We start from the raw sequence: 256,024 nt of genomic DNA, 5'->3' as shown, positions 1-256,024 counted from the left end.
GCCGTAACTTCCTTCACGTTGGAGATATTTCGACGTTTAAGCGCTCGTTGAACTCCATTTCACAGTGCTAATGCAATGCACAACCATTTAAGCGTCGAAACAAGCAAAATATCTCGCAAATCGCGAAAATTTCGATTTTTTGGACGAAAAATAGCCGTAACTTCCTTCACGTTGGAGATATTTCGACGTTTAAGGGCTCGTTGAACTCCATTTCACAGTGCTAATGCAATGCACACACATTTAAGCGTCGAAACAAGCAAAATATCTCGCAAATCGCGAAGATTTCGATTTTTTGGACGAAAAATGGCCGTAACTTCCTTCCCGTTGGAGATATTTCGACGTTTAAGCGCTCGTTGAACTCCATTTCACAGTGCTAATGCAATGCATAACCATTTAAGCGTCGAAACAAGCAAAATATCTCACAAATCGCGATGATTTCGATTTTTTGGACGAAAAATGGCCGTAACTTCCTTCCCGTTGGAGATATTTCGACGTTTAAGCGCTCGTTGAACTCCATTTCACAGTGCTAATGCAATGCACAACCATTTAAGCGTCGAAACAAGCAAAATATCTCGAAAATCGCGAAGATTTCGATTTTTTGGACGAAAAATGGCCGTAACTTCCTTCCCGTTGGAGATATTTCGACGTTTAAGCGCTCGTTGAACTCCATTTCACAGTGCTAATGCAATGCACAACCATTTAAGCGTCGAAACAAGCAAAATATCTCACAAATCGCGATGATTTCGATTTTTTGCACGAAAAATGGCCGTAACTTCCTTCCCGTTGGAGATATTTCGACGTTTAAGCGCTCGTTGAACTCCATTTCACAGTGCTAATGCAATGCACAACCATTTAAGCGTCGAAACAAGCAAAATATCTCGCAAATCGCGAAAATTTCGATTTTTTGGACGATAAATGGCCGTAACTTCCTTCCCGTTGGAGATATTTCGACGTTTAAGCGCTCGTTGAACTCCATTTCGCAGTGCTAATGCAATGCACAACCATTTAAGCGTCGAAACAAGCAAAATATCTCGCAAATCGCGAAAATTTCGATTTTTTGGACGATAAATGGCCGTAACTTCCTTCCCGTTGGAGATATTTCGACGTTTAAGCGCTCGTTGAACTCCATTTCGCAGTGCTAATGCAATGCACAACCATTTAAGCGTCGAAACAAGCAAAATATTTCGCAAATCGCGAAAATTTCGATTTTTTGGACGAAAAATAGCCGTAACTTCCTTCACGTTGGAGATATTTCGACGTTTAAGCGCTCGTTGAACTCCATTTCACAGTGCTAATGCAATGCACTATCATTTAAGCGTCGAAACAAGCAAAATATCTCACAAATCGCGATGATTTCGATTTTTTGGACGAAAAATGGCCGTAACTTCCTTCCCGTTGGAGATATTTCGACCTTTAAGCGCTCGTTGAACTCCATTTCACAGTGCTAATGCAATGCACAAACATTTAAGCGTTGAAACAAGCAAAATATCTCGCAAATCGCGAAGATTTCGATTTTTTGGACGAAAAATGGCCGTAACTTCCTTCCCGTTGGAGATATTTCGACGTTTAAGCGCTCGTTGAACTCCATTTCACAGTGCTAATGCAATGCACAACCATTTAAGCGTCGAAACAAGCAAAATATCTCACAAATCGCGATGATTTCGATTTTTTGGAAGAAAAATGGCCGTAACTTCCTTCCCGTTGGAGATATTTCGACGTTTAAGCGCTCGTTGAACTCCATTTCACAGTGCTAATGCAATGCACAACCATTTAAGCGTCGAAACAAGCAAAATATCTCGCAAATCGCGAAGATTTCGATTTTTTGGACGAAAAATGGCCGTAACTTCCTTCCCGTTGGAGATATTTCGACGTTTAAGCGCTCGTTGAACTCCATTTCACAGTGCTAATGCAATGCACAACCATTTAAGCGTCGAAACAAGCAAAATATCTCACAAATCGCGATGATTTCGATTTTTTGGAAGAAAAATGGCCGTAACTTCCTTCCCGTTGGAGATATTTCGACGTTTAAGCGCTCGTTGAACTCCATTTCACAGTGCTAATGCAATGCACAACCATTTAAGCGTCGAAACAAGCAAAATATCTCGCAAATCGCGAAGATTTCGATTTTTTGGACGAAAAATGGCCGTAACTTCCTTCCCGTTGGATATATTTCGACGTTTAAGCGCTCGTTGAACTCCATTTCACAGTGCTAATGCAATGCACAACCATTTAAGCGTCGAAACAAGCAAAATATCTCACAAATCGCGATGATTTCGATTTTTTGCACGAAAAATGGCCGTAACTTCCTTCCCGTTGGAGATATTTCGACGTTTAAGCGCTCGTTGAACTCCATTTCACAGTGCTAATGCAATGCACAACCATTTAAGCGTCGAAACAAGCAAAATATCTCGCAAATCGCGAAGATTTCGATTTTTTGGACGAAAAATGGCCGTAACTTCCTTCCCGTTGGAGATATTTCGACGTTTAAGCGCTCGTTGAACTCCATTTCGCAGTGCTAATGCAATGCACAACCATTTAAGCGTCGAAACAAGCAAAATATCTCGCAAATCGCGAAAATTTCGATTTTTTGGACGATAAATGGCCGTAACTTCCTTCCCGTTGGAGATATTTCGACGTTTAAGCGCTCGTTGAACTCCATTTCACAGTGCTAATGCAATGCACAACCATTTAAGCGTCGAAACAAGCAAAATATCTCGCAAATCGCGAAGATTTCGATTTTTTGGACGAAAAATGGCCGTAACTTCCTTCCCGTTGGAGATATTTCGACGTTTAAGCGCTCGTTGAACTCCATTTCACAGTGCTAATGCAATGCACAACCATTTAAGCGTCGAAACAAGCAAAATATCTCGCAAATCGCGAAGATTTCGATTTTTTGGACGAAAAATGGCCGTAACTTCCTTCCCGTTGGAGATATTTCGACGCTTAAGCACTCGTTGAACTCCATTTCACAGTGCTAATGCAATGCATAACCATTTAAGCGTCGAAACAAGCAAAATATCTCACAAATCGCGATGATTTCGATTTTTTGGACGAAAAATGGCCGTAACTTTCTTCCCGTTGGAGATATTTCGACGTTTAAGCGCTCGTTGAACTCCATTTCACAGTGCTAATGCAATGCACAACCATTTAAGCGTCGAAACAAGCAAAATATCTCGCAAATCGCGAAGATTTCGATTTTTTGGACGAAAAATGGCCGTAACTTCCTTCCCGTTGGAGATATTTCGACGTTTAAGCGCTCGTTGAACTCCATTTCACAGTGCTAATGCAATGCACAACCATTTAAGCGTCGAAACAAGCAAAATATCTCACAAATCGCGATGATTTCGATTTTTTGCACGAAAAATGGCCGTAACTTCCTTCCCGTTGGAGATATTTCGACGTTTAAGCGCTCGTTGAACTCCATTTCACAGTGCTAATGCAATGCACAACCATTTAAGCGTCGAAACAAGCAAAATATCTCGCAAATCGCGAAAATTTCGATTTTTTGGACGATAAATGGCCGTAACTTCCTTCCCGTTGGAGATATTTCGACGTTTAAGCGCTCGTTGAACTCCATTTCGCAGTGCTAATGCAATGCACAGCCATTTAAGCGTCGAAACAAGCAAAATATCTCGCAAATCGCGAAAATTTCGATTTTTTGGACGAAAAATAGCCGTAACTTCCTTCACGTTGGAGATATTTCGACGTTTAAGCGCTCGTTGAACTCCATTTCACAGTGCTAATGCAATGCACAACCATTTAAGCGTCGAAACAAGCAAAATATCTCGCAAATAGCGAAAATTTCGATTTTTTGGACAATAAATGGCCGTAACTTCCTTCCCGTTGGAGATATTTCGACGTTTAAGCGCTCGTTGAACTCCATTTCACAGTGCTAATGCAATGCACTACCATTTAAGCGTCGAAACAAGCAAAATATCTCGCAAATCGCGAAAATTTCGATTTTTTGGACGATAAATGGCCGTAACTTCCTTCCCGTTGGAGATATTTCGACGTTTAAGCGCTCGTTGAACTCCATTTCACAGTGCTAATGCAATGCACAACCATTTAAGCGTCGAAACAAGCAAAATATCTCGCAAATCGCGAAAATTTCGATTTTTTGGACGAAAAATAGCCGTAACTTCCTTCACGTTGGAGATATTTCGACGTTTAAGGGCTCGTTGAACTCCATTTCACAGTGCTAATGCAATGCACACACATTTAAGCGTCGAAACAAGCAAAATATCTCGCAAATCGCGAGAATTTCGATTTTTTGGACGAAAAATAGCCGTAACTTCCTTCACGTTGGAGATATTTCGACGTTTAAGCGCTCGTTGCACTCCATTTCACAGTGCTAATGCAATGCACAACCATTTAAGCGTCGAAACAAGCAAAATATCTCGCAAATCGCGAAGATTTCGATTTTTTGGACGAAAAATAGCCGTAATTTCCTTACCGTTGGAGATATTTCGACGTTTAAGCGCTCGTTGAACTCCATTTCACAGTGCTAATGCAATGCACAACCATTTAAGCGTCGAAACAAGCAAAATATCTCGCAAATCGCGAAGATTTCGATTTTTTGGACGAAAAATGGCCGTAACTTCCTTCCCGTTGGAGATATTTCGACGTTTAAGCGCTCGTTGAACTCCATTTCACAGTGCTAATGCAATGCACAACCATTTAAGCGTCGAAACAAGCAAAATATCTCGCAAATCGCGAAGATTTCGATTTTTTGGACGAAAAATGGCCGTATCTTCCTTCCCGTTGGAGATATTTCGACGTTTAAGCGCTCGTTGAACTCCATTTCACAGTGCTAATGCAATGCACAACAATTTAAGCGTCGAAACAAGCAAAATATCTCACAAATCGCGATGATTTCGATTTTTTGCACGAAAAATGGCCGTAACTTCCTTCCCGTTGGAGATATTTCGACGTTTAAGCGCTCGTTGAACTCCATTTCACAGTGCTAATGCAATGCACAACCATTTAAGCGTCGAAACAAGCAAAATATCTCGCAAATCGCGAAAATTTCGATTTTTTGGACGAAAAATAGCCGTAACTTCCTTCACGTTGGAGATATTTCGACGTTTAAGGGCTCGTTGAACTCCATTTCACAGTGCTAATGCAATGCACACACATTTAAGCGTCGAAACAAGCAAAATATCTCGCAAATCGCGAGAATTTCGATTTTTTGGACGAAAAATAGCCGTAACTTCCTTCCCGTTGGAGATATTTCGACGTTTAAGCGCTCGTTGAACTCCATTTCACAGTGCTAATGCAATGCACAATCATTTAAGCGTCGAAACAAGCAAAATATCTCACAAGTCGCGATGATTTCGATTTTTTGGACGAAAAATGGCCGTAACTTCCTTCCCGTTGGAGATATTTCGACCTTTAAGCGCTCGTTGAACTCCATTTCACAGTGCTAATGCAATGCACAAACATTTAAGCGTTGAAACAAGCAAAATATCTCGCAAATCGCGAAGATTTCGATTTTTTGGACGAAAAATGGCCGTAACTTCCTTCCCGTTGGAGATATTTCGACGTTTAAGCGCTCGTTGAACTCCATTTCACAGTGCTAATGCAATGCACAACCATTTAAGCGTCGAAACAAGCAAAATATCTCACAAATCGCGATGATTTCGATTTTTTGGAAGAAAAATGGCCGTAACTTCCTTCCCGTTGGAGATATTTCGACGTTTAAGCGCTCGTTGAACTCCATTTCACAGTGCTAATGCAATGCACAACCATTTAAGCGTCGAAACAAGCAAAATATCTCGCAAATCGCGAAGATTTCGATTTTTTGGACGAAAAATGGCCGTAACTTCCTTCCCGTTGGATATATTTCGACGTTTAAGCGCTCGTTGAACTCCATTTCACAGTGCTAATGCAATGCACAACCATTTAAGCGTCGAAACAAGCAAAATATCTCACAAATCGCGATGATTTCGATTTTTTGCACGAAAAATGGCCGTAACTTCCTTCCCGTTGGAGATATTTCGACGTTTAAGCGCTCGTTGAACTCCATTTCACAGTGCTAATGCAATGCACAACCATTTAAGCGTCGAAACAAGCAAAATATCTCGCAAATCGCGAAGATTTCGATTTTTTGGACGAAAAATGGCCGTAACTTCCTTCCCGTTGGAGATATTTCGACGTTTAAGCGCTCGTTGAACTCCATTTCGCAGTGCTAATGCAATGCACAACCATTTAAGCGTCGAAACAAGCAAAATATCTCGCAAATCGCGAAAATTTCGATTTTTTGGACGAAAAATAGCCGTAACTTCCTTCACGTTGGAGATATTTCGACGTTTAAGCGCTCGTTGAACTCCATTTCACAGTGCTAATGCAATGCACAACCATTTAAGCGTCGAAACAAGCAAAATATCTCGCAAATCGCGAAGATTTCGATTTTTTGGACGAAAAATGGCCGTAACTTCCTTCCCGTTGGAGATATTTCGACGTTTAAGCGCTCGTTGAACTCCATTTCACAGTGCTAATGCAATGCATAACCATTTAAGCGTCGAAACAAGCAAAATATCTCACAAATCGCGATGATTTCGATTTTTTGGACGAAAAATGGCCGTAACTTTCTTCCCGTTGGAGATATTTCGACGTTTAAGCGCTCGTTGAACTCCATTTCACAGTGCTAATGCAATGCACAACCATTTAAGCGTCGAAACTAGCAAAATATCTCGCAAATCGCGAAGATTTCGATTTTTTGGACGAAAAATGGCCGTAACTTCCTTCCCGTTGGAGATATTTCGACGTTTAAGCGCTCGTTGAACTCCATTTCACAGTGCTAATGCAATGCACAACCATTTAAGCGTCGAAACAAGCAAAATATCTCACAAATCGCGATGATTTCGATTTTTTGCACGAAAAATGGCCGTAACTTCCTTCCCGTTGGAGATATTTCGACGTTTAAGCGCTCGTTGAACTCCATTTCACAGTGCTAATGCAATGCACAACCATTTAAGCGTCGAAACAAGCAAAATATCTCGCAAATCGCGAAAATTTCGATTTTTTGGACGATAAATGGCCGTAACTTCCTTCCCGTTGGAGATACTTCGACGTTTAAGCGCTCGTTGAACTCCATTTCGCAGTGCTAATGCAATGCACAGCCATTTAAGCGTCGAAACAAGCAAAATATCTCGCAAATCGCGAAAATTTCGATTTTTTGGACGAAAAATAGCCGTAACTTCCTTCACGTTGGAGATATTTCGACGTTTAAGCGCTCGTTGAACTCCATTTCACAGTGCTAATGCAATGCACAACCATTTAAGCGTCGAAACAAGCAAAATATCTCGCAAATAGCGAAAATTTCGATTTTTTGGACAATAAATGGCCGTAACTTCCTTCCCGTTGGAGATATTTCGACGTTTAAGCGCTCGTTGAACTCCATTTCACAGTGCTAATGCAATGCACTACCATTTAAGCGTCGAAACAAGCAAAATATCTCGCAAATCGCGAAAATTTCGATTTTTTGGACGATAAATGGCCGTAACTTCCTTCCCGTTGGAGATATTTCGACGTTTAAGCGCTCGTTGAACTCCATTTCACAGTGCTAATGCAATGCACAACCATTTAAGCGTCGAAACAAGCAAAATATCTCGCAAATCGCGAAAATTTCGATTTTTTGGACGAAAAATAGCCGTAACTTCCTTCACGTTGGAGATATTTCGACGTTTAAGGGCTCGTTGAACTCCATTTCACAGTGCTAATGCAATGCACACACATTTAAGCGTCGAAACAAGCAAAATATCTCGCAAATCGCGAGAATTTCGATTTTTTGGACGAAAAATAGCCGTAACTTCCTTCACGTTGGAGATATTTCGACGTTTAAGCGCTCGTTGCACTCCATTTCACAGTGCTAATGCAATGCACAACCATTTAAGCGTCGAAACAAGCAAAATATCTCGCAAATCGCGAAGATTTCGATTTTTTGGACGAAAAATAGCCGTAATTTCCTTACCGTTGGAGATATTTCGACGTTTAAGCGCTCGTTGAACTCCATTTCACAGTGCTAATGCAATGCACAACCATTTAAGCGTCGAAACAAGCAAAATATCTCGCAAATCGCGAAGATTTCGATTTTTTGGACGAAAAATGGCCGTAACTTCCTTCCCGTTGGAGATATTTCGACGTTTAAGCGCTCGTTGAACTCCATTTCACAGTGCTAATGCAATGCACAACCATTTAAGCGTCGAAACAAGCAAAATATCTCGCAAATCGCGAAGATTTCGATTTTTTGGACGAAAAATGGCCGTATCTTCCTTCCCGTTGGAGATATTTCGACGTTTAAGCGCTCGTTGAACTCCATTTCACAGTGCTAATGCAATGCACAACCATTTAAGCGTCGAAACAAGCAAAATATCTCACAAATCGCGATGATTTCGATTTTTTGCACGAAAAATGGCCGTAACTTCCTTCCCGTTGGAGATATTTCGACGTTTAAGCGCTCGTTGAACTCCATTTCACAGTGCTAATGCAATGCACAACCATTTAAGCGTCGAAACAAGCAAAATATCTCGCAAATCGCGAAAATTTCGATTTTTTGGACGATAAATGGCCGTAATTTCCTTCACGTTGGAGATATTTCGACGTTTAAGCGCTCGTTGAACTCCATTTCGCAGTGCTAATGCAATGCACAACCATTTAAGCGTCGAAACAAGCAAAATATCTCGCAAATCGCGAAGATTTCGATTTTTTGGACGAAAAATAGCCGTAATTTCCTTACCGTTGGAGATATTTCGACGTTTAAGCGCTCGTTGAACTCCATTTCACAGTGCTAATGCAATGCATAACCATTTAAGCGTCGAAACAAGCAAAATATCTCGCAAATCGCGAAAATTTCGATTTTTTGGACGAAAAATAGCCGTAACTTCCTTCACGTTGGAGATATTTCGACGTTTAAGGGTTCGTTGAACTCCATTTCACAGTGCTAATGCAATGCACACACATTTAAGCGTCGAAACAAGCAAAATATCTCGCAAATCGCGAGAATTTCGATTTTTTGGACGAAAAATAGCCGTAACTTCCTTCACGTTGGAGATATTTCGACGTTTAAGCGCTCGTTGAACTCCATTTCACAGTGCTAATGCAATGCACAACCATTTAAGCGTCGAAACAAGCAAAATATCTCGCAAATCGCGAAGATTTCGATTTTTTGGACGAAAAATAGCCGTAATTTCCTTACCGTTCGAGATATTTCGACGTTTAAGCGCTCGTTGAACTCCATTTCACAGTGCTAATGCAATGCACAACCATTTAAGCGTCGAAACAAGCAAAATATCTCGCAAATCGCGAAGATTTCGATTTTTTGGACGAAAAATGGCCGTAACTTCCTTCCCGTTGGAGATATTTCGACGTTTAAGCGCTCGTTGAACTCCATTTCACAGTGCTAATGCAATGCACAACCATTTAAGCGTCGAAACAAGCAAAATATCTCGCAAATCGCGAAGATTTCGATTTTTTGGACGAAAAATGGCCGTATCTTCCTTCCCGTTGGAGATATTTCGACGTTTAAGCGCTCGTTGAACTCCATTTCACAGTGCTAATGCAATGCACAACCATTTAAGCGTCGAAACAAGCAAAATATCTCACAAATCGCGATGATTTCGATTTTTTGCACGAAAAATGGCCGTAACTTCCTTCCCGTTGGAGATATTTCGACGTTTAAGCGCTCGTTGAACTCCATTTCACAGTGCTAATGCAATGCACAACCATTTAAGCGTCGAAACAAGCAAAATATCTCGCAAATCGCGAAAATTTCGATTTTTTGGACGATAAATGGCCGTAACTTCCTTCCCGTTGGAGATATTTCGACGTTTAAGCGCTCGTTGAACTCCATTTCGCAGTGCTAATGCAATGCACAACCATTTAAGCGTCGAAACAAGCAAAATATCTCGCAAATCGCGAAAATTTCGATTTTTTGGACGATAAATGGCCGTAACTTCCTTCCCGTTGGAGATATTTCGACGTTTAAGCGCTCGTTGAACTCCATTTCGCAGTGCTAATGCAATGCACAACCATTTAAGCGTCGAAACAAGCAAAATATTTCGCAAATCGCGAAAATTTCGATTTTTTGGACGAAAAATAGCCGTAACTTCCTTCACGTTGGAGATATTTCGACGTTTAAGCGCTCGTTGAACTCCATTTCACAGTGCTAATGCAATGCACAATCATTTAAGCGTCGAAACAAGCAAAATATCTCACAAATCGCGATGATTTCGATTTTTTGGACGAAAAATTGCCGTAACTTCCTTCCCGTTGTAGATATTTCGACGTTTAAGCGCTCGTTGAACTCCATTTCACAGTGCTAATGCAATGCACAACCATTTAAGCGTCGAAACAAGCAAAATATCTCGCAAATCGCGAAGATTTCGATTTTTTGGACGAAAAATGGCCGTAACTTCCTTCCCGTTGGAGATATTTCGACGTTTAAGCGCTCGTTGAACTCCATTTCGCAGTGCTAATGCAATGCACAACCATTTAAGCGTCGAAACAAGCAAAATATCTCGCAAATCGCGAAAATTTCGATTTTTTGGACGAAAAATAGCCGTAACTTCCTTCACGTTGGAGATATTTCGACGTTTAAGCGCTCGTTGAACTCCATTTCACAGTGCTAATGCAATGCACAACCATTTAAGCGTCGAAACAAGCAAAATATCTCGCAAATCGCGAAGATTTCGATTTTTTGGACGATAAATGGCCGTAACTTCCTTCCCGTTGGAGATATTTCGACGTTTAAGCGCTCGTTGAACTCCATTTCACAGTGCTAATGCAATGCACAATCATTTAAGCGTCGAAACAAGCAAAATATCTCGCAAATCGCGAAAATTTCGATTTTTTGGACGAAAAATAGCCGTAACTTCCTTCACGTTGGAGATATTTCGACGTTTAAGCGCTCGTTGAACTCCATTTCACAGTGCTAATGCAATGCACAACCATTTAAGCGTCGAAACAAGCAAAATATCTCGCAAATCGCGAAGATTTCGATTTTTTGGACGAAAAATGGCCGTAACTTCCTTCCCGTTGGAGATATTTCGACGTTTAAGCGCTCGTTGAACTCCATTTCACAGTGCTAATGCAATGCACAACCATTTAAGCGTCGAAACAAGCAAAATATCTCACAAATCGCGATGATTTCGATTTTTTGCACGAAAAATGGCCGTAACTTCCTTCCCGTTGGAGATATTTCGACGTTTAAGCGCTCGTTGAACTCCATTTCACAGTGCTAATGCAATGCACAACCATTTAAGCGTCGAAACAAGCAAAATATCTCGCAAATCGCGAAAATTTCGATTTTTTGGACGATAAATGGCCGTAACTTCCTTCCCGTTGGAGATATTTCGACGTTTAAGCGCTCGTTGAACTCCATTTCGCAGTGCTAATGCAATGCACAACCATTTAAGCGTCGAAACAAGCAAAATATCTCGCAAATCGCGAAAATTTCGATTTTTTGGACGATAAATGGCCGTAACTTCCTTCCCGTTGGAGATATTTCGACGTTTAAGCGCTCGTTGAACTCCATTTCGCAGTGCTAATGCAATGCACAACCATTTAAGCGTCGAAACAAGCAAAATATTTCGCAAATCGCGAAAATTTCGATTTTTTGGACGAAAAATAGCCGTAACTTCCTTCACGTTGGAGATATTTCGACGTTTAAGCGCTCGTTGAACTCCATTTCACAGTGCTAATGCAATGCACAATCATTTAAGCGTCGAAACAAGCAAAATATCTCACAAATCGCGATGATTTCGATTTTTTGGACGAAAAATTGCCGTAACTTCCTTCCCGTTGTAGATATTTCGACGTTTAAGCGCTCGTTGAACTCCATTTCACAGTGCTAATGCAATGCACAACCATTTAAGCGTCGAAACAAGCAAAATATCTCGCAAATCGCGAAGATTTCGATTTTTTGGACGAAAAATGGCCGTAACTTCCTTCCCGTTGGAGATATTTCGACGTTTAAGCGCTCGTTGAACTCCATTTCGCAGTGCTAATGCAATGCACAACCATTTAAGCGTCGAAACAAGCAAAATATCTCGCAAATCGCGAAGATTTCGATTTTTTGGACGAAAAATGGCCGTAACTTCCTTCACGTTGGAGATATTTCGACGTTTAAGCGCTCGTTGAACTCCATTTCACAGTGCTAATGCAATGCACAACCATTTAAGCGTCGAAACAAGCAAAATATCTCACAAATCGCGATGATTTCGATTTTTTGCACGAAAAATGGCCGTAACTTCCTTCCCGTTGGAGATATTTCGACGTTTAAGCGCTCGTTGAACTCCATTTCACAGTGTTAATGCAATGCACAACCATTTAAGCGTCGAAACAAGCAAAATATCTCGCAAATCGCGAAAATTTCGATTTTTTGGACGATAAATGGCCGTAACTTCCTTCCCGTTGGAGATATTTCGACGTTTAAGCGCTCGTTGAACTCCATTTCGCAGTGCTAATGCAATGCACAACCATTTAAGCGTCGAAACAAGCAAAATATCTCGCAAATCGCGAAAATTTCGATTTTTTGGACGATAAATGGCCGTAACTTCCTTCCCGTTGGAGATATTTCGACGTTTAAGCGCTCGTTGAACTCCATTTCGCAGTGCTAATGCAATGCACAACCATTTAAGCGTCGAAACAAGCAAAATATTTCGCAAATCGCGAAAATTTCGATTTTTTGGACGAAAAATAGCCGTAACTTCCTTCACGTTGGAGATATTTCGACGTTTAAGCGCTCGTTGAACTCCATTTCACAGTGCTAATGCAATGCACAATCATTTAAGCGTCGAAACAAGCAAAATATCTCACAAATCGCGATGATTTCGATTTTTTGGACGAAAAATTGCCGTAACTTCCTTCCCGTTGTAGATATTTCGACGTTTAAGCGCTCGTTGAACTCCATTTCACAGTGCTAATGCAATGCACAACCATTTAAGCGTCGAAACAAGCAAAATATCTCGCAAATCGCGAAGATTTCGATTTTTTGGACGAAAAATGGCCGTAACTTCCTTCCCGTTGGAGATATTTCGACGTTTAAGCGCTCGTTGAACTCCATTTCGCAGTGCTAATGCAATGCACAACCATTTAAGCGTCGAAACAAGCAAAATATCTCGCAAATCGCGAAGATTTCGATTTTTTGGACGAAAAATGGCCGTAACTTCCTTCCCGTTGGAGATATTTCGACGTTTAAGCGCTCGTTGAACTCCATTTCACAGTGCTAATGCAATGCACTACCATTTAAGCGTCGAAACAAGCAAAATATCTCGCAAATCGCGAAGATTTCGTTTATTTTGACGAAAAATAGCCGTCATTTCGTTCCTGTTGGTGATATTTCGGCGTTTAAGCGCTGTTACGTATCTATTTGTTTAAATCGATCAAATCTAATGTTAAATTTTACTGAAAAATTTTTTTTTTATAGTTTGAGTTTTGAATTTAATCGGAAGGGAAATAAATTGAAATAATATTATTGTGTATTTAATACTGATTTAGATTTCTAATTAATACGGTAGTTGCTGCCACCAGAAATAGTCTAAGGACTATTTCAAAATATTTTATTTTTATTATTTTCTTTTACGCTTAATGGGTAGCGTTAACTGACGCTTAATGCAACTGGTAAACGAATTCCACTTTTCGGCTAACCTGCTATGCGCAGGGATACTAGCACGGGAGAGGATTAAAGCTGGGTAGAATAAATATTTTTCCTCGTTGAACGGATTTTTATTTGAATGTAAAATGGCTTAGGTTATTATATATATATTTTATTAGCTAGATAATATATATTTTAGCGTTGCTGGATTGGATAGGAATGTGAGATTTTTCGTTGTTTTATATAAATTTATTTTTACGTTTGACTTCGTCTTCTCTTTTAATTTCGCTGTAGTAGATAGCCGTTAGGACCGAAACTCAATTCATTTACTACGATGGATTCTGTCACCACGATTTTCTTGCCTTTTGAGTTTAATAATCGAGGATGATTCTAACGATCCTCTCTGTGTGGGACTCGTGTGATTTCGCAAGCCTTGCCCAAAGACGGGTAATATTTTACCAACAGTGGGAGGAGGAATGCGAAGATCGATGGGTGTTTTCGATAAGCGAAAACACCGTTTGCACAAGCCAACACAGCGAACGATCCTTTGGTTAAATTCTCGAAGGGAAATTGTTCTGTTATATCTCTCTTACAATCGCATGCAATGATGGCAAGAATATCAGTTAATAGCAATGCCGGTATTGTTCTTAATTTTCGATTGACCCCGACGATGTATTTAATAGTCCTTTCTGTGCGGGTCTTGTGTGATTTCGCAAGCCTTGCCCAAAGACGGGTAATATTTTACCAACAATGGGAGGAGGAATGCGAAGATCAGTGGATGTTTCAGTAGTTGAAAACACCGTTCGCACAAGCCGACACAGCGGACAACTCTTTTGTTAAAAGTTTAAACAATGATTCTATCTTCAAAACCGTTCACGAAAATAAAACGAAATCGATGATAGGAAGTTCTAATTCAATTCTCGAGGGCAACGAGATTACCAGAGAAGAAGGAAATTTTCAAAATTAATTTTCTTACCTTGAGGAGTAGGTGCTGTCTGGTGCCATTGCCTCAGCCGCTCCGGTGGTCGTCGAAGTTTTGTTGGGTTTATTATTTGAACTCGAATATAGTTTACTATCAACTCTTACTTTATTTATCTATTTTAATACAGACTGAGCAATTCACTTAGCTGGATTAATACCGCAATTACAATGCGCGTTTGTGTTTAAACGATGAAATGAGGACTTCAAAGATAAAATTTTCTTTTTACTTAGTCGCGACTCTCTTTTCTTGACCGAAAAAATTAAGACCCCGAAACGCAAAATACTATACAAAATTTCTAAACGCAGTGACGAGCGCAATAACGAACGTAGTAATAAATTAATAATGGGCCGTAATAACAAACGATCACAAGAATTATGAACAAACTAATGAGCGAAGAATAATGAGCCGTAAGGAATGAACACTATAAAAAATGAACGAACGCAAATTATAAGAAGAATGGACACTATAATAATGAACAAAGAATAATGAACCGTAATAAGAATGTTCAGCAGAATAATAATGAGCGCTGCGCTATGTTGCTACGCTTATTTATAATGCCATCCCCCACGGGGTGGTGGTCCACTGGGGGTACGCTTCCGTGGGAATCGGGATGTTGCAGTTTGGGCTTCTTGGAATCGTACGTGACAAAATGCAAATTCCATATTTCGACTTAGTATTTATCAGTCCTGTGTTCCGCTGAGCTAGCGTCTAGGAGATTTGAAGCATTCCACGCTGATCTAATCCTTTCCACGAGAAACTTCCACGTGCTGTACCGTGGGAATTACCGGTGTTCTTCGGCGCGTGGAAGGGCTGGTGGCTGCAGCATCATTATCATTTCAATGTTTACTGGGTAAACACGCGCAACTCCGCTGCTCTCCCATAACAAGGACCTCCTCCTTCGAGTTGTTTTGCGTAAGTTTGGATGTTTGCATATTAAGGTTGTTTTTGTGATTTTGATTGTTTTTTCCTTTTTTGCTATTTCCCTAGGCTTCGGTGATCGACGTTCGAACAATGTTTGCGGAGTCGTTTCCATCAGAGGTTCCTTTCCAGACTTCCCTGGTACGTATTTAGTCTTGTTCTTAGTCCGCTTGATTCGTCCTGTTTCGTTTTATTTAAAATATACCGTGTTGTTCTCAGCCCAAGCGAAAGAGGGATTCCGAAGAACCCATGGGCGACTCGGGAGGACCAATCAAACGCATGCGGCCCTGTGATAAACCACGAGTATCAGAGTGGTTGGAGGAACTATTCAACATTGGTGCCGAGGCCGTGTCGAAATTGGGCTTTGACGATTTGGTTACTTTCGACGAGAATTTCTTCGATGCAGAGACCGTCTTATTGGAGAGGGAACCCCCTCTGGTTGAAATCGTTGATACCGATCGTTGCGTGAAAGTTCGTTTTGCGAATGAAATTCCCGAAGAGGTTTTGGAGGCACATCTTCGTCACCATGCTTCTGGGAGAAAGGGAATTTCCCCTGTTGTGCGCTATTGGTGTAGGCGTGAGTTCAGCGAACTTTATCCCGGAGCTCCTTGCTTCGATTTTGATTTAGTGTAGCTGCTTCAATTTCGTTGGTTCGCTGTTTGATGTTCCTTATTATTATTAATTTTTTGATGTATTTTGTTTTGTGTTCAATTTATATATATATATATATATATATATTTTGAATGTGATAGTGTTAGGTTATCTATTTTACGTTTGTTATTTTTTTCAATTTTATATTTCCCCCCTTTTAATTAATTATATATATATATATTTTTTTTTACATTTGTAGTTGCGCATAGAATTTATTAAAGAAAAGTGTTAACAATGTGTTTTCATGATTTGTTTCTCGCGCCTGACTTCCATTAATCCCTAATATTCCTGTCGCCATGACGCGTGTAAATCCAACATGGCTGCTCATAAATGTCATCAGTAAAGTTTTTAGTGACGGGTCTTTAGCTTTGTTTGATATCGAAGTAATTTTTCGTCTGTCGCTCGTTTTTCCTTATTCTACCGCAATTAGAACATTTATTTATTAATATTGTTTTAAAGTGACAATAGTATAATATGTATGTATATATATATATATATGTTTATGTTGTGTGTCACTTCAATATGGCTAATGTTTTGTAATTCTTCGATTGCGTTATTTATTGTTTTGAGTAGTTTATTTTATAGAGTATTCGATAATATAAAACATATGCACTCACACATACATATATATATATATATATATATATATATACACGTATTTATATGTATATTTCTCTCGTTCATGTATTGTTCGTACGAAATGAAATGTTAATTATTTATTTTATATTAATTTCTTTTAATAAGATAGAACACGCACACGCACACGTATATATGTATATATTTCTGGCAAAGTGATTTTCATTTAGATTCTTTTGTGATATAGTGTTGTGTATTTGAGGTTATGTGTCAATCATTTGATTTCATATATACATATATATTTTGTATTGTGACAACATAGTATTGAAGGTTTTGTTTCTAGATTATTGTGCGTTTTATGTGTGTTTACATGTTTGTGCTTGATGACAGAATTTCTGTAAGCAATTCCTCAAGTCGTTGCGGTGTTAATTATTTTGAGCGTTTGGCCTGTCGACAGGTTGTCGCTTGGTCCCAAGTGTTGCGTTGTGTGTTCTATTTCTTTTGTAGATTATTAATAGTGGTTGTAGTTTAGAAAATAGATTATTTATATGTTTATATAGAGACATGCATGTTTCATAATGTAGTTCTTATTTTATAATGCTTTACCGGCATGTAGGCTAGTTTTAAGTATGTATTTCAGATTGTAGAATGCACATAGATTAGTAGTAGTTTAGAATATAGATTTTTATATGTTTATATAGAGACATGCATGTTTCGTAGCGTAGTTCTTATTTTATAACTCTTTACCGGAACGTAGGCTAGTTTTAAGTATGTTTCTGTTTAATAGAATGCGCACACATATATATATGTTTCTGACAATGTAACTTTTATTTCTTTAATAATGCAATATTGTATGTTTTATGTATTCGTCAGACTATTAGTTTTTAACTTCGTATATACTTATATTTCATAAATTGATAATATTGTATTTGTTGCATAGTATTATAAGCACTAACACTAATATTTACTAGTTTATTACATATCTAGCATATATGTTTATACTTATATGTAACTCTCCAAGTTGATTGATTAAAATATATTTATATATACATGTATTTCTGGCGCTTCAATTATTTCCCTTTTTGTAGTTATTCTTATTTCCTGGTTTATTTGTTTGGTTCGTAACTCGTTCAATCCGTTAGCTGGTTTTATTTATTTTATTTTATACTGGTTGGATTTATTAGTCGCCCTCGCTTTGTTAATCCTTCCTTTAGTTTCGTAGCGCCGTGTGTTCGTTTGTGCATTCAAATCTTTATTCGCGCGTTTTGTGTAGAATAGTTTTCTTGTTCTTGTTACGGCGCGTGCGGAGCGCGGGACGTGACACCCCCGCCCTTGGAGTTCAAATTTCCAAAGGAAATTTGACTGATGGTGTCTCTGAGTTCGCTCAAGGCGGACGTAGATGGCGTTGGTTGTTAAGTGACTACCGGTGTTATCGATATCCTTTGAGGTTGTGCTGTTTGATCATCGATATTTCGTTTTCTTTTGAGGTATAGTAGCAGGTGGGTAACTGAGCCGCATATTGCTCCTAATAGGGCGATTCCACATCCGTAAGTTTCACGTAACTGGTATCCGTGTATGGCTATATCTATTATCGTCTTGATTAGTTTAAATATTACAAGTATTCCAAATATTGCTGCACTGACAGTTCCAAATTCCATAAAACCAATCCATAAGCTTGATACGGTATTTTTTGCTATTGTCGTTAATGTGTTTTCGTCCATCATTCCCAGGATCTTTACTGTTCCAGGGACGATTGTTTTTCCTGTTGCTCCTCTGGCCAATGTGTTCAAGACTGCAGATTTTCTGCCGGGAACATGACGTAGTCTCGTAGTGCATCGAGGTCTTTTTGGGTATATATTCCGCTCGTGGCCAACGACGATGGTGCTGAATATCGCCACGTTTGGCGCACGTCCGGGCGGAGTTCCTGTGGTGCAATTGTTTCCATGGGTTTTGGTACGAATTTGTGCCAGAGTCCGTCGATATTGTATAGCGTAGGTAGTACCGCGCTACATTCTCTATGGTTTCCGTGTTGCGTTAGGATGTGTGTTTTTGGCGTTAAAAATGCGGTGCGATTCCCTTGCCAAACGGGTAGCTCCGAGTAGCATTCTGTTGTATGTCGTACTTTTACTTGTACCGGAATGCATTTGACTATGTGGACTGCTTCTCCTGCGATCAGGGCCATGTGTCCTGGGGTTTTGGATATGGTATATGCAAATTCATCGGGCAGTAAGATTGCTAAGCTTAAAGCATTTTCTATTAGTTTCTTCTGTGTGGTACATCTTTGTGTCAGTATATCATGGTACAATGTTGTCATTTGTCGTTTAATATGTTTCTCTACGTAAATGAATTTTGAGTTGACGTATGCGAATATGTCCAAGTTTTCGACTGCTGTCTTGCTTTTGGAGATAAACGTATTTTCTCTTGTTGTTTCAACTATTTGGGGTGTTCGGTGGATAGTAGGGTATATCCACACAGTGGCTGTTCTCCGGTTTTAGTCAGTGCAAATGTTACTTCTTGCGTTGTTAGTGCGTAAACTGGTTGTGCTGATTCTCTGTTGGTTTTTATTTCCTGGATCTTTGTAGCAATTCCTTCATATAGCACATCGTACTGATCAAATTTGCATGGTGAGGGTGGTTGTGGTTGCCAATAAGTGTATCCGTCTTCAGCGTCTAGACAGTTTCCTTCGCTAAAGGTACATACTGTTCCTGATTTCAGTAGAATTTTGTTCGCCTCGATCCGTACTGGCACAACTGCTGATTTTAAACTTATCCTTACTGTTGCTTGTACGACGACCTTTTCCCAGCTCCCGTATGGGTCTACATACTGTGTTCCCTGGCAGCTGTCGTCGTCTGTTAGCTTGCCGGCTAGGACAAGCGACCTTGTTTCTGTTGCATTATCTTTTAGGCCAACTATAAGGTTTTGTGGTCCGAGTGAAAACGTGCCGTCTTGGTGCATCCTTGCACATTGTTGGTCGGTTGTTTCATGGAGGTATTCGGCGAATCCGTTATGCACTGCCGACGTGTGAGAGTGCATGCCACAGTAATATACAATTCGAGTTATTTGCACCTTGCATTGCCTTACGTTGGTAAATTCAAATTCTGAGAGTTGAAGTAGTTGTATATAAATATCTTGGGTTTCAGTCATTGTAGGCTGTATGCTGCAGTCCCCGATGGAGTTTAGAGAGATAGTGGTAACGTTGAGGTGGTTGCCATTGCAGTCATATCCTACCAGGCCGTATGCTATTTTGATGAGGGTAAGTACGATGACCAGGCGATTCATCTTCCTATTAACAATTTATTAAATTGTTTCTTACTCTCGAGTTTATTAGAAATAAGAATAATCTTTTATTATTATTAATATATATAAAAAAAAATTTATATTTATATGTTTTTTTTTTTTTTTGTTAAAACTTATTATCGGTGAAAATAAATACCATGAATGTTACCTGGGTTATAATTATATACGTATATGCATACGTATTGGTAAGTAATATAGATGAGATTTGTTTTATCGTTATAAATATATAAGTATATATTATCTATAGGAATAGATATTACAATTATAGCTTGTCTTTGAATATATATATATGTGCGTGTAATGGTAAATATGACGACTTATTTTACGAGTCACTCGGATTATCAATGGAAGTGAGTGTCATAGATATCGCCTACTTTACAACATGCGTGCATATATATATTGGTAAACATAAGTGAAAATTATATGCATAATTATAAATGTCGTTTGTTTAGGTGGATAGCATCAGTATTTGGTCTTGTGCGTAGCATACAAGTACTTTATAGTTCTACGGCGCGGATTGCTATTCCTTGAACTAAAAAGTTTCTTTCAAGGTGAGTTAGATTAGTGTAAACGATCATGCATTGGAGGCATGATATAGCGGGTTGTAGGTCCGCTAGGTTTATATCACACATACGACAGTATGATATTCGTGTTCTTGCAGATACTCCGCATATGAAATGAGTGGGTGGGTCGTCACATAGGTCCTGGTGGTCTGGATCTAAGTTATCGAAACAGTCTTGACAAAGATGACCGTTATCTAAATGGTAGACAGAACGTATCAACCGAACACAGAGGCAAGACTGAACATCCTCCGTCGCTTCCAGATCGAATGCGGGTACGGGCCCGTCTGAGTCCTCTATGTTAGGGTTGATGAACTCGCCACCTGTTCTGGACATACATATGAAAACAGTTAATATATATATTTTATAATTTTTTATAAGTTTTGTTCGGACCTATCCCTTTGTACAAATACTGTATCCCTGTATGTGGTATAATATATAATATGTTATGGTTATGTTAGTTGTTGTTTATTATATATATTTTCCTTATCTCTCTCTTTTTTTTCCTTTTTTTTTTATTATTTCTTTTTTGTGTTCAGTACCTAGCATTGCTATTATAATGCTGTATTACATTGTATTGGCTATTATTTGTGTTGGGGTGCGTATGTGTGGGGTGCGTGCGACGAATTTTCAACATGGTCGCTTGCGTGTATCGTTTGTTTAATGTCAACAGTAGCGTGTTGTTGAAATAGTTAATTTGTTAATCATTATAGTTTATTTTGTAGTGTTTCTGTAATATTGTTTGTGTTTCATGATATTGTGTGTGTCAATACCGTGTGCTACCTTAATGCGATAGCATAGATTGTGTTGTTTTCGAATTTCGATAGTCATTGTTTTGATTATACGTGACTCGCATTTATATAAATCTTGTTTAATTTAGTTAATGTTTTTTTTCTTTTTTTTTTGTGTATTGTGTTACCAGATATTTTGTGTAACGTAACTTTATTCCTTTGCACCGAGTTCAGTCATGTTGTTAATATTTAGTTAGTCTATCTTGATTAATTTCTAACCTATTCCTGTGTTTATTAACCTTTCTTATTTTCCCTATTAATTTATTATTGCATGTACTTGCTATTTGCTATTATTTTGTGTATGATATGAGTTAGTTCCCTTATTAGTGATTAAAACCTACTTGTTAGATTAACATTGTCTGTAATTCTTCAGATTCTACTCTTCCGATGCTGCATCACTTACCTAGATCATTCCCACAACATCACCTGATTCTTCGATATGCCTTGGATACTTACTACGGTTGTCTTCAATCGTCTTATATCTGTGGCCATAAAGGTACTGTTTAGTTTATTTAGTTTAATATGTGTATAATGCATTGTGTGTGCGACCGCTATTGTGTATTACAAAATCCACTTCTACATGTTAGATATAATAATATAACAATACTACGTAGATTAATACATAATAAGATATCCTTTTACTTTCAATTAATCTATCTTAATTATTTTCTAACCACTTTCTACACTTATCAGCTATTTTATTTCTTCTTGTTAATCTGCGACATTCATGCATGTACACTTCCTTGTATGGTGATTAATTGTTCACGAGGTAAGTTGCACTTCCACTGTTTTAGTTATTCGTTGAACTAACACGTTTTACATTCAAACAGTAATCGGAGCATTTGTAATAAACTTCTTTTTCTTTTCAGGTTTCCGCCATCTGTGTTGTTCGACGAACAGTGCCATGCTTCCATAGTATTGTTATAACATTTAGTACTGTTGTATTTTGCATTAAGACAGTTGAAGTTATTTTTCAGCTGGCTGTTGTACATGGTGTTTCGCAAACCGAGATCCATAACCTATTTTGCACGTAAACCTTCTCGTATGATGATTACTTGTTCACAAGGTAACTTTCACTTTCAATTTTAATTCAACTTTTAATTTTTATTGAATCAACACGTTGTATATTCAAACAATAATTGGAGTACACCTGATAATTTTCCTTTTTTTTCTTTTAGGTTTTCGCTATCTGTATTATTCGACGAACAATGTCACACTTCCTTTTGATTTATCCATAATATAGTTATAACACTTAGTAACCTTGTATTTTGTACTGAGACAATTGAGACTAATTTATTCACTTATTTTAGGTAGCTGTCATACATTATGTTCCGCGAACAACGATCCATAACCTATACTTACACGTACACTTTCTTGTTTGTTGATCACTTGTTCGCAAGGTAACTTTCACTTTCACTCTTTTAATTATTTATTGAATCAACACGTTTTATATTCAAACAATAATTAGAGTACATATAATAATTTTTCCTTTTCTCTTTTAGGTGTTCGATATCTGTATTATTCGACGAACAGCACTACAACATACACCACTGCACTACGTTGCCCACTGAAATCACTTTATTCATTGCTTATTTCGGTTATGCGCTAGTTTTAGCTTGTTTAAGTGCACTGTTCGCGGAATCCCTTTTACTTCAATCTTGACGTTCTGGTTCTGCAAGATTTCTAGCACCTTGTATGGTCCAGTATATTGATCGGAGAATTTTCCTTTACTAGGTTCTTTTAGTAGATATATCGAATCTCCTGTTTTAAAATCTTGAGGGTTAATTCGTCGATCGTTAGTCTTAGTTTGGATTTTATCAAATTTTCTCTTGCCATTCGTTGTACAGTGTTAATTTTATTGAACAGATCTTCGAGATATTCTGCGCATGTTGGTTCCGTGTTCTCTTCGATTGTTACTTCACCAATAGGTTCTCTGGCTAGATGTCCGAAACTAATTTGTGCGGGGAGAATTTCGTTCCTTTCCTTCATTTTAGTTTTTATTTTACGCCAAGACACAGGTTTACTGACATTGATCCAATTATCCAATTGCTTGCTAATAGCATTTAAGATACAAATTTTTGAGAGTGCCGCAGCCATATTAACCCAAAAATATTTTGTATATAGTATAGTGTGATACCATCCATATTTTCCTGGGGAATCATAAGATCAGCACTACTTACTATGTTACCTACGTCAAATATTAGATGTAGTAACCAATAAAGTATTTTTAATCCAATTATAATCCAATGGCTAGCATATTTATGCAAGTTTTTATATATATCTTCGACTGGTGATTCCCTGTTTTCTCCCTTTTGATTTCTTTGAGCTCGTTGAACTTGCGTTTCTTCAGCTTGAAAATGTTTAGAATCCTTTTCCTTAGTTACCCTTGTTTCTTCTTCATTTATTTTATTCGCAGCACCTTTATTTTTCTCTACCTTTTCAGGATGAATAGTTTTACTGGAAGTGCTTATTATAATTAAATTATTATTTATTTGTATGGAACGTTTAGGAATATTTTTGGTAGATTTGGAATTATTCTTTGAATTTTTATTACAAACCTTTTTGCTTATAGATTCTGTTTTGGATTTAGGGATAGCTATATTTTTATTTTCTATAGTGTGATCTTCCTTGCAATTTAATGATTTGGCTTTGAGTTCGATAAAGTTTCCTTCTGATGGTTTTATAGAAGTTTTTGAGAGAGATGCACTCGCTATCTCTTTTCCTATTATGGTTGAAACATTCACGAAATTCGTGGAGTCTTGCTTTTGTATCTTTGCCAAGTTGAACGTGGAGAGGCGATTTGCACTTCCCAGCGGGTCCAATATCTCTGTGAAGTTAGGCAGTGGATAAGCATTGCCTGTCGTCTCGTCGTTCAATTTCCTAGTTTCTGCTTTGTCTGAAAGTTCTTTGGCACTAATATTATTTATCTTGTTTGGTAACTCAGAAAATTTCTCACTCATGATCCTGTCTATGGCACCGTGCGTCCTTTTATTATTTAACGTGACATTATCCCTTATCACAGCAACGGAATGGTGTTTGCATTGAAAAGTTGATTGGTTGAAATGATCAGCATCTCTCTTTTGATTTAGATCTCTATCGAGGTATTTATTTATGCGTTTTTCTTCCCAAGTTATTGCTCTTGTTTTTTTCCTGACATTTTCTTCTATTCCCGGGTTGTTTAGATGTTTCTGCGACGGCGGTACAAATCTCCAGTCCTGGCGGATGTTTACAGTATAGATACTATTGTATGGTGGATGAGCGTTGTTTTGGTTATAATTATCCGAAGGTGTCGGACGTTGGTATCGAATTCTATTGTTCACTTGTTTTAATTCTCGTGTTGCTTTCACGGCTTAGCGGTACGCATCGTCCAAGGATTGGTATCCTGCTATCTTTACTCGTAAATACACCTCGTTTGGGAGCCCCTTAACGAAAGCTTCCCTCGTGTCTCGATCTATCCTATCTTGAAATACGGTGCCGTACTCGTACCTTTCCCCGTTCATTATCGCCAGCCTGAGATCTTTGACGCGTTCTATGTAGTCCAAAATATCTTCTCCCGGTCGTTGAAATATTGTAGCTAATTCCCCTTTATATTCGTTAACCGTTTTTCCCGGACCGAACATATCTTTTAATTTATTCCCGAAATCGTTTAAACTTATTACTTCTGTGTCTTCTACGGCGAGAAACGCGTGTCCGCGAAGCTTATTCGTTAATAATTTTACTAACTGAGATTCTTGATGCCTAGGAACCATGTTTCGTGCACGCTCGCATGCTCTTAAAAATCGAAATACCGAGGGTCGATGTCCGTCGAACACTGGTACTGTCTCTATTGCATCTTTTAACTTAATTGATTGGGGATTAACTTCTATCGGTATTGTCGCTTGGGAAATTATCGGCGATGATACGGGTGTCTTGATTTCCTTTTTTATTTTCAGTGAACGCACATCGTCTTGTAATTTATTCATTGTTGTACTCATGTCGCGAAAATTCGCATCCCATGCTTTAAGTTTTTCCGATAACATCAAGATCATGCCTTTGTCCAACGATTCTAATTTAGTCGACATTATTTCTTAGGTATATATTTTATCGATAATCGTGACAACTTTAATCCCTTGTGGAGCGAATCGAACCGTTTAAACCAACTTTAATCCTCCGTAGAGCGTATCCCACCGCTGCCACCAAAAATTTATTACTTTACTCTGTTACGTATCTATTTGTTTAAATCGATCAAATCTAAAGTTAAATTTTACTGAAAAATTTTTTTTTTTTATAGTTTGAGTTTTGAATTTAATCGCAAGGGAAATCAATTGAAATGATATTATTGTGTATTTAATACTGATTTAGATTTCTAATTAATATGGTAGTTGCTGCCACCAGAAATAGTCTAAGGACTATTTCAAAATATTTTATTTTTACTATTTTCTTTTACGCTTAATGGGTAGCGTTAACTGACGCTTAATGCAACTGGTAAACGAATTCCACTTTTCGGCTAACCTGCTATGCGCAGGGATACTAGCACGGGAGAGGATTAAAGCTGGGTAGAATAAATATTTTTCCTCGTTGAACGGATTTTTATTTGAATGTAAAATGGCTTAGGTTATTATATATATATTTTATTAGCTAGATAATATATATTTTAGCGTTGCTGGATTGGATAGGAATGTGAGATTTTTCGTTGTTTTATATAAATTTATTTTTACGTTTGACTTCGTCTTCTCTTTTAATTTCGCTGTAGTAGATAGCCGTTAGGACCGAAACTCAATTCATTTACTACGATGGATTCTGTCACCACGATTTTCTTGCCTTTTGAGTTTAATAATCGAGGATAATTCTAACGATCCTCTCTGTGTGGGACTCGTGTGATTTCGCAAGCCTTGCCCAAAGACGGGTAATATTTTACCAACAGTGGGAGGAGGAATGCGAAGATCGATGGGTGTTTTCGATAAGCGAAAACACCGTTTGCACAAGCCAACACAGCGAACGATCCTTTGGTTAAATTCTCGAAGGGAAATTGTTCTGTTATATCTCTCTTACAATCGCATGCAATGATGGCAAGAATATCAGTTAATAGCAATGCCGGTATTGTTCTTAATTTTCGATTGACCCCGACGATGTATTTAATAGTCCTTTCTGTGCGGGTCTTGTGTGATTTCGCAAGCCTTGCCCAAAGACGGGTAATATTTTACCAACAATGGGAGGAGGAATGCGAAGATCAGTGGATGTTTCAGTAGTTGAAAACACCGTTCGCACAAGCCGACACAGCGGACAACTCTTTTGTTAAAAGTTTAAACAATGATTCTATCTTCAAAACCGTTCACGAAAATAAAACGAAATCGATGATAGGAAGTTCTAATTCAATTCTCGAGGGCAACGAGATTACCAGAGAAGAAGGAAATTTTCAAAATTAATTTTCTTACCTTGAGGAGTAGGTGCTGTCTGGTGCCATTGCCTCAGCCGCTCCGGTGGTCGTCGAAGTTTTGTTGGGTTTATTATTTGAACTCGAATATAGTTTACTATCAACTCTTACTTTATTTATCTATTTTAATACAGACTGAGCAATTCACTTAGCTGGATTAATACCGCAATTACAATGCGCGTTTGTGTTTAAACGATGAAATGAGGACTTCAAAGATAAAATTTTCTTTTTACTTAGTCGCGACTCTCTTTTCTTGACCGAAAAAATTAAGACCCCGAAACGCAAAATACTATACAAAATTTCTAAACGCAGTGACGAGCGCAATAACGAACGTAGTAATAAATTAATAATGGGCCGTAATAACAAACGATCACAAGAATTATGAACAAACTAATGAGCGAAGAATAATGAGCCGTAAGGAATGAACACTATAAAAAATGAACGAACGCAAATTATAAGAAGAATGGACACTATAATAATGAACAAAGAATAATGAACCGTAATAAGAATGTTCACCAGAATAATAATGAGCGCTGCGCTATGTTGCTACGCTTATTTATAATGCCATCCCCCACGGGGTGGTGGTCCACTGGGGGTACGCTTCCGTGGGAATCGGGATGTTGCAGTTTGGGCTTCTTGGAATCGTACGTGACAAAATGCAAATTCCATATTTCGACTTAGTTTTTATCAGTCCTGTGTTCCGCTGAGCTAGCGTCTAGGAGATTTGAAGCATTCCACGCTGATCTAGTCCTTTCCACGAGAAACTTCCACGTGCTGTACCGTGGGAATTACCGGTGTTCTTCGGCGCGTGGAAGGGCTGGTGGCTGCAGCATCATTATCATTTCAATGTTTACTGGGTAAACACACGCAACTCCGCTGCTCTCCCATAACAAGGACCTCCTCCTTCGAGTTGTTTTGCGTAAGTTTGGATGTTTGCATATTAAGGTTGTTTTTGTGATTTTGATTGTTTTTTCCTTTTTTGCTATTTCCCTAGGCTTCGGTGATCGACGTTCGAACAATGTTTGCGGAGTCGTTTCCATCAGAGGTTCCTTTCCAGACTTCCCTGGTACGTATTTAGTCTTGTTCTTAGTCCGCTTGATTCGTCCTGTTTCGTTTTATTTAAAATATACCGTGTTGTTCTCAGCCCAAGCGAAAGAGGGATTCCGAAGAACCCATGGGCGACTCGGGAGGACCAATCAAACGCATGCGGCCCTGTGATAAACCACGAGTATCAGAGTGGTTGGAGGAACTATTCAACATTGGTGCCGAGGCCGTGTCGAAATTGGGCTTTGACGATTTGGTTACTTTCGACGAGAATTTCTTCGATGCAGAGACCGTCTTATTGGAGAGGGAACCCCCTCTGGTTGAAATCGTTGATACCGATCGTTGCGTGAAAGTTCGTTTTGCGAATGAAATTCCCGAAGAGGTTTTGGAGGCACATCTTCGTCACCATGCTTCTGGGAGAAAGGGAATTTCCCCTGTTGTGCGCTATTGGTGTAGGCGTGAGTTCAGCGAACTTTATCCCGGAGCTCCTTGCTTCGATTTTGATTTAGTGTAGCTGCTTCAATTTCGTTGGTTCGCTGTTTGATGTTCCTTATTATTATTAATTTTTTGATGTATTTTGTTTTGTGTTCAATTTATATATATATATATATATATATTTTGAATGTGATAGTGTTAGGTTATCTATTTTACGTTTGTTATTTTTTTCAATTTTATATTTCCCCCCTTTTAATTAATTATATATATATATATTTTTTTTTACATTTGTAGTTGCGCATAGAATTTATTAAAGAAAAGTGTTAACAATGTGTTTTCATGATTTGTTTCTCGCGCCTGACTTCCATTAATCCCTAATATTCCTGTCGCCATGACGCGTGTAAATCCAACATGGCTGCTCATAAATGTCATCAGTAAAGTTTTTAGTGACGGGTCTTTAGCTTTGTTTGATATCGAAGTAATTTTTCGTCTGTCGCTCGTTTTTCCTTATTCTACCGCAATTAGAACATTTATTTATTAATATTGTTTTAAAGTGACAATAGTATAATATGTATGTATATATATATATATGTTTATGTTGTGTGTCACTTCAATATGGCTAATGTTTTGTAATTCTTCGATTGCGTTATTTATTGTTTTGAGTAGTTTATTTTATAGAGTATTCGATAATATAAAACATATGCACTCACACATACATATATATATATATATATATATATACACGTATTTATATGTATATTTCTCTCGTTCATGTATTGTTCGTACGAAATGAAATGTTAATTATTTATTTTATATTAATTTCTTTTAATAAGATAGAACACGCACACGCACACGTATATATGTATATATTTCTGGCAAAGTGATTTTCATTTAGATTCTTTTGTGATATAGTGTTGTGTATTTGAGGTTATGTGTCAATCATTTGATTTCATATATACATATATATTTTGTATTGTGACAACATAGTATTGAAGGTTTTGTTTCTAGATTATTGTGCGTTTTATGTGTGTTTACATGTTTGTGCTTGATGACAGAATTTCTGTAAGCAATTCCTCAAGTCGTTGCGGTGTTAATTATTTTGAGCGTTTGGCCTGTCGACAGGTTGTCGCTTGGTCCCAAGTGTTGCGTTGTGTGTTCTATTTCTTTTGTAGATTATTAATAGTGGTTGTAGTTTAGAAAATAGATTATTTATATGTTTATATAGAGACATGCATGTTTCATAATGTAGTTCTTATTTTATAATGCTTTACCGGCATGTAGGCTAGTTTTAAGTATGTATTTCAGATTGTAGAATGCACATAGATTAGTAGTAGTTTAGAATATAGATTTTTATATGTTTATATAGAGACATGCATGTTTCGTAGCGTAGTTCTTATTTTATAACTCTTTACCGGAACGTAGGCTAGTTTTAAGTATGTTTCTGTTTAATAGAATGCGCACACATATATATATGTTTCTGACAATGTAACTTTTATTTCTTTAATAATGCAATATTGTATGTTTTATGTATTCGTCAGACTATTAGTTTTTAACTTCGTATATACTTATATTTCATAAATTGATAATATTGTATTTGTTGCATAGTATTATAAGCACTAACACTAATATTTACTAGTTTATTACATATCTAGCATATATGTTTATACTTATATGTAACTCTCCAAGTTGATTGATTAAAATATATTTATATATACATGTATTTCTGGCGCTTCAATTATTTCCCTTTTTGTAGTTATTCTTATTTCCTGGTTTATTTGTTTGGTTCGTAACTCGTTCAATCCGTTAGCTGGTTTTATTTATTTTATTTTATACTGGTTGGATTTATTAGTCGCCCTCGCTTTGTTAATCCTTCCTTTAGTTTCGTAGCGCCGTGTGTTCGTTTGTGCATTCAAATCTTTATTCGCGCGTTTTGTGTAGAATAGTTTTCTTGTTCTTGTTACGGCGCGTGCGGAGCGCGGGACGTGACACCCCCGCCCTTGGAGTTCAAATTTCCAAAGGAAATTTGACTGATGGTGTCTCTGAGTTCGCTCAAGGCGGACGTAGATGGCGTTGGTTGTTAAGTGACTACCGGTGTTATCGATATCCTTTGAGGTTGTGCTGTTTGATCATCGATATTTCGTTTTCTTTTGAGGTATAGTAGCAGGTGGGTAACTGAGCCGCATATTGCTCCTAATAGGGCGATTCCACATCCGTAAGTTTCACGTAACTGGTATCCGTGTATGGCTATATCTATTATCGTCTTGATTAGTTTAAATATTACAAGTATTCCAAATATTGCTGCACTGACAGTTCCAAATTCCATAAAACCAATCCATAAGCTTGATACGGTATTTTTTGCTATTGTCGTTAATGTGTTTTCGTCCATCATTCCCAGGATCTTTACTGTTCCAGGGACGATTGTTTTTCCTGTTGCTCCTCTGGCCAATGTGTTCAAGACTGCAGATTTTCTGCCGGGAACATGACGTAGTCTCGTAGTGCATCGAGGTCTTTTTGGGTATATATTCCGCTCGTGGCCAACGACGATGGTGCTGAATATCGCCACGTTTGGCGCACGTCCGGGCGGAGTTCCTGTGGTGCAATTGTTTCCATGGGTTTTGGTACGAATTTGTGCCAGAGTCCGTCGATATTGTATAGCGTAGGTAGTACCGCGCTACATTCTCTATGGTTTCCGTGTTGCGTTAGGATGTGTGTTTTTGGCGTTAAAAATGCGGTGCGATTCCCTTGCCAAACGGGTAGCTCCGAGTAGCATTCTGTTGTATGTCGTACTTTTACTTGTACCGGAATGCATTTGACTATGTGGACTGCTTCTCCTGCGATCAGGGCCATGTGTCCTGGGGTTTTGGATATGGTATATGCAAATTCATCGGGCAGTAAGATTGCTAAGCTTAAAGCATTTTCTATTAGTTTCTTCTGTGTGGTACATCTTTGTGTCAGTATATCATGGTACAATGTTGTCATTTGTCGTTTAATATGTTTCTCTACGTAAATGAATTTTGAGTTGACGTATGCGAATATGTCCAAGTTTTCGACTGCTGTCTTGCTTTTGGAGATAAACGTATTTTCTCTTGTTGTTTCAACTATTTGGGGTGTTCGGTGGATAGTAGGGTATATCCACACAGTGGCTGTTCTCCGGTTTTAGTCAGTGCAAATGTTACTTCTTGCGTTGTTAGTGCGTAAACTGGTTGTGCTGATTCTCTGTTGGTTTTTATTTCCTGGATCTTTGTAGCAATTCCTTCATATAGCACATCGTACTGATCAAATTTGCATGGTGAGGGTGGTTGTGGTTGCCAATAAGTGTATCCGTCTTCAGCGTCTAGACAGTTTCCTTCGCTAAAGGTACATACTGTTCCTGATTTCAGTAGAATTTTGTTCGCCTCGATCCGTACTGGCACAACTGCTGATTTTAAACTTATCCTTACTGTTGCTTGTACGACGACCTTTTCCCAGCTCCCGTATGGGTCTACATACTGTGTTCCCTGGCAGCTGTCGTCGTCTGTTAGCTTGCCGGCTAGGACAAGCGACCTTGTTTCTGTTGCATTATCTTTTAGGCCAACTATAAGGTTTTGTGGTCCGAGTGAAAACGTGCCGTCTTGGTGCATCCTTGCACATTGTTGGTCGGTTGTTTCATGGAGGTATTCGGCGAATCCGTTATGCACTGCCGACGTGTGAGAGTGCATGCCACAGTAATATACAATTCGAGTTATTTGCACCTTGCATTGCCTTACGTTGGTAAATTCAAATTCTGAGAGTTGAAGTAGTTGTATATAAATATCTTGGGTTTCAGTCATTGTAGGCTGTATGCTGCAGTCCCCGATGGAGTTTAGAGAGATAGTGGTAACGTTGAGGTGGTTGCCATTGCAGTCATATCCTACCAGGCCGTATGCTATTTTGATGAGGGTAAGTACGATGACCAGGCGATTCATCTTCCTATTAACAATTTATTAAATTGTTTCTTACTCTCGAGTTTATTAGAAATAAGAATAATCTTTTATTATTATTAATATATATAAAAAAAAATTTATATTTATATGTTTTTTTTTTTTTTTGTTAAAACTTATTATCGGTGAAAATAAATACCATGAATGTTACCTGGGTTATAATTATATACGTATATGCATACGTATTGGTAAGTAATATAGATGAGATTTGTTTTATCGTTATAAATATATAAGTATATATTATCTATAGGAATAGATATTACAATTATAGCTTGTCTTTGAATATATATATATGTGCGTGTAATGGTAAATATGACGACTTATTTTACGAGTCACTCGGATTATCAATGGAAGTGAGTGTCATAGATATCGCCTACTTTACAACATGCGTGCATATATATATTGGTAAACATAAGTGAAAATTATATGCATAATTATAAATGTCGTTTGTTTAGGTGGATAGCATCAGTATTTGGTCTTGTGCGTAGCATACAAGTACTTTATAGTTCTACGGCGCGGATTGCTATTCCTTGAACTAAAAAGTTTCTTTCAAGGTGAGTTAGATTAGTGTAAACGATCATGCATTGGAGGCATGATATAGCGGGTTGTAGGTCCGCTAGGTTTATATCACACATACGACAGTATGATATTCGTGTTCTTGCAGATACTCCGCATATGAAATGAGTGGGTGGGTCGTCACATAGGTCCTGGTGGTCTGGATCTAAGTTATCGAAACAGTCTTGACAAAGATGACCGTTATCTAAATGGTAGACAGAACGTATCAACCGAACACAGAGGCAAGACTGAACATCCTCCGTCGCTTCCAGATCGAATGCGGGTACGGGCCCGTCTGAGTCCTCTATGTTAGGGTTGATGAACTCGCCACCTGTTCTGGACATACATATGAAAACAGTTAATATATATATTTTATAATTTTTTATAAGTTTTGTTCGGACCTATCCCTTTGTACAAATACTGTATCCCTGTATGTGGTATAATATATAATATGTTATGGTTATGTTAGTTGTTGTTTATTATATATATTTTCCTTATCTCTCTCTTTTTTTTCCTTTTTTTTTTATTATTTCTTTTTTGTGTTCAGTACCTAGCATTGCTATTATAATGCTGTATTACATTGTATTGGCTATTATTTGTGTTGGGGTGCGTGCGACGAATTTTCAACATGGTCGCTTGCGTGTATCGTTTGTTTAATGTCAACAGTAGCGTGTTGTTGAAATAGTTAATTTGTTAATCATTATAGTTTATTTTGTAGTGTTTCTGTAATATTGTTTGTGTTTCATGATATTGTGTGTGTCAATACCGTGTGCTACCTTAATGCGATAGCATAGATTGTGTTGTTTTCGAATTTCGATAGTCATTGTTTTGATTATACGTGACTCGCATTTATATAAATCTTGTTTAATTTAGTTAATGTTTTTTTTCTTTTTTTTTTGTGTATTGTGTTACCAGATATTTTGTGTAACGTAACTTTATTCCTTTGCACCGAGTTCAGTCATGTTGTTAATATTTAGTTAGTCTATCTTGATTAATTTCTAACCTATTCCTGTGTTTATTAACCTTTCTTATTTTCCCTATTAATTTATTATTGCATGTACTTGCTATTTGCTATTATTTTGTGTATGATATGAGTTAGTTCCCTTATTAGTGATTAAAACCTACTTGTTAGATTAACATTGTCTGTAATTCTTCAGATTCTACTCTTCCGATGCTGCATCACTTACCTAGATCATTCCCACAACATCACCTGATTCTTCGATATGCCTTGGATACTTACTACGGTTGTCTTCAATCGTCTTATATCTGTGGCCATAAAGGTACTGTTTAGTTTATTTAGTTTAATATGTGTATAATGCATTGTGTGTGCGACCGCTATTGTGTATTACAAAATCCACTTCTACATGTTAGATATAATAATATAACAATACTACGTAGATTAATACATAATAAGATATCCTTTTACTTTCAATTAATCTATCTTAATTATTTTCTAACCACTTTCTACACTTATCAGCTATTTTATTTCTTCTTGTTAATCTGCGACATTCATGCATGTACACTTCCTTGTATGGTGATTAATTGTTCACGAGGTAAGTTGCACTTCCACTGTTTTAGTTATTCGTTGAACTAACACGTTTTACATTCAAACAGTAATCGGAGCATTTGTAATAAACTTCTTTTTCTTTTCAGGTTTCCGCCATCTGTGTTGTTCGACGAACAGTGCCATGCTTCCATAGTATTGTTATAACATTTAGTACTGTTGTATTTTGCATTAAGACAGTTGAAGTTATTTTTCAGCTGGCTGTTGTACATGGTGTTTCGCAAACCGAGATCCATAACCTATTTTGCACGTAAACCTTCTCGTATGATGATTACTTGTTCACAAGGTAACTTTCACTTTCAATTTTAATTCAACTTTTAATTTTTATTGAATCAACACGTTGTATATTCAAACAATAATTGGAGTACACCTGATAATTTTCCTTTTTTTTCTTTTAGGTTTTCGCTATCTGTATTATTCGACGAACAATGTCACACTTCCTTTTGATTTATCCATAATATAGTTATAACACTTAGTAACCTTGTATTTTGTACTGAGACAATTGAGACTAATTTATTCACTTATTTTAGGTAGCTGTCATACATTATGTTCCGCGAACAACGATCCATAACCTATACTTACACGTACACTTTCTTGTTTGTTGATCACTTGTTCGCAAGGTAACTTTCACTTTCACTCTTTTAATTATTTATTGAATCAACACGTTTTATATTCAAACAATAATTAGAGTACATATAATAATTTTTCCTTTTCTCTTTTAGGTGTTCGATATCTGTATTATTCGACGAACAGCACTACAACATACACCACTGCACTACGTTGCCCACTGAAATCACTTTATTCATTGCTTATTTCGGTTATGCGCTAGTTTTAGCTTGTTTAAGTGCACTGTTCGCGGAATCCCTTTTACTTCAATCTTGACGTTCTGGTTCTGCAAGATTTCTAGCACCTTGTATGGTCCAGTATATTGATCGGAGAATTTTCCTTTACTAGGTTCTTTTAGTAGATATATCGAATCTCCTGTTTTAAAATCTTGAGGGTTAATTCGTCGATCGTTAGTCTTAGTTTGGATTTTATCAAATTTTCTCTTGCCATTCGTTGTACAGTGTTAATTTTATTGAACAGATCTTCGAGATATTCTGCGCATGTTGGTTCCGTGTTCTCTTCGATTGTTACTTCACCAATAGGTTCTCTGGCTAGATGTCCGAAACTAATTTGTGCGGGGAGAATTTCGTTCCTTTCCTTCATTTTAGTTTTTATTTTACGCCAAGACACAGGTTTACTGACATTGATCCAATTATCCAATTGCTTGCTAATAGCATTTAAGATACAAATTTTTGAGAGTGCCGCAGCCATATTAACCCAAAAATATTTTGTATATAGTATAGTGTGATACCATCCATATTTTCCTGGGGAATCATAAGATCAGCACTACTTACTATGTTACCTACGTCAAATATTAGATGTAGTAACCAATAAAGTATTTTTAATCCAATTATAATCCAATGGCTAGCATATTTTTGCAAGTTTTTATATATATCTTCGACTGGTGATTCCCTGTTTTCTCCCTTTTGATTTCTTTGAGCTCGTTGAACTTGCGTTTCTTCAGCTTGAAAATGTTTAGAATCCTTTTCCTTAGTTACCCTTGTTTCTTCTTCATTTATTTTATTCGCAGCACCTTTATTTTTCTCTACCTTTTCAGGATGAATAGTTTTACTGGAAGTGCTTATTATAATTAAATTATTATTTATTTGTATGGAACGTTTAGGAATATTTTTGGTAGATTTGGAATTATTCTTTGAATTTTTATTACAAACCTTTTTGCTTATAGATTCTGTTTTGGATTTAGGGATAGCTATATTTTTATTTTCTATAGTGTGATCTTCCTTGCAATTTAATGATTTGGCTTTGAGTTCGATAAAGTTTCCTTCTGATGGTTTTATAGAAGTTTTTGAGAGAGATGCACTCGCTATCTCTTTTCCTATTATGGTTGAAACATTCACGAAATTCGTGGAGTCTTGCTTTTGTATCTTTGCCAAGTTGAACGTGGAGAGGCGATTTGCACTTCCCAGCGGGTCCAATATCTCTGTGAAGTTAGGCAGTGGATAAGCATTGCCTGTCGTCTCGTCGTTCAATTTCCTAGTTTCTGCTTTGTCTGAAAGTTCTTTGGCACTAATATTATTTATCTTGTTTGGTAACTCAGAAAATTTCTCACTCATGATCCTGTCTATGGCACCGTGCGTCCTTTTATTATTTAACGTGACATTATCCCTTATCACAGCAACGGAATGGTGTTTGCATTGAAAAGTTGATTGGTTGAAATGATCAGCATCTCTCTTTTGATTTAGATCTCTATCGAGGTATTTATTTATGCGTTTTTCTTCCCAAGTTATTGCTCTTGTTTTTTTCCTGACATTTTCTTCTATTCCCGGGTTGTTTAGATGTTTCTGCGACGGCGGTACAAATCTCCAGTCCTGGCGGATGTTTACAGTATAGATACTATTGTATGGTGGATGAGCGTTGTTTTGGTTATAATTATCCGAAGGTGTCGGACGTTGGTATCGAATTCTATTGTTCACTTGTTTTAATTCTCGTGTTGCTTTCACGGCTTAGCGGTACGCATCGTCCAAGGATTGGTATCCTGCTATCTTTACTCGTAAATACACCTCGTTTGGGAGCCCCTTAACGAAAGCTTCCCTCGTGTCTCGATCTATCCTATCTTGAAATACGGTGCCGTACTCGTACCTTTCCCCGTTCATTATCGCCAGCCTGAGATCTTTGACGCGTTCTATGTAGTCCAAAATATCTTCTCCCGGTCGTTGAAATATTGTAGCTAATTCCCCTTTATATTCGTTAACCGTTTTTCCCGGACCGAACATATCTTTTAATTTATTCCCGAAATCGTTTAAACTTATTACTTCTGTGTCTTCTACGGCGAGAAACGCGTGTCCGCGAAGCTTATTCGTTAATAATTTTACTAACTGAGATTCTTGATGCCTAGGAACCATGTTTCGTGCACGCTCGCATGCTCTTAAAAATCGAAATACCGAGGGTCGATGTCCGTCGAACACTGGTACTGTCTCTATTGCATCTTTTAACTTAATTGATTGGGGATTAACTTCTATCGGTATTGTCGCTTGGGAAATTATCGGCGATGATACGGGTGTCTTGATTTCCTTTTTTATTTTCAGTGAACGCACATCGTCTTGTAATTTATTCATTGTTGTACTCATGTCGCGAAAATTCGCATCCCATGCTTTAAGTTTTTCCGATAACATCAAGATCATGCCTTTGTCCAACGATTCTAATTTAGTCGACATTATTTCTTAGGTATATATTTTATCGATAATCGTGACAACTTTAATCCCTTGTGGAGCGAATCGAACCGTTTAAACCAACTTTAATCCTCCGTAGAGCGTATCCCACCGCTGCCACCAAAAATTTATTACTTTACTCTGTTACGTATCTATTTGTTTAAATCGATCAAATCTAAAGTTAAATTTTACTGAAAAATTTTTTTTTTTTATAGTTTGAGTTTTGAATTTAATCGCAAGGGAAATCAATTGAAATGATATTATTGTGTATTTAATACTGATTTAGATTTCTAATTAATATGGTAGTTGCTGCCACCAGAAATAGTCTAAGGACTATTTCAAAATATTTTATTTTTACTATTTTCTTTTACGCTTAATGGGTAGCGTTAACTGACGCTTAATGCAACTGGTAAACGAATTCCACTTTTCGGCTAACCTGCTATGCGCAGGGATACTAGCACGGGAGAGGATTAAAGCTGGGTAGAATAAATATTTTTCCTCGTTGAACGGATTTTTATTTGAATGTAAAATGGCTTAGGTTATTATATATATATTTTATTAGCTAGATAATATATATTTTAGCGTTGCTGGATTGGATAGGAATGTGAGATTTTTCGTTGTTTTATATAAATTTATTTTTACGTTTGACTTCGTCTTCTCTTTTAATTTCGCTGTAGTAGATAGCCGTTAGGACCGAAACTCAATTCATTTACTACGATGGATTCTGTCACCACGATTTTCTTGCCTTTTGAGTTTAATAATCGAGGATAATTCTAACGATCCTCTCTGTGTGGGACTCGTGTGATTTCGCAAGCCTTGCCCAAAGACGGGTAATATTTTACCAACAGTGGGAGGAGGAATGCGAAGATCGATGGGTGTTTTCGATAAGCGAAAACACCGTTTGCACAAGCCAACACAGCGAACGATCCTTTGGTTAAATTCTCGAAGGGAAATTGTTCTGTTATATCTCTCTTACAATCGCATGCAATGATGGCAAGAATATCAGTTAATAGCAATGCCGGTATTGTTCTTAATTTTCGATTGACCCCGACGATGTATTTAATAGTCCTTTCTGTGCGGGTCTTGTGTGATTTCGCAAGCCTTGCCCAAAGACGGGTAATATTTTACCAACAATGGGAGGAGGAATGCGAAGATCAGTGGATGTTTCAGTAGTTGAAAACACCGTTCGCACAAGCCGACACAGCGGACAACTCTTTTGTTAAAAGTTTAAACAATGATTCTATCTTCAAAACCGTTCACGAAAATAAAACGAAATCGATGATAGGAAGTTCTAATTCAATTCTCGAGGGCAACGAGATTACCAGAGAAGAAGGAAATTTTCAAAATTAATTTTCTTACCTTGAGGAGTAGGTGCTGTCTGGTGCCATTGCCTCAGCCGCTCCGGTGGTCGTCGAAGTTTTGTTGGGTTTATTATTTGAACTCGAATATAGTTTACTATCAACTCTTACTTTATTTATCTATTTTAATACAGACTGAGCAATTCACTTAGCTGGATTAATACCGCAATTACAATGCGCGTTTGTGTTTAAACGATGAAATGAGGACTTCAAAGATAAAATTTTCTTTTTACTTAGTCGCGACTCTCTTTTCTTGACCGAAAAAATTAAGACCCCGAAACGCAAAATACTATACAAAATTTCTAAACGCAGTGACGAGCGCAATAACGAACGTAGTAATAAATTAATAATGGGCCGTAATAACAAACGATCACAAGAATTATGAACAAACTAATGAGCGAAGAATAATGAGCCGTAAGGAATGAACACTATAAAAAATGAACGAACGCAAATTATAAGAAGAATGGACACTATAATAATGAACAAAGAATAATGAACCGTAATAAGAATGTTCACCAGAATAATAATGAGCGCTGCGCTATGTTGCTACGCTTATTTATAATGCCATCCCCCACGGGGTGGTGGTCCACTGGGGGTACGCTTCCGTGGGAATCGGGATGTTGCAGTTTGGGCTTCTTGGAATCGTACGTGACAAAATGCAAATTCCATATTTCGACTTAGTTTTTATCAGTCCTGTGTTCCGCTGAGCTAGCGTCTAGGAGATTTGAAGCATTCCACGCTGATCTAGTCCTTTCCACGAGAAACTTCCACGTGCTGTACCGTGGGAATTACCGGTGTTCTTCGGCGCGTGGAAGGGCTGGTGGCTGCAGCATCATTATCATTTCAATGTTTACTGGGTAAACACACGCAACTCCGCTGCTCTCCCATAACAAGGACCTCCTCCTTCGAGTTGTTTTGCGTAAGTTTGGATGTTTGCATATTAAGGTTGTTTTTGTGATTTTGATTGTTTTTTCCTTTTTTGCTATTTCCCTAGGCTTCGGTGATCGACGTTCGAACAATGTTTGCGGAGTCGTTTCCATCAGAGGTTCCTTTCCAGACTTCCCTGGTACGTATTTAGTCTTGTTCTTAGTCCGCTTGATTCGTCCTGTTTCGTTTTATTTAAAATATACCGTGTTGTTCTCAGCCCAAGCGAAAGAGGGATTCCGAAGAACCCATGGGCGACTCGGGAGGACCAATCAAACGCATGCGGCCCTGTGATAAACCACGAGTATCAGAGTGGTTGGAGGAACTATTCAACATTGGTGCCGAGGCCGTGTCGAAATTGGGCTTTGACGATTTGGTTACTTTCGACGAGAATTTCTTCGATGCAGAGACCGTCTTATTGGAGAGGGAACCCCCTCTGGTTGAAATCGTTGATACCGATCGTTGCGTGAAAGTTCGTTTTGCGAATGAAATTCCCGAAGAGGTTTTGGAGGCACATCTTCGTCACCATGCTTCTGGGAGAAAGGGAATTTCCCCTGTTGTGCGCTATTGGTGTAGGCGTGAGTTCAGCGAACTTTATCCCGGAGCTCCTTGCTTCGATTTTGATTTAGTGTAGCTGCTTCAATTTCGTTGGTTCGCTGTTTGATGTTCCTTATTATTATTAATTTTTTGATGTATTTTGTTTTGTGTTCAATTTATATATATATATATATATATATTTTGAATGTGATAGTGTTAGGTTATCTATTTTACGTTTGTTATTTTTTTCAATTTTATATTTCCCCCCTTTTAATTAATTATATATATATATTTTTTTTTTTACATTTGTAGTTGCGCATAGAATTTATTAAAGAAAAGTGTTAACAATGTGTTTTCATGATTTGTTTCTCGCGCCTGACTTCCATTAATCCCTAATATTCCTGTCGCCATGACGCGTGTAAATCCAACATGGCTGCTCATAAATGTCATCAGTAAAGTTTTTAGTGACGGGTCTTTAGCTTTGTTTGATATCGAAGTAATTTTTCGTCTGTCGCTCGTTTTTCCTTATTCTACCGCAATTAGAACATTTATTTATTAATATTGTTTTAAAGTGACAATAGTATAATATGTATGTATATATATATATATGTTTATGTTGTGTGTCACTTCAATATGGCTAATGTTTTGTAATTCTTCGATTGCGTTATTTATTGTTTTGAGTAGTTTATTTTATAGAGTATTCGATAATATAAAACATATGCACTCACACATACATATATATATATATATATATATATACACGTATTTATATGTATATTTCTCTCGTTCATGTATTGTTCGTACGAAATGAAATGTTAATTATTTATTTTATATTAATTTCTTTTAATAAGATAGAACACGCACACGCACACGTATATATGTATATATTTCTGGCAAAGTGATTTTCATTTAGATTCTTTTGTGATATAGTGTTGTGTATTTGAGGTTATGTGTCAATCATTTGATTTCATATATACATATATATTTTGTATTGTGACAACATAGTATTGAAGGTTTTGTTTCTAGATTATTGTGCGTTTTATGTGTGTTTACATGTTTGTGCTTGATGACAGAATTTCTGTAAGCAATTCCTCAAGTCGTTGCGGTGTTAATTATTTTGAGCGTTTGGCCTGTCGACAGGTTGTCGCTTGGTCCCAAGTGTTGCGTTGTGTGTTCTATTTCTTTTGTAGATTATTAATAGTGGTTGTAGTTTAGAAAATAGATTATTTATATGTTTATATAGAGACATGCATGTTTCATAATGTAGTTCTTATTTTATAATGCTTTACCGGCATGTAGGCTAGTTTTAAGTATGTATTTCAGATTGTAGAATGCACATAGATTAGTAGTAGTTTAGAATATAGATTTTTATATGTTTATATAGAGACATGCATGTTTCGTAGCGTAGTTCTTATTTTATAACTCTTTACCGGAACGTAGGCTAGATTTAAGTATGTTTCTGTTTAATAGAATGCGCACACATATATATATGTTTCTGACAATGTAACTTTTATTTCTTTAATAATGCAATATTGTATGTTTTATGTATTCGTCAGACTATTAGTTTTTAACTTCGTATATACTTATATTTCATAAATTGATAATATTGTATTTGTTGCATAGTATTATAAGCACTAACACTAATATTTACTAGTTTATTACATATCTAGCATATATGTTTATACTTATATGTAACTCTCCAAGTTGATTGATTAAAATATATTTATATATACATGTATTTCTGGCGCTTCAATTATTTCCCTTTTTGTAGTTATTCTTATTTCCTGGTTTATTTGTTTGGTTCGTAACTCGTTCAATCCGTTAGCTGGTTTTATTTATTTTATTTTATACTGGTTGGATTTATTAGTCGCCCTCGCTTTGTTAATCCTTCCTTTAGTTTCGTAGCGCCGTGTGTTCGTTTGTGCATTCAAATCTTTATTCGCGCGTTTTGTGTAGAATAGTTTTCTTGTTCTTGTTACGGCGCGTGCGGAGCGCGGGACGTGACACCCCCGCCCTTGGAGTTCAAATTTCCAAAGGAAATTTGACTGATGGTGTCTCTGAGTTCGCTCAAGGCGGACGTAGATGGCGTTGGTTGTTAAGTGACTACCGGTGTTATCGATATCCTTTGAGGTTGTGCTGTTTGATCATCGATATTTCGTTTTCTTTTGAGGTATAGTAGCAGGTGGGTAACTGAGCCGCATATTGCTCCTAATAGGGCGATTCCACATCCGTAAGTTTCACGTAACTGGTATCCGTGTATGGCTATATCTATTATCGTCTTGATTAGTTTAAATATTACAAGTATTCCAAATATTGCTGCACTGACAGTTCCAAATTCCATAAAACCAATCCATAAGCTTGATACGGTATTTTTTGCTATTGTCGTTAATGTGTTTTCGTCCATCATTCCCAGGATCTTTACTGTTCCAGGGACGATTGTTTTTCCTGTTGCTCCTCTGGCCAATGTGTTCAAGACTGCAGATTTTCTGCCGGGAACATGACGTAGTCTCGTAGTGCATCGAGGTCTTTTTGGGTATATATTCCGCTCGTGGCCAACGACGATGGTGCTGAATATCGCCACGTTTGGCGCACGTCCGGGCGGAGTTCCTGTGGTGCAATTGTTTCCATGGGTTTTGGTACGAATTTGTGCCAGAGTCCGTCGATATTGTATAGCGTAGGTAGTACCGCGCTACATTCTCTATGGTTTCCGTGTTGCGTTAGGATGTGTGTTTTTGGCGTTAAAAATGCGGTGCGATTCCCTTGCCAAACGGGTAGCTCCGAGTAGCATTCTGTTGTATGTCGTACTTTTACTTGTACCGGAATGCATTTGACTATGTGGACTGCTTCTCCTGCGATCAGGGCCATGTGTCCTGGGGTTTTGGATATGGTATATGCAAATTCATCGGGCAGTAAGATTGCTAAGCTTAAAGCATTTTCTATTAGTTTCTTCTGTGTGGTACATCTTTGTGTCAGTATATCATGGTACAATGTTGTCATTTGTCGTTTAATATGTTTCTCTACGTAAATGAATTTTGAGTTGACGTATGCGAATATGTCCAAGTTTTCGACTGCTGTCTTGCTTTTGGAGATAAACGTATTTTCTCTTGTTGTTTCAACTATTTGGGGTGTTCGGTGGATAGTAGGGTATATCCACACAGTGGCTGTTCTCCGGTTTTAGTCAGTGCAAATGTTACTTCTTGCGTTGTTAGTGCGTAAACTGGTTGTGCTGATTCTCTGTTGGTTTTTATTTCCTGGATCTTTGTAGCAATTCCTTCATATAGCACATCGTACTGATCAAATTTGCATGGTGAGGGTGGTTGTGGTTGCCAATAAGTGTATCCGTCTTCAGCGTCTAGACAGTTTCCTTCGCTAAAGGTACATACTGTTCCTGATTTCAGTAGAATTTTGTTCGCCTCGATCCGTACTGGCACAACTGCTGATTTTAAACTTATCCTTACTGTTGCTTGTACGACGACCTTTTCCCAGCTCCCGTATGGGTCTACATACTGTGTTCCCTGGCAGCTGTCGTCGTCTGTTAGCTTGCCGGCTAGGACAAGCGACCTTGTTTCTGTTGCATTATCTTTTAGGCCAACTATAAGGTTTTGTGGTCCGAGTGAAAACGTGCCGTCTTGGTGCATCCTTGCACATTGTTGGTCGGTTGTTTCATGGAGGTATTCGGCGAATCCGTTATGCACTGCCGACGTGTGAGAGTGCATGCCACAGTAATATACAATTCGAGTTATTTGCACCTTGCATTGCCTTACGTTGGTAAATTCAAATTCTGAGAGTTGAAGTAGTTGTATATAAATATCTTGGGTTTCAGTCATTGTAGGCTGTATGCTGCAGTCCCCGATGGAGTTTAGAGAGATAGTGGTAACGTTGAGGTGGTTGCCATTGCAGTCATATCCTACCAGGCCGTATGCTATTTTGATGAGGGTAAGTACGATGACCAGGCGATTCATCTTCCTATTAACAATTTATTAAATTGTTTCTTACTCTCGAGTTTATTAGAAATAAGAATAATCTTTTATTATTATTAATATATATAAAAAAAAATTTATATTTATATGTTTTTTTTTTTTTTTGTTAAAACTTATTATCGGTGAAAATAAATACCATGAATGTTACCTGGGTTATAATTATATACGTATATGCATACGTATTGGTAAGTAATATAGATGAGATTTGTTTTATCGTTATAAATATATAAGTATATATTATCTATAGGAATAGATATTACAATTATAGCTTGTCTTTGAATATATATATATGTGCGTGTAATGGTAAATATGACGACTTATTTTACGAGTCACTCGGATTATCAATGGAAGTGAGTGTCATAGATATCGCCTACTTTACAACATGCGTGCATATATATATTGGTAAACATAAGTGAAAATTATATGCATAATTATAAATGTCGTTTGTTTAGGTGGATAGCATCAGTATTTGGTCTTGTGCGTAGCATACAAGTACTTTATAGTTCTACGGCGCGGATTGCTATTCCTTGAACTAAAAAGTTTCTTTCAAGGTGAGTTAGATTAGTGTAAACGATCATGCATTGGAGGCATGATATAGCGGGTTGTAGGTCCGCTAGGTTTATATCACACATACGACAGTATGATATTCGTGTTCTTGCAGATACTCCGCATATGAAATGAGTGGGTGGGTCGTCACATAGGTCCTGGTGGTCTGGATCTAAGTTATCGAAACAGTCTTGACAAAGATGACCGTTATCTAAATGGTAGACAGAACGTATCAACCGAACACAGAGGCAAGACTGAACATCCTCCGTCGCTTCCAGATCGAATGCGGGTACGGGCCCGTCTGAGTCCTCTATGTTAGGGTTGATGAACTCGCCACCTGTTCTGGACATACATATGAAAACAGTTAATATATATATTTTATAATTTTTTATAAGTTTTGTTCGGACCTATCCCTTTGTACAAATACTGTATCCCTGTATGTGGTATAATATATAATATGTTATGGTTATGTTAGTTGTTGTTTATTATATATATTTTCCTTATCTCTCTCTTTTTTTTCCTTTTTTTTTTATTATTTCTTTTTTGTGTTCAGTACCTAGCATTGCTATTATAATGCTGTATTACATTGTATTGGCTATTATTTGTGTTGGGGTGCGTGCGACGAATTTTCAACATGGTCGCTTGCGTGTATCGTTTGTTTAATGTCAACAGTAGCGTGTTGTTGAAATAGTTAATTTGTTAATCATTATAGTTTATTTTGTAGTGTTTCTGTAATATTGTTTGTGTTTCATGATATTGTGTGTGTCAATACCGTGTGCTACCTTAATGCGATAGCATAGATTGTGTTGTTTTCGAATTTCGATAGTCATTGTTTTGATTATACGTGACTCGCATTTATATAAATCTTGTTTAATTTAGTTAATGTTTTTTTTCTTTTTTTTTTGTGTATTGTGTTACCAGATATTTTGTGTAACGTAACTTTATTCCTTTGCACCGAGTTCAGTCATGTTGTTAATATTTAGTTAGTCTATCTTGATTAATTTCTAACCTATTCCTGTGTTTATTAACCTTTCTTATTTTCCCTATTAATTTATTATTGCATGTACTTGCTATTTGCTATTATTTTGTGTATGATATGAGTTAGTTCCCTTATTAGTGATTAAAACCTACTTGTTAGATTAACATTGTCTGTAATTCTTCAGATTCTACTCTTCCGATGCTGCATCACTTACCTAGATCATTCCCACAACATCACCTGATTCTTCGATATGCCTTGGATACTTACTACGGTTGTCTTCAATCGTCTTATATCTGTGGCCATAAAGGTACTGTTTAGTTTATTTAGTTTAATATGTGTATAATGCATTGTGTGTGCGACCGCTATTGTGTATTACAAAATCCACTTCTACATGTTAGATATAATAATATAACAATACTACGTAGATTAATACATAATAAGATATCCTTTTACTTTCAATTAATCTATCTTAATTATTTTCTAACCACTTTCTACACTTATCAGCTATTTTATTTCTTCTTGTTAATCTGCGACATTCATGCATGTACACTTCCTTGTATGGTGATTAATTGTTCACGAGGTAAGTTGCACTTCCACTGTTTTAGTTATTCGTTGAACTAACACGTTTTACATTCAAACAGTAATCGGAGCATTTGTAATAAACTTCTTTTTCTTTTCAGGTTTCCGCCATCTGTGTTGTTCGACGAACAGTGCCATGCTTCCATAGTATTGTTATAACATTTAGTACTGTTGTATTTTGCATTAAGACAGTTGAAGTTATTTTTCAGCTGGCTGTTGTACATGGTGTTTCGCAAACCGAGATCCATAACCTATTTTGCACGTAAACCTTCTCGTATGATGATTACTTGTTCACAAGGTAACTTTCACTTTCAATTTTAATTCAACTTTTAATTTTTATTGAATCAACACGTTGTATATTCAAACAATAATTGGAGTACACCTGATAATTTTCCTTTTTTTTCTTTTAGGTTTTCGCTATCTGTATTATTCGACGAACAATGTCACACTTCCTTTTGATTTATCCATAATATAGTTATAACACTTAGTAACCTTGTATTTTGTACTGAGACAATTGAGACTAATTTATTCACTTATTTTAGGTAGCTGTCATACATTATGTTCCGCGAACAACGATCCATAACCTATACTTACACGTACACTTTCTTGTTTGTTGATCACTTGTTCGCAAGGTAACTTTCACTTTCACTCTTTTAATTATTTATTGAATCAACACGTTTTATATTCAAACAATAATTAGAGTACATATAATAATTTTTCCTTTTCTCTTTTAGGTGTTCGATATCTGTATTATTCGACGAACAGCACTACAACATACACCACTGCACTACGTTGCCCACTGAAATCACTTTATTCATTGCTTATTTCGGTTATGCGCTAGTTTTAGCTTGTTTAAGTGCACTGTTCGCGGAATCCCTTTTACTTCAATCTTGACGTTCTGGTTCTGCAAGATTTCTAGCACCTTGTATGGTCCAGTATATTGATCGGAGAATTTTCCTTTACTAGGTTCTTTTAGTAGATATATCGAATCTCCTGTTTTAAAATCTTGAGGGTTAATTCGTCGATCGTTAGTCTTAGTTTGGATTTTATCAAATTTTCTCTTGCCATTCGTTGTACAGTGTTAATTTTATTGAACAGATCTTCGAGATATTCTGCGCATGTTGGTTCCGTGTTCTCTTCGATTGTTACTTCACCAATAGGTTCTCTGGCTAGATGTCCGAAACTAATTTGTGCGGGGAGAATTTCGTTCCTTTCCTTCATTTTAGTTTTTATTTTACGCCAAGACACAGGTTTACTGACATTGATCCAATTATCCAATTGCTTGCTAATAGCATTTAAGATACAAATTTTTGAGAGTGCCGCAGCCATATTAACCCAAAAATATTTTGTATATAGTATAGTGTGATACCATCCATATTTTCCTGGGGAATCATAAGATCAGCACTACTTACTATGTTACCTACGTCAAATATTAGATGTAGTAACCAATAAAGTATTTTTAATCCAATTATAATCCAATGGCTAGCATATTTATGCAAGTTTTTATATATATCTTCGACTGGTGATTCCCTGTTTTCTCCCTTTTGATTTCTTTGAGCTCGTTGAACTTGCGTTTCTTCAGCTTGAAAATGTTTAGAATCCTTTTCCTTAGTTACCCTTGTTTCTTCTTCATTTATTTTATTCGCAGCACCTTTATTTTTCTCTATCTTTTCAGGATGAATAGTTTTACTGGAAGTGCTTATTATAATTAAATTATTATTTATTTGTATGGAACGTTTAGGAATATTTTTGGTAGATTTGGAATTATTCTTTGAATTTTTATTACAAACCTTTTTGCTTATAGATTCTGTTTTGGATTTAGGGATAGCTATATTTTTATTTTCTATAGTGTGATCTTCCTTGCAATTTAATGATTTGGCTTTGAGTTCGATAAAGTTTCCTTCTGATGGTTTTATAGAAGTTTTTGAGAGAGATGCACTCGCTATCTCTTTTCCTATTATGGTTGAAACATTCACGAAATTCGTGGAGTCTTGCTTTTGTATCTTTGCCAAGTTGAACGTGGAGAGGCGATTTGCACTTCCCAGCGGGTCCAATATCTCTGTGAAGTTAGGCAGTGGATAAGCATTGCCTGTCGTCTCGTCGTTCAATTTCCTAGTTTCTGCTTTGTCTGAAAGTTCTTTGGCACTAATATTATTTATCTTGTTTGGTAACTCAGAAAATTTCTCACTCATGATCCTGTCTATGGCACCGTGCGTCCTTTTATTATTTAACGTGACATTATCCCTTATCACAGCAACGGAATGGTGTTTGCATTGAAAAGTTGATTGGTTGAAATGATCAGCATCTCTCTTTTGATTTAGATCTCTATCGAGGTATTTATTTATGCGTTTTTCTTCCCAAGTTATTGCTCTTGTTTTTTTCCTGACATTTTCTTCTATTCCCGGGTTGTTTAGATGTTTCTGCGACGGCGGTACAAATCTCCAGTCCTGGCGGATGTTTACAGTATAGATACTATTGTATGGTGGATGAGCGTTGTTTTGGTTATAATTATCCGAAGGTGTCGGACGTTGGTATCGAATTCTATTGTTCACTTGTTTTAATTCTCGTGTTGCTTTCACGGCTTAGCGGTACGCATCGTCCAAGGATTGGTATCCTGCTATCTTTACTCGTAAATACACCTCGTTTGGGAGCCCCTTAACGAAAGCTTCCCTCGTGTCTCGATCTATCCTATCTTGAAATACGGTGCCGTACTCGTACCTTTCCCCGTTCATTATCGCCAGCCTGAGATCTTTGACGCGTTCTATGTAGTCCAAAATATCTTCTCCCGGTCGTTGAAATATTGTAGCTAATTCCCCTTTATATTCGTTAACCGTTTTTCCCGGACCGAACATATCTTTTAATTTATTCCCGAAATCGTTTAAACTTATTACTTCTGTGTCTTCTACGGCGAGAAACGCGTGTCCGCGAAGCTTATTCGTTAATAATTTTACTAACTGAGATTCTTGATGCCTAGGAACCATGTTTCGTGCACGCTCGCATGCTCTTAAAAATCGAAATACCGAGGGTCGATGTCCGTCGAACACTGGTACTGTCTCTATTGCATCTTTTAACTTAATTGATTGGGGATTAACTTCTATCGGTATTGTCGCTTGGGAAATTATCGGCGATGATACGGGTGTCTTGATTTCCTTTTTTATTTTCAGTGAACGCACATCGTCTTGTAATTTATTCATTGTTGTACTCATGTCGCGAAAATTCGCATCCCATGCTTTAAGTTTTTCCGATAACATCAAGATCATGCCTTTGTCCAACGATTCTAATTTAGTCGACATTATTTCTTAGGTATATATTTTATCGATAATCGTGACAACTTTAATCCCTTGTGGAGCGAATCGAACCGTTTAAACCAACTTTAATCCTCCGTAGAGCGTATCCCACCGCTGCCACCAAAAATTTATTACTTTACTCTGTTACGTATCTATTTGTTTAAATCGATCAAATCTAAAGTTAAATTTTACTGAAAAATTTTTTTTTTTTATAGTTTGAGTTTTGAATTTAATCGCAAGGGAAATCAATTGAAATGATATTATTGTGTATTTAATACTGATTTAGATTTCTAATTAATATGGTAGTTGCTGCCACCAGAAATAGTCTAAGGACTATTTCAAAATATTTTATTTTTACTATTTTCTTTTACGCTTAATGGGTAGCGTTAACTGACGCTTAATGCAACTGGTAAACGAATTCCACTTTTCGGCTAACCTGCTATGCGCAGGGATACTAGCACGGGAGAGGATTAAAGCTGGGTAGAATAAATATTTTTCCTCGTTGAACGGATTTTTATTTGAATGTAAAATGGCTTAGGTTATTATATATATATTTTATTAGCTAGATAATATATATTTTAGCGTTGCTGGATTGGATAGGAATGTGAGATTTTTCGTTGTTTTATATAAATTTATTTTTACGTTTGACTTCGTCTTCTCTTTTAATTTCGCTGTAGTAGATAGCCGTTAGGACCGAAACTCAATTCATTTACTACGATGGATTCTGTCACCACGATTTTCTTGCCTTTTGAGTTTAATAATCGAGGATAATTCTAACGATCCTCTCTGTGTGGGACTCGTGTGATTTCGCAAGCCTTGCCCAAAGACGGGTAATATTTTACCAACAGTGGGAGGAGGAATGCGAAGATCGATGGGTGTTTTCGATAAGCGAAAACACCGTTTGCACAAGCCAACACAGCGAACGATCCTTTGGTTAAATTCTCGAAGGGAAATTGTTCTGTTATATCTCTCTTACAATCGCATGCAATGATGGCAAGAATATCAGTTAATAGCAATGCCGGTATTGTTCTTAATTTTCGATTGACCCCGACGATGTATTTAATAGTCCTTTCTGTGCGGGTCTTGTGTGATTTCGCAAGCCTTGCCCAAAGACGGGTAATATTTTACCAACAATGGGAGGAGGAATGCGAAGATCAGTGGATGTTTCAGTAGTTGAAAACACCGTTCGCACAAGCCGACACAGCGGACAACTCTTTTGTTAAAAGTTTAAACAATGATTCTATCTTCAAAACCGTTCACGAAAATAAAACGAAATCGATGATAGGAAGTTCTAATTCAATTCTCGAGGGCAACGAGATTACCAGAGAAGAAGGAAATTTTCAAAATTAATTTTCTTACCTTGAGGAGTAGGTGCTGTCTGGTGCCATTGCCTCAGCCGCTCCGGTGGTCGTCGAAGTTTTGTTGGGTTTATTATTTGAACTCGAATATAGTTTACTATCAACTCTTACTTTATTTATCTATTTTAATACAGACTGAGCAATTCACTTAGCTGGATTAATACCGCAATTACAATGCGCGTTTGTGTTTAAACGATGAAATGAGGACTTCAAAGATAAAATTTTCTTTTTACTTAGTCGCGACTCTCTTTTCTTGACCGAAAAAATTAAGACCCCGAAACGCAAAATACTATACAAAATTTCTAAACGCAGTGACGAGCGCAATAACGAACGTAGTAATAAATTAATAATGGGCCGTAATAACAAACGATCACAAGAATTATGAACAAACTAATGAGCGAAGAATAATGAGCCGTAAGGAATGAACACTATAAAAAATGAACGAACGCAAATTATAAGAAGAATGGACACTATAATAATGAACAAAGAATAATGAACCGTAATAAGAATGTTCACCAGAATAATAATGAGCGCTGCGCTATGTTGCTACGCTTATTTATAATGCCATCCCCCACGGGGTGGTGGTCCACTGGGGGTACGCTTCCGTGGGAATCGGGATGTTGCAGTTTGGGCTTCTTGGAATCGTACGTGACAAAATGCAAATTCCATATTTCGACTTAGTTTTTATCAGTCCTGTGTTCCGCTGAGCTAGCGTCTAGGAGATTTGAAGCATTCCACGCTGATCTAGTCCTTTCCACGAGAAACTTCCACGTGCTGTACCGTGGGAATTACCGGTGTTCTTCGGCGCGTGGAAGGGCTGGTGGCTGCAGCATCATTATCATTTCAATGTTTACTGGGTAAACACACGCAACTCCGCTGCTCTCCCATAACAAGGACCTCCTCCTTCGAGTTGTTTTGCGTAAGTTTGGATGTTTGCATATTAAGGTTGTTTTTGTGATTTTGATTGTTTTTTCCTTTTTTGCTATTTCCCTAGGCTTCGGTGATCGACGTTCGAACAATGTTTGCGGAGTCGTTTCCATCAGAGGTTCCTTTCCAGACTTCCCTGGTACGTATTTAGTCTTGTTCTTAGTCCGCTTGATTCGTCCTGTTTCGTTTTATTTAAAATATACCGTGTTGTTCTCAGCCCAAGCGAAAGAGGGATTCCGAAGAACCCATGGGCGACTCAGGAGGACCAATCAAACGCATGCGGCCCTGTGATAAACCACGAGTATCAGAGTGGTTGGAGGAACTATTCAACATTGGTGCCGAGGCCGTGTCGAAATTGGGCTTTGACGATTTGGTTACTTTCGACGAGAATTTCTTCGATGCAGAGACCGTCTTATTGGAGAGGGAACCCCCTCTGGTTGAAATCGTTGATACCGATCGTTGCGTGAAAGTTCGTTTTGCGAATGAAATTCCCGAAGAGGTTTTGGAGGCACATCTTCGTCACCATGCTTCTGGGAGAAAGGGAATTTCCCCTGTTGTGCGCTATTGGTGTAGGCGTGAGTTCAGCGAACTTTATCCCGGAGCTCCTTGCTTCGATTTTGATTTAGTGTAGCTGCTTCAATTTCGTTGGTTCGCTGTTTGATGTTCCTTATTATTATTAATTTTTTGATGTATTTTGTTTTGTGTTCAATTTATATATATATATATATATATATTTTGAATGTGATAGTGTTAGGTTATCTATTTTACGTTTGTTATTTTTTTCAATTTTATATTTCCCCCCTTTTAATTAATTATATATATATATATTTTTTTTTACATTTGTAGTTGCGCATAGAATTTATTAAAGAAAAGTGTTAACAATGTGTTTTCATGATTTGTTTCTCGCGCCTGACTTCCATTAATCCCTAATATTCCTGTCGCCATGACGCGTGTAAATCCAACATGGCTGCTCATAAATGTCATCAGTAAAGTTTTTAGTGACGGGTCTTTAGCTTTGTTTGATATCGAAGTAATTTTTCGTCTGTCGCTCGTTTTTCCTTATTCTACCGCAATTAGAACATTTATTTATTAATATTGTTTTAAAGTGACAATAGTATAATATGTATGTATATATATATATATGTTTATGTTGTGTGTCACTTCAATATGGCTAATGTTTTGTAATTCTTCGATTGCGTTATTTATTGTTTTGAGTAGTTTATTTTATAGAGTATTCGATAATATAAAACATATGCACTCACACATACATATATATATATATATATATATATACACGTATTTATATGTATATTTCTCTCGTTCATGTATTGTTCGTACGAAATGAAATGTTAATTATTTATTTTATATTAATTTCTTTTAATAAGATAGAACACGCACACGCACACGTATATATGTATATATTTCTGGCAAAGTGATTTTCATTTAGATTCTTTTGTGATATAGTGTTGTGTATTTGAGGTTATGTGTCAATCATTTGATTTCATATATACATATATATTTTGTATTGTGACAACATAGTATTGAAGGTTTTGTTTCTAGATTATTGTGCGTTTTATGTGTGTTTACATGTTTGTGCTTGATGACAGAATTTCTGTAAGCAATTCCTCAAGTCGTTGCGGTGTTAATTATTTTGAGCGTTTGGCCTGTCGACAGGTTGTCGCTTGGTCCCAAGTGTTGCGTTGTGTGTTCTATTTCTTTTGTAGATTATTAATAGTGGTTGTAGTTTAGAAAATAGATTATTTATATGTTTATATAGAGACATGCATGTTTCATAATGTAGTTCTTATTTTATAATGCTTTACCGGCATGTAGGCTAGTTTTAAGTATGTATTTCAGATTGTAGAATGCACATAGATTAGTAGTAGTTTAGAATATAGATTTTTATATGTTTATATAGAGACATGCATGTTTCGTAGCGTAGTTCTTATTTTATAACTCTTTACCGGAACGTAGGCTAGTTTTAAGTATGTTTCTGTTTAATAGAATGCGCACACATATATATATGTTTCTGACAATGTAACTTTTATTTCTTTAATAATGCAATATTGTATGTTTTATGTATTCGTCAGACTATTAGTTTTTAACTTCGTATATACTTATATTTCATAAATTGATAATATTGTATTTGTTGCATAGTATTATAAGCACTAACACTAATATTTACTAGTTTATTACATATCTAGCATATATGTTTATACTTATATGTAACTCTCCAAGTTGATTGATTAAAATATATTTATATATACATGTATTTCTGGCGCTTCAATTATTTCCCTTTTTGTAGTTATTCTTATTTCCTGGTTTATTTGTTTGGTTCGTAACTCGTTCAATCCGTTAGCTGGTTTTATTTATTTTATTTTATACTGGTTGGATTTATTAGTCGCCCTCGCTTTGTTAATCCTTCCTTTAGTTTCGTAGCGCCGTGTGTTCGTTTGTGCATTCAAATCTTTATTCGCGCGTTTTGTGTAGAATAGTTTTCTTGTTCTTGTTACGGCGCGTGCGGAGCGCGGGACGTGACACCCCCGCCCTTGGAGTTCAAATTTCCAAAGGAAATTTGACTGATGGTGTCTCTGAGTTCGCTCAAGGCGGACGTAGATGGCGTTGGTTGTTAAGTGACTACCGGTGTTATCGATATCCTTTGAGGTTGTGCTGTTTGATCATCGATATTTCGTTTTCTTTTGAGGTATAGTAGCAGGTGGGTAACTGAGCCGCATATTGCTCCTAATAGGGCGATTCCACATCCGTAAGTTTCACGTAACTGGTATCCGTGTATGGCTATATCTATTATCGTCTTGATTAGTTTAAATATTACAAGTATTCCAAATATTGCTGCACTGACAGTTCCAAATTCCATAAAACCAATCCATAAGCTTGATACGGTATTTTTTGCTATTGTCGTTAATGTGTTTTCGTCCATCATTCCCAGGATCTTTACTGTTCCAGGGACGATTGTTTTTCCTGTTGCTCCTCTGGCCAATGTGTTCAAGACTGCAGATTTTCTGCCGGGAACATGACGTAGTCTCGTAGTGCATCGAGGTCTTTTTGGGTATATATTCCGCTCGTGGCCAACGACGATGGTGCTGAATATCGCCACGTTTGGCGCACGTCCGGGCGGAGTTCCTGTGGTGCAATTGTTTCCATGGGTTTTGGTACGAATTTGTGCCAGAGTCCGTCGATATTGTATAGCGTAGGTAGTACCGCGCTACATTCTCTATGGTTTCCGTGTTGCGTTAGGATGTGTGTTTTTGGCGTTAAAAATGCGGTGCGATTCCCTTGCCAAACGGGTAGCTCCGAGTAGCATTCTGTTGTATGTCGTACTTTTACTTGTACCGGAATGCATTTGACTATGTGGACTGCTTCTCCTGCGATCAGGGCCATGTGTCCTGGGGTTTTGGATATGGTATATGCAAATTCATCGGGCAGTAAGATTGCTAAGCTTAAAGCATTTTCTATTAGTTTCTTCTGTGTGGTACATCTTTGTGTCAGTATATCATGGTACAATGTTGTCATTTGTCGTTTAATATGTTTCTCTACGTAAATGAATTTTGAGTTGACGTATGCGAATATGTCCAAGTTTTCGACTGCTGTCTTGCTTTTGGAGATAAACGTATTTTCTCTTGTTGTTTCAACTATTTGGGGTGTTCGGTGGATAGTAGGGTATATCCACACAGTGGCTGTTCTCCGGTTTTAGTCAGTGCAAATGTTACTTCTTGCGTTGTTAGTGCGTAAACTGGTTGTGCTGATTCTCTGTTGGTTTTTATTTCCTGGATCTTTGTAGCAATTCCTTCATATAGCACATCGTACTGATCAAATTTGCATGGTGAGGGTGGTTGTGGTTGCCAATAAGTGTATCCGTCTTCAGCGTCTAGACAGTTTCCTTCGCTAAAGGTACATACTGTTCCTGATTTCAGTAGAATTTTGTTCGCCTCGATCCGTACTGGCACAACTGCTGATTTTAAACTTATCCTTACTGTTGCTTGTACGACGACCTTTTCCCAGCTCCCGTATGGGTCTACATACTGTGTTCCCTGGCAGCTGTCGTCGTCTGTTAGCTTGCCGGCTAGGACAAGCGACCTTGTTTCTGTTGCATTATCTTTTAGGCCAACTATAAGGTTTTGTGGTCCGAGTGAAAACGTGCCGTCTTGGTGCATCCTTGCACATTGTTGGTCGGTTGTTTCATGGAGGTATTCGGCGAATCCGTTATGCACTGCCGACGTGTGAGAGTGCATGCCACAGTAATATACAATTCGAGTTATTTGCACCTTGCATTGCCTTACGTTGGTAAATTCAAATTCTGAGAGTTGAAGTAGTTGTATATAAATATCTTGGGTTTCAGTCATTGTAGGCTGTATGCTGCAGTCCCCGATGGAGTTTAGAGAGATAGTGGTAACGTTGAGGTGGTTGCCATTGCAGTCATATCCTACCAGGCCGTATGCTATTTTGATGAGGGTAAGTACGATGACCAGGCGATTCATCTTCCTATTAACAATTTATTAAATTGTTTCTTACTCTCGAGTTTATTAGAAATAAGAATAATCTTTTATTATTATTAATATATATAAAAAAAAATTTATATTTATATGTTTTTTTTTTTTTTTGTTAAAACTTATTATCGGTGAAAATAAATACCATGAATGTTACCTGGGTTATAATTATATACGTATATGCATACGTATTGGTAAGTAATATAGATGAGATTTGTTTTATCGTTATAAATATATAAGTATATATTATCTATAGGAATAGATATTACAATTATAGCTTGTCTTTGAATATATATATATGTGCGTGTAATGGTAAATATGACGACTTATTTTACGAGTCACTCGGATTATCAATGGAAGTGAGTGTCATAGATATCGCCTACTTTACAACATGCGTGCATATATATATTGGTAAACATAAGTGAAAATTATATGCATAATTATAAATGTCGTTTGTTTAGGTGGATAGCATCAGTATTTGGTCTTGTGCGTAGCATACAAGTACTTTATAGTTCTACGGCGCGGATTGCTATTCCTTGAACTAAAAAGTTTCTTTCAAGGTGAGTTAGATTAGTGTAAACGATCATGCATTGGAGGCATGATATAGCGGGTTGTAGGTCCGCTAGGTTTATATCACACATACGACAGTATGATATTCGTGTTCTTGCAGATACTCCGCATATGAAATGAGTGGGTGGGTCGTCACATAGGTCCTGGTGGTCTGGATCTAAGTTATCGAAACAGTCTTGACAAAGATGACCGTTATCTAAATGGTAGACAGAACGTATCAACCGAACACAGAGGCAAGACTGAACATCCTCCGTCGCTTCCAGATCGAATGCGGGTACGGGCCCGTCTGAGTCCTCTATGTTAGGGTTGATGAACTCGCCACCTGTTCTGGACATACATATGAAAACAGTTAATATATATATTTTATAATTTTTTATAAGTTTTGTTCGGACCTATCCCTTTGTACAAATACTGTATCCCTGTATGTGGTATAATATATAATATGTTATGGTTATGTTAGTTGTTGTTTATTATATATATTTTCCTTATCTCTCTCTTTTTTTTCCTTTTTTTTTTATTATTTCTTTTTTGTGTTCAGTACCTAGCATTGCTATTATAATGCTGTATTACATTGTATTGGCTATTATTTGTGTTGGGGTGCGTGCGACGAATTTTCAACATGGTCGCTTGCGTGTATCGTTTGTTTAATGTCAACAGTAGCGTGTTGTTGAAATAGTTAATTTGTTAATCATTATAGTTTATTTTGTAGTGTTTCTGTAATATTGTTTGTGTTTCATGATATTGTGTGTGTCAATACCGTGTGCTACCTTAATGCGATAGCATAGATTGTGTTGTTTTCGAATTTCGATAGTCATTGTTTTGATTATACGTGACTCGCATTTATATAAATCTTGTTTAATTTAGTTAATGTTTTTTTTCTTTTTTTTTTGTGTATTGTGTTACCAGATATTTTGTGTAACGTAACTTTATTCCTTTGCACCGAGTTCAGTCATGTTGTTAATATTTAGTTAGTCTATCTTGATTAATTTCTAACCTATTCCTGTGTTTATTAACCTTTCTTATTTTCCCTATTAATTTATTATTGCATGTACTTGCTATTTGCTATTATTTTGTGTATGATATGAGTTAGTTCCCTTATTAGTGATTAAAACCTACTTGTTAGATTAACATTGTCTGTAATTCTTCAGATTCTACTCTTCCGATGCTGCATCACTTACCTAGATCATTCCCACAACATCACCTGATTCTTCGATATGCCTTGGATACTTACTACGGTTGTCTTCAATCGTCTTATATCTGTGGCCATAAAGGTACTGTTTAGTTTATTTAGTTTAATATGTGTATAATGCATTGTGTGTGCGACCGCTATTGTGTATTACAAAATCCACTTCTACATGTTAGATATAATAATATAACAATACTACGTAGATTAATACATAATAAGATATCCTTTTACTTTCAATTAATCTATCTTAATTATTTTCTAACCACTTTCTACACTTATCAGCTATTTTATTTCTTCTTGTTAATCTGCGACATTCATGCATGTACACTTCCTTGTATGGTGATTAATTGTTCACGAGGTAAGTTGCACTTCCACTGTTTTAGTTATTCGTTGAACTAACACGTTTTACATTCAAACAGTAATCGGAGCATTTGTAATAAACTTCTTTTTCTTTTCAGGTTTCCGCCATCTGTGTTGTTCGACGAACAGTGCCATGCTTCCATAGTATTGTTATAACATTTAGTACTGTTGTATTTTGCATTAAGACAGTTGAAGTTATTTTTCAGCTGGCTGTTGTACATGGTGTTTCGCAAACCGAGATCCATAACCTATTTTGCACGTAAACCTTCTCGTATGATGATTACTTGTTCACAAGGTAACTTTCACTTTCAATTTTAATTCAACTTTTAATTTTTATTGAATCAACACGTTGTATATTCAAACAATAATTGGAGTACACCTGATAATTTTCCTTTTTTTTCTTTTAGGTTTTCGCTATCTGTATTATTCGACGAACAATGTCACACTTCCTTTTGATTTATCCATAATATAGTTATAACACTTAGTAACCTTGTATTTTGTACTGAGACAATTGAGACTAATTTATTCACTTATTTTAGGTAGCTGTCATACATTATGTTCCGCGAACAACGATCCATAACCTATACTTACACGTACACTTTCTTGTTTGTTGATCACTTGTTCGCAAGGTAACTTTCACTTTCACTCTTTTAATTATTTATTGAATCAACACGTTTTATATTCAAACAATAATTAGAGTACATATAATAATTTTTCCTTTTCTCTTTTAGGTGTTCGATATCTGTATTATTCGACGAACAGCACTACAACATACACCACTGCACTACGTTGCCCACTGAAATCACTTTATTCATTGCTTATTTCGGTTATGCGCTAGTTTTAGCTTGTTTAAGTGCACTGTTCGCGGAATCCCTTTTACTTCAATCTTGACGTTCTGGTTCTGCAAGATTTCTAGCACCTTGTATGGTCCAGTATATTGATCGGAGAATTTTCCTTTACTAGGTTCTTTTAGTAGATATATCGAATCTCCTGTTTTAAAATCTTGAGGGTTAATTCGTCGATCGTTAGTCTTAGTTTGGATTTTATCAAATTTTCTCTTGCCATTCGTTGTACAGTGTTAATTTTATTGAACAGATCTTCGAGATATTCTGCGCATGTTGGTTCCGTGTTCTCTTCGATTGTTACTTCACCAATAGGTTCTCTGGCTAGATGTCCGAAACTAATTTGTGCGGGGAGAATTTCGTTCCTTTCCTTCATTTTAGTTTTTATTTTACGCCAAGACACAGGTTTACTGACATTGATCCAATTATCCAATTGCTTGCTAATAGCATTTAAGATACAAATTTTTGAGAGTGCCGCAGCCATATTAACCCAAAAATATTTTGTATATAGTATAGTGTGATACCATCCATATTTTCCTGGGGAATCATAAGATCAGCACTACTTACTATGTTACCTACGTCAAATATTAGATGTAGTAACCAATAAAGTATTTTTAATCCAATTATAATCCAATGGCTAGCATATTTATGCAAGTTTTTATATATATCTTCGACTGGTGATTCCCTGTTTTCTCCCTTTTGATTTCTTTGAGCTCGTTGAACTTGCGTTTCTTCAGCTTGAAAATGTTTAGAATCCTTTTCCTTAGTTACCCTTGTTTCTTCTTCATTTATTTTATTCGCAGCACCTTTATTTTTCTCTATCTTTTCAGGATGAATAGTTTTACTGGAAGTGCTTATTATAATTAAATTATTATTTATTTGTATGGAACGTTTAGGAATATTTTTGGTAGATTTGGAATTATTCTTTGAATTTTTATTACAAACCTTTTTGCTTATAGATTCTGTTTTGGATTTAGGGATAGCTATATTTTTATTTTCTATAGTGTGATCTTCCTTGCAATTTAATGATTTGGCTTTGAGTTCGATAAAGTTTCCTTCTGATGGTTTTATAGAAGTTTTTGAGAGAGATGCACTCGCTATCTCTTTTCCTATTATGGTTGAAACATTCACGAAATTCGTGGAGTCTTGCTTTTGTATCTTTGCCAAGTTGAACGTGGAGAGGCGATTTGCACTTCCCAGCGGGTCCAATATCTCTGTGAAGTTAGGCAGTGGATAAGCATTGCCTGTCGTCTCGTCGTTCAATTTCCTAGTTTCTGCTTTGTCTGAAAGTTCTTTGGCACTAATATTATTTATCTTGTTTGGTAACTCAGAAAATTTCTCACTCATGATCCTGTCTATGGCACCGTGCGTCCTTTTATTATTTAACGTGACATTATCCCTTATCACAGCAACGGAATGGTGTTTGCATTGAAAAGTTGATTGGTTGAAATGATCAGCATCTCTCTTTTGATTTAGATCTCTATCGAGGTATTTATTTATGCGTTTTTCTTCCCAAGTTATTGCTCTTGTTTTTTTCCTGACATTTTCTTCTATTCCCGGGTTGTTTAGATGTTTCTGCGACGGCGGTACAAATCTCCAGTCCTGGCGGATGTTTACAGTATAGATACTATTGTATGGTGGATGAGCGTTGTTTTGGTTATAATTATCCGAAGGTGTCGGACGTTGGTATCGAATTCTATTGTTCACTTGTTTTAATTCTCGTGTTGCTTTCACGGCTTAGCGGTACGCATCGTCCAAGGATTGGTATCCTGCTATCTTTACTCGTAAATACACCTCGTTTGGGAGCCCCTTAACGAAAGCTTCCCTCGTGTCTCGATCTATCCTATCTTGAAATACGGTGCCGTACTCGTACCTTTCCCCGTTCATTATCGCCAGCCTGAGATCTTTGACGCGTTCTATGTAGTCCAAAATATCTTCTCCCGGTCGTTGAAATATTGTAGCTAATTCCCCTTTATATTCGTTAACCGTTTTTCCCGGACCGAACATATCTTTTAATTTATTCCCGAAATCGTTTAAACTTATTACTTCTGTGTCTTCTACGGCGAGAAACGCGTGTCCGCGAAGCTTATTCGTTAATAATTTTACTAACTGAGATTCTTGATGCCTAGGAACCATGTTTCGTGCACGCTCGCATGCTCTTAAAAATCGAAATACCGAGGGTCGATGTCCGTCGAACACTGGTACTGTCTCTATTGCATCTTTTAACTTAATTGATTGGGGATTAACTTCTATCGGTATTGTCGCTTGGGAAATTATCGGCGATGATACGGGTGTCTTGATTTCCTTTTTTATTTTCAGTGAACGCACATCGTCTTGTAATTTATTCATTGTTGTACTCATGTCGCGAAAATTCGCATCCCATGCTTTAAGTTTTTCCGATAACATCAAGATCATGCCTTTGTCCAACGATTCTAATTTAGTCGACATTATTTCTTAGGTATATATTTTATCGATAATCGTGACAACTTTAATCCCTTGTGGAGCGAATCGAACCGTTTAAACCAACTTTAATCCTCCGTAGAGCGTATCCCACCGCTGCCACCAAAAATTTATTACTTTACTCTGTTACGTATCTATTTGTTTAAATCGATCAAATCTAAAGTTAAATTTTACTGAAAAATTTTTTTTTTTTATAGTTTGAGTTTTGAATTTAATCGCAAGGGAAATCAATTGAAATGATATTATTGTGTATTTAATACTGATTTAGATTTCTAATTAATATGGTAGTTGCTGCCACCAGAAATAGTCTAAGGACTATTTCAAAATATTTTATTTTTACTATTTTCTTTTACGCTTAATGGGTAGCGTTAACTGACGCTTAATGCAACTGGTAAACGAATTCCACTTTTCGGCTAACCTGCTATGCGCAGGGATACTAGCACGGGAGAGGATTAAAGCTGGGTAGAATAAATATTTTTCCTCGTTGAACGGATTTTTATTTGAATGTAAAATGGCTTAGGTTATTATATATATATTTTATTAGCTAGATAATATATATTTTAGCGTTGCTGGATTGGATAGGAATGTGAGATTTTTCGTTGTTTTATATAAATTTATTTTTACGTTTGACTTCGTCTTCTCTTTTAATTTCGCTGTAGTAGATAGCCGTTAGGACCGAAACTCAATTCATTTACTACGATGGATTCTGTCACCACGATTTTCTTGCCTTTTGAGTTTAATAATCGAGGATAATTCTAACGATCCTCTCTGTGTGGGACTCGTGTGATTTCGCAAGCCTTGCCCAAAGACGGGTAATATTTTACCAACAGTGGGAGGAGGAATGCGAAGATCGATGGGTGTTTTCGATAAGCGAAAACACCGTTTGCACAAGCCAACACAGCGAACGATCCTTTGGTTAAATTCTCGAAGGGAAATTGTTCTGTTATATCTCTCTTACAATCGCATGCAATGATGGCAAGAATATCAGTTAATAGCAATGCCGGTATTGTTCTTAATTTTCGATTGACCCCGACGATGTATTTAATAGTCCTTTCTGTGCGGGTCTTGTGTGATTTCGCAAGCCTTGCCCAAAGACGGGTAATATTTTACCAACAATGGGAGGAGGAATGCGAAGATCAGTGGATGTTTCAGTAGTTGAAAACACCGTTCGCACAAGCCGACACAGCGGACAACTCTTTTGTTAAAAGTTTAAACAATGATTCTATCTTCAAAACCGTTCACGAAAATAAAACGAAATCGATGATAGGAAGTTCTAATTCAATTCTCGAGGGCAACGAGATTACCAGAGAAGAAGGAAATTTTCAAAATTAATTTTCTTACCTTGAGGAGTAGGTGCTGTCTGGTGCCATTGCCTCAGCCGCTCCGGTGGTCGTCGAAGTTTTGTTGGGTTTATTATTTGAACTCGAATATAGTTTACTATCAACTCTTACTTTATTTATCTATTTTAATACAGACTGAGCAATTCACTTAGCTGGATTAATACCGCAATTACAATGCGCGTTTGTGTTTAAACGATGAAATGAGGACTTCAAAGATAAAATTTTCTTTTTACTTAGTCGCGACTCTCTTTTCTTGACCGAAAAAATTAAGACCCCGAAACGCAAAATACTATACAAAATTTCTAAACGCAGTGACGAGCGCAATAACGAACGTAGTAATAAATTAATAATGGGCCGTAATAACAAACGATCACAAGAATTATGAACAAACTAATGAGCGAAGAATAATGAGCCGTAAGGAATGAACACTATAAAAAATGAACGAACGCAAATTATAAGAAGAATGGACACTATAATAATGAACAAAGAATAATGAACCGTAATAAGAATGTTCACCAGAATAATAATGAGCGCTGCGCTATGTTGCTACGCTTATTTATAATGCCATCCCCCACGGGGTGGTGGTCCACTGGGGGTACGCTTCCGTGGGAATCGGGATGTTGCAGTTTGGGCTTCTTGGAATCGTACGTGACAAAATGCAAATTCCATATTTCGACTTAGTTTTTATCAGTCCTGTGTTCCGCTGAGCTAGCGTCTAGGAGATTTGAAGCATTCCACGCTGATCTAGTCCTTTCCACGAGAAACTTCCACGTGCTGTACCGTGGGAATTACCGGTGTTCTTCGGCGCGTGGAAGGGCTGGTGGCTGCAGCATCATTATCATTTCAATGTTTACTGGGTAAACACACGCAACTCCGCTGCTCTCCCATAACAAGGACCTCCTCCTTCGAGTTGTTTTGCGTAAGTTTGGATGTTTGCATATTAAGGTTGTTTTTGTGATTTTGATTGTTTTTTCCTTTTTTGCTATTTCCCTAGGCTTCGGTGATCGACGTTCGAACAATGTTTGCGGAGTCGTTTCCATCAGAGGTTCCTTTCCAGACTTCCCTGGTACGTATTTAGTCTTGTTCTTAGTCCGCTTGATTCGTCCTGTTTCGTTTTATTTAAAATATACCGTGTTGTTCTCAGCCCAAGCGAAAGAGGGATTCCGAAGAACCCATGGGCGACTCGGGAGGACCAATCAAACGCATGCGGCCCTGTGATAAACCACGAGTATCAGAGTGGTTGGAGGAACTATTCAACATTGGTGCCGAGGCCGTGTCGAAATTGGGCTTTGACGATTTGGTTACTTTCGACGAGAATTTCTTCGATGCAGAGACCGTCTTATTGGAGAGGGAACCCCCTCTGGTTGAAATCGTTGATACCGATCGTTGCGTGAAAGTTCGTTTTGCGAATGAAATTCCCGAAGAGGTTTTGGAGGCACATCTTCGTCACCATGCTTCTGGGAGAAAGGGAATTTCCCCTGTTGTGCGCTATTGGTGTAGGCGTGAGTTCAGCGAACTTTATCCCGGAGCTCCTTGCTTCGATTTTGATTTAGTGTAGCTGCTTCAATTTCGTTGGTTCGCTGTTTGATGTTCCTTATTATTATTAATTTTTTGATGTATTTTGTTTTGTGTTCAATTTATATATATATATATATATATATATTTTGAATGTGATAGTGTTAGGTTATCTATTTTACGTTTGTTATTTTTTTCAATTTTATATTTCCCCCCTTTTAATTAATTATATATATATATATTTTTTTTTACATTTGTAGTTGCGCATAGAATTTATTAAAGAAAAGTGTTAACAATGTGTTTTCATGATTTGTTTCTCGCGCCTGACTTCCATTAATCCCTAATATTCCTGTCGCCATGACGCGTGTAAATCCAACATGGCTGCTCATAAATGTCATCAGTAAAGTTTTTAGTGACGGGTCTTTAGCTTTGTTTGATATCGAAGTAATTTTTCGTCTGTCGCTCGTTTTTCCTTATTCTACCGCAATTAGAACATTTATTTATTAATATTGTTTTAAAGTGACAATAGTATAATATGTATGTATATATATATATATGTTTATGTTGTGTGTCACTTCAATATGGCTAATGTTTTGTAATTCTTCGATTGCGTTATTTATTGTTTTGAGTAGTTTATTTTATAGAGTATTCGATAATATAAAACATATGCACTCACACATACATATATATATATATATATATATACACGTATTTATATGTATATTTCTCTCGTTCATGTATTGTTCGTACGAAATGAAATGTTAATTATTTATTTTATATTAATTTCTTTTAATAAGATAGAACACGCACACGCACACGTATATATGTATATATTTCTGGCAAAGTGATTTTCATTTAGATTCTTTTGTGATATAGTGTTGTGTATTTGAGGTTATGTGTCAATCATTTGATTTCATATATACATATATATTTTGTATTGTGACAACATAGTATTGAAGGTTTTGTTTCTAGATTATTGTGCGTTTTATGTGTGTTTACATGTTTGTGCTTGATGACAGAATTTCTGTAAGCAATTCCTCAAGTCGTTGCGGTGTTAATTATTTTGAGCGTTTGGCCTGTCGACAGGTTGTCGCTTGGTCCCAAGTGTTGCGTTGTGTGTTCTATTTCTTTTGTAGATTATTAATAGTGGTTGTAGTTTAGAAAATAGATTATTTATATGTTTATATAGAGACATGCATGTTTCATAATGTAGTTCTTATTTTATAATGCTTTACCGGCATGTAGGCTAGTTTTAAGTATGTATTTCAGATTGTAGAATGCACATAGATTAGTAGTAGTTTAGAATATAGATTTTTATATGTTTATATAGAGACATGCATGTTTCGTAGCGTAGTTCTTATTTTATAACTCTTTACCGGAACGTAGGCTAGTTTTAAGTATGTTTCTGTTTAATAGAATGCGCACACATATATATATGTTTCTGACAATGTAACTTTTATTTCTTTAATAATGCAATATTGTATGTTTTATGTATTCGTCAGACTATTAGTTTTTAACTTCGTATATACTTATATTTCATAAATTGATAATATTGTATTTGTTGCATAGTATTATAAGCACTAACACTAATATTTACTAGTTTATTACATATCTAGCATATATGTTTATACTTATATGTAACTCTCCAAGTTGATTGATTAAAATATATTTATATATACATGTATTTCTGGCGCTTCAATTATTTCCCTTTTTGTAGTTATTCTTATTTCCTGGTTTATTTGTTTGGTTCGTAACTCGTTCAATCCGTTAGCTGGTTTTATTTATTTTATTTTATACTGGTTGGATTTATTAGTCGCCCTCGCTTTGTTAATCCTTCCTTTAGTTTCGTAGCGCCGTGTGTTCGTTTGTGCATTCAAATCTTTATTCGCGCGTTTTGTGTAGAATAGTTTTCTTGTTCTTGTTACGGCGCGTGCGGAGCGCGGGGCGTGACACCCCCGCCCTTGGAGTTCAAATTTCCAAAGGAAATTTGACTGATGGTGTCTCTGAGTTCGCTCAAGGCGGACGTAGATGGCGTTGGTTGTTAAGTGACTACCGGTGTTATCGATATCCTTTGAGGTTGTGCTGTTTGATCATCGATATTTCGTTTTCTTTTGAGGTATAGTAGCAGGTGGGTAACTGAGCCGCATATTGCTCCTAATAGGGCGATTCCACATCCGTAAGTTTCACGTAACTGGTATCCGTGTATGGCTATATCTATTATCGTCTTGATTAGTTTAAATATTACAAGTATTCCAAATATTGCTGCACTGACAGTTCCAAATTCCATAAAACCAATCCATAAGCTTGATACGGTATTTTTTGCTATTGTCGTTAATGTGTTTTCGTCCATCATTCCCAGGATCTTTACTGTTCCAGGGACGATTGTTTTTCCTGTTGCTCCTCTGGCCAATGCGTTCAAGACTGCAGATTTTCTGCCGGGAACATGACGTAGTCTCGTAGTGCATCGAGGTCTTTTGGGTATATATTCCGCTCGTGGCCAACGACGATGGTGCTGAATATCGCCACGTTTGGCGCACGTCCGGGCGGAGTTCCTGTGGTGCGATTCCTTTGCCAAACGGGTAGTTCCGAGTAGCATTTTGTTGTATGTCGTACCTTTACTTGTACCGGAATTCATTTGACTATATGGACCGCTTCTCCTGCGATCAAAGCTATGTGTCCTGGGTTTTGGTTATGGTGTATGCAAATTCGTCGGGCGGTAAGTTTGCCAAGCTTAAAGCGTTCTCTATTAGTTTCTTCTGTGTGGTGTATCTTTGCGTCAGTGTATCATGGTATAATGTTTTCATTTCTCGAGTTTATCAGAAATAGGAATAACCTTTTATAGAAAAAGAAAATTTTATATTTATATATATTATATTTTTTTTCTTTCCTTTTTTTCTTCTTTTTTTTTCTTCTTCCCCTTTTTCTTTTTTTTTTTGTTTTTTTTTTATTGTTAAAACCTTTGTTTTATTTTAGGTTTTACGTACTTGTTATCAGTGAAAATAAATATTATGAATACTACTTGGATTGTAATTATATACATATATGCGTACAAAATCCACTTCTACATGTTAGATATAATAATATAACAATACTACGTAGATTAATACATAATAAAATATCCTTTTACTCCGGTTATATTTATTACTAACTCTCAATTAATCTATCTTAATTATTTTCTAACCACTTTCTATATTTATCAGCTATTTTATTTCTTCTTGTTAATCTGCGAAATCCATGCATGTACACTTCCTTGTATGGTGATTGATTGTTCACGAGGTAAGTCGCACTTTCAATGTTTTCGTTATTCGTTGAACTAACACGTTTTACATTCAAACAGTAATTGGAACATTCGTAATAAACTTCTTTTCTTTTTCCAAGTTTCCGCTATCTGTGTCATTCGACAAACAGTGCCACGCCTCCACAGCACCGTTATAACATTTAGCGATGCTGCTCTTTGCATTAAGGCAATTGAAGTTAATTCGTTCGTTTATTTTCAGCTGGTACATGGTGTTCCGCAAGCAGGGAACCATAACCTATTTTGCATGTAGACCTTCTTGTATGATGATTACTTGTTTACAAGGTAACTTTCACTTCCCCTCTTTTAATTATTTATTGAATCGACATGTTGTATATTCAAACAATAATTGGAGTACACATAATAATTTTCCCTTTTTCTTTTTAGGTTTTCGCTATCTGTATTATTCAACGAACAGTGTTATACCTCCTTTTGATTTATCCATAATATAGTTATAACATTTAGTAATCCTGTATTTTGCACCGAGACAATTGAAACTAATTTATTCACTTATTTTAGGTAGCTGTCATACATTGTGTTCCACGAACAACGATCCATAACCTATACTTGCACGTACACTTTCTTGTATGTTGATCACTTGTTCACAAGGTAACTTTCACTTTCACTAGTTAATTGTTCATTGAGTTAACACGTTTTATATTTAAGCAATAATTGAAACACGTATAATAATTTTCCTTTTTCCTTTTAGGTGTTCGATATCTGTATTATTCGACGAACAGCACTATAACATATAGTACCGCACTACGTTACCCACTGAAATCGCTTTATTCGTTGCTTATTTCGATTATGCGCTAGTTTTAACTTGTTTAAATGCACCGTTCGCGGAATCCCTTTTACTTCGATCTTGACGTTTTGGTTCTGCAAGATTTCTAGCACTTTGTATGGTCCAGTATATTGATCGGAGATTTTCCTTTACTGGGTTCCTTTAGTAAATATATCGAATCTCCTATTTTAAAATCTTGGGGGTTGATTCGTCGGTAGTAATATTCTTTTGATCTTAGTTTGGATTTTATCAAATTTTCTCTTGCCATTCGTTGTACGGTGTTAATTTTATCGAACAGATCTTCGAGATATTCTGCGTAAGTTGGTTCCATGTTCTCTTCGATTATTACTTCACCAGTAGGTTCTCTGGCTAGATGTCCAAAAACTAATACGTGCGGGGAGAATTTCGTTCCTTCGTGTACAGAGGTATTATAGGAAAACATAGCTAATTCTACCCATTCGTCCCAATTTTTGGAATTTTCAATGTATAATTTGAGATATTCTATCAGCACGTGGTGAGATCTTTCGATTGAACCGTTACTTTGTGGATGATATGCCGTCGTGGTATATTGTTTGATGCGGAATCTCTTTGCTACTTTCTTCATTAGTGAGGATGTAAAGTTCGTTCCTTGATCAGTGAGAATAGCTCTCGGTGACCCGAAACGACAAATAAATCGCTTTACAGAAACGTCCGCTATCTCGGCTGAAGAGATTCCTCCTAGTGGAATCCCAATTGAGTATTTTGTTAATAAGTTTTGGATAGTTAATATATATTCGTTTCCCTTTTGGGTTTTTGATAATGGACCTATAATATCCATACTAACCTTATCGAACGCTTTACCTGGTGTGTCTGTAAGTACCATTGGTTGCTTTGCTTTTATTCTTGTGAGTTTCTTCAATTGACATTCCTTACATGTTCTTACGTAATCTTGAATTTCCTTTTTCATATTTTCCCAATAGTAATGTTGTCGTATTCTTTGATAAGTTTTTGTTTTCCTTTGTGTCCTGCTACGCTTGATTCATGTTTTTCTCGTATTATGTTGTTCCGCGCTTCCACAGATGGGGTAATTACTTCCCCAGTGCAAATGGTGATGGTTAAGGTTTTTTCCATAAATATTTCCTTTAATTTTCTGATTGTATATCGCCAGGGTATTTCCTCCAAGTTTCCTTTGCTAATGCTGAACGAAGTTAACTGTTTTTCATTTACTGCGTCTAATAGAGATCTTAGCGAGTTTAATAAATTTTCTGGTGTTATTGGAATATTTCTATTTTCCTTTATCGGTAGGAATACAATGTATTTTCCAGAATCGTAATTCAATCTTGCTTTTTCTAACATTAAATCTTCATAACGAGGTAATTTTCCCGTTTCCTTCATTTCTAAGGCTCCTTTATCTATCGGATTGCCATGTATATCTATAAATACTACTTTATGGTCATTTACTCTCGCAATTGAGTCTCGGGTTTCTGAAATTCTTAGTTCCGCAGTTATCGTAGGTCTCGTGTCCTTTTCTCCTTGTTGAATTAGTTCTGGAATTACAGTGGAGGTCTCTTTTTCGCTTGTTGTATCCGTGCCTTCTTTTTCTCGATTGGTTATTTCTCTATCTGTACTTACATCGATTTCTGCTAATGCTTGGTCTAAATATTTTATGGGGGTTTCTTCTATTGTAAAATGTTTTCGGGTAAAACCCTTTCCTTGATTTTTAGAATCACTGGATTGAGGCAAGACGTATGGTTTAGCTTCGAATATGGGAGAGTCTTCGGTTGACGTATCTATTTCGAATCTTTTTGAGACAGGATAGCGAATCGGTGAGACTTCCTCTCTCTTTCTGATTGGTAAACAAACTTCCGGAGGGTTCCTAGATAATGCGTCTGCGTTTGCGTTCGCCCTGCCTTCTTTGTATACAATATCAAATTCGAAGTCCGATAACTTTAATTTCCCTTTCCAAATTCTTGAAGTAGGATCTTTGATAGAATGCATCCACACTAAAGGTTTATGATCGGTTACGATGGTAAACTTTCTTCCGTAAAGATACGGTCGGAAGTGCATTGCGCTGTAAACAATTGCCAGACACTCCTTTTCTATGGTAGAGTAGTTTTGTTCGGCGGGATTTAATAGCCTTGAGGCATACGCAATCGGCAAATCCTTTCCGATTGGCCCTTGACTCAGTACACCGCTTATTGCATATCCTGATGCGTCTGTAGTAAGGTTAAAGGGTTTAGAAAAGTCTGGATATTGCAGGATGGGTTTCGTCACTAACGCTGTCTTTAAATTATTGAATGCGTTTTCTTGATTTTCTGTCCATTTAAAGGGAGTGTCTTTCTTTAATAGTTGTGTCAATGGTTTCGCGACCTTGGGGAAATCGGGGTATAAATCTTCTGTAATATCCTGCTAGTCCCAGAAATTGTTTGATATTTTTCGCCCTCTTTGGTCGTGGAAATTTTGATACGGCTTCGACTTTCTTTGGGTCGGGTTTCACGCCATCCTCACTAATTATATGTCCTAAATAATTCACCTCGTGTCGTAAAAATTCGCACTTATCAGGTTGTAATCGTAATTTAGCTTTCCTCAGTCTTTCCATTAATTTATTAAATTTAATTTCGTGTTCTTGGAGAGACGTGGAATAAATCACTATGTCATCCAGATAGACGAATAGTTCTATTCCTTGCAGACCAGATAATATTGAATTCATCAAACGTTGAAATGTTGCTGGGGCATCTTTTAATCCAAAGGGCATTCTTTTGAATTGAAAATGCCCGTATGGTGTCGAAAATGCAGTTTTGTGGGCATCTTCCTGTGACATACGGATCTGGTGAAAGCCCGATGCCAAGTCAAACGTGGAAAAATATTTTGCACTTCCTAATTGATCCAATATTTCTGTAATGTTGGGTAGTGGGAAGGCATCGCCAATCGTTTTATCGTTCAATTTTCTATAATCGATGATTAATCTCCAGCGCTTATTTCCTTGCGAATCGGGTTTTTGGGTACAATCCATAACGGGGAGTTATATGGAGATATTGATGGTTCCACTACGTCCGTATCTAGTAGTTCTTGGACCTGTCGATTTATTTCTTCTCGATGTATTGGTGGATATCGATACTGTTTAGTATTGATGGGTATATTATCCGTTGTAATTATCCTATGTTCCAGAACTTCAGTTGCTTCCAATGTATCTCCTGGAATATGAAACCTATCTTGATTATTACGAATCAATTTTTTAGCATTTTCCTTTTCTTCTTCGTTCAAATGTTCGAGTCGTAGTAACTCATTTATTTTATCGTATCTACTTTCCTCCGATCTTAGAACTGTATTGCACGCTGTCCTATGAAGCGGGGACGGGGGGATTTTCAAATTCTTTAATTACCATCGTTGGTGTTGTAAATACGTAATCTCTCGAAGCAGTATTTATTACTCTTATGTAACCTTTTCCTTTATGATTCCTCACAACTGCATTACCAAAATAGATTCCCTTGTTCGGCTCGATTCTTGGAATAAATCCCTCTTTTATCTCTGGATTAGCGATATTAATCGAACACGTTATTGAACTTCGCTTCGGTATAATTATTTTTTCTTTAGTATCGAAGGGAATATAAATATTTCCCCATCTGATATGTTTTCCCTCATAATCTAAACGAGCCTTACAACCTGCAAAAAATTCGGATCCTAGGATTCCGTCTTGATCGATTAGCAATGAATCATCGACTACATGAAAAACAACCCGATGGCCCGCAACCTGTATTACCGTCTGCCCTAAGAAGACCAGGCTCGTTGCCGTAATTCCTCGCACTTCGATTGATTCCTTTTCGTCGATGATGGCTGAATCGAGTATAGCAGGTTTCTTGATAATGTTGATTTCCGATCCAGAGTCTAATAATAAACTCGTCTTAGTCTTTAGATCTGGGGAAACTATTCGTGCAGTTGGGGTCGTTGGGGAATCGTTAAATTTTATTGAAATAATTCGGAGAGGTCGCCTTCCGAATCTGAATTCAACTCCTGATGATTTTCCTTCGCCGGTTGCTTGTGCTTCCCTCTTTTCCTTTTGCCTTGAGATTCTGGATTCTCTGTCTGTGACCTCGTTTGGTTGTGGGATGACTCCCCCACAATATTTAGTGGTTGTTCGTTCGATCTTATGGTCGGCATTGCGTTCGCTCTGTCTCTCGTTATGGGTGGTGGAGTCGATCTCGCGGGGGTGGCGGTCCTTGTTGTGTTTGTTGCCGTCGGCGCCGGTCGCCTGGTTGCCGCCTGTACTCTTGGGCGATTCGGCGTATCGTTCCTTCGTGGCTCGCCCCATTCTCCCGAAGGACGTGTTTGGTTTCCCGATGGTCTCGAAGCATAGGGTACGATTAATCCGGCATCTACTCGGGCTTTAAATTTGTAACAGTCTTTCACTAGATGCCCGGGTTTTTTGCAATAGTTACACGTGATATTTTGTCTTGTAGAATTCAAAAAATTCTGCGATGGAGGTAGCGATCTTCGATCTTGGCGGTTGTTCCTGATATTGTTGTTAGTGTTCGAAGGATGTGCGTTGTCGCATCTGTAATAGTTCGAGGGTGTCGGTCGTTGGGGTCGCGTTCTATCGGTTATTTGTTTCAATTCGTGTGTTGCTTTGACGGCTTGACGATACGCATCTTCTAAAGTATGGTACCCTGCTATTTTTACTCGCACATATACCTCGTTCGGAAGTCCTTTAACGAAAGCTTCTTTCGTTTCCCAATCTATAGTATCTTGGATATCGGGGGATATGATGCCGTAGTCGCCTCTTTCTCCGTCCATTATTGCCAATCTAAGATTTCTAACGCGATCCATATAATGTAATATGTCTTCCCCGGGTCGTTGAAATATCGTTCCTAATTCCCCTTTATATTCGTTAAGAGATTTCTTTGGGCCGAATAGATCCTTTAATTTGTTTCCGAAATCGTTTAGACTCATTAATTCTGTGTCTTCGATGGCGAGGAGCGCGTGTCCACGGAGCTTATTTACTAACAATTTTACCAATTGAGGTTCTTGATATCTGGGAATCATATTTCGCGCGCGCTCACAAGCTCTTAAAAAGTGGAATACCGATGGTCGATATCCGTCAAACACTGGCACCGATTCGATCGCATCTTTTAGCTTAATTGGCTGGGTATGTCCACTCGGCTGGACCGTCTCTTGTTGCGTTGTCGGCGGCGATATGGGTGTTTTAGGTTCTTGTTTTAAGTTCGAATAAGCCGCTTTGTAATTCGGCGAGTTTTGCACTCATATCGCGAAAGTTCGCATCCCATGCTTTAAGCTTTTCCGACAATGTCAAAACCATTTCTTCGTCCAACGATTCCACTACACTCGCCATTGTTTCTTAAATATTTGTTAAATATATATATTAATCAAGATAGACTAACTAAATATTAACGACAAGACATGACTGAACTCGGTGCAAAGGAATAAAGTTATGCTACACGAAATAACTGGTAACACAATACACAAAACATTAACTAAATTAAACGAGACTTACATAAATGCAAGTCACGTATAATCGAAACAATGACTATTGAAATTCGGTAACAATACAATCCATGCTATCGCATTAAAGTAGCACACGGTATTGACACACACAATATCATGAAACACAAAACAATATTACAAAACACTACTAAATAAAATTATAGTGATTAACAATTAATTAGTTATTTCAACAACACGTTACTGTTGACATTAAACCAACGCCATACCAAAGAGACACGCGAGCGACCATGTTGAAAAATTCGTCGCGCGCACATACAAATAACAGCCAATGCAATACAATACAGCATCATAATAGCAATGTTAGGTACTAATAAAAAAAAAAAAAAACACAAGAAAAAGGGGGAGAGAGTTAAGGAAAATATATATAATAAATAACAACTAACATAATTATAACATATTATATATATTATATTATATGCAGGGATACAGTATTCGTACAAAGGAACAGATCCAAACGAAAATTATATATATAAAAAAACAATAAATAATATATATATGTAATATTGTGATATAATATATTTACAAGGAATGGATGATACAGATGTTAATCGGACAGAAAAAGACGATTGTTGTTCAACCTGAACTATTCACACCAAACGTACAGAAAACAGCACAACTAAATAATTAGATAACGACTCGACTTTCACAAAATGCAATCAACACTCTCTCGGCAACGCCACTCGCAAACTCTGTTTGTTGATTCCTTTTCTCCCGTCCCTTGGCAACCGCTCGTGGCCAAGATCACGTAGGTCTCCTCTTTCCAAAACTACGCGATCAAAAACAAACGCCTCGGCTCTCGCGACATTCCACGCGGTTCACCCGCCAACTCCCAGGCCTCTCACTCACGATACTACACTCGGCCATCCTGCGATAACATCTGCCCTCAGATGTTGCCTTCTATCTCGCTGTCATCAGATGCGTCACTTTCGGCGTTTATGACCCAAGGTTTCATAAAATCAGCAGTAGTTGATGACCGTTTTGGCCCCTCATGCTCTCCTACCTTCTCCACAATGTAGCGATCATTCCGCATTGCTCGCACTATCCGGTACGGACCCAAAAATCTTCCTCCCAGTTTTAATCCTGGGCCAAACTGCGTTCTCTTTATGGCCACCAACTCTCCACTTAGGTACTGTTTCGCACCTTTTCTTCTTTTGTTGTAGTGCCTCCGATTTTCCTCTTGAGTAGCAGCAATTTTCTTTTTCGCGTCCTCACGCAGTTCACGACGTTGCTCTTCGAATTCCACCACCCATTCTTCTTCAACCAATTTTCGGATCTGTGGGTCTTCTTTAGTTTGCATCTCGACCCCGACAAGTAGCTGGAAAGGAGTTTTTCCCGTGCTCCTGTTTAATGTAAAATTCAGGTATTTCTGTACTTGGTCGACATGTTTATACCAATCATCGGGTTTAGGGGCAGTCAGTTTACTTAGTAAAGGTATGAGTGTCCTGTTTACCCTCTCTACCTGCCCGTTCCCCCTCGGCGCCCCCGTCGTGACTAATAAATGCTTTATATTTTCCTCTTCGCAATACTCTTGGAACGCGTTGGATGTGAACGCTGTTCCCCGATCAGAGATAATTCGTCGTGGGTTCCCAAAAACAGCCGCTTGCTTCTTCAGTCGATCGATAACATCCGCGGTATCAGTAGATCTAGTAGGATAAAGCCACGTAACCTTCGTGAACGCATCCACTACTACAAAGATGTGTGCGTATCTTTTCTTTGTAGCTGTCATAGGGCCCGCATGGTCAATATGGTAAGTGTCTAACGGTGTGTCACCTTTGTCTAACGGATTTAGATATCCCTCTTGCTTGCCCAATTTTCGTTCGGCTAGGATACAATCGAGACAGTTAGATACCACATGCTCGACCTTTTCACGTAGCCCCTTAAACCAAAAGTCCTTCTTGACTATAGCTTCTGTTTTGGTGACCCCAAAATGCCCACGCTCGTGCGCCTGCCTGACTACCTGAACCTGCATAGCCTTCGGTACTACTATTAACACATCATCCTTACACTCTTTATACAAAATATTGTTCCTTATTACATACCCATCGACCTGATTGCACGTTGCGGCGTCTAAAATCCTACGGACTTCAACGTCCTTGTTCTGTGCACTTCTCAACCGTGCAATCAGCCCGTCTTCACTTTCCGTTACATACATAGTGCTCGGCAGGGGGTTTCTACTCAGAGCATCCACATGCTGCGTGCTTTTACCTGGCCTATGACACACCTGATACTTAAACTCGTCTAGTAACAAGGCCCATCTGGCTACACGCACACACAAATCTTTCTTTTTCATTGTCATAGCAAACGCTTGGCAATCCGTGACGATAGTAAACGGCATACCTAACAGATATATTCTAAACTTGTTCAACGCTTTTACAATTGCTAGTACTTCCAGTTCGTAACTGGTGTACTTTGCCTCGGCGAGAGTTGTTTTTCCGCTGGCAAAGTAGACCGGATGGAATTTTCCATCGTCCAGATCTAGTTGCATTAAAATTGCTCCGTAACCCTCTGCGGACGCGTCTGTATGCAACTCAGTCTCCGCGCCCATTCTATACAACTTTAACACTGGTTCGTTGACAAGCGCTGTTTTCAAGATTTCAAAGGCCTCTACTTCTCGATCGCCGAACTGAAATTTTACCTCCTTTTTCAACAAATCCGTCAAAGGCTTAGCAATCTTCGCGTATCCCCTAATAAATTTTCGAAAGTACCCCGTAAGTCCCAAAAAACTCTGAACCTTTTTAACAGATGTTGGCTTGGGAAAGTTTGCTACTGCCCTAGTTTTATGTGTAGACGGCCTTATGGTATTTTTTGAGACTATATACCCCAAATATTCAATTTCCTGCTGCAGAAAACGACATTTTCCCCAGTTTATAATTAGCCCATACTGCTCAGCTAACTCTATGACCATTTGCAAACGTTCCCACGCCTCCTCTAAATTCTTTGCAAGAATAATAATGTCATCCATATACACGATAACAATACCTTTACCTACTAGTTCCTTAAAGATCATCGAAATATACTTCTGAAACACAATGGGTGAAATCTTTAAACCAAACGGCAACTTCAAAAATTCATATTGCCCCGATGGCGTAACGAAAGATGTATATTTTCGGCTGTCTTTGTCTAAACACACGTGAAAAAAACCATTCTTTAAATCCAACGTTGTGAAAAACTGAGTACCTTGCAATGCATCTAAAATATCATCAATTAAAGGCAATGGGAAATGTGGACACTCAATAAGTTCATTAAGCTCGCGAAAATCAACACAGACTCTGATAGAACCATCTTTCTTTCTAACTACAACTATGGGACTTGCATATTCTGAGTTTGACGGTTTTATTGTGCCTTCATTTGTCCATAATTCCATCAACTCGTCCACCTCTTTTTTCTCCGAAGGCGCCAATCATCGCGGCCTTCGAACCACAGGTTTGTCACTCTTTAAAACGATTTTTGCCGTTATCCCAACGTCCCGCTTTTTCTCCGGCCTATACCCCCTAACGATATCGCGAATCGCTTCACGATAATGCGGTTCCCGTACGTGTGTTAGGTCTGTTTCGTCGGTCTGTTCTACCACGTTAACTCTAAACACATCCGGCACGTCTTTGTTAATCTGTTCGTCAAGCCGCAAGAAAGTCACTTCGCCTCGTTTAACCCGTAACTCTACCTGATCCAGAAAATCAGTGCCTAACAACAGGCCGTGCTTCGTCAATATTTTGTTTGAAACAACGTGCAAAGTGATTGGCAGTTTACACCCATCAACCGTCATTACCTTGGTGAATTCACCCCAGGTCTCATTGCCAGCGGAACCAACACCGTCGAACTTAAGCGTGCATTTACCTAGGGGTGGTGACCCTAACCTCGCATACTCGTCTGATCGAATGAACGTGAGATCACTACCCGTATCCACTAGTGCCACAAACCTACAATCATCTATCGCCACTTCCTTCACATACTTCCCCTTTTCGGATCTTGACACTACGCAAGTCTCTTTCGGTCGTGCCGTACACCTCGCTGCAATATGTCCAAATCCGCTGCACTCGGAACACCTAACACCTTCTCCCCTCTCCGGACACTTAACACTTAGATGATCCTCACTACCGCAAATGAAGCATCTTCTTTTCTTCATTGCATCTACAGATTGACTGGGCTTCCCGTTCTTCTGGGTTTTAGCCGGCTTCACAATCGACTTTACTCTGCGACTCTTCTGCTCTTCGTACATCACTAACCTCTTCCTCAACTCTTTGATTGACGTAGCGCCGTACAATATAGCCTTATTGTTCTCGTCGTCTATTATTCCATCCACTATGTATTCCACCTTTGCTTCCTCCTCTATGTCCACATGGTTGGCTATTTCGAGCATGCGGTACATGTAAGCCAAACATGCTTCATCACTCTCCTTTTTTGTTTCTTCAAGTTTCTGATGTACTTGCCTACTGTTGACTTTCCTCGAAAATTCTTTCACTAGCCCCCTCTTCAACTCATGCCAAGTCCTGGCATGACACTCGGAGCTCGCAAATATTTTCGCTGATCCCTTCAGCAGCTTCCTCGCGTAGACTGCCTTCTGCCCATCCGACCACATGCACGTATCAGCGACTTCCTCGAACGACTCGAACCATCGTTCGACATTTTCACCTTTGTTGCCACTAAACGACTCTAATGCATCTTCGACGTCTCTAAAACTCAGTGTCGAACCAACACATGCCCTTCGACAATATTCATCACGGTCCTGATACACCCTTCGCGTACCTCTCTTGTATCCTCTTGCGTCTTTTTTGTCATCTTCATACTCACTTTCGTCGTCGCTTTCTTCTTCCGACGATATGTCATTACCATCCATGGCCGCTTGTAGCCGTGCGCGTAATTCTACTTTTCTTCCCGTCGTTTTTAAACCCAAACTAGCGAGGCGCTCCTTCAACTCCTTCGTATTCATTTTCTCAAAATTTTCATCTTCGTTACAATCACGCTCAGCTCTCTGTACATTTCCTAAATCTCGTTGACCGGTTAGCTCTTCACCGCCCGTCGATCCCTTAGGATACGATTGTCCAGCCCTACACGCCCGATTCAGCCTTGCAATCAGCATTGACCTCGCACCAGATATAGGGAGGTTCATTCGTGCGAGCTTACTCCTCAGCTCCTCCAGCGTCGAACCCTCTTCACCCGACAATCGTTCGTCCCCGACGTTTGCCATTTTTCACACTACACAAACTTAAACAGTCAACGATATCGTCTTTTATCGCACCGCGTACCGGTAAATTCACAACTAGCTCGAATAGCTCTGTTAAACCGTTTCGTTTTCTGTCTTGTCCAATCCCGGACGAGCCCCCAAAAATGTAATATCGTGATATAATATATTTACAAGGAATGGATGATACAGATGTTAATCGGACAGAAAAAGACGATTGTTGTTCAACCTGAACTATTCACACCAAACGTACAGGAAACAGCACAACTAAATAATTAGATAACGACTCGACTTTCACAAAATGCAATCAACACTCTCTCGGCAACGCCACTCGCAAACTCCGTTTGTTGATTCCTTTTCTCCCGTCCCTTGGCAACCGCTCGTGGCCAAGATCACGTAGGTCTCCTCTTTCCAAAACTACGCGATCAAAAACAAACGCCTCGGCTCTCGCGACATTCCACGCGGTTCACCCGCCAACTCCCAGGCCTCTCACTCACGATACTACATATATACATTAACTATTTTTATATGTGTGTACAGAACTGATGGCGAACTCATCAACCATTTTCTGAACGACGGATGGAAGAACATGAATAGCAATCCACACAGTGGAACTGTAAAGTATTTGTACGCCACTCACGAAACCAAACACTGATGCTATCCACCTGTAAACAAACAACATTTATAACTATGCATATAATTTTCACTTATGTTCACCACTATATATATATACACGCATGTTGTAAAGTAGGCGATATTTATAACATTCACTTCCATTGATAATGCAAGTGACTCATAAAAATAAGCCGTCATATTTACCATTGCACGCACATATATATATATATACTCGAAAACAAGGTACATTTGTGATATTTATTCCTATTGATGATATATACTTATATATTTATAACAATAAAACAAATCTCACTTATACTACTTACCAATACGTACGCATATATGTATATAATTACAATCCAAGTAGTATTCATAATATTTATTTTCACTGATAACAAGTACGTAAAACCTAAAATAAAACAAAGGTTTTAACAATAAAAAAAACAAAAAAAAAAAGAAAAAGGGGAAGAAGAAAAAAGGAAAGAAAAAAAATATAACATTGTTAGGGAAGTGATACATTTACACTGTACATGAGAGTGTTTGTGTAAGGGCCAGAGGGCGTCAAGGTCTTAGTGGAGACAAAAGACTGTTGCCAGATGTTAGAAGAATCTAGGATAGTCGGTCGGCGACCAGCGTGCGTGCAAGACGTTCTTCAGAGAGTAATATAGATGTATAACTGTTGTGTGGGAAATGTAGGCAATAATTTGTATTCCCATATCCTCGAATTTCCTTAACAAATATATATAAATATAAAATTTTCTTTTTCTATAAAAGGTTATTCCTATTTCTGATAAACTCGAGAAATGAAAACATTATACCATGATACACTGACGCAAAGATACACCACACAGAAGAAACTAATAGAGAACGCTTTAAGCTTGGCAAACTTACCGCCCGACGAATTTGCATACACCATAACCAAAACCCAGGACACATGGCTTTGATCGCAGGAGAAGCGGTCCATATAGTCAAATGAATTCCGGTACAAGTAAAGGTACGACATACAACAAAATGCTACTCGGAACTACCCGTTTGGCAAAGGAATCGCACCACAGGAACTCCGCCCGGACGTGCGCCAAACGTGGCGATATTCAGCACCATCGTCGTTGGCCACGAGCGGAATATATACCCAAAAGACCTCGATGCACTACGGGACCACGTCATGTTCCCGGCAGAAAATCTGCAGTCTTGAACGCATTGGCCAGAGGAGCAACAGGAAAAACAATCGTCCCTGGAACAGTAAACATCCTGGGAATGATGGACAAAACACATTAACGACAATAGCGAAAAATACCGTATCAAGCTTATGGACTGGTTTTATGGAATTTGGAACTGTCAGTGCAGCAATATTTGGAATACTCGCAATATTTAAACTAATCAAAACAATAATAGATATAGCCGCACACGGATACCAGTTACGTGAAACTTACGAATGTGAATCGCCATATTAGGAGCAATATGCGGCTCAGTCACCCACCCGCTACTATACCTCAAAAGAAGACGAAATATCGATGATCAAACAGCACAGCCTCAAGGGATATCGATAACACCGGTCGTCACTCAACTACCAACGACATCTACGTCCGCCTTGAGCGAACTCAGAGATACCATCAGTCAAATTTCCTTTGGAAATTTGAACTCCAAGGGCGGGGATGTCACGTCCCGCGCTCCGCACGCGCCGTAACAAGAACAAGAAAACCATTCTATACAAAACACGCGAATAAGGATTTGAATGCACAAACGAACACACGGCACTACGAAACGAAAGGAAGGATTAACAAAACGAGGGCGATTAACGGATCCAACCAATAAACAAAATACATATACACACAATTCTAAATAAACCAGGAAATAAGAATAACTACAAAAGGGGAAAATAATTGAAACGCCAGGAATATATATATATATATAAATATATTTCAATCAATCAATTTGGAGAGTTACATATAAGTATAAACATATATGCCGAACATGTAATAACCTAGTAAATATTAGAGACAGTGCTTCCAATACTATGCAATAAATACAATATTATCAATTTATGAAATATAAGTATACATGAAGTCAAAAACTAATAGTTTAACGAATACATAAAACATACAATATTGTATTATTAAAGAAATGAAGGTTACATTGTCAGAAATATATATATGTGTGCGAATTCTATCAAACCGATAATCTAAGATACATACTTAAAACTAGCCTACATTCCGGTAAAGGATAATTAAATAATTGACATTTCATTTCGTATGAATACTACACTGCCAAGAGAAATATGCATATGAATACGTATATATATATATATATATATATTATATATTATATATAAATATATTATATATATATATATATATAATATATTTATATTATCGAATACTCTATAAAATAAACTACTCAAAACAATAAATAACGCAATCGAAGAATTACAAAACATTAGCCATATTTAAATGACACACAACAAATATATATATATATATATATACGTATATATATATATACGTATATTCACACGAACAATACTTTTGTCACTTTAAAGCAATATTAATAAATAAATGTTCTAATTGCGGTAGAATAAGGAAAAACGAGCGGCAGACGGAAAATTACTTCGATATTAAACAAAACTAAAGACCCGTCACTATAACTTTACTGATGACATTTATGAGCAGCCATGTTAGATTTACACGCGTATAGCGACAGGAATATTAGGGATTAATGGAAGTCAGTCGCGAGAAATAAATCATGAAAACACATTGTTAACACTTTTCTTTAATAAAATCTGTGCGCAACTACAAATGTAAAAAATATATATATGTCGGAGATGAAAGAACACCGGAGTCTGTAATTGAACAATTGTAGTTATTCAATCCGATTGTAATTGTTCGAGAGTTGTGATAATGAGCTTGGGCTCGAGGCCACAGTCAGTCGCCGAACGTAGCCGCGGTTACGGAATGAACGCTTTGTTTAACAAAGGTATGGAGTAATTCTATAGCTCTCCTTAAAAGAAATATTCGTGGCGACACGCGACAGTAAACATTCCAACGGTTTCTGTCCCGTGGCTCGCCACACGCAGACCCTATTCTTCGAGTAAGATGATTGCCAGATGTCGATGCGTCTCCGCAGTACATGTTCGGCTAGCCCGAGGGCCCGTTATAAATCTTAAGGTTTAGTTAACTAAAGTCCTTCAAACAGACAAACAGTCTTTGTCCCAACTATGGGAAGATAGGGGAGACATATTTTTCAACGAGCGGCGTCTCCCACTAGCAACTTTCCCTCGAGGGCGGCTAGCATCTTTTTCTAACCACCGATATGGAGATTGACCAATTAGCAGCAACGCCAATTTCCCTTACTTTCTGAACGAAGGCTTTTCTCGACGAACCCGATGATCTCGTATCCTTAGACACACCCCATTATAGTTTTCCTCTGTGGCATCATCGGGACGGGAAAGGCATTCTCGCTCGCGATCTCATTGATGAAAGGAGTAACTCTTTACGATCAGTGAATATTACGCGTCCGACTTTGATTTTGTGAGTACGTTCATCTATCATCCCGTCGACCGCGGATTCGTTATTGAACCTAGGATCATTGTCATTAGTTTCTCGAGTACCTAACTACCACGGTTACTTGTCCGGTTCTGTAATAATCGTATTTGCACTAGTCAATGTCTTCTCTATTGCATAACGACAACGTGTAACCCAAACGAAGATTCGTTTCACGCCCCTAACCCTAATTCTAATGTAAACCCGACGTATATATATATATATATATAATATTTTAAAATATTAATAAAAAATAATAATATTACTATAAATATTTAATTATCTATAAAATTAAATTATAAAATATTAATACTTAAATATTCTACCCTTTATTTTTAAATTGTTTAATATACAATTTTTTTTATTTTGAAAAAATGGAAATTACTATAATATAAATTGTATAATATATAATTTAATAATTTTTTATTTATGATATATATATATTAAATTATAAAATATCAAAAATTTCAATTATATATTAATATAAATAAAAAATATTAATGATATTATAAAATTAAAAATATTAAAAATTTTAAGATTGTATTTTTAATATTAATAAAAAAAATATTAATAATATTACTATAAATATTTTATTTATAATATTTAAATAAATATAATTATTAAATTATAAAAATATTAAAAATTTTTAAATTATATTTTTAGTTCTAATAAAAAGATATTAATAATATTATTATAAATATTTTATTTATAATACTTATATAAATATAGTAATTATTATTATTATTAAATTATAAAAATATTAAAAATTTTAATGTAATATATATATATTATTTATTCATTAATACGTTCATGCTGTAATACACGAACATATGCGTTACTCTGCTACTCACGATGCATCGTAACAAGTATGCATTTTTGTATGAAAAACCGTTTATTTTCATTTTATGTTCGTTTTTAAAGTCAGATGCGATACGAAATAACGTCAGTGTTGTTTTCTGGCTGCTCGCGAACATATGATATCTATTCCATTTTCAAATTGATTTTATCTACACGTTAAAGCGAGCTGTGGAATAAATCAAACTTGCTCGAGCCTGCTTGAATCTCTGTATCATTGTATCATAATGTGAGAACTTTCACAAGCCTAAATCTTTGCAGTCTGACGATCGAGAACATTGCTATCGGAAGAATCGCTCTCATCCGTAAACAAGATATTTCCAAGGATTACGTTATAATTTTCTTAGCGGCTAACCATCGAATATTCGTCAAACGACATAATTTCGCACACGGCGAACCTTATAACGTACACCTTTTTGGCGTATTATTTTTCCCACTTTTTTTTTTTTTTTTTTATTAACGTGGAGGACACCAGGTCGCTTCTGGGAAAAAGCGGCGTGGTAGTGGCGGACGCCAACGGACTAAAACCTCCATGATGACCGTCCCGGCAGCGATCTAGAGGGGCCCGGGAACTGGTGTGAGGGATACACCCCCTCCGCGCTCAATACACCCCCTCCGCGCTCAATACACCCCCTAATGGAGCGATATGCGGCCACGTTACACCGCGCCTCGTCGCCGGAGCCGCCGTGCCAGACAATCCGGTTCCCCTGCCGGGCAGATTTGCGACGGACCTAGCGCACCTCACCGAAGCGCTTCCATGGCCTCTGCCGCGCCCTCGCCGGTCAATTCTCTCAGGGTGAGAGTATTATTTTTCCCACTGCTGCGTGTGAAACCCCTATTGGACAAACTGTTCTTTGCAATACATCGATGGATAAATACGCGCACAAACACGCAATACGTGCAATAGAATGCTCGAGGTCAATTTTGTGATCCTCTTTTTCAACAGATCTTCGCAAATCCGAAGGTGTAGAATTACCTCCCAAAGACATAAGATGACAACAAACACTTTCTTGACACACTGTATAACATTGAGGTATCCAGTTTTGCCACATACAATTTTGTCATTGTCACGTTTGACTTTGTTCATTGTAAAGTCAAATTTGCACACTCCATCTGTGAAATAGTACGAAGAAATCATAGTGACTTGTATTCCTTATGATATCATGATGCCACATAATATATAATACAATACAATAATTCGCGAACAGATCACTCGTTAATTGCTTTTAAAAGAATTACCACGGAAGCTTCCTAACACGCTACCCGGGGGCCAGGGATTTATTTCGTCGATAAGTTAGGTTATTAAACTTATGTTCTTTCATTGAAGACATCGATGGACGCTGTGTTCCAGAAATAGCCAATCACACTTGGCGAAGCATAATAGTAATTTACAATAACAAATACTTAAGAATGCCTAATTTTGTTAAACATAGGGTTCAATTTACAATTATGTAAATATTACTTCTTGAAAGTAACTTCTTAATCAATTTTAACAAATTTTGTAAAATCATGTAATAAATCTTATTATTTATCATACGCGTGTATTAAGCCAATTGCCAACCGAACATGTTCAAACTGTATTTTTTTCAAAACTGGACCTTAAGCTAAAAAGCTTTATTTCACATATTCGACTTGTTCTTGTATGTGGTATCAGCACCTAGTCGGATGCCCGCGTTATGCAGGACACCCTGATGGCGTTGAACGCAACGATTCAAATTGAACTGAAAAGTCGTTATGTTTTCAGAGGACTTGTGTGTAGAGGATGGTTGATCGTGAGATTTATTAGACAAGATTGCTCGTTGTTGAAACCTTCAAGTATATTTTCAAATGATTAAATAAATAATTATAGATAATGTTCGCAAAGACGGTAGATACTCGTAGATACTGATCCATAACTCTCGTGAACTCTTTACGATTGCGTCCGTTTAAACTGGTATAGTATAAACAGATCGGGGGAGAGTCGGAGAATTCAAATTCGTCTTTGTTCGACGGTTCGACGGTTCGACGGTAACGTAACGGCGACATTGTTTTGCCCGGAGTTTATTTATTAATATATTATGTATGTCCTCACGATCTTGATACTCCGAAGCAAAAAAACAACAACATGATTTGAAATGTTCTCTAGCTCATGTACCGCTACGTGTACTTTCAAGGAGCAAAACTGACACAGTTCCGCTTGTGACGCGAGACGGAGATTATCGTTTCACTTCCTTTAACGCATTTTTGCCATTGAAAGACACTAATTTCTGTGACTTGCTTTATCTCTGTTATAAATCTCTCTTTATATTTAAAATTTTATAGTTTTTGTGCAAACGTAAAAGGTAAGTAAATATTAATAAATATTATAATAATATAATATAATGCTATATAATAATATTAATAAATACTTCGCTATTTACTTATTTTATTTCCATTAAGGTATATTGTATTTTTCATTGCATTACTTTCATTTTTATTTAGTGTAATAATAAACGCATACGTTAATATTCATTGGCATTAGTGTAATTGTAAGCTTCACTGTAAATTTAATAAAATTTATAAGAACGGAATTATTAAAAGGGTATATATGTGTAATTAAACTAGATTCTATTCTCAATGTTACTTCATTATTTTATTATTGTTTCATATATATATATTTTTTTTTAATTTACATGTGCTTCTAAGTTAATAGAACTAAACACATGTGTATGTATTAATTGCTATATACGTCATAATTTCAACCATAATATTAAATTATGGTATGTATTATTAAAAAGTATAGTTTAATGTATATATTAAATATATATCATTTATTCGTAGATTTTAAATATGGATACTGGATCAAAGAAGGAGATTAAAGAAATGATTACCAAAGATATATCGAATATACATAATTATTCCTTGGATGTTAAAAAATATATTAACAACCAGCTTGAAGACACTCTGGATTATTTACATGGTTTAATTGCTGAAATACCACAATCAGTCCCTGGCCCTTCAACTACAAAGAGGCCGAAAGTTTTGAAGAAAAAAGGTTATCGCCGTAAAGAGACTATCCCAGAAAATGATATTATCAATACTGACAATACAGTAACAGATTCAGCAGTACATGATAAAACAGAAAATAAAGATGTAAAAACTGGGGATGTGCTGGAAACAACAATTGACCGAACAAAAAGAAAGGCTGCAATAAAAGCTGCAATTAATATTAAAAAGCAGCAGTCAATGTCACTTGTTACAAAATTACGAAGACTAACTCTTGATGATGACAGTAATGTAAATGTTTGTGTCATATTATGATGAAATTTAATACTTTCAATCTTACCCCATATCTTATGTTACTAATCAATACTAACCCTTATATGTAGTATCCAATAATGTTTGATATCGGTTAATTAATGCGTCAAAATCTAATTGCTTATACAATTGTATGTACATTGTGTATATAAATACTACTATAACGTTGTTAAATATATTCTAAATTTTTAGAGGAAACGTGGAGGCCGACCTAAAAAAAAGGAAAGTGCTAGAAGTAGTTCAGATGAAAAAAACACAAAAGGTCCTACAAAACATAGTAAAACAAAAAAGAATGTTTTAAGCGAAACAATTTCAAAAGAAGATGCAAAACAGCCAGAAAGGATTGAACCATTAAAGTCTTCAATGACAACAAGAGATAGTAATATAAAGAGAACTTTTTCACGGAGTGAAAACACGAAGGGTAAATATTCTAATATTATTGATGATACAGTAATTCCATCAGCAAGAAATGATATTGAAGATCCTTCAATGTGCGAGAATGCACTTGAGAAATTTACTCCTCTTATGAATTCCACGATGGACATCAATTCTACTTATACGCAGAACATGATGGACGCTACCGCAATTGTAGAACCTTTATCACCAATAAAATCAAACGAAACGGTAGTAATTAATAAAAACTTGGCTAGTAGTATAGGAAAAAATAATGAACCTAAATTTACATCACGGTCGCCAATAACTCTGCAGGAGGAGGTTCAGCAGCTGAATCAAGCTATTGGACTCACCGAGTTCGAAGAATTATTCGCAGAAGATGAGCCATCCCGTGAAAGGGAAATGTCTAATAGAAACATGACGAAACAGGACATTCAAAATGAAATGAAGAAAAATGTGCCCGTAAGAAGGAGAATCGAGGCCTTTGAAAAAGAAAAAATTTCAGAAAAAGCCATTGTTCAAAAACTGGCACGAAGATCTGTCGAAAAAGCAAAAAAAATCTTATTAGCGAAACAAAAGAAGGACACTCAGATGATGACATCGCAGGTAACATTACAAACAGTATCAAAGTATTCTTCTGTTATAAAAACACAAGCTATTATTCATTCGATATTTTATCCAAAATATAGCTCCAAACAGTAAGGTCCACTTCTGTTTTGCACAGTAAACCTGACGACGACACATCGGACGATGAAGCCAGACCAAGGCGTACAATTCCACATTAGGCGCAATGTAAGTGTTGTTTTACTTAATGAGTTAATGAACATTATAATGCATGGAGTACTCGAATTTTTATCAATTTTAGCATACATACGCGAAAATGAACTTGCAATGCAACGATAAATTCCGAAGAAAGTAGTTATATAAATTCTTTGATAGAAGAATGTGCACACCAGATTTAACTGAAATGTTTGAAAATATAGATAGGAGTAGATTGCAATGCACGTCCAGTGCAATATGGAAGACACCACCGCGTTATTCCATGATGGAAAACGAATAGAAGTTATAATTTGTTAAACTGAATGTTGTTGATTTCAAATTGTGCCTTAGAGCAGGAATACTTGCCATACCTTGCGTGTAATATAAAAATGATGTTACATTGCAACTATCGTTAAAAGATGTATGTGTTCTTAAAATATACCAATGAACGTAAGACTATTTCACTTTTTATATTTTAGAATGATCATAGGCATATATTACTTTTATTATACTAATCAAATTTTACCATTTTTTCTTATTTATATGTATCTTCTTAAGAATTAATAAATAAACCAATTAATAAATAATTGTTTTGGTACGACTTTTTAATGAGAAGTAAATTTTATTAGATTTGCCTTATTATCACTGTCGTGTAATAATTCGCGAGATACGCGTGATATAATTCGCACGATTAAATAGCACTGGTGATTTCGTCTCTTCGTGTAACGAGGAGGGTCTGGTAAATGGGTCGACCGTGGACGTTCAATCTTGTAAGAGAACAAACGGCGGCACCGTATCGTCGAGCATTTTTCTTTCGGTCAACAGCCATCCATTTTATATTTAGCACATTCGGTTGCGACGCTAAATTTTCGTTACACCACCAGTTGTTTCGTCTGAAATTCGCGTGACGTAAGTGCATTACACTTTCGCATCCGTCAGCCATTCCTGCGACCACTTCGCGTGCGTTAACTCGATAATATTTCGTCTCTGTTACCTTGTCGCCGTTGCTGCTTGACACATCTCGCTTGCTGGACGACTGATCGATGAAAATTAAAACGGGACGCTGATTTACCGTATCGTTATTTTTGTGTCAGGTATTTTCTTTTTGCCGTTTCGGCGAATTATTTTCATTTCGAACTTTTTTAGTCTTATTGTTACGTCGATTCTTATATTTCAAGATCTAGTCTTGTACGTACGCTGGGGAGCGCTTTTATTTATTGATTCAACAAAGAATATCGTTGTAGGTGTCATACATGCGAGTAAAAGTAACGAAGTACGAGCAGTTTCACTGTAACATACTTCCTGATAATTTCTCGTTATTTATACCATAAGAAAGTATCAAAGAGGAACTCTTATCTCGAACGTGGATCTATTTGTCGATAATGCATGCGTGTAATACTCGAGTGTCGTTCATACAGCGTAAATATACGTGCAGATACGTAAACCTTTTATGATTTTTGTATCAAAGGCAAACCTGCTATAATACTCGCAAGTGAAATATAATTCTACGAAAGAAAATGGAGCAAAAGAGTTTCGTTGGTAATATATTCTTCCTTTTTCATCACAAGTTTCCTCTTTGTTGTGCTTCTGTTACATTATAATCCTGTTAGATTTACGCGCGTAAAATTTCACTTTGTTGCACTATATCTCATCATCGCCATCTGCCGAACACCTGTGAGAAACGCGGTTTACTTTGTCTCAAAGCGAGCAAACGTCTAATTTCACAAATTGGATTTTCATCAACAGCGAGAAGGGCATATGCGATGTAAAGGAGGCTGTAAGGGCGTCCTAGGGCTTACGGTGGTTGTCACGATGCCGGAAGTGGCGCCGAGCAGACACGTCAAGGGAGAATCAGAATCGCTATTGGGAAAACCATCACGAACATTTGTCCTTCGCGCCACCAAAATTCTATCTTCTGAGATATTTTTCGCGTTTCCGAGGTCATCGCCACTCTCCTTAACTTTGCCTTACGATGTATAATATCTCGATGTTACGGTAGTTAGAAATTTGTATTAATTTGGAGAACCTTGCAAAAGTACGCAAATCTGCTACGATAGTCGGATAGAGAGTATCGGCAGAGATCTGTTCCTTTATCGTGAAACTCTCTCGGACAACTTAGATGCTACCAGATATCGATTCTCGCATCCAACCATTTCGTAATAAACGTAGATCACCCAAGAAATTTCTCAATTGTCATCCGTTAATTTCGCGCAACTTTTGCTTTATTTTAGCTACGTGGGAACCTATTAGTGCGCAAATGTTACCCCGAAAATGTTACTCCTCTGTGCCAAATATCGTTCACGTGTATAATCAAAGTTGCATAAAACCGCGTACAATTGCATCAGGAAATTTCTAATAATTTGCTCGTCTCGCAGGACGAAAACAGGCTCACGAAGGATCCCTCTGTTCTGGCTATCGAATGTACCGCAAGCACGTAGTTTCAAGTGTCCGTTCTCTAGAAAATTCGAAACAATTTATGGTCGATGGTCGAGTGAACGGTGCAACGGTCGAGTCGGAAAGATCAGAAAGACAAATCATCATAGTTCGAACAGACCGGGAAGCAGAAACGCACTTCCATGATCATTTGTATCGTTGCTCGATCTGTTGCTGCGCAATGACCGAGCAAGCTGTTGATTTTTCTTTTTCTGCAATGCTACTATACTCTACACTCTATGCTTTATACCGTTCTTTTGCCCGCTATTTACCTTGTACGCGAACTTTTTATCGCTAGTGGATTGCAAAAATCCTTTTTTATCACGAATTTTACGTGACAATGCGTAGGTCAAGGTGGACGTAAGACAAAGGAAGGTGTAGATAAATAAGACAGGGTGTATTTAAAAATAATAAGTTATTTATTACAGTTTATTTAATATGTATACAGGCTATTCGTATTATAGCAGCGATAGCTAGTGTTAAATTAACAATGACAGTTTCTATCGTAGTTAATATTATATTGGTTATTGGCCATGACGAAGGCGAATTTTGATAGCCCTGGTCGAGGTCGGTGGTCTGGATCTATATCAAATAATACTATATTAATATAGCAAAGAAATGTCGTAAATATCGATATCATTTGCAAGGCGATTCTTTTTGGGCATAGTGAAATTATGTTGATCAGTTTGTGGATATTAGGTTGAAATTAGATAATAAAGTTATAGATTTACCCGTTTAAGGGATTGTTCAGGCGCCGTTAATTCACTGGATATGTCGCCCTGAAGCAGGATGTTTAAATTTTGGATCATATATTGTACTGATAGGAAGTATTTTATCGATACAATTATGAGTTTATTTGATTAAAATATCTAACGTAGTGTCCAGTCACCAAACGAATTAGTAGATCAGCCGTGAACAATGGCAGTAATTTGTATAATAACAAAGGATATGCCAAATATAGCAGAATGACTCATCGGCTAGCGGGAGGTTGTGTCTAATTATCAAAAGCGAAAGAAATATGAAAGATCCTAGTTTGTAGGACTTGTTGACAATCAATGTCAACAATTTTTTCGTTTGGTCCATAGAATGTTTTGAGTGGGCTGTATTTCGACACACGACAAAATTGATAACGTAAATAAATCTTATATATTTGTTTCAAGAAATGATAGCTTGTTTGTGAGCGGTATCTTTAGACAGGTTGTTGAAAACTGGATGTTAATTCGGATTTTATATTTTCAATAACTTCGCATGAGTATTTTAGTCAAATCTAGCACGAATCGAACAGGTGAAAACAATCTATACGGCGTTCGTGCTGAGGTGGTATGGTGATAGGTGCGTAAGGAACTACTCTTGGTGTTTTTAACGAACAATAGTTTATTTAGAACTAATCAACAATCAGCGTTAACAATTAACAATTAACAATTACACTTAACAGACAATTGGTAACAACTAACAAATAACGATAGACACCGAGAGATCATTCGACGCGTTGCTATGCAAATAATACCGAGGAGTTACACATTTAATGGCGTAAGACAGACTGCCTGTGCTTTTGTTTCGGATCGCGCAGATTCTTCCCTTCGTAGCCCATCGATATCGTAGCCCAGTGCTGGCACGCGTATGCTCTTCCGAGAATTCGGCGGAAAGAGTGTGAAGATATCGATGGTACATTGGGCACGTCGGTGTTGCGCTTTGGCGGCGTCGCGCTTTGCATCCGGAGCCGTTGAAAAGTTCCGTGGCCCGTGCCGCCACAGTGCTTGGCAGGCTTTTATTTTGTTTACCTAGTGGATCGGTATGATAGAGTTCGAGACATGTGGAAAGTACGGCTTCCAGGCAAGCAGGGGCTGATTCAGCGCATTAAAATAAGAAGAAAATTTCGTATAAACGTTTTCGAGTAGACGCTTGCTTTGTGTCACAGTACTTTCTTACCTATCTTTAGAGAAATTACTCGAATCGACCAGTTCCAGTTTCTACGGAAACGCGAATGCGTCGCGTCATAGATCGTCCATCTTGTTCGAACAGCTTACACGAATTTGTCGAAAATTTTGATCGTCACGTCAACTAACGTTTTATAAGTAAGAGATTTTAAACGCCCCCGTATTTAATAATCGAACGGATTCGGATCCGAAGAGCGTATTGGTCCGGAAATAAGGCCAGCACGATTTATCTATTTTCCAAGAAATCGTTCATCTGTGTAATGTTTAGCATCGCAAAATAAGCTATAAGCGGAACGTATGGTCATATTAGGCATATTATGTTATATAAAATTTTCTTCTTATTTCAGTATTCAGAATCAACCTCTGCCATATTTTCCACGTGTTCTGATTCACCTTGTATAATATATAAGAATGATAATTGCAAATATATTTGTATAATAACTCTATGATAAGCGCTTAATAATACATACAGTGAACTTGTAGAGAGTAACGTTTGCTGACTGTCGGAGGCACATTGTTGCTGTCTATGCAAAGACAAGTGCCCATTTCTTGTCGAAGAACTCCAGTCAATTCTAGCGTTTCACCCACATAAGTTTTCAACGCTGAAACATGAAAATATATAGTCGTTATTTTTTAGCTTTGCCTCTATTTGATCTTCATCTTATCTGCTTACGCGCTTAATAATAGAACTAGGTTTGGTCTACGTAAAAAGTAACTTCTTTTTATTAAGACTCATATTTATTAAGATTTAATAAGATACAATTTATTAAGATACATGTAACGAAAGGCAGGAAGTAGTAACATTTTACGTGAATTTGCATGGATCGAATATGCTGATGTGCTTACGAATAAGAGAGTATTGATCGATAATTATTAAAGCCAATTGTTTGTGACATGGGAATAAGCAAAAGTCATTTTTAAGTTTAAAGATCTTTAGTTTAGTATTGAAATGTGTTTAATGTATTTTAGCAAAAGTAGATAAAATAGGAATATTAAAAAGTTGTGTTTGGAAGACAAAATTTGACAAAAATGATGCATATACAAATGCTATCTGTGGTCATTAATATATTTTTTCGTTATCGACAGAACATTTTCCCTTGATTTTATTGACATACTGGATTAATCACTTCTTTAAGTTACTCGTTCTTGAAACAACATCAAAATCGTATATTGTTTCGTGCTAAAAAATCTACTAAATCCATTGACAGTGAAACGATATTTCGTATACGGTTCTTACAAGAATTATTATTATTTAAGACTTAGGAAAACGTATATACAGTAGCCACGCACACTGTGCGTATTTCTGGCGCGCGTTTCCGTTCAGTGACAGTACTTCGGCGGACTGGATTGCCGAAGCGAAAGGGTTAAAAAAATACGATAAAATCACATGTAGCTCTCTATTTGTCTAGTCGCTTTTGTAGCAATATCACTATGTCCTCTGACATACTTGAGGTTTCTTACAATTCATAAATTAAATGAACAACTGTGCAAGCGAAATCGCTGCTGTAGAATCCCCGCTTCTGTAGAATCAGTCGTATGGATTTCAAAATTTAGTGTGTCGCCGGGATTAGCGTTATCCAAAGTACGCCACAGGAATAGAACATAAAGATATTTCTCAAAATTTGCTATTGCTGGTATGATATTGCTGAAATACAAGGCTGCAGTTTCGTAATGTCGTCAAAACATTCAGTTCTTTTTTGGTCAGTCACTTTTCGCGTGCTTTGTATTGCTCTGTCGAATTTGAAAGTTTCTATTACGATAGCGGATGGTGCGAAAGACGCAAGTTTCTAGTATTTTAGAGATGTCTGAACGTCAGCTGCGTGATTATGTAACAAAAAATGGAGATATCCACTGAAATATTTTAACACGCAAGAGATTTCATGTTAAGACAATACACGCAAAGTAAATACACACGAATATAATAGTATATCCCTTTCGATGTCATTCGATTTTTGTATCATTCATTTTTTCCCCGATATATTTGAGCGATTCGAGATAAACAGGATACACTTCTAAACAATTTCTCTCAAAAGTGGCAGGAATTAATATTTTTTTATTCTGAAAACAAATAACTCTGGAAATATTGAAAATGTAAAAGAATAGGAAGCTTAAAATCCGTTCACTTGTCGATGCAATGAGTAGAACTATACATATTTCCGATAATAAGAAGAATATCTCTAATGATACTTTTAATACATCAAAAGGCAAATACTATAAAAAGATTCGACGCGCTCTTTGAATACAGCTACTATCAAGATGTATAAACATTAGAACACATAATTAGCCTAGATCGTGTCGAAGTAGTAAGTACGTATGTACTTTTGACGAATTTTTAAATTCAAAATTCTTTTGAAATCACGTTTAAAATACAGTTATTCTTAGAATATGATTTAAAATATAATCTTCTTTTTACTTTTTGCGTAATTTATTACGCAAATCATTACTAAAGAAAGTTACTTTCCAGTTGTGTTACAAAGTAATCCACTTTGTATACAGGTATGTAATAAATTGCCAGAAACTTTGATGAGAACGAACTTTTTATTAAAAAAAGTGACATCTTTCATGTATGATTTCCTCTTCAATCTAATATTTGCTTGGTAGTAGTATATCAAATATTTTTGAGCTAAAAGTAAGTAATAAATATTCGGTAGGTTTATATGCGGAATGCATAAATAATTGTTATGAGTATTGAAAGTATTACATTTTTCTGTCTAAATCGTTTCGGTTCAATTTGGAAAATCTTATTCTGCGTGTGCAATTAATACCAGCAGCATGTCAACTCTAAAGTTTCATATCACGAAAAGAGTTTATGCAAAAGACGAGTAAGAGTTAAGTTTGACATCGAGTAAAGAAAACCCAATTTGAAATTGATCTAACAGTGTTTTTCTAAATTATTTCTAGGTATTGTTCAATTTGTTCTTTTCTCAATATTGTTGGATTTAATTAACGCAGCGTCATATTTACGCTAATATCTGCTTGTTAAGCATAATTTTAATATATAATAACATGATCTATAACTCTTTACAATTTATATTTTATCATGGCATATGTTTTAGAATATTCTCCGGCTTCTTGTAATTTTTATTCATACCTATTCCACGTGTATCATGTTCTCTTTATTAACTTGAAACGTTTTACACGCACAGGTGTACGCGAGTACTATCAATTACACGTACATACAGAACTTCCTCAAGCTAATATTATCAACTCTAGAGCTATTAATAAATGTTCATAAAGGGGATACTTCTTCACGACATGTAGTTTAATAGTTTATTAACACATTGACTGCCACGCGTGTTTTCAAAAAAATCTGCGTCAGGCCACGCGTACAGCAGTACCAAGCGTTCTCTGCTAGGTGCTCCTATCGATATTTTAGTAATGCGAATCGCTCAAGTGGTGGTCTCAAGAATGATCTTTCGTTTCGCTTGTTCGCTACATTAAAACCGCTAGCTGTTGTCGAATATAACGAAGGAAAGTGTGGTATAGATTATTCCGATCAAATGGTTTCTTATGCCACCACAATTAGAAAAGGAATCAAATGGTACAGAAAACGTGGCATTCAATTCCTTCTGGGAATTTCTGTTGTAAACGCTTTGACGGTTCACAAAATTGCAACAAGGAAAAATATAAATATTGGAATATTTAGACAATTACTAGTTGCAAAATTATTAGGGTTGTCTAAAAATACGAGGAATCCTTGTCTTCGACAGAGTCAGCACAATATCGCCGTTCGGAAAAATGATTCCGGAAGAAGCATTAGACGCGCGTGCAAACTATGTTATGCAAGTAAAAGACGTCGAATGGACCGAACAAAGGCACAAAAGAATTTGAAGAAAACAACAACTTCTTGTCCAAATTGTCCCGACCAACCTCAGCTATGTATAGAATGTTTTTCTTTATTTTATTTTTATTTTATATTTTTTATTTTATAACAATTTTTATTTACAACGTATTACAACGTATTTTTATTTTATAACAATTCAATAGTTTTATTATTATGAAATATCTTTTCAAATACCTACGACGATCCTTAGCAAGTAGTCAAATAAGCGACACCCGAATATGGGTTACGCGGCCTGACCAGAAACTTTGCTGACACCCGAATGCGGGTGTCGTGGTAGTCAACGTGTTAATAAATGTTCTTCAGTAAATTATTAATTTGAATTAAAATACTGGTGGAACTAATATACCTAATTTTGTTTTTATCATGTATTGTTTATGTAGATAGCTTGCTGAAAAAATTGTGCAGGAACGAATCGCGTAACAAAGTACAGTGCATTCGAGATGTAACATTTCAGTGCAAATAATAAATTATTTTCAAACAAATAATCAAAATTTTTATTTAAATCTTCTCGAGATTTTTACGTATTACAAGACAATTGTTATTTTATAAATTCAGAAACATAGTTATATCCACTGTATATACTACGTACATATATGTATAAAATATATGATTTTTTAGGAATATCTCTCTACTTTAAACTGTTACTAGCAAAAATACTTTGCAAGTAGCATTCTTATATGTTGGATTACAAGCTATTTCAATTAGCCTTGTAGTGAATATACTGTACAATATTTGTAATTTTAGCGAATGTCGTGATATTGTTCTGTAGGAGTACCAAAACATAGTTATCTTCTATTAGCAAATAAAATTCTATTTTTGATGAAATTTAGTAAAAAATATTAAAGTATCCGAGGAACAATTTCTTTTGCCTGCAAAAGTCACTTTGAGCAGGTGAAATCGAATCCTCAAGATTTTGATTAACTTGTGATGATCCGAGATACAGTAAAACTTTGCATCGCTCTATTGAAAAATATTCGTGCGCTAGGAATAAATCTCGAGTAAATAATGAGTTTGCTATTTTAAAGATAACACTTCTGTTAATTTCTAAATACATAGGATTTTTCACCAGATATTAGCGCTTTTATTGGAACAAACAAATGAAAATGAACAATTCCGTGTAACATATTTCGGAGCCATATTGATCTGATATGTCAAACATATACATTGATATTTCGAAAATTAAAAATTATTTTCTAGAGTTGACATGTTGTTTTTCAGGTAAGTAAAATGTTTCTTAATGTATACTATATCTAATTTATTAAGTGTAATTACTAGTTATTTGCCCCACTTTTATAATTTCCTTTGTATATTATATACATTATAATCTAAAACGTATTTGTTCAACGTATTTGTCGTCCAATACCGATGATTTAGTCATAGACCGAATTTCTTTTACCTGTAAGTTCAATATTTTGGCAACTGAGACTAAATTAGAAGGTGTCCGTTTAATTTTTCTTCTACCTTTTCCCATAGAAAAATGTTTGAAAGTCCAAAACAGAAAAGAGAGAAATGGTCAGAGGAGAACATGAATGGGGCTTCGAAGCTACTCTTCAAAAATAAAATGGCCCAAAGACAGGTCACTGAAGCTTTCAATGTTTCAAAAACGACGAATGTGAAGTCTGGGCACACGTCGAATGCGCAGATCAAGAAAATATTAAGTATTTTCCATACGATATACATAATAATCAAATTTGAATAAGAATATGTATACTGACATCTAGAGGACTTTTTAAAACATTATTAACCATTTAGAGCAAAAGATCAAATAATTAAATAATTGATCGGTACTGGACGACAATTTTTCGTTTCCTACAAATTCCGACATTACTATTCTTGCACATTGTTAATTCGTCAATTCGTATCATTGAATTTCATAAAATTAATTTTCCTACTTTTATCAAGTTCCATTTGTGCTATAAAGTCACTTTGTAAATTTTCACTTTTATCAACTCTAGCACAAGGTACCGTGCGACTCTCCCCTGCATCTTAATTTGTATGTGATTCGAAATCCAAATTATTCGATATTTTTCATACCAAACTACGATAAAGATTCTTAACAACTTCTGCAAGATTACCTATACTAGCATTTATGACGTTCCTGTCTCACAAGATCAATAACCAAGCCTTTTCCTCGATTCTTTTTCTCTGATGAAACGTTAAATAGTTTTCTTCCTTCTTTCTGTCCGGATGAATTTTATCTTTTTCGTAGGTCATTGATATCTGGTCGCTTTTTTAAATTACTTTTTCCGTAGTTTTCATGTCACAATAAAGAGATTAAAAAATGCTGGATCAAAATTCTTAATGCTTTTCTCACCCACTCCGTACTCTTATCTTTCTGTTCATGTTCAAAATAGCGAATAGAGGTACATATAGAGGCGAATACTTCTGTGTTTAGTCTATTGACACCCCCTCCCTCTCGCCCCTTGATGAGGTTGACTCGTGTTAGATTACAATATCAGTTTGCCTAACAATCAGAACTACATGGAATTTTGGGGATATACAGGCTGAGTCTTCAACAGCAAATCACCTGAATAATTCTTTCAATTTTTTGAGACGCAGGGAAATGTTTGAAACAAAAGTTGTTTGGTTTCGAGGAGGCTATTACGCGATGGAAAAAGTTTTTCTCAGATGGACGCGTTTACGAGTTTTAAAGAACACTTTAATAGGCTTCGTTTTTTTTTAAGTGTAGCCGTGTAGTTTTGAATACCTATTTGTCCCATTGTTGCTCTTTTGAAGACGGATTTAAATATCGCGGTCATTTAAGGTCACTCAAGGTCATAAAACGTAGTAAAATAGTCCAATCGAACGTAATGTTTCAATATTCCGAAACAAAGGAAAATGGATTTACCATTTTCAAGATAAGCGGCCCGTTTATAAAACACCATTAAACTAGGAGACGCAATCAATTGGAGAAAAGATAAATTTTCTGTGACTACTTATCGTACTCGAATTCGACTCTACATCTTCGTTACTTTGTCGAAATTGCTATGTATAATAATTATTAATTATGAATAACGAAAGAAATCCTTAACCGAAAAATACTTCGTTATTCAGTATTCGTTGTTTAATATAATTATAAAACACCAATCAATAATAACACAGGTACTTCACAGCGAGATATTTGAATTATTCATCTAATATAAAGAATAAGAATTTTGGAACAAAAAATTAAACGGTTAGTACAAACATTCGATAATTGCACGAAAAAGTCCTCTACGTAGTTACACAGCCGTCGTGTCCACTTTGAGAAGGACAGATTTCCCTGAGGTATCGCGGAAATTTGGCGGTCCATTGCGATCGAGCAGTGTAACATGATCCAATATTATCAGTTATCGTTGAGACAATGTATCCGAGTAATCATTCAAAACTGAAAATTGCCTTATTTTAGGCTTTTTAAAATTAAATTTCCACTAACGCATTTGTAGGATTTCCCCGACTAAAATAAGATCAAACATGATATAATATGAATAATATTTAATTATCAATTATTAAGTAAGCAAATATGTTCCAAATTTTATCGTGTTTGGTGTCATTTTAACCAGTAAAACGCGAGAAACATATTAGCAAAAATTTCATTGATCAAAAATCGCAAATAAGAATCTTTCAACTTATCGCCAGTCTTTAACGAGGCTCTCTTTCTCTTTCATTCGCGTTGTCAATTTTGAGGAATAGAGTCGTTCCTACGTCTCCATAATTGTAACGTTTCAGTCCCGATTTTTGTGCAATTATCGAATGTAATTATTAAAATTGTATACACGACATATTACAAACATTGAATCGAATCTTCTTCTGCAAAACGTTATCGAACACGAAAAAACGAACACGAATAATCGAATCGAAAATTACTAAACGATCGGCTGTTGGATAAGTGTTTACTAAGAATCTGACTAAGTACACTCTCTTAAATGCAAATGACTCATTGAACTTTTTTGATATTAACTTTTTAATGAACGGCAATCCTCGAATAAAATCTTACTCAAACTGATAACATTAACAAAATATTTAAAAAATGTCAAAATCGGCGGTATCTCCTTTTTTTGTAAATATTTACCGGCTATTGAATCCATTGATTCTCGATTGCCTTATCTGTTTGCTTGTGTATATCTTTTATATATACATAGATGGATACACAAATAAGTTTCGTCTATGGCGAGATCAATTTAGCCACCTGAGTAACCAGCTATCTTACGAATCAACAGATACAATACCGATACAATGATACGACATGCGATGTACATACTCGAAACGTTACAGATTGAATCAATGAATTAATGAATTAATGAAGAGTAACTGCTAATCATTGGTAGGATACACGCTTGTTAAAGATCGAAGATGTCCGTGAATTAATTAGCTTTGAAATTAAAAGGTTAGGTACGTGGGAGATTTTGCGTTTGAGGAAAATTATTCGAAGATAGCAATATGGTTGATGATACGGAAGTGTAGGGGTAATAGGGTGAATGCAACGAGCAATGTATAATAAACAATTGATAATTGGTAATAATGTATAAATAATTCGTAACGATTAAGAATAGAAGCAGATAGTAATATTTAATTAGAACCCATGTTTCTTGTTTCAACTTCCAATTTATGTTCCTTTGATAGCAAAAACTAAAATAGAATTGATTATAATAAATTTTGAATATAGGAGATTGAAAATTGAAATGGTTTATCAATTGGGCTGGTTTCAAACTAATCTCGTAAAAAAGTTGTAAAGAGGAGAAATATAGCTTTAAGAAATACGCAATTAGTCGAGTGTTTACGGTACGTGCCAATAACAAGACAAGCTTTTGACTTTTGGAGAAGTCGACTGTAACAAAAATATATCATATTATATTATATATTATATTATATATTATAGCTATAATTTTAGCAGATACTGTTTATCTATTTCGTTTTGCGTGTATTAACGTTCTCATGGTGTATCGTATAGTAATTAATGCATCAGATTATATACATATCGGTGTTTGTAGGTAACACGTTATACAGAGTGGAGAAGCAGCATCAAATTGTCACGATTGCGAAATAAAATGAGTGAACGGCTGGTGAACGAGCAAAATACTCGTACAATAACAAGTGAATGTAAAGGGAGCTCTAAATTCCAAGAAATTCCATTTTATCAGCCGAACAAAATGTATAATCTGATAACGTTTTGAGGATAGTAAATTAGGCAGGCGAAAAAAATAGGTGTTAACGATCAAGTATAACAGATACAGTAGTAAATATTCAACAATTTTTCAACCGTAATGTATTTATACACAAATCTGCGTACTTTGTATCAAAGTTTCTGTTGAAAATGACAACGTGAGTTCGTGCTCGCCATCCATATGCAGATGCGTTAGTGATAAGAAATAGTAACTAGAGGATGATGCTAGTTACAATCGATAGATTTAATCGATAGGCTTAAGATGCTCTTTTGTTTTTATCCCTAGTTTTTGTAAGCGTGTGCAATAAAGGCTCTTTTTGGCTCAGAACGGTGTAATAGATTTATCCATTCAATAAAATAATAACTACTCTGATCTTACCTCTGAGTATAGAAATAACAACAGTTTTGATACATATATTTTTATGTACAGCATGTATAAAAAGTGTCAGGGCGTATAAGTGTCCACTAGCGTGATTTCGGAGGATCGGAGCCTCTGGATCGATTGATTCATGCAAAATTTTGTAAAAATTGACGTTTGCTGGCACCGTATGCTACTTAGCACGAGGATCAAATGGAACTTTACTGGGAAAGTATATTTGGATACCATGATGTGCAAGATATTATTCTTGTATATGTAGGATTTGTATACATTTTAATCAATTTACTTTTTTTAATCAATTTAATCCTCATTTTATCAATAAATCCAATTATTTTGCCATCTATCTCTATTACCGACTATCGAATTGTTCGTTGTTCCAAAAATGTGTTGCGCGCAATACTGGGCACTATTAAATAAATTTTCATTTAAGTAATTGTTTAAATGTTAAAAGACAGAAATAAATTATTTGCAATTTCAACAAGTTTAAATATATTATTTAAAATAATGAGATTAATTGTTATTTACAAATTTTATTTTCTATTTATTCTAAAAGAAAGCTAATAAAATCAGAATCTTTGTTTGAAAGTCTTTTTTCACACAGTAGATAATTCTGTAATAATGTGAAATCACGCTGATTGCTCCATTCTGTTTATCACGGGCTATCCCACCTGCTAACGAAAACTTGTTGTTTTCTCGTTGATGTCACATTGCTTACTTTCTACCTGACTGCGAAATATAAACTTGTTGCGAATAATCTCGATGTAAGACCCAATGGAATTTCAACGTCATTTCTCCAGAAAACGGTTCAATTGCGACTCATAGCTTATTTTGAAAAGTTGGCAAGTTGGTCCTCGCGATGAGTAGACGTTTGTAAAACTGTATCATCCAGAGTTGTAGAATTAGGGTGGTCCGGTCAAATAAGTGTATTTTTTATATACTCTGTACATATACAGGCTTTTCCAGAATAATTCCATACCGCCAGACAGGATAAGACGTCAAACAAGAAAAAAAACATTTTTCTTTTCTTCAGCTTATTTTTGCGCGTAAACTTTTTGTATTTAAAGCTAAAGTTTGAAATAGTTGTCGATACTCTGTCACACTGAACGTATTTGATTGTAAGCTAGCTCAAGCAGAAACAAAGCCTTATACAAGAAAACTTCATCCTCTTCCTTTGACTTACTTTTGCATACAGAAAAATCTGCAGTCTAAGTGTGCTATCCTGAGATTCCTTGATTATACATATCTTTTCTAAATTTTTCGTTTCTGTTAACAAAACTTCCATAAATGATAAAGTGCAGGTATTCCTAAAGGAAGAAAATGTAAAGAAACTAAAATTAACGCCCAAACACCCAAAATTTCAACATTAACCCGCCATATATATATTGTTAAATATGTAAATTCGCACGTTCGTGGGGAGACGCGATCTCGAGGAAGTGCGCCAACGGGAGTCGTAAATTCCCGTTACGATTGACTAATCGACGCCACGAATCGTTCAATCCCTTATTTCTTTTGGGATAATAAGGGTAGTTAACTTGAAGAGAACGCTGCTATTAACAGGTTATTATATATGTCGGAGATGAAAGGAAAACCGGAGCCTTCCCTTTGCAATTTTGAGGAAGCCTTCTAATGCTTTAGCCTAGATTTTATCATAACTGTAATTAAGCAATTGTCATTTGTAATTGTTTGACATTTGTGAAAGCGAAACTGGGTTCGAGGTGACAACTGGTCGCCGAACGTAGCCACGGTCACGGGATAAACGTTTTACCTGACGAAGGTGTGGATCGATTGTGTTGTTCTCCCTAGAAATCACATAGAATTGTATTTTAGAGATGCTGATATAATGGGACACACGTTGTATTAGGAATCAATCTCCAGACAGAAACAGGTCGTCCCATATAACGTAATACGTTATACCGTCATACCATATAACGTATTACGTTATAACGTTATAACGTTATACCATATAACGTAATACGTTATAACGTCATCCCATAAAACGTAATACGTTATAACGTCATACCATTTAACCTAATACGTTATAACGGCATACCATATGATGTATTACGATATAACGTCATCCCATATAACGTAATACTTTATAACGTCATACCATATAACGTATTACGTTATAACGTTATAACATATAACGTAATGCGTTATAACGTTATAACATATAACGTAATACGTTATAACGTCATCCCATATAACGTAATACGTAATAACGTCATACCATATAACGTATTACGTTATAAAGTTATAGCATATAACGTTATACGTTATAACGTCATAGCACACAACGTATTACGTTATAACGTTATAAAATATAACGTAATACGTTATAACGTCATACCATATAACGTAATACGTTATAAAGTTATATCATGTAAAGTAATACGTTATAACGTTATACCATATATCGTTACATATGTCACGACCGGCATACATCAAATCCGACGGACTGACGATAGAGATGAAGCACTCGGCGACAATGTATATCGCTGAAGTGCCTAATGAACCATCAACATCCCAACGGTCCTTCCACCGAAGGTTCTAGAAGAAAGAGCACGTGGCAACGATCGCGGACGCCTAGCAAATGCATGGACGGTGGGGATGTTGAGGGATGACAAAAGAAAGTAATCGGATCCGATCGAAAGTAAAATCATAAGAGTCAGTCTTAGAAAGTCACGCCTAGAGTTCGGAAGTAGATTGTAAAGTGTATTGATGTTAGAAAAAAAATAAAGTTTTCTTTTTTTATTTTTTACCTCAAATTCCTTTTTTATTTTGTTATTTTACGTGACACATACATCGACACTCTGTGTTACCACAGATTTTATACGAAATAGTGAAATTGGAAATTGAATACTGTATTCAGAGTTAAAATATAATGCTATATGGAAATGAAATAGCACTTCAAAGACTTGATAGATTTCGTTAATAAAATAAAGCAAAATAAATCTTTAACTCACTCACTACAAATTTATGGTATTGATTAAAATCAATGAATGTAGAGTTACTTCCGATTAAGGGTACAACTGTTATAAATTAGGAGCATAATTACATTGAATTAATGGGAAAATGTTGTTATAAATTATTGATATAACTGTTAAGAATTAATGATGTAATTGTTTTAGATTAATGGCTTAAATGTTATTAATTAATCTTCATTAGCTACTACACTTCATAGAATAACAAGAGATAATTTTTCTTATATAACGTTTCATTCATAAAATCTATCATTAAAGTATATCTTCATAAAAATATCATTCCATACTAACGGTATATTTGGTGTCATACGAGATAACAGTTACTAGTGATGACATATGTAACTTTATAAAGATATCTCGTTTTATTATATATTAAAAGAATGTACTCATTGCTGCTATATTTCAGATGAAAAAAAGGAGGCAATGATTTTACAGTAAAATCGTTCGTTTACAACTGATTCATTTACATTTCATGATAATACTGTGCATTCTGAATATGCTATGATTTGGTTTAAAATAATAAATAGTCCATTCTTGCATACTATTGCTCCAGCTTTACTTGTATTTTCGATATTGGTATAAATAGAAAGACAATTAATGTCGTTCGAGTCTATTTTCGGATCATTTATATTACGTTTAATCCATATAGTTATTATATGAGACATAGTATCGTAAAATTTGAAAGAATAAAACGTTCGTACAGGAAGTACATTTTATAAGAACTCCAACAAATCTGCGTGTGCACCTAAAATACAAACTGATAGTGATTGTTCATAAGTTTATATAGATTATCTAATGTCAATCGAAGGTATCAATTCTTTTTCTCCATAAGAGTACTTTTTCATTTATATGTGTTCAAAAATACATGTGTTCAACCGTGAAGCATATGTCACCTACAACGAAAAAGAGTTTTCCTATACTTAATATTTCCTTTATATACCTATGAAAGTCTATTCTTCGCGTAGTATGAAATTATGAATAAATCTGGAATATTGTTCAATCTGAAAAGAAAAATAACTTATTGACATCATTCATTGATACGAGATTCAGAATGTTTGTTTTGTCTTGCAGAAAAAGAAGGCAGCCCTTTCTTTTAATGTGAAATAGAAAGCGAAAATTTGAAAACAGATTTTTTGGAAATTTACTTGCAAATATCGTTTTCAATATCGTGATTTTCTTCCCAGTGGTACTGTACTTTCAAATTTTCCAGTATCCCTCTAAAAACAAAAAGTCGAACCTCGTTATCATTAACATAGGCATTACAAGGAAGAGAAGTATTAGAAAGCAGCTCCTTCTTATTATGGATTTCTTTATAATCGTGTAAATAAGAAATTCCGGAAATTTTTTCCTCAAGAATTTAATTCTTGTGTTTTGATTGATAATTATTACACTGCATACTAACTTTTCGCATACTGTTCGCGTCTAACAATTTCCTAATAATAACTACTTCAAAATTACATATGTTCTTGCACGAATTCAAAAGTACGTATGATACAATTACAATTGATTCTAAAATAATAATTATTTAAAGATATTAAGATACTAATTAAACGTTTCACTATATTTCAAAATCTGGAACAACAAATTTTTATTTATAAAAAATGAAACTGTCTTTATATATTCTTTGTCATGATGCTATTTCTTATTACCATGTCGACATTTTTTAAAATTCATTTTGTTATCTCTACGCAATATGAAAATTCATATACTGCTTAATATTTTTTACATATTATCCATCCACCGCATGATATCTCCTGAAAAATCAAAATATTAATGTTATATTATTACAATGCCTCTTAAATTTCAATTTTTGACAAATTTGAAATCCAATATATTTTGCACAATTATTATTTATCAAAAAATTCTAAGTTAGTAACTTTCTTTTCAAATGGCAAATAACATGTACATTGACTTACCTGTAAGTTTTTGTTCCTAATCATAATTTCCTCTTATAGAACATCGTTATTGTTCTCATAATTACTACCAGTGCCATAGATATTGTAGTGGCTACAACTGAATTAATAGAAAATGATAAATAACTGTGTATAACAATGACACATAACTTTTACTTACATATCAGTCGATAAGGGATTACTGTGATATCCTGTTGATGTTTCTTAAGGCACTTGATTAGGTGCGATACGGTATCATTCCTTATGGTATACTGTAGATAAGTATTTTAGAAAATAACAAGAATAAATGTAAATTATTCAGAGGTTCCAGTTTCGGCTTAGACATAAATACAGGACCATTTGCAAAGAAGAAAGGGTGCGTTTCTACAGCCTCGTTATAGTAACCATGAATACCAATCTCTGAATTACTGGTTACTAAACATAAATATCCTATAAAATTTAATATATTTCTTTAATTTGTAATACATACATGAGATAGTAGTTCTAAATTATGAATCATCCTACCTGTGATATTACACTTTTCCTTATAATATCATCACTCAAGTGAACAACATTAAGATCATGTAAACCATGTCATCCTATCTTACTGTGAAGATACTTAGTTATGTTATCTAACGTTACAAAAATATCATCAAATTCAAGTCCTTTTATTCACATCACATGGCCACGGCGATCTGGTTCTTCGTTATATAATGTTCTAAAATTTGTCGTATATATAGGATGTACAAACCGTGATATCAAGGTATCAGTTCTTCCTTCCCAAGGGACAGTTTCATTAAAATTCTGATAGAAATAAAGATTAATTATTAATATTCTAACAATCATATATGTTAAATACATTATAGTCAACGATATATACCTGAGCGAATGTAGGGGTGATTCCTTGATAATTATAAATGTCATCAGCCCACATCATTGTGCCACTTCTTTGTACTCCAGCCTCTAGATTAACAGCCTAAACAAACATACAAAATTTTATAGAAGCTGTACAAAATATAGTATATATGCGCAATATTGAAGCGTTCAAGGGGATATAAAGGTAATGTACATCACATACACGTGTACTCTCATGCAACAAAATACAATTAGATTTAATAGTATAAGCTCTTTTGTTCATCATAATAGATTGGAAATTTAAGTGTCTTACGAGGGTGAGTAAAAAGTTACCCGCTCTGTCGGTGTAGAATTTATTTTAAGCAATTGTCAAAAAAGACATACATCATTTTTTGACATAATCACTCAATTTCTGTATACACTTTGTCCATTTGCTGAAGGACCTTCGTATTTTCTCGTTAAAAAATGTTTTGGGCTGAGCTGCGAACCACGAATGCATCGTCGTCTTCACCTTTTCATCAGCTTTCTCGGCATCCATCTCGCACAAACTTTTTAAAACCCAAATCTGTCGTGCATTATTGCATAAGCAGAGCCGTGGCTGATTTGCAAATGATTTGCCACATTATCCAGTGTCACTCGTCTATTCCATAGAGCATAAGTTCATGAGCACGTTCAATGTTGTCGTCGTGGATGTGGACGGGCGTCCAGCTGTTTTTTCATAACACTTGTGCGATCTTCTTTGAACTTTTGTGCCCATTCAAACACACTTCGTGACAAAACACTTTCTCCATAATGTGCATTAAATCTTTGATAAATATAGGCATCAAACATAACTTCCGACCACAAGAAACGAATCACAGCATCCTGCACTGTTTTCCTGCAAATCGCCATTGCAAAGCGCCATTACTCGCGCAACGGTCACAAACGAATAGACGTAACACAATGAAACCTGCGCAGCAGCACTGAACAGATATTGACGTCATACGAAGAGTGCAGATGGATCAATACGGTCGACAGAAGTTTTAACTATCTGGAGTGCGGATAAATTTTTACCGAGAGTCGTATAGGAATCTATAATCTGTAAGTACACCTTTGGCTAAATGGAAATTTCTCTTACATATAGTCAAAAATGCAGAAACAGTGTATTGAATTGGAAAGTGATAAAAAATAAGTGAAGTTTCGAGGTTGCATGTGATTGCATGAGTACACAGGACGTTTTTAGCGAATAAAAAATAATTTTGAAAGACACGAGACTTATCTTGTATTTTATGCACTCTCTGTGTCCGAATTTCCAGAAGCTCTCTATCTTATGAAGTGTTTTAGATTAGCCGGAAAATTTTGTATGTACATACAAGAAGTATACGATCTAAGTGGAATATTCCATTATTCTCTTGATACAACAGAAACGAAATTTACAGAACTTCTCAGAAAGTTGGTTTATTATTACCAAATTAATAGAATTAATATACGTTTATCATCTTTACATACCTAAGTCGTGGAGGTTTATCGTGCGTAAAAAATTAGTGTCGTTTCAAAGTTACATTTCGTACATTTTAAGCCTATAATTTGTAACGTACAAAACAATGTAAATTTGAGCTGTTTCTTATCTCCACAATAAGAAAATCCAACTTTACGTTTTTTACACAATGATATTTATGGAACAGTAATATCATATTATTGCATCGCTTGGAGAATGAAGTCAAGGTACGATGTGACCCTAGTGTGAACGCTGAGATACCCAGCTGTGCCGCACTTATAAGCATAAGACACAATACCTATTAAATACGAGGTTAATTCATGTTGTATCAGCAGTGGTCCGCCGCGGTCAGCCTGAAAGGATCGTTAAATTTTTAATCAAAGATACTGAAATATATCGATCGAATTGTATTGAAATTATACTTATATACAGTAATAATCTTCTATTGATTTGTGTATTGAAATACTCCAATTTATAATGTACATGTTATATGTATTTTGAGCAAAACTAAGATTAGAAGGAAATTAGATTAAATACCATAATGAGGTGTGAGAAGTGGGCAAAACTATTAAATTGTGTTTATCTATTATTTTTAATGTTTAAGATGTCGATTTGATGTTAATTCGAATTGACGTGTCTTCAGATACCGTATAGTTTGTAGTAACTCTGTAACTTAATTACCGTACAAGAATCCTCTCCACCCTGAGCATGTTCGGCGCATATTATACCATCAGTGATATCAGGTGCATTAGGAAATTTGGAATAAGCTACTTTGCATTCGGCGTTCTTAATCACTGGCATTTGTACTTCCATTAATGCATTACGTCGTGGTCGTCCTACGAAGAAAATAAGAAAGATATTTAAGACTGAAACTGTTTAATTTTATTATAAAATTGATATCACTTAATAAATCTTAATGCTCCCTATCCAGCAAGAAGGGGGTTATAGCCGACGAAGTTGCTCTTTCGTAGGGGCTCTTTCGTACAAATGGGATATACGTACCCTGAAAAATAAAAAAATAAATGAAAATGCAGGAAACGAATGACCAAAAGTATGAGAAAGAATTGTACACGCTTTATGACACAATATATGTGTACAGTAAGAAATTTCAGGATATGATACTTCAGTAATACTCAATAGCATATATATATATATATATATATGCTATTTGAGGACTTACTCGAAAATGGCACCTCCTCCACCAATCTAAGAATGGCAATATTATGATTGTGTATGTTTTCTATTCCATCCATATGTGCACAATGTGCTGTGGTCAAAACATGCCTAGCCGTTATCAGGGAACCTCCGCACTTCCATAGTGGTTTGTCTGGGTTTCGGGGATTACGAAAACCTAATGCAGGGATCCATGGCCAAGCGCCTAAAATGCAATAGTCATAGTTGTGAATATACATAATTTTTTCTCACATAATGAGTAACAACGATTATTACCTATTCGATATTCGATCATACAGCAGACGATAAGTACATATGTACAAATACTCTGAAATAGAGATTTGATAAAGACAGAAATTAAATTTTTATTCCAGTGGAATACAAATTATTAAATAATTCTATATAATTTCTATTTGAACTATACTGAACTATAAAGTTCAAACGTGTAATTTCTGCCCTAACAGTTTTTGATCTCTATCCATATTATTACTCCTATATCAATTTTTTATTTCAAGCAAAAAGATACTCTTCCTAACATGAAGTAAAAGAAAGAAATAATTCAAGTTAATAAGTAAAGTTACTACCGATAAAATCATAGCATTATTATTTAGTCTAATTGAAATGTACATTGATGTGCTGTTTAATGCCTTTAAAGTTCATTCTTTGCAGTAAATGGCTTATTATTAATCGGAAAGAAAGACATAAAACGTGCCTTCTTGATTGTCCGGTGTGGTACGTACATTCTGGATCAAACAATTTTAAAACATTTATACAGTTCAAAGATGCGTAAGAAAGCGACACCGATTACTCAACTTTCGAAGTAAAAAGCCGATCAAGTCCACCGGATTGCCCTACAGACACGTATTAATCCGTAAGAGTTAGTCAACATGTTGATAATAATTATCTAAAGAAACTTTTCACGTGAAAATATAAAATTTTAATTGATTAGATATTGTGTTAGCCATACTTAAGAAAGAAAATGAAAATGAATGAAATGAAAGAAAAGGACTACCTTCAACCTCATTTTTTAAATAAACACTTTGTCAGTTTTGCGGTAAATAAATTCTTAGGAATTCAGGACAGTTTTTAGTGAATCATTTTGTTTCGACCGTTCGCGGAGAGACGCGATCGCGGGATAGCACGTCAACGAGAGTTGTAAGTTCCCGTTACGATTAAATAATCGACGCCACGAACTGATCGATCCCCTTATTTCGATTATGATAATAAGGGTAGTTCAATGAAATTCCACAGAATTAACACAAATAAATTAATGTTTATTTCAACAACTTATTAACTAGAAAGATATAAATGGAACAAAAAAAATGTAACTGCGTTTTGGTTGATAAGTAATGCGCGACATACCACATGTGTTGACGGTTCGACTTCTCGAAAAGTTCTGAACGCCTTTCGATTTTTTTCGTTTTTTCTGGAAGGCGACCCTCACTACGTTCGGATCACGCCACATTCTTTTACGCGAGGTAAAATACGGGCCACGAGTCGACGTTTCTGGAAGTCGCCCTGCTTAATGAACCATGCGCTTGCCACTATAATGTTTGTTTGCCGGGCAGACGCGACGATCCGTCTGCGACATTATAGTGCCGCGATCGATAGTTAAGAATATGACCTATGGTAAGCCGCATGGCGTAACATTCTCCCCCCGTTGAGAGGGTACCGATCAAACTAGCGAGGTGTGGTTGAAGTTCCCATCTTATTTCGTCTCGGTGGCTAGTTGTTCGGGTTTCTCGAGATCGGGTTGAATTGGCAGTAGGACAAGCCTTTTGACGCCCCGATCCAAAATGCTCTTTGCCGTCTGAACTGTAGCTGTCCGGATGACACCATCGGCGCCTGGATGAACCTTGATAACTCGGCCCAGAGGCCAATGCATGGAGGGAACGTTGTCCTCTCTGAGGATGACGATTGTGCCCTTTTGGATGCTGTGTCCACCCTGGCTCCATTTATTGCGGTTGGTTAGCTCGTTCAAATACTCCTTATGCCAGCGGTTCCAAAAATGTTGTTTAAGCTGTTGGATATGCTGCCATTTGGAGAGTCGGTTCGATGGAATGTCCCTGAAATCTGGATCACGTAAGCACATTAATGAATCGCCAATGAGGAAATGTCCGGGAGTGAGGGCTAGGAGATCATTTGGATCGGTGGAGATAGGAGTTAGCGGGCGGGAATTGAGGACTGCTTCTATTTCTATGATAAGAGTATTACGGTGTTAAGCTCATATGTTTCTGTTTCTCCACTCGCGCTGCGCCATAATATCCTTTGATATTTCCGATCCTCTGGTCGTACGAGGAATTGCCGATACATTTTCTCGATGTCGCCAGTGAGTACGTACTGATGAGCGCGGAATCTAATTAATATACAAAATAAATTGTGAATTGATTCGAGAATATAGGATTTCCCCATTTTCATGATTATCGTGATTTTTGTATAAATATATTTTTTAAGATACTAATAATTAGGTACTTATAAATTAGTATTATCAATTATTTTGCATTTATAATTCCGCCTCTAGTATAAGTGTTAATTGAAAACTAACTTTATGTTTCAAAAAGTACTAGCAAAGTCGTTGAGTAACAAGCCACTGATGCTAACACAAATAGCATTGTCGTAATTAAATATTTCTAAATATTCATTTTTCATTTTGAACCTGTAGAAACAATTTATTATATATACTATTAGCTAAGTAATTGCATATTTAATTAAGTCGAAATATAAAACTTAGTTATTTTGATAATTTAGAAAATAAAAAACTGACAAACATTTCAATTTAATTTATGGTTGGAACAAAAGACAGTTATTTTTCATTAATTGAAATATTGCAATGCAGAGTACTTTCCAAAATACGCCGAGAGTATTCCTGATGGTGAAACGAGCGTTGCTTCATCGAACGCAGCTAAAGAAAACAACATCTATGTAGTTGGTGGTACGATGCCTGAAATAGAGGGCGATAAATTGTACAATACCTGTACTATTTGGGGTCCCGATGGAACTTTGATAGCAAAACACCGAAAGGTAAGTAATATATTCCTTTATGGCTTTGAATTTGAAAATATTTGGGTGAAGAAAGTGACTCTATCTAGGAATAATTTAGGAATATACATATGTACATACGTATACTATAACCAATTCTATAATTTACGGTTTATAAAATACGTTATGATACGGGAAACGCCCATTTTTGTTGTAATGTGTTTGTTGTTGTATAAATTTTTCACATACTTAAAATATTATTATACTTATTTTTTCTCCTTTTTAAACATTATTAAATGATAAGATTTTTTAATAAAAGAAAGTGATAAAAACGCTGTTAGTTATTAAATAAAAAATAATTAAAGTTTAGGAGTTGGTAATTTTGATATTGAATTACAAATGTTGCAGCAATAGAATTAGCGACCACATTTTTATGTTATTAGGTACATCTATTCGACATCGACATTCCTAATAAGATTACTTTTCGAGAGAGTGATTCACTCAGTCCTGGTAACTCCCTAACGACGTTCGATGTGAAGGGCTGCAAAATAGGTATTGGCATTTGCTATGATATTAGATTCGAGGAAATGGCACGCATTTATCGGAACAAAGGTACAGTGACTTAATCGATCAATACTTAACTAGCAAAAAATTAAATATCTTTCTTAAATATATTCTATATAAAATTAATATAATCTGTAACTCTGTATAAAAAGAAGCTTAATTTAAAAAACCAGTATATTTGCTGAAAATGAAACAAATAAAAGAATTAAAAGCACAATAAGAGGACTGTCCTCGCATATTCAGAAATGATGGAATGTGAACCGTGCAACTACGAAGTTAATTGGTATTCGGTGGCTTCATATTTCCTGCTTCTCTGGGTTAGGTTGCCAAATGCTGATATATCCAGCGGCATTCAAAATGACCACTGGACCATTGCACTGGTCATTACTTCAGCGTTCCAGAGCGAATGATAATCAATTATACGTTGCCTGCATATCACCGGCTCGTGTTCCTTAAGCAAGTTACGTCGCATGGGGACATACACAGTTGACCAATCCCTGGGGAAAGATTCTTTACGATTTGGAAACTCAAGAGAATATGGCAGTCACCAATATCGGTAATTTACAGCTTAAAATTAAAAGCGAGAGATCCATGATGTAATTAATTTTTAGTCTCGTTAATTTATCGATTTAGCCATCTTCCTCTGTATTTGTTGAATTTATTAGTAAGCATTACTTATTACTTCGTATGTTTCTTTTTTCTATCAGATCTAAAAGTTGTTGAGGAAGTAAGGGCTCAGATACCTACATTTTCTCAGAGACGTACAGATTTGTACGACACTGTCTGTAAGAAGGAGTAACTCTACACTAAAACAGAAAATGTTTTTTTATAATATTTCTACTACCATATCCTTTTTTTGTGAATTATTACTAATTTCTTATCATTTGTACTAAATGAATGACTCAATTAAGAAAACCAAAACGTTATAAATAATAATCTGTATATCTTGTGTATCAACATGTAATTGGATATTATAATAATATAGGAATGCTATAATAATATAGGATAATAATATAGGAGAATAATAATATAGAAAAAAATACATGCTTTTAAACACCTTTAATATCGATTACATAAATTGTTATAATTCACAATGATTACGCATACATAAAAGACCCCTTGATAGTAAAATTTACGATCAAAAGGCAATTACGTATCGTTTAACAACATTTAATTTATAACACCTTTTAAACATTTAGACAGATTAACACATAACACTTCTTATATATAAACATCAATTCGAAGTTATCAGCTTGGAGAAATTGGTCGATTAATACCTGTAGATTGTCTGTCTCGATGAAAGACTTAAAGAGAGCAAAAACATGATAATGCCGCTAATATAATATTCCTTCTTTCTTGTATCTGTCTGCCTCTCAGGTCGTTTTACTAATTACAATAAGTAATTTCGACTTCTTTGCGCTCTCTTTTAACGCATTCGAGACCGAAAGAAATTCATATCAGTCAGTAGGCAAGGGTATAATATACATATTTTATATATAACTTATGTAGTAATGTATATATCATGTTAATTTCATATTTTTTTCAATATAGAATTATTATATATATATATATATATATATATATATATATATATATGACTATACATAATACATTATAGAATAACATAGTATATAATTTTATATTTTAAAAATATGAGGCATACTATTTAAGATTGTCATCGATTTAAAATCAAAGTATGAAAAGGATACCCTGGAGAGAGTAAAACACAGAATCATTCTAACTAAACATTCAGATCGTACCGACACCTAGGTATCGTCTTACAATTAAATCTCGGTCTCGAATGGATTAAAATGAAATACATACTTGCAGCTTCAACATCTTCAATATCGAGGAGATTCAAACTTTACAAATAAAAGCGGCCTGTTCCCCTTTCCACGACAGACTCTCATACCATATCCGCTCTTATCCAGGCTTTTACTTGAAATCAGCAATGCGTTCATTTACAATTTAAATTTACCCGGACCATCCACTGAATCGTCAGCCCTTTACAAGAAATGAGAGGGAACGTTCGCCCTTGAACACATAAAATCAAAAAAAAAAAAAAAAAAAAAATAGAAAAGGAAAAAAGTCACAAATTTTAGTGAAGCTATTTTACTGAAACTTATTATATCATTTTAACAGCTATATATAAAACGTTGATTTATTTCCTTTCGCGCAGAGCAATTTTATTTCAAATTTCTAGCTTCAGAATGATAATTACGCATTTGTAATTATCAACAAGCTTTAAAAATATGGAATATTCAGCCAGATGAAATATAGGTAAAGTATTTAGAAGAAAAAAGATTGAAATGTTTTATGTAAAACGATTAAATTAAGTGGAGGACTGCGCTTCTTCCTGCTCCTCTACATGGCGCTACGCGGGACTCGCTTCTGAGCACGTCTTTCTCGTTGGAGGCTTCTTCTTTCTTTTCTTTCCCAGTAGAATTTTTACACAATTCTTTCTCCCTTTTATCATTAAATTACCTTTAATTCTTAACGATCTTTAATCTTTGTCTCTTCTTCCCTATATATATATTTTTGTTTACTTTTCTCCGCAGCGAATTTTGTCTTTCTGACGCAGGATTAGGTTCCTGGACTTAGGGAGTTGCTATACGCCAGCTCCACCATGGCGACGGCATTCACTAGGCAGCCTACATAGCCACCTTTCAGCTCACGCTTCGGGACACTTTTTTCGCTGAGATTCTCCGCGATGAGGCATGAAAGCAGAGACCACCGTCTGCGGAGGCATGATTATTCTATTGTTCCTTTTAACGAGTAATCGTTTTACTCAAGTCCTCTTACTAAACCGTAAGTACAAAAGACTATTATACTTAGATAGGTACTTGGTCTCAAGAACCAACTTATTTTGGTCTTTCGATTAAGTTCTTAATTAAATGCTCAATTAGATATTCATAAATATATCTTCATAATATTTCCCTCATCTATTTCTTTGACATTCTAGCAACCTCGTTAAGACGTCCGCCACTTCAACTTCTATCTACAAGTGGCAAAAACTGAAGCTGACCTTCTTCATGGAGAAACATGCCGGAAATGGCATCCGCACGTGTGAATAATTATACTCAGTGTCCAGGTAGTTCTTTCGATCATCCGATAGAAGTCGTTTCTGTTTTTCAGAGTTCGTTCACGCCTCCAGAATGTAAAAATATCCAAGGAAGTACCATTAGGAAGCAATGAAATTCAGAGCTTCTGTGGTTATTCCTTTTTCTGATTGTTTCTTTTCTTTGCCCAAAATGGATGATTTCTATATCAAATTGTTTATTCGTATTTTTTTTTTAATATTCCTTGAGATTTTCAATCAACTCGATTTCGAATTTTTTAGCACCCGATCTTCTGGTTGACGTCGTTAAGAAAGAGGAACGAGTGCACAGGAAGCATGGTCGGCGTGAGCATGATTAGATCCGGTCTGCCCGATGACCTTGCCAGTGATAATAGCGGTTCGTTAAGGTGGTTGCAGTCTTGGTTTGCTTCTGTTTCGATTTCCAGCGAACTCGTCAGCCGGCATGGCTTCCGAGATGCTCCCCCTGAAACAAGTCGAAGGGAAATAATTAATGGACTCTCTGTTCGATTGTACGTGGATGACAAGCTGACCGTAAAAAGAAATATACAAATACGATTAGAAAATATAATCCGAACCCCTTTCGGTTTGATCTGAAGGTTTCTTTTTCTAGACGGAACCAAAAATTCTTATCTGGTTTATGGTGAGCTAAGGAACTCTTTGAAAACAGCATTTATAACTTTCGAAAAAGAGACAGGTATTTCTTGCGCGAACAATTGAATAATTAATTCGTTCTCTAAATATCCTTATTTGTTGTTCCTAAAATACATAATGATTGGAAGCTTCTTACGGGAAGCGCAATCAGCCGCTGATATCATTGAAGTCAAAACGCCATTAAAACCATATTACGATTCGCATGCGACATGCTCCATTCATGAAAACACAAAAGCAATAAACAAGTACAAATCAACGAAATAAATCCTCCGAGAACGAGACGTTACAGGAATTATACCATTGCGAGGATACAAAAGACTTGCTCATGAGCTACTTCCTTCAAGTAGTCGAGCCGTGTATTTTCCGGTCGTTAACTTCCATATAATGGGATATTAAAGAGTACGGACACAACGCTGCTATTTTTCAACTGTGTTTGCGAAATGAAGTTCGTCGTTATCCGATTAACACGCTTGCAGATGCGTTCTTTTTGTTGCAAAGTAAATGAACAAATTGTACGAGACAACTGTCATTAGCGTAATTTTAACGTGTACATTTACAGTATGATATTAACCATTATTCAGGATTGTTAAAGTGAATTAATGCGTAACTGCGTCATCCACGATTGACCATGATTATGGTAGTGACTATTGCTATAAATGAAGCTTAATAGTTGTCGAAAAGAATCACTCGAAAATCGTGTTCATAAATCATTCTCTCGTCTCGTATCGTGTTCGTCGGGCGGAAAATAAGATTGTGTTTTAAAGAAATCGCGTGTTCCGATTACTATCAAACTTACTGTCACTCGCATAGCAGAAGAAAAAGATTAAGATAAGGTCACCAATGAGCAAAACGTTTAACGTATAAGTGTGGTACATTAAAATTGAGTCCACTGCAACCCTCATGACATTTAAAATCCTACGCGTATATTGAGTAAAGCTGTTATATTAAATATAATCATATTAAATACAAGCTCGTCCGCTGGATTCCCAAATTATTTGGTTAAATACTTTGAATACGAGAATACCGAGTGTTAACAGTAGTAAATCCTCTATATGGTATGTTTACTTTGCTATCTTGAATAGGTAAATAACATTTCACTTTAACGCATTTAACCAATATTATACGCATATGCACATAATGTTACTGTTACATATAATGATATATACGTAGATATACACGTTAATTAAATCCTCTATATGGTATTTTTATATCAGTATCGTAAACATTGTAAACCGGAAATCTTTTATTACACACGTACATATACAGTCAATATTATTGTTACATATAGTGATACATACGTTGATCCACACATTAATTAAATCCTCTATATGCTATTTCTACTTTGCTATCTTGAATAGATAAATAACATGTCGCTTCCAGATGTCAAATAATATTTGCCAAATGCACATATAATGATATAATTACATATAATGATAATAACAATATAATAATTATATATAATATTGATAATAATGATATAATTACATATAATGATATATACGTTGATCCACACATTAATTAAATCCTCCATATGGTACTTTTGTATCGGTGTCATGAACATTTTTCCCCAAACGACCTTCTATGACGCATGTACGTATATCGAGAATATTATTGTATTATATATAGTGATACATACGTTGATATACATATTAATTAAATCCTCTATATAGTATTTTTACTTTGCTATCTTGAATAGATAAATAACCTCGAATATAGACATACAGGTACACTTACGTTGATATACACCTTTGTACAAGGTGTCAAAAAATTTTTTATCACGGCGTTTTTTTAAGACGATTTTATAGCTTCGAAATTGATCTTGACACGATTTTCAATGTCAAATTATTTTCCTATTGCATCATGTGATACTCATTAGGAGGAACGAAACTTCTGTTTTCTTAGAAAAAATGTTTGAAATTTCATTAATTCCTAGATTGATTTTATTTATACTTTAAGGTCAGATATGACATCAAATAATGTCAATACTAATATCTAGTTATTTGTCAATTTATAGCATCTGAAAAACAAGATATCTTCGAGACAGCGTGGGTTTTCTTTCCAACTTTCTTAACTTTCGTTACATATACATATATGTCGAGTAAGCGTTAGGTTTAGAGGCGTGTAACGAATCTTTATTCGGACTAGCCATCGTTGTTGTACAATAGAGATTATATTTACTGGTATAAATATTGATTTTTACAAAGTTTGATAAATAACCGTGGTGATTAGACACTCGAGATATTAAAGACAATGTTCTTAGGTTCAATAACGAATCCACGGTCAACCGGGTAACTCTTTGTTAAACGTAGAATATATTTTGAAGCACAAAGTAACGTTTGCTGTGACGCTTGGTATAATACTGCACGTAAAGACGATGTGCCAACTCTCCAAGGTGATCGCAAGAATAAAAGACTGATGGAAATTTTCCTCTCCTTACGATCGCGTTTGTTCGTTGCATATTGGCCGGGGATATCAACAAAATTCCAGCCGCCGTTGCTAGGCAGACCCGCGTAGAGCCGACATTGCTCCTGCCCGGGGTTTGATTGTTAATACAACATGTGTCCCACAATATTGTTCTCTGTTAGGCAAGAACGTTCATCGCGTCACCGTGGCTACGTTCGGCGACCAGTTGTGTCACCTCGAGGCCAAGCCAGTGTCACAAATCTCGGCCAAACATAATCGGATTTGTGAAGGATTGGTCGATGAATGGTTGAGTGAAATAACGAGAGCGAAATATTGCTGTCTCAGTCCGTCAAATATATTGTAGTATCGTGGAAATTAAGATATAAATTTTTTCCTGATTACTTACAATTTATTAATAATGAATTGAATATACAGGTATTAATTGGACAGAGAACGATGTTTGTTTAACTGAAACTAAATGCGATGCTCGTATCTATCTCAAATAACTTTACAGTTACTTGGCAACTCTCGTCACAACGAATCTAACACGCACACTCTCTCTCTCTCTCTCTCTCTCTCTCTCCCTCCCTCCCTCCCTCTTTAGCAACTCTGACAACTCGATCAATTCTCTCAACTCTACTCTCCGACGTCTCGATCAACTCTGACTCTCGCAATCCACTCACTTTTCAACTCGCATACTCTGACCTCTCGTTGTTTATTGTTTTTCTCACATCACTGTAAGAACTACGTGACTTTAGTCACATAAGCGCTCTTAAATGTAAACGAACCACAGAAAGACGACGTACACGGTTTTTTCTAATTTCAACCGACCTCTAATTCAAATTACTTTACGATAATACAATATTGTGAGTAAATAAATAAATAAATAACTAAATTATTTACAGCCTAATTCGCGAATCGTTGGTACAAATACAAGTCGCGGAATAAATACTCGATAAATACTCGGAGAAACTCTGCAGATACACTTCGATACTCGTTTATACTCGTTGATGCTCTTCGATACTGTTCGATACTCTCTCGCTCGCGATCGCGTCCGTTTATTTATACTGGTCGGGAAAGAACCGGAAAATTCGAATTCGTCTACGTTTGACGGTTGCATGTAGCGGCGACGTTATTTTGCCCGGAGTTTATTTGTTCTTACATTACTTGTAACCTAACGGTCTTGATACTCCGAGGCAAAACAACAACAGGATTTGAATTGTCCTCTGACTCGTGTGCCGCTACAGATTGAATCATAACAACTACCTCTAAGTTTTATTATTTAAGTATAGCTATAATAAATAATTTAGACTAAAGTATTGGGGATCTTCCCAAAAATTCCAAAAGAAAGGCCCCGATGTTCTTTCATCTCCGACATATACGAGGTAGTTGGTAACTGGTGGTACAAGCTTAAAGGTGGTGATTCTACGCGAAAAAAGGAGTCGAAAATGTAGAATAAAAATTTTCTTTTTTAATTTTTTTTTTAATTTTTCCATCGAGACAACGATCTACAGTGAGATTCGTTATAACGAGACGTGATAAAGTGCACGCGTACCGAGCGAAAATTCAAAGTCGATTTTCTCGAAAACAAAGCCTCAAACGAAAAATTTTTATTCTATTTTTCGACTTCTTTTTTCGCGTAGAATCACCCCCTTCCCGCTTGTACAATGATTTTAATATCGAAAATAGCGATTATTATACTGCGAATATTTATATGAATACGTTATGTTAGAATATATGAAACATAAGGTCCTGTGAAATACGGTCAACAAACGATAAACAATTTTACACGAAGAAAAACAAGAAAAATATAAAGAATAACAGGCTTTGTTTTCAAGAAAATTGATCTTGGAAATATGTTTGAAACATGTAAATTCGGTTAGTTACCGACTAGGCAGACGGAAGTTACTTTACATGCAAAAATAAGTGAAAAATGGGAATAAAATCTGTTCACTGTTCGACACGTATCTAATTTTGCAACCTTCGATAGGCGATTCTTGTAGATTTTTGCAAGCTACACTCGAATTTGTAAACCGTTTTTTCTTTATAACTCACAATTTTCGAAAAAATCAATTTTGAAGAGAATTGCAAATTTTCAACTTTGGAAATATTTTACGTTATTATAGTAGCAGCTATTGAGTTAGGGTTGAGACGAAAAAATTCTGTGGACTCTCCCGAATAAAATGATACGTATTGTTATTGCATTGTGAACATTTAAACAAGTCTAAATAATAATTAGAGCGAAAAGGTATCTCAAACGCAACATTTCTTCTTACATTTCTTAGTTTATTGAAAAAGCTAAAGGTCTAGGAGAAAACCTAATCACAATACGCGATGCAACAAATATTTCTGCTAAGGCAAGCATCATCTACCGCATTTCATTGTCATTAGCACCTCGAGTATCTAATTACCACGATTACTTGTCAAATTCTGTAATAATCATATTTGTACTAGTAAATATCTTCTCTATTGCATAACAACAATGTCTAATCCAGGTGAAGATTCGTTACACGCTCCTGACCCTAATCATGAATCTGCATTGTACTGCACATAAAAATTAATTCAACGATTCCGCATGACTAGATTGAGCTAAATTTTTATGTATTCAAGAATGTAAAACACACATGAAATATATTCAAAGCGTACGTAATGTAGATATTTTTGCATATTTTGTTATATTTAAGCATAAATTAATATTTCAAAACATAAGGAAAGCTAATAATAAGTGAGTTATCGTGCGCCAATATATTTCATAACAAAATAACTCTGATTCATAGATACTTGTTGACACGTTTTCAAACTCTCCTGCTAGTTATATTTTTCTCGCCTTTATACATCTTTTAACACTTGTATTAATTACCACATATACTGCTGCGAATAATTATAAACTCAACCCTATTTTCAGTTTTTTTATGATACTGAAACAAAAATTGAAAGAATCGTTTGTATAATTTCGTATTACAATATAAAACAAAACTGAAGATAGAACAAACAAAAATTGTTTCCTTTCGAACTCTGGAAAAACTTAAATTTCCTCTTAAAATTGTGTTCTTGGCTGTGAAACAATTCAATGATAATTTTGTTATCCTTTTATTTAATATTTAGTGGATTTTCCTTTATTTTTTATTGCTTCTATCAATCTGTGAGGTACACTATACACTGATTTATTAAAAAAACAGGAGAGATATTATCCAAAGAAATTATTGCCTTTTTTTAGAATTTAATGTATATATTAATTTATAAGTTAATATATGTATTAAAGAATGATATTGTCGCACTCAAATGGAGAGATTCGTGAGATTTATCAACAAAGCTCACTCCCATCATGGTACCAAGTACAAGAAATATTCGTTGCTGCTTTTACGAGGCAACAGTCATCTGGAAGATTGAAACTACTAGCTGCTCTTGCATACAATAAAGTATAGCGGATCAAATGTTTTCTTATGCCACTACAATTAGAAAAGGGCTCAAACGATACTGGAAACTTGACATTCAGTTTCTTCTGGGAATTACAGAAAAACGCTTTAATAGTTTACAAGATTACGATAAAGAAGAATACAAATAGAAAATTTAGGGAATTATTAGTTATGAAAATATTAGGGCTGATTGATAATGTAATGAAATCTTCTGTTTAACGTAGATATCATAATATTGTCATCCAAAAAAGTGCTTCTGGACTGTTGAGGTTATCTGATAGAGGAACGCGTGGATAAATTTCTAATAGAAATATATATTGAAGTAAGCTTAAGTACAGGTATAGTATATGCTGATCCAGATGATGAATTTAGCAGTGTTACATTACAATAGAATATAATAGGGAGCACGTTGATACATTGACAGCAATGGGCGTTACCAAAACATTAATCTTGGTATGTAACTCTAGTTGTAAGTTACAAGAAACAGCAATAAAAATCTACTTATAGCTCTTTTGTTTCTAGACCTTGTGACCCAAAAACAACATTTATATTCAAGGACACAATAATATGGACCTCTCCTTTTCGTTAACTTTTTTGCTTCACTAAGTTCTATTTTCACAGTAACAGCTGTATCCAGGTCACGAGTATGCAGAAGAAAAAGAAGTAGAGTTTTTCTAGAAGTAAATACTTCATCATAGACAAAACATTACATTGTAAATAATTTTTAAATAAGCCGTGTTTCTATATTACTTTTATAACAGTTTAATAGTCTTATTATTGTTGAGGATTGTGGATCTTAGTTGCCGAAATAAGCATATAGCAACACTCACATTACACATAGAAATGATATTAAAATAGTTTCATATTTATTTAATATGTGATTTACAAGATATTCGTAGATACACACTAAACGTGTCTCAGCACTCTTTTTGTCTCACAATCATTTTCTCCGTTCTTTTGTTCTACGAGACGCTGCGCACGCACATACTTCACACACACTCATACTCACATATATGTGTTAAGGAAATTCGAGGATTTGGAAATACAAATAATTGACTATATTTCACACACAACAGCTATACATCTATATTACACTCTGAAGAACGTCTTGCACGCACGCTTGTCGCCAACCGACTATCCTAGATTCTTCTAACATCTGGCAACAGTCTTTTGTCTCCACTAAGACCTTGACGCCCTCTGACCCTTACACACACACTCTCATGTACAGTGTAAATGTATCACTTCCCGAACAGTAAGAAACAAGAAATTCTGATAGTGAAATAAATAAAAAAACAGAAAAAGATAAAACAGATAATAGGAAACTACAACGGAACAAAGAAAACTCAAGAAAGTAGACAGTTACAACTAAAATGGCAGAGGAAAGAAACACAAGAGGAAAATTAGAAAAACACATCATAAACAGCAAAATGGCAACAAAAGACAAAGAATAGATAACAACAAGTATAAACAAAGGAAATATAATTGTGAACACAGGGAATAAAGGCATGAAATTTGAAATCCTGAAAAAGATAGATATGTTTAGGGAAATGAGAAATTTTTTTTTTTTTTTTATTTATTTGTTGAAATTACAATCAATTCTCGCGTTGAGAAGAAATGAGAAATATGAAAGACAAATTAAAGGAGATAAGAAAGGCAAATAATATATTTAGTTACACCTAATACAAGATGTTAAGCTAGAGAAAAATAACAGGAGATAAGGAAATAAAATGGATAGAAAAAAGAAGAAAACTTGAAACTACAAGATAAGATAGATGAACTCGAAGGGATGACGATAAATTAAAAGTGATAAATGAAGCGGAATATATTCAAGAGATAAAAACAAAACACCATTAAAAGCTGTAACAGTTATACTTTCAGACCAGAAGAATAAGATGAGAGTATAAGTAAATGAAAAGATATGGAACATTTAAGGACATTAGATATAGCATTGCAAAGAAAGGACAAGATCATACATGATCTATCACAAACGCTATCATACTTTGAGAAAAATATATTTTTTATCTTTCTTAAAATCCTTTTTAAGAAGGAAAAATGATTTGAAACAAGAACAAAAGAAACTTTCAATCATTTTTCTTGCCTTAAATCGCAGTGTAAAAATAAAGATGAAAATTTGGGGAAATTAGGATTACATCAACATGGATTTTAGCAACAGGTTTGGAACCATGCAGGATCTTAATCCTACTACAGAATTTATCATCAATACTTTTGCGACATAAATTCCTGAAGATGGATTTCTAATATCTTCATTGGAATTTTGTAAATTTCTACCAGAATAAAATATCCAAAATTAAAGCTAGTGGTTTGTTGAATGACTTGACATATCTCATAGCTGTGTATCCTTATATTCTAGAATGAAGCTGATAAAAAATAAACAGTGTTCAATGTTATAGCGGATTGTAAAGACAATACAATGAACGAGCATACCTTGTTGTCGCGAATTGAAACGTTGCTCGTCACTGTGTGTGTCTGATTTGACGTGCAAGACATTTCCTTGCGGAAGTTGACCCTCTAGTTGTTGGCGCGAGGTTCGCCGCTAACGCTTGCTGCGATGCTGATGATGATGATGTGATCATGTGGCACTGTATGATTTACTGCTGTATCTCTGTTCACTTGATCGTCCAATACTCGTGATCCGGCTCGAAGGACCAAATGTTACGACCGTTCGCGTAGAGACGCGATCGCGAGGGAAACGTGTGAGCGGGAGACGTAAATTTTTGCTACGATTATGATAATCGACCCCGCGAATTAGTCGTTCCCCTGTTTCGTTTAGAATAACAGAGATAGTTCAAATGATTTTAACTTTGAATTAACACGGTTAATATAAACGTGTATATTTAACGATATTTAAAGTTATAATGAATACGTCACAAATGATTTAACGATGATACAATTAGTTTGTTACAGTAATTTGACCCGATTTTATGATATTTCTCGATGTATTCGTTAGACTAAGCGACTTTGATTTTATTCGTCTGAACCTTTCGATGCATTCCGTTTGAATCCTCATTTGCCATTGACTGCCCTTCCATTTTGTCCTTTGTCTTCTCTGAGATACGACCCCCACTACGCTCGGATCACGCCACCGTTCGCGCCTATGATCACGTATACCAGCTTCTTTATGCGGATAAAATAACGCACCGAAGGCGAATAGATGTTTCTGGAACTCGCTGCTTGACGACAACTATGCGTTTATCGCTACTTTGTGTATATCTCGACGGTCATGTAAGACGATCTGTTTGCGACGGTTAGGAACACGGCCTATAGTAAGCCTTGGGGCGTAATAAATGGAGAGAATAGAATAATCTTCTTTCTCTGTGGGATGTTAGAGACTGATGTGTACAAATCGAAACCGCTGAGGAGAATATCGAAAGGCGAGTGTCACAAATAAGTGAAGAGATATTATTAAGCGTCTTTAAAAACATGTTACGAAGAAATAATAAATGTACTGAATATCAAGGCGGGCATATTTAACAATATTTGTAATTATTTTTATGCATATTAATTGTAAGTTATCGATCCTTATCAGTAGCACGAAATTACACAATTAACAATTATCGAGATCGTCAAACTTTAAAACGACGAAATTTTCGGCTCTCTCGTTACGTACCGAAAGAACTGAGTTACAGTTAAAGGTACGCGAAATTACATTAGAGAAATTAATGCAACGTGTTACGCCATGCGGCTTACCATAGATCATATTCTTAACTGTCGATCGCGGCACTATAATGTCGCAGACGGATCGTCGCGGCTGCCCGGCAAACAAACATTGTAGTGGCAAGCGCATGGTTCATTAAGCAGGGCGACCTCCAGAAACGTCGATTCGTGGCCGTTATTTTACCTCGCGTAAAAGAATGTGGCGTGATCCGAACGTAGTGGGGGTCGCCTTCCAGAAAAAACGGAAAAAATCGAAAGGCGTGCAGAACTTTTCGAGAAGCCGAACCGTCAACACATCTCTTATATTGCGCATTTCTTATCAAGCAAAACGCAGTTACATTTCTTTTTGTTGTTCTCTTTATGTCTTCCTAGTTGATAATTTGTTAAAATAAACGTTAATTTATTTGTGTTAATTCTGTGGAATTCATTGAACTACCCTTATTATCCTAATCGAAATAAGGGAATCGATCAGTTCGTGGCGTCGATTATTTAATCGTAACGGGAACTTACAACTCTCGTTGACGTGCTATCTCGCGATCGCGTCTCTCCGCGAACGATCGAAACACAACGTTCAAACGACAATTGATAGTCCTGACGAAATAAACGTCGCTCAGAGAGTCGAAAATTTGTCTCGTCAAATTTTAAGCGGATACGAGTTATCCCCACTACTTCGCGGAACTGATCACTGCAAGTAGTTTCCGGTGTTTTCTTTGTCTGCTCCAGCGATAACGCAATTACTCATAAATTGCCAAAATAAGAAAAACGAAGTTTTCATATTTTTTATTTCATTGTTATAAAACGATTTAATTGGATTTTCGAGAATCTCACGATCAAAATGATATTGGACGATAGCTAAACTCTGGAAATGCGCAACGTTCGGTCAACTGCACAGAAGACCATGCCTAAGTCCGACACAATTCTTTGAAGTTACAATGAATGTTGATACTAAATCCGTCGTTTAGAGATACCTTGGCTTCTTATGACACTAAGTTAAACAACTTCCGTTATTTGCTGACTAGTCCAAATGGATCCAGACACTGGTTAAATTATATTTCTTTTGACTTTATTTGTCTAGATATAAAATCTGTAAGGTATCTCGTTGTATCTCAATTGCTTCTCTTCTTTCTTATTCTTACATTCACCGTATTCACAAAACAACGATCCAAAGACAAGTAACAGCGGTCAGCTTGTGAAAAGTGCTCGTTAACAAATCTTAAATTACAACGAAACGAAATTGTTCAACACCTTAAAATTGAAAATTACCGAACTAAGTAGGAAAAGGGCCACAATGTTTGTAGAAAAACTGAATAATTGTATTATAATTCACCAATATCTGTGGCAGGCTAGCGCGATTTTCAATTTAACAAAATTACATCGTAATTATATTTCAGGTATGCATGAACCAAAATACTAATCATAAAAAGAAATTTGCTATATGTAGCGAAAAACCGTGTTACGTCGCGCGAGATAAACCGTACGCCATCATCTCGTTGTCAAACTTCGGCGCCTCTACACGAGATGTCTGAGGGAGGGAGTCTACCCACGAGCGTGGCGGACGGCGAGGCTGGTCTTACTCCGTAAAGAGGGCCGAACGGCGACATTGCTGTCGGCATATCGGCCGATTTTTCAATTTTGGACGATTTGTACGAGAAAGAAATGATCAGACCAAGCAATTCACCATACGCAATCCCTTGTTGTATTAGTGCGGAAAAAGAATAAAAAATGCATCTCTGCGTCATCTACGGGGAATTAAATAAGATCACCGTGAAAGACAATTTTCCGGTGCCTTTTACGACAAAAGAGAAGAATTAGAATTCCTAAAGTACCTACTATACAAAATAAAAGCGCAAATGAAACAAGAATTCGCAAACGCTATAAACCATTACTGGACAAATAAAATAAGAAACATCTCCAAAAACGACTCAGCCAACATGTTCCCACAAATAAATCAAATCTTCAGACCAAAAGGACAAAGCTCCAACACCTCTCAAATTGCCCCCAGAAGAAACCTCCCTCATCCAAGAAGCAGGTATAACAATACACAACACCACCAAAGACATCGAGGGTAACTTCATAATAACTAAAACAACAGAAAAACTAGACATCATCGGCACCCACTTTTCCAAAATACACACACAAAACGAACACATGGGCCGAGATCAACTAAACAGAATTATCATCGCCGAAACAAACTTAAAAATGAAATGGAACAAGACAAAACGCTAAACAAAACAGTCTGTACATTTTCAAACGAAAACACCGCAGACAACCCCAAACAACCAGATCCAGAAATAAACTACTTCACAAATTACAATCAACCAAGCACAATCTTCTCCAAACTAAACAACAAAAAATCCTCCGGCTTCGACGGCATCCCAAACGTTTTACTCAAGCGCCTACCGAACAAAATAAAATGGTACTACACAGTACTCTTCAACAATGCTCTAAACAACACATATTTCCCCAGAAAAGGGAAAAAAGCCAAATTGATAGCTATTACAAAAAAAGACAAAGACGGCTCATCGCCCGCAAACCTACGACCCATAAGTCTCCTCCCCAACATAAGCAAAGTACTTGAAATAATCATAAACAACCCCTTAACTTTCTTCTGCACAAAAAATGACATAATCGCAGAAAATCAATTTGGCTTCAGGCACAACCACTCCACAATCCACGCAATAAACAAACTTACGTCAGACATCTGCTGGGCCCTAAACGCAAAACAACGAGTAGCCGCCTGCTTAATAGACCTCGAAAAAGCTTTTGACACAGTCTGGATCCCAGATCTCATATACAAATTGATCAAGATAAACCTTCCTAAACATCTAATTAAAATAGTCTGGGACATGATCACAAGCAGAACATTCGTAATGACCGAAGGTTCAAACACATCAAGCAAAGAATTCTCCATAACAAATGGTCTGCAACAAGGTACAGTAAATTCCCCGCTACTTTTCAGTATTTACAATAGTGACTTACTAAACCTCTTTAATTTCAATACATCCACCCACAAACGCTCCATAGCCTTCGCAAATGACCTAATCATCTACGTAACAGGCCGCAAAACTAAGACAATAAAAACTGAACTGCAAGAACTTTTCGAAAAAATAAACGACTATTACCACGCGTGGAAACTAAAAATCAACACAAGCAAATGCGAAACCATACTATTCAGACCCAAGTTAAGTGAAATCGACCTAACAGAAAGAGAACACTGCCGAAAATTCCAAGTAAGAGAAAAAGCAAACAAAGGGGCACTCATACCACACAAAAACTGCTCATCCTTACGGAGTACTCTCAATAGCCTTAAGCACCCGTCATAAATCCGAGTAATTTGCTTGCTAAGGTCCTTCCGACTCAACAAATGTATTTTTCTCAATCACTTTTAGACTGTTATCTACCACGGCTTGCCAAGGGAGAGTTGGGTTTTTCCACGTACGATGCTTCCTAATAACAACTTTCTATCGAGGGCAGCTAAGACCCTTCTTAGTCCGCCAACCTTCGTTTAACCAATTAACAACGAAGCCTATTTCCCTCACTCTCTTAGCCAAAATCGTCATCAACAAATCCGATGGTCCCGTGCGCTAGACACACCCATCACTAGCTTTCCTCCGACACAGCATCGTCACTCAACTTCACTTCTTCTACACCGTTGGAAAAGTCACCTCGTTCTCTTACGACATCGGGAGAGTCAAGTCAACTAGTCAGTTTAACGCTAACGCCTAACGTGGCAGTCTAAGCATAACGCTAGAGTAGCATAATTCACGTAAACTATTTTAGTCGGTTCTCGGTACTGTCGAACATACATCTCCTCTACTAAATATATTATAGTGCTACGTCCACTAATACACTAAATCCAATTATAAGAGCCCTGCTCTAACGTACACATCTATCTTATCTTCGTGCGATAAGTGATTATCTATTTATCTATGCTCAACAGTGTAATCTAAGTGTTGAAAATATATAATTTACAATTCTGTGAATCACAGTGTTATACAAACTAAATCATCCCTATTATCTCAACGGAAATCAGGGGATCGGTCAATTCGTGGCGTCGATTGCTATAATCGTAACGGGAATTTACGACTCTCGTTGACGTCTCTCCTCGCGATTACGTCTCCCCGCGATTGGTCGAAACTACATAAAGAATGGTTTTCATCACCTAAGGGTTTCAAAATCATCTATTAAATATACATCTTTTGTACAGTTCGCACACCTGAAATTGCCTTTAGAGCTTACTAATGCCCCGCGTGTTTTTCAATGATATATTAATTTTGTATTTACCAATCTCGGTAAAAAGAATAAAGTCGTATTATATTTAGATGATATTTTAGTCGCTACAGAAACGCTTAAAGAACATATTTTGATTTTTTGAATGTTTGAAGAAATTTTTCATTTAGCTGTATAAAACGATTTACAATTCCATTTAGACAGATTTTCTTTTTTTATACCGCGAAGTTACATATCTTGGCTAACTAATTTTAATGAATCTAGTATTCGTTCCAGTCGAGACGGCATTGAATCTATCCGAGACTATCCACTGCCACGAACGGCGAAAGACGTACTGCATTTTGTGAACCCCGCAAGCTATTTTAGGTATTTTATTCCAAATTTTTCTATTTTAATGAAATCCCTATATGAATTATTAAGAAACGATGCGAATTTCCAGTTTGGCGCGAAAGAAAATACGGCCTTTACGTGTTTAAAAAGGTAAATTAGCTGATGAACCGGTTTTGATTATCTATTCCCCGATTTTAAAACAGAGTTGCATTGTGATGCCATCGCAAGTGATTTCGGCGCGGTATTAATTAAAAAACAAACGGACGGTTTCTTTCGACTTATATTTTATTTTAGTAAACGAACCACTATCGTAGAGTCAAAATATTGCAGCTTCGAGCTGGAACGTTTAGCCGTTATTCATGCCATCAATAGGTTCCATATTTATATTTATGGGATTCATTTTAAGATCGTTACCCATTACGATAGTTCGCGTCTCACGTTAAGCAAACAAACAGTCGACCCACGCATTGCGCAATGGGTGATCTTACAAAATTGAATGTGAAAATGTCACATGTTGACGCATTAAGCCATTGCTGCAGTGACCTTATCTTAGATCCAAACTCAAACAAATTGTTAAATCAGGAAATCCAACAGACAACTTTCGTTAAATACATCTGGAGTTACATCTGGGTCATAAGTTGAACTGGAAGAAACACATACAAGAAAAAACTAAACACTTACATCTAATCAGAAATTCCATGTAGCTCGTAGCAAGAAAATCTAAATCGGACATACGCAGCCTGGTCTTATGAACTACAAAAATGGGGCATGGTTGCCAAATCAAATATGAAGAAAACAGAAACCTTCCAATCAACTATACTAACATCGATACTAAGTGCACACAAAATTCTCTAAAGCATATCACGACAAAATGGACAATTACATAAACTCGCTTGCCAATAATAGTAATCCTTACTTGGGCTTTCGGTTCGGTTCGGGCCGAGGGTAACACACGGACGGAGATCTCTGTGGAAAAAGTGAAGTGTGAAGGGAAAAAGGAAAAGGAAGCATAAAGAGGCATGAAGAAGGGAAAATAAAGAGTGAGCATACAAGGAGAAGGCAAAAGAAAAGCGAAAAAGGAGACAAGAACGAGAGAAAGCTACAAATAAGAAAAACTAGAAAAGAAGAGGTTAGGAGGCTAGAAGCGCGGCAAAACAAAGTAAGGTAGGGAAACGTCAGATGGCGACAAACAGGGGAAGACCAAGGAGTACTGGTAAAGCAGTCTTCAAAAATACACTGGACAAATACAGTTCGACAGAAAAAGAGACACCAGCCAGAGAGAAAGTAATGGAGGCAGTGGTGGAAGAAATAGAGAAAATGGAAAGAGGATTCGAGGCAATGATCGAGGAAATAAAATATATATATATTGGAAAAGCAAGTGGAGGAGCTGAAGAGAGAAATGAAAGAGGAAAGGGAAAGAAGGGAAAGAAGGGAAAGAGAAACAGACAGAGAGAAAGGAGAGTGGGAATGGGAAAAGAAAGAATTATTGGGTAGAATCAGAAGAATTGGAGAGGATCAGGACAGGACAGAGAGAGAGAGGAAAGAAGAAGAAACATAGTAATCAAGGGAGTGGACTGGAACGAAGGAAGCAATGCAGAGACAGTAAAGGAGTTCATAAACGAAAAAATGAGGATAAGGGCAGAAGTAGAAAAAGCACATATGATAAAGGTGGGGTGGGGGGGGGCAAGAACACAATAATAGTGGCAACGATGAAATCAATGGAGGAAAAAATAAGGATAATGAAGGAGAAAAGCGAATGGGAAAAGGGTGTATACATGGACGATGATCTGACAAAAAAAGAAAGGGATGGGAAGCAACACATAAGAAGGGTAGCCAGAGAAAGAATGGAACAAGGCGAATATGTAAGGACAGGATACAAGAAACTAACAATAGAAAACAAATGGTACAGGTGGAACGAAAACGAAGAGAGGCTGGAGGAAGAAAGAAAGAGAGGGGAAGGAAAATGAAAAAAGAGGAACAGGAGGGGGGACTACAATGGGGATGAAAACGTGCTTCTGAAATGTAGCAGGGCTAATAAGTAAGGACAAAAGAGAAAAGTTAAAATATAGACTACCCAAAGAATTCGACTGGAAATGCAGGGCAGCAATGACAGTAAGGAAAAAAGGAAGAGCAAAGGGAAGAATAACAACGGGTATAAATAAAAACCTAAGAGAAATAGGATATAAAGGAATTAGTGATAATATAGTTGGAAGAAAAATAATATACAATTACAAGACGTATAGGATAATGATGGTTTATAATCAAGATACATAAGGGACATGGAAAAAAATAGAGGAAAGAGTAGACGGAAGAGAAGAGGAAGTGGTGATCATCAGCGGAGACTGGAACGCAAGAACGGGAGAAGAGGGAGGGTCGATAAACGAGGACGTAGGGAAAGAAAAAAACAGACGATCAAAAGACAAGACAATAAACATGGAAGGAAGAACACTGCTAAAGATAATCAATGGCAGCGATAAAGAAGGAGAGGAGCGGACCTATATATTGGCGAGAGAGGAAACTCAGTAATAGACTATGTGATTGGCAATCAGGAGGCGACAGAAGAAATAATTTACATGAAAATAGGAAAAAGAACAGAGTCAGGCCACATGCCGTTAGAAATAGAAATAGGGGGGGGGCGGACGGAATTACAAAAAAATGAGGAAAAGGAAGAAGAAGAGAAGGAGAAGAGGGAATGGACAAACAAAAGTGTGGAGAAATACTTGGACGAATGTAAAGACTGGACCTGCAGCGGAAGAACAGTAGCGGAAATGTGGACAGAAATCAACAAGAAGATAAACGAAGCAATGCAAAAGAAGAAAGTAAAGATAAGGAACAGAGAGAGAGGAAAAGAGAGTAAAAGAGAGATGAGAAGAAAGGTGACAAAGTTTATGAAAGGAAAATACAGCAGAGAAGCTCTTATGGAGGAAAAAAGGCATTCAAATAGAGGTGCAAACAAAGGAAGGAAAGATACGAAGAAGAAGAAATGGTGAAAATCAAGAAGATCAAAACAGAACAAGAAGCGTGGAAATACATAAATAAATACAGAAGGAGAAGAGAGAATATAGATGAAGATTATATGAAATAAGCGAGGAAGAGTGGAAAAATCATTTTATTGAAATTTTAGAAGGAACAGAGTACAAAGAGGGCAGGAAAAAAGAGGAGCATCGAGCAGAAGAGAAAATAATGGAGGAGAGAGAAGATAATATATAGAGATGGAAGAGGTGATATACAAACTAAGAAACTTGAAGGAGAAGAAAGCAGTGGGGGAAGGCGGGTTAGAAAATGAAGTATGGAAGTATGCACCGAAGGAAGTGGGTGAAGCGTTATGGGCTCTGTTAAGGAAAATATGGAATGGGGTGGGGATACCAGAAGATTGGAAAAAAGGAACAAATATGTCCGATATATAAAAAGAGGGACAAGAGAGTAGGGAAGGGTTACAGAAAAGTAACATTAATGGATACAGCATACAAGATCTGTGCAGGGATACTGCACGAACGACTGAAGGCAGAGATTGAAAACAAACTGAAAGAGAGCCAATTCGGATTCAGAAAAGAAAGACGCGGTATTTGTGATAAACCATATCATAGACAAACAGTTGAGTAGAGAAAAAGAAAAACTACATGCCTGCTTTGCGGACTTAAAAGCGGCGTTCGACAGGCTAAACAGAAAGAAATTGGAGGAGAAAATGAGAAAAATGGGGATTAACGAAAACTTAACCAGAAGGAATAAAGAGATATACGCAGAAACAAAGAATGTGGTAAGAATCAAGAATAACAACACAAAAGAATTTTGGACAGTGAGGGGAGTCAGACAAGGATGCCCGTTGAGCCCTATTTAACATCTACGTGGCGGGGCTGGAAGAAGAATTAAGGAAAGGACAAGTCGGGGGGGGGGGCATAGTGGCAGGAGAAAGAAAGGTATGGTCATTGACATATGCAGACGATATTGTGCTGATGGCTGATAGAGAGGAGAAGCTAAAGGAAATGCTAAAGGGATTCGAAATATTTTTAAAGGAAACCGAATTGGAACTGAGCACGAAAAAGGCCAAGAGTGTAGTTTTCGAAAAAAACGAAAGAACAAGAGGAGACAAAGAAAATGGAAATGGGGAGAACGAGAATTAGAAGAAGTGGACGAGATAAGATACCTAGGGTACATACTACTGAAAAAACGGTAGTGATGAGAAACACATAGAAGACAGGAAAAAGAGAGCAAGAATAGCAATGAAGAAAACATGGAGCGTGGAAGAAAAAATTTCCAAACAGGACAACAAGAGGAGAATGAAGATGTTTGGAACGCTGGTAGAGAACGTGGCGCTGTTTGGAGCATAGGTATGAGGCTGGAACATGGAAGAAAGGCTGGATAGAATACAAAGAAGATATGTGAAATGGAGCTTAGGTTTAGATATGACAACACCGAATTATATATCGATAGAAGAATGTAAGCTAACAGAAATCAAAGAAAAAGTATTAGGAAGAGCAGCAAGATATGAATGGAAAGCCATAGAGTCAAAAAAGGAACCAGTAAAGAAGTGCATAAAGGAAAGAGAGAGAAACTGGGGAAATGGCCAATAACGGAAAAGAGCAAGAAAGAGAAAGAAGGGACTAGAAAGGATGAGAAATGGAGGGACACAGATGGAAGTAAGAGAAGAGCAAGAAAAGATGACACTAGACCAGATTATAGAAGAAAGGAGAAAGAGAGAAGCAGAAGAGAGGGGGGAAAGGATAAGGGAATCAAAATATGACAAACATTATAGAAAAATCGCCAAAGAAGAGTTAGCAAAATACTTAGAAGGGAGGATGAAGTGGAAGGACAGAAAAATATTAGCAAGATTCAGATGTGGAAACGAGACTAAATCAAGGGAATACTGGAAAGAAGAGGGAGAAAAAAGATGCAAGCTATGTAAAAAGAAAGAAGAAGACCTGAGACACGTAATAGAAGAATGAGAAATAACAGGAGAACCAAGGGACACGGAAAATAATAATAATAATAATAATAATAATGATAATAATGATAATAATGATAATAATGATGATGATGATGATGACGATGACGATGACGATGACGATGACGATGACGATGACGATGACGATGACGATGACGATGACGATGACGATGACGATGACGATGACGATGACGATGACGATGACGATGACGATGACGATGACGATGACGATGACGATGACGATGACGATGACGATGACGATGACGATGACGATGACGATGACGATGACGATGACGATGACGATGACGATGACGATGACGATGACGATGACGATGACGATGACGATGACGATGACGATGACGATGACGATGACGATGACGATGACGATGACGATGACGATGACGATGACGATGACGATGACGATGACGATGACGATGACGATGACGATGACGATGACGATGACGATGACGATGACGATGACGATGACGATGACGATGACGATGACGATGATGATGATGATGATGATGATAATAATAATAATAATAATAATAATAATGATAATAATAATAATAATAATAGTAATGATGATGATGATGATGATGATGATGATGATAAGAATAATGATAATAATAATGATAATAGTTATCCTTACTCATCCTCAATTATTGACAAATCACACACCCATACATTCTAATTAAAACGTTAAAAACCTTCCTTATTTTATTTTGTTTTTTTTTATTATGGGTAATAGCACAGAAATCCCCATGCTATAGTAATTAGCAAATGATACAAAAATGTAAGTATTTGTAGAAACAAATAAGAACGTTTAATAAAGGAAAAATTAAAAAGAAAATGATAGATACTTCTACCTCTCAGAGGGATCAAGCAAAAGGACCAAACGCATCGAGATCTACAGTAAGACACGGTAAACCGGCCTATCCTGTTCAATATCCATGTTTAGTGTCCTATTATAAATGTATGGCATGAACAAGAACGGCAATCAAAATAATAAATCAGCAATAGCATTCGTAAATGATATGTTAATTACATCAGAAACAATAAACCGTGACAAATAAAAATCCAGCTGCAAGACCTAGTCAAGAAAGTAGAAAATTACGCTTTCCAACACGGAAGCTAAGAATCTACACCCATAAATGTGAAACAATCTCGTTCAGTCCATATATTTCAAAAACTTCAAAAGCAAAGTACGACGTGAGAATAAATTCGAAAATATTCTTCCATACAACAGAAAATATCAACGGAAAATTTTCCGATGCAAACAAAGTTAGATGCTTCGGAGTCCATCTAAACTTCGGGTTAAATCACAACGACAACATAAAGACACAGTTATAGAAAGCAGATAAATTCTTCTTATAGCTCATAAGACTACCTTACTCGAAAGATTCGCACAGATCAATAAAACTTCACTGCTACAAAACACTAATTAGACCAACCATTCTAACGTATGGTCGTTAAATCTGTTTCAATGTAAGTGTCAACGCCACGGAAAAATTAAGAATCATTGAAAGAAATACATCACAGCATGTTTAGGAATATATAGATTGCCAGAATTGAAATTTAGCAAATATAGCAAATCACAAGCTATACGAAGAGCCCAAATTAATCCATATCGATTCTTCATTCTTAAATTAGTCAGACCACTGGTCAAAGATACACAAAATAATCATAAACTTCATCGTCGCCCACAATCTATAGTCAAACCCGTTATACCATAAACACGTTCAAAAAGCAGGTTATTTCCCCCCGGAATCCTTCACCTGTTTAGATAGCGTGAAATTAATCCAAAACAATAATAACTTAGCATTATTCTATCACTACAGCAGAAACGTAATAATAAAAAATACTGTACGATAGCGACATAGACCATAAGGATAGCAATATAAGACTTATGTATAAATTGTCAACCGTAGATTTAAGTGAGACACTCAAAGACAATAAAGATAAATATTGGTGGCTAACCACCGTAGAAAATTAAATTATAGCAATAAGAAAACCGTATGTTTAGTTAGTAAATGAACCAAAGATTGTAAGCAAAGATCACAAAAGAACAATGCAAATGTCACGTAAACTTGAGGGTTAGACGATAAAATAGCTGAGTCGTAACACAACTATTAATTTTGTTTTCATTAATCTTTATTATGAATTCAGCAATCACAATGAAATACACACTGAATTAACACACACAAATCACAATTCACTCCAATCACCTTATGTAAAACCTAGTTACACTGATACGTTAAGTACGCGACTGTTATAAGGATAGAGACCGGTAAAGATATGTTGACTATTCTAAGGATACGGAATAAGTGAAGTTTTACTGACGATACTGTGTCTGGGGAAAGCTAGGGATGAGTGTGTTTAAGGACACGGGACTATCGGACTTGTTGATGATAATTTTTGTTAAGGAAGTGAGGGTAGTAGACATCTTTCTCCGATTGGATAATAAGACGGTTGGTGGACCAGGAAGGGTTTTAGCCGCCCTCGTGAGAAAGTTGCTAACGCAACATAGCAGACGCGAGGAAAACCTACTTTCCCTGTTAACCCGTAGTAAACAATAAACGTAAAAGGAAATCTAAGACAAGAGATACTCGCTTGGCCTGAAGGACCTTAACTATGAAAATTCCAAGACCCCTGGTGGGTACTTAGGACTACTGAGGGCACGCGCCAAGGATGTGCAGACATCTGGGCGCCATCCTGCCCGCGGTGTGTGGCCTGGTCTCTGATGTGAATTGACGTTATACAAACACAGTTAAATTAAGAAAATGTTCCCTGCAATTGTGTAATCATATATACGTAATTATATATCTCATACGTTTATTCTCTTTCTTCCCCCTCCTAAAATGTCAGCGATCCATAATACAATATCGGGCCTCCCTATACTAGTTTGTAAGTTCATAGTCTAAGGAATGGTTACATTGTAAGTCAATAAATGGTAGTATGAAGTGCAACGTTTATGTGAGCACCTATACTAGGCGTACATTACGCAAACATTAAAAACTTCCCACAAGCTGAGACCCTCAACTCATAAATCAAATTCTTTTTATTTTTGATTCATTGTAGTAAATGAAATCATTTACCAACATATTTGTCACACTTTTCTCATTCAGATAAGACCAAGCACGATATAATTTGGAGCACATTTGCTTACTGAGTAAATGATAATTAAATACATATCAATAAGTAAATCTAACATCACAAATATATTAGTAAAAGTTTAATTTTGGAAAAGTTAGAAATAAAAAAGTTTTACTTTTGATTCAGCACATAGATACATTGTCTCCGCGCTATCTGCCACTTGTAGTTTAATTTGATAATCCACGATAAGATAAACTTAAGTAGATGTTTATGTATTGTTGTATATTATTATATAAAATTAATTTTAATAAAAATTTAATACAAAATTTTAATTCAAATCAAAATGTAGTATATTTAAGAATTTATGAGTTATAATAAATTTAATTTTTTAATAATTATATTTTAATATTAATTTGAAAGAGGATTCAAAAGTAAAATTAATAAATTAATTAATTTGAAAATAGTTTTGAAAAGTGTACAAATTGCCCGTCAATTTCATTCGTGGAATAAGTCGTAACATAGTAAAAATATTGGAAAATGTTTTTAGATAAAAAATTAGTTTTTATAATATTTCATTTTTAATGAAAATTATTTAAATTGAATTTTTTTTTAAATAATAAATTTAATATTTTAGTTTAAAATTTATTAAATTATATTTTTGTAAAGTTGTATAATAAATAATTGTTAAAGTAATAATTTATGAAATAATACAATGATTTATAGATTTAGTAATGTGAATGAAATTTTAAAGAATTAAATAAGTAAAATAAATTTTGTACCTTTTGTATCAGGGTTAATTAATATAATTTAATAATTTTATTATTCTCGAAAGAAAAAGAGTTAAATATTTAATTATGTTTTTGTTGAATAAAAAATTATAATATATATTTAGAAATTAAATATTAATCGATTATTTTTATATCTAGTTTTTTTTAAATGAATTTAATTTATATATAAAAAATATAAAAAATTTATTTTATAATTTTTTTTATTTTTATATAAAAAATTTATGGGATAATCTATAAATTTAAATATATAATTAAATTATTATTATTATTATTTAAAAATTTATATTATAATTATATTGATTTAGTAATAATTTTTATTAATAAATACTTAATAATTTAATAATTTTATTTTAAAAATTTAAGAAATTTATATAAAATTGAATAATATATATTTATTAAAAAAAATAATTTATAATTTATTTAAATTAAGTATAATGATTATATTAGTAATATTTTATGTTTAAAATTTTTATTTTTTAATAAATTTTGAAATATATATATATATATAAGGAATTAGGCAAATTAAATATATTCACCTGTTTATCAAAAACATGGCTTATTGATTTTAATTTTAAGTCTATCTGCCCAATGATTTAATTATTTAATGGCTGCAGTATAATTGACTGTACAAAGGTAGCATAATCAATTGTTTTTTAATTAAAAACTAGAATGAAAGAATTAATGAGATATATACTGTCTCATATATATATATAATTAATTTAAATTTTTAGTAAAAATGCTAAAATATATTTATGGGACGATAAGACCCTGTAGAATTTTATATTTATATATATTAGATTTTAAATTTTTTAAATATAAATATTTAATTGGGAGGATTAGTAAATTTATAAAACTTTATTTTAAATATAAACTTTAATTAAAGAATAATTAATGATCTTGTATTATAAATTAAAAGAATAAATTACCTTAGGGATAACAGCGTAATATCTTTTTAAAGATCATATTAATAAAGATGATTGCGACCTCGATGTTGAATTAAGATAAATTTTAAATGCAGAAGTTTAATAATTAAGTCTGTTCGACTTTTAAAATCTTACATGATTTGAGTTCAAATCGACGTGAATCAGATTGGTTTCTATCTATAAAAATAAATAAATTATTTGTACGAAGGGACTATAATTTTTAATTAAATTATATTATTAACTTTAATAAATAATTTTGATTATATTAGCAAATTAGTGCATTAAATTTAGAATTTAAGTAAATTATAATAAAATTATAATATATAATATTATTTTTTTTTAATTTTTTATTAATGATATTTATAATTTTGATTAGAGTGGCTTTTATAACTTTATTTGAGCGTAAAATATTAGGTTATATTCAATTACGAAAAGGTCCAAATAAATTAATAATTAAAGGTTTATTTCAACCTTTCAGAGATGCTTTAAAATTGATATCAAAGGAATTTTTTTTTTTAAATTTTAATAATTTATATTTATATAGTCCAATAATTATATTTTTTTTATCATTAATATTATGATTTATTTATCCTTGAATATATTCTTTTCTTTTTATTGATTATAGAATTATCTTTTTAATATTAATTTTGAGATTAATGGTTTATCCAATTATAATAATTGGTTGAGTGTCTTTATGTAATTATTCAATTTTAGGTTCATTACGTTCAGTTTCTCAAATAATTTCATTTGAAATCTTATTATTTTTGTTTTTTTTTTACTAATAATTTTAATTGAGAATTATTCTTTATTTATATTTATAAAATTTCAATATAATATATATATATTTTTTATATATATCCTTTATATATTATTTTTATAATTAGAGCATTAATTGATTTAAATCGAGTCCCATTTGATTTGATTGAAGGTGAATCAGAATTAGTTTCTGAATGTAATGTTGAATATTATAGAAGATTATTTGTATTAATTTTTTTTATCTGAATATTTAAATGTTATATTTATAAGATTGTTATTAACAATAATGTTTTTTGGATTAAATTGATGATCATTTAGTCTTATTTTAGTTTATTTATTTCATTTAATTTTATTAATTATAATTCGTGGTGTTTTACCTCGTATTCGATATGATAAATTAATAATAATATGTTGGGTTGAATTATTAGTGTTAATTTTAATATATTTAATATTAATTTATTTAATAAAAGAATTTATTGTTTTGATAGTATTTTAATTTGTATTTAAAAAAATATTTAATTTTTAATAAAATTTTTTTATAATAAATTATTATTAATTTTAAATTAATTTTATTAATTTAAAAATTATAAAAATTTATATGTATATATACAGATTAAGTTTTTAATTATTATATTTAAATATATAAGTTTGTTTATATAAATTTAATTAATTAAAAAATTAATTTTTATTAAATTTATATATATATAAATAAATTATTTAATATTTATTTATTGATTTATAATTAATATTATTAATTTAAAAATTAATTTTATTTTAAAAATTATATTTAAATATGTGTGTGTGTGTATTTTATACATATATTTAAATATGTGTGTATATTAATAAATTTGTATGTATTTATATAAATATATTAATATTATTAGTAAGTTTGTGTTTATATATATATATATAAATATAAATAAGTAAATTTGTGTGTGTATTTAAATATATTAAATATATATATATAAATTTATGTGTATTTAAATTTTAAAATATTTATATACATATATATATTTATAGATATATATATAAATTAAATTTTTTATTTTTTATATTTAATTTATTTATAGGTTTTATTAAATAAATTATAAATTTATTAGATAAATTTAAAATTAAAGAAAAATGTAAATATAATTAATTTTGATTTAAATTAAATAAATTATTTATGTTTAATAATTATAATAATTTAATTATATAATTAAATTTTAATTTATAATTAGATAATTGTTTATTTAAAGTTAATGGAAAATTTTATTTCTATAATATGATTTCAAGTCATATACTTATTCAAGTTCATTAACTAATTATTTTTTTTTAATAATATATCTCAAATATTATTTATAAAAAGTGATAAAATTAAATATATAAAATATAATGATGTAAATAATATATTTAAATTTGTATATGGATATTCAAGTATTTGTTTTCCTAATCAAGTAAGTATAACACAAATGTTAATAAATCATCAATAAAAAATTTTATTTATAAAATAAAATTTGTTATTTTTTAAATTATTTGAGTTAATTAATGGAATTAAATATAAAATAAAAATTGATATAAAAAGTATAATTACTCCTCCTAATTTATTTGGAATTGTTCGTAGAATTGAATATGCAAATAGAAAATATCATTCAGGTTTAATATGAATTGGTGTAATTATTGGATTTGCTATTTTAAAATTATCTGGATCACCTAGGATATAAGGTATTTGTAAGTTAATTAATATAAATAAAATAAAAGTTAAGATGATTGTAATTAAATCTTTAATTGAAAAATATGGATGAAAATTAATTTTATAAATGTTTAGTTTGGAATGAATTGGATTTGATGATCCTGTAATATGAAGAATAATTAGATGTATGAATACTATTATTAAGATTAAAAATGGTAAAATAAAATGAAACGAATAAAATCGATTTAATGTATCATTATTAATTGAAAATCCTCCTCAAATTCATTCAACTGTAAATTGTCCAATATAGGGAATTGCTGAAATTAAATTAGTAATTACTATTGCTTCTCAAAAAGATATTTGACCTCATGGTAATACATAACCAAGAAATGCTGTTGCTATTGATAAAAATAGAATTGAAACTCCAATTAATCAAACTTGTAGTAATTTAAATGAATAATAATATATATTTCGTGCGATATGTAAATATATAATGAAAAAATAAAATGATGCACCGTTTATATGAATTAATCGAATTAATCATCCTGAGTTTATATCTTTTATAATATTTGAAATTCTATAAAATGCAATATTAATATTTGGACAATAATGTATTGATAAAAATAATCCTGAGATAATTTGAATTATTAAAAATATTCCAAGTATTGATCCAAAATTTCATAAGTAATTAATATTAATTGGAGTAGGTAAATTAATAAATGATATTGGTAAATTTATTATATGAATTTTATAAATTGATGAAATTACTTTTTTCATTTTTTTGCTCGTAAGTTTTTGTTTTTAATATAACAAATTTTTGTTATAATAAATAATATAATAATTAAGAAAATAATAAATATTAAAAGAATGTAATAGTTGGGATTTAAATATAATGTTTTAATATTATAAATTTTATTATTTTTGTAATAATTAAAATTTAATATTTTAATATTTATATCATAATGATTAATTAAGAATAAAAAAAGTTAATATTAAAATTAAATTTGTAAAAAATAAATTTAAATAATTGGTTTTTTTAAATGGTTCATTAATTAAACTAATAAAATAAGAAAATAAAATTAAAATTCCTCTAATAAAAATAATTAATAAGATATATAAGTTTAATGAAATTATTTGTTTATATGTTAATGATATTTATTTTTATAAAAATAATATAAAAAATTAAATATAATATTTGTTTTAAAGGTGATATAAAGGTATTTATATAAAAATAATTTAAAATTAAAATTAAATTAATATTTAAATTTATAAATATAAGGAAGAATAGAATTATAAAAGTTTTCATTAATAATAGATTAATATATTAAAATTATCTATAGTTATATTAATATTTTTAAATTTTTAATTTACAAAATTAATGTTTTTATTAAACTATATAACTAAAAATATTAATTTAACAAAAAATAGTTTAAATTAAAATAATAATTTTGGGAATTATAGATATTTTTATAAAATTTTTTTGAAATTTAATATTAAATTAAGTAATTTAATTTTTTTTAAGTTGATTAATATTAAATTTATTTTAGAATTTGTTATTGTGAATTTAATTTTATTAATTTTAATTATTTTATTAAACAACAATAATATTTATTTTTTATGTACTCAATGTACCGTACGTATTAATTTCAATTCAGAGTATCCTGCTATTATTATTAATTGGATATAGTGCACTGCTATATAATATTGATAGTTCAAGAAAAGTATTAAAGCAGTGAAAATTATAGAGTTTTTAAGAAACAGGACGACAGAAGCAGGACAGAATCGCAACAGACGGACATTGCAAAAATGTCTTTTGCTCCGCCTCCAAGGGTTTGCACCCCCCCAAATGTTTTCAAAATTTCCTAAGGAATTATACCTGGCTTTATGCCCTAGCAAATTTTATGACCGCATGAAAACATACTTCTTAGTTTCCTACTTTCTTTCATATTTCCCCATTCCTATTTTCGTAGTTAATAAGTTGAAACTAATTCGTATTCAATGTATCTCAAATATTATTTATAAAAAATGAGAAAATTAAATATATAAAATATAATTATGTAAATAATATATTTAAATTAGTATATGGGTATTCAATTATTTGTTTTCCTAATCAAGTAAGTATAATAAAAATATTAATAAATGATCAATAAAAAATTTTAGTTATAAAATAAAATTTATTATTTTTTAAATTATTTAAATTAATTAATTAAACCTAACCCCAATCTTAGGATTTTGTTAATTAAGGTCCTTCAAACGGACAAACAGTCTTTATCCCAATAGTCCCTAAATCTACCACCTACTACGGGAAGATACGGGAAATCTGCTTTTCTCACGTACGACGCTTCCTACTAGCATCTTTCTCTCAAGGATGGTTAGTATCCTTTTCCAACCACCAACTCAAAATTTAGCCAATTAACAACGACGTCCACTTCCCTCACTTTCCGAACCAACGCTTTCCTAAACGAATCCGATGATCTCGTATCCTTAGACACACCCCATCATAGTTTTTCCTATCCAGCATCATCGTGACGGAAAGTCAGTCGCGAGACGCCTGTCCGAATTGATAGTTGATAGTTGGCAGCAATCACTGATCCGAGTTGCTCGACATCTCAGGCAATCATCGTCCGAACTCGTAGCGCATATCGAATCGTATCTACCCGAATCTACCCGAGTTCGAACTTGTAATCGCGAACCGCGAACCGAAATTAATAACCGCGAGTTTTACGTCAAGTATACTCACCGAATATATTTTGTTAATAAATATTTATTGTTAAACATATTCGAGTGTTCCTTCAATACCTATCACGCCCATCACCTCAGAAGTAACGACGGTGAAGGGCAAGCGGTGGGGATCACCACTACGAGGGGACGAAAGGAGCTGCTCCCGGGGCCCCAACGGGAATGATTATGGGCCATAGAATAAGGATACATATAAAAAATTTCCTGCAAAAAGTGATAATTTCGTGGATAGAAGATTGTGGATCAAAGGAAAACGACGAAGAAATATCTAGTACAGCAAACACTTATGAGACATATGACAAGCAGATCATCCAGACTAGATCACCCACAAAGACTATCAAATTTCGGAAAACATAAACTTATAAACATAGTGTCTAGTCGTCGGAGTAAAAAAGCCCCAAAACCCCAATGTAGAATTTGCACAATTAAAAAAGAAAAGAAGTAGAATATGTTTTGTCTGTAAATTTTGCGATGTTCCATTACACAGAAGCGATTGTTTTGGACGATATCACACTTTTAAAAAAATATTAAATTATTATTTGCTTGAGGAAAATCATTGTATGGATTATGGAATATTATATAAATATTAATCTAAAAACGATTCTAATAGATCAAATAAATATCAATATAAATATTATAAGTAATTTCGCCAAATTTGAGTTAACATTTCTATAGGTATGAGAAAGAGCGCGTATATTCCCGCGCGATATCCTAGAGTCTAAACAGAGCTAGAGTCTAAACTGGCTTCAACGATGTATCTGCGACCGAGTGAGAGGTAGACAGTACATAGGATTTTCAACCGCTACTGGTCGGTTAAATGATACGATAGTACACAACAAGTGTATAAGGTGAAACCGTGAATGTGCGTGCGTGCGTGCGTGCGTACGTGGATAACGATAAGGCGAAGCGAATAATATGCATAGTGAATCTTTTCTGTCTTTTGTGAAGAAAGGTTTCATTTTTCATTCTTTTGGTCTCTTCCCTCTCGTTTCTTTTTTCTTTTCTTCTCTCCAGCGTCACATGAAGCGCACAAATGTCCAAATCTTTCCACGGTTCTTTCTTGGTTCGCTATATTTTGCGAATGAAATTGTACTTCAAATCCACTATATCCAAACGTCTTCCCCTATCCTTTCCTATTTCTCTACCTATATGTCGGAGATGAAAGGAAAGCCGAAGCCTTTCCTTGGAAATTTTCGGAACATCCTCTAGTACTTTAGCCTAGATTTTATTATAGCTGTAATTGTTTAAAATTAGTGATAGCGAGATTGGCTTCGAGGTGACAATTGGTCGCCGAACGTAGCCACGGTCACGAGATAAACGTTTTGCCTAACGGAGGTCTGACGAGTGGTTGTATGGGTTTTCCGAGAAGTGTGATTGTGGCGGCATGCGGCCTCGAGAGCGGGCCTAGCCACGTGTGAGGTTACCTCGGAGGTGCCGATACAATGGGACATACATTGGCTAGTCCACGCGAAAAGTTGTCACGCGCCCAAAATTCCGATCTTAACCCGACATATATTTTAAATAACCCAGAGCGGTCGGAGCCTATATCGAATCGATAAAGTTTGGACCCACGTAAAAATAAGTATAAAGCTCAGGAGTTTTGTCGTTTGGGTATTCAATTGTGTGTTCACTATCGTTACTACTCGCACTCCGCACTCGTAGTACAAATCGACAAATTTTTACAATTTGTTAATTTATCAACCACGGTTGATCATTTTACAATCCACAGGAAAATGATAACATGCTCGATATTCTAGTTCGTGTTTGAAGATACATAAAAAATATATATTTATGCACTTCCTATACTACATATCTCATTGAGCATGCGAAAACTCGCTAGTAGAACGGTAGTAGTAGGTTATGAAAATACATCTAATTCATAAATATATTGTGAAAATTATGTAAAGAAATATAAATAGAAGATAAATTTGAGATAACAAAATGATAGCACGCGCCATACAAAATATATTTTAGAAAAAATAAATGATTTCTTATACTTTTTTACTTATATTTATTTACCTATATTTTTACTTCCCTTGTAAAATATCTATTATATTTCGATGTACTCAGTTTTCTAATATTTTCATGTTAAATTATATTATTCTTTCAGAGTTATATAATTTTGCTCTTTCACTATTTGAAACTATTTCCTTCCACGAAACGATTTCCTTCGACGAAAACCATGCCATGCTTTGAAATACAACTTTTCAAAACATTTAATGTAAAAATAGGCAGGTCATGATCCATACTGATATATACATATTTTCTCATTTGGAGTTAACATCGCAAAAAGTTCCTTCTTGCTTAAATTTCATTTACGATAAGTATCTTCTGTTTGTTCTTCAGTCATAATCACGGAAATAAATGGTCGAAGAGGTAGTGTGCATGGAAATATAAATATAATATGCTCAAATATACTAGAACTGCTAAAATATTCAACAAGGGCGGTGGTATAGGCAATCGTCATCGAGAACAGATGACTAGCAATCGTGTTATCGTAAGTAGCTTGTTCTTTCTTGTTCTTTATTTTGAGATTCAGCTTCCATTCCTTACATTCATCAACTCTTTGTATTCTCCTTATTTCCCCTTCCCTTTTCACCCTTTTCCACTTGCGGCTCATTTCTTCACCCGGAACAGAGTATGTAGCTGATTTTCATCGAACAAACCTGTTCGAACGTCTCACACCACTTTACGGATACTTGCATATAACTATAATACGCATCTTCATTCGTCTCTTATTCATTGAATGGATTTGAGAGACAGCGATTCTGGCGTGCTTTCCTCTAAGCATTATCGTGTTAGGAATGTTCCTACTAGAGTATATATGTTTCATAACGGTGATAAATAGACCGAGTTCGATGGACTTTCAAATGGACGAAGCAAATTTCTGATGCCCAGATTTACTACTATAAAAATAAATCAATGCATCATTTGATTAAGCAGTTTCAGAAAACAGCCTGAATTTAATTTGGTAGGACCGTCATTTTAAAGATATCTTCAGGATACGCGGGACAGCGTACTCTATATATTTAGTATAGTTTAAAATGATATCTTATAGGATTCTCAAATCCGAGTCGAAATTGAATTCATGAGCAGTTGCAGTTTTCATACAGGCATGTATGTATGTTTTCACTTAAAGCCTTTTTGACAGCATTTCACAGATGAGGCATCAAAGTTTTCTCCGCACGTTGTCTATTGACAGTCTTGAGCGCAGTGAGATCATATTTGAAGCTCTCGAAAAATTAGTGAATAAAATTATTGCTAAACAGATCGAGAGAAAAGGAGCGTTAGATGCTCCTCTTATTAAATTATCAGAGAATTAAAAGTTGTTTCCTTTTCATTTTTACTATTTATATCATTTCTAAAATAATACTAACATTGACAATAAAATTCGATTGGGTTAGACATCTTCGCTTTAGTGATAAATAGTTGTTACGCAATACATTTGTTCAGTTGAGATGTACTGTTGAATACAAATACAATATACAAATTGTATTATAATTTATAGCGTAACTATGGATAGATTTCAATGGTAAGAAGATTATTTTAAACTCGTACAAGCATATGCCTCTGCTCAAAGTGATGAATCTTTATGCTCTTGTTCAGCAACTGGCCTAATAACATTTATGTGACAAAAAAACATATACATCTAGAAAAATTGTATAATACACAACTCACTTCTCGATAAATGTGCGAACATGTGTAAGATGTTCGAATTTCGAATATTTTTCAGATATTCATCCACTTATGTGAAGAACGATTTTTCGCATGAGTCATCTCATTATTTTATTTTTTCTCCGAATGTCCGTACGTTATGTGTGTATTCTGTACATCCTCTGTGAACGCTTTCAGTCCTTCCGGCTTCAGTCCTTCGTCGTTTCCACGATTAGGCCGGTGTCGCTTATTTTGTTTTCAACTGCTGTGACTTGTATTCCCCCTTTACGGGGGATTACTAGCGTGAATAGCGCGTCGCGCGCTTTTCCGCTGGTTCTTATTTCACCATCCTCAACTTCCGACCGGATTATAACCACATTTCTCGGTGGTTTTACCGCCATTTGTCCGCTTTATTGCTGGCCATCTTCACTTTTTCCGCGTACGAGAGCTGTTTTGACTCGGCCTTCGTTGTTTTCTTAACGGCCGTTTTAAGCCGCTTGCTGGCTTCCAGCGACTTACTCACAGCGCTTAATATCGCAGTTTCCTTATTCTTAGCTTTTAGCTTGTTCTAGCCTTCCGGCTAGATGACAGTTGTGGAGCAGGAGATTCTCCACAAATCCTCTCATATCCTTAAAGTAACGCATTATCGTTGCGGTTTGCCCTTGTTAACTTTGTTGCTCGGGTCGTGGCAGAATGGTAGGACCCTCTTTTCCATATCGCTAGCTCGTTTCCTTATGTCGGGTATTGGCCGCGATTCTTCTTTAGTATCCTCCTTCTCTTCATCAGACCGCTTCTTGATTTCTGGGCTGTTTTGCTTTATCGGTGTAGCGCTTATATTAGTATCTTTAGGGGTTGACCACTCTGCCCCTTTTTCAGGCTTTTGCGTTTTCAAGGGTTGCAAAACCATGCTTGTATTCGTGGCGGGTGGCGGGTGGCGGGTGGCGGGTGGCGGGTGGCGGGTGGCGGGTGGCGTCTGCCCACGTGAAGACATCTGGATTACATTCGTGGCGTACTGTTTGTACACACGGACAGTGTACGAAGCGACGCGAACACAACCTATCTGCATGCCGTCATCTTGGGTCAACGCATGCTGTCAGGAGATCTTTAAAATGTGTCCAAGGATGTTGGCCGATGTAATTGTTAACAATGACTTGGCTTACTTAGAACCAGGCAGGCAACCGCCAGAGGCAAGGGAGGTGAAGAGGCTCTACAAGCATTTCTGGGGTAGAACTGCACCTCCAAATCCTATAATCCTAGGAAGTAGAGCCTCGGAGTTGTCATTATGTGAATACTTTCTTGTTTCACATGATCTAATAAACCAACACTTCTTTCAACTTTTTTTAAGAAACTGTTTTGAATCGTGCAACATTTTCGATCGATTGTGATATCTCTGGTAATTGCATAGTTTTATTTGTGAATATTACACAAGTAAATATTTCGTTTTTTCGTTCAGATAAACTGCAACGTGATATTATTTTATATCACTGTTGCTTGATCATATTGCACAATTTTTATGCCAAGAGAAACATGCTAAAATTCTACATGTAATTTCTTTAGAGATAGTTGTACATTCAAATCATACAAATATATCCGTCTATAAAGTGATGAAAATTTCCATAATTAGGAGGTTGGCGTATGCTGCGTTTTATATCGCGCAGGAATAATTAACTCCATTTCTTCCAATGACGTTATTACAGAAATTCATACTAACCACATGATCATCTGATTTAAGTGCACGAACGAAAGAATCTATCCGTTATTATTTTTTTCCTTCCATATATCTATAAGTGTCATTTCTCCACTACCCAACATGTTCATATTCTAAACGTATCATGCGCATCTTCTTTCCGTTTCCGTCCCAAAGTTCGCAACGCAAGTATATCATTTCTAATCTTTCCACTTTTCTTCTCCTTTCCTTTTATCTGAATAATGGTTTAGTATTGCATGATTCTTAGGAACATCTAACGCATTCGAGTCGAATTATTTTCCATCACTAAATACATCCTTTCTTCGATACTTCCTACACTGCATACGTACTTTCGTAATTTCTATAGCTTTTCTCTACGGCGAGAGGCGAGAAATATCCAGCGTTTCAGTGTTGGATGTTTGAAATGTTTACATCGTTGCAAAAGCGTTGATCGTTTAATAAAAGATCGTTTAATAAGACCTACTATTTTGGCATATCCTTTGGCATTCGTTGATACCGGCGATTGCTCTCTGCTCACCCTTGTGTTATATTTCACAGACCTTTCTAAGGATTATGTTACCATGTTTCAATATCCATTAATGAATTTTGTAATTTTTAAGACGTTACAGTTATTTGTAATGTATATATAGTCTTACTTTGATTGACTAACTGATTTACTTGCATAATTTAATGAGAAGTAAAACAATAAAATATTGCGTATAAGCTATCATTTTGCTTTCAAAACACCTTAATAGTAATCAATAAAAAATATAACAAGATTATATTTAGATTTCCTTCTATAACTTTCATATCTCTTCTGCATGTATATAATTTATAAAATATAACATTTAAAAAATATAAACTGGTAAAACATATAATATTCTCATGGGAGAATGTTCTCATTTCTCCTTGTACCGTACATCAATTAATGTCAAATTATACTACAATCAATAAAAATATAGCAGCAGAAATGGAAAATGTAAATAACCCATGGGAGAAAGCAGGGTATCTCTTGTGAAGACACCACAACTCCCATGATCTATTGTCGCAATCATAATTAACTAGAAGTGGTTAGAATGAAATAATTACGTAACTGTAACGCTGACCGTATGTTATGCCAACAATGGGAGCCGAGGCAGTAAAACTCGATAGCGACACATATACCCGTACGGCAACACGTGCTTGCGTGGCGATTACGAAAAACCGACGGCCAGTAGATGAAAGAAGGCCACATGCAGTCGAATGAAATCAAATATTAAAAACAGGGCCTAGGCTAATTAAGATTCTCTTAAGATGTTCACTACCAGCATCACACTATTATGATGCGTCGATTTTCATTCAGAGGTAAGAATCATAGATATGAGAAGACAGTCTCACGTACGATTTCAGGAAACCCAAACTGCAACATCCCGATTCCCACGGAAGTGAAGCCCCAGTGGACCACCACTCCGTGGGGGATGGCATTATAAATAAGCGTAGCAACATGGCGCAGCGCTCATTATTATTTTAATCATTCTTTGTGCTCATTATAATTTACGTACCATATTGTGCTCATTATTTTTGTATTCATTCTTAGTGATCATTGTTATTACGGTTCATTATTATTTTGTTCACTCTTTGTGTTCATTGTTACTACGTTCGTTATTGCGCTCATCATTGCGTTTAAAAATTTTGTATAGTATTTTGCGTTTCGGGGTCTTTAGTTTTTCGGTCAAGAAAAGAGAGCCGCGACTAAGTAAAAAGAAAATTTTATCTTTGAAGTCCTCATTTCATCGCTTAGACAGAAACGGGCATTGTAATTGCGGTATTAATCCAGTTAGTAAATTGTTCAGTCTGTATCGAAATAGATAAATAAAGTAAAAGTTGATAGTAAACTATATTCGAGTTCAAGTAATAAACCCAACAAAAACATCGACGACCACCGGAGCAGCTGAGGTAATGGCGCCAGACAGCACCTACTCCTCAAGCTAAGAAAATTAATTTTGAAAATTTCCTTCTTCTCTGATAATTTCGTTGCCCTCGAGAATCGAATTAGAACTTCCTATCATCGATCTCGTTTTATTTTCGTGAACGGTTTTGAGGATAGAATCATTGTTTAAACTTTAAACAAAGGGGTTGTCCGCTGTGTCGGCTTGTGCGAACGGTGTTTTCAGCTACTCAAACACCCACTGATCTTCGCATTCCTCCTCCCATTGTTGGCAAAACATTGCCCGTCTTTGGGCAAGGCTTGCGAAATCACACAAGTCCCGCACAGGGAGGACCATTAAATACATCGTCGGGGTCAATCGAAAATTAAGAGCAATACCGGCATTGCTATTTACCGATATTCTTGCCATCATTGCATGCGATTGTAAGAGAGAAATAGCAGAACAATTTCCCTTCGAAAATTTAACCAAAGGATCGTTCGCTGTGTTGGCTTGTGCAAACGGTGTTTTCGATTATCGAAAACACCCATCGATCTTCGCATTCCTCCTCCCACTGTTGTCAAAATATTGCCCGTCTTTGGGCAAGGCTTGCGAAACCACACGAACCCCACACAGAGAGGATCGTTGGAATCATCCTCGATTATTAAACTCGACGGGCAAGAAAATTGTGGCAATAGAAACCATCGTAGTAAATGAACTGAGCTTTGGTTCTAACAACAAACTACTATAGCGAAATTAAAAGAGAAGAAGAAGGCAAACGTAGGAATAAATATATATCAAACAACGAATATTCACATTCGTATCCAATCCATCAACGCGAAAATTCTTGTTCTACCTCCTCTAACTAACTAATATACACATATACATATATATATATATATATATATATATATATATATATATATATATATAGATATCAACTATACTAACATCGATACTAAGTGCACACAAAATTCTCTAAAGCATATCACGACAAAATGGACAATTACATAAACTCGCTTGCCAAAAATAGTAATCCTTACTTGGGCTTTCGGTTCGGTTCGGGCCGAGGGTAACACACGGACGGAAATCTCTGTGGAAAAAGTGAAGTGTGAAGGGAAAAAGGAACAGGAAGCATAAAGAGGCATGAAGAAGGGAAAATAAAGAGTGAGCATACCAGGAGAAGGCAAAAGAAAAGCGAAAAAGGAGACAAGAACGAGAGAAAGCTACAAATAAGAAAAACTAGAAAAGAAGAGGTTAGGAGGCTAGAAGCGCGGCAAAACAAAGTAAGGTAGGGAAACGGCAGATGGCGACAAACAGGGGAAGACCAAGGAGTACTGGTAAAGCAGTCTTCAAAAATACACTGGACAAATACAGTTCGACAGAAAAAGAGACACCAGCCAGAGAGAAAGTAATGGAGGCAGCGGTGGAAGAAATAGAGAAAATGGAAAGAGGATTCGAGGCAATGATCGAGGAAATAAAATATATATATATTGGAAAAGCAAGTGGAGGAGCTGAAGAGAGAAATGAAAGAGGAAAGGGAAAGAAGGGAAAGAAGGGAAAGAGAAACAGACAGAGAGAAAGGAGAGTGGGAATGGGAAAAGAAAGAATTATTGGGTAGAATCAGAAGAATTGGAGAGGATCAGGACAGGACAGAGAGAGAGAGGAAAGAAGAAGAAACATAGTAATCAAGGGAGTGGACTGGAACGAAGGAAGCAATGAAGAGACAGTAAAGGAGTTCATAAACGAAAAAATGAGGATAGGGGCAGAAGTAGAAAAAGCACATATGATAAAGGTGGGGTGGGGGGGGGCAAGAACACAATAATAGTGGCAACGATGAAATCAATGGAGGAAAAAATAAGGATAATGAAGGAGAAAAGCAAATGGGAAAGGGGCGTATACATGGACGATGATCTGACAAAAAAAGAAAGGGATGGGAAGCAACACATAAGAAGTGTAGCCAGAGAAAGAATGGAACAAGTCGAATATGTAAGGACAGGATACAAGAAACTAACAATAGAGAACAAATGGTACAGGTGGAACGAAAACGGAGAGAGGCTGGAGGAAGAAAGAAAGAGAGGGGAAGGAAAATGAAAAAAGAGGAACAGGAGGGGGGACTACAATGGGGATGAAAACGTGCTTCTGAAATGTAGCAGGGCTAATAAGTAAGGACAAAAGAGAAAAGTTAAAATATAGACTACCCAAAGAATTCGACTGGAAATGCAGGGCAGCAATGACAGTAAGGAAAAAAGGAAGAGCAAAGGGAAGAATAACAACGGGTATAAATAAAAACCTAAGAGAAATAGGATATAAAGGAATTAGTGATAATATAGTTGGAAGAAAAATAATATACAATTACAAGACGTATAGGATAATGATGGTTTATAATCAAGATACATAAGGGACATGGAAAAAAATAGAGGAAAGAGTAGACGGAAGAGAAGAGGAAAGAGAAGAGGAAGTGGTGATCATCAGCGGAGACTGGAACGCAAGAACGGGAGAAGAGGGAGGGTCGATAAACGAGGACGTAGGGAAAGAAAAAAACAGACGATCAAAAGACAAGACAATAAACATGGAAGGAAGAACACTGCTAAAGATAATCAATGGCAGCGATAAAGAAGGAGAGGAGCGGACCTATATATTGGCGAGAGAGGAAACTCAGTAATAGACTATGTGATTGGCAATCAGGAGGCGACAGAAGAAATAATTTACATGAAAATAGGAAAAAGAACAGAGTCAGGCCACATGCCGTTAGAAATAGAAATAGGGGGGGGGCGGACGGAATTACAAAAAAATGAGGAAAAGGAAGAAGAAGAGAAGGAGAAGAGGGAATGGACAAACAAAAGTGTGGAGAAATACTTGGACGAATGTAAAGACTGGACCTGCAGCGGAAGAACAGTAGCGGAAATGTGGACAGAAATCAACAAGAAGATAAACGAAGCAATGCAAAAGAAGAAAGTAAAGATAAGGAACAGAGAGAGAGGAAAAGAGAGTAAAAGAGAGATGAGAAGAAAGGTGACAAAGTTTATGAAAGGAAAATACAGTAGAGAAGCTCTTATGGAGGAAAAAAGGCATTCAAATAGAGGTGCAAACAAAGAAAGGAAAGATACGAAGAAGAAGAAATGGTGAAAATCAAGAAGATCAAAACAGAACAAGAAGCGTGGAAATACATAAATAAATACAGAAGGAGAAGAGAGAATATAGATGAAGATTATATGAAATAAGCGAGGAAGAGTGGAAAAATCATTTTATGGAAATTTTAGAAGGAACAGAGTACAAAGAGGGCAGGAAAAAAGAGGAGCATCGAGCAGAAGAGAAAATAATGGAGGAGAGAGAAGATAATATATAGAGATGGAAGAGGTGATATACAAACTAAGAAACTTGAAGGAGAAGAAAGCAGTGGGGGAAGGCGGGTTAGAAAATGAAGTATGGAAGTATGCACCGAAGGAAGTGGGTGAAGCGTTATGGGCTCTGTTAAGGAAAATATGGAATGGGGTGGGGATACCAGAAGATTGGAAAAAAGGAACAAATATGTCCGATATATAAAAAGAGGGACAAGAGAGTAGGGAAGGGTTACAGAAAAGTAACATTAATGGATACAGCATACAAGATCTGTGCAGGGATACTGCACGAACGACTGAAGGCAGAGATTGAAAACAAACTGAAAGAGAGCCAATTCGGATTCAGAAAAGAAAGACGCGGTATTTGTGATAAACCATATCATAGACAAACAGTTGAGTAGAGAAAAAGAAAAACTACATGCCTGCTTTGCGGACTTAAAAGCGGCGTTCGACAGGCTAAACAGAAAGAAATTGGAGGAGAAAATGAGAAAAATGGGGATTAACGAAAACTTAACCAGAAGGAATAAAGAGATATACGCAGAAACAAAGAATGTGGTAAGAATCAAGAATAACAACACAAAAGAATTTTGGACAGTGAGGGGAGTCAGACAAGGATGCCCGTTGAGCCCTATTTAACATCTACGTGGCGGGGCTGGAAGAAGAATTAAGGAAAGGACAAGTCGGGGGGGGGCATAGTGGCAGGAGAAAGAAAGGTATGGTCATTGACATATGCAGACGATATTGTGCTGATGGCTGATAGAGAGGAGAAGCTAAAGGAAATGCTAAAGGGATTCGAAATATTTTTAAAGGAAACCGAATTGGAACTGAGCACGAAAAAGGCCAAGAGTGTAGTTTTCGAAAAAAACGAAAGAACAAGAGGAGACAAAGAAAATGGAAATGGGGAGAACGAGAATTAGAAGAAGTGGACGAGATAAGATACCTAGGGTACATACTACTGAAAAAACGGTAGTGATGAGAAACACATAGAAGACAGGAAAAAGAGAGCAAGAATAGCAATGAAGAAAACATGGAGCGTGGAAGAAAAAATTTCCAAACAGGACAACAAGAGGAGAATGAAGATGTTTGGAACGCTGGTAGAGAACGTGGCGCTGTTTGGAGCATAGGTATGAGGCTGGAACATGGAAGAAAGGCTGGATAGAATACAAAGAAGATATGTGAAATGGAGCTTAGGTTTAGATATGACAACACCGAATTATATATCGATAGAAGAATGTAAGCTAACAGAAATCAAAGAAAAAGTATTAGGAAGAGCAGCAAGATATGAATGGAAAGCCATAGAGTCAAAAAAGGAACCAGTAAAGAAGTGCATAAAGGAAAGAGAGAGAAACTGGGGAAATGGCCAATAACGGAAAAGAGCAAGAAAGAGAAAGAAGGGACTAGAAAGGATGAGAAATGGAGGGACACAGATGGAAGTAAGAGAAGAGCAAGAAAAGATGACACTAGACCAGATTATAGAAGAAAGGAGAAAGAGAGAAGCAGAAGAGAGGGGGGAAAGGATAAGGGAATCAAAATATGACAAACATTATAGAAAAATCGCCAAAGAAGAGTTAGCAAAATACTTAGAAGGGAGGATGAAGTGGAAGGACAGAAAAATATTAGCAAGATTCAGATGTGGAAACGAGACTAAATCAAGGGAATACTGGAAAGAAGAGGGAGAAAAAAGATGCAAGCTATGTAAAAAGAAAAAAGAAGACCTGAGACACGTAATAGAAGAATGAGAAATAACAGGAGAACCAAGGGACACGGAAAATAATAATAATAATAATAATAATAATGATAATGATAATAATAATAATAATAATGATAATAATGATAATGATGATGATGATGATGATGATGATGATGATGATGATGATGATGATGATGATGATGATGATGATGATGATGATGATGATGATGATGATGATGATGATGATGATGATGATGATGATGATGATGATGATGATGATGATGATGATGATGATGATGATGATGATGATGATGATGATGATGATGATGATGATGATGATGATGATGATGATGATGATGATGATGATGATGATGATGATGATGATGATGATGATGATGATGATGATGATGATGATGATGATGATGATGATGATGATGATGATGATGATGATGATGATGATGATGATGATGATGATGATGATGATGATGATGATGATGATGATGATGATGATGATGATGATGATGATGATGATGATGATGATGATGATGATGATGATGATGATGATGATGATGATGATGATGATGATGATGATGATGATGATGATGATGATGATGATGATGATGATGATGATGATGATGATGATGATGATGATGATGATGATGATGATGATGATGATGATGATGATGATGATGATGATGATGATGATGATGATGATGATGATGATGATGATGATGATGATGATGATGATGATGATGATGATGATGATGATGATGATGATGATGATGATGATGATGATGATGATGATGATGATGATGATGATGATGATGATGATGATGATGATGATGATGATGATGATGATGATGATGATGATGATGATGATGATGATGATGATGATGATGATGATGATGATGATGATGATAATAATAATAATAATAGTAATGATGATGATGATGATGATGATGATGATGATGATGATGATGATGATGATGATGATGATGATAAGAATAATGATAATAATAATGATAATAGTTATCCTTACTCATCCTCAATTATTGACAAATCACACACCCATACATTCTAATTAAAACGTTAAAAACCTTCCTTATTTTATTTTGTTTTTTTTTATTATGGGTAATAGCACAGAAATCCCCATGCTATAGTAATTAGCAAATGATACAAAAATGTAAGTATTTGTAGAAACAAATAAGAACGTTTAATAAAGGAAAAATTAAAAAGAAAATGATAGATACTTCTACCTCTCAGAGGGATCAAGCAAAAGGACCAAACGCATCGAGATCTACAGTAAGACACGGTAAACCGGCCTATCCTGTTCAATATCCATGTTTAGTGTCCTATTATAAATGTATGGCATGAACAAGAACGGCAATCAAAATAATAAATCAGCAATAGCATTCGTAAATGATATGTTAATTACATCAGAAACAATAAACCGTGACAAATAAAAATCCAGCTGCAAGACCTAGTCAAGAAAGTAGAAAATTACGCTTTCCAACACGGAAGCTAAGAATCTACACCCATAAATGTGAAACAATCTCGTTCAGTCCATATATTTCAAAAACTTCAAAAGCAAAGTACGACGTGAGAATAAATTCGAAAATATTCTTCCATACAACAGAAAATATCAACGGAAAATTTTCCGATGCAAACAAAGTTAGATGCTTCGGAGTCCATCTAAACTTCGGGTTAAATCACAACGACAACATAAAGACACAGTTATAGAAAGCAGATAAATTCTTCTTATAGCTCATAAGACTACCTTACTCGAAAGATTCGCACAGATCAATAAAACTTCACTGCTACAAAACACTAATTAGACCAACCATTCTAACGTATGGTCGTTAAATCTGTTTCAATGTAAGTGTCAACGCCACGGAAAAATTAAGAATCATTGAAAGAAAATACATCACAGCATGTTTAGGAATATATAGATTGCCAGAATTGAAATTTAGCAAATATAGCAAATCACAAGCTATACGAAGAGCCCAAATTAATCCATATCGATTCTTCATTCTTAAATTAGTCAGACCACTGGTCAAAGATACACAAAATAATCATAAACTTCATCGTCGCCCACAATCTATAGTCAAACCCGTTATACCATAAACACGTTCAAAAAGCAGGTTATTTCCCCCCGGAATCCTTCACCTGTTTAGATAGCGTGAAATTAATCCAAAACAATAATAACTTAGCATTATTCTATCACTACAGCAGAAACGTAATAATAAAAAATACTGTACGATAGCGACATAGACCATAAGGATAGCAATATAAGACTTATGTATAAATTGTCAACCGTAGATTTAAGTGAGACACTCAAAGACAATAAAGATAAATATTGGTGGCTAACCACCGTAGAAAATTAAATTATAGCAATAAGAAAACCGTATGTTTAGTTAGTAAATGAACCAAAGATTGTAAGCAAAGATCACAAAAGAACAATGCAAATGTCACGTAAACTTGAGGGTTAGACGATAAAATAGCTGAGTCGTAACACAACTATTAATTTTGTTTTCATTAATCTTTATTATGAATTCAGCAATCACAATGAAATACACACTGAATTAACACACACAAATCACAATTCACTCCAATCACCTTATGTAAAACCTAGTTACACTGATACGTTAAGTACGCGACTGTTATAAGGATAGAGACCGGTAAAGATATGTTGACTATTCTAAGGATACGGAATAAGTGAAGTTTTACTGACGATACTGTGTCTGGGGAAAGCTAGGGATGAGTGTGTTTAAGGACACGGGACTATCGGACTTGTTGATGATAATTTTTGTTAAGGAAGTGAGGGTAGTAGACATCTTTCTCCGATTGGATAATAAGACGGTTGGTGGACCAGGAAGGGTTTTAGCCGCCCTCGTGAGAAAGTTGCTAACGCAACATAGCAGACGCGAGGAAAACCTACTTTCCCTGTTAACCCGTAGTAAACAATAAACGTAAAAGGAAATCTAAGACAAGAGATACTCGCTTGGCCTGAAGGACCTTAACTATGAAAATTCCAAGACCCCTGGTGGGTACTTAGGACTACTGAGGGCACGCGCCAAGGATGTGCAGACATCTGGGCGCCATCCTGCCCGCGGTGTGTGGCCTGGTCTCTGATGTGAATTGACGTTATACAAACACAGTTAAATTAAGAAAATGTTCCCTGCAATTGTGTAATCATATATACGTAATTATATATCTCATACGTTTATTCTCTTTCTTCCCCCTCCTAAAATGTCAGCGATCCATAATACAATATCGGGCCTCCCTATACTAGTTTGTAAGTTCATAGTCTAAGGAATGGTTACATTGTAAGTCAATAAATGGTAGTATGAAGTGCAACGTTTATGTGAGCACCTATACTAGGCGTACATTACGCAAACATTAAAAACTTCCCACAAGCTGAGACCCTCAACTCATAAATCAAATTCTTTTTATTTTTGATTCATTGTAGTAAATGAAATCATTTACCAACATATTTGTCACACTTTTCTCATTCAGATAAGACCAAGCACGATATAATTTGGAGCACATTTGCTTACTGAGTAAATGATAATTAAATACATATCAATAAGTAAATCTAACATCACAAATATATTAGTAAAAGTTTAATTTTGGAAAAGTTAGAAATAAAAAAGTTTTACTTTTGATTCAGCACATAGATACATTGTCTCCGCGCTATCTGCCACTTGTAGTTTAATTTGATAATCCACGATAAGATAAACTTAAGTAGATGTTTATGTATTGTTGTATATTATTATATAAAATTAATTTTAATAAAAATTTAATACAAAATTTTAATTCAAATCAAAATGTAGTATATTTAAGAATTTATGAGTTATAATAAATTTAATTTTTTAATAATTATATTTTAATATTAATTTGAAAGAGGATTCAAAAGTAAAATTAATAAATTAATTAATTTGAAAATAGTTTTGAAAAGTGTACAAATTGCCCGTCAATTTCATTCGTGGAATAAGTCGTAACATAGTAAAAATATTGGAAAATGTTTTTAGATAAAAAATTAGTTTTTATAATATTTCATTTTTAATGAAAATTATTTAAATTGAATTTTTTTTTAAATAATAAATTTAATATTTTAGTTTAAAATTTATTAAATTATATTTTTGTAAAGTTGTATAATAAATAATTGTTAAAGTAATAATTTATGAAATAATACAATGATTTATAGATTTAGTAATGTGAATGAAATTTTAAAGAATTAAATAAGTAAAATAAATTTTGTACCTTTTGTATCAGGGTTAATTAATATAATTTAATAATTTTATTATTCTCGAAAGAAAAAGAGTTAAATATTTAATTATGTTTTTGTTGAATAAAAAATTATAATATATATTTAGAAATTAAATATTAATCGATTATTTTTATATCTAGTTTTTTTTAAATGAATTTAATTTATATATAAAAAATATAAAAAATTTATTTTATAATTTTTTTTATTTTTATATAAAAAATTTATGGGATAATCTATAAATTTAAATATATAATTAAATTATTATTATTATTATTTAAAAATTTATATTATAATTATATTGATTTAGTAATAATTTTTATTAATAAATACTTAATAATTTAATAATTTTATTTTAAAAATTTAAGAAATTTATATAAAATTGAATAATATATATTTATTAAAAAAAATAATTTATAATTTATTTAAATTAAGTATAATGATTATATTAGTAATATTTTATGTTTAAAATTTTTATTTTTTAATAAATTTTGAAATATATATATATATATAAGGAATTAGGCAAATTAAATATATTCACCTGTTTATCAAAAACATGGCTTATTGATTTTAATTTTAAGTCTATCTGCCCAATGATTTAATTATTTAATGGCTGCAGTATAATTGACTGTACAAAGGTAGCATAATCAATTGTTTTTTAATTAAAAACTAGAATGAAAGAATTAATGAGATATATACTGTCTCATATATATATATAATTAATTTAAATTTTTAGTAAAAATGCTAAAATATATTTATGGGACGATAAGACCCTGTAGAATTTTATATTTATATATATTAGATTTTAAATTTTTTAAATATAAATATTTAATTGGGAGGATTAGTAAATTTATAAAACTTTATTTTAAATATAAACTTTAATTAAAGAATAATTAATGATCTTGTATTATAAATTAAAAGAATAAATTACCTTAGGGATAACAGCGTAATATCTTTTTAAAGATCATATTAATAAAGATGATTGCGACCTCGATGTTGAATTAAGATAAATTTTAAATGCAGAAGTTTAATAATTAAGTCTGTTCGACTTTTAAAATCTTACATGATTTGAGTTCAAATCGACGTGAATCAGATTGGTTTCTATCTATAAAAATAAATAAATTATTTGTACGAAGGGACTATAATTTTTAATTAAATTATATTATTAACTTTAATAAATAATTTTGATTATATTAGCAAATTAGTGCATTAAATTTAGAATTTAAGTAAATTATAATAAAATTATAATATATAATATTATTTTTTTTTAATTTTTTATTAATGATATTTATAATTTTGATTAGAGTGGCTTTTATAACTTTATTTGAGCGTAAAATATTAGGTTATATTCAATTACGAAAAGGTCCAAATAAATTAATAATTAAAGGTTTATTTCAACCTTTCAGAGATGCTTTAAAATTGATATCAAAGGAATTTTTTTTTTTAAATTTTAATAATTTATATTTATATAGTCCAATAATTATATTTTTTTTATCATTAATATTATGATTTATTTATCCTTGAATATATTCTTTTCTTTTTATTGATTATAGAATTATCTTTTTAATATTAATTTTGAGATTAATGGTTTATCCAATTATAATAATTGGTTGAGTGTCTTTATGTAATTATTCAATTTTAGGTTCATTACGTTCAGTTTCTCAAATAATTTCATTTGAAATCTTATTATTTTTGTTTTTTTTTTACTAATAATTTTAATTGAGAATTATTCTTTATTTATATTTATAAAATTTCAATATAATATATATATATTTTTTATATATATCCTTTATATATTATTTTTATAATTAGAGCATTAATTGATTTAAATCGAGTCCCATTTGATTTGATTGAAGGTGAATCAGAATTAGTTTCTGAATGTAATGTTGAATATTATAGAAGATTATTTGTATTAATTTTTTTTATCTGAATATTTAAATGTTATATTTATAAGATTGTTATTAACAATAATGTTTTTTGGATTAAATTGATGATCATTTAGTCTTATTTTAGTTTATTTATTTCATTTAATTTTATTAATTATAATTCGTGGTGTTTTACCTCGTATTCGATATGATAAATTAATAATAATATGTTGGGTTGAATTATTAGTGTTAATTTTAATATATTTAATATTAATTTATTTAATAAAAGAATTTATTGTTTTGATAGTATTTTAATTTGTATTTAAAAAAATATTTAATTTTTAATAAAATTTTTTTATAATAAATTATTATTAATTTTAAATTAATTTTATTAATTTAAAAATTATAAAAATTTATATGTATATATACAGATTAAGTTTTTAATTATTATATTTAAATATATAAGTTTGTTTATATAAATTTAATTAATTAAAAAATTAATTTTTATTAAATTTATATATATATAAATAAATTATTTAATATTTATTTATTGATTTATAATTAATATTATTAATTTAAAAATTAATTTTATTTTAAAAATTATATTTAAATATGTGTGTGTGTGTATTTTATACATATATTTAAATATGTGTGTATATTAATAAATTTGTATGTATTTATATAAATATATTAATATTATTAGTAAGTTTGTGTTTATATATATATATATAAATATAAATAAGTAAATTTGTGTGTGTATTTAAATATATTAAATATATATATATAAATTTATGTGTATTTAAATTTTAAAATATTTATATACATATATATATTTATAGATATATATATATAAATTAAATTTTTTATTTTTTATATTTAATTTATTTATAGGTTTTATTAAATAAATTATAAATTTATTAGATAAATTTAAAATTAAAGAAAAATGTAAATATAATTAATTTTGATTTAAATTAAATAAATTATTTATGTTTAGTAATTATAATAATTTAATTATATAATTAAATTTTAATTTATAATTAGATAATTGTTTATTTAAAGTTAATGGAAAATTTTATTTCTATAATATGATTTCAAGTCATATACTTATTCAAGTTCATTAACTAATTATTTTTTTTTAATAATATATCTCAAATATTATTTATAAAAAGTGATAAAATTAAATATATAAAATATAATGATGTAAATAATATATTTAAATTTGTATATGGATATTCAAGTATTTGTTTTCCTAATCAAGTAAGTATAACACAAATGTTAATAAATCATCAATAAAAAATTTTATTTATAAAATAAAATTTGTTATTTTTTAAATTATTTGAGTTAATTAATGGAATTAAATATAAAATAAAAATTGATATAAAAAGTATAATTACTCCTCCTAATTTATTTGGAATTGTTCGTAGAATTGAATATGCAAATAGAAAATATCATTCAGGTTTAATATGAATTGGTGTAATTATTGGATTTGCTATTTTAAAATTATCTGGATCACCTAGGATATAAGGTATTTGTAAGTTAATTAATATAAATAAAATAAAAGTTAAGATGATTGTAATTAAATCTTTAATTGAAAAATATGGATGAAAATTAATTTTATAAATGTTTAGTTTGGAATGAATTGGATTTGATGATCCTGTAATATGAAGAATAATTAGATGTATGAATACTATTATTAAGATTAAAAATGGTAAAATAAAATGAAACGAATAAAATCGATTTAATGTATCATTATTAATTGAAAATCCTCCTCAAATTCATTCAACTGTAAATTGTCCAATATAGGGAATTGCTGAAATTAAATTAGTAATTACTATTGCTTCTCAAAAAGATATTTGACCTCATGGTAATACATAACCAAGAAATGCTGTTGCTATTGATAAAAATAGAATTGAAACTCCAATTAATCAAACTTGTAGTAATTTAAATGAATAATAATATATATTTCGTGCGATATGTAAATATATAATGAAAAAATAAAATGATGCACCGTTTATATGAATTAATCGAATTAATCATCCTGAGTTTATATCTTTTATAATATTTGAAATTCTATAAAATGCAATATTAATATTTGGACAATAATGTATTGATAAAAATAATCCTGAGATAATTTGAATTATTAAAAATATTCCAAGTATTGATCCAAAATTTCATAAGTAATTAATATTAATTGGAGTAGGTAAATTAATAAATGATATTGGTAAATTTATTATATGAATTTTATAAATTGATGAAATTACTTTTTTCATTTTTTTGCTCGTAAGTTTTTGTTTTTAATATAACAAATTTTTGTTATAATAAATAATATAATAATTAAGAAAATAATAAATATTAAAAGAATGTAATAGTTGGGATTTAAATATAATGTTTTAATATTATAAATTTTATTATTTTTGTAATAATTAAAATTTAATATTTTAATATTTATATCATAATGATTAATTAAGAATAAAAAAAGTTAATATTAAAATTAAATTTGTAAAAAATAAATTTAAATAATTGGTTTTTTTAAATGGTTCATTAATTAAACTAATAAAATAAGAAAATAAAATTAAAATTCCTCTAATAAAAATAATTAATAAGATATATAAGTTTAATGAAATTATTTGTTTATATGTTAATGATATTTATTTTTATAAAAATAATATAAAAAATTAAATATAATATTTGTTTTAAAGGTGATATAAAGGTATTTATATAAAAATAATTTAAAATTAAAATTAAATTAATATTTAAATTTATAAATATAAGGAAGAATAGAATTATAAAAGTTTTCATTAATAATAGATTAATATATTAAAATTATCTATAGTTATATTAATATTTTTAAATTTTTAATTTACAAAATTAATGTTTTTATTAAACTATATAACTAAAAATATTAATTTAACAAAAAATAGTTTAAATTAAAATAATAATTTTGGGAATTATAGATATTTTTATAAAATTTTTTTGAAATTTAATATTAAATTAAGTAATTTAATTTTTTTTAAGTTGATTAATATTAAATTTATTTTAGAATTTGTTATTGTGAATTTAATTTTATTAATTTTAATTATTTTATTAAACAACAATAATATTTATTTTTTATGTACTCAATGTACCGTACGTATTAATTTCAATTCAGAGTATCCTGCTATTATTATTAATTGGATATAGTGCACTGCTATATAATATTGATAGTTCAAGAAAAGTATTAAAGCAGTGAAAATTATAGAGTTTTTAAGAAACAGGACGACAGAAGCAGGACAGAATCGCAACAGACGGACATTGCAAAAATGTCTTTTGCTCCGCCTCCAAGGGTTTGCACCCCCCCAAATGTTTTCAAAATTTCCTAAGGAATTATACCTGGCTTTATGCCCTAGCAAATTTTATGACCGCATGAAAACATACTTCTTAGTTTCCTACTTTCTTTCATATTTCCCCATTCCTATTTTCGTAGTTAATAAGTTGAAACTAATTCGTATTCAATGTATCTCAAATATTATTTATAAAAAATGAGAAAATTAAATATATAAAATATAATTATGTAAATAATATATTTAAATTAGTATATGGGTATTCAATTATTTGTTTTCCTAATCAAGTAAGTATAATAAAAATATTAATAAATGATCAATAAAAAATTTTAGTTATAAAATAAAATTTATTATTTTTTAAATTATTTAAATTAATTAATTAAACCTAACCCCAATCTTAGGATTTTGTTAATTAAGGTCCTTCAAACGGACAAACAGTCTTTATCCCAATAGTCCCTAAATCTACCACCTACTACGGGAAGATACGGGAAATCTGCTTTTCTCACGTACGACGCTTCCTACTAGCATCTTTCTCTCAAGGATGGTTAGTATCCTTTTCCAACCACCAACTCAAAATTTAGCCAATTAACAACGACGTCCACTTCCCTCACTTTCCGAACCAACGCTTTCCTAAACGAATCCGATGATCTCGTATCCTTAGACACACCCCATCATAGTTTTTCCTATCCAGCATCATCGTGACGGAAAGTCAGTCGCGAGACGCCTGTCCGAATTGATAGTTGATAGTTGGCAGCAATCACTGATCCGAGTTGCTCGACATCTCAGGCAATCATCGTCCGAACTCGTAGCGCATATCGAATCGTATCTACCCGAATCTACCCGAGTTCGAACTTGTAATCGCGAACCGCGAACCGAAATTAATAACCGCGAGTTTTACGTCAAGTATACTCACCGAATATATTTTGTTAATAAATATTTATTGTTAAACATATTCGAGTGTTCCTTCAATACCTATCACGCCCATCACCTCAGAAGTAACGACGGTGAAGGGCAAGCGGTGGGGATCACCACTACGAGGGGACGAAAGGAGCTGCTCCCGGGGCCCCAACGGGAATGATTATGGGCCATAGAATAAGGATACATATAAAAAATTTCCTGCAAAAAGTGATAATTTCGTGGATAGAAGATTGTGGATCAAAGGAAAACGACGAAGAAATATCTAGTACAGCAAACACTTATGAGACATATGACAAGCAGATCATCCAGACTAGATCACCCACAAAGACTATCAAATTTCGGAAAACATAAACTTATAAACATAGTGTCTAGTCGTCGGAGTAAAAAAGCCCCAAAACCCCAATGTAGAATTTGCACAATTAAAAAAGAAAAGAAGTAGAATATGTTTTGTCTGTAAATTTTGCGATGTTCCATTACACAGAAGCGATTGTTTTGGACGATATCACACTTTTAAAAAAATATTAAATTATTATTTGCTTGAGGAAAATCATTGTATGGATTATGGAATATTATATAAATATTAATCTAAAAACGATTCTAATAGATCAAATAAATATCAATATAAATATTATAAGTAATTTCGCCAAATTTGAGTTAACATTTCTATAGGTATGAGAAAGAGCGCGTATATTCCCGCGCGATATCCTAGAGTCTAAACAGAGCTAGAGTCTAAACTGGCTTCAACGATGTATCTGCGACCGAGTGAGAGGTAGACAGTACATAGGATTTTCAACCGCTACTGGTCGGTTAAATGATACGATAGTACACAACAAGTGTATAAGGTGAAACCGTGAATGTGCGTGCGTGCGTGCGTGCGTACGTGGATAACGATAAGGCGAAGCGAATAATATGCATAGTGAATCTTTTCTGTCTTTTGTGAAGAAAGGTTTCATTTTTCATTCTTTTGGTCTCTTCCCTCTCGTTTCTTTTTTCTTTTCTTCTCTCCAGCGTCACATGAAGCGCACAAATGTCCAAATCTTTCCACGGTTCTTTCTTGGTTCGCTATATTTTGCGAATGAAATTGTACTTCAAATCCACTATATCCAAACGTCTTCCCCTATCCTTTCCTATTTCTCTACCTATATGTCGGAGATGAAAGGAAAGCCGAAGCCTTTCCTTGGAAATTTTCGGAACATCCTCTAGTACTTTAGCCTAGATTTTATTATAGCTGTAATTGTTTAAAATTAGTGATAGCGAGATTGGCTTCGAGGTGACAATTGGTCGCCGAACGTAGCCACGGTCACGAGATAAACGTTTTGCCTAACGGAGGTCTGACGAGTGGTTGTATGGGTTTTCCGAGAAGTGTGATTGTGGCGGCATGCGGCCTCGAGAGCGGGCCTAGCCACGTGTGAGGTTACCTCGGAGGTGCCGATACAATGGGACATACATTGGCTAGTCCACGCGAAAAGTTGTCACGCGCCCAAAATTCCGATCTTAACCCGACATATATTTTAAATAACCCAGAGCGGTCGGAGCCTATATCGAATCGATAAAGTTTGGACCCACGTAAAAATAAGTATAAAGCTCAGGAGTTTTGTCGTTTGGGTATTCAATTGTGTGTTCACTATCGTTACTACTCGCACTCCGCACTCGTAGTACAAATCGACAAATTTTTACAATTTGTTAATTTATCAACCACGGTTGATCATTTTACAATCCACAGGAAAATGATAACATGCTCGATATTCTAGTTCGTGTTTGAAGATACATAAAAAATATATATTTATGCACTTCCTATACTACATATCTCATTGAGCATGCGAAAACTCGCTAGTAGAACGGTAGTAGTAGGTTATGAAAATACATCTAATTCATAAATATATTGTGAAAATTATGTAAAGAAATATAAATAGAAGATAAATTTGAGATAACAAAATGATAGCACGCGCCATACAAAATATATTTTAGAAAAAATAAATGATTTCTTATACTTTTTTACTTATATTTATTTACCTATATTTTTACTTCCCTTGTAAAATATCTATTATATTTCGATGTACTCAGTTTTCTAATATTTTCATGTTAAATTATATTATTCTTTCAGAGTTATATAATTTTGCTCTTTCACTATTTGAAACTATTTCCTTCCACGAAACGATTTCCTTCGACGAAAACCATGCCATGCTTTGAAATACAACTTTTCAAAACATTTAATGTAAAAATAGGCAGGTCATGATCCATACTGATATATACATATTTTCTCATTTGGAGTTAACATCGCAAAAAGTTCCTTCTTGCTTAAATTTCATTTACGATAAGTATCTTCTGTTTGTTCTTCAGTCATAATCACGGAAATAAATGGTCGAAGAGGTAGTGTGCATGGAAATATAAATATAATATGCTCAAATATACTAGAACTGCTAAAATATTCAACAAGGGCGGTGGTATAGGCAATCGTCATCGAGAACAGATGACTAGCAATCGTGTTATCGTAAGTAGCTTGTTCTTTCTTGTTCTTTATTTTGAGATTCAGCTTCCATTCCTTACATTCATCAACTCTTTGTATTCTCCTTATTTCCCCTTCCCTTTTCACCCTTTTCCACTTGCGGCTCATTTCTTCACCCGGAACAGAGTATGTAGCTGATTTTCATCGAACAAACCTGTTCGAACGTCTCACACCACTTTACGGATACTTGCATATAACTATAATACGCATCTTCATTCGTCTCTTATTCATTGAATGGATTTGAGAGACAGCGATTCTGGCGTGCTTTCCTCTAAGCATTATCGTGTTAGGAATGTTCCTACTAGAGTATATATGTTTCATAACGGTGATAAATAGACCGAGTTCGATGGACTTTCAAATGGACGAAGCAAATTTCTGATGCCCAGATTTACTACTATAAAAATAAATCAATGCATCATTTGATTAAGCAGTTTCAGAAAACAGCCTGAATTTAATTTGGTAGGACCGTCATTTTAAAGATATCTTCAGGATACGCGGGACAGCGTACTCTATATATTTAGTATAGTTTAAAATGATATCTTATAGGATTCTCAAATCCGAGTCGAAATTGAATTCATGAGCAGTTGCAGTTTTCATACAGGCATGTATGTATGTTTTCACTTAAAGCCTTTTTGACAGCATTTCACAGATGAGGCATCAAAGTTTTCTCCGCACGTTGTCTATTGACAGTCTTGAGCGCAGTGAGATCATATTTGAAGCTCTCGAAAAATTAGTGAATAAAATTATTGCTAAACAGATCGAGAGAAAAGGAGCGTTAGATGCTCCTCTTATTAAATTATCAGAGAATTAAAAGTTGTTTCCTTTTCATTTTTACTATTTATATCATTTCTAAAATAATACTAACATTGACAATAAAATTCGATTGGGTTAGACATCTTCGCTTTAGTGATAAATAGTTGTTACGCAATACATTTGTTCAGTTGAGATGTACTGTTGAATACAAATACAATATACAAATTGTATTATAATTTATAGCGTAACTATGGATAGATTTCAATGGTAAGAAGATTATTTTAAACTCGTACAAGCATATGCCTCTGCTCAAAGTGATGAATCTTTATGCTCTTGTTCAGCAACTGGCCTAATAACATTTATGTGACAAAAAAACATATACATCTAGAAAAATTGTATAATACACAACTCACTTCTCGATAAATGTGCGAACATGTGTAAGATGTTCGAATTTCGAATATTTTTCAGATATTCATCCACTTATGTGAAGAACGATTTTTCGCATGAGTCATCTCATTATTTTATTTTTTCTCCGAATGTCCGTACGTTATGTGTGTATTCTGTACATCCTCTGTGAACGCTTTCAGTCCTTCCGGCTTCAGTCCTTCGTCGTTTCCACGATTAGGCCGGTGTCGCTTATTTTGTTTTCAACTGCTGTGACTTGTATTCCCCCTTTACGGGGGATTACTAGCGTGAATAGCGCGTCGCGCGCTTTTCCGCTGGTTCTTATTTCACCATCCTCAACTTCCGACCGGATTATAACCACATTTCTCGGTGGTTTTACCGCCATTTGTCCGCTTTATTGCTGGCCATCTTCACTTTTTCCGCGTACGAGAGCTGTTTTGACTCGGCCTTCGTTGTTTTCTTAACGGCCGTTTTAAGCCGCTTGCTGGCTTCCAGCGACTTACTCACAGCGCTTAATATCGCAGTTTCCTTATTCTTAGCTTTTAGCTTGTTCTAGCCTTCCGGCTAGATGACAGTTGTGGAGCAGGAGATTCTCCACAAATCCTCTCATATCCTTAAAGTAACGCATTATCGTTGCGGTTTGCCCTTGTTAACTTTGTTGCTCGGGTCGTGGCAGAATGGTAGGACCCTCTTTTCCATATCGCTAGCTCGTTTCCTTATGTCGGGTATTGGCCGCGATTCTTCTTTAGTATCCTCCTTCTCTTCATCAGACCGCTTCTTGATTTCTGGGCTGTTTTGCTTTATCGGTGTAGCGCTTATATTAGTATCTTTAGGGGTTGACCACTCTGCCCCTTTTTCAGGCTTTTGCGTTTTCAAGGGTTGCAAAACCATGCTTGTATTCGTGGCGGGTGGCGGGTGGCGGGTGGCGGGTGGCGGGTGGCGGGTGGCGGGTGGCGTCTGCCCACGTGAAGACATCTGGATTACATTCGTGGCGTACTGTTTGTACACACGGACAGTGTACGAAGCGACGCGAACACAACCTATCTGCATGCCGTCATCTTGGGTCAACGCATGCTGTCAGGAGATCTTTAAAATGTGTCCAAGGATGTTGGCCGATGTAATTGTTAACAATGACTTGGCTTACTTAGAACCAGGCAGGCAACCGCCAGAGGCAAGGGAGGTGAAGAGGCTCTACAAGCATTTCTGGGGTAGAACTGCACCTCCAAATCCTATAATCCTAGGAAGTAGAGCCTCGGAGTTGTCATTATGTGAATACTTTCTTGTTTCACATGATCTAATAAACCAACACTTCTTTCAACTTTTTTTAAGAAACTGTTTTGAATCGTGCAACATTTTCGATCGATTGTGATATCTCTGGTAATTGCATAGTTTTATTTGTGAATATTACACAAGTAAATATTTCGTTTTTTCGTTCAGATAAACTGCAACGTGATATTATTTTATATCACTGTTGCTTGATCATATTGCACAATTTTTATGCCAAGAGAAACATGCTAAAATTCTACATGTAATTTCTTTAGAGATAGTTGTACATTCAAATCATACAAATATATTCGTCTATAAAGTGATGAAAATTTCCATAATTAGGAGGTTGGCGTATGCTGCGTTTTATATCGCGCAGGAATAATTAACTCCATTTCTTCCAATGACGTTATTACAGAAATTCATACTAACCACATGATCATCTGATTTAAGTGCACGAACGAAAGAATCTATCCGTTATTATTTTTTTCCTTCCATATATCTATAAGTGTCATTTCTCCACTACCCAACATGTTCATATTCTAAACGTATCATGCGCATCTTCTTTCCGTTTCCGTCCCAAAGTTCGCAACGCAAGTATATCATTTCTAATCTTTCCACTTTTCTTCTCCTTTCCTTTTATCTGAATAATGGTTTAGTATTGCATGATTCTTAGGAACATCTAACGCATTCGAGTCGAATTATTTTCCATCACTAAATACATCCTTTCTTCGATACTTCCTACACTGCATACGTACTTTCGTAATTTCTATAGCTTTTCTCTACGGCGAGAGGCGAGAAATATCCAGCGTTTCAGTGTTGGATGTTTGAAATGTTTACATCGTTGCAAAAGCGTTGATCGTTTAATAAAAGATCGTTTAATAAGACCTACTATTTTGGCATATCCTTTGGCATTCGTTGATACCGGCGATTGCTCTCTGCTCACCCTTGTGTTATATTTCACAGACCTTTCTAAGGATTATGTTACCATGTTTCAATATCCATTAATGAATTTTGTAATTTTTAAGACGTTACAGTTATTTGTAATGTATATATAGTCTTACTTTGATTGACTAACTGATTTACTTGCATAATTTAATGAGAAGTAAAACAATAAAATATTGCGTATAAGCTATCATTTTGCTTTCAAAACACCTTAATAGTAATCAATAAAAAATATAACAAGATTATATTTAGATTTCCTTCTATAACTTTCATATCTCTTCTGCATGTATATAATTTATAAAATATAACATTTAAAAAATATAAACTGGTAAAACATATAATATTCTCATGGGAGAATGTTCTCATTTCTCCTTGTACCGTACATCAATTAATGTCAAATTATACTACAATCAATAAAAATATAGCAGCAGAAATGGAAAATGTAAATAACCCATGGGAGAAAGCAGGGTATCTCTTGTGAAGACACCACAACTCCCATGATCTATTGTCGCAATCATAATTAACTAGAAGTGGTTAGAATGAAATAATTACGTAACTGTAACGCTGACCGTATGTTATGCCAACAATGGGAGCCGAGGCAGTAAAACTCGATAGCGACACATATACCCGTACGGCAACACGTGCTTGCGTGGCGATTACGAAAAACCGACGGCCAGTAGATGAAAGAAGGCCACATGCAGTCGAATGAAATCAAATATTAAAAACAGGGCCTAGGCTAATTAAGATTCTCTTAAGATGTTCACTACCAGCATCACACTATTATGATGCGTCGATTTTCATTCAGAGGTAAGAATCATAGATATGAGAAGACAGTCTCACGTACGATTTCAGGAAACCCAAACTGCAACATCCCGATTCCCACGGAAGTGAAGCCCCAGTGGACCACCACTCCGTGGGGGATGGCATTATAAATAAGCGTAGCAACATGGCGCAGCGCTCATTATTATTTTAATCATTCTTTGTGCTCATTATAATTTACGTACCATATTGTGCTCATTATTTTTGTATTCATTCTTAGTGATCATTGTTATTACGGTTCATTATTATTTTGTTCACTCTTTGTGTTCATTGTTACTACGTTCGTTATTGCGCTCATCATTGCGTTTAAAAATTTTGTATAGTATTTTGCGTTTCGGGGTCTTTAGTTTTTCGGTCAAGAAAAGAGAGCCGCGACTAAGTAAAAAGAAAATTTTATCTTTGAAGTCCTCATTTCATCGCTTAGACAGAAACGGGCATTGTAATTGCGGTATTAATCCAGTTAGTAAATTGTTCAGTCTGTATCGAAATAGATAAATAAAGTAAAAGTTGATAGTAAACTATATTCGAGTTCAAGTAATAAACCCAACAAAAACATCGACGACCACCGGAGCAGCTGAGGTAATGGCGCCAGACAGCACCTACTCCTCAAGCTAAGAAAATTAATTTTGAAAATTTCCTTCTTCTCTGATAATTTCGTTGCCCTCGAGAATCGAATTAGAACTTCCTATCATCGATCTCGTTTTATTTTCGTGAACGGTTTTGAGGATAGAATCATTGTTTAAACTTTAAACAAAGGGGTTGTCCGCTGTGTCGGCTTGTGCGAACGGTGTTTTCAGCTACTCAAACACCCACTGATCTTCGCATTCCTCCTCCCATTGTTGGCAAAACATTGCCCGTCTTTGGGCAAGGCTTGCGAAATCACACAAGTCCCGCACAGGGAGGACCATTAAATACATCGTCGGGGTCAATCGAAAATTAAGAGCAATACCGGCATTGCTATTTACCGATATTCTTGCCATCATTGCATGCGATTGTAAGAGAGAAATAGCAGAACAATTTCCCTTCGAAAATTTAACCAAAGGATCGTTCGCTGTGTTGGCTTGTGCAAACGGTGTTTTCGATTATCGAAAACACCCATCGATCTTCGCATTCCTCCTCCCACTGTTGTCAAAATATTGCCCGTCTTTGGGCAAGGCTTGCGAAACCACACGAACCCCACACAGAGAGGATCGTTGGAATCATCCTCGATTATTAAACTCGACGGGCAAGAAAATTGTGGCAATAGAAACCATCGTAGTAAATGAACTGAGCTTTGGTTCTAACAACAAACTACTATAGCGAAATTAAAAGAGAAGAAGAAGGCAAACGTAGGAATAAATATATATCAAACAACGAATATTCACATTCGTATCCAATCCATCAACGCGAAAATTCTTGTTCTACCTCCTCTAACTAATATACACATATACATATATATATATATATATATCTATATATATATATATATATAGATAGATATCAACTATACTAACATCGATACTAAGATACTAAGTTCTCATGGTGTATCGTATAGTAATTAATGCATCAGATTATATACATATCGGTGTTTGTAGGTAACACGTTATACAGAGTGGAGAAGCAGCATCAAATTGTCACGATTGCGAAATAAAATGAGTGAACGGCTGGTGAACGAGCAAAATACTCGTACAATAACAAGTGAATGTAAAGGGAGCTCTAAATTCCAAGAAATTCCATTTTATCAGCCGAACAAAATGTATAATCTGATAACGTTTTGAGGATAGTAAGTTAGGCAGGCGAAAAAAATAGGTGTTAACGATCAAGTATAACAGATACAGTAGTAAATATTCAACAATTTTTCAACCGTAATGTATTTATACACAAATCTGCGTACTTTGTATCAAAGTTTCTGTTGAAAATGACAACGTGAGTTCGTGCTCGCCATCCATATGCAGATGCGTTAGTGATAAGAAATAGTAACTAGAGGATGATGCTAGTTACAATCGATAGATTTAATCGATAGGCTTAAGATGCTTTTTTGTTTTTATCCCTAGTTTTTGTAAGCGTGTGCAATAAAGGCTTTTTTTGGCTCAGAACGATGTAATAGATTTATCCATTCAATAAAATAATAACTACTCTGATCTTACCTCTGAGTATAGAAATAACAACAGTTTCGATAAATATATTTTTATGTACAGCATGTATAAAAAGTGTCAGGGCGTATAAGTGTCCACTAGCGTGATTTCGGAGGATCGGAGCCTCTGGATCGATTGATTCATGCAAAATTTTGTAAAAATTGACGTTTGCTGGCACCGTATGCTACTTAGCACGAGGATCAAATGGAACTTTACTGGGAAAGTATATTTGGATACCATGATGTGCAAGATATTATTCTTGTATATGTAGGATTTGTATACATTTTAATCAATTTACTTTTTTTAATCAATTTAATCCTCATTTTATCAATAAATCCAATTATTTTGCCATCTATCTCTATTACCGACTATCGAATTGTTCGTTGTTCCAAAAATGTGTTGCGCGCAATACTGGGCACTATTAAATAAATTTTTATTTAAATAATTGTTTAAATGTTAAAGGACAGAAATAAATTATTTGCAATTTCAACAAGTTTAGATATATTATTTAAAATAATGAGATTAATTGTTATTTACAAATTTTATTTTCTATTTATTCTAAAAGAAAGCTAATAAAATCAGAATCTTTGTTTGAAAGTCTTTTTTCACGCAGTAGATAATTCTGTAATAATGTGAAATCACGCTGATTGCTCCATTCTGTTTATCACGGGCTATCCCACCTGCTAACGAAAACTTGTTGTTTTCTCGTTGATGTCACATTGCTTACTTTCTACCTGACTGCGAAATATAAACTTGTTGCGAATAATCTCGATGTAAGACCCAATGAAATTTCAACGTCATTTCTCCAGAAAACGGTTCAATTGCGACTCATAGCTTATTTTGAAAAGTTGGCAAGTTGGTCCTCGCGATGAGTAGACGTTTGTAAAACTGTATCATCCAGAGTTGTAGAATTAGGGTGGTCCGGTCAAATAAGTGTATTTTTTATATACTCTGTACATATACAGGCTTCTCCAGAATAATTCCATACCGCCAGACAGGATAAGACGTCAAACAAGAAAAAAAACATTTTTCTTTTCTTCAGCTTATTTTTGCGCGTAAACTTTTTGTATTTAAAGCTAAAGTTTGAAATAGTTGTCGATACTCTGTCACACTGAACGTATTTCATTGTAAGCTAGCTCAAGCAGAAACAAAGCCTTATACAAGAAAACTTCATCCTCTTCCTTTGACTTACTTTTGCATACAGAAAAATCTGCAGTCTAAGTGTGCTATCCTGAGATTCCTTGATTATACATATCTTTTCTAAATTTTTCGTTTCTGTTAACAAAACTTCCATAAATGATAAAGTGCAGGTATTCCTAAAGGAAAAAATGTAAAGAAACTAAAATTAACTTTCTTAAAATTAACTTAAAATTTTCTTTTTCTGCAATGCTACTATACTCTACATTCTATGCTTTATACCGTTCTTTTGCCCGCTATTTACCTTGTACGCGAACTTTTTATCGCTAGTGGATTGCAAAAATCCTTTTTTATCACGAATTTTACGTGACAATGCGTAGGTCAAGGTGGACGTAAGACAAAGGAAGGTGTAGATAAATAAGACAGGGTGTATTTAAAAATAATAAGTTATTTATTACAGTTTATTTAATATGTATACAGGCTATTCGTATTATAGCAGCGATAGCTAGTGTTAAATTAACAATGACAGTTTCTATCGTAGTTAATATTATATTGGTTATTGGCCATGACGAAGGCGAATTTTGATAGCCCTGGTCGAGGTCGGTGGTCTGGATCTATAACAAATAATACTATATTAATATAGCAAAGAAATGTCGTAAATATCGATATCATTTGCAAGGCGATTCTTTTTGGGCATAGTGAAATTATGTTGATCAGTTTGTGGATATTAGGTTGAAATTAGATAATAAAGTTATAGATTTACCCGTTTAAGGGATTGTTCAGGCGCCGTTAATTCACTGGATATGTCGCCCTGAAGCAGGATGTTTAAATTTTGGATCATATATTGTACTGATAGGAAGTATTTTATCGATACAATTATGAGTTTATTTGATTAAAATATCTAACGTAGTGTCCAGTCACCAAACGAATTAGTAGATCAGCCGTGAACAATGGCAGTAATTTGTATAATAACAAAGGATATGCCAAATATAGCAGAATGACTCATCGGCTAGCGGGAGGTTGTGTCTAATTATCAAAAGCGAAAGAAATATGAAAGATCCTAGTTTGTAGGACTTGTTGACAATCAATGTCAACAATTTTTTCGTTTGGTCCATAGAATGTTTTGAGTGGGCTGTATTTCGACACACGACAAAATTGATAACGTAAATAAATCTTATATATTTGTTTCAAGAAATGATAGCTTGTTTGTGAGCGGTATCTTTAGACAGGTTGTTGAAAACTGGATGTTAATTCGGATTTTATATTTTCAATAACTTCGCATGAGTATTTTAGTCAAATCTAGCACGAATCGAACAGGTGAAAACAATCTATACGGCGTTCGTGCTGAGGTGGTATGGTGATAGGTGCGTAAGGAACTACTCTTGGTGTTTTTAACGAACAATAGTTTATTTAGAACTAATCAACAATCAGAGTTAACAATTAACAATTAACAATTACACTTAACAGACAATTGGTAACAACTAACAAATAACGATAGACACCGAGAGATCATTCGACGCGTTGCTATGCAAATAATACCGAGGAGTTACACATTTAATGGCGTAAGACAGACTGCCTGTGCTTTTGTTTCGGATCGCGCAGATTCTTCCCTTCGTAGCCCATCGATATCGTAGCCCAGTGCTGGCACGCGTATGCTCTTCCGAGAATTCGGCGGAAAGAGTGTGAAGATATCGATGGTACATTGGGCACGTCGGTGTTGCGCTTTGGCGGCGTCGCGCTTTGCATCCGGAGCCGTTGAAAAGTTCCGTGGCCCGTGCCGCCACAGTGCTTGGCAGGCTTTTATTTTGTTTACCTAGTGGATCGGTATGATAGAGTTCGAGACATGTGGAAAGTACGGCTTCCAGGCAAGCAGGGGCTGATTCAGCGCATTAAAATAAGAAGAAAATTTCGTATAAACGTTTTCGAGTAGACGCTTGCTTTGTGTCACAGTACTTTCTTACCTATCTTTAGAGAAATTACTCGAATCGACCAGTTCCAGTTTCTACGGAAACGCGAATGCGTCGCGTCATAGATCGTCCATCTTGTTCGAACAGCTTACACGAATTTGTCGAAAATTTTGATCGTCACGTCAACTAACGTTTTATAAGTAAGAGATTTTAAACGCCCCCGTATTTAATAATCGAACGGATTCGGATCCGAAGAGCGTATTGGTCCGGAAATAAGGCCAGCACGATTTATCTATTTTCCAAGAAATCGTTCATCTGTGTAATGTTTAGCATCGCAAAATAAGCTATAAGCGGAACGTATGGTCATATTAGGCATATTATGTTATATAAAATTTTCTTCTTATTTCAGTATTCAGAATCAACCTCTGCCATATTTTCCACGTGTTCTGATTCACCTTGTATAATATATAAGAATGATAATTGCAAATATATTTGTATAATAACTCTATGATAAGCGCTTAATAATACATACAGTGAACTTGTAGAGAGTAACGTTTGCTGACTGTCGGAGGCACATTGTTGCTGTCTATGCAAAGACAAGTGCCCATTTCTTGTCGAAGAACTCCAGTCAATTCTAGCGTTTCACCCACATAAGTTTTCAACGCTGAAACATGAAAATATATAGTCGTTATTTTTTAGCTTTGCCTCTATTTGATCTTCATCTTATCTGCTTACGCGCTTAATAATAGAACTAGGTTTGGTCTACGTAAAAAGTAACTTCTTTTTATTAAGACTCATATTTATTAAGATTTAATAAGATACAATTTATTAAGATACATGTAACGAAAGGCAGGAAGTAGTAACATTTTACGTGAATTTGCATGGATCGAATATGCTGATGTGCTTACGAATAAGAGAGTATTGATCGATAATTATTAAAGCCAATTGTTTGTGACATGGGAATAAGCAAAAGTCATTTTTAAGTTTAAAGATCTTTAGTTTAGTATTGAAATGTGTTTAATGTATTTTAGCAAAAGTAGATAAAATAGGAATATTAAAAAGTTGTGTTTGGAAGACAAAATTTGACAAAAATGATGCATATACAAATGCTATCTGTGGTCATTAATATATTTTTTCGTTATCGACAGAACATTTTCCCTTGATTTTATTGACATACTGGATTAATCACTTCTTTAAGTTACTCGTTCTTGAAACAACATCAAAATCGTATATTGTTTCGTGCTAAAAAATCTACTAAATCCATTGACAGTGAAACGATATTTCGTATACGGTTCTTACAAGAATTATTATTATTTAAGACTTAGGAAAACGTATATACAGTAGCCACGCACACTGTGCGTATTTCTGGCGCGCGTTTCCGTTCAGTGACAGTACTTCGGCGGACTGGATTGCCGAAGCGAAAGGGTTAAAAAAATACGATAAAATCACATGTAGCTCTCTATTTGTCTAGTCGCTTTTGTAGCAATATCACTATGTCCTCTGACATACTTGAGGTTTCTTACAATTCATAAATTAAATGAACAACTGTGCAAGCGAAATCGCTGCTGTAGAATCCCCGCTTCTGTAGAATCAGTCGTATGGATTTCAAAATTTAGTGTGTCGCCGGGATTAGCGTTATCCAAAGTACGCCACAGGAATAGAACATAAAGATATTTCTCAAAATTTGCTATTGCTGGTATGATATTGCTGAAATACAAGGCTGCAGTTTCGTAATGTCGTCAAAACATTCAGTTCTTTTTTGGTCAGTCACTTTTCGCGTGCTTTGTATTGCTCTGTCGAATTTGAAAGTTTCTATTACGATAGCGGATGGTGCGAAAGACGCAAGTTTCTAGTATTTTAGAGATGTCTGAACGTCAGCTGCGTGATTATGTAACAAAAAATGGAGATATCCACTGAAATATTTTAACACGCAAGAGATTTCATGTTAAGACAATACACGCAAAGTAAATACACACGAATATAATAGTATATCCCTTTCGATGTCATTCGATTTTTGTATCATTCATTTTTTCCCCGATATATTTGAGCGATTCGAGATAAACAGGATACACTTCTAAACAATTTCTCTCAAAAGTGGCAGGAATTAATATTTTTTTATTCTGAAAACAAATAACTCTGGAAATATTGAAAATGTAAAAGAATAGGAAGCTTAAAATCCGTTCACTTGTCGATGCAATGAGCAGAACTATACATATTTCCGATAATAAGAAGAATATCTCTAATGATACTTTTAATACATCAAAAGGCAAATACTATAAAAAGATTCGACGCGCTCTTTGAATACAGCTACTATCAAGATGTATAAACATTAGAACACATAATTAGCCTAGATCGTGTCGAAGTAGTAAGTACGTATGTACTTTTGACGAATTTTTAAATTCAAAATTCTTTTGAAATCACGTTTAAAATACAGTTATTCTTAGAATATGATTTAAAATATAATCTTCTTTTTACTTTTTGCGTAATTTATTACGCAAATCATTACTAAAGAAAGTTACTTTCCAGTTGTGTTACAAAGTAATCCACTTTGTATACAGGTATGTAATAAATTGCCAGAAACTTTGATGAGAACGAACTTTTTATTAAAAAAAGTGACATCTTTCATGTATGATTTCCTCTTCAATCTAATATTTGCTTGGTAGTAGTATATCAAATATTTTTGAGCTAAAAGTAAGTAATAAATATTCGGTAGGTTTATATGCGGAATGCATAAATAATTGTTATGAGTATTGAAAGTATTACATTTTTCTGTCTAAATCGTTTCGGTTCAATTTGGAAAATCTTATTCTGCGTGTGCAATTAATACCAGCAGCATGTCAACTCTAAAGTTTCATATCACGAAAAGAGTTTATGCAAAAGACGAGTAAGAGTTAAGTTTGACATCGAGTAAAGAAAACCCAATTTGAAATTGATCTAACAGTGTTTTTCTAAATTATTTCTAGGTATTGTTCAATTTGTTCTTTTCTCAATATTGTTGGATTTAATTAACGCAGCGTCATATTTACGCTAATATCTGCTTGTTAAGCATAATTTTAATATATAATAACATGATCTATAACTCTTTACAATTTATATTTTATCATGGCATATGTTTTAGAATATTCTCCGGCTTCTTGTAATTTTTATTCATACCTATTCCACGTGTATCATGTTCTCTTTATTAACTTGAAACGTTTTACACGCACAGGTGTACGCGAGTACTATCAATTACACGTACATACAGAACTTCCTCAAGCTAATATTATCAACTCTAGAGCTATTAATAAATGTTCATAAAGGGGATACTTCTTCACGACATGTAGTTTAATAGTTTATTAACACATTGACTGCCACGCGTGTTTTCAAAAAAATCTGCGTCAGGCCACGCGTACAGCAGTACCAAGCGTTCTCTGCTAGGTGCTCCTATCGATATTTTAGTAATGCGAATCGCTCAAGTGGTGGTCTCAAGAATGATCTTTCGTTTCGCTTGTTCGCTACATTAAAACCGCTAGCTGTTGTCGAATATAACGAAGGAAAGTGTGGTATAGATTATTCCGATCAAATGGTTTCTTATGCCACCACAATTAGAAAAGGAATCAAATGGTACAGAAAACGTGGCATTCAATTCCTTCTGGGAATTTCTGTTGTAAACGCTTTGACGGTTCACAAAATTGCAACAAGGAAAAATATAAATATTGGAATATTTAGACAATTACTAGTTGCAAAATTATTAGGGTTGTCTAAAAATACGAGGAATCCTTGTCTTCGACAGAGACAGCACAATATCGCCGTTCGGAAAAATGATTCCGGAAGAAGCATTAGACGCGCGTGCAAACTATGTTATGCAAGTAAAAGACGTCGAATGGACCGAACAAAGGCACAAAAGAATTTGAAGAAAACAACAACTTCTTGTCCAAATTGTCCCGACCAACCTCAGCTATGTATAGAATGTTTTTCTTTATTTTATTTTTATTTTATATTTTTTATTTTATAACAATTTTTATTTACAACGTATTACAACGTATTTTTATTTTATAACAATTCAATAGTTTTATTATTATGGAATATCTTTTCAAATACCTACGACGATCCTTAGCAAGTAGTCAAATAAGCGACACCCGAATATGGGTTACGCGGCCTGACCAGAAACTTTGCTGACACCCGAATGCGGGTGTCGTGGTAGTCAACGTGTTAATAAATGTTCTTCAGTAAATTATTAATTTGAATTAAAATACTGGTGGAACTAATATACCTAATTTTGTTTTTATCATGTATTGTTTATGTAGATAGCTTGCTGAAAAAATTGTGCAGGAACGAATCGCGTAACAAAGTACAGTGCATTCGAGATGTAACATTTCAGTGCAAATAATAAATTATTTTCAAACAAATAATCAAAATTTTTATTTAAATCTTCTCGAGATTTTTACGTATTACAAGACAATTGTTATTTTATAAATTCAGAAACATAGTTATATCCACTGTATATACTACGTACATATATGTATAAAATATATGATTTTTTGGGAATATCTCTCTACTTTAAACTGTTACTAGCAAAAATACTTTGCAAGTAGCATTCTTATATGTTGGATTACAAGCTATTTCAATTAGCCTTGTAGTGAATATACTGTACAATATTTGTAATTTTAGCGAATGTCGTGATATTGTTCTGTAGGAGTACCAAAACATAGTTATCTTCTATTAGCAAATAAAATTCTATTTTTGATGAAATTTAGTAAAAAATATTAAAGTATCCGAGGAACAATTTCTTTTGCCTGCAAAAGTCACTTTGAGCAGGTGAAATCGAATCCTCAAGATTTTGATTAACTTGTGATGATCCGAGATACAGTAAAACTTTGCATCGCTCTATTGAAAAATATTCGTGCGCTAGGAATAAATCTCGAGTAAATAATGAGTTTGCTATTTTAAAGATAACACTTCTGTTAATTTCTAAATACATAGGATTTTTCACCAGATATTAGCGCTTTTATTGGAACAAACAAATGAAAATGAACAATTCCGTGTAACATATTTCGGAGCCATATTGATCTGATATGTCAAACATATACATTGATATTTCGAAAATTAAAAATTATTTTCTAGAGTTGACATGTTGTTTTTCAGGTAAGTAAAATGTTTCTTAATGTATACTATATCTAATTTATTAAGTGTAATTACTAGTTATTTGCCCCACTTTTATAATTTCCTTTGTATATTATATACATTATAATCTAAAACGTATTTGTTCAACGTATTTGTCGTCCAATACCGATGATTTAGTCATAGACCGAATTTCTTTTACCTGTAAGTTCAATATTTTGGCAACTGAGACTAAATTAGAAGGTGTCCGTTTAATTTTTCTTCTACCTTTTCCCATAGAAAAATGTTTGAAAGTCCAAAACAGAAAAGAGAGAAATGGTCAGAGGAGAACATGAATGGGGCTTCGAAGCTACTCTTCAAAAATAAAATGGCCCAAAGACAGGTCACTGAAGCTTTCAATGTTTCAAAAACGACGAATGTGAAGTCTGGGCACACGTCGAATGCGCAGATCAAGAAAATATTAAGTATTTTCCATACGATATACATAATAATCAAATTTGAATAAGAATATGTATACTGACATCTAGAGGACTTTTTAAAACATTATTAACCATTTAGAGCAAAAGATCAAATAATTAAATAATTGATCGGTACTGGACGACAATTTTTCGTTTCCTACAAATTCCGACATTACTATTCTTGCACATTGTTAATTCGTCAATTCGTATCATTGAATTTCATAAAATTAATTTTCCTACTTTTATCAAGTTCCATTTGTGCTATAAAGTCACTTTGTAAATTTTCACTTTTATCAACTCTAGCACAAGGTACCGTGCGACTCTCCCCTGCATCTTAATTTGTATGTGATTCGAAATCCAAATTATTCGATATTTTTCATACCAAACTACGATAAAGATTCTTAACAACTTCTGCAAGATTACCTATACTAGCATTTATGACGTTCCTGTCTCACAAGATCAATAACCAAGCCTTTTCCTCGATTCTTTTTCTCTGATGAAACGTTAAATAGTTTTCTTCCTTCTTTCTGTCCGGATGAATTTTATCTTTTTCGTAGGTCATTGATATCTGGTCGCTTTTTTAAATTACTTTTTCCGTAGTTTTCATGTCACAATAAAGAGATTAAAAAATGCTGGATCAAAATTCTTAATGCTTTTCTCACCCACTCCGTACTCTTATCTTTCTGTTCATGTTCAAAATAGCGAATAGAGGTACATATAGAGGCGAATACTTCTGTGTTTAGTCTATTGACACCCCCTCCCTCTCGCCCCTTGATGAGGTTGACTCGTGTTAGATTACAATATCAGTTTGCCTAACAATCAGAACTACATGGAATTTTGGGGATATACAGGCTGAGTCTTCAACAGCAAACCACCTGAATAATTCTTTCAATTTTTTGAGACGCAGGGAAATGTTTGAAACAAAAGTTGTTTGGTTTCGAGGAGGCTATTACGCGATGGAAAAAGTTTTTCTCAGATGGACGCGTTTACGAGTTTTAAAGAACACTTTAATGGGCTTCGTTTTTTTTTAAGTGTAGCCGTGTAGTTTTGAATACCTATTTGTCCCATTGTTGCTCTTTTGAAGTCGGATTTAAATATCGCGGTCATTTAAGGTCACTCAAGGTCATAAAACGTAGTAAAATAGTCCAATCGAACGTAATGTTTCAATATTCCGAAACAAAGGAAAATGGATTTACCATTTTCAAGATAAGCGGCCCGTTTATAAAACACCATTAAACTAGGAGACGCAATCAATTGGAGAAAAGATAAATTTTCTGTGACTACTTATCGTACTCGAATTCGACTCTACATCTTCGTTACTTTGTCGAAATTGCTATGTATAATAATTATTAATTATGAATAACGAAAGAAATCCTTAACCGAAAAATACTTCGTTATTCAGTATTCGTTGTTTAATATAATTATAAAACACCAATCAATAATAACACAGGTACTTCACAGCGAGATATTTGAATTATTCATCTAATATAAAGAATAAGAATTTTGGAACAAAAAATTAAACGGTTAGTACAAACATTCGATAATTGCACGAAAAAGTCCTCTACGTAGTTACACAGCCGTCGTGTCCACTTTGAGAAGGACGGATTTCCCTGAGGTATCGCGGAAATTTGGCGGTCCATTGCGATCGAGCAGTGTAACATGATCCAATATTATCAGTTATCGTTGAGACAATGTATCCGAGTAATCATTCAAAACTGAAAATTGCCTTATTTTAGGCTTTTTAAAATTAAATTTCCACTAACGCATTTGTAGGATTTCCCCGACTAAAATAAGATCAAACATGATATAATATGAATAATATTTAATTATCAATTATTAAGTAAGCAAATATGTTCCAAATTTTATCGTGTTTGGTGTCATTTTAACCAGTAAAACGCGAGAAACATATTAGCAAAAATTTCATTGATCAAAAATCGCAAATAAGAATCTTTCAACTTATCGCCAGTCTTTAACGAGGCTCTCTTTCTCTTTCATTCGCGTTGTCAATTTTGAGGAATAGAGTCGTTCCTACGTCTCCATAATTGTAACGTTTCAGTCCCGATTTTTGTGCAATTATCGAATGTAATTATTAAAATTGTAAACACGACATATTACAAACATTGAATCGAATCTTCTTCTGCAAAACGTTATCGAACACGAAAAAACGAACACGAATAATCGAATCGAAAATTACTAAACGATCGGCTGTTGGATAAGTGTTTACTAAGAATCTGACTAAGTACACTCTCTTAAATGCAAATGACTCATTGAACTTTTTTGATATTAACTTTTTAATGAACGGCAATCCTCGAATAAAATCTTACTCAAACTGATAACATTAACAAAATATTTCAAAAATGTCAAAATCGGCGGTATCTCCTTTTTTTGTAAATATTTACCGGCTATTGAATCCATTGATTCTCGATTGCCTTATCTGTTTGCTTGTGTATATCTTTTATATATACATAGATGGATACACAAATAAGTTTCGTCTATGGCGAGATCAATTTAGCCACCTGAGTAACCAGCTATCTTTCGAATCAACAGATACAATACCGATACAATGATACGACATGCGATGTACATACTCGAAACGTTACAGATTGAATCAATGAATTAATGAATTAATGAAGAGTAACTGCTAATCATTGGTAGGATACACGCTTGTTAAAGATCGAAGATGTCCGTGAATTAATTAGCTTTGAAATTAAAAGGTTAGGTACGTGGGAGATTTTGCGTTTGAGGAAAATTATTCGAAGATAGCAATATGGTTGATGATACGGAAGTGTAGGGGTAATAGGGTGAATGCAACGAGCAATGTATAATAAACAATTGATAATTGGTAATAATGTATAAATAATTCGTAACGATTAAGAATAGAAGCAGATAGTAATATTTAATTAGAACCCATGTTTTTTGTTTCAACTTCCAATTTATGTTCCTTTGATAGCAAAAACTAAAATAGAATTGATTATAATAAATTTTGAATATAGGAGATTGAAAATTGAAATGGTTTATCAATTGGGCTGGTTTCAAACTAATCTCGTAAAAAAGTTGTAAAGAGGAGAAATATAGCTTTAAGAAATACGCAATTAGTCGAGTGTTTACGGTACGTGCCAATAACAAGACAAGCTTTTGACTTTTGGAGAAGTCGACTGTAACAAAAATATATTATATTATATTATATTATATATTATATTATATATTATAGCTATAATTTTAGCAGATACTGTTTATCTATTTCGTTTTGCGTGTATTAACGTTCTCATGGTGTATCGTATAGTAATTAATGCATCAGATTATATACATATCGGTGTTTGTAGGTAACACGTTATACAGAGTGGAGAAGCAGCATCAAATTGTCACGATTGCGAAATAAAATGAGTGAACGGCTGGTGAACGAGCAAAATACTCGTACAATAACAAGTGAATGTAAAGGGAGCTCTAAATTCCAAGAAATTCCATTTTATCAGCCGAACAAAATGTATAATCTGATAACGTTTTGAGGATAGTAAGTTAGGCAGGCGAAAAAAATAGGTGTTAACGATCAAGTATAACAGATACAGTAGTAAATATTCAACAATTTTTCAACCGTAATGTATTTATACACAAATCTGCGTACTTTGTATCAAAGTTTCTGTTGAAAATGACAACGTGAGTTCGTGCTCGCCATCCATATGCAGATGCGTTAGTGATAAGAAATAGTAACTAGAGGATGATGCTAGTTACAATCGATAGATTTAATCGATAGGCTTAAGATGCTTTTTTGTTTTTATCCCTAGTTTTTGTAAGCGTGTGCAATAAAGGCTTTTTTTGGCTCAGAACGGTGTAATAGATTTATCCATTCAATAAAATAATAACTACTCTGATCTTACCTCTGAGTATAGAAATAACAACAATTTCGATAAATATATTTTTATGTACAGCATGTATAAAAAGTGTCAGGGCGTATAAGTGTCCACTAGCGTGATTTCGGAGGATCGGAGCCTCTGGATCGATTGATTCATGCAAAATTTTGTAAAAATTGACGTTTGCTGGCACCGTATGCTACTTAGCACGAGGATCAAATGGAACTTTACTGGGAAAGTATATTTGGATACCATGATGTGCAAGATATTATTCTTGTATATGTAGGATTTGTATACATTTTAATCAATTTACTTTTTTTAATCAATTTAATCCTCATTTTATCAATAAATCCAATTATTTTGCCATCTATCTCTATTACCGACTATCGAATTGTTCGTTGTTCCAAAAATGTGTTGCGCGCAATACTGGGCACTATTAAATAAATTTTCATTTAAATAATTGTTTAAATGTTAAAAGACAGAAATAAATTATTTGCAATTTCAACAAGTTTAGATATATTATTTAAAATAATGAGATTAATTGTTATTTACAAATTTTATTTTCTATTTATTCTAAAAGAAAGCTAATAAAATCAGAATCTTTGTTTGAAAGTCTTTTTTCACGCAGTAGATAATTCTGTAATAATGTGAAATCACGCTGATTGCTCCATTCTGTTTATCACGGGCTATCCCACCTGCTAACGAAAACTTGTTGTTTTCTCGTTGATGTCACATTGCTTACTTTCTACCTGACTGCGAAATATAAACTTGTTGCGAATAATCTCGATGCAAGACCCAATGAAATTTCAACGTCATTTCTCCAGAAAACGGTTCAATTGCGACTCATAGCTTATTTTGAAAAGTTGGCAAGTTGGTCCTCGCGATGAGTAGACGTTTGTAAAACTGTATCATCCAGAGTTGTAGAATTAGGGTGGTCCGGTCAAATAAGTGTATTTTTTATATACTCTGTACATATACAGGCTTTTCCAGAATAATTCCATACCGCCAGACAGGATAAGACGTCAAACAAGAAAAAAAACATTTTTCTTTTCTTCAGCTTATTTTTGCGCGTAAACTTTTTGTATTTAAAGCTAAAGTTTGAAATAGTTGTCGATACTCTGTCACACTGAACGTATTTCATTGTAAGCTAGCTCAAGCAGAAACAAAGCCTTATACAAGAAAACTTCATCCTCTTCCTTTGACTTACTTTTGCATACAGAAAAATCTGCAGTCTAAGTGTGCTATCCTGAGATTCCTTGATTATACATATCTTTTCTAAATTTTTCGTTTCTGTTAACAAAACTTCCATAAATGATAAAGTGCAGGTATTCCTAAAGGAAAAAAATGTAAAGAAACTAAAATTAACGCCCAAACACCCAAAATTTCAACATTAACCCGCCATATATATATATATATATATATATATATATATATATATATATATATATATATATATATTGTTAAATATGTAAATTCGCACGTTCGTGGGGAGACGCGATCTCGAGAAAGTGCGCCAACGGGAATCGTAAATTCCCGTTACGATTGACTAATCGACGCCACGAATCGTTCAATCCCTTATTTCTTTTGGGATAATGAGGGTAGTTAACATGAAGAGAACGCTGCTATTAACAGATTATTATATATGTCGGAGATGAAAGGAAAATCGGAGCCTTCCCTTTGCAATTTTGAGGAAGCCTTCTAATGCTTTAGCCTAGATTTTATCATAACTGTAATTAAGCAATTGTCATTTGTAATTGTTTGACATTTGTGAAAGCGAAAGTGGGTTCGAGGTGACAACTGGTCGCCGAACGTAGCCACGGTCACGGGATAAACGTTTTGCCTGACGAAGGTGTGGATCGATTGTATTGTTCTCCCTAGAAATCACATAGAATTGTACTTTAGAGATGCTGATATAATGGGACACACGTTGTATTAGGAATCAATCTCCAGACAGAAACAGGTCGTCCCATATAACGTAATACGTTATACCGTCATACCATATAACGTATTACGTTATAACGTCATTCCATAAAACGTAATACGTTATAACGTCATACCATTTAACCTAATACGTTATAACGGTATACCATATGATGTATTACGATATAACGTCATCCCATATAACGTAATACTTTATAACGTCATACCATATAACGTATTACGCTATAAAGTTATAGCATATAACGTTATACGTTATAACGTCATAGCACACAACGTATTACGTTATAACGTTATAAAATATAACGTAATACGTTATAACGTCATCCCATATAACGTAATACGTTATAACGTCATACCATATAACGTAATACGTTATAAAGTTATATCATGTAAAGTAATACGTTATAACGTTATACCATATATCGTTACATATGTCACGACCGGCATACTTCAAATCCGACGGACTGACGATAGAGATAAAGCACTCGGCGACAATGTATATCGCTGAAGTGCCTAATGAACCATCAACATCCCAACGGTCCTTCCACCGAAGGTTCTAGAAGAAAGAGCACGTGGCAACGATCGCGGACGCCTAGCAAATGCACGGACGGTGGGGATGTTGAGGGATGACAAAAGAAAGTAATCGGATCCGACCGAAAGTAAAATCATAAGAGTCAGTCTTAGAAAGTCACGCCTAGAGTTCGGAAGTAGATTGTAAAGTGTAGTGATGTTAGAAAAAAAAATAAAGTTTTCTTTTTTTATTTTTTACCTCAAATTCCTTTTTTATTTTGTTATTTTACGTGACACATACATCGACACTCTGTGTTACCACAGATTTTATACGAAATAGTGAAATTGGAAATTGAATACTGTATTCAGAGTTAAAATATAATGCTATATGGAAATGAAATAGCACTTCAAAGACTTGATAGATTTCGTTAATAAAATAAAGCAAAATAAATCTTTAATTCACTCACTACGAATTTATGGTATTGATTAAAATCAATGAATGTAGAGTTACTCCCGATTAAGGGTACAACTGTTATAAATTAAGAGCATAATTACATTGAATTAATGGGAAAATGTTGTTATAAATTATTGGTATAACTGTTAAGAATTAATGATGTAATTGTTTTAGATTAATGGCTTAAATGTTATAAATTAATGGCTTAGAAGGTATAAATGAATAGCTTAAATGTTATAAATTAATAGTTTAAATGTATAAAATAACAGTTTAAATGTTGTACATTATTGGCTTAGATGTTGAAAATTAATAGCTTAAATGTTATAAATTAATGGCTTAAATGTTATAAATTAATAGTTTAAATGTTATAAATTAATGGCTTAAATGTATAAAATAATAGTTCAAATATTGTAAATTAATGGCTAAGATGTTGTAAATTAATAGCCTAAATGTTATAAATTAATAACTTAAATGTATAAAATAACAGTTCAAATGTTGTAAATTAATGGCTTAGATGTTGTAAATTAATAACTTAAATGTTATAAATTAATAGCACAAATGTTGTTGAGAATTGTGGATCTTTGAAGTCGAAATAATGTTATAAGAACACTAAATTTATACTGAGGATTAATTTTAAAATAGTAATATATTTATTTCATGGACGATTTCTTATATATTCATCGATACACACTTGCACGCGTCTCAGCACTTTCTTCTATACCCGACTGTTAACGGACTGAACAGTTTACATTCATCTGTTTTCGAGACGCCGCGCACACACATACATCCACACGCTGATATTCACATACAAGTATCTCTACTACACATTTAACCCAGTCCAACACAGAAAATTATACATATCTCAACAAATGTTATAAATTAATAGTTTAGACGTTATAAATTAATTGCTTATATGTTATATATTAATGGCTTAAATGTTATAAATTAATAGCTTAAATATTATAAATTAATTTCTCAAGTATTGTAAATTAATGGCTTAGACGTTATAAATTACTAGTTACAATGTTGTTATTTGATATTTTTTTTTATTTACCTTATATTTAAATTCTTCTTGGATGTTCACTGTCCGGAATTTCAGGCACGAAAGAGCTCACGCGCGACTTCCGCGTTCCTTATATATCTTGACAAGGTGTCGAGATGTCAATTAAACGTTAACGATCTCTTGACATAGCAAAGGACGGGTTTTCCATTATAACAAAATAAAATTGAACAATTTCTTAATTTTTATCGTAAATTGGCGCCTTCGACGATTTAATACGCTATCCATTTTTATCATTTTAATAGTTTCTACAAACTAAGACTAAATTCACACCTCCTTGATACTAGTTTTCGACTATCAATTAGTTTGAACAAAAAGGGAAAAGAGCCTAACGGCAGTCGATGACGTTACTGTGAAATATGTTATGGTATTTAAATAATCAGCCAGATAAAATTCATATTAATCATTATATTATATTATCGATATTCGTTCATTTACTCGTGCTAATTACAAAATAAAATGTTCTCTTTTCTTGAATAACACCTACATCACCGTCTGCGATATTTAAATTTCTTATTTAATGCTTATTTAAAAGTCAGGTACCTTTTTAATTCCTCTCAAGTTAAACGAGTAAATTTACTCGTTATAGTTGTAACATAAAATGGCTATTTTCTTCAATACCACTTGCATCGCTGTACGTGATACAAATATTAATTATGTATCGAATAATATGTACCAATTGGCTGTAATCGCGGTTAGGTATTTCTTCGTTTGATCTATCAAGAGATCTATTAGGCTATTAGCGAAAGACTTATTGATTCCTCAAAGATGTATCTTAACTTAAATCTTAAAGATTAACTAAATGATTATATTTGATTAGTGTTCGACAGTGTCTATCATATTCAGCCATCTTATTTTATAATTGATACTGCTCGGATCAATTATTTTATAATAAATTGCAGATTATGCCACGGTATATTATAAGATATTTGTCTATAGCTCTTTTTTTCTAATTCATTGATTTTATTATTAGTCTCGTTGGTTTTTCCTGTGAGTATCTGCTGTACGTACATTGGAAATACATAATGGATACGTACATTATATATATATTTTAAAATATAAAAATAAAAAATTAACAATACTATTATAAATATTGCTATTATAATTAATTAATAATAATTTAATTAGATAATTAAATTAAAATAATTTATAAATATTTAACGTAATAAAATAAAATTTTTTAATAAAAAATTGAAATTTTTTAATAAAATTGATAAAAATTGAATTATCTTGTATACAAGTATATATTAATATATAATTATTAATTTTAAATATATTAATTTTAAAATCTTTATACATATATTTAATTTTATAAAAAAATTAAGATATAAATATAAATATTTTAACTTTAAATTGAAAAAAATGCATTATATATAATTAAATATTTATATATAAAAATTAATATAAATTATAAATATTTTATTATCTTGAGATATATAATTAAATTATTATTAATAATAGGTAATATTAATTTATAATTATTTATTTATTTATATATATATATACGTCGGGTTTACATTAGAATTAGGGTTAGGGGCGTGAAACGAATCTTCGTTTGGGTTACACGTTGTCGTTATGCAATAGAGAAGACATTGACTAGTGCAAATACGATTACCATAGAACCGGACAAATAACCGTGGTAATTAGATACTCGAGAGACTAATGACAATGATCCTAGGTTCAATAACGAATCCGCGGGCAACGGGACGGTAGTCCTACGCACTCGCAAAAAATCTAAGTCGGATTCTGTGTTAATATTCGCTGACCGTAAGGAGTTAATCCTTTTTTGTCGATGAGACTGCAAGAGAGAGAGACTTTCCGACCCGGTGATACCCCAGAGGAAAAATATGACGGGGTGTGTCTAAGGACACGAGATCATCGGATTCGTCGGGGACATCCTACGTTCGGAAAGTAAGGGAAATTGACGTTGCTGCTAATTGGCCAATCTCCATATCGGTAGTTAGAAAAGGATGCTAGCCGCCCTTGAGGGAGGGTTGCTAGTGGGAGACGTCGTTCGTGGAAAAATAGGTCTCTCCTGTCTTCCCGTAACTGGGACAAAGACTGTATCTGTTGAAGGATTTTAGGTAACTAGATATTAGTGTTTATGACGGTCCTCGGGCTAGCCGATCACGTACTGTGGAGACGCGTCGACATCTGGTAAACATCCTGCCCGGAGAATAGGATCTGCGTGTGGCGAGCTACGGGACAGAAACCGTTGGAATGTTTACTGCCATGTGCCGCTACAAATCTTTCTTTTAAGGAGAGCTATAGGATTACTTAATGCCTTTGTTAGATGGAGAGTTCGTCCCGTTGACCGTGTGGCACCAATTACCTCTCAGAGAAAAGACATCGACTCCCGACTGTCGGACGCAAACGCCGCGACGCATCTTAGTCCCCATCAGAGATAAGGCCCCAACCCCGACTTTCGGACTCCTTGGAATCCACACCAAACCCCCCAACATCCCCAAGCCAGGGTGTATATAAGCCGAGACTTCACCCAGCCCGGGGAGTTCTCGTTCTAGTTGCTGTTCTTGTGCAACACCCCTTTCTCTGTTCAACGTTATTCTACTGTAAGTGCCAAAGTCATAATAAAGTTCGATAAAAGAGAATTAATAGTTGGGCTACGACTCAGCTTTCTTTTCTCTCGCAACCCAAGTATCCATTTTACGTGACATTTTGGCGATCCGTGCCAGGATCCATCAACTTCAAGAAAACGAAATTACGCATTTCGGATGCGATCGACTGCAGATCAGCTCACTTTGCGTGAAAACGACTTCTACGGAAAGCGGACTACGGTCATCACCAAAACTGAAACTGGTCACGAAAAGAAGAATATTCAGGTAAAGAACTGGATTCTTTTAAATATTATTGTACTCGTCGCAATAGCTTCGCTAGTACAGACTCCAACAACAGTACAATAACCACTATGAGCAAAAAATCAGAAGACACATCTTCTGTTAGCCCTATGGCTACTGGTGTGGATCCAAGTATTCGGGCCATACTAGACGCTATGCAGAAACAGAACGAAATCAAGTTAAGAAAACTGTTAAAGGAGACTATTAAAGCAGCGACTAGTCGGAGTTATCAGGGTAGTTTAGTTTCTAATAATTTGAACAAAAGCTTGGAGAAAACAGACGTTACTGTAGGAAATGAAGAAATGGTTTTGAAAGAATTTACAAAAGAATTGCAGTCTAATGTAGAAAATTCTTATGAAAAGAAAGTATCAATTGACACCGCTTCACAGGATTATATTTTTATTAAAACAGACTTAATGTTTGATGTCAATAGCTCAACAGAATACCAGAAAGAGTCTGTGAAACGAAGGAAAGAAGATATTGCAGTATTGTATAATGATTTGTCACCATCTTCGTCACAAGATACTCAAAATTTACAAGAATGGTTTGACAAAAAAAGTAAAAGTTTAGGAGAAGCAGAAAAAGATCATAACAAGAAGGATAATATTTCAATGAGAAATATTTTGGACGGCGATACAAATAAAGAAAACCAAATTGAAACGAAGGAATTAGAAGCAGTTAGTAAATCAACTGCTGAAAATGATACAAAATCAATAGACAACGTTGAACAAAATATATCATTAGAATCCATACAAAAAGCAAGAGATAATGCTTACAATAATGAACATTTGCTTATAGAAGAAGACCAAATGATGACAGCGAAAAATGCGTGTGACACTACAGAATCAAAAACTTCAGCAGATCTTATGTCGAGAAATTTAGATGCTAATACACAAGAGAAGTCTTTAGAGAATAAAGATGACAAGAATCCATCTCCATCTATGTTAGATAGTAAACGGAACAGTCGTTATAATGTTGCTGCAAAGCCTGCTACTTCGCCAAAATTTGAAGAAATTGTTTATAATCAAACCAGACAATCAAACACAAATAAAATTTTGCGAAGCGCTTTAAAGACGAAATTAATCGAAGACAAGTCTGAAATAATTAATAAACAAAAGGCATCGGAAAATGTAGAAAATAAATTTGCCAAAGAAGAAAAAAGAGGTGCTAAACAAAAATCAATTTCAGATAGTGAAAACGAAACAACTGATACTCGTCAACGAAGGGAAGTTCTTTTAACGAACACAGCTAGTGATAGCGATAGGTATAAATCTGTAGAAAATGATAATGCAGTAACGGGTGTAATAGCAACTGATGAAGCGAAACATAGAGGCAGACCTAGGAGATCGGATAAAGTCGAAGTTAAAAAAGATGAAGATACAAGGAAGATCCTACAAAATGAGAAGGGTGGATTAGAAGAACAAAGAAAACTCGAAGAAAATACAAAAGAAGAAACTGCAGAGACAGAAGTCAATTCAAAAGGTATATTAAATAATAAGTGCGATTTACTTGATACCGAAAGAGCTATTGAAATTAATGATACGGTTCAAGATATTAAATTTACTGAAGGTAGAAGCCGCACTCAAAATGATATGGAAGATGTAGTAGAAGATTCACAAGAATTATCTAATAAAACTAAGTTATCAGAAATAAGGATTGCACTTAACAAAATTGAATATACAAAAACTATTTTACGGAATAAAAAGAATTCATTAGAGAGAGAAAGAGGAGTAAGGAAAAAGAAGAAAATGTACAGACAGAAATTATTTCAAAAAATATATCAGATGATAAATGTGATTTGCTTTAGAAAAAAAAAATATTATCCACAAACTACATTAGGAATTTATCTATTTTAGTGAGGAGAAAGAGAAAGGATAGAGGAGTTGATCAATAGACTGTGGATTTTGAAGCGTTTATGAAAAACTTACAATTTTAATAAAATATTCAATGTAAAGTCTTTGTTATAATATTCAGATAGATAGATGAAAAAAACTGAATTTGCATAATTACTCATGGCTTATTGATCAATCATGCGACTCGTTCAGAGGTAACTCGAGTTGTAAAGGCGACAATTTATTAAAAATGGTATATCTGACGTACGATGCATTTGCTCATGTTAAACTATTTAAATAAGTATAAAAATCACGCAAAAAAAATCTACTGAGAATAATGTTGAACTAGTTAATAATAATAAATCATATAGTGAAACACAAACCTTAAATCAAGATTTTAAGTTCAAAAAAAAAAAAAGAAAAAAAAAGAAGAAAGAAGTTGATAAAATGACAGCAACATGTAGCAGCAGGCGAGAGAAAATAAGCCAAATTTCTAAAAGAAGAAACGATGCTCAAGAACTCGAAATTTCTCGAGTGGATATGCTAAACAACGAATTTAATGAACAGTTGAAAGAACGTGAAACAGCAATAGAAGACTTACATCAAATGTTAAAGCATCAATCGGAAATTCATAAAGTTACCTTAAATGAAGCAAGTTTGAAAATAGGAGAACTCTCTGATAAAATTAAATGTTTTAAAGGAAAAGATAGCCAGATACCGAAACGTAATGAATTACTCGAAGAAGAACAGAATAAATGGAGAAATTTAGAAAAAATGATTACAGAAAAACTTGAAGAAGAAAAATCCCGTTAGGAAACAGCTGAAGACGAAGTGAGAAAGCTTTCCAAATATAACGAGCAACTTCTAAAAGATTATCAAGAAATCCATAAAAAAAGAAAAAAAAGAGAGAAAGGAAATACGCTGAGGTTGTTCATCATAATCACAGGTAAAGAATTAAACATGTACCTCAACTGAAAGATAAAATCAATCGACAGGATTTATATGCGAAGAACATAAGAGCACAATATATAGAACAGCACAAGATGATCGAAAAATTGAGAGCAAAAGGAAAACGTGTGCATAATAAAGGTAAAGAGAACACATAATGTATCTTCACCAGGGGCGCGTGATCCAAAATTAAATAATAATAGGTTTGAATAGGTTAGAAATAAAAGGTTTTGTTACTGAAAAGTTAGAGAGATTTCATGACAACAAAAGCATTGCCTGTGCAGAGTGCAGTGTATCAATGTGCACTAAAAATGCAAGCAACGTGACGATTACTTTTAGAACACCACAAGCACCACGAAAACACAATCAAGACCAAACAAGATCAAGTTCAAAAGTGAAGTTACGTGAGCTTATTACTGCTAACGACCAAAAATTGAATTACGATCCCGAGCATCAACTCGCTGATCTTCAAGTAGAATGTTCCGACAAAGACAGGACGACACAAGATTTCGAGAAGCACATAGAGGACATGAAGGAGGAAGTGCAAAAATTAGAATTGCAACTCGACGAGTTACAAAAAAAAAACACACACACACACGCACGTAAAAAGAGTTCAATCTTTTGGAATACAAATTGAAGAACTAACAATAAAATTAGAAGAAATAACATAAGTCACAAATATGAAGTTGACTTGCTGGAACAAAAAAAAAAAGGCCAAACTTAATTCATGTGTTGGAATTCATCACTTGGGAATAATTATTCGTATGATATTCAAATGATTCTAGCCATAAAATAAATTAAAACGATACCTGTCAATGATATGCAATCTGCGTATGACGTCAACCTCGATCTATGCTTATACAAGAAATTTTATCAATCAATGACTAGATATACAATAATCAAATATTATAAAATTTCCTGAAAACCTTTAGGTGTTAATATTAAGGTGTTAATATCTTTAATATTTGCAAGTTATTGTTTAGCGCTAATTAGTTAGAATGTAACAAGTGGTGTACCAGAATTGAGATAATTAAGCCACACGAACAATCTTATTTAGATCTTTTTAATTTTTTAATTCTCTTTTGCTCTAATACTTCGTAAAATTAATCTTCATTAGCTACTACACTTCATAGAATAACAAGAGATAATTTTTCTTATATAACGTTTCATTCATAAAATCTATCATTAAAGTATATCTTCATAAAAATATCATTCCATACTAACGGTATATTTGGTGTCATACGAGATAACAGTTACCAGTGATGACATATGTAACTTTATAAAGATATATCGTTTTATTATATATTAAAAGAATGTACTCATTGCTGCTATATTTCAGATGAAAAAAAGGAGGCAATGATTTTACAGTAAAATCGTTCGTTTACAACTGATTCATTTACATTTCATGATAATACTGTGCATTCTGAATATGCTATGATTTGGTTTAAAATAATAAATAGTCCATTCTTGCATACTATTGCTCCAGCTTTACTTGTATTTTCGATATTGGTATAAATAGAAAGACAATTAATGTCGTTCGAGTCTATTTTCGGATCATTTATATTACGTTTAATCCATATAGTTATTATATGAGAGTATCGTAAAATTTGGAAGAATAAAACGTTCGTACAGGATGTACATTTTATAAGAACTCCAACAAATCTGCGTGTGCACCTAAAATACAAACTGATAGTGATTGTTCATAAGTTTATATACATTATCTAATGTCAATCGAAGGTATCAATTCTTTTTCTCCATAAGAGTACTTTTTCATTTATATGTGTTCAAAAATACATGTGTTCAACCGTGAAGCATATGTCACCTACAACGAAAAAGAGTTTTCCTATACTTAATATTTCCTTTATATACCTATGAAAGTCTATTCTTCGCGTAGTATGAAATTATGAATAAATCTGGAATATTGTTCAATCTGAAAAGAAAAATAACTTATTGACATCATTCATTGATACGAGATTCAGAATGTTTGTTTTGTCTTGCAGAGAAAGAAGGCAGCCCTTTCTTTTAATGTGAAATAGAAAGCGAAAATTTGAAAACAGATTTTTTGGAAATTTACTTGCAAATATCGTTTTCAATATCGTGATTTTCTTCCCAATGGTACTGTACTTTCAAATTTTCCAGTATCCCTCTAAAAACAAAAAGTCGAACCTCGTTATCATTAACATAGGCATTACAAGGAAGAGAAGTATTAGAAAGCAGCTCCTTTTTATTATGGATTTCTTTATAATCGTGTAAATAAGAAATTCCGGAAATTTTTTCCTCAAGAATTTAATTCTTGTGTTTTGATTGATAATTATTACACTGCATACTAACTTTTCGCATACTGTTCGCGTCTAACAATTTCCTAATAATAACTACTTCAAAATTACATATGTTCTTGCACGAATTCAAAAGTACGTATGATACAATTACAATTGATTCTAAAATAATAATTATTTAAAGATATTAAGATACTAATTAAACGTTTCACTATATTTCAAAATCTGGAACAACAAATTTTTATTTATAAAAAATGAAACTGTCTTTATATATTCTTTGTCATGATGCTATTTCTTATTACCATGTCGACATTTTTTAAAATTCATTTTGTTATCTCTACGCAATATGAAAATTCATATACTGCTTAATATTTTTTACATATTATCCATCCACCGCATGATATCTCCTGAAAAATCAAAATATTAATGTTATATTATTACAATGCTTCTTAAATTTCAATTTTTGACAAATTTGAAATCCAATATATTTTGCACAATTATTATTTATCAAAAAATTCTAAGTTAGTAACTTTCTTTTCAAATGGCAAATAACATATACTTTGACTTACCTGTAACTATTTGCTCCTAATCATCATTTCCTCTTATAGAACATCATTATTGTTCTTATAATTACTACCAGTGTCATAGATATTGTAGTGGCTACAACTGAATTAATAGAAAATGATAAATAACTGTGTATAACACTAACACATAACTGTGTATAACAATGACACATAACTTTTACTTACATATCAGTCGATAAGGGATTACTGTGATATCCTGTTGATGTTTCTTAAGGCACTTGATTAGGTGTGATACGGTATCATTCCTTATGGTATACTGTAGATAAGTATTTTAGAAAATGACAAGAATAAATCTAAATTATTCAGAGGTTCCAGTTTCGGCTTAGACATAAATACAGGACCATTTGCAAAGAAGAAAGGGTGCGTTTCTACAGCCTCGTTATAGTAACCATGAATACCAATCTCTGAATTACTGGTTACTAAACATAAATATCCTATAAAATTTAATATATTTCTTTAATTTTTAATACATACATGAGTTAGTAGTTCTAAATTATGAATCATCCTACCTGTGATATTACACTTTTCCTTATAATATCATCACTCAAGTGAACAACATTAAGATCATGTAAACCATGTCATCCTATCTTACTGTGAAGATACTTAGTTATGTTATCTAACATTATAAAAATATCATCAAATTCAAGTCCTTTTATTCACATCACATGGTCACGACGATCTGGTTCTTCGTTATATAATGTTCTAAAATTTGTCGTACATATAGGATGTACAAACCGTGATATCAAGGTATCAGTTCTTCCTTCCCAAGGGACAGTTTCATTAAAATTCTGATAGAATTAAAAATTAATCATTAATATTCTAACAATCATATATGTTAAATACATTATAGTCAATGATATATACCTGAGCGAATGTAGGGGTAATTCCTTGACAATTATAAATGTCATCAGCCCACATCATTGTGCCACTTCTTTGTACTCCAGCCTCTAGATTAACAGCCTAAACAAACATACAAAATTTTATAGAAGCTGTACAAAATATAGTATATACGCGCAATATTGAAGCGTTCAAGGGGATATAAAGGTAATGTACATCACATACACGTGTACTCTCATGCAACAAAATACAATTAGATTTAATAGTATAAGCTCTTTTATTCATCATAATAGATTGGAAATTTAAGTGTCTTACGAGGGTGAGTAAAAAGTTACCCGCTCTGTCGGTGTAGAATTTATTTTAAGCAATTGTCAAAAAAGACATACATCATTTTTTGACATAATCACTCAATTTCTGTATACACTTTGTCCATTTGCTGAAGGACCTTCGTATTTTCTCATTAAAAAATGTTTTGGGCTGAACTGCGAACCACGAATGCATCGTCGTCTTCACCTTTTCATCAGCTTTGTCGGCATCCATCTTGCACAAACTTTTTAAAACCCAAATCTGTCGTGCACTATTGCTTAAGCAGAGCCGTGGCTGATTTGCAAATGATTTGCCACATTATCCAGTGTCACTCGTCTATTCCATAGAGCATAAGTTCATGAGCACGTTCAATGTTGTCATCGTGGATGTGGACGGGCGTCCAGCTGTTTTTTCATAACACTTGTGCGATCTTCTTTGAACTTTTGTGCCCATTCAAACACACTTCGTGACAAAACACTTTCTCCATAATGTGCATTAAATCTTTGATAAATATAGGCATCAAACATAACCTCCGACCACAAGAAACGAATCACAGCATCCTGCACTGTTTTCCTGCAAATCACCATTGCAAAGCGCCATTACTCGCGCAACGGTCACAAACGAATAGACGTAACACAATGAAACCTACGCAGCAGCAATGAACAGATATTGACGTCATACGAAGAATGCAGATGGATAAATACGGTGGACAGAAGTTTTAACTATCTGGAGTGCGGATAAATTTTTACCGAGAGTCGTATAGGAATCTATAATCTGTAAGTACACCTTTGGCTGAATGGAAATTTCTCTTACATATAGTCAAAAATGCAGAAACAGTGTATTGAATTGGAAAGTGATAAAAAATAAGTGAAGTTTCGAGGTTGCATGTGATTGCATGAGTACACAGGACGTTTTTAGCGAATAAAAAATAATTTTGAAAGACACGAGACTTATCTTGTATTTTATGCACTCTCTGTGTCCGAATTTCCAGAAGCTCTGTATCTTATGAAGTGTTTTAGATTAGCCGGAAAATTTTGTATGTACATACAAGAAGTATACGATCTAAGTGGAATATTCCATTATTCTCTTGATACAACAGAAACGAAATTTACAGAACTTCTCAGAAAGTTGGTTTATTATTACCAAATTAATAGAATTAATATACGTTTATCATCTTTACATACCTAAGTCGTGGAGGTTTATCGTGCGTAAAAAATTAGTGTCGTTTCAAAGTTACATTTCGTACATTTTAAGCCTATAATTTGTAACGTACAAAACAATGTAAATTTGAGCTGTTTCTTATCTCCACAATAAGAAAATCCAACTTTACGTTTTTTACACAATGATATTTATGGAACAGTAATATCATATTATTGCATCGCTTGGAGAATGAAGTCAAGGTACGATGTGACCCTAGTGTGAACGCTGGGATACCCAGCTGTGCCGCACTTATAAGCATAAGACACAATACCTATTAAATACGAGGTTAATTCATGTTGTATCAGCAGTGGTCCGCCGCGGTCAGCCTGAAAGGATCGTTAAATTTTTAATCAAAGATACTGAAATATATCGATCGAATTGTATTGAAATTATACTTATATACAGTAATAATCTTCTATTGATTTGTGTATTGAAATACTCCAATTTATAATGTACATGTTATATGTATTTTGAGCAAAACTAAGATTAGAAGGAAATTAGATTAAATACCATAATGAGGTGTGAGAAGTGGGCAAAACTAATAAATTGTGTTTATCTATTATTTTTAATGTTTAAGATGTCGATTTGATGTTAATTCGAATTGACGTGTCTTCAGATACCGTATAGTTTGTAGTAACTCTGTAACTTAATTACCGTACAAGAATCCTCTCCACCCTGAGCATGTTCGGCGCATATTATACCATCAGTGATATCAGGTGCATTAGGAAATTTGGAATAAGCTATTTTGCATTCGGCGTTCTTAATCACTGGCATTTGTACTTCCATTAATGCATTACGTCGTGGTCGTCCTACGAAGAAAATAAGAAAGATATTTAAGACTGAAACTGTTTAATTTTGTTATAAAATTGATATCACTTAATAAATCTTAATGCTCCCTATCCAGCAAGAAGGGGGTTATAGCCGACGAAGTTGCTCTTTCGTAGGGGCTCTTTCGTACAAATGGGATATACGTACCCTGAAAAATAAAAAAATAAATGAAAATGCAGGAAACGAATGACCAAAAGTATGAGAAAGAATTGTACACGCTTTATGACACAATATATGTGTACAGTAAGAAATTTCAGGATATGATACTTCAGTAATACTCAATAGCATATATATATATATATATATATATATATATATATGCTATTTGAGGACTTACTCGAAAATGGCACCTCCTCCACCAATCTAAGAATGGCAATATTATGATTGTGTATGTTTTCTATTCCATCCATATGTGCACAATGTGCTGTGGTCAAAACATGCCTAGCCGTTATCAGGGAACCTCCGCACTTCCATAGTGGTTTGTCTGGGTTTCGGGGATTACGAAAACCTAATGCAGGGATCCATGGCCAAGCGCCTAAAATGCAATAGTCATAGTTGTGAATATACATAATTTTTTCTCACATAATGAGTAACAACGATTATTACCTATTCGATATTCGATCATACAGCAGACGATAAGTACATACGTACAAATACTCTGAAATAGAGATTTGATAAAGACAGAAATTAAATTTTTATTCCAGTGGAATACAAATTATTAAATAATTCTATATAATTTCTATTTGAACTATACTGAACTATAAAGTTCAAACGTGTAATTTCTGCCCTAACAGTTTTTGATCTCTATCCATATTATTACTCCTATATCAATTTTTTATTTCAAGCAAAAAGATACTCTTCCTAACATGAAGTAAAAGAAAGAAATAATTCAAGTTAATAAGTAAAGTTACTACCGATAAAATCATAGCATTATTATTTAGTCTAATTGAAATGTACATTGATGTGCTGTTTAATGCCTTTAAAGTTCATTCTTTGCAGTAAATGGCTTATTATTAATCGGAAAGAAAGACATAAAACGTACCAAGTTCAGCTGGTTTACCATCGACCACCCTGGTATGAGAGACGTTGCTAAAACCACAGTATGGTGGTCGCCAAGCCTTATACTTATACACAGTTTTTATTAAAATTTCTCTCTTCTCTTTGTTTGGATCGTCCGGACAGCAAACGATCGTAACATTGCCCTGGTATCTGCACACTGATCGTCTATAAAAATCGGTGGCTGTACGGTACTGTATCTGCCATATTTCTTGCAGAGGTTTAAATTTTCTGTAGTCAAGGCACCTGCCTTCTTGATTGTCCGGTGTGGTACATTCTGGATCAAACAATTTTAAAACATTTATACAGTTCAAAGATGCGTAAGAAAGCGACACCGATTACTCAACTTTCGAAGTAAAAAGCCGATCAAGTCCACTGGATTGCCCTACAGACACGTATTAATCCGTAAGAGTTAGTCATCATGTTGATAATAATTATCTAAAGAAACTTTTCACGTGAAAATATAAAATTTTAATTGATTAGATATTGTGTTAGCCATACTTAAGAAAGAAAATGAAAATGAATGAAATGAAAGAAAAGGACTACCTTCAACCTCATTTTTTAAATAAACACTTTGTCAGTTTTGCGGTAAATAAATTCTTAGGAATTCAGGACAGTTTTTAGTGAATCATTTTGTTTCGACCGTTCACGGAGAGACGCGATCGCGGGATAGCACGTCAACGAGAGTTGTAAGTTCCCGTTACGATTAAATAATCGACGCCACGAACTGATCGATCCCCTTATTTCGATTATGATAATAAGGGTAGTTCAATGAAATTCCACAGAATTAACACAAATAAATTAATGTTTATTTCAACAACTTATTAACTAGAAAGATATAAGAGGAACAAAAAAAATGTAATTGCGTTTTGGTTGATAAGTAATGCGCGACATACCACATGTGTTGACGGTTCGACTTCTCGAAAAGTTCTGAACGCCTTTCGATTTTTTTCGTTTTTTCTGGAAGGCGACCCCCACTACGTTCGGATCACGCCACATTCTTTTACTGCGAGGTAAAATACGGGCCACGAGTCGACGTTTCTGGAAGTCGCCCTGCTTAATGAACCACGCGCTTGCCATTACAATGTTTGTTTGCCGGGCAGACGCGACGATTCGTCTGCGACATTATAGTGGCGCGATCGATAGTTAAGAATATGACCTATGGTAAGCCGCATGGCGTAACATTCTCTCCCCGTTGAGAGGGTACCGATCAAACTAGCGAGGTGTGGTTGAAGTTCCCATCTTATTTCGTCTCGGTGGCTAGTTGTTCGGGTTTCTCGAGATCGGGTTGAATTGGCAGTGGGACAAGCCTTTTGACGCCCCGATCCAAAATGCTCTTTGCCGTCTGAACTGTAGCTGTCCGGATGACACCATCGGCGCCTGGATGAACCTTGATAACTCGGCCCAGAGGCCAATGCATGGAGGGAACGTTGTCCTCTCTGAGGATGACGATTGTGCCCTTTTGGATGCTGTGTCCACCCTTGCTCCATTTATTGCGGTTGGTTAGCTCGTTCAAATACTCCTTATGCCAGCGGTTCCAAAAATGTTGTTTAAGCTGTTGGATATGCTGCCATTTGGAGAGTCGGTTCGATGGAATGTCTCTGAAATCTCGATCACGTAAGCACATTAATGAATCGCCAATGAGGAAATGTCCGGGAGTGAGGGCTAGGAGATCATTTGGATCGGTGGAGATAGGAGTTAGCGGGCGGGAATTGAGGACTGCTTCTATTTCTATGATAAGAGTATTACGGTGTTAAGCTCATATGTTTCTGTTTCTCCACTCGCGCTGCGCCATAATATCCTTTGATATTTCCGATCCTCTGGTCGTACGAGGAATTGCCGATACATTTTCTCGATGTCGCCAGTGAGTACATACTGATGAGCGCGGAATCTAATTAATATACAAAATAAATTGTGAATTGATTCGAGAATATAGGATTTCCCCATTTTCATGATTATCGTGATTTTTGTATAAATATATTTTTTAAGATACTAATAATTAGGTACTTATAAATTAGTATTATCAATTATTTTGCATTTATAATTCCGCCTCTAGTATAAGTGTTAATTGAAAACTAACTTTATGTTTCAAAAAGTACTAGCAAAGTCGTTGAGTAACAAGCCACTGATGCTAACACAAATAGCATTGTCGTAATTAAATATTTCTAAATATTCATTTTTCATTTTGAACCTGTAGAAACAATTTATTATATATACTATTAGCTAAGTAATTGCATACTTAATTAAGTCGAAATATAAAACTTAGTTATTTTAATAATTTAGAAAATAAAAAACTGACAAACATTTCAATTTAATTTATGGTTGGAACAAAAGACAGTTATTTTTCATTAATTGAAATATTGCAATGCAGAGTACTTTCCAAAATACGCCGAGAGTATTCCTGATGGTGAAACGAGCGTTGCTTCATCGAACGCAGCTAAAGAAAACATCTATGTAGTTGGTGGTACGATGCCTGAAATAGAGGGCGATAAATTGTACAATACCTGTACTATTTGGGGTCCCGATGGAACTTTGATAGCAAGACATCGAAAGGTAAGTAATATATTCCTTTATGGCTTTGAATTTGAAAATATTGGGGTGAAGAAAGTGACTCTATCTAGGAATAATTTAGGAATATACATATGTACATACGTATACTATAACCAATTCTATAATTTGCGGTTTATAAAATACGTTATGATACGGGAAACGCCCATTTTTGTTGTAATGTGTAATATAAATTTTTCACATACTTAAAATATTATTATACTTATTTTTTCTCCTTTTTAAACATTATTAAATGATAAGATTTTTTAATAAAAGAAAGTGATAAAAACGCTGTCAGTTATTAAATAAAAAACAATTAAAGTTTAGGAGTTGGTAACTTTGATATTAAATTACAAAAGTTGCAGCAATAGAATTAGCAACCACATTTTTATGTTATTAGGTACATCTATTCGACATCGACATTCCTAATAAGATTACTTTTCGAGAGAGTGATTCACTCAGTCCTGGTGACTCCCTAACGACGTTCGATGTGAAGGGCTGCAAAATAGGTATTGGCATTTGCTATGATATTAGATTCGAGGAAATGCACGCATTTATCGGAACAAAGGTACAGTAACTTAATCGATCAATACTTAACTAGCAAAAAATTAAATATCTTTCTTAAATATATTCTATATAAAATTAATATAATCTGTAACTCTGTATAAAAAGAAGCTTAATTTAAAAAACCAGTATATTTGCTGAAAATGAAACAAATAAAAGAATTAAAAGCACAATAAGAAGACTGTCCTCGCATATTCAGAAATGATGGAATGTGAACCGTGCAACTACGAAGTTAATTGGTATTCGGTGGCTTCATATTTCCTGCTTCTCTGGGTTAGGTTGCCAAATGCTGATATATCCAGCGGCATTCAATATGACCACTGGACCACTGCACTGGTCATTACTTCAGCGTTTCAGAGCGAATGATAATCAATTATACGTTGCCTGCATATCACCGGCTCGTGTTCCTTAAGCAAGTTACGTCGCATGGGGACATACACAGTTGACCCATCCCTGGGGAAAGATTCTTTACGATTTGGAAACTCAAGAGAATATGGCAGTCACCGATATATAAAAAAAAAAAAAAAAAAAAACTGGCGAACCGTGTGTTACCACAACGAGACCCGCGATGCTATTTGTCTCTTTAAATTGTGCCGCAACTCGTTTTTGAGATCTTTGCCAGGGGCGCGTTAAAATATGCTGAAAATATATTTCTGGCTTTTCTGGGGTTTAACTGAAATATGACAAATAACGTTGTAAAACATATGTACTTATGACTTACAGAGTAATTGAGTGTACAAAATATATAGTATACAAAATAGCCAGCGATTTAGGGCTTTAAAAGATCAAAAGAAAAGAAAAGAAAAGAAAAGAAGAAAGATAATATGTTGTGGCAGTCTAAGTCGATCTAAGAAAATAGATAAAGGGAGGGAGGGGCAAAGCTAGTTAATCTGGAAAGAATCCAAGCGTCAATTTCAAGCATTTACAGAGAATCAAGCGGGCTGGTTAAAGTCGTGAGTTGAGCAATTATCCCGCGTTAGGTTCAATCAGGTTAGTCCCACGCGAAATTGATCCAACCATGCGAAAACGAGTGTATTCTGATTTCTGTCGCAGATACTTCTGGCTAGTGCAGTATCTACACGGTGGTTGTTGAAATAGCCGCTTCTCATCTATTTTCCGCAGCGCGGACATAATCCTTTGATCCCTTACGACTAACGAAGTTTTCGAAGATGTACGGCAGTTTGAGATTCTACTTGAAAATGATCATGATTGCGGTCTGTGTGCCGTCTGCTCTTCTTTTTGTCCTTCCGTTAAAGACTGGTAAGTTGATACTGATTAATTATGCGACCGAAACCCTATATAATGGCTACAAAAATGCCGCTAATATAATATTCCTTCTTTCTTGTATCTGTCTGCCTCTCAGGTCGTTTTACTAATTACAATAAGTAATTTCGACTTCTTTGCGCTCTCTTTTAACGCATTGAAACTTGATCCAGTTTCGAGAAAATGAAAAATTCGTTTCTTCTCTTTGCTTCCCCGTTCCTTCTTTCCTCCTTTTTCCCTTTTTACATCGCTTTGTTTTACATCGCAATTTACATTTATTTGTAAAGTTTGAATCTCCTCGATATTTTTTATCAAATTTTATCAAATATTTTAGCACTGTAAAAGCGTCGTAGTAGAGAAATATTAGGTTGTTCCAAAAGTTTCTTTCGTTTTATAAGAAAGTAATAGATGTACAACATTTTTCGTTTTATATTATTTTATTGAATTACGTGTGGTCCACCTTTTTCCAATTTAATGTAAAATAATATAGAATAACATAAAACAAAATATGTTGCGCATCTGTCATTTCTTTATAAAACGAAAGAAACTTGGGACAACCTAATAGAAATTTACTTTTATTATCCATTATAAAAATGGATTGTTAATCCTCTAGGAGATACGAACAATATAATTGCAATTAATAAGGAATAAGTTAGCATAACTTAAACCAGCTTTTGCAGAAGGCTATTAGCTAAAGATGTTTATTAAACAATGACAACATGAATTTTCTTAAGTACCCCATTTGGTACTTAATCTACTTCGTAAGTACTGTGTGTCCTAGCCTTCAAAGGATGCAATTTTAACCAGAATGTTTCACATTACCTACCCGTATTGTTTCCTTGTAATATAATTTATATTTACATTATCTACGTTACGTTACATTCTACGCGTTAATGTAATGTGATTTTTATTTCTAATCGAAGTTATTCAAAATTTGTAGTATCTCAATAAAAAATTAACAGCCTGCAAAAACTTCACAGAAGCATTAGTATCTTCGAAACTATTGAATTCAAATGGCTAATATTCCTTAACAATATGCACTCGACGACGTTTATCGAGAGAAGTATGTGGCGTAATAGTTAAACTTTCAATTCATATACATATATCGTTTATGAAAAAGTAGTCATTCTGCTTTTGTGATCTGTGACACACTATAAATTCTCATAAGCTAACTAACGCCTAATCTTCTGTAACGTATTAATATAATATAGGTATGTATATCTCGACTTTGAGCAACCAATTGGTGCTAAATAAGCTTTAGTACATACTTCTTACACGTAACAAAAGACCAGTTAACATCTCTGCTCTTAAAAGAAAAACGAAAGAAGCTCTGAAAAGCTGCAGAGTTCAGGTCGAATAACACCAGCTCAGATAAATGACCCTCTAACTTTCCTTTGTCCTCATCGACGTCAGTGATTTTAAAGCTAGTTATAAAGTGCACTTCTCAGCCAGCGTCCACGGCAGTCAATATTATTTAACGGGTCTTAACGCGATGTAAAAAGGGAAAAAGGAGGAAAGAAGGAACAGGGAAGCAAAGAGAAGAAACGAATTTTTCATTTTCTCGAAACTGGATCAAGTTTCAGGCTGCTCGCCAAAGAGTCTGTAGCTAACGAGACAAGATTAGACAAACCACGCTTTAAAATTCCCACAGAACTATAATAATCCTCGAAATCAATACGATTCGTCGATCCATCGCCTGATTAAAAAATGAGATAGGATGAAGCTCACTAGTCGGCCTTTGAACTTTCAATAGCGCTTACGGCTCGTATACTCTAGTTTGAATGCTACAATGTAAGCCAAGTCAGCTGTAACTAGCGTTCGCATGATTGTCGCTATCTATTATTCACGCGTTACACGTTCACCAGACAAACGCGTCTACCGGTTGACATTGTTTTCTGTCCTGAGTTTCAAAGCAATTATGTTGCTTCGTGTAATCAAATCTCGCCAAACTAACGATAAGTTCTTGTTTGATCTTACACAGTTATTAAAACTATACAAGTTAAACCAATCTAGCCTAAACAAGTAATGTCGTTATATATTCTTTTTTAAATCTATATATTGTTTAATAAATCGTGGTTAGGATATAGTAGCTGACAAAAATATTCGGACAAATATATTTGTAGAAACATTTTAAGAGTGTATTATGCATAGTGGCACTATTTAATACTGTACTGTGACTATCATGGTCGTGTTGGTATTATTCGAAACTAATCTGAAAATCTGTATGGAATTTGTAAGATATTTAGTCCGAGTACTGTGCATTACTGATATGTACACAACCGAGACGAGATAACGAAGGTACTGCTCTCCATCGTTCATCGCTACGCGTTGCTAATAGCAACGTATAATGCATATATGTAGTATCGTGGACGAAAGGCCTGGGAAATATCGGACGAACTATGAACAGTGTCGCGAGAGCCGAGGCGCCGTCGGGCCCATCAATGTGTCATCGGTCTTTTCAAGTGCATAGTTTCGTGGAAAAGACCTACGTGACCCTGGCCACGAGCGTCTGCAGAACACGTGTGCGGTGGGCCTAGGAAAAGGGCAATAGAATGCGACAACAGTTAGTCGAGGAACAGAGCGCGAGTCGAGAAACAGTGTGCGAGTCGAAAAGCAGAGAGTGCGATTCGAGGAGCCGAGTGCGAGTCGAGCGGAGACGGAGGTTGCGAGTGGCGTTGCCGAGAGAGTGTGGATTGCGTTGTTTTCTGTACGTTTGGTGTGAATAGTTCCAGTTAATCAACAATCGTCTTTTCTGTCTGATTAACATCTCTATTGTCCACTCTTTGTAAACATATTACATCACGATATTACATATATATCTCGCAAAGACCATAAAAGTACCCAATGGAACCACGTTTAATATTTGATAATAATGTCCCATTACAGTTTCGTCATTTTCAATTAATTAAACACGACCCTCTCTTTAAAAATTAGAAGATAAAATACGTAATACAAATCTACTCGAAATCTTTTAAACCTTACGGACGACCTTACGGACCTTACTTATGGTCTTTAAAAGCAGCAGGGATTAGCAGAATATTAACTGCGAATTTTTCTTGGACCGCAGCATGCAATATGAAATATGGTTATTAAAATGTACACTGAAAATTTCATATCCATAAGATACTCGTGCTTGTAGGACCTTGAAAATGAATTCTTAATCCAAATAGTCGACCGAGATACTCGAGAAATTTTGTGAAGCTGACGTCAATACCAATATGTACCGTCGTTGTGCTATTATTTCGTGATAAGCCGTATTGATTGCACTTCCATTTCACGGAATTAATTTTTCCACACAAAAAGTGATAACGATAATCGAAAAAAGAAAAATATACTACCACTTTTTGTATCAGCATACACAAGCGCACTCGATTTTACACGAGTATACAATTTGCAAATTCGACGGAACGATCGGATTTAATTATTTTTTCGATATTTCAGGCATCAAGTTTTATTTACACATCGAACGTTGAAATACGGCGAAATACAAAATGTACAAACCACTCTGGACATTAATTAACTTTAAACGTTATTGATTAATTAAAGAAACCAACCATTGTGTTGATTTTTACATTTTGAAAAATTGTTATCCACTTTTGCTTTGTTTAAAAATTGAAAAAAAAAATACTTTTATTGTAAGTCACGAGTATCTCTTTTATTTATTTAAACTTTAGATCAAATATTACAATTTATAAATATATCATTTATTTAGATATACTTGTAATATCTGTTTTATAAGTTTGTACAACCATTTATCTATTTATCTATTTTATTTGCACATAATCTTTTTAGACTGATTTTGTAAAGAATAAAAAATTGTGATTCTATTTAAAAACGATCGTGTCAGACTCAAGTGATAAGCGATATATATTTCAGCGATATATATATATATTCAGATTTCACCATCACATAAACGGTGCTATTGGAAACGTTTCACAATAGACGTCTTATAAGCGCCTGCGATGTCCGTCTTATGTAAAGCTATACCACTGAATCACGGCCGCCATTTAGTGATTAAGGTCGATCACTTAGAGTTGTTAATCCGACATAATGGCGAGCAATACATCGAAGACATTATTGGAAACACAGTTACAGTTTAATTTCATTGAGCTTATTTGCAAATAAATGTGTACAATATATTTTAGAGGTTTTAAATATTATTGCTGACTAAACTTCGCGTCTGCGCATCATCTTTCTTTAACTTTTTTTGCATTTTCTTATCGACGCATGAAGACGAAATGCGTAAATTTTATTATTTATTTAAACATTACTATATTGTGCTCAAAGTAGCGGAATATCGTTCTATTATCAATATATGAAGAACTAAAAGAATTAAAAAAGAATTAAAAGAATATGTAGTTCAATCAATACTTCGTGTATTTTTCTATCTCCACAAGACAATATCCGGACCAGTTACGCTTACAGTATCAACAAAGATTTGTCCAGCCATACGGAATAAGTCGTACTCAGTAGTTTAAAAGTATTAACCGCACGAACTCCAGAAACACTTTTGAAGTAACTTTCGAACCAATAAATCCCCGAACTAAGAACTGTCATATTTCGTCTCTATTTATCGAATATTGTTAGAAAATGCAAAAAAAAGAAGTTAAATAGAAAAAGTACTTGGAAACTTAAAAGAAAAAATCTCGAAAAATCTCTTAATACTTTTTACTGTCGTCTTAAGACGCACCATATGTTAAGCTTCTTCGTAGTTACAACTTTTACCGCAGATGTAACGAACTGACAAATGCTTCGAATGGCGCGCGCGCGTCAACGCCTACACTTAAATTTTAAATAAATGTTTTTAAATAAATGTTTAAAATAATACATTAAATGTATTAACTTTCTTGCGCAATTTCATTTAATTTCTTACGATATGGAGGGTTTAATTACGTTTAAGATATCTATTTGAATCTTTTAAATTCGAAGTTTTTTAAAAAATTACCTTAAACTTTATAAAATTAAATCGTTTTTCCACTTTGTTGTATCATAAAACAGTTACTTAAATTCAAACCTTACCGTCGTCTTAAAATATTCTATATTTTCCTCGTCTTAAAAAATCTCCCTACAGAAAGAATAAAGAAGAATAAATTCCCATACGTTAAATTTCGCGTGATTGATGGAATACATAACGATAACGAGAACTAACTAGCGACAACAAGCAACCATTAGCAAGGACAACTGGCGACTATAACTGTCGTCTCTATGATGTATGGTGACTAAGGAGAACAGCCAGCAACTACGGATTACATGTAACAACCAACTGCCCCACTTCTAAAAGGCAACTAACTTGCAAACCCTTTGATGGTTTCTGTAGCGTGATATACCCCTTGAACGTGGTTAAAGAATGTGGTCGCCGCTGGACGGCGGTTTGACAGCAGAGCGATCTCGCCAATTCAAAGCTTGACATTACAAACTACCGAGAATCATTAGGCTCGTTATCGAGCATCTAGCTTTCAGAAGGTGCTTTATCATATGATATGACTTCACGATATTTTTATAGCAAGAAGAATGGCCAACCTCTAACAAAACAAATTTTTACTAAGTGCTGCATGTGAGCTGCAGGCCGGCCTACTAGGGAAATTTGACGAATGAATAAACTAAAATATATACGAATATATTCGTTATATCATAAAATGCCCGCATTATGTTCTCTAACACCATAGAGGAAACTAAATTTATATATTAAAAAATTGGAATACCTGTTATAAGAGAGTTAATTAAATTCTAACCTATCGATGACTCCATAAAAACCTTTATTTCCTAAAAATGTATATCTTCCAAATTCTCCTTAGAAAGTATCATAGAGAAAATATGAAACCTGAAAAGTACATCACGCTGATGCCTCGATCAACCCTCGTGCTTCGCAGTCCATGTGTCCGAGCGATGAATTCCCTCCAAACAAGGAAAAAACCAAGGGAGGTCTTCTTCGAGGGACGTGAGAGGGTAAGGGAAGCAACGGGAACGATGATCACGCGATATACTGGCGGCGTACGTATAGAACGGCTGTTGCGAGAGAGTTCGCAAGAAACAAGAAGAAAAAAAGAATCGTAGGCCGACGCGACTATACGCTGTCGACGGACAAACAGCGACTGAGCCTAACTGAAACGAACTCTGTCGCAGTATGAGCACGGGCTACGTTCGCGGGTCGATCGAACACGTTCTGCGTCTCTCCTCGGCACCGGCATCAAAACCACCCCCGACGAGCGCAACGCACTGGTGCACCTGCAATATTAACCACTGGTCTTTCCTTTTTCGCGCGATATTATATCAGCACCTATGATACCATTTCAAAGACCGCAATCAAAACATTAAATACCGCATTAAAGCCATACAATAATTCGCAATATTCATTCGTAAACGTTATTGTATATGTGCTTAATTAATCGTTATTATGTTTCGAATGATTTACTACCTCGTATTCCATAAGCAGATATATGGTTCATTTTCACCTCAAGTACGATATAATTTGTAACAAATATTTATAATTCACAATGTAAAATATTTATAATTCATTGGAAGTATTTTTCTATCACGGTATAGTGGTCAAATTTCACATAAATCACAAACATATGGTAGTCAGAAGCTATACTCACGACATGACAAATCATGAAGATGTCATGAAAAATGGAGTCCGTTCATATATATTCAAACGCAACGAACAAGTTCGAACTTTTCGAGAACAAACGATTTGTTCGATAACATCTGTCGCGAGCTTCTCTTCCTTTAACGATAACAATTGACAACTAAAGCTCGAGAGGCTCGTAAGGATGAACAGCGACGAGTATCTAGAAGCTATGTACTCACCTGGGCAAGGAGACTCCAACACCAAGGACGTTGGAAGTTTCGAGAAGCGAAGATGGAAACTGAAGTAGCACGTCAGGTCAACTCCGGCGAAAACTGCTAAAGAAAGAAAAATCCAACTAATTTGTTTCCAACGATAAAATGAAATTAATTTGTTTCACAAATTATTAACTGGATATTATTCAAAAATTATTCAAAATTCGCTTGATTGATTCATGACCCGGGACATTTGGGTCATACCATTTTGGTAATGGACGAAAATGGCAGAAGGAAGAACGACCGTTTTTTTCATATTTCTCTTTCCCCGGGAAACGATGGAATGCCCGAGCACCTTGTTTCATTTCTTCTCGACATCAATTTCAATCTTTTTAAACGAAATATAATCTGAACGATGAAAAGTTCATTCAAATAATGCTCCGCGCCAGACACTTACGAAAATTAAGAAGAAACACGGAAAATTCGCGAATAAAACGGATTTCTTTGTCCCAGTGAGATAATAAACCTCGTTCACGTATTGGTTTTTAAAATCAATATATCCACCAATGTGCATTCGTTTAACAAAGGTGATGGAACGTGCCAAAAATCTCTCAAGAGGGTCTTGGCAACGGAAGAGTCGAAAACGTCACAATTATGAATGAAAAATTCGAATAGTTGCTGATTTTACAGTCGAAACCGATAAAGAACTCCAGATATTCCCCCAATTAATTTACAATAAATTCGCGAAAATGATCGATTGCTGACGTCATTGTATTCTAGAAAGATTGTAAAACGATAAGAATTTATTGAAAAAACTTATATTCGATGATAACACTTCTAATAAGAGTACTAAGAGGAGCGATTCTGTACTCACCTTCCTGCCTCGAAGTACCGAACGCAATTAACCGTCCGCCCAGGATGGAACCGTTCGGAACTTTTGTAAGTCACTACACGGCCGCTGCTTATGGTGGAAATGTAATAGATATAAGTACAGAGCGCGTGAGCGAACTAAAAACGCGATAGAGAAGTAGAAAGAGGATGTTCCGTCCTTGTCTAATGACGCGCACTTGTACAGGAAATATGTAACAGGGGTATACGAGCAGCGTCAGTGTCCACTAGTGTGCATGCTTGATTAAACAAGGACAGGAAGTATCTATACATGGTGTTCTCTTTCTATTTCCATGTTGCATCCATCTTACTATACAGTACACACACTCAGCTATTCTATCATTATATTTGTGCGTTGCTTATGTGTGAACCAAACATTTCCATGACAACAAATCGTTTGTCTCTTGTTTGATGCTCGGTTTTCAACGGAGTTGAAAGAATTTTTTAAGAGAAACGTAATGGACGGGTTGTTTTTAAAGTAATAAACGGAAATTCTCGTATCCATTGAGAAACGATAGGCGATTTGAAAGTGTCACTATGAACGGTGATTTATCGATGCAAGGTAGTATGAATAAGATATTTTATAATCTGCGAAAAAAGGTAAGGAATATTCTAGATTTTAGATTTTAGAATTTCCACGTCACAGACGAGTGTGTTTTGTTATTTGATTTGTAATATTGCTGCAGTTCTCTTAATAGCTGTTCGTTTCATGCGATACTCGCACATAGTATCTATGACTTTTGCTTCTAACAATTTTTATAATTAGACTGTATCAAATATTTTTAACGTTCGTGTTTCATGAAAAATCATGTGTAACTCGTTGAATTCGCAAATGTAACAAAAAATTACATGAAAAAACTTATATTATTGTAATGAAAAAATAATTATATTAGGAGGAGAGTCGTATTTCGGAACGTCATCGGAACATATTATACCTTGTATGTGATTATTTGGAACACAATGGGTGAGTATATTATAATTAAAATATATTCCTAGTTCCAATTTTTTTGAATAGTGTCAGTGACCAATCGAAATAGAAATCAGTGGACATCGTGGAAAGGGAAGGCGAAGCCAAATTTGAAAATTCGACATCGGTAATTCAGTAGTTAAGAATAACTCAATCGATAATGTAGATTAACTAGTTATAAACAAATATATGAAATATAAATTCAAATTATTCTTATCCATCTAAAAATTGGAAATTAAAGAGCAGAAGACAAGAAATTATCTTCGAGGATTTATATAGTAAATGCATTCTTTTGCCTGTCTTACCTAGAGATAAAACAGTTGTTTGATGGTTATCTTATAGTGTTCAGTCATTGCGAAAAATATTTTTAATCAGTTAAAAACTATAATTAATTAAAAACTACATTTTTTTAGGTATATAGACATTAGCGATGTATTATTCCGGGAAGCTCGTCTATCTCCCGAACATCGGGTCTGCGACAACATCGATTTGGAAATTATCGTTGTAGAGTATGAAAATTATTACAAGATGAAATTTCAAAAATATCCCATATTGTGTAAGAAAATAACTGGAAGGGAAATGACGAGGGAAGTGACAAATGCAAGCAAAACGGAAGAATTTAAATTATTTAACGATATTAAACGGTATTCAACGTATTCAACGTATCGTATTCAATGTATCGTATTACAATATGATCCAGTGTTTGTAGAAGTATTGAGACAAAAGCCAAATCTATTAGTAAACAAGCGAGAAGTGAGCCTGTGAAAGAGACGAATCTACAGCAGAAGATAACTGATGACAATACGAATCATATTAATCTCGCAATGACAGTGACGTCAATATTCCCCAATGAGAGTGATGGACGTTCATCAGAAGAGCTATTTAACGTCCCAATGGAACAATCCATGCAATCGAAGATATTGAAATGCATTGAAAAGCTTTATTCAGATAATCCGGAATTACGAAAGATTGCTGAGGACATCTCATGCGTAAGTTATTTTCGATTAATATACGTATCGTAAACCTTTTAAACGAAAAAATTCCCGTCGATAAATCGTCCAACGTATATCGACGATGACATGATTTCAGTAACGCTTCAAATATCAAATTACGTAACACTTACTTAATATAGAGAAGACGCCATTTTATCTTTGTATCGTCACAGGAGATCATAGTAAACAAATTAAATGTACATTGGGATGACGTTATAGGCCTAGAGGAATGTAAAACCGCTGTTAAGGAGGCCGTTGTGTATCCCCTTAAGTATCATATCTTTTTTGATAGCCCGTTTTCCCCCTGGAAAGGTATTTTGCTGTACGGCCCACCTGGTACAGGTAAGATACTCGTATTCTTTTCATTTCTGTACGTGTTTACAAGAAATATACAAAACAGGGAAAACGAAGTTAGCGAAGGCAGTCGCGACAGAATGCCATTGCACCTTTTTTTAACATAACTGCCAGCTCATTGGTCAGCAAATGGAGAGGCGATTCCGAGAAGTATATACGTGTAAGTTGCTTTGTCTATGTAAGTTTCTTTGTTCCTTTGTCTATGAAGGAGACTAGACTTCTCTAGGTATAAAAAGATTTGATTTTATTTTTCGTCATTTATATATAAATAGAATAGTTGTTTGGAAAACGAAATGATATCATATTCGTGATGAGGCAATGAATTTAAGGAATTTCGAATATAATATTTAATGAATAATACATTTGTTAAACTGAACAGGTTTTATTTGAACTTGCCTATAGTCATTCGCCTACAATTATTTTTATCGACGAGATTGACTGGATCGCCACAAATAAAGGAGACTGTATATTGTCTGAACCTGCAAAGAGATTCAGATCAGAACTTCTTTCTAGATTGGATGGATTAGTGTCTAATGAGAATTCTAATGTAGTTCTTCTGGCTACAACTAATTCCCCTTGGTACGTATATCACGTTATTTCAATGTTTTCTAAGTAGAAAATATCGTAATATTTCTCCAAATTCCAAATATGTTATTGTGTTGTTTGAAGTATTCCTTCATTATTATTAGCATAATAGAACGATAATATTTATTGTAAATATGTTATTAGGGACATTGATGCAGCTTTACTCAGGCGTCTCGAAAAGCAAATATACGTATCATTACCCAATGAAGTTGCTCGACTTGGTATATTCAAATTATACCTTAGCAACCACTTATTAGAAAATACAGATATTGTAAACCACATAGTAAAATGTACTGAAAGATATTCTTGTGCAGATATAAAATTGCTTTGTAAGCAAGCGTGGCTACTAGAAATAAGCCCGATATGGAGGAGACTTGAAAAGAAAGAAACACCTGTTACCACTTTGAAATATGAATTAAAAAGTTATGAAATATTAGCAAAATTGTTTAAAAAAATGTCACCTACAGTTATGCAAATAGATAAATATGATACGTGGAACAAATAAATACGCAATCGTAAGGACAGGTATTGAAAAATATAAATAAATGGATTATCGTTCGAGAAATCATTCGCATGTGTGTGCATGTGTGCGCGCGCATGTGTGTCATGTGTGTCATGTGTGTGCGTGTGTGTGCGCGCACGCGCTATAGGCTAAGTTTAAAATATTCGGTTGTATTATATCCTTGTATTATATATGTCGGAGATGAAAGGAAAACCGGAGCCTTCCCTTTGCAATTTTGAGGAAGCCTTCTAATGCTTTAGCCTAGATTTTATCATAACTGTAATTAAGCAATTGTCATTTGTAATTGTTTGATATTTGTGAAAGCGAAAGTGGGTTCGAGGTGACAGCTGGTCGCCGAACGTAGCCACGGTCACGGGATAAACGTTTTGCCTGACGAAGGTGTGGATCGGTTGTATTGTTCTCCCTAGAAATCACATAGAATTGTACTTTAGAGATGTCGATATAATGGGACACACGTTGTATTAGGAATCAATCTCCAGACAGAAACTGCCTAGTAACGGCGTTTGAATCTTTCTCGATGTTTCCAAAGAGTATACAACAAACTTTTGACAGAAATTGCCTAGCAACAACGATTGGAACCTTCTCGATGTTTCCAGCGAGCATATAACAAACAAATGCAGTCGTATAGCGAAAAAGATTTTCATCAGATATTCATTCGTGTGATCGCCTTGGAAAGTGATACATCGAGCAATTTACCGAGTGTCTCAGCAACTGTATTTTGTGTTTAAAATTATTCTACACATAGTAAAGAGTTATCCCGTTGACCGTGGATTCGTTTGAACCCCGGAACATTGTTAATAGCGTTAATTAAATTCATTATTCGTGAAACCTATCAATCGTTAATCTCATTATACGTTAAATTCATTATTCGTAAGACATATTATTCGTTCCTCTTATTGTTCGTTAAACTTATTAATCTTTAATCTAATTATTAGTTAAACTTATCGTTTGTTAATCTTATTATTTATTAAACTCATTATTCATAATATTTTGTAAAATCTTGTTTATTCGCGTAAATATATTCTCTGTTTCGTAAAACAATGGCTAATTCAAACGAAGGATCATTACGCGCCTTAAATGCTAATGATAACCCGACATATATATGTGAGTGTATTTTATCAAAAATATGTTTTTTATGTTTTCTTATCTTAGTAATTATTTTTAAAAAAGTCTTAAAGTCTTATATGAAAATAAAGCTGTTCTTTATTTCAAATAATTGAAGTAAATAAATACAATGAGTTTTATATTTTATTATATCTTATATTATTGTTATATTGTTATTGAAAAAATTGATATAATCAACAGTTCTTCCTGTTCTCTTGATTGTTTCTTGCTTGTTTCAAACCATGATAATAACCTACAAAAGAAATAACATAGTCCATTGAAAATTTAATATACAATAAAATACTTATATGAAATAATTACCTGTGTAATATACCATATAACCACTAATATACCATGACATCAACATACTTGAAAGTGCGTCTGTATCATTATCTGGTAATCTAGTACATTTTATTAAAATTTCGTATTTTTTTCCAAATAAAATGTTAAACTTATTCCAAATTACTTATTAATATTAGAAGTATTCAGCATTCCATTAGAATTTTTAAATTGTACTTACTTGGCCATTAATTGTGGTGGTAAAGGAGGTGCAGGTGGCATTATATCAGTCATCGAATTGAAAGATGGTCCCGGTATGAAGTGATGTTTATACGCATTTGCTTCTTCAGAGTCACAATCCATTTTTTCTACATTATATTTTTTCGAATTTACATTTGTAGAAAAATTAGTCTCACAAGTCTCATCGTTCTCTTCATTGAATTTCTCTTCCAAAGCTTTCTTTTGTTGTGCTATTTGACTTTGCAAACCTTCTGATTCTAAAAGAGAACTCAACTCGACTTTCTCTGTATTACCATAGCCTAAACACAAAGTAAAAGAAATTTTTGTCATTTAATAGAATTACTGAGTGCCATTCAGTTACTGTCCTTACAGGCAATGTATTAGAATTTCCCGTGCATAAATGTATATGTATAAATGTTTGCCTTGATATATGTAGTAATAATCACTCGTCTAATGAGGAGAATTATATTCCAAGCAGCTAATAGTGAACAATAAGTAACATGCATGTTTATGGTTCATGACCCTATATCCCACGGGTCTCCCCATAGACATTGACAGGTACTCCTGCCCAGTTAAGGACCTGCTGAATGACACTGTGATAGACTATGCGAAAGCCTTTACTTCATATATATATGTATTTTTAGTACATTTCTTAATTGACATAACCATCATGCTAAAGGTATTACCTACAAATTTTACAACACACGTGCCATTGTTTTCGTAAATTTTTGATATTATAGCTTCATAAATTTCTCCATCCTCTGAGTATATTGCACGATAAGGTGCTCCTATGATCCATTTCTATAGAGAAAAGATGTGTATACAAATAAATATAAGTAAATAGCAAAATAAAATAATTTGCTTCTTAATCAATATATTTAATAATATTCTGTATCAAATTTGTAATATTCTATCAAAATCACAACCTTGTGTAATTTACTTGCGTGTTTAGGCTGCTTAAGATTTTGTAGGTTTTCTTTCGGTTGAGAATTTCCAACATCCATTCCCATTCGCTTGATAACTTCTTCTATTGCTAAATTTATTGCTTTATCATATGCTTCTATTAATGCACTATCATCCCAAACATTATCATTGGCTGTGTCTGTATCCTTTTGAGATAGCAAATTATACGTTATTAATATTGATACAAGTATTTTATTATCAAACTATTGCAAATTATCATATATGTCATTTTTCAAAAATTGACTAAAAGGTAGTGGATACTGTTAATTACTATTATGCTAAAATCTTGTACTAAAATAATGTTAAAACCATTACGTTTCCATTACCATACATACGTTTCCATTTCCTCGTATAAAAAGAACATTCATATCATCTGCCATTTTAAAATAACATCATTTAAATATTGAATTTGCTTCTGAAATATTAATTTGTCTCATTTCTTTAACTCTAACACATTGTAAACAATGATGACATTATGCCAACTATAATACTAAAAATCTATTCCCCATTCATTCGAAAGATTATTTTTTGAAGCAAGGTTAACATTGAATGTTCCCAAACTTCAATAACTGTATTTTACTTTCCTTACAATATCTAACAATATATTAGAATACTATAAAAAAATATTGTATGCACAAGAAACTGTTTATAGCGAAATAGCAAAAGAATTAATCACATATTATAACTAAAACGAGATTGTTAAGTAGATTATATTATACTGCATATGCGTTAGTGTTTCAGCTGGTAAATATAGTTTTTATATCTGAAGATAAATAAGATTTAATTCTATAAAATTGCATAATGAATTATACATCTATCTATTACTATTCGTATTTCCCCTTAGTTGTATGTTGTCAATAGCATCAATCACGAACATATAAATAAATATAGAAGAAACCGTTCGGAAATGGAAAGGGAAAAATGAACATGGAAGACAAGAAAGTTTTCTTCAGGTTTAGCGTATGCGTGATACGCTTTGAATGTCTCAGATAAAGATAAAGATACTCTGCTCATTTCTATTTGTTCCGCAGAACGAGAAATTTGTTGTCTTTCATATTGGTTTTTACGATTCAATTTTTGGGCAGTTTTCCCTAGCGAGTGTCGGTCCCTGTTTGATATAACCAGACCGTAATTTATACAGATATGTATTATAGATATATATTTGTAAAACTGAAATCAGATGAAATAAATGTTGCCTGAGGTTTTAAACGTTTAATAAAAACAATATTTCATTTGGAAAAAATGTAAGATATGTAAAATTACACATTGATCATTTTGCTGGTCTTGTATCATAAAACGTGTGGCCCGAAGAGCATGTCACGACCGGCATACTTCAAATCCGACGGACTGACGATAGAGATAAAGATGTGGCGGCACTCGGCGACAATGTATATCGCTGAACCATCATGAATGAACCATCAACATCCCAACGGTCCTTCCACCGAAGGTTCTAGAAGAAAGAGCACGTGGCAACGATCGCGGACGCCTAGCAAATGCATGGACGGTGGGGATGTGGAGGGATGACAAAAGAAAGTAATCGGATCCGATCGAAAATAAAATCATAAGAGTCAGTCTTAGAAAGTCACGCCTAGAGTTCGGAAGTAGATTGTAAAGTGTATTGATGTTAGAAAAAAAATAAAGTTTTCTTTTTTTATTTTTTTACCTCAAATTCCTTTTTTATTTTGTTATTTTACGTGACATTTTGGCGATCCTGCCAGGATAGTGAAAAATGTTTGTTCGGAAACCAAAAGACATTCATCATCTACGGAAGATCGAATTATTTGGGACTACGGTCATCCGCAACAACAAAGTAACTATCGCGAACCAAGTGAAGTAACAATAAAAGGTAAACTGAATTCCTTTGTACGTTACCGTGAAAGAAAATTTAGCTTCAGTAGCCAAGACTCGTCTTCGTCTGAAAATTATAAATCAGCGCAATAATGTCTAAGGCAAACGAATCTCAAACTTCAACCTCAACTGACCCAATGTTGCGAGCAATATGGGACAGTATTCAAAAACAGAACGAGAACATTGCCCTTTTACGAGAGGAAATGTTACGTTTGTCTATGCAAAATGACGAAGAGAACAGACACAGGGCAGCAGAAATCGAGAATCTCGGAAAAACCGTCGCAGCGCTACGGACTGGGTTCGGATCCCCTGCGACCGATGAATTTGCTTCCATTATCACCGAAGACAATGAAAGTGCGTCGACAGCAATCAATCGCACCGTGAATATGGCAAAAGCACGCAAACTGTCAGGGTTAGCAGCTCCAGACACCCCACCTGTCCACCTCGACATCGAACAACCCGAGGTGGAAGAAAGAGGCTATTTTCCGCCCGCTCCTCCCACTCTACGAGCTAAGGATGCAATACGCTACATCCCAACGCTCAACGGAGATGATGATGTAGGAGTTGAAGACTTCATCAAAGAAGTGAGAAGTATGAAGGATCGCTGTATGGAGCAAGATCTATTGCTAAAAGCAATAAAAGTGGAAAAAATCGTGGGGAAAGCAGCCCAAAGTATTCGCAACATTCCTATTGAGTGTTACAGTGATCTGTACGACGCACTGAGAAATAACTTAGCAGCACAACTGACTTCGGATGAGTACCAAGAACAATTACGAGAGTTGAGACAGGGACGCGAGGAATCAGTGCAAAGTTTTAATATTCGGTTTAGAAGAATACTCAACCGTTTGCTGTACGCAGTAACCAATGAGTACCCACAACCACTAACGCGTAAAATTATGACTGAAGAAATCACGAAGAAGACTGTTCGTGTATACCTAAAGGGACTCAGACGCGACATAGGACGAATACTATTAAGCAGTGAACCCTTGAATCTTCCGGAAGCTGAAAAAAAGGCAGCCGATGTAGAACGCTACTTGCGAGAAGAACGACAACCTAATTGGTCATGTAATCGCTTACCTTCGGTTAGTAATCGCCCCGACAACCAGCATATGCAGGTAAGACGATCTGTACCATCAAGATCGCCTAACACGCCAGTAGCTCAGAAACCTGCTACGTTTAACCAAGTAGAAAATAGATCACCTGCTGAACGCGCGTAGATGAAGTGCTTCAAGTGCGGAAAGCTGGGACACATTGCCAACAAGTGTCAAAATTTTCTACCACCGATCCAGCGCGATCAACCACCCGCAAGGATTCAGGCAGTCCAGGAATGGGACGAAATACAAGAAACAACATCGAACCAAGAGATGGACGAACCGTACGAGACATACGAGTCAACATCGCCACGGGAAGACTGCTCGCAATACCTTTGTCAACCCGAACCGAAGAGCGAGTATTTCTGGTCGACACAGGAGCAGGAATAAACCTGGTGAAACGTAACAAAACTGTCAACGCGATACAAATAGGGCCTAAACAAAAATTTTCTATGGGACGAGACAAATACGAAACTAACGAATACGTAATGAAACGAATTTTTGGACAAAATCACATTTTTCACATAGTACCGAACAATTTCCCTATTATCGAAGACGGAATCATTGGGCTACCATGTTTAGAGAAGTATAACTATTCAATATCCAATGACAAAATCCGATTAAACGACAAAACCATTTTATTTCAGAAACCAATACATTTGACTCCTGGAGAAAACAGAGTTCAAACAATCTATTTGGAAGGCAAACCAACTAAAGTATGTTTTATCAACACTGGTGAGCAAAACATTGAAATTTCTAGCAATATTCAAAATTCTCATGACTTTTCCAACGTATCAAAACTAAAAAGCCTAGTGAGAACAGATCACATTGAAAAACCAATCCGTGAATCCATCGAAAAGATTATCCTCCATTATATTGACATCTTTAATTTAGAAACCGATCTTTTACCCTGTACTAATTTAACTCAGCACACAATTTCGTTAACCAAAGACAAAATTATTAACACGCGATCGTATAGACCACCGGAATGTCACCGTGACGAGATTTCGCGACAAATAGGAGACATGTTGAAGAAAAATATTATAGAAGAATCCGAATCCCCTTATAACTCTCCGGTATGGGTAGTTCCGAAAAAATTAGACGCCTCAGGAAAACAGAAATGGAGGATAGTTATCGATTTCAGGAAACTAAATGAACTCACAGAACAAGACGCTTACCCTTTACCTGATATAGACGACATTTTAACACAACTAGGAAACGCAAAATTCTTTTCGGCACTTGATTTATCCTCAGGATTCCATCAAATTCCAATGAACGAGAAATCTAAAAAATATACCGCTTTTTCGACACCGCAAGGGCATTTTCATTTCAATCGAATGCCATTCGGACTTAAAAACGCACCCGCTACCTTTCAAAGATTAATGGACAGAGCTTTAGCTGGACTTGTAGGAAAATACTGCTTTGTTTATTTGGATGACATAGTGATATTCGGAAAAACGATTCAAGAACATAACGAAAACCTCACGATAGTATTTCAGAGACTCAGAGAATTAGGACTTAAATTGCAACCGGACAAATGTGAATTCATAAAACCGGAATTAGAATACTTAGGCCATGTAGTTTCATCCGAAGGAGTCAAACCAAACCCCAAGAAATTAGACGCTGTAAAAAACTTTCGATTACCCCGCAGTGCCACGGACGTGAAATCATTCTTAGGTTTAGCAGGTTATTACCGCAAATTTATTCGAAACTTTTCCAAAATCGCGAAAAGCCTTACAGACTTAACAAGAAAGGACACACCATTCCATTGGACTGACAAACACCAGATTAGCTTTGATACTTTAAAAGACAAACTCTGTAATTTCCCAATATTAGCTTATCCAGACTTTAACAAAACCTTTACCTTAACTACCGACGCAAGTAACGAAGGACTAGGAGCAATACTGTCGCAAGACGGTCATCCTTGTTGTTACATTTCAAGAACACTGAATCCACCCGAACGAAACTATACCACGACAGAAAAGGGACTCTTAGCCATCTTATGGGCCGTGAAAAGATTAAGACAATATTTGTTAGGACGACGCTTCATTATTCGAACCGACCACCAAGCTCTTAAGTGGCTACACAATTGCAAAGACCCTTCTAGCAGACTGATTCGTTGGAGACTTAGACTCGAAGAATATGACTATGAAATCGAATATACAAAGGGTAAAGATAACACAGCTGCAGACGCTTTATCTAGAGTTCACGCAGTAACTCGCGACGAAGTAGTTAACCTCGACCTAGTAATTGATCACACTAATTCATTCAACGCATGGAAAGACAACAACGAGAATCCGAAACTCTTAGAAATTAAACCAAATGACCAAACATTTTACCAATTAACTCGAAACGACTTAGGAGAATACGACGAGACACTTTGGATCAGAAGACTTTACAAAATTCTTAAAGATACAACAAAAATCGGCATAGGAAATAACGATTTCACTGAATTAGAGAAAACACAGATTAAACTCACGCTAATATATTTTAACGACACGTACAAGAAAATTACTTATGCACCTAATCCCATCTTAAAACTAGACGAAAACGAAATAATACAAGCAATAAAGGAAAACCATAACGACACCGTAGGACATTTAGGACATATCCTTTGATATTTCCGATCCTCTGGTCGTACGAGGAATTGCCGATACATTTTCTCGATGTCGCCAGTGAGTACGTACTGATGAGCGCGGAATCTGTGGCGGATCGGTATCAACAGGACGCCGACAGGTCGAGGCAACAACGCGGTGCAACACCTCCCGCGCGATCCGCGGGTACCAACCGCCAACACTAGAGGGCTACGACGACAACGAGTCTGTCTGTCTAACTCGCTAGCGGTCGAATATACGAGCGATTGATATAAATACCGACCCTAGCGAGACTCCCTCTACGTCTAAGGCAGGGACTACCGGGCATAGCCTTACTGACGAGTCCACCGGTAGTCCCGGGACGAAACGCACAACTCTCCCTCTCTTTTCATCCGTCACAAATCTAATTAATATACAAAATAAATTGTGAATTGAGTCGAGAATATAGGATTTCCCCATTTTCATGATTATCGTGATTTTTGTATAAATATATTTTTTAAGATACTAATAATTAGGTACTTATAAATTAGTATTATCAATTATTTTGCATTTATAATTCCGCCTCTAGTATAAGTGTTAATTGAAAACTAACTTTATGTTTCAAAAAGTACTAGCAAAGTCGTTGAGTAACAAGCCACTGATGCTAACACAAATAGCATTGTCGTAATTAAATATTTCTAAATATTCATTTTTCATTTTGAACCTGTAGAAACAATTTATTATATATACTATTAGCTAAGTAATTGCATATTTAATTAAGTCGAAATATAAAACTTAGTTATTTTAATAATTTAAAAAATAAAAAACTGACAAACATTTCAATTTAATTTATGGTTGGAACAAAAGACAGTTATTTTTCATTAATTGAAATATTGCAATGCAGAGTACATTCCAAAATACGTCGAGAGTATTCCTGATGGTGAAACGAGCGTTGCTTCATCGAACGCAGCTAAAGAAAACAACATCTATGTAGTTGGTGGTACGATGCCTGAAATAGAGGGCGATAAATTGTACAATACCTGTACTATTTGGGGTCCCTTTGGGGGGGGAACTTTGATAGCAAAACACCGAAAGATAAGTAATATATTCCTTTATGGCTTTGAATTTGAAAATATTGGGGTGAAGAAAGTGACTCTATCTAGGAATAATTTAGGAATATACATATGTACATACGTATACTATAACCAATTCTATAATTTACGGTTTATAAAATACGTTATGATACGGGAAACGCCCATTTTTGTTGTAATGTGTTTGTTGTTGTATAAATTTTTCACATACTTAAAATATTATTATACTTATTTTTTCTCCTTTTTAAACATTATTAAATGATAAGATTTTTTAATAAAAGAAAGTGATAAAAACGCTGTCAGTTATTAAATAAAAAACAATTAAAGTTTAGGAGTTGGTAACTTTGATATTAAATTACAAAAGTTGCAGCAATAGAATTAGCGACCACATTTTTATGTTATTAGGTACATCTATTCGACATCGACATTCCTAATAAGATTACTTTTCGAGAGAGTGATTCACTCAGTCCTGGTGACTCCCTAACGACGTTCGATGTGAAGGGCTGCAAAATAGGTATTGGCATTTGCTATGATATTAGATTCGAGGAAATGGCACGCATTTATCGGAACAAAGGTACAGTAACTTAATCGATCAATACTTAACTAGCAAAAAATTAAATATCTTTCTTAAATATATTCTATATAAAATTAATATAATCTGTAACTCTGTATAAAAAGAAGCTTAATTTAAAAAACCAGTATATTTGCTGAAAATGAAACAAATAAAAGAATTAAAAGCACAATAAGAAGACTGTCCTCGCATATTCAGAAATGATGGAATGTGAACCGTGCAACTACGAAGTTAATTGGTATTCGGTGGCTTCATATTTCCTGCTTCTCTGGGTTAGGTTGCCAAATGCTGATATATCCAGCGGCATTCAATATGACCGCTGGACCACTGCACTGGTCATTACTTCAGCGTTTCAGAGCGAATGATATTCAATTATACGTTGCCTGCATATCACCGGCTCGTGTTCCTTAAGCAAGTTACGTCGCATGGGGACATACACAGTTGACCAATCCCTGGGGAAAGAATCTTTACGATTTAGAAACTCAAGATAATATGGCAGTCACCGATATCAAAAAAAAAAAAAAAAAAACTGGCGAACCGTGTGTTACCACAACGAGACACGCGATGCTATTTGTCGCTTTAAATTGTGCCGCAACTCGTTTTTGAGATCTTTGCCTGGGGCGCGTTAAAATATGCTGAAAATATATTTCTGGCTTTTCTGGATTTTAACTGAAATATGACAAATAACGTTGTAAAACATATGTACTTATGACTTACAGAGTAATTGAGTGTACAAAATATATAGTATACAAAATAGCCAGCGATTTAGGGCTTTAAAAGATCAAAAGGAAAGAAAAGAAAAGAAAAGAAGAAAGATAATATGTTGTGGCAGTCTAAGTCGATCTAAGAAAATAGATAAAGGGAGGGAGGGGCAAAGCTAGTTAATCTGGAAAGAATCCAAGCGTCAATTTCAAGCATTTACAGAGAAACAAGCGGGCTGGTTAAAGTCGTGAGTTGAGCAATTATCCCGCGTTAGGTTCAATCAGGTTAGTCCCACGCGAAATTGATCCAACCATGCGAAAACGAGTGTATTCTGATTTCTGTCGCAGATACTTCTGGCTAGTGCAGTACCTACACGGTGGTTGTTGAAATAGCCGCTTCTCATCTATTTTCCGCAGCGCGGACATCATCCTTTGATCCCTTACGACTAACGAAGTTTTCAAAGATGTACGGCAGTTTGAGATTCTACTTGAAAATGATCATGATTGCGGTCTGTGTGCCGTCTGCTCTTCTTTTTGTCCTTCCGTTAAAGACTGGTAAGTTGATACTGATTAATTATGCGATCGAAACCCTATATAATTGCTATAAAAATTCCGCTAATATAATATTCCTTCTTTCTTGTATCTGTCTGCCACTCAGGTCGTTTTACTAATTACAATAAGTAATTTCGACTTCTTTGCGCTCTCTTTTAACGCATTCGAGACCGAAAGAAATTCATATCAGTCAGTAGGCAAGGGTATAATATACATATTTTATATATAACTTATGTAGTAATGTATGTATCATGTTAATTTCATATTTTTTTCAATATAGAATTATTATATATGTCGGGTTTACATTAGAATTAGGGTTAGGGGCGTGAAACGAATCTTCGTTTGGGTTACACGTTGTCGTTATGCAATAGAGAAGACATTGACTAGTGCAAATACGATTATTACAGAACCGGACAAGTAACCGTGGTAGTTAGGTACTCGAAAAACTAATGACAATGATCCTAGGTTCAATAACGAATCCGCGGTCGACGGGATGATAGATGAACGTACTCACAAAATCAAAGTCGGACGCGTAATATTCACTGATCGTAAAGAGTTACTCCTTTCATCAATGAGATCGCGAGCGAGAATGCCTTTCCCGTCCCGATGATGCTACAGTGGAAAACTATAATGGGGTGTGTCTAAGGATACGAGATCATCGGGTTCGTCGAGAAAAGCCTTCGTTCAGAAAGTAAGGGAAATTGGCGTTGCTGCTAATTGGTCAATCTCCATATCGGTGGTTAGAAAAAGATGCTAGCCGCCCTCGAGGGAAAGTTGCTAGTGGGAGACGCCGCTCGTTGAAAAATATGTCTCCCCTATCTTCCCGTAGTTGGGACAAAGACTGTTTGTCTGTTTGAAGGACTTTAGTTAACTAAACCTTAAGATTTATAACGGGCCCTCGGGCTAGCCGAACATGTACTGCGGAGACGCATCGACATCTGGCAATCATCTTACTTGAAGAATAGGGTCTGCGTGTGGCGAGCCACGGGACAGAAACCGTTGGAATGTTTACTGTCGCGTGTCGCCACGAATATTTCTTTTAAGGAGAGCTATAGAATTACTCCATACCTTTGTTAAACAAAGCGTTCATCCCGTAACCGCGGCTACGTTCGGCGACTGACTGTGGCCTCGAGCCCAAGCTCATTATCACAACTCTCGAACAATTACAATCGGATTGAATAACTACAATTGTTCAATTACAGACTCCGGTGTTCTTTCATCTCCGACATATATATATTTTTTACATTTGTAGTTGCGCACAGATTTTATTAAAGAAAAGTGTTAACAATGTGTTTTCATGATTTATTTCTCGCGACTGACTTCCATTAATCCCTAATATTCCTGTCGCTATACGCGTGTAAATCTAACATGGCTGCTCATAAATGTCATCAGTAAAGTTATAGTGACGGATCTTTAGTTTTGCTTGATATCGAAGTAATTTTCCGTCTGCCGCTCGTTTTTCCTTATTCTACCGCAATTAGAACACTTATTTATTAATATTGTTTTAAAGTGACAAAAGTATTGTTCGTGTGAATATACGTATATCTATATATATATATATATATATATATATATATATATATATATATATATATATATATATATATATACACGTATTCATATGCATATTTCTCCTGGCAGTGTAGTATTCATACGAAATGAAATGTCAATTATTTATTTATCCTTTACCGGAATGTAGGCTAGTTTTAAGTATGTATCTTAGATTATCGATTTGAATCAATAATGTAGAATGCGCATACATTAATAGTAGTTTAGTTTAGAATATAATTTATATATTTATATATAGACATGCATGTTCCGTAATATAGTTCTTATTTTATAATTCTTTACCGGAATGTAGGCTAGTTTTAAGTATGTATCTAAGATTATCAGTTTGATAGAATTCGCACACATATATATATTTCTGACAATGTAACCTTCATTTCTTTAATAATACAATATTGTATGTTTTATGTATTCGTTAAACTATTAGTTTTTGACTTCATGTATACTTATATTTCATAAATTGATAATATTGTATTTATTGCATAGTATTGGAAGCACTGTCTCTAATATTTACTAGGTTATTACATGTTCGGCATATATGTTTATACTTATATGTAACTCTCCAAATTGATTGATTGAAATATATTTATATATATATATATTCCTGGCGTTTCAATTATTTTCCCCTTTTGTAGTTATTCTTATTTCCTGGTTTATTTAGAATTGTGTGTATATGTATTTTGTTTATTGGTTGGATCCGTTAATCGCCCTCGTTTTGTTAATCCTTCCTTTCGTTTCGTAGTGCCGTGTGTTCCTTTGTGCATTCAAATCCTTATTGAATGGTTTTAGAATGGTATAGAATGGTTTTCTTGTTCTTGTTACGGCGCGTGCGGAGCGCGGGACGTGACATCCCCGCCCTTGGAGTTCAAATTTCCAAAGGAAATTTGACTGATGGTATCTCTGAGTTCGCTCAAGGCGGACGTAGATGTCGTTGGTAGTTGAGTGACTACCGGTGTTATCGATATCCCTTGAGGTTGTGCTGTTTGATCATCGATATTTCGTCTTCTTTTGAGGTATAGTAGCGGGTGGGTGACTGAGCCGCATATTGCTCCTAATAGGGCGATTCCGCATTCGTAAGTTTCACGTAACTGGTATCCGTGTGCGGCTATATATATTATTGTCTTGATTAGTTTAAATATTGCGAGTATTCCAAATATTGCTGCACTGACAGTTCCAAATTCCATAAAACCAGTCCATAAGCTTGATACGGTATTTTTCGCTATTGTCGTTAATGTGTTTTGTCCATCATTCCCAGGATGTTTACTGTTCCAGGGACGATTGTTTTTCCTGTTGCTCCTCTGGCCAATGCGTTCGAGACTGCAGATTTTCTGCCGGGAACATGACGTGGTCCCGTAGTGCATCGAGGTCTTTTGGGTATACATTCCGCTCGTGGCCAACGACGATGGTGCTGAATATCGCCACGTTTGGCGCACGTCCGGGCGGAGTTCCTGTGGTGCGATTCCTTTGCCAAACGGGTAGTTCCGAGTAGCATTTTGTTGTATGTCGTACCTTTACTTGTACCGGAATGCATTTGACTATATGGACCGCTTCTCCTGCGATCAATGTTGAGAAATGTTAAGTTGGTATGATCGCTGCTTACTACAAGCTAAGTTGGTACGACTTCTAACGACGCTCTTTTGTCTTAGAAGTCGACCACGTTGTTCTATTGACTTGGAGATTCCTGTGTGGTAAGACGTGTTATAAGACTGAAATATATTGGAGAAAACGAATCTAAGTGAATCGTTATTTTATAAACCCAAAACCATATTAAATAACAGGTTATGGGCCCAGAGCAGTAAACTGCGGGGAAAAACGGTATTATTTTTTTGAGTTTTTTGTGTTTTCTAAGACAAACCGAGAAGAGACCACGCCATGGCCGATCACGACAAAGTAAGTGATGTGGACAGCGATATGAAGCCGGTCCTAAGAAAGGGGAATTACGAGTATTGGAAGACAATGTCGGAAGCCTCGCTAATTTTCCTGGGTTGCTGGGAGGCAATAGAACCAGGATTTACGGAAGCGCAAAGGCTGGACCCAGAATGCATGAGGAAGGATAACATGGCACGTGCATATCTTTTCCGACATATTCGCCCCGAATATATCGGAGAAATTAAATCCCTGAAGACAGCGAGGGATTGTTGGAAGGCGCTAGAGGACGTCCATGGAAGGTCCACGTCGATGGACACTGTCCTATGCATACGGGAACTGGGTACCATAGAAAAAACCCCGATATGGACGTCGCAAAATACTGCGGAAAGATATACGATCTGTGCGAAAAAATTTCCAACGCAGGTTTAAGAATCGAAGACCACATGATGGCGTGTTTCATCTTAGCCGGCCTCGTGGCGGACCCAAACTACGCGACATATCTTAGGACGGTGAGACTCGATAAGAATCTAACCTCGAGGGTCGTGAAATCCGATCTCCTACTTGAGGAAAGCAGAATGGAAGCGGCCATGGGTCCCTCCGAGAAGAACAGTGCAATGGCGGCTTGCAAACAATCGAAGACCAAGCCCCAACAAAATCAAGATGGCGCTGAGAAAAAGCACAAAAACCCAAAGGGTAAAAAATGCTATAAATGTGGAAAACGAGGCCACATATCGTACAACTGCCATGAGGGAAAAGAAGACAAGGAAGAGAAAGACCCAGAAAACAAAGTGGAGAAAGGATCGGAAGATAAACCGAGATCCAAGGGACTTATCTCCACACTGGCTTTATCATCTATCAACCACGTGGAAAGGGACAGGATCAGCTATCTTGACTCGGGAGCCTCAAACCATATGACCCCGGATAGGTATCGGTTCGTGGACTTCGTGCCTGCGACTGGACAGATCCGGATTGGTAAGGGGTACCTGGAAGTCAAGGGAAAAGGCACGATCGTCGTGAAGATGACCAAAGCCTGTGGCGGGTGGAGTCTATCCTTGTCGAACGCCCTGTGGGTGCCTGAATTAGATGTAAATCTAATCTCGATCACTCAATTGGCATGGGGATGTGGTATTTAACTCAAAGGTAGGAGACAACGTGTACTACCTAGAGACAATACCACCTGAGAGGCATGTAGCAAACGTTTCCATGGAGAACGATCAAGAAGAACCTGGAAATGATGACGACCACGCCGAGGTTATTGAAGCTAAGGCGTACAAAGGTATCGTGTCATGGCATGAGAGGTTAGGTCATCTACATGGGGACGCGATGAGAAAGATCCCTGTGAGGAACGTGAAGGAGGGCTCTAGGATACATGAGGAACCATGCGGGGTCTGCGTGAAAGGGAAAATGACAAAAGTACCATTTCCGAAGACAGCCCACCACATGTGTCAACGTTAGAATCATCAGTAGGAAGAATGAAGTACTCAAGTGCTTCAAGGAGTACCAGGCGGAGGTGGAGGCTTTACACCAATCCAAGATAAGTGCCCTTCAAACAGATAACGGGGGTGAGTACACAGGAGAAAACTTCGAGAACTACCTGAAGGAGAAAGGCATCTTACACAGGAAAACTGTTCCTAGAAACCCTGAACAAAATGGGGTCTCTGAACGAGCGAACAGAACCCTGGTCGAGATGTCCAGATGTTTACTCATCCAATCTGGACTCCCTGACTATCTGTGGGGGGAGGCTGTGAACACGGCATGCCACATAAGAAACCTATGCCCATCCGCTGCCATCGGAGACAAGATCCCACTGGAATTATGGAAGGGTAAGGGATGTGACCTCCAAGGGGAGATAAACAGACTGAGAGTGTTTGGATGCAGAGTCTGGCATCTAAAGAGTCCAAGCGGAGGAAAATTCGAGAGCAGAGCGGATGAGGGGATATTTGTGGGATATGACAGACAGGTCAAAGGTTATAGAATTTACCTACCGAAGATCCAAAAGGTGATAATATCCTGTCATGTCGGGTTCGAGGAGAACACGTTTCCCTACAAGAGCGCTAATGCGGAAACTAACCATGTAAAGGATAAGTCCTCGGAATGGATATGGGATGTAGAAACCTTTGAACATAGGGGAGAAGCCGGTCAAACTGACGTCGAGACACAGAGTGACGGAGAAAACGACGAAGGGGAAACCGACTACTTTATGGACAGTTTAACGTGTGAGGACAATCCAGTGAATACTGTGAGTGTACCGTTTGTGCCGAGGAGGTCGGCAAGACTACACAAACCAAGAATATGTGATTGTTGTGCTCACACTGCGACTGTTTGTAAAACTCAAAACGTGTGTGTACCTGTGAATGTGTATGAAGCCCTGAGGGGGCCAGACGCTCAAAAATGGACTGATGCAATAAGGAAGGAACTAGACAATCTAAAAAGTAAAGATGTGTGGGACATTGTGCAAAGACCCTTAAATAAAAACGTTATAGACTGTAAGTGGGTGCTTGTGATAAAGAGAGACCCTGATAGGTATGAGGCTAGGCTAGTAGCTCGGGGATTCTGGCAGAGGCCTGGAGTAGATTATTCAGAAACCTTTAATCCAATAGCAAAACGCAGAACTCTAAGAATTCTGCTTGCTCTATGTGCGGAAAATGAGTGGGTTTACGAGCACATCGATGTGGAATGTGCGTATCTCAACAACCCTCTGGATGAGGATATACACATGGAGCAACCAGAACTCTTTAGATTTCCAGGTAAAGACAGAACTAAATTTGTGTGTAAGCTCAAAAAGAGCCTGTATGGACTGAAGCAAGCTGGAAGAATGTGGTTTAGACACATCAATAGCATTTTAAGAGGTATGAGTCTGAACCCATGAGTGAGTGGTCCATGTGTGTATGTGGATGCGTCTAAAAAATTTATTGTAGCTGTGTATGTGGACGACATCCTTGTGTTTGGGACGAATGAGTGGATTGAGATATTCAAAACTAGGATTAAGGACAAATTAGATGTTAGAATGCTAGGTGTAGACACTCAATTTCTGTCCATCCAACTGAGTAAGCCAAACAGCACCACTGTAGTATTCGATCAATCTGTACAGATAGGTCAAATGCTGGATCTGTTTGACATTACTCGTGAGGTTGGGGTGGTGGGAGTGTCGACACCGCTAGCTAGAGAATGTGAGGCTGGTTTTGATATTGAACGTGATGAGCCTTTCGACAGTAAATTATATGAACAAGCTGTGGGGCACATAATGTATGTAGCTACTGTAAGTCGTCCTGATGTTGCGTGTGCAATAGGGAAACTAAGCCAAAGATTCGCGAATCCGACTGTATCCGATTGGAAAGCAGTGAAGCGGGTATTCAGATATTTACTAAAGACCAAAGACTTGAAGTTAGTATACCAAAGGACCGGGCAACATCTGAAGGTGTTTTGCGACTCGGATTTTGCGGGTTGTACGGTAGACAGGAAATCCAGGAGCGGGTATGTTTTCATACTCGCTGGTGGTGCGATATCCTGGCTATCCAAAAAACAACCGATTATAGCTCAATCGACGTGCGAAGCGGAATTTGTGGCAATGCAGGAAGCAGCAAGGGAAACAGTGTGGATTTCTTTACTGTTAAAGGAATTGGGTCAACTGTCATATTGCCCTCGCCCCTGCAAGATATTCTGCGATAATATCGGAGCTATTTCATGGTCAAAGGACGAAATAGTTGCTGAGAGTTCTAAGCACGTCCAAGTGCGTTACTTTTACGTTAAGAACTGCGTATCGAGGGGGATACTAGATTATACTTATGTACCTAGTCCTGAGAATGTGGCTGACATTCTCACCAAAGGCCTAAATAGGATTAAGACTCAGCAATTTACCAAAGCTATGGGGCTTGTAGAAACTAGCGATCAAAGGGGAGTGTTGAGAAATGTTAAGTTGGTACGATCGCTGCTTACTACAAGCTGAGTTGGTACGACTTCTAACGACGCTCTTTTGTCTTAGAAGTCGACCACGTTGTTCTATTGACTTGGAGATTCCTGTGTGGTAAGACGTGTTATAAGACTGAAATATATTGGAGAAAACGAATCTAAGTGAATCGTTATTTTATAAACCCAAAACCTTATTAAATAACAATCAAAGCCATGTGTCCTGGGTTTTGGTTATGGTGTATGCAAATTCGTCGGGCGGTAAGTTTGCCAAGCTTAAAGCGTTCTCTATTAGTTTCTTCTGTGTGGTGTGTATCTTTGCGTCAGTGTATCATGGTACAATGTTTTCATTTCTCGAGTTTATCAGAAATAGGAATAACCTTTTATAGAAAAAGAAAATTTTATATTTATATATATTATATTTTTTTCTTTCCTTTTCCTTCTTCTTTTTTTTTTCTTCTTCCCCTTTTTCTTTTTTTTTTTGTTTTTTTTTTTTATTGTTAATACCTTTGTTTTATTTTAGGTTTTACGTACTTGTTATCAGTGAAAATAAATATTATGAATACTACTTGGATTGGAATTATATACATATATGCGTACAAAATCCATTTCTACATGTTAGATATAATAATATAACAATACTACGTAGATTAATACATAATAAAATATCCTTTTACTCCGGTTATATTTATTACTAACTCTCAATTAATCTATCTTAATTATTTTCTAACCACTTTCTATATTTATCAGCTATTTTATTTCTTCTTGTTAATCTGCGAAATCCATGCATGTACACTTCCTTGTATGGTGATTGATTGTTCACGAGGTAAGTTGCACTTTCACTGTTTTCGTTATTCGTTGAACTAACACGTTTTACATTCAAACAGTAATTGGAACACTCGTAATAAACTTCTTTTCTTTTTCCAAGTTTCCGCTATCTGTGTCATTCGACGAACAGTGCCACGCCTCCACAGCACCGTTATAACATTTAGCGATGCTGCTCTTTGCATTAAGGCAATTGAAGTTAATTCGTTCGTTTATTTTCAGCTGGTACATGGTGTTCCGCAAGCAGGGAGCCATAACCTATTTTGCATGTAGACCTTCTTGTATGATGATTACTTGTTTACAAGGTAACTTTCACTTCCCCTCTTTTAATTATTTATTGAATCGACATGTTGTATATTCAAACAATAATTGGAGTACACATAATAATTTTCCCTTTTTCTTTTTAGGTTTTCGCTATCTGTATTATTCGACGAACAGTGTTACACCTCCTTTTGATTTATCCATAATATAATTATAACATTTAGTAACCTTGTATTTTGCACCGAGACAATTGAAACTAATTTATTCACTTATTTTAGGTAGCTGTCATACATTGTGTTCCACGAACAACGATCCATAACCTATACTTGCACGTACACTTTCTTGTATGTTGATCACTTGTTCACAAGGTAACTTTCACTTTCACTAGTTAATTGTTCATTGAGTTAACACGTTTTATATTTAAGCAATAATTGAAACACGTATAATAATTTTCCTTTTTCCTTTTAGGTGTTCGATATCTGTATTATTCGACGAACAGCACTATAACATATACTACCGCACTACGTTGCCCACTGAAATCGCTTTATTCATTGCTTATTTCGATTATGCGCTAGTTTTAACTTGTTTAAATGCACCGTTCGCGGAATCCCTTTTACTTCGATCTTGACGTTTTGGTTCTGCAAGATTTCTAGCACTTTGTATGGTCCAGTATATTGATCGGAGAATTTTCCTTTACTGGGTTCTTTTAGTAAATATATCGAATCTCCTACTTTAAAATCTTGGGGGTTGATTCGTCGGTCGTAATATTCTTTTGATCTTAGTTTGGATTTTATCAAATTTTCTCTTGCCATTCGTTGTACGGTGTTAATTTTATCGAACAGATCTTCGACATATTCTGCGTAAGTTGGTTCCATGTTCTCTTCGATTATTACTTCACCAGTAGGTTCTCTGGCTAGATGTCCAAAAACTAATTCGTGCGGGGAGAATTTCGTTCCTTCGTGTACAGAGGTATTATAGGAAAACATAGCTAATTTTACCCATTCGTCCCAATTTTTGGAATTTTCAATGTATAATTTGAGATATTCTATCAGCACGTGGTGAGATCTTTCGATTGAACCGTTACTTTGTGGATGATATGCCGTCGTGGTATATTGTTTGATGCGGAATCTCTTTGCTACTTTCTTCATTAGTGAGGATGTAAAGTTCGTTCCTTGATCAGTGAGAATAGCTCTCGGTGACCCGAAACGACAAATAAATCGCTTTACATGATCGTCCGCTATCTCCGCTGAAGAGATTCCTCCTAGTGGAATCCCAATTGAGTATTTTGTTAATAAGTCTTGGATAGTTAATATATATTCGTTTCCCTTTTGGGTTTTTGGTAATGGACCTATAATATCCATACTAACCTTATCGAACGCTTTACCTGGTGTGTCTGTAAGTACCATTGGTTGCTTTGCTTTTATTCTTGTGAGTTTCTTCAATTGACATTCCTTACATGTTCTTACGTAATCTTGAATTTCCTTTTTCATATTTTCCCAATAGTAATGTTGTCGTATTCTTTGATAAGTTTTTGTTATTCCTTTGTGTCCTGCTACGCTTGATTCATGTTTTTCTCGTATTATGTTGTTCCGCGCTTCCACAGATGGGGTAATTACTTCCCCAGTGCAAATGGTGATGGTTAAGGTTTTTTCCGTAAATATTTCCTTTAATTTTCTGATTGTATATCGCCAGGGTATTTCCTCCAAGTTTCCTTTGCTAATGCTGAACGAAGTTAACTGTTTTTCATTTACTGCGTCTAATAGAGATCTTAGCGAGTTTAATAAATTTTCTGGTGTTATTGGAATATTTCTATTTTCCTTTATCGGTAGGAATACAATGTATTTTCCAGAATCGTAATTCAATCTTGCTTTTTCTAACATTAAATCTTCATAACGAGGTAATTTTCCCGTTTCCTTCATTTGTAAGGCTCCTTTATCTATCGGATTGCCATGTATATCTATAAATACTACTTTATGGTCATTTACTCTCGCAATTGAGTCTCGGGTTTCTGAAATTCTTAGTTCCGCAATTACCGTAGGTCTCGTGTCCTTTTCTCGTTGTTGAATTAGTTCTGGAATTACAGTGGAGGTCTCTTTTTCGCTTGTTGTATCTGTGCCTTCTTTTTCTCGATTGGTTATTTCTCTATCTGTACTTACATCGATTTCTGCTAATGCTTGGTCTAAATATTTTATGGGGGTTTCTTCTATTGTAAAATGTTTTCGGGTAAAACCCTTTCCTTGATTTTTAGAATCACTGGATTGAGGCAAGACGTGTGGTTTAGCTTCGAATATGGGAGAGTCTTCGGTTGACGTATCTATTTCGAATCTTTTTGAGACAGGATAGCGAATCGGTGAGACTTCCTCTCTCTTTCTGATTGGTAAACAAACTTCCGGAGGGTTCCTAGATAATGCGTCTGCGTTTGCGTTCGCCCTGCCTTCTTTGTATACAATATCAAATTCGAAGTCCGATAACTTTAATTTCCATTTCCAAATTCCTGAAGTAGGATCTTTGATAGAATGCATCCACACTAAAGGTTTATGATCGGTTACGATGGTAAACTTTCTTCCGTAAAGATACGGTCGGAAGTGCATTGCGCTGTAAACAATTGCCAGACACTCCTTTTCTATGGTAGAGTAGTTTTGTTCGGCGGGATTTAATAGCCTTGAGGCATACGCAATCGGCAAATCCTTTCCGATTGGCCCTTGACTCAGTACACCGCTTATTGCATATCCTGATGCGTCTGTAGTAAGGTTAAAGGGTTTCGAAAAGTCTGGATATTGCAGGATGGGTTTCGTCACTAGCGCTGTCTTTAAATTATTGAATGCGTTTTCTTGATTTTCTGTCCATTTAAAGGAAGTGTCTTTCTTTAATAGTTGTGTCAATGGTTTCGCGACATTGGGGAAATCGGGGTATAAATCTTCTGTAATATCCTGCTAGTCCCAGAAATTGTTTGATATTTTTCGCCCTCTTTGGTCGTGGAAATTTTGATACGGCTTCGACTTTCTTTGGGTCGGGTTTCACGCCATCCTCACTAATTATATGTCCTAAATAATTCACCTCGTGTCGTAAAAATTCGCACTTATCAGGTTGTAATCGTAATTTAGCTTTCCTCAGTCTTTCCATTAATTTATTAAATTTAATTTCGTGTTCTTGGAGAGACGTGGAATAAAGCACTATGTCATCCAGATAGACGAATAGTTCTATTCCTTGCAGACCAGATAATATTGAATTCATCAAACGTTGAAATGTTGCTGGGGCATCTTTTAATCCAAAGGGCATTCTTTTGAATTGAAAATGCCCGTATGGTGTCGAAAATGCAGTTTTGTGGGCATCTTCCTGTGACATACGGATCTGGTGAAAGCCCGATGCCAAGTCAAACGTGGAAAAATATTTTGCACTTCCTAATTGATCCAATATTTCTGTAATGTTGGGTAGTGGGAAGGCATCGCCAATCGTTTTATCGTTCAATTTTCTATAATCGATGACTAATCTCCAGCGCTTATTTCCTTGCGAATCGGGTTTTTGGGCACAATCCATAACGGGGAGTTATATGGAGATATTGATGGTTCCACTACGTCCGTATCTAGTAGTTCTTGGACCTGTCGATTTATTTCTTCTCGATGTATTGGTGGATATCGATACTGTTTAGTATTGATGGGTATATTATCCGTTGTAATTATCCTATGTTCCAGAACTTCGGTTGCTTCCAATGTATCTCCTGGAATATGAAACCTATCTTGATTATTACGAATCAATTTTTTAGCATTTTCCTTTTCTTCTTCGTTCAAATGTTCGAGTCGTAGTAACTCATTTATTTTATCGTATCTACTTTCCTCCGATCTTAGAACTGTATTGCACGCTGTCCTAGGAAGCGGGGGCGGGGGGGGGGGATTTTCAAATTCTTTAATTACCATCGTTGGTGTTGTAAATACGTAATCTCTCGAAGTAGTATTTATTACTCTTATGTAACCTTTTCCTTTATGATTCCTCACAACTGCATTACCAAGATAGATTCCCTTGTTCGGCTCGATTCTTGGAATAAATCCCTCTTTTATCTCTGGATTAGCGATATTAATCGAACACGTTATTGAACTTCGCTTCGGTATAATTATTTTTTCTTTAGTATCGAAGGGAATATAAATATTTCCCCATCTGATATGTTTTCCCTCATAATCTAAACGAGCCTTACAACCTGCAAAAAATTCGGATCCTAGGATTCCGTCTTGATCTATTAGCAATGAATCATCGACTACATGAAAAACAACCGGATGGCCCGCAACCTGTATTACCGTCTGCCCTAAGAAGACCAGGCTCGTTGCCGTAATTCCTCGCACTTCGATTGATTCCTTTTCGTCGATGATGGCTGAATCGAGTATAGCAGGTTTCTTGATAATGTTGATTTCCGATCCAGAGTCTAATAATAAACTCGTCTTAGTCTTTAGATCTGGGGAAACTATTCGTGCAGTTGGGGTCGTTGGGGAATCGTTAAATTTTATTGAAATAATTCGGAGAGGTCGCCTTCCGAATCTGAATTCAACTCCTGATGATTTTCCTTCGCCGGTTGCTTGTGCTTCACTCTTTTCCTTTTGCCTTGAGATTCTGGATTCTCTGTCTGTGACCTCGTTTGGTTGTGGGATGACTCCCCCACAATATTTAGTGGTTGTTCGTTCGATCTTATGGTCGGCATTGCGTTCGCTCTGTCTCTCGTTATGGGTGGTGGAGTCGATCTCGCGGGGATGGCTGTCCTTGTTGTGTTTGTTGCCGTCGGCGCCGGTCGCCTGGTTGCCGCCTGTACTCTTGGGCGATTCGGCGTATCGTTCCTTCGTGGCTCGCCCCATTCTCCCGAAGGACGTGTTTGGTTTCCCGATGGTCTCGAAGCATAGGGTACGATTAATCCGGCATCTACTCGGGCTTTAAATTTGTAACAGTCTTTCACTAGATGCCCGGGTTTTTTGCAATAGTTACACGTGATATTTTGTCTTGTAGAATTCAAAAAATTCTGCGATGGAGGTAGCGATCTTCGATCTTGGCGGTTGTTCCTGATATTGTTGTTAGTGTTCGAAGGATGTGCGTTGTCGCGTCTGTAATAGTTCGAGGGTGTCGGTCGTTGGGGTCGCGTTCTATCGGTTATTTGTTTCAATTCGTGTGTTGCTTTGACGGCTTGACGATACGCATCTTCTAAAGTATGGTACCCTGCTATTTTTACTCGCACATATACCTCGTTCGGAAGTCCTTTAACGAAAGCTTCTTTCGTTTCCCAATCTATAGTATCTTGGATATCGGGGGATATGATGTCGTAGTCGCCTCTTTCTCCGTCCATTATTGCCAATCTAAGATTTCTAACGCGATCCATATAATGTAATATGTCTTCCCCGGGTCGTTGAAATATCGTTCCTAATTCCCCTTTATATTCGTTAAGAAATTTCTTTGGGCCGAATAGATCCTTTAATTTGTTTCCGAAATCGTTTAGACTCATTAATTCTGTGTCTTCGATGGCGAGGAGCGCGTGTCCACGGAGCTTATTTACTAACAATTTTACCAATTGAGGTTCTTGATATCTGGGAATCATATTTCGCGCGCGTTCACAAGCTCTTAAAAAGTGGAATACCGATGGTCGATATCCGTCAAACACTGGCACCGATTCGATCGCATTTTTTAGCTTAATTGGCTGGGTATGTCCACTCGGCTGGACCGTCTCTTGTTGCGTTGTCGGCGGCGATACGGGTGTTTTAGGTTCTTGTTTTGTTTTAAGTTCGAATAAGCCGCTTTGTAATTCGGCGAGTTTTGCACTCATATCGCGAAAGTTCGCATCCCATGCTTTACGCTTTTCCGACAATATGAAAACTATTTCTTCGTCCAACGATTCCACTACACTCGCCATTGTTTCTTAAATATTTGTTAAATATATATATTAATCAAGATAGACTAACTAAATATTAACGACAAGACATGACTGAACTCGGTGCAAAGGAATAAAGTTATGCTACACGAAATAACTGGTAACACAATACACAAAACATTAACTAAATTAAACGAGACTTACATAAATGCAAGTCACGTATAATCGAAACAATGACTATTGAAATTCGGTAACAATACAATCCATGCTATCGCATTAAAGTAGCACACGGTATTGACACACACAATATCATGAAACACAAAACAATATTACAAAACACTACTAAATAAAATTATAGTGATTAACAATTAATTAGTTATTTCAACAACACGTTACTGTTGACATTAAACCAGCGCCATACCAAAGAGACACGCGAGCGACCATGTTGAAAAATTCGTCGCGCGCACATACAAATAACAGCCAATGCAATGCAATACAGCATCATAATAGCAATGTTAGGTACTAATAAAAAAAAAAAAAAAAAAAAAAAAACAAGAAAAAGGGGGAGAGAGTTAAGGAAACTATATATAATAAATAACAACTAACATAATTATAACATATTATATATATTATATTATATACAGGGCTACAGTATTCGTACAAAGGAACAGATCCAAACGAAAATTATATATATAAAAAAAAATAAATAATATATATATGTAATATCGTGATATAATATATTTACAAGGAATGGATGATACAGATGTTAATCGGACAGAAAAAGACGATTGTTGTTCAACCTGAACTATTCACACCAAACGTACAGAAAACAGCACAACTAAATAATTAGATGACGACTCGACTTTCACAAAATGCAATCAACACTCTCTCGGCAACGCCACTCGCAAACTCCGTTTGTTGATTCCTTTTCTCCCGTCCCTTGGCAACCGCTCGTGGCCAAGATCACGTAGGTCTCCTCTTTCCAAAACTACGCGATCAAAAACAATCGCCTCGGCTCTCGCGACATTCCACGCGGTTCACCCGCCAACTCCCAGGCCTCTCACTCACGATACTACACTCTGCCATTCTGCAATAACATCTGCCCTCAGATGTTGCCTTCTATCTCGCTGTCATCAGATGCGTCACTTTCGGCGTTTATGACCCAAGGTTTCATAAAATCAGCAGTAGTTGATGACCGTTTTGGCCCCTCATGCTCTCCTACCTTCTCCACAATGTAGCGATCATTCCGCATTGCTCGCACTATCCGGTACGGACCCAAAAATCTTCCTCCCAGTTTTAATCCTGGGCCAAACTGCGTTCTCTTTATGGCCACCAACTCTCCACTTAGGTACTGTTTCGCACCTTTTCTTCTTTTGTTGTAGTGCCTCCGATTTTCCTCTTGAGTAGCAGCAATTTTCCACCACCCATTCTTCTTCAACCAATTTTCGGATCTGTGGGTCTTCTTTAGTTTGCATCTCGACCCCGACAAGTAGCTGGAAAGGAGTTTTTCCCGTGCTCCTGTTTAATGTAAAATTCAGGTATTTCTGTACTTGGTCGACATGTTTATACCAATCATCGGGTTTAGGGGCAGTCAGTTTACTTAGTAAAGGTATGAGTGTCCTGTTTACCCTCTCTACCTGCCCGTTCCCCCTCGGCGCCCCCGTCGTGACTAATAAATGCTTTATATTTTCTTCTTCGCAATACTCTTGGAACGCGTTGGATGTGAACGCTGTTCCCCGATCAGAGATAATTCGTCGTGGGTTCCCAAAAACAGCCGCTTGCTTCTTCAGTCGATCGATAACATCCGCGGTATCAGTAGATCTAGTAGGATAAAGCCACGTAAACTTCGTGAACGCATCCACTACTACAAAGATGTGTGCGTATCTTTTCTTTGTAGCTGTCATAGGGCCCGCATGGTCAATATGGTAAGTGTCTAACGGTGTGTCACCTTTGTCTAACGGATTTAGATATCCCTCTTGCTTGCCCAATTTTCGTTCGGCTAGGATACAATCGAGACAGTTAGATACCACATGCTCGACCTTTTCACGTAGCCCCTTAAACCAAAAGTCCTTCTTGACTATAGCTTCTGTTTTGGTGACCCCAAAATGCCCACGCTCGTGCGCCTGCCTGACTACCTGAACCTGCATAGCCTTCGGTACTACTATTAACACATCATCCTTACACTCTTTATACAAAATATTGTTCCTTATTACATACCCATCGACCTGATTGCACGTTGCGGCGTCTAAAATCCTACGCACTTCAACGTCCTTGTTCTGTGCACTTCTCAACCGTGCAATCAGCCCGTCTTCACTTTCCGTTACATACATAGTGCTCGGCAGGGGGTTTCTACTCAGAGCATCCACATGCTGCGTGCTTTTACCTGGCCTATGACACACCTGATACTTAAACTCGTCTAGTAACAAGGCCCATCTGGCTACACGCACACACAAATCTTTCTTTTTCATTGTCATAGCAAACGCTTGGCAATCCGTGACGATAGTAAACGGCATACCTAACAGATATATTCTAAACTTGTTCAACGCTTTTACAATTGCTAGTACTTCCAGTTCGTAACTGGTGTACTTTGCCTCGGCGAGAGTTGTTTTTCCGCTGGCAAAGTAGACCGGATGGAATTTTCCATCGTCCAGATCTAGTTGCATTAAAATTGCTCCGTAACCCTCTGCGGACGCGTCTGTATGCAACTCAGTCTCCGCGCCCATTCTATACAACTTTAACACTGGTTCGTTGACAAGCGCTGTTTTCAAGATTTCAAAAGCCTCTACTTCTCGATCGCCGAACTGAAATTTTACCTCCTTTTTCAACAAATCCGTCAAAGGCTTAGCAATCTTCGCGTATCCCCTAATAAATTTTCGAAAGTACCCCGTAAGTCCCAAAAAACTCTGAACCTTTTTAACAGATGTTGGCTTGGGAAAGTTTGCTACTGCCCTAGTTTTATGTGTAGACGGCCTTATGGTATTTTTTGAGACTATATACCCCAAATATTCAATTTCCTGCTGCAGAAAACGACATTTTCCCCAGTTTATAATTAGCCCATACTGCTCAGCTAACTCTATGACCATTTGCAAACGTTCCCACGCCTCCTCTAAATTCTTTGCAAGAATAATAATGTCATCCATATACACGATAACAATACCTTTACCTACTAGTTCCTTAAAGATCATCGAAATATACTTCTGAAACACAATGGGTGAAATCTTTAAACCAAACGGCAACTTCAAAAATTCATATTGCCCCGATGGCGTAACGAAAGATGTATATTTTCGGCTGTCTTTGTCCAAACACACGTGAAAAAAACCATTCTTTAAATCCAACGTTGTGAAAAACTGAGTACCTTGCAATGCATCTAAAATATCATCAATTAAAGGCAATGGGAAATGTGGACACTCAATAAGTTCATTAAGCTCGCGAAAATCAACACAGACTCTGATAGAACCATCTTTCTTTCTAACTACAACTATGGGACTTGCATATTCTGAGTTTGACGGTTTTATTGTGCCTTCATTTGTCCATAATTCCATCAACTCGTCCACCTCTTTTTTCTCCGAAGGCGCCAATCTTCGCGGCCTTCGAACCACAGGTTTGTCACTCTTTAAAACGATTTTTGCCGTTATCCCAACGTCCCGCTTTTTCTCCGGCCTATACCCCCTAACGATATCGCGAATCGCTTCACGATAATGCGGTTCCCGTACGTGTGTTAGGTCTGTTTCGTCGGTCTGTTCTACCACGTTAACTCTAAACACATCCGGCACGTCTTTGTTAGTCTGTTCGTCAAGCCGCAACAAAGTCACTTCGCCTCGTTTAACCCGTAACTCTACCTGATCCAGAAAATCAGTGCCTAACAACAGGCCGTGCTTCGTCAATATTTTGTTTGAAACAACGTGCAAAGTGATTGGCAGTTTACACCCATCAACCGTCATTACCTTGGTGAATTCACCCCAGGTCTCATTGCCAGCAGAACCAACACCGTCGAACTTAAGCGTGCATTTACCTAGGGGTGGTGACCCTAACCTCGCATACTCGTCTGATCGAATGAACGTGAGATCACTACCCGTATCCACTAGTGCCACAAACCTACAATCATCTATCGCCACTTCCTTCACATACTTCCCCTTTTCGGATCTTGACACTACGCAAGTCTCTTTCGGTCGTGCCGTACACCTCGCTGCAATATGTCCAAATCCGCTGCACTCGGAACACCTAACACCTTCTCCCCTCTCCGGACACATAACACTTACATGATCCTCACTACCGCAAATGAAGCATCTTCTTTTCTTCATTGCATCTACAGATTGACTGGGCTTCCCGTTCTTCTGGGTTTTAGCCGGCTTCACAATCGACTTTATTCTGCGACTCTTCTGCTCTTCGTACATCACTAACCTCTTCCTCAACTCTTTGATTGATGTAGCGCCGTACAATATAGCCTTATTGTTCTCGTCGTCTATTATTCCATCCACGATGTATTCCACCTTTGCTTCCTCCTCTATGTCCACATGGTTGGCTATTTCGAGCATGCGGTACATGTAAGCCAAACATGCTTCATCACTCTCCTTTTTTGTTTCTTCAAGTTTCTGATGTACTTGCCTACTGTTGACTTTCCTCGAAAATTCTTTCACTAGCCCCCTCTTCAACTCATGCCAAGTCCTGGCATGACACTCGAAGCTCGCAAATATTTTCGCTGATCCCTTCAGCAGCTTCCTCGCGTAGACTGCCTTCTGCCCATCCGACCACATGCACGTATCAGCGACTTCCTCGAACGACTCGAACCATCGTTCGACATTTTCACCTTTGTTGCCACTAAACGACTCTAATGCATCTTCGACGTCTCTAAAACTCAGTGTCGAACCAACACATGCCCTTCGACAATATTCATCACGGTCCTGATACACCCTTCGCGTACCTCTCTTGTATCCTCCTGCGTCTTTTTTGTCATCTTCATACTCACTTTCGTCGTCGCTTTCTTCTTCCGACGTTATGTCATTACCATCCATGGCCGCTTGAAGCCGTGCGCGTAATTCTACTTTTCTTCCCGTCGTTTTTAAACCCAAACTAGCGAGGCGCTCCTTCAACTCCTTCGTATTCATTTTCTCAAAATTTTCATCTTCGTTACAATCACGCTCAGCTCTCTGTACATTTCCTAAATCTCGTTGACCGGTTAGCTCTTCACCGCCCGTCGATCCCTTAGGATACGATTGTCCAGCCCTACACGCCCGATTCAGCCTTGCAATCAGCACTGACCACGCACCAGATATAGGGAGGTTCATTCGCGCGAGCTTACTCCTCAGCTCCTCCAGCGTCGAACCCTCTTCACCCGACAATCGTTCGTCCCCAACGTTTGCCATTTTTCACACTACACAAACTTAAACAGTCAACGATATCGTCTTTTATCGCACCGCGTACCGGTAAATTCACAACTAGCTCGAATAGCTCTGTTAAACCGTTTCGTTTTCTGTCTTGTCCAATCCCGGACGAGCCCCCAAAAATGTAATATCGTGATATAATATATTTACAAGGAATGGATGATACAGATGTTAATCGGACAGAAAAAGACGATTGTTGTTCAACCTGAACTATTCACACCAAACGTACAGAAAACAGCACAACTAAATAATTAGATAACGACTCGACTTTCACAAAATGCAATCAACACTCTCTCGGCAACGCCACTCGCAAACTCCGTTTGTTGATTCCTTTTCTCCCGTCCCTTGGCAACCGCTCGTGGCCAAGATCACGTAGGTCTCCTCTTTCCAAAACTACGCGATCAAAAACAAACGCCTCGGCTCTCGCGACATTCCACGCGGTTCACCCGCCAACTCCCAGGCCTCTCACTCACGATACTACATATATACATTAACTATTTTTATATGTGTGTACAGAACTGATGGCGAACTCATCAACCATTTTCTGAACGACGGATGGAAGAACATGAATAGCAATCCACACAGTGGAACTGTAAAGTATTTGTACGCCACTCACGAAACCAAACACTGATGCTATCCACCTGTAAACAAACAACATTTATAACTATGCATATAATTTTCACTTATGTTCACCACTATATATATATACACGCATGTTGTAAAGTAGGCGGTATTTATAACATTCACTTCCATTGATAATGCAAGTGACTCATAAAAATAAGCCGTCATATTTACCATTGCACGCACATATATATATATATATATATATATATATATATATATATATATATATATATATATATACCCGAAAACAAGGTACATTTGTGATATTTGTTCCTATTGATGATATATACTTATATATTTATAACAATAAAACAAATCTCATTTATACTACTTACCAATACGTACGCATATATGTATATAATTACAATCCAAGTAGTATTCATAATATTTATTTTCACTGATAACAAGTAGGTAAAACCTAAAATAAAACAAAGGTTTTAACAATAAAAAGAAACAAAAAAAAAAAAAGAAAAAGGGGAAGAAGAAAAAAGGAAAGAAAAAAAATATAACGTTGTTAGGGAAGTGATACATTTACACTGTACATGAGAGTGTGTGTGTAAGGGCCAGAGGGCGTCAAGGTCTTAGTGGAGACAAAAGACTGTTGCCAGATGTTAGAAGAATCTAGGATAGTCGGTTGGCGACCAGCGTGCGTGCAAGACGTTCTTCAGAGAGTAATATAGATGTATAACTGTTGTGTGGGAAATGTAGGCAATAATTTGTATTCCCATATCCTCGAATTTCCTTAACAAATATATATAAATATAAAATTTTCTTTTTCTATAAAAGGTTATTCCTATTTCTGATAAACTCGAGAAATGAAAACATTATACCATGATACACTGACACAAAGATACACCACACAGAAGAAACTAATAGAGAACGCTTTAAGCTTGGCAAACTTACCGCCCGACGAATTTGCATACACCATAACCAAAACCCAGGACACATGGCTTTGATCGCAGGAGAAGCGGTCCATATAGTCAAATGCATTCCGGTACAAGTAAAGGTACGACATACAACAAAATGCTACTCGGAACTACCCGTTTGGCAAAGGAATCGCACCACAGGAACTCCGCCCGGACGTGCGCCAAACGTGGCGATATTCAGCACCATCGTCGTTGGCCACGAGCGGAATGTATACCCAAAAGACCTCGATGCACTACGGGACCACGTCATGTTCGCGGTAGAAAATCTGCAGTCTTGAACGCATTGGCCAGAGGAGCAACAGGAAAAACAATCGTCCCTGGAACAGTAAACATCCTGGGAATGAT

The 256,024-nt window shown here is 35.3% G+C and overlaps 10 protein-coding genes and 4 long non-coding RNA genes across 36 annotated transcripts; 9 read left to right on the top strand and 5 right to left on the bottom strand.

Annotated features, from left to right (window-relative positions):
• The first annotated feature begins 13,474 nt into the window (after positions 1–13,474).
• On the top strand, positions 13,475–21,033 carry LOC143304280 (uncharacterized). 5 transcript variants are annotated; one of them, XM_076626713.1, is made up of 6 exons: positions 13,475–15,488; positions 15,564–15,635; positions 15,714–18,220; positions 19,862–19,974; positions 20,471–20,569; positions 20,680–21,033. In XM_076626713.1, the coding sequence occupies exons 2-3, from the start codon at positions 15,588–15,590 to the stop codon at positions 16,125–16,127; spliced, it is 462 nt and encodes a 153-aa protein (XP_076482828.1). In that variant the 5' UTR covers positions 13,475–15,488; positions 15,564–15,587; the 3' UTR covers positions 16,128–18,220; positions 19,862–19,974; positions 20,471–20,569; positions 20,680–21,033. The 5 variants fall into 5 exon arrangements, with proteins under 5 accessions (XP_076482828.1, XP_076482829.1, XP_076482825.1 ...); XM_076626714.1 differs by having other exon boundaries at positions 15,714–16,528; positions 20,471–21,033; XM_076626710.1 differs by having other exon boundaries at positions 20,471–21,033.
• Positions 21,034–39,827: 18,794 nt separating this feature from the next.
• LOC143304282 (uncharacterized) lies at positions 39,828–45,428 on the top strand. Of its 2 annotated transcripts, none has more exons than XM_076626720.1 (5): positions 39,828–39,891; positions 39,967–40,038; positions 40,117–40,929; positions 44,257–44,369; positions 44,866–45,428. In XM_076626720.1, exons 2-3 carry the CDS (start codon positions 39,991–39,993, stop codon positions 40,528–40,530), a joined length of 462 nt encoding a protein of 153 aa, XP_076482835.1. In that variant the 5' UTR covers positions 39,828–39,891; positions 39,967–39,990; the 3' UTR covers positions 40,531–40,929; positions 44,257–44,369; positions 44,866–45,428. The 2 variants fall into 2 exon arrangements, with proteins under 2 accessions (XP_076482835.1, XP_076482836.1); XM_076626721.1 differs by lacking the exon at positions 39,828–39,891 and having other exon boundaries at positions 39,973–40,038; positions 44,866–44,964; positions 45,075–45,428.
• A 6,668-nt stretch (positions 45,429–52,096) lies between these two features.
• LOC143304281 (uncharacterized) lies at positions 52,097–57,618 on the top strand. Of its 5 annotated transcripts, XM_076626718.1 has the most exons (5): positions 52,097–52,228; positions 52,307–54,805; positions 56,447–56,559; positions 57,056–57,154; positions 57,265–57,618. In XM_076626718.1, exons 1-2 carry the CDS (start codon positions 52,181–52,183, stop codon positions 52,718–52,720), a joined length of 462 nt encoding a protein of 153 aa, XP_076482833.1. In that variant the 5' UTR covers positions 52,097–52,180; the 3' UTR covers positions 52,721–54,805; positions 56,447–56,559; positions 57,056–57,154; positions 57,265–57,618. The 5 variants fall into 5 exon arrangements, with proteins under 5 accessions (XP_076482833.1, XP_076482834.1, XP_076482830.1 ...); XM_076626719.1 differs by having other exon boundaries at positions 52,307–53,119; positions 57,056–57,618; XM_076626715.1 differs by having other exon boundaries at positions 57,056–57,618.
• Positions 57,619–61,554: 3,936 nt separating this feature from the next.
• On the top strand, positions 61,555–66,551 carry LOC143304283 (uncharacterized). 2 transcript variants are annotated; one of them, XM_076626723.1, is made up of 3 exons: positions 61,555–64,271; positions 64,347–64,418; positions 64,497–66,551. In XM_076626723.1, the coding sequence occupies exons 2-3, from the start codon at positions 64,371–64,373 to the stop codon at positions 64,908–64,910; spliced, it is 462 nt and encodes a 153-aa protein (XP_076482838.1). In that variant the 5' UTR covers positions 61,555–64,271; positions 64,347–64,370; the 3' UTR covers positions 64,911–66,551. The 2 variants fall into 2 exon arrangements, with proteins under 2 accessions (XP_076482838.1, XP_076482837.1); XM_076626722.1 differs by having other exon boundaries at positions 61,555–64,418.
• Positions 66,552–66,844: 293 nt separating this feature from the next.
• On the top strand, positions 66,845–81,149 carry LOC143304284 (uncharacterized). Of its 3 annotated transcripts, none has more exons than XR_013061016.1 (5): positions 66,845–67,583; positions 68,365–68,447; positions 68,682–68,771; positions 80,165–80,931; positions 81,014–81,149. It is a non-coding gene; the product is annotated as an uncharacterized LOC143304284 (long non-coding RNA). The 3 variants fall into 3 exon arrangements; XR_013061014.1 differs by lacking the exon at positions 81,014–81,149 and having other exon boundaries at positions 66,847–67,043; positions 67,244–67,583; positions 80,165–80,568; XR_013061015.1 differs by lacking the exon at positions 81,014–81,149 and having other exon boundaries at positions 66,851–66,995; positions 67,244–67,583; positions 80,165–80,568.
• LOC143304285 (uncharacterized) lies at positions 80,619–81,846 on the bottom strand. The gene is made up of 2 exons (XR_013061017.1): positions 81,670–81,846; positions 80,619–81,470 (listed from the first exon to the last, which is right to left on the bottom strand). It is a non-coding gene; the product is annotated as an uncharacterized LOC143304285 (long non-coding RNA).
• Positions 81,847–87,203: 5,357 nt separating this feature from the next.
• Positions 87,204–89,645, top strand: LOC143304276 (uncharacterized). Of its 2 annotated transcripts, none has more exons than XR_013061010.1 (4): positions 87,204–87,891; positions 88,099–88,905; positions 89,024–89,091; positions 89,165–89,645. XR_013061010.1 is itself a non-coding variant. In XM_076626702.1 (4 exons), the coding sequence occupies exons 1-3, from the start codon at positions 87,439–87,441 to the stop codon at positions 89,082–89,084; spliced, it is 1,356 nt and encodes a 451-aa protein (XP_076482817.1). In that variant the 5' UTR covers positions 87,213–87,438; the 3' UTR covers positions 89,085–89,091; positions 89,165–89,645. The 2 variants fall into 2 exon arrangements, 1 of the variants encoding a protein (XP_076482817.1); XM_076626702.1 differs by having other exon boundaries at positions 87,213–87,891; positions 88,989–89,091.
• A 16,027-nt stretch (positions 89,646–105,672) lies between these two features.
• Positions 105,673–108,993, bottom strand: LOC143304278 (uncharacterized). Its single transcript, XR_013061012.1, has 6 exons — positions 108,859–108,993; positions 108,551–108,646; positions 108,196–108,474; positions 107,852–108,120; positions 107,695–107,791; positions 105,673–107,532 (listed from the first exon to the last, which is right to left on the bottom strand). It is a non-coding gene; the product is annotated as an uncharacterized LOC143304278 (long non-coding RNA).
• A 516-nt stretch (positions 108,994–109,509) lies between these two features.
• LOC117162080 (omega-amidase NIT2-A-like) lies at positions 109,510–120,113 on the top strand. 6 transcript variants are annotated; one of them, XM_076626703.1, is made up of 7 exons: positions 109,510–109,605; positions 114,012–114,196; positions 114,598–114,766; positions 115,041–115,274; positions 117,300–117,526; positions 117,681–117,809; positions 118,059–120,113. In XM_076626703.1, the coding sequence occupies exons 2-4, from the start codon at positions 114,113–114,115 to the stop codon at positions 115,172–115,174; spliced, it is 387 nt and encodes a 128-aa protein (XP_076482818.1). In that variant the 5' UTR covers positions 109,510–109,605; positions 114,012–114,112; the 3' UTR covers positions 115,175–115,274; positions 117,300–117,526; positions 117,681–117,809; positions 118,059–120,113. The 6 variants fall into 6 exon arrangements, 5 of the variants coding, with proteins under 5 accessions (XP_076482818.1, XP_076482819.1, XP_076482822.1 ...); XM_076626704.1 differs by having other exon boundaries at positions 115,426–117,526; XM_076626707.1 differs by lacking the exon at positions 115,041–115,274 and having other exon boundaries at positions 114,598–114,706.
• Positions 109,581–113,378, bottom strand: LOC143304277 (venom serine protease Bi-VSP-like). Its single transcript, XM_076626709.1, has 4 exons — positions 112,538–113,378; positions 111,452–111,503; positions 110,684–111,380; positions 109,581–110,355 (listed from the first exon to the last, which is right to left on the bottom strand). The coding sequence occupies exons 3-4, from the start codon at positions 110,813–110,815 to the stop codon at positions 110,200–110,202; spliced, it is 288 nt and encodes a 95-aa protein (XP_076482824.1). The 5' UTR covers positions 110,816–111,380; positions 111,452–111,503; positions 112,538–113,378; the 3' UTR covers positions 109,581–110,199.
• A 722-nt stretch (positions 120,114–120,835) lies between the features above and the next one.
• Positions 120,836–126,580, top strand: LOC143304279 (uncharacterized). Its single transcript, XR_013061013.1, has 2 exons — positions 120,836–124,720; positions 124,790–126,580. It is a non-coding gene; the product is annotated as an uncharacterized LOC143304279 (long non-coding RNA).
• A 75,715-nt stretch (positions 126,581–202,295) lies between these two features.
• LOC143304275 (venom serine protease Bi-VSP-like) lies at positions 202,296–206,985 on the bottom strand. 3 transcript variants are annotated; one of them, XM_076626701.1, is made up of 8 exons: positions 206,777–206,985; positions 206,394–206,448; positions 204,952–205,495; positions 204,644–204,739; positions 204,289–204,567; positions 203,945–204,213; positions 203,765–203,861; positions 202,296–203,602 (listed from the first exon to the last, which is right to left on the bottom strand). In XM_076626701.1, exons 1-3 carry the CDS (start codon positions 206,906–206,908, stop codon positions 205,473–205,475), a joined length of 210 nt encoding a protein of 69 aa, XP_076482816.1. In that variant the 5' UTR covers positions 206,909–206,985; the 3' UTR covers positions 202,296–203,602; positions 203,765–203,861; positions 203,945–204,213; positions 204,289–204,567; positions 204,644–204,739; positions 204,952–205,472. The 3 variants fall into 3 exon arrangements, with proteins under 3 accessions (XP_076482816.1, XP_076482813.1, XP_076482815.1); XM_076626698.1 differs by lacking the exons at positions 206,394–206,448; positions 206,777–206,985 and adding an exon at positions 205,572–205,679 and having other exon boundaries at positions 205,130–205,495; XM_076626700.1 differs by lacking the exons at positions 206,394–206,448; positions 206,777–206,985 and having other exon boundaries at positions 205,003–205,142.
• A 16,390-nt stretch (positions 206,986–223,375) lies between these two features.
• LOC143304274 (survival motor neuron protein-like) lies at positions 223,376–226,527 on the bottom strand. Of its 3 annotated transcripts, none has more exons than XM_076626696.1 (6): positions 226,391–226,527; positions 226,019–226,201; positions 225,779–225,893; positions 225,094–225,391; positions 224,895–224,974; positions 223,376–224,826 (listed from the first exon to the last, which is right to left on the bottom strand). In XM_076626696.1, the coding sequence occupies exons 1-6, from the start codon at positions 226,433–226,435 to the stop codon at positions 224,768–224,770; spliced, it is 780 nt and encodes a 259-aa protein (XP_076482811.1). In that variant the 5' UTR covers positions 226,436–226,527; the 3' UTR covers positions 223,376–224,767. The 3 variants fall into 3 exon arrangements, with proteins under 3 accessions (XP_076482811.1, XP_076482810.1, XP_076482812.1); XM_076626695.1 differs by having other exon boundaries at positions 226,382–226,503; XM_076626697.1 differs by having other exon boundaries at positions 226,371–226,401.
• A 104-nt stretch (positions 226,528–226,631) lies between these two features.
• On the top strand, positions 226,632–229,209 carry LOC117162808 (uncharacterized). The gene has a single exon (XM_076626694.1). It carries the CDS (start codon positions 227,996–227,998, stop codon positions 229,118–229,120), a length of 1,125 nt encoding a protein of 374 aa, XP_076482809.1. The 5' UTR covers positions 226,632–227,995; the 3' UTR covers positions 229,121–229,209.
• The last annotated feature ends 26,815 nt before the right edge of the window (positions 229,210–256,024 follow it).

This window comes from Bombus vancouverensis, unplaced genomic scaffold (genome assembly GCF_051014615.1).
Source record: "Bombus vancouverensis nearcticus unplaced genomic scaffold, iyBomVanc1_principal scaffold0029, whole genome shotgun sequence".
NCBI classification, from domain to species: Eukaryota; Metazoa; Arthropoda; class Insecta; order Hymenoptera; family Apidae; genus Bombus; species Bombus vancouverensis.
Note: the sequence above shows the minus strand (reverse complement) of the source record. Positions and strands in the feature narration are given on the sequence as shown.

What these genes read in the sequence shown, in the direction of transcription:
- LOC143304280 (XM_076626714.1), top strand. Translation starts at nt 15,588, where the DNA reads ATGTTTGCGGAGTCGTTTCCATCAGAGGTTCCTTTCCAGACTTCCCTG. An exon ending in TTCCTTTCCAGACTTCCCTG is followed by an intron (nt 15,636 to 15,713) that starts GTACGTATTTAG and finishes TGTTGTTCTCAG; the next exon opens with CCCAAGCGAAAGAGGGATTC.
- LOC143304282 (XM_076626720.1), top strand. Translation starts at nt 39,991, where the DNA reads ATGTTTGCGGAGTCGTTTCCATCAGAGGTTCCTTTCCAGACTTCCCTG. An exon ending in TTCCTTTCCAGACTTCCCTG is followed by an intron (nt 40,039 to 40,116) that starts GTACGTATTTAG and finishes TGTTGTTCTCAG; the next exon opens with CCCAAGCGAAAGAGGGATTC.
- LOC143304281 (XM_076626719.1), top strand. Translation starts at nt 52,181, where the DNA reads ATGTTTGCGGAGTCGTTTCCATCAGAGGTTCCTTTCCAGACTTCCCTG. An exon ending in TTCCTTTCCAGACTTCCCTG is followed by an intron (nt 52,229 to 52,306) that starts GTACGTATTTAG and finishes TGTTGTTCTCAG; the next exon opens with CCCAAGCGAAAGAGGGATTC.
- LOC143304283 (XM_076626723.1), top strand. Translation starts at nt 64,371, where the DNA reads ATGTTTGCGGAGTCGTTTCCATCAGAGGTTCCTTTCCAGACTTCCCTG. An exon ending in TTCCTTTCCAGACTTCCCTG is followed by an intron (nt 64,419 to 64,496) that starts GTACGTATTTAG and finishes TGTTGTTCTCAG; the next exon opens with CCCAAGCGAAAGAGGGATTC.
- LOC143304276 (XM_076626702.1), top strand. Translation starts at nt 87,439, where the DNA reads ATGGATACTGGATCAAAGAAGGAGATTAAAGAAATGATTACCAAAGAT. An exon ending in ATGATGACAGTAATGTAAAT is followed by an intron (nt 87,892 to 88,098) that starts GTTTGTGTCATA and finishes CTAAATTTTTAG; the next exon opens with AGGAAACGTGGAGGCCGACC. An exon ending in CTCAGATGATGACATCGCAG is followed by an intron (nt 88,906 to 88,988) that starts GTAACATTACAA and finishes TCCAAAATATAG; the next exon opens with CTCCAAACAGTAAGGTCCAC.
- LOC143304277 (XM_076626709.1), bottom strand. Translation starts at nt 110,815, where the DNA reads ATGGAAGTACAAATGCCAGTGATTAAGAACGCCGAATGCAAAGTAGCT. An exon ending in GTGGAGAGGATTCTTGTACG is followed by an intron (nt 110,356 to 110,683) that starts GTAATTAAGTTA and finishes CGATCCTTTCAG; the next exon opens with GCTGACCGCGGCGGACCACT.
- LOC117162080 (XM_076626703.1), top strand. Translation starts at nt 114,113, where the DNA reads ATGCCTGAAATAGAGGGCGATAAATTGTACAATACCTGTACTATTTGG. An exon ending in TGATAGCAAAACACCGAAAG is followed by an intron (nt 114,197 to 114,597) that starts GTAAGTAATATA and finishes TTATGTTATTAG; the next exon opens with GTACATCTATTCGACATCGA. An exon ending in ACGCATTTATCGGAACAAAG is followed by an intron (nt 114,767 to 115,040) that starts GTACAGTGACTT and finishes TCTCTGGGTTAG; the next exon opens with GTTGCCAAATGCTGATATAT.
- LOC143304275 (XM_076626698.1), bottom strand. Translation starts at nt 205,156, where the DNA reads ATGGATGCCGACAAAGCTGATGAAAAG. An exon ending in CCGACAAAGCTGATGAAAAG is followed by an intron (nt 204,740 to 205,129) that starts GTGAAGACGACG and finishes ATGTTTGTTTAG; the next exon opens with GCTGTTAATCTAGAGGCTGG. An exon ending in TTACCCCTACATTCGCTCAG is followed by an intron (nt 204,568 to 204,643) that starts GTATATATCATT and finishes TAATTCTATCAG; the next exon opens with AATTTTAATGAAACTGTCCC.
- LOC143304274 (XM_076626695.1), bottom strand. Translation starts at nt 226,435, where the DNA reads ATGGCAGATGATATGAATGTTCTTTTTATACGAGGAAATGGAAACGTA. An exon ending in GAAATGGAAACGTATGTATG is followed by an intron (nt 226,202 to 226,381) that starts GTAATGGAAACG and finishes CTATCTCAAAAG; the next exon opens with GATACAGACACAGCCAATGA. An exon ending in CCACCACAATTAATGGCCAA is followed by an intron (nt 224,975 to 225,093) that starts GTAAGTACAATT and finishes AAAATGTACTAG; the next exon opens with ATTACCAGATAATGATACAG.
- LOC117162808 (XM_076626694.1), top strand. Translation starts at nt 227,996, where the DNA reads ATGTCTAAGGCAAACGAATCTCAAACTTCAACCTCAACTGACCCAATG.